Source organism: Narcine bancroftii, chromosome 1 (genome assembly GCF_036971445.1).
Source record: "Narcine bancroftii isolate sNarBan1 chromosome 1, sNarBan1.hap1, whole genome shotgun sequence".
NCBI lineage: Eukaryota > Metazoa > Chordata > Chondrichthyes > Torpediniformes > Narcinidae > Narcine > Narcine bancroftii.
In genome coordinates this window covers 111,953,328-112,241,685 of record NC_091469.1, presented here as the reverse complement: position 1 = coordinate 112,241,685, position 288,358 = coordinate 111,953,328, and the positions used below count along the sequence as shown (strand labels likewise).

The following is a 288,358-nucleotide window of genomic DNA, read 5'->3' as shown; positions in this document are numbered from 1 at the left end:
CCGTTAGCGAAAGTGACAGTAAATGGACATGTATCAAAGCAATTTAACTTAAGCAGGTCAACGCGGCAGGGATGCCCACTATCACCATTATTGTTTGCGCTAGCTATAGAACCACTAGCAGAATCGATAAGAAGAGATAATAATATAAAAGGAATAAAAATAAAAGACAGGGAAAATAAAATCAGTCTGTTTGCGGATGATGTGATAGTGTACTTAACAGAACCAGAACTATCAATAAAAGAACTATATAAGAAATTGAAGGAATATGGAGAAGTGTCGGGATACAAGATAAACGTAAATAAAAGTGAAGCAATGCCTATGAATAACGCGGATTTCTCAAAATTTAAGGAGGAATCCCCATTCAGATGGCAAACGCAGGCAATAAGATACCTAGGTGTGCAAATAAACAAAAATCTAGGCCAATTATATAAACTCAATTACAATCCACTAATGAAAAAATTACAGGACGATTTAGAGCATTGGAAAGAGCTACCACTAACACTGATAGGAAGGATAAACTGTATTAAAATGAACATTTTTCCAAGGATACTATACTTATTTCAGGCATTGCCAATACAACTGACAGAAAAATTCTTCAAAGAGTTAAAGAAAATAATAAGGAGATTTTTATGGAGAGGGGGGAAACCGAGGATAGCACTAGACAAATTAACAGAATGGTATAAACAAGGAGGCTTACAATTGCCAAACTTCAAAAATTATTATAGAGCCGCACAATTAAGGTACCTATCAGATTTTTATCAAACAAGGGAAAAACCAGACTGGACGAGACTAGAATTAGATAAAATAGGGGAAAAGATACCTGAACACATATTATATAAATGGGACGAAAAATTGGTACAACATAGAACTTCTCCAGTATTACACCATCTCCTCAATATATGGAAGAAGATTCATGTAGAAAGAAATAAAATAAAATACCAAATACCAAAACTAATATTGACGCAAAATAAGCTACTCCCTTTTACAATAGACAACCTTGCCTTTAGAAAATGGGAAAAAAAAGGGATTAAAAGAATAGAAAATTGTTTTTCAGGAAGTAGATTCTTATCCTTTGAACAAATGAGAGATAAGTACAATATAACGGGAGATACAGCGCTGGCATATTACCAACTGAGATCCTACTTGAAAGATAAATTAGGAAGCAACTTGAGTTTACCAGAGGGAAGTAACCTTGAATATGTGATTACAGATACAATGTTAATCAAAAGATTTATAAAAAATATGTATATTAAACTGCAAGAAAAGGAAAATGAGGAAACAAATGGTAAAACTAAACAAAAATGGGAACAAGATTTAAATATAAAGATAAAAAAGGAAACATGGGAGAAGTTATGCTCTGGAACGATGAGAAATAGAATAAATACGAGGCTGCGTATGATACAATATAATTGGTTACACAGACTATACATTACACCGCAAAAGTTAAATAAATGGGACCCAACAGTATCTGATAAATGTTTTCGATGTAAAAAAGAAAGGGGAACAACAATTCATGCAATCTGGACATGTGAGAGAGTAGAAAAATTTTGGGATGATCTCAATCAGATATTAAATAAAATAACAGAAAACAATATACCAAAGAATCCAGAGATCTTTCTCCTAAGTAACATAAAAAATAAAGAATTTGGAATTGACTTGGAGGATGCACAAAAAAGATTTGTTAAGATAGCCCTAGCTGTAGCAAAAAAATGTATTATGTCAACCTGGAAATTGGAAGATAATTTGAAAATACAACAATGGTATATAGAAATGAATAAATGTATTCCATTAGAAAAAATAACATATAGTTTAAGAAATAATATTGAAATATTCGAACAAGTATGGGAGCCTTACATTAAATACAATAGCGAAAACCTACCGGGAACAAACATTACCTAAGTTGATGGAAGGAGAAGAGAAGAAAAGAATGGACTCAGTAGAATTTCTGGTGTATTTTTGTTGAATGACAACATTGTCTAACTGAATTAATGCAACCTAGATTGTATAACTAAAATGGATGAGAGGGGGGGGGGATGGGGGGGTGGCTTGGGAGGAGGGAGGGGGGAGGGAGAAAAAGTCACTGTAAATGTGTGGAAAAGAAAAAGTGTATATCATGGCTATTGTGATTTATGGTGTGAAAAATAAAAAATTAAAAAAAAAAAAAAAATAAAAAAAAATACCACCCATGTGGTGAATTAACCAACTAAACCTGCATATCTTTGGAATGTTTGCGGGGGGGAGGTGGGGGAACTGGAGCATCCAGAAGAAGCCTATGCAGAGCTGGGGAGAACGTATAATTTCCTTACTGACGGGCTCTGTGACAGTATTGGGCTAACCATGATGTTAACTGTACTGATTTACTTTTAAGCTTCACTGTTTTTGATTTCAAAAGGAAGTAATTGAAAATGTTGCATAATTAAAGCAAACAAGGGTGGATAAATCCCCAGGGCCTGACAAAATAGGACAGGATGGTTGGTGCAGTGGTTTAGCGCAATACCTTTACAGCACCAGCACTCGGGACCAGGATTCGAATCCTGTCCTATCTGTAAAGAGTTTGTACGTCCTCCTCATGTCTGCGTATGCTTTTCCGGAGGGGCGGGGTGGAGGGAAGGTTCTGATTTCCTCCTACCATTCATAGCGTACTGGGGGAGTAGGTTAATTGGGTGTAAATTGGGCAGAATGGACTTGTGGGCCGACACAGCCTGTTGCCGTGCAGTATGTCTAAATTTGAAAAAAAAAGATATTCGCTCAGACCTTGGAGGCTAGTGTAGAAATTGCAGAGATTCTGGCAGAAATATTTCAAATATCCTTAGCCGTAAGTATGGTGCAGGAGGATTTGAGATTAGCTCATGTTGTCCTGTTGCTTAAAAAAGGCTCCAAAAAATAATCCTGGAAAGTATTTTCCAGTGAGACCGATATCAGAGGTGTGGTGTGGTTTATACAGAGGTGTGGTAGAAAGGGTGCTGAGCGGCTGCATCATGATCTGGTATGGACAAGCCAATACCCCTGAGTGTAAAGCCCTGCAAAAGGTAGTGGACACAGCCCAGGACATTACAGTCAAAACTCTCCCCACTATCGAGTACATCTAAAGGGAACGCTACTGTTGGAGGGCAGCAGCAATCATCAAAGACCCTCATTGCCCAGCACATGTTCAGTTCTCGCTCCTCCCATTAGGAAAGAGGTCTAGGTGCCACAAGACTCACACTAATAGGTTCAGGAACAGTTGCTACCCCTTCACCATCAGACTCCTCATCGACAAACTCAATCAGGAACTCATTTAAGGATTCTTAATTGTGCACTTTATTGATATTCTTTTTGTTCTCTCTGTATTACACAGTCAGTTTGTTTATATTTGTGAAAAAACACACAAATGCTGGAGAAACTCAGCAGGTCACCCTTTGTTTATATTCATTATCTGTTTACCATTCTTTATTTGTTTACATGTTTACATTGTGTACAGTTTATTTTTGCACTACCATTTAGTGGTAATTCTGTCACGCCGCAGGAAAAAGGAATCTCAGGGTTGTGATGTCATGTGTACTCTGACAATAAATCTGAAATCAGTAGTAGGTAAATTGTTGGAATCTGTTCTAAGACATCAAATACATTATTCAAGTATTTTGATAGCTAAGGACCAATTTGGGATAGACAACAAGGCTTTGTGTGTGGTAGATGGTATTTATCAAATCTTTAAGAGATATTTGAGGAGATTACCAGGAAAGTTGATGAAGGAAAAAGAACTGTGGATATTATTTTTAAGGACTTTTGTAAGGCTTTTGACAAGGTCTCACATGGGAGGTTAGTCGGGACGATTCAGACACTCGATATTTACGGTGAGGTTGTAAACTAGATTTCTTCACTGACGATACGGAAGAAGCCAGAGAGTGGTGGTGGATGATTGGTTCTCAGACTGGAGGTTGGTACTAGGAACCATTGTGGTTTGTCATCTACATCAAAGATCTGGATGATAATGTGATAAATTGGATCAGCAAGTTTGTAGGTGACACAAAGATTGGAGGTGTTGTGGTAGGTAAAGAAGTATTTCAAAGTTTGTAAAGGGATCTGGAACAGTTGGAAAAATGGGCTGAAAAGTGGCAGCTGGAATTTAATGCAGACAAGTGTGAAGTGTTGCATTTTGGAAGGACAAACTAAGAAGAGTCATATATGGTAAATGTTTGGGCACTGAGGAGTGCAGTAGAACAGACAGATCTGAGAATGCAGATACATAATTCCCTCCAAGTGGCATCAAAGGTAAATAGGGTTGTAAAAAGATCTCTTGGCATATTGGCCTTCATAAATCAAAGTATTGAGTATAGATGTTGGGATATTATGGTAAAGTTGTAGAAGAAATAGGTGAGGCCAAATTGGAGTTTGTGTGCAATTTTGGTGACCTAACTATAGGAAAGACATCAATAAGATGTCTTTCCTATAGATCAATAAGATTATGATTTATATCAATAAGTTATAAGATTCACTAGGATGTTTCCCAGACTTCAGGAACTGAGCTACAGGGAAAGGTTAGACAGGTTAGGTCATTATTCCCTGGAGCGTAGAACAATGAGGAGAGATTTAATAGAGGGGTATTTAAAATTATGAGGGGTATAGACAGAGTAAATGTAGATGGGCTTTTACAACTGAGATACAAACCAGAGGACATGGGTTAAGGATGAAAGGGGGAAAGTTTAGGGGGAACATGAGGAACTTCTTCAGACAGAGGGTGGTGGGAGTGTGGAATGAGCTGCCAGCTGAAGTTGTGAATATGGGTGCAATTTTAACATTTAAGAAGAATTTGGACAGGTACATGGATGGCAGAGGCGTGGAGGGCTATGAACTGGTTGCAAGTCAGTGGGACTTGGCAGAAAAATAATTTGTCACAGACTGGAAGGGTTGAAGGGCCTGTTTCTGTGCAGTAATATTCTATGGTTCCATGGCTACTGTGGGAAGCAAAGGAGAAGGTTGCTGAGCCATTGATTATGATCTTCGTATGGTCACGAGTTGCAGGAGAAGTATAGGAGAAAAATAAGAGTGCAAATATTGTTTTCCTGTTCAAGAATGGCAATAGGGATAGCTCAGGAAATTGTACACCAATGAGTCTTAATTCAGTGGCAGGGAAGCTGTTGGAGGAGATCATGATAAACAGGATTTACAAGCATTTAGAGAGCATAATCGGATTAGAAATAATCATCATATCTTCATCAATGGAAGATAGTGTCTCATAAGCCTGAATGAATTATTTGCAGATATAACAAAGCACATTGATAGAAGTAGAGTGGTGGATGTAGAGTATATGGATTTCGGTAAGGAATTCAATAAGATTCCCCGTACAAGGTTTATTCAGAAGGAAGGAGGCCTTGCTTTGTGGATACAGAATTGGCTTGTCCAGGAAAGGCAGAGGGTGGCTGGAGATGGTCCATAATCTGCATGGAGTGAGATAGTGACCAGGGATCTGTTCTGCAACTTCTTCTCTTCATTAATTTTATAAATTACCTGGATGAGGAAGGGACAAGTGTGCTAATAAGCTTGCAGATGGCACGAAGGTGAGTGGTGTTGAGGATTTCGTGGAGGGTTACAAGAGTTTACAGAGGGACATTGATAGGATGCAGAGCTGAGCTGGGAAGTGGCAGATGGAGTTTAACCTTTTGTGTGACGTAGTTAATTTGAAGGTGAGATATCCTGGGGTCTATGTCCTAAGGACCTTGAAGCTGCTACACAGATTTATAGTGTTGTTAAGGAGATGCGTTGGACTTTATTAACTATGGAATTGAGTTAAAAACTGTGAGATAATGTTGCAGGTAATCAAGCTCTCAGACTCTGTTTGGAATATTGTGTCCAGTTATAGTCACCTCGCTGAAGAAAATATGTAGATACAAAAGAGAGATTTCCAAAGATGTTGCCTGAATTGAAGACCATCCCTTGTGAGGATAGGTTGAGTGAACTTGGTCTTTTCTCCTTTAATCAACAGAAGATTAAGCATATCCTAACTGAGGTGTCTAAGATAATGAGAGGCATTGGTCCAGTGCTCTTTCCTACTTCAGGGCTGAAATGGCAAACACATGGGGTATAGTTTAAAGGCACTTGGGAAAAAATACAGAAGGGGTAAGTTTTTCACAGAGTGGTGGGTGAATAAAGTGCACTGCCAGCAACAGTGGCGAAGGCAGGTAGAATATGACATTTTAAGAGACTAGGCCCATGGTAATGAGAAATATGGTTATGCAGTAAGTGAATTCTAGGCAGTTAGTAGAGTGGGTTATTAGGCTGGCACAACACTGTGGGCCAACGGGCCTGTACTGAGCCATAGATTTCTATGTTCTACGAGTTCAATTTGGCGCAGTGTTGGAAAAGTAGTGGACATTTTACAATACTTTTGTGTTTCTCAGGCAGATAATTACACATGCATGTGAAATTTAATAATCCAGCCATACACATGAATTCTCCATGTAGAAAATCATAACCTATACAATAATCACAGGTGGTTCTAGTCGAGAAAATAGATCAAGTTTCTTTCCCCCCCCCTCCCCCATTCAAATTCAGGTCATTTTAGTTCATCTGATTAGAAAATCCTGTGGTTTAAATGTTCTTTTCAATGAGATATTGATCCCAAAGCTGTTCTAAAATGAATGTGTAACTGCTCCACACCAACACTGATCCAGCAAAGTTTCATTTTACCCTGTTTTACATAACTTGTTTGACAGTAATGGAACATTGGACTAAGATCGAATAAAGCCAATGTGTACACCTTTGAAATTGTTCATAGTATTAAATATCCTCAGTAATGTATCTTCAAAATCTCATTCCAACTGGGGATAGCACCCACCTGTTTCAAACAGGCATCAATCATACTGGTGCCCAAGCAGAGTGTTGTAACCTGCCTAAATTCCTGTTTGGAATTCTCTAACCAGGGAAGTGGTTGAGGCTGCCTCATTAAACATATTTAAAATTCAGTTAGATAAATTTTTACATGATAGAGGAATTAGGGGATATGGGGAGAAGGCAGGTAGGTGGAGTTAGGTCATAAATTAGATCAGCCATGATTGTATTGAATGGCGGAGCAGGCTCGATGGGCCATTTTTGGCCTATGTTCCTATGTAAATGACTATCGACAAATGGCCTTCACATCAGAAGTGATGAAATTATTTGAAGGGCTGGTATTGAAGCATATCAGCTCCTTTCTGAGTGGCGACATGGATCTGTTCCAATTTGCCTACTGTAATAACCGGTCTACAGTGGATGCCATCTCATTGGCTCTGTACAAAGCCCTGGATCACCTGGACAGAAAAGATGCATTAATCAAAGATGTTCTTTATCGACTACAATTCAGCATTCAACACTACAATTCCTTCAAAATAGATCAGCAAACTCCAAGACCTGGGACTCAACACCTGTGATGTAATTGAATCCTGGATTTACTCACAGTCATTTTGTTTACATTTTTTTATTTATTTACATGTATACATTGAGTACATTTTTTTGCACTACCAGTATGTGGTAATTTTGCCTCACCTGAAGGAAAAAGAATCTCAGGGTTGTATATGATGTTATGTATGTAGTCTGACAATAAATTTGAAATCTATCCTTCAAATATTTACTTAAGTTTCAGCTAAGAAATGGTTATTTTTTGTTCAGATGAACTCTGTTCTCATTATTAAATGTCATAGATCGTACATTCAATTGAACAAGCTTTAAGTTCTATGAGATTTAATCACATTTTATAGTATATCTTCATTCTGATCCTGTTCATTTGGATTGCTGCCTCTTCTTTGAGAGTTTATCCAATCTCTCAATCCTCTACAGAAGGGACATTAACATCATTTACTGGAGTAAGTGGTATCTATGATTACATTGCCAGTATTTCATTTTTATATATTATCTGTGTCCTTGGTATAGAGATTCTGATATTTATTAAATCTAGGATCATACTGTTATCAATCTACTGCAATGTTTACCAATCCAAGCAATCAGAACTTTCAATTTATTCCTCAGTATATTCGATTATGAGGATATCTTCCTGAAGAAGAATCAATACTATTTAACATAGTGTTTTTGTCTTTTCCTATTGGTAAAAAGATTGATAATCTAGTGGTCAAACACATGATTAGGATTTGGTTCCAATTTAGAAAACATTTTGGACTCCAAAGGTTTCTTCTTTTAAGTCCTATTCTATCAAAATACTTTTTTCCAACCTTCTTTGATGCACTCTGCTTTTGAAGAATGGTCCAGATTAGGTATTAAATGTTTTTTATGATTTATTTATCGATAATAATCTTACTACATATGAGAAACTCTACTAAACTTAATTTGCCAAATTCTCTTTTTTTTAGGTACTTGCAGATTAGGAACTTTCTCCATTCTCAACTATTAAATCTTTTTCAAGCTCCTGTTATGAATTTTAGGGAAACAATTTGCAATCTACAACCATCTCAGCAATATCTTTTGTACATGGATTCTGCTGAAATCAAGGCAAGCTTCATTGAATAAATTTAAAAAAAAATACATGGGAGCAGGATCTCCATATTTCAATTCCTGAAAATTCTTGTAACTCTACTTTAAATTAGTTAACACATCATCTGTATGTACCCATCACTCATTATTACAATTTAAAATTGTGGATAAAGCATATGTCAAAAGTCACATTAGCTCATATTTATCCTAATATTAGCACTTATTGTGACAGATGTAAAAATGAGGACAGTTCACTAATTCTGGTCTTGTTTAACCCTTGTTAAATACTGAGAAAAGGTCTTCTGTATTTTATCAATAATTATTAATGTAAACCTAATACCAGATCCTTTAATAGCCTTGTTTGGGATGGTTCATCAGAAGGAGGTGAAATTGTCTGCATCTCAATGTCTTATCTTAGTCTTTGCCTCTCTTATTGCAAGATGTATTATTTTGATCAGATGGAAAGATGCTGTCCTGCCCACTCATAGTCAACCATTACGTGATTTGATGTCATATTTAACTGTGGAAGAAATTAGATGATCAATAACTTTTAATGGTAATGATAATTAATATGATTCTCATGGATTTGTATTTCTTTATATTTTTACTTTATGTTAGCCATGTGACTTTGGAATGGTGTAGTGTTTGGATTATAAAAAATATTTTTGTTATTTTTGTTTTTTTCTTCTAATTTTCACTTTATCTTTAAATTAACAGTGTGGCATAACGATTTTTTTTCTATTATAGTGAGTTGGTATGGCGGCACGCCATTAGGCAGGCGAACCGGCCCCGTATGTCACACATGCAGTGGGGCAGCCGGCCAAAATGTTGCCATTGGGGGTTTCTCCCCGACCTCGGCACCAGGCTCAGAAGCCCCGCGCTCTTCGGCCCACGTGATGCCCCGGCAACTTCAGGACCCCCGGCGTGGTTCTCAGCCATGTCCGGGCTGGTCCAGGCAGATCTCAATATCGAGTTTTTGCTCACTGACCTCAACACATTTGGTTGTGAGATCATTCAGTAGTAGAGTAGCCACTGCTACATTGGTTTATTTTGTTACAGTTGTTTTTATTGTTATGCATCATTCTTTTTTTTTGCATTTTTTCATATAAAATCTAATAAAAATATTAGAAAAGAATACTATTTAACAATGCCCTACAGCTGCAATGTTACTGACTCTTTGATATCTTATCAATAGATATTTTCAATTTTGAAATCACTAGCCAGGAAAAAAAAGATTTGAGGTGAATTTATCTTGTGCAAAGCTTTTGTTAACCTTTCAACATTAAACAGTGTTGGAAAAAACATAATGATGAGTATTCAAAGGAAAAAGGAGATGCATTTTAAATCATTTGAGGATTAATGAATTATTTTTATTCATTTGATTTTGTATCCTTAATTGCCGAGAGTAGATGGCAGTGAACTGCCTTCTTGAATCACTGAACCCTTGAAGTGTGGATGTACCCACAACACTGTTTGGGAGGAAATACCAGGATTTGCAGTGAAGGAACAGTGATATATTTCTAAGTCAGGATGATATGTGGCTTGGAGAGAAGCTTCTAGATGGTGGTGTTTCCATACATTTGCTGTCCATGTCCTAACTGGTGGAAGTCATGGATTTGGGAGGTGCTGCCTCTGGAGCTCTGGTGAGTTGCTGAAGTGCTTCGCATGGATGATACCTCCTGCTGTCACTGTTAGTTAATGGTTATAGATGGGGTGCTTATCCTGCTATTTCACTCCGTGGCATATCTAAGGTATGGCAAGTATGGCATGTGCCCTGGACACGACTTGAAGGGGGGGGAGGGGGGCACCACTGAGCCATTTCTATTAAAATCCTCGCCCGGGCCCCCGGTGATTCTCGCACCTTCCCTGACGACTAGAAGTGGTGCATTAAAGGAGGCATGATTAGTGTAGACAGAGGCCCAATTCACCTAGGGTCCTTCCCCTGTACCAGCGCCTCCACCCCCGAACTAGAGCCACCACCCTACCCCAGCTAGTGCCATCCCTGGCCACACCCCCCACAAACATTAAAAAAACACACACCTCTTTCTTCTCTGCTCTGTCCACCTTTCTTCATCCTCCCATTTGCTTTCAACTTATTAAAAGGTTGAAGCCAAGTTCAACATGGTGGCCACCAAGGCCTGCCCTCATGAGACTTCCTAGGTACTGTTTATTTTGACACATGGATTGTAAAAGGTTGGCCACCCTGCCATAGGTGTATTTTCCATAGATACGCTCCTGACTGCACTCATCCAGGCAAGTGGCGTGTATTCCATTACCCTTCTGACTTGTTCTGGAATTTTTGGCACTGACAACAGGATCCAGAACCTCCGGCATTCACAACAGGGCAGCATTATTTCCACTGGATTTTCTGGCACTTTGAACAGGACAACACATTATCCTTTGGAAATTCTGGCACTTACAACAGGAAGGTGCAACAAACACTGAATCCCACTTGCCCTCACCTACTGCCCCACCAGCTTCCTTATCCAACACATTTATCGTCTGGAATTTCCAGCACTTACAGTAGGATCCCACTACCAGATACATCTTCCCCTCTCTCCCCTCTCTGCCTTCTGTAGGGACCGCTCCACTCCATAACTCCCTTGTGCACTCATCCCACCACAAATCACTCCGCCCGCACCCCCAGCCACACTTTTGCCCAAGCCCAAACCTCCTCCCTCTTCACAGTCCGGGGCCTCAAACTAGATACACTTCATTTGTGTATCTGCAGAAATGATTTACTGCATTCGGTTCTCCCTATGTGAATTTCTCTACATCAAAGAGATTGGGTGCAGATTGGGAGATCACTTCGCTGAGCACCTTTGCTTCATCTGCACCAGTGACAGGGACCTCCCATTAGCCAAATATTTAAGTTCTGTGTCACACTCCCATACTCACCTGTCTGTCCATGCCCTTATGTACTATCCCACCTAGACCACCTGTAAATTGGAGGAACAACACTGGATTTTCCATTGTGGTATTAACATCTACCTTTTCAGTTTTTGCTAATTTGCTTTCCTCTTCCTCCCCTTCCCCTTTCCATCTATTCACCCAACCATCCCTCCTCCCCTTGCTTGCTGCTGTCCCCTCCGTCCCTATTACCTCCTGCCTTTGCGACCACGCTCCCTGCCTGCTCTATTATTCGGACGCCGGCCAACATTTCTCCAAACCTTGGCTCAAGCCTGAAACATCGGTGATGTACTTTTATCTTTGCTATATAAAGGACACTGTTTGACCCGCTGAGTTTCTCCAGCTTCGTGTTTTTACTTCAACCACGGTATCTACAAATTTTTGTGTTTTTTTTTTACACTTTTGACTTGAGCCTTTGAGGTGGGGGACAGGCTTTGCTGAGCTCAGAGGTGAGTTACTTGCTGCAAGTTCCTCCGCTCTCGACCTGCTCTTGCAGCCACTTGTGTATATGGCTACTTCAATTTAGGTTCTGGCCAGTGGTAACCCCCAGGATATTGGTAGTGGAGTATTCAGTGCTAGTAAAGCCTTTGAATATCGGTGGGGGGTGGGGTGGGGGGGGGGGGGAGGAATTGCTGGATTTTCTCTTGTTGAATGTTGTCATTTCCTGCACTTGTGTGGTGGCGTATGTGCCATATTAGCTCATTGTTAAATCGGCCAAATGGCTTCTTTCAAGATTGTATAGTGATATGAATCTGCAATTCTCGTCCTGAACAAAACCCTGGTTGTCTGTATTTTACCTTGTTGTAACTTAGTTTCCTATTGAAAATTAAATTCAGTTTTGCTTATACTATTATAATTGTGAAGAGGCTTACTTATTATCTTAATAAATTTGGTCAGACAGGGTAAATAAAAGCCTTTTCACCACTTGGTATTTTTTTTATCATCCCTCCAGGCAAAAAGGTTGTAAATGGCCATGTGGGAACACTTGTATGTAAAACAACTGTCAAGAATTAACAAAGCAAACAGTTCTGGTGTCACTGCCTGTAAATGTTAAATACCTGTTTATTTGAGCAGTAGATAAAGCAGGCATTAATTTCTCAACTCTTTTAAGTCACAACAGTTTATGAATTAGAACATGGGACATGTTTAATATAAATTATTACCTAGCAATCAACACAGAAACTCTCAATAAAAAAAATCACCTTTTGCCTGACATTACATTGCAGAGGATGAAGAAAATAAAATTCCATTTAAATATTTCACATTGTAATAAACTTCCATTTCATCACTTTTTAGAGTCATTAAAAGTTATCAAAAAAACCCAATAGTATAACAGCTTTCTCATTTTAATTGTACCTATGACCACTTAGCAAGCAGTGAATTACAGTGGAAAAGTAATTAAGATGTTAAATGGTAAACTCACACAAGAATAAACATGATAATCACCAAGTAAATGGTTTAGAAATTTTGATTGATGGACAAAAATGGACCAAGAAACTGCTCTTCTTTGAAATCATCCCTTGGAATCTTTTATTTCAACCTGAGAGAGAGCACGGGGCTTCAATTTGATAACGCTTATGAAAGGTGGCACATTCAAAATCGCAAAACTGCTAAAATCCCCCAGAAAAGCTTTCACATCTGCTAGTGGGCCAGACATACCCAACTGAAAATAATGAAAATGGAATCCAGATGTGATTTGCCTGTTGTGAAACACCACTGCCCATTCAAGGTAATCTATCAGTTTGCATTATCAAACACACATCAGTCTAAGAAATAATATAAAATTGTGGTGCTCTACAGTACAATTTGTAGGCAATCTGTAGAACACACAGGCTGTGGGCTGTTAGCGACTTGAGGCAAGGAACCCACGCAAGCTACTGACGGCTTGCGGTCAGAGGGCTCACATTAAGTTTGCGGAATGCTAGAGATTGGCTCAAGACTGGCTGAAGGGGTATGTTCCCGGGAGGGGCATGTCGGAGGTTTGGATCTGGAGCTCAGGTTGCTGATGGTTTGGACTGAAGTCTGTGTGGCTGCAGTGGCTATGGGAGGACTGGAGGCAAATCCATGGACAATTAATGACTCTGAAGGGACTCTTCTGCTTCTCTTTCTCTGACTATAAGGCACACCGAGCAATTTCTGCTGATGGCGAATCTTTGCCTTAATGCAGATTAAATGCAATATTGCATCTGTTTTCTCACATGACAAAAGAATCCTGAGATCTTGAATCAGTTTTCTTGCTGATTCAATGTGGACCTCTATGACCTTAATTTTGAGAATGCCTTGGGCTTCATAATTACAGGTATAGGAATTTTATCTGTAGCAGCATGCCTAAATTATTCTAGCGTTCATAATATTAATTATGGTCATGCCACGAGTAGAGCTACTACCTCACAGCTCCACCAATGTGCAAATCACATGGAGAAATGTTCTTTTTTTCTTTGGCTTGGCTTCGCGGACGAAGATTTATGGAGGGGGTAAAAAGTCCACGTCAGCTGCAGGCTCGTTTGTGGCTGACAAGTCCGATGCGGGACAGGCAGACACGGTTGCAGCGGTTGCAGGGGAAAATTGGTTGGTTGGGGTTGGGTGTTGGGTTTTTCCTCCTTTGCCTTTTGTCAGTGAGGTGGGCTCTGCGGTCTTCTTCAAAGGAGGTTGCTGCCCGCCAAACTGTGAGGCGCCAAGATGCACGGTTTGAGGCGTTATCAGCCCACTGGCAGTGGTCAATGTGGCAGGCACCAAGAGATTTCTTTAGGCAGTCCTTGTACCTTTTCTTTGGTGCACCTCTGTCACGGTGACCAGTGGAGAGCTCGCCATATAACACGATCTTGGGAAGGCGATGGTCCTCCATTCTGGAGAAATGTATGCTTTAGGGAAATATACGAGGGATGATCAACTCCCTGAGTGTTTGACTGAATTGGGGATGGTGGGTGGGGGGGGGGGGGGGGGGAGGAGTGGCGATAATTGATGGGACTATGCAGAGAACTGGTTACAGAAAAAAATATATAATGTGGAAGGAGATTTCTCTTGAGCCAACATAAATTCGATGGGCCAATGTGTCATGAGAATTTGATATTTCCTTTTAATGAAAAATACCAGTAAAGGATGTTGTCTGCCCAGTAAATGAAGTGGATAAATTGGTCATGTTTCCATATTGAAACTACACTTTAAAACAGTTAGAATACAGATGTTGTGAATAGAAAGGTCAAATGTGGTGATATCATGAGGATCTGTTCCAGCAACTTCATCATTAGGGAGTGAGATTCAGGCCAGAGACTGTGAGCATTACAAAATGTTCATGTCATCAACTGAGGAGTGGACAGGGCAGAGAATTTCCACAAAGCAAATTTCCATAGACCATTGCTGAATATTAATGCCAATAGACAATAGACAATAGGAGCTGGAGTAGGCCCTTCGGCCCGTCGAGCCAGCACCGCCATTTTACAGATCATGGCTGATCACTACTATCAGTACCCCTTTCCAGCCTTATCCCCATAACCCTTAACTCCTTTGTCCACTAGAGTCTTATCTAACTCTCTTTTGAACATAATCAGCGAATCTGCCTCTACCACCCTCTGTGGCAGAGCATTCCACAGATTCACACTTCTCTGGGTAAAAAAATGTTTTCTCATCTCCCTCCTAAAGGGCCTACCCTGTATTCTTAAACTATGCCCTCTAGTCCTCGTCTCCCCCATCATTGGGAACAAGTAATCCGACTTCACCTTGTCTATCTCCCTGATGATTTTGTATACCTCAATCATGTCCCCCCTCATCCTTCTAAACTCCATCGGATACAAGTCCAGTTTTTCTAGCCTTTCAGCATATGTCAACCCCTCCATTCCTGGAACTAACCTTGTAAATCTGCACTGCACATCCTCTATAGCTAGTATGTCCTTCCTCAAAATTAGAGACCAAAACTGGACACAATACTCCAGGTGGGGTCTCACCAGGGCCCTGTACAACTGCAGAAGGGCGTCTCTGTTCCTATACTCCAATCCCCTCTTTATGAAAGCCAACATGCCATTTTCCTTCTTCTTCTTCTTCTAATTAATGCTATTTTCGACTAATGGTACATTTCTATTTATTTTTTTATTATGACAAGAGTCGATAAAATTATTTCCACTGAAATCCTGCAGATATCTTCAACTTAATTATTCATAGCAGTATTTTTTTTTTGCCTCTCTGCTTGTGCACATATGACTGAAGGAAAAAGACACAAAGCCTGAGTGAAATGTTTTGGGGAAACATAGGTTTTTGAGAGGGAAACATGAAAGTCTGCAGATCATGTGATTGTAGCAAAAACAAAGAAATGCTGGAGGATATCAACAGGTCTTGCAGTGTCCCTAGGAGTTAAATAATACTGGCATTTTGGGCCCTGAGCCCTTCCTCAAGGTATAGACAAGTGTCTATATTAAAAAGGCTGGGGAATAGGAAAAATGGGGCAGGACTACAATCTAACAGACAAAACGTGTTAATTAAATGTGATAAGAGGACGGAAGGGAGGAATGTTGAGAATTGATTGGGGATTTTTGGCTTCAGTGAAAGGAGAGAAGGAAAAGGGAAGAGAGAGAGACAGAACTAGAGGAAAGGAGACATAAGGAAAGATGGGGTGGGGTCTAACGGAAACCAGAGAAGTCGATGTTAATGCCATCTAGTTGGAAGGTACCCAGATGGAATATGAGGTGTTGTTCTTCCAATTTACAGGTAGTCTCATTCTGGCAGTGTATGAGACCATGGATAAACATTTCAGCAAGGGAATGGGGCAGGGAATTGAAATAGGTGGTCACTGTAAGATCCACACTATTGCAGTGGACAGAGCCGGGATGCTCAATGAAGTGATCTCCCAGACTGTGTCCAGTCTCTCCAATGTAGAGGAGACCACAATGGGAACACTGGATGCAGCAGATGACCCCTGCAAATTCACAGGTGAAGCATTGCTTCACTTGGAAGACCCAAATGTTGGTGAGGGAGGAGATGTAAGTGCAAACGGAGCAACTCTTGTGGTCACAGGCGTAGATACCAAGGGGCTAATTGGGAGGAGGGGATGATAGAGGGAGTGGTTCTTGCGGTAGGTGGAGAGGGGAGAAGGTGTCTGGTAATGGGATTAAGTATTTGGTGGTGGAAATGACAGAGGATGATATGTTGGATGTGAGTTTGTCTCCCGAGATGGAGACAGATTGAGAAAAGGGAGAGTAACAACATTTTGAGACACCAGGGATGCTGGAATCTGGAGCAAAAAATAACTGCTGAAAGAATTCAGCTGATCAAGCTGGAGGAGGCAGAAGGATGGTCACCATTTTGGATAGAGACCCTGTGTCAGGATTCTGAATATGGAGAGAAAATGGCCAGTAAAAGGGAGGGTTAAGACAGATGCTGGTGATAGGTGGAACTAAATGGAACCAGGATGATAAACAGATGGAGCTTGCTGGAGGTTTTGGAGAGAAATGCTTATGTTTGGTTGGCCTTTTAAAAAAAAACGATTGTGAACTTTGTTTCCAGGATGAAGTTTTGCGTCTCATGTGGAAGAACAAAGGGACCTTGGGGTCCAAATTCATACATCTCTCAAGGTTGCTGTGCAGTGTGACAGGATAGATTAGATTGCCTCTGGGATACTGAGCTTCATTAGTCTGAGAATTTAATTAAATGTTGCATTCTTTACATGGTAATATTCTACAAACCTCTGGAGTATTGTGTTCAGTTCTTGTCACCTTATTATAGGAAGCATGTGGAGAGTATGCAGAGGAAATTTCCCAGGATGTTGTCTGGATTGGAAAATAAGTCTTATGAGGCAAGGTTAGCAGAGCTAGGACTTTTCTCTTTAGAGTGAAGAGGATAAGATGTGACTTAACAGAGGTTGACAAGATCCTGAGAAGCATAGATAAGGTAGACAGCCAGAACCTTTTCCCCAGCAAACACCAGAGGACATCTGTACAAAGAGAAGGGAGGAAAGTTTAGAGGAGATATCAGGAGTAAGTTTTTTTTATCCAGAGTTGCGGGTACCTAGGATACCTTGCCAGAGGTAGTGGTGGAGACTGAAGCATTCAAGGCACTTAAGAGACTCGTAGACAGGGACATAGATGAAAGAAAAATAGCTGGTTACAGGGTAGGAAGAGCTTATTTTACTTAGGTTGGTACAACTTTGAGGGCTGAAGGGCCTTTACTATGCTGTAATGTTCTATGTTCTTGTTTTTAAACTGGCAACACAGTGTTGTATTCAAAGCACAATTCATTTGTTTTGGTTAACATGCCTCCATGAGAGGCACATGGGAATCTGTGCAAGATCAAAAAGAAAATTAAGGGGAACTTCAAAGGTCTTAACTCATCTCTGTTGCAGGAAGTATTTCATTGAATAGCTTCCTGATTTCAGCTTCACCTTCACATCTCGTCAAGAAGACACAATGGTTGTGACCAGATGCAATGAAAGCCCTTTTCTTTTAACTCCAACAGAGCATTTACTCACCTGCACATATACTTAACCATCGTGGAGTTGATTAATGACCTTTTGGCTTTAACAAAGTTACTTTTTAAACCTCATTGCACCTTAAAGCAAACAAGAGCTTTGATTAGCTAAATTATTTAGTGCCTCTTATAATGTTAATGTAAACTAAACAGACTAAACAGTTATGATGTTGAAGTCAATGAGTAACTAGTTCATTATTTCTATGTAACAAACAAACCCTACTGTTGCTCTTTATCTGAGAGATTGAGGTTCCACAAGGATCTTTTGGAGGACAAATGTAGATAAGAGTTCATTAAAGATACGTTCGCTGACAGAAACACCATTTCAGATTTTCGTGTCCACTGTTGCATTGTTTTCAATAAAAATGGGCTAAAGTAAAACTAATTTTGTAGGAAGTAATCTATTGCTGATAATGCATGCAAATTTCCGGCCAATCTCGTTTTGGCCCGTCAGCATTGTTGTGAGGTTAATTGAGTATAATTGGGTGGCATGGGTTTCGATAGCCATTTCTATCACCCAACAAGGGAGTGAAAGGGGCATCTTTTTTTTGCAGAAATAAAGCATGGTAACAGGGCCTTCTGAAAGCCGTTTCATCGGGTTGTACTTTGTGCAATCAGATGGCAATGAACTTGAGGAAGTTATTACTGCATAGGTTCAAGTCCATTTAGATTGGCAATGGACAGTTAGATTTGAGTCAGGTTTCAGAACAAAGTTCTAATAGTCTTGCATTAACTTCTAATTTTGTTGTGTTCCATTCTTTAAAATATTAAAGGTCAGAACCAACTTCTGAAATGGATTGAAACATGAAAGTTTGCAGACACTGTGATTATAGTAAAAACACCCAGGTGATGCAGTGTCTAAAGGAGATAAAGATATATAACCCACACTTTGGGCCTGAGCTCTTCTTCAAGGTAGGAGCAAAAAGCAACAAGGCTGCTCATGCTGGAGGAACTCAGCAGGTCACGCAATGTCCATAGGAGACACTGTGCGGCGCTGTCCGCCAGAATCAGACACACACAGAAGGTAAAGACTGTACAACAGTCTTTAATCCACAAAAACCTCCACAGAGCCAGGCTGGCTGTGGTGGCAGCAACCAATGTTTTGGGCCTGAGCCCTTCTTCAAGGTTGGAGCAAAAAGTGGGCAGGCAACTGAATAAAAAGCCTGGGGAGAAGGGAAGAAAGGGCAGGGGGAGGAGCACAGGCCAACAGACAAAACACCAGAATTGGTCATTGATAAGAGAACAGGAGAGAAAAGGTGAGAATTGATTGGGGGAGGGGATGGCTCTGAAAATGCAGAGCTGGATAAAAGGAGACAGAGGGAAAGCGAGAGTGAGAGAGCTAGAGGAAAGGAGACATGGATAGGGGAAAAGGAAAGACAATTGGTTGGGGAAACCAGGGAAGTCGATGTTAATGACATCTGGTTGAAGGGTGCGCAAACATTAGGTATTGTTCCTCCAATTTGCAGGTTGTCTGGCAGCGCAAGAAACCATGGACAGACATGTCGGCATGGGAATGGGGCAGAGAATAGAAATGGATTGCTACTTGGAGCACTATTGCCACAGACAAAGCAAAGGTGCTCAACAGTCTGCATTCACTGTCTCCAATGTAGAGGCAGCCACAATGGGAGCAGTAGACAATCTGTACTGACTCATAAATGGAGTGTTGCTTCACTTGGAAGGACTGTTTGGAGCCTCAAAAGGTGGTGATGGAAGAGGTTCGGGCACAGGAGTAGCTTTTCTTGTGTCATAGGGATTTCAAGCAGGTTTGGACAGAGGAGAGGGTGTTCCAAGTGGGACAATCTGGATGTCAAGGTGAGCAGAATTATTCTCCCACATTGTCTATTATTCTGATGTAATGTAAACAGACAGTTTCTGTAGTTTGACCATAAAGTCTACTTAAGGTGTTGATCTGCTCATGTGGATGAGATCAAATAAAATGTCTTGTGTGATTACAACATCCTTTGGCAATGTAAAAAAGCCTGTGAATCATGATTTTTGCATCGTAGTGGCAGATTACATGGAAGAATTGGTTTCGGAATGATTAACTTGATGTCATTAAAAGGTTTTCGTAGCTTTAATTCGATAGTCTGGGATACAGGGAAGACATTAACATTATCCAACAGTGTAGCAAAATCCCACTGATTACTTCTGACATTCAGAGATTCCTCTAATATTTCACCGCTGACCTGTAACCTGTATTTGGGCAACTGAGGAGAATTGCCAAGTTAAAGACAAAGTATTGCCATACATCCATGTGGAGAGCATTCCCATGGAATAAGACTTCAACGTTCTGAACATGCAGACCTGAACAGCCACATGTTCAGAACGTTAAAAGGTTTAAGATTGACAATAAAACCTGGGAATATTTTATTCTTGGGAAAAATGTGTCAGGAAAACCCTATATTTTTCAAGATTCAAAAGTATTGGATAAGCAAACAAAATAAATTATTTGAAGGAAACATTCAGTTTAGATTTAATTACATAATATAAAGAAATATAAAACACTTAATTTATTTAGAATACTCGCAATTCACTATACCTCTGTCGTATAGAAGCACTATTTTTTCCATACAGAACCAAAACCCAGAAATTGGATCATACCTACCAAAATCAAATGTACTTGAAGTAAATGGCATTGTGATAATTTCCATGTGAGCCTGCACCATTCATGGAATAATGTACTTCTGTCACCATGAAATGTTAGCCTGTCTGTCCTTTTTCTGGAATCACAAATACATTAATGATGTCATTGCTTGCACTTTTCCCCTTTCTACCTGTAGCGATATAAATCGGAGCTCAAAGCTCCACAATCCAGCCTTTATGGAAAATGTTTGCAAGAACTCGATGAAGGGGTCACTCTGCTTACAAATGAGTTTGGTCCCTTAATCTTTCTGTGTCAGTTAATAAGATATGATTGTAACCTGAACTTAATATTTCCATATGTTCATTGCAACTTCCCAAACCCAAACCACACCCCCCACCCTCTGCTGATCCAATATCTTTCTACTTCTGCTTAAAAAAATATCCAAATTTTCTGATTTAAAAAAAACAACTGATTTCTCTCTTTCATGAGTTACATCTCAGTTCTAGATTTTCCCACAAGAAAGAAACATTCTCTCCACATTCTAGCATGGCTTCAGAGATTCTTATCCTTTTCATTCACGCCGCTCCAACTTTCCAAACCGCAGCAGATACATATCTAGGCAGTCAACCTTTGCTTATGAGACAATAAATCCTGTAGTCCAGTAAACCTTCCATGATTTGGTTCCAATACGTCAACATCCTTCTTCATTTAAGGTGACCATTACTGCACACAGCACCCTGATATGATTTCACCAATGCCCTATATAATTGAAGTATAATGTCCCCACTTCTGTATTCATTCTGTCAGCTTTCCTAATTTCTTGCTCTGCCTGCTTTCCAGCCTTTTAGGGGCATTGAAATCATTCTCTGAAATCAGAGCTCTTTCCATTTAGATTATATGCAATGTTTTAAACAATTCTTCCAAAAACAAACAGTATCCCATTTCCACAGTAGAATGTCAGTTCTATTTCCAATTATTTAACCTAGCTCTATCCTTTTGTATCCTCACTGTAGACCATACAAATATCTTCTAGACTTTGCATTGTGTTTCCTAACAGGGAGTATCTTCTCCAACATTTAGCTAAGGAATACTATCTTGGTATTGACTGGATGTTCTCCATTGCTGGGCAGGCTGGAATCAGGGACATCTCACTCATACCACCAGATTCAGGAACAGTTGCTACCTCTCCACCATTAGACTCCTAAACAACAGCCTCAATCAGGGACTCATTGCCTTTAGAGCAGCACCAGCCCAAGGTTCATCAGCCAGGATGGTGGTGTAGTTCCAGATGTCGATTTCTTGGGGAAGGAAAAGAGCCTTTCACGTGGTGTTGCATTGGTGGCTGTAAAGAGAAGTGACCGAGTAGCATGGAGCATGTCTTGCCACTGGGAGATGGGTAGTCCTTTCAATTTGAGGGCTAAGAGAACCGCCCTCCAAAAGGTGGCATTTTCTCTCTCTTCTTGTTCCCATGGGGGTTATAGCCCGCGGTCCTGCTCGTGGCTATGCCCTTGGCCAACTGGGACTGGCGCAGCTCCTCACTCAAAAAGGAGGACCCGAACAGAATGAAGATGCTGTGTAGTGTTTTTATGACCATGGCCATGGTCATATCTGGGCAGGGGATGGTGAAGGGGAAGCAGGAGTATTCATCCATGATGCTAAGGAAGTATACATTCCTGTTGGTGGAAAGGAGAGGTCCCTTAAACTCCATGCTCAGCCACTCAAAGGGGATAGTGACTTTGATAAGGTGGCTTTTGTTTGGCTGATAGAACTGGGGTTTGCACTCAGTGCAGACCGGGTAATTGCATATTAACTCCCTGATGTCTTTGTCCGATTAGGTTCTGCTGGGGGGGAAGGGAGGGACATAGAAGATAGATAGGAGCAGGAGTAGGTCATTCAACTCTTTGAGCCTGCTCCGCCATTCAACGAGATCATGGCTGAAAGCCCTTGTGTAGAGCCCTTTCTTCCCTCAAGTGGAGCGCGTGGCACCATGGGCTGGGAAGCTCGTCCGGGGTTGCTTACCGTGCCCACTGAAAGAGCACTTCCGGCACTCGATAGTGGCGGTAGTGACGTGGGAGCCCATGTGCCAAAATGACGGTGCCCGTGTCCCCCACGAGGCGGCCATGTTGCCTGAAGAGAATGCTTCAGCGCTCTGTTGCGCCGCCTCCAATGATATAGCCAAGTCCACGAGTTCCTGCAGGATCTGATCGCCATTTTCCAGGAGTCTCTGTCTGATGTAGCCAGAGCTGAACCCAGCCATGCATGTGTCCCATAATAGGCCTTTGAGGTGGGCAGCTGCAGAGACTTCTCAGCAGTCTCAGGCTCCCCCAGTGCCTGCATGTGCTCATTGATCATCTCACCCAGCGCTTGTTTACGGCTGCCCAGGAGGAATCGTGCGTATATGACGTTTGTCGGGGCCCGATTCTGCTTCTGCAGGAACTCCATCGGTTCAGAGTAAGTAACAAAGTCTCTTATCGCTTGGAAAACCCGGTGGCCAAGCTGAGCAAAGAGCACTTCCCTCTTGTCTTTTTTGCTCCGCATGTCATTGCGCTTCATGTAAGCGTTGAGGCAGTGCACCCACTGGTTGAATTTAATCGAGGCCTCCAGATCCTTAGGGTCGGTGCTAATTTATCCGCCCGTATTGCCTTGTCCAAGGTCTAAAATTAAGGTGATTAAGTTATTCTACAATCAACTGCAATCAGACAGAGAATCTTGATTAATAGGCTTCAATTACCTTAAAGTGTCAGCACAGCGTGCATGTTGCTGGCCCGGTTCCAAGGCAGAGGGATTTGGGCATAACAGTGCTTATGGGGATATCCGGGAGGGAGGAGTCACAAGTTCAAGGAGTGGGCCAGCCCATACAGCACATCCACACATCTATATACATAGTGGTAGCACCACAGTCCTAACATGGGTGGCATGTTTGGCATAGTTGTTAGCGCAAGGCCTCTAGAGCACCAGTGATCAGGACTGGGGTTCAAATCCCACGTTTTCTGTAAGGAGTTTGTACATTCGGCCTGTGTCTGCATGGGTTTTCCATGGGGGCTCTGATTTACTCCCACCATTCAAAGCATAGCAGGGGTGTAGGTTAATGGTGTGTAAATTGGGTGGCACTAGCCTGTGGCCCGAAATGGGCTGTTACTGTGCTGTGTGTCTAAATTTAAATCTTTCAGGGTAGCAGAATGATGCAGCTAGTAGAACTCCTGCCTCACTTCTCCAGTGCTCCAGGTTCAATTTGGATTTGGTACAATTTCCTCGTTACTGCATTGTCTCTGTCTTGAGTGTTGCAGTTTCTACTACATCCCAAAGAAGTACAAGTTGTTCGGCTAATGGGCCACAATAAATTGTCCCTCATGTGCAGGCGATAGGTAGTATGTGGGGTGTTGATGGGAAAGTGGGGAGAATCAAATGGTGTTGGTGTTGGACTATGTAAATAGGTTTTTGATGACACTTGTCAGGTCAAAGGACTTGTTTGCATGCCATATGGTACACTATAACCCTGACTTCTATGGTATATGTGGTGATCCACCATTGTTCATGTTGAAGAGTTGCTGCATACACAAAGAGACGGTGTTAGTGAACACATCTAGCTGGAGGTCTTCGATTTCAGAGGTTTATTGTGTTTCTGCGACCCTTCAAACTAGGAGCAGTGGATATTCTCTTCAAGTTTGGAAAGGTGCTGCACTTTCTAATCCTCCCTTGTCTGGATTTTGGGGGGGGAGGGAGAGGTTGGTGGGGGGCAAGGTTGGTGGGGGCAGTGGTGGGAGGCACGCTCTCTCCTGTTCCTACTTCTGCTGAAATAAATGAATAATCTTTGTATTGTTCTGTCCCACCTGTTGTACTGAGGTGGAGGGGATTGAAGTTTGATGGTGGATAAGGAGTGAGGGATTATGTTGGAATAACTGAGGGGTTGCGTGGGATGATGCTACAGGTCTGAAGTCACTTACAGGCCCAGGAGAGGGCAGCAGATTTTTTAAATCCCGTGACGAATATTGGTGAGCCAAGTAGGTTTTTACAACATTTTGGTGGTGTAACGGTCACGAGTATACACCTAAACTACTTCTAGATTTGTTAGTTACTTGAATTGAAATGATCTAGCTGCTATGTTGGATTCCAGCCTGTGCCTCCAGTCCAAGAAGCAATCATCTACCACTACTCTCTGGGTTCTCCTGCCCAGTCATTGTTGAATCCATTTCTTTGAAATTTGTCACTGTTGCCCAGGTCTGTGATTGCACAATAAAATACTATTAAAATACAGACTTGTGGCAACGCACTCTCTCATGGCGAACCGGCCCCCCATGTAATGCCATGTGGCGGGGCAGCCATGGGAAGATGGCATCGTCAGGGGTTCTTCCTGACTCAAATCTCCCTCTCAGTGCGCACCTCAGGCAGCAATGATGATGTCACCATGTACGTGGTGACTGAGCCAGCGCTACCCTTAAAGGGGCGTGTGCTAAATTCAAATAAACAGTCATTAACGACCCTCAATGTGGTGGCTGTGCTTTCTTCAGCTGCGCAGAGCACCACAGTGGTGTCCCCGATGAGCCCAGATGCCTTTCTGGACTCAAAGACATGGATTCAGTTGAGGTTAACGCCGTGGCAATTAAGCTTCTCCTCTTCTGGACCCAGCGCCCATGGATGTGGTTTGGGCAGGCGGAAGCGCAATTCCACCATAGAAACATCTCAGCAGACGCCACGATGTTCTACCATGTCGTGACCATGCTGGATCAAGTCAGAGCAGCTAGGGTGGACGACCTCATCCATCATCCTCCAGCTGAAAGTAAATATACCACCCTCAAGAACTTGATGGCACTTTTGGCCTCAACCCCCAGCAATAGGTTTCCAGGCTCTTGCACCTGGACGGGCTTGGGGACCACAGCCCGTCAGCGTTGATGGACTAAATGTTGGCCCTGGCAGAAGATCATAGGCCTTGTTTAATCTTCCGCCAGATTTTCCTCGAACAAATGCCAGAGGATATCCAGCTGCTCCTAGTAGCCGAGGATTTTGCGGACCCATGTAAGGTTGCAGTCCGAGCGGGTGCCCTTTGGCACATGAAGAGGGAGCATGAGGCAGCCCTCAACCAGGTTTCAAGACCAGGAACCGGTCAACCGCAAGCCACCCCCAAGCACAAGCCAGAAGAGAGCCATTCAGAGGGGGCTGGCAAGATGGCATAGAAAGAAGACATGCATTTCCACCTCTCGCCAGTTGAACTAATTAATGCCTGAATTTAAAAGTTGTGAAAGTGGTGAAAAGTAGTTTTTACAGGTGTCTGAACAGTGGAGAATCAAAATGACTACAAATGTTAAGAAATCCAAGACACAGTTACAGAAGAAATTACCTTATAAAAGTGTGGAAGAACTGAGGCTTACTTACCAAGCTGAAGCCACAGAGTTGTCTGCAGGAGTGTCCAATCCTCAACGTATCCCAGGCCGGCTGAGCATAACTCCAGCGCTGACCTGGCAATCACAAGATGGCACCGGCATTGTTTTGGGTTTGGTCGACTCGCACACCCGTGAAGCTGTGCACGTGGGCGGGTTGGCCAAGCGAGGACAGTTGCGCAAGCCTGTTGTAGTGACTGGTGGTCTAGGGGCGCACAGTGCTGTGTTGGAGGACACGCTTGCACGGCCAGCGATGCTCCCAGACATGCACGGTGCGTCACGCATACGAGAGCTTTTAGATAAAATGTGGGCTGTGGGGGGACGCAGACGGCAGGGGATGCAGACCCACAGCCACACTGGACGAGTGGCAAGCGCAATTGAAGAAGTAAGTCCTACCTTGGTGGAAAGGAGGAATTTACTTTGGAGGCTGTGGTTAAGGAAGGTAGGCCTCAAGAGGGAGTAGTAGAACATGGACTGGATTCTGTATTTACTTTTCTGGAAGGGATTGCTCATCAGATGGAAAATATGTCAGTTCAGATGTCTACACAGTTAAATCAAGGATTTATGGAAATGAAAATTAAAATGAATAATATTTGTGAAGAAATGTCTTCTGTGAAGAATGATATGAATGAGGTTAAAACTGATGTTAATAGATGTTTAAAGGTGGTGGATACTGTACAGGATATTTTTTTTTAAATTGAAGAGGCTTTTTATCAATATAAAGATCAAGTGGAACGGAATTGAGAAAAAAAGTGAAAAAGTGGAGGATTATTTTGTGGGTTGGGGGATCCAGAAGAAGGAATTGTTGAAGAAGATTGGTTCTTTAGAAAATCAAGGTCGGAAGAATAATGTAAAAATATTAGGTCTTTCAGAAGATATTGAAGGCTCAGACCCAGTGAAATTTTTCAAGAAGTGGATTCCTGATGTGCTGGGTAGTGAATTTTTTCTGGATGGTCTGGAATTGGACCAGGCACACAGAGCATTGAGAAAGAAGCCTTTTCCGGGCCAATCATTATGTGCAGTTTTGATTCGTTGATTGAGATACCAGGACAGAGAAATTATATTGCAGATTGCAGTTCAAAAGGCTCGACAAAAACAGATTCCAATGATGATTCAGGGCAATAGAGTGCTCTTTTATGCTGATTTGAGTCAATAAATGATTAAGAGGCGTAGAGAACTTAATTCAGCTAAAGAAGTATGGTGGAGAAAGGGTTATATATTTGCTTTTCATTATCCTGCTGTATTGAAAGTTTTTTATGGAAATTTTCAGTCTCAGTTTTTTGAGAATGATCATGATGCATTAATTTTTGCTAATTCGTTGCCAGATTTACGAGGAAATGGATGATCGTCACCTTTATCGTCTCCTAAAAAGTGGATAAATGGGAACGGAAAGAATGGAAAGAAGGTTGATTTGACACAGATTCTTCTTGACATTGAAGATCCGGAACAGTCATTGGGACTGGAATCGTTGGGTTGAATGTGTTTGATTAAGTACTTTGGAATAGTTTGACTGGGGGGTGGGGTGCAGGTGGATGGCACTGATGCTTTTGATAGTCATCTGCCACTAGTGGGTTTTACCACACCCAGATTTTTGGGGAGTTACTACACTATTGTAGTTTGTGATTGAAAACATTTTTTTAGTTGGGGTTTTTTTTTATATATAAGGGGGAAAGGTTATTTTATTTTCAAGGGATTTTTCTTAGCAAGGGGCGTAATATTCTGTAATAGGGGAAAACTGCATTATTAGGGTAAAGAAATGTCTAATTTGAATTTTGCAACTTTTAATGTACAGGGATTGAATAATCCAATTAACCATAAATGTGTATTGGCTTATATATAAAAAAAAGAAAGTTGATATTATCTTTTTACAAAAAACATATTTGACTGAAAAAGAACATTTAAAATTGAAGAGAGATTGGGTTGGATATGTGATTGCTTCTTCTTTTAATTCTAAGGCAAGGGGTGTAGCGATTCTGATTCATAAGTAGCTATCATTTGAGTTGAAATCATTTACGGAGATTGCTGGTAGGGTTTTGATGGTGAATTGTAAAATTTTTGCAGAACCATGGACATTGTTTAATATTTATGCACCTAATGTGGATGATGATTGATTTATATCTGAGGCTTTCTTAACATTAAATCAGGTCAATGGAAATATTTTGATTGGAGGAGACATGATTCATTCTCTGGAATAGATTTGTTCTTGATTTCCGCACATTCACAGTCTAGAGTAGTGCAGGCTGAATATAAGAGTAGGGTTAGATCAGATCATTCTATGTTGTTTATTTCTTGTGTAGGTTCTGAAGTGTTGCCATCAACTTACCGGTGAAGATTTAATGTAATGTTATTGAAGAAACCAGAGTTTATTACGTTTGTTAAGGAATGGATTGCTTTATTTCTGGCTGAAAACGCTAATTCAGTAAGTAGTAATTTTGTAATGTGGGATGCTTTAAAAGCATATTTGTGTGGTCAAATTATTAGTTATTCTATGAAAGTTAAAAAAAAAACTATCTGGAGGAAAGTTTGGCATTGAAAAAACAAATTACTGAGTTGGAAAAGGAATTTCAGAAGAAGGTTACAGAAGATAAGAAAGCAGCATTAACTAAGTTGAAATTATGTAATAATACTTTACAAACATAACAGTATGAGTGATTAATTCAAAGATCCAAGCAACGTTATAATGAGTTGGGAGAGAGGGCTCATAACGTACTATCTTGGCAATTAAAAACGGAACAAGTATCAAAAACTATTAATGCTGTTAAAAAGAATTCAATAGTTACCTATAAATCTCAGGAAATCAATGACCAATTTTATTCATTTTATCAGAAATTGTATACTTCTGAGGGAAAACAGGATGATGGTTCTATTGAATCCTTCTTATCAAAGTTAAATTTACTGGTTTTGGGGGAGGAAGAGGTAAAGGAATCTCTGTTTATAGATTTTGAGATTAAAGAAGCTATACAAGAGATGCTGAATGGAAAGTCACCAGGTGATGATGGATTTTCAGTGGAATTTTATAAAGTGTTTTATGAAGATTTATCTTCTATATTTAGGGACATGTTGCAACAAATAACTGAAGATCAGTCACTACCGGAATCTTGTTCAAGTGCGATAATTACAGTGATTCCAAAGAAAGATAGAGATCCATTGGATGTAGCTTCGTATCGACCATTTCTTTATTAAATGTGGATTATAAAATAATGGCTAAAGTATTGGCAAAAAGATTTGCTAAATATTTACCTCAGTTGGTACATACAGATCAAATAGGTTTTATTAAGAATAGATGTACGTCTGATAATATTCTTAGATAGATAACGTTGATCAATGCATCGAGACAACATCCCAACCAACCAATGGTGGTTGCGCTTGATGCAGAAAAAGCTTTTGATAGGGTTGAATAGAATTTTTTATTTAAGGTGTTGGAGAAGATTAAATTTGGCCCTTTTTTTTTACTGGTTGGGTTAAGGGATTGCATAAAAATCCAATTACTAGGGTGGTGATGAATGGTCAAACATCTTTGGCAATTAAATTATCGCGATCAACTCATCAAGGTTGCCCATTGTCACCAGCCTTGTTTGCATTGGTCATTGAACCATTAGCTTAGGCAATTCGACAAAACGACAATGTTAAAGGGATAAGAATTGCAGATGATGAATATAAGATTAATTTATTTGCTGATGATGTATTGATTTATTTGACACATCCAGAATATTCTTTGAAATATTTACAAGAATGTTTAGTTCAATTTGGGGAGTTATCTGGGTATAAGGTGAATTGGGTGTAATGGAAGATTCTAACCTATTTTTTAACACCTATTTTTTAACCTATTTTTTCTTAATTCCCAGCTCTTGGTTCTGTGGAGCTGAGAAACTTTTTTTAAAAAAAACTTGCAGCTTTGGGTTCTGCAAGGCTGAGAACCTGCTTATGTTTTAGAATCAGCAGACATAAGCAAAATTCCACCGAGGGGCCAGAGATGCCGTTATCTGAAGAAAGGACATCTGTGTACTGAGAACATTTAATCTTCCTGCTTGTTTTGGTCACAGACTGTCAGAGCCTAGCCTTGATGTAGAATAAACCATTGTATTAAAAATGATAAGCTGAAAATTATGTTATTCGTTAATTAACCTAGCATGCTAGCTTGCTTGCTTAACTTTCATGCTGTGCTGGGAATAGGTGCTTGGCTAAGCAGTTTTTGGGTAATAAAAGGCAAGGTCCCGCTGCTGAAGAGAGAGACTCTCCGAGAGGTGGCAACATCTCTCAGCAAGAAGAAGAAGAACTTCTGGAGTCCAGCCATTGTCCCGGTCAGGGGAGGTGGAGAAACTGCTACCGGCGCTCTGACAACCAACTACAAGTGTGCAGTCGTTGCCTCGCTTTGGAAGTTGGGACCAGTCCAAGCGTTGATAAGTATAGTTGGGAAGGGCTTGCATATTGTAGTGTGAAATCAGCTTTTGAATTTGTAATTAACATTTGTATAAACTGAACTGCTCTCGGTGTGTGTGTCTATTTTCTTTCGGTAGCTCAAACACTGTGACCAATCTAAAATGAACAAAGTGAGAGGTACAAGTTTACCCAAGACATTGGGATAAGAGTGAAATATTGCCAATTTTGGAAGGGGATTATAAAGAGTGTAAAAAATATTATAAAATTAAGATGCTCTGATAAAATTAAATATTTAAGGGTAACTGTGAATGCAAATTATCAATCTTTATACAAGTTAAATTATGTACCTTTGTTGAAAAAGATTAAAATGGATTTGCTTAAATGGAAGGATCTTCCACTAACATTAATAGGTCGAGTAAATTGTATTAAAAGGAATATTTTCCCTGTATTCAATACTTATTTCAGTCAATTCCATGTTCATTTTCAAAGGGGTTTTTTTTCAGGATTTTAATAAGGTGGTGAGGAAATTTTTTGGAAGGGAAAATTAGCTTGAGTAGCTTTACAGAAATTGACATGGAAAAAGGCACTAGGTGGACTCCAGTTGCCTCATTTTCAAAATTATTATGAAGCTGCACAGTTGAAGTTTGTTAGAAGAATGATAGATATAAATCAACCTCCTAGTTGGGCCAAGGTATTTCTGAATTTGATGTTCACCAGTTTATACATAGTGGAATTTGAATTTATTGCTGGGATATGATATGCCAGTATTAAAACATTTGTTAAAGATATGGGTTAAAATAAATAATGGTATAGGAACAAAGGGTAAATTTTCAATCCAAACTCCATTATATCAAAATCAGCTTATTCCTTTTTCAATATTTAATCGGCATTTAAAGATATGGTATTTTCAGGGTATAAAAGTGATTCAGAATTGTTTTGAAGAGGGACAGTTTCTTTTAATCAATTGAGGGAGAAATTTGGTATACCAGTAAATTATTTATTGGTGTATTATCAACTTAGAGCTTTGATAAGGGATAATTATGGTAAAAAGATGATTTTACCTAAGTTTTTAAAAATTTTAAAAACATTTTTCACACTATGAACCATACTGACCAAAATATATGCAGACATTTTTCTCTTGAATATATAGTGTCATTTTCTCCCCTTTTTCCCCCTCCCTTCCCTCCCTCTCATTTATTCAAAGTTCAATCTATATGATACATTAAACCTGTTAAATAATGTTGTCACTTAATAAAAATAAACAAGAAATTTTTGTCTTTTACTTTTACATACTGAGTCAGTTCATTTCGTTGTCTTCTCCTTCTGTCATTTTATGTGGTGGAAGTCCATGGTAGGATTTCTCTATGTGTTTCATGTAAGGTTCCCATATTTGTGCGAATATTGTGATGTTATTTCTTAAATTATATGTTATTTTTTCTAATGGAATACATTTATTTATTTCTATGTACCATTGTTGTATTCTCAAGTTGTCTTCTAATTTCCAGGTTGACATAATACATTTTTTTGCTACAGCTAAGGCTATCATAAGAAATCCTTTTTGTGCTCCATCCAAATCGAGTCCAAATTCTTTATTTCTTATATTACTTAGAAGGAAAATCTCTGGGTTTTTTGGTATATTGCTTTTTGTGATTTTATTTAATATCTGGTTTAGATCTTGCCAAAATTTTTCACTTTCTCACATGCCCAAATTGCATGTATTGTTGTTCCCATTTCCTTCTTACAGCGAAAACATCTGTCTGATACTGTTGGGTCCCATTTATTTAACTTTTGGGGTATGATGTATAGCCTGCGTAACCAATTATATTGTATCATGTGTAACCACGTGTTCATTGTATTTCTCATAGTTACGGAGCATAGCTTTTCCCATGTTTCATTCTTTATCTTTATGTTTAGATCTTGTTCCCATTTTTGTTTAGGTTTACAGTTTGTTTCCTCGTTCTCCTTTTCTTGCAGTTTGATGTACATGTTTGTTATAAATTTTTTAATTATCATTGTGTCTGTAATCACATATTCAAAATTGCTTCCTTCTGGTAACCTCAGTCTGTTTCCCAATTTGTCCTTCTGTTTGTGGTATGCAAACATTGTATCGTGAGTTATATTATATTTGTCCTTCATTTGTTCAAAAGATAATAATTTATTTCCTGAAAAACAATTTTCTCTTCTTTTGATCCCTTTTCTCTCCCATTCTCTAAAGGAAAGGTTATCTATTATGAAAGTGATTAGTTAATTTTGCGACAATATTAATTTTGGTAGTTGATAATTTGTTTCATTCCTTTCTACATGAATCTTCTTCCAAATTTTGAGCAGATGGTGCAATACTGGTGAATTCCAATGTTGCACCAATTTTTCATCCCACTTGTATAGTATATGTTCAGGTACCTTCTCCCCTATTTTATCTAGCTCTAATGAGATAGACAACAGACTCGCCAAGACAAATAGCGCCTTTGGAAGACTACACAAAAGAGTCTGGAAAAACAACCAACTGAAAATCCTCACAAAGATAAGCGTATACAGAGCCGTTGTCATATCCACACTCCTGTTCGGCTCCGAATCATGGGTCCTCTTCCGGCATCACCTACGGCTCCTAGAACGCTTCCACCAGCGTTGTCTCCGCTCCATCCTCAACATCCATTGGAGCGCTTTCATCCCTAACGTCAAAGTACTCGAGATGGCAGAGGTCGACAGCATCGAGTCCACGCTGCTGAAGATCCAGCTGCGTTGGGTGGGTCACGTCTCCAGAATGGAGGACCATCGCCTTCCCAAGATCGTGTTATATGGCGAGTTCTCCACTGGCCACCGTGACAGAGGTGCACCAAAGAAAAAGTACAAGGACTGCCTAAATAAATCTCTTGGTGCCTGCCACATTGACCACTGCCAGTGGGCTGATATCGCCTCAAACCGTGCATCTTGGCGCCTCACAGTTTGGCGGGCAGCAACCTCCTTTGAAGAAGACTGCAGAGCCCACCTCACTGACAAAAGGCAAAGGAGGAAAAACCCAACACCCAACCCCAACCAACCATTTTTCCCCTGCAGCCGCTGCAACCGTGTCTGCCTGTCCCGCATCGGACTTGTCAGCCACAAACGAGCCTGCAGCTGACGTGGACTTTCACCCCCCTCCATAAATCTTCGTCCGCGAAGCCAAGCCAAAGGATCTGGTCCAATCTGGTTTTTCCCTTGTTCGATAAAAATCTGATAGGTATCTTAATTGTGTTGCTCTATAATAATTCTTAAAGTTTGGTAGATGTAAGCCTCCTTGTTTGTACCATTCTGTTAATTTATCTAGCGCTATCCTCGGTTCCCCCCCTTTCCATAAGAATTTCCTTATTATTTTCTTTAGCTCCTTGAAGAATTTCTCTGTTAGGTGAATTCGTAATGATGGAAATAGGTATTGTATCCTTGGGAAGATGTTCATTTTAATACAGTTTATCCTTCCTATCAGTGTTAGTGGTAAGTTTTTCCAGTACTCTAAGTCATCTTGTAATTTTTTTCATTAATGGCTGATAATTTAGTTTGTATAGATGGCCGAGATTCCTATTTACTTGTATACCTAGGTATCGAATTGCTTGTGTTTGCCATCTAAATGGTGATTTTTTTCTTAAACTTTGTGAAATCCGCATTATTCATTGGCATTCATCGATTGTTACAGGAAACTATGGATAAACCAAATTTGGAGAAATCTAGAAATAAATGGGAAAGCGATTTAACTTATGTTATACCTCCAGAGAATTGGGAGGCTATGTGTCAAGAAGGGGTAACTAAATTGACTAATGTAAGATATGGTTTGGTTAATTATAATTTCTTGCATCAGTTATACTTGACTCCTGAGAAATTGAAAAAATACAGATTTAGTAATTTGTATCTTTGCTTTAGATGTGGGTTAAGTACTGGAACTTTTTTGCATGTAGTTTGGTCTTATGATAGGGTACAACCATTTTGGGAAAAAGTTAGGTTGGTTTTGGAGAAATTATTTAAAATTAAATTACCATTAGGTCCCGAAATTTTTTTGTTGGATTATATGGTTTCTTTGACTGGCTTGTGGTTGGATAAGTTTCAAATAGCATTTGTATGTTTGGTGCTATCTGTGGCACGAAAAAGTGTAGCAATTACTTGGAAAGTAATATAGCGCGTTGGCATAATGAATTGAGATCTTGTATTTATATGGAGAAAATAACATATAATTTACATGATAATTACTCTTTTTTTGTTAAAATGTTGTAATCTTATTTAGAATATATGGGTTTGGAAATATCTTAAAATATTGTATATGTTTCATGTTTTCATTTTTGGCTCCTTGGGGGGAATGAGGGGTGGTTTACTATATTGTATAATAACTATTTTTTGTTGTTGCTATTGATTTTACGTTATTTTAAAATGTTTTAAATAATGTTTTTTTTTAAAAAAGAAGGGCCATTTGACCTGGTGCTTTTATCACCAGCTCTGGAGAGTGCAAGCCCGTAAGTGCCACCAACCCTGTAGCTTCCAGGGAAACGACCAGGTCTGCCACTGTTGATGGCTGCGATGGCTGGCAATGTGAACAGCTTCCTTTACGTCACTGATAAATCCACCAGCCGGCATTTCCTGGCGGGCACAGGGGCCGAGCTGAGCATCCTACACTCTACAGTGCTGGAGACTTGCACCTAATCTCCCAGTCCAACCCTGTGGGTGGCCAATGGTTCCACCGTCAAGACCTACGGCACCCGCAAGGTGCAGATCCAGATCGGCAAAGAAAAATTCCACTGGAGGTTCATGTTCGCCTCAGTGGGCACCGCGCTGTTGGGGGCCGATTTCCTGAGGGCTCACAGCTTACTGGTTGACATGAAGAGCAAGAGGCTGGTCAATGCCCGCACTTTCCACTCCGTGCTTTTGGACACCGTGGATGCCATCAGACCCGAGATCGCCGCCGTGGCCACAGCCAGGGATGATTACACTGATATACTCCACGAATTCCCTGCCATTTTGGAGCCACGCTTCCATTCCGTTTTTTCCTGACACAGAGTTTGCCACCACCTAGCCACATAAGGCCCCCCATTGCATGCTAAGCCCAGACGACTGCTGTCCAAAAAGCTACAGCAGGCAAAGCAGGAGTTTTCAAGGCTCCAGCGTTCAGACAGTTCCTGGGCATCACCGTTTCATATGGTCCCCAAGTCGACTGGGGGCTAGAGACCCTGCGGAGACTACCGACGGCTGAATGATGCCACAACCCCCGATAGGTACCCAGTCCCCCTCATACAAGATTTCTTGTCCAAACTCCACAGCACGCAGCTCTTTTCCAATGTCGACCTAATGTGGGGATATCTCCAGATCCCAGTGCACCCCAACAATGTGGGAAAGACTATGATCATCACCCCATTCAGCCTTTTCGAGTTCCTCCGGATGCCTTTTGGGTTAAAGAAGTGGCCCAGACGTTCTAGCGCCTCATGGGTGCAGTGGGTAGGGACTTGGAATTTATGTTCATCTAATTATATGATATCCCTATCGCCAGTCGCAACCGCGAAGAACATAAGGCCCATCTACGCACCCTGTTTGCCTGGCTGGCGGAATTCGGCCTCAAGGTCAACGTGGCCAAATGCCAGTTCAACAAGCATTTGCTGCAGTTCCTGGGGCACACCTACTTGGCAGCTGGGGCCGCTCTGGCACTGGAGAAGTTGGCAACCATCCAACATTTCCCCAAACATTCCACCCTCAAAGGCCTGCAAGAGTTCGTGTGGATGGTGAACTTTTACCATCGGTTCATCACCAGTGCTGCCTGTACCATGCGTCCACTGTTTGCACTTATCGCTACAAAGTAAAAGACCTTATCCTGGTCAGAAGAGGTGGACAAGGCTTTTACGGCAACGAAAGAAGCCCCTGCCATTACGACGTTGCTGTTGCGCCCTCGCCTGGAGGCACACACAGCGCTCTCAGTGGACGCCTCAGCTACGGTGGTCAGGGGAGTTCTGAAGCAATGGCTCGATGGACAATGGCTCCCACTGGCCTTTTTCAGTAAACAGCTGCACCCATTGGAGCTCAAGTTCACCATGTTTGATCGGGAGCTCCTGGCACTGTACTTGGCCATCTGCCATTTCCGCTATTTCCTGGAGGGCAGATCCTTTATGGTCTTCACAGTCCACAAGCCCCTTGCCCAAGCACTCGCCATGGCCAAGGACCCGTGGTCAGCCAGACAACAGCGCCATCTCTCTTACATGTCGGAATTCACTACCGATATCCGGCTCAGGGTAGGCAAGGACAACGTGGTAGCGGATGCACTCTCGTGCCCGTCCATCAACACGCTAGCCCCCAGCCTTGATTATACACAACTAGTCCAGACCCAACAGCATGATGCAGAGACACAAGCCCTCCAGACTGCCATCTCGGGCTTTGACCTCAAGGACATCCAGTTGCCCAACAGCCCAGATGTGCTGCTCTGTGACGTCTCCACAGGCCCACCACGCCTGGTAGTACCACCACAGTGGAGGGCGAGAGTCTTTAGCCTAATCGACGACCTTGCTCATCCCTCGGTGAAGACGACCATGCGGTTCACGGGCTCAAGAAGGAGGTGGCAGAGTTGGCTAGGAACTGCACCAGGTGCCAGCCAGGCCTCCAAAATCCACAGACCCCAATCCAACCCTTTGACTCGTCAGCACGGAGGTTCCAACACATTCACGTTGATGCCATCGGCCCCTTGCCAGGGAGGCGTGCTACCTCTTTACGATAGTGGATCGAGCCATGAGATGGCCCGAGGCCATCCTGATCAGAGAAGCTTCGGTGGAGACATGTACTAGGATCCTGGTCAGTCAGTGGATCGCCTGTTTTGACATGCTGGCGCACATCACCAATGACAGGGGCACCCAGTTTACCTCTGCACTATGGGCCCAACTGGCGAGACTCTTGGGGGTTAAACTCCAACACACCACGGCCTACCACCCACAATCCAAAGGTTTGGTGGAAAGGTTTCACTGGCACCTAAAGTCCGCCCTCATGGCCCGACTCACTGTCCTGGATTGGGCACACGAACTGCCTTGGGTCCTCCTTGGGATCAGGACAGCACCCAAGGAGGACCTGCAAGCCTCGTCGGCGGAACTGGTATATGGCACGCCACTTTCCCTGCCCAGCGAGTTCCTTGGCTCAGAAGCCGACATACCACCCAAGGACACAAACCTGCTGGCAGATCTCCGCAGGAAATTGGCCTCCCTGGCCCCTCCACCCCTATCATGGCACCCAGCTATCCCACCACCCCAAGGAGCTAGACTTGGCAAAGTTTCTGTTCGTCCAGAGAGGACCACAGAGGGCACCATTAGAGCGCCCGTACGAAAGTCCGTATAAAGTCCTCCGGCCATCTGGCGGAACTTTCACTCTGGATGTGGGGGTGGGGGGGGAGGAGGAACTTTTTACAGTGGACTGCTTGAAGGCAATCCATTGGTCTTGTTGCAGCTGGTACAGACGGCTGTGCCCAAGCGGCGGGACGCATAGCCGGTTCTGGGGGGGAAGGTTGTGTAGCGGCGCACTCTCTCAAGGCGAACTGGGCGGGGCAGCCATGGGAAGATGGCGCCATCAGGGGTTCTTCCTGACTCAAACCTCCTCTCAGCGTGTGCCTCGGGCAGTGATTATGATGTCACAACGCACGTGGTGACAGAGCCAGCGCTGCCCTTAAAGGGCCGCGCTTAATTCAAATAAACAGTTGTTAACGACCCTCAATGTGGTGGCTGTGCTTTCTTCAGCTGCGCAGAGTGCCACAGACTATCATTTTAATTGGCTGCCAAGTGAAGTTTCAATTGTGTCTGCCATTTGAATGATTTTCCTTTTTCCTACCTGACTAGTTTCATGCTGATTTCCATTTTAACCAGCCAGTGATGATTCATTCAACTTTCTTTCAGTAATAATATTACGTTGTATTATTTCAGGCCAAATTTTTTAATCGCTTAGTCAGTCCCTTTGAGATTCTTTGACAAGACTTTCCTGCTTGAAATGTGGAATGAAGTAATTGAACAGGACAAGTATTTCTTTTAAGCTAGAACCCTGGAAGAACATTTCAAAAGTGGTATTAATGGATAACAGAGGGAACAAACAGTAAGTTCAATAATGCAGTTGTAATATACTGATGGCTGTACAACTTCTACATTGCATTTGAAGCCAAAACATTTTGCTAAAACTTTTGTTGGTTAAAGAAATTTTGCAACATTTAAACATTAATTGGTACTGGTGTACATTGTGGAAGTTACTACAGACATAATTTGGAGAAATAATTCCATAAAACATTAATGCGTGTATGCCAATTCCTTGGAATTTTAAGGGGAAATATTTTGGAGAATGAAGTGAATACATTGTAGCATATTTCAAATAAAGACCTATCTGGATGAGTAAGGTTGAAATACTTCTTTGTTAAATGTAGTAAATGCATTATCTACCAGTGATGCATTGTAGATTGTTCCTGAAATATAATTCAATTCCAGTCAATGGAACTGTTCCTGAAGCAGTATAACATGCACATTACTATATTGTGCTTGAACATGCAACAAAAATGAATTTCTACCATGACAGAATTTAATGTGAAACATTAAAAAAGAGGCATAATGATGGAGAGAAAAGTTCACCCAAAAGATAGAGAACTGAGAAAGGAAAACAGTAATAGAAGGAACATGAGAAAAGATCCATGGGTAGAATATCAGGGGCTCCAGAAGTTTTTTATTAGCATATATTTGGTCATGATTAAGATTAAGTGCAACTAGCCCCTCAAGAGGATCACTGTGCATTTGAAGTCCCGTGTTTAATGGAACAGTCCTTACATATTTTATGCAGGCCAAAGGTCTTTCCTGCAGTTGCTTGGTTATTATAGTGAGGAATTTCAGGCTGCAGTGGAGCAAAGTTGGAGAAGACAGTCACCTGGAATGGTTTGGAGAGGGGCTGAAAAGCTGGGGGCCATGTGATCATGGATCAGAGACTGGTGAAAGGGCACAGAAGGAAATGTGGCAATTGTCCATCATTTCAGCAGAAGGTGGAGGCGGACTGAGAAACTGCAGTAGCCAGAGCGATACTGGCACGGTTGCAAAGGGTTCCTACTGGAAGGAAAGAAACATGAGAAGACCGTATAAAGGAAGATCGACAAGGAAGACAGCAGATACCCCAAGTCTCTAGTAGTAGCTCAGGTATGGTCAAGCGCTGCGACGTGTCGTCATTTTAGCATTTAAGCTTGTCAACCTCAATAAGTCAGTTCATTCTGCTATTTGTCAATTTCTCTGTGTGTATGTATATATATATATATATATATATATATATATAGAGAGAGAGAGAGAGAGAGAGAGAGAGACACACACACACACCAAAATGTATGACACACTCACACCCAATCATGGATAGATAACTTTACAATAAGGTAATAATATACGATTCCCACCACCCCTTAATACAGTGCAAGCATGGCTCTTAACTAAACTAGGGGACAGTGATTTCTAGACACACAATTTCCTTAAACAATTCCCTTGCTCAAGCATTGTCCCAGCATTTTTGTATAAACATTGTTCCATCACTGTTCCAGTTTGAAATGGAATCAGACTGTAGTAAGTGCCGCATCTCAGGAAAAAAAAGACTATTCCTTATTCTAAAGCTATCCTTCTAATTGAGGACTTTCCATCCCGTGAATCAGACTTTCGTATCCTTGCCATGTCCCTCCTATAAAGAAACTAGTATGTTTCAAAGACATCACCTCTCCTTGTTCCTTGAAATGGTGCAGAGGAGACTTGCTAAGACAGTGACTGGATTGAATGATATAAATTGTGTGAAGAGACAGAAATTGATTTTCTTTCCTCTTGGAATAAACAAAATTAAAAGAAAATTTGATTGATGTGTTAAACTCATGTGATGTATTTATGGAATAATTAAGCAATGAGACATTCTAGTTGCGGAGGGTCCGTAACAAATTCACAGTATGCCCAAATTTAAAAAAAAACTAAATCAGACATGAGGCAAGAGAAAATAAAAATCACAGATTCACAGTGATCTGTCATTTCAAAAGGATAAATACCTGAAGTGGAAAATTTTGCAGGGGATTGTGATTAATTTACTGGCCTTTCAAGGGGACAGCAAGTGTGGATAAACAGATTCAGCAGGTTCCAGGAGCAATGAGTCTGAACACAGGCTAAACAGGAATATTTATTTACACATGTGAGAGAGTCACAACATCGATAAAAGGCAAACAAACACAGACACTTGTTGGAATGTATGACACACTCACACCCAATTGCGGATAGATAACTTTACAATAAGATACCCACCATTTCTTGATGGAGTGCAGGCATGGTTCTTAACTAAACTAGGGACAGTGATTTGTAGACACACAGTACTCTACCTCCCAACCGTTTGTCAGCACACACCTTACCAAGGACTCTCCAACATTGTCCAACCTGGTGTGGAGCTGGGGAAAGAAGAACAGAAGCAGATGGTCCACACATGGTAGATTTTAAAATGCCATCAGCTAGAGAGCCTGGCCCACGTATTGATGGGGTAATTAAAGGGAACAATGGCAAGGTGTGCACTACCCTGTGAGCGGGGCTTGGCCCTGATTGGCAGCAGAGATGACTTCCAACTAGGTTCCAGCCAGAGAGGCCACATGACCCTCCACAATCTATATTCTGACCAGTTTCCAAATGGAGAGGTCATATGACACTTCACAATCCACACTACAGATGTGTTGAATGATCTCCTATATCTGATCCTATAAACTGCTAAACATCACATGGCAAATCTAATAATAATATTAATCAAATAAAGACCATGTTGTTCATTTGAAATGGAGAGAATAATCCAGTTTAAATGTGCATACTGAAGATTTTTTGCTGCAGGAGTAGAAAACATTAATTTTATACTCTTTAAATGAAGAAAATGACTAAGTTTGAAACAATAGTCTGATTAATTCAGATCTTATCCAACTAAATGATGCATAATATTATTTCCTGCAAAGTGAGGTGGGGCTAATATTCTACTGCCAGGCAGAATACTTTGATTTGTACTTTCTCCTCCCCTACCTCTTTAATTCGGAACAATCCGGCATTGAGCAAAAGCTTTTACAAATTTGAGTTAGAGCAAAAGTAGAAATTTGCTCCATTGAACAGTATATAAGATATGTTTTTGTTGGTATTGGATCATAAATAATATCAACTGCGAGTATTGACAAACTAGTGGTCTTCCTCTCCAATTAAAATTGTATATGCTGGAACAAATGAAACAAATCCAGGATGTGTAATGGTTGTTAAATGAGATGTGGAAATAAGAGCAGCTGCAAAACATTTTGAATTTTGTATTGAATTACCTTGGAGTCACCCTTTCATGAGTAGCAAGTTTTAGTTGCCTTTGGAAGTCAGAAATTGTAACAATCAGGGTCAAACTAAATATGAGTAGGACATCAAAATTTAACTCGATTTGTGCAGAACTTATAACCATACAAAATATCATCGATCTCAGTAAATATTTGTATCCTCATGAAATAAATCCACACTGATGCTTTGTGACTGGGACGAAGGACTGTTTCACATTTACACCATGTGAGAAATTGCAGGCCCGTTACATTATTTGAAGAGATGGCTCTTCAACTTATGAGTCCACTTCATTCCCATGTTTCTGCTCTCTACTCTGGGCAAAGTGGGTGAAAAAGTCTAAGACTTTTTCAGCCATCCATCCACTGGTTCAAGATGAGACATGGCCTTTAGGGAAAGGTTTGTTACTCTGGTAGCTTTGGTATCATTGTCTTGTCTATGTCTTGGCTTCCTGGAAGAAGGCATAATTTTTAGATCTTCCATAACTAGTGGGTATACTGAAACTATTCAATTCTGGACAAGACACGACCATAAATACCATCATTTTTGTTTCCTTTCTTTTTTTTACTTGTACCCTTTTATAAAATGTGTTTTTTTTTAATTTATTGGACTCTGAGGCAATTTTATAGTGCAGGTTAGAATATTCTTTCCTGCATTTGGGTGCAGTGGTGATGAAAGAATAGGGATATATTTCCAAGGCAGAATATCTTGAGGCGGTGACATTTTATATTATGAACAGAAGCAGGAATCAGCTTTTTGGCCCCTCACGCCTGTCCTCCTTTTCAATAAGACCACAGCTAGTCTTTTAGCTCAGTACCATTTTCATGTCTTCAGATCCAAGTCATTCAACTATTGTTTGGAGTTATGTAGAAAGGGATTACACAACATAAAAACAGGTCACTGGACCCAACCAATCCCATCCCAGCATTTATGTTCCTCTCTAATCTCTTCATGGGCTACTTAAATACATCTATTGGTGGATCCTCTGTTTCCTTTCCTCTTGTACACTTGTTTAGCCTCTCCTTAATGCTTCTACACTATTCTCTTCAAAGACTCCACATTCTCATCATCTCTGGGTAGACATGCTTGAATTTCTTAATGATCATTTAGTGTAGAACTCTAATAGTACTCTATCACACGCAGGGAAACGTGGTTTGCTGCACCTTACAAAATACTTCCTCATTGAAGATATCCTTTTAGAAAAAATCTCTTTAACTTTTTCCCAGACCGACTGTCTGGCCCAAAACTCTGGCGAAATATCTTTATCTCCTGTGGGTGCTGCTTGACCTGCTGAGTTCCTCCAACACTTTTGTGTTCTTATCTGATAAATACCTCACATTTCCAGCACCACCCCTCTTTCTGTAGCTTTTGTACCAAGGTGACCAGCATTATGTGCAATGCTGTAAAAGTAACCTCTCCCCTACATCTTGGGTGATCGTGGCCTGAAATGAAATGGTCTGTTTTGATCTCCAAATTATCTTGCAGAGAAACGCAGGTTCAAGTTTTCATGTAATATGAACAGTTGAGCAGCAGTCAGGAAGGATGCAACAACTGGCCACCGTGTACACCTTCCCTGATCCGAGCAACAGCGAACGTAAGGCACTGAAACACTTAAGTGCGGAGACAGTCCTGGAGCACCACCCCCACGGGGAGTCCTACTCCCCGTTCGAGTCCCATAATGTTCGGGGCTTTCAGGCGTTGGAAACAATCTCAGCAAGAGGGGAAGAGCAAAAGTAAAAAAACAATGGTGGAGAAACTCAGCAGATCAAACAGTGTCCTTTACACAGCAAAGATAAAAGTACATCACCGACATTTCTCATCAGGGTAAGAAGGGCACAAGCCCGAAACGTCGGTGATGTATTTTTTTTATCTTTACCATATAAAGGACACTGTTTGACCTGCTGAGCTTTACCAGCATTATGCTATTACTTCAACCACTCCTTTCGCCTAGAGGAGAAAAGCATGAGAATTTGGCACCAACTACCTGCATGTTTTAATGTTCTTGTTATTTGTTCGTCCTGTTTTTCGTTATTCTCTCTTTCCTCCCTCCCCCGGGTCGTTCTGTGCGTCCCTACTCTTTCTCCTTTCCACGACCGACAGCGCCAACGGCAAGCCCCCTCCCCTTCAGAGGGTAACGTTGGTTACGTGGGGAAAACCTTGATGCCTCGATTTAACACGGACTGACTATGGACTGCCGAGAGCTCACCCATCCTGAGGTTCCGAGCTCCCAGCAAACACACATCCGACCATCGGTTCATTTTAATCAATGAGTAGACAGAAATCCATCACTCACAAAAAACCATTTCCCCCACCCCTGATACAACCACGTTGCTTTTTGTCTGAGAGCTCGATAAAACGTAATGCTGGTAGCCGACGAGGAGAGTGAACATTGCAGCCACGACACTGGGAATTCGATGAAATTAGCTTGGCCATGCCTTTACAGCGCCAGCCACCGGGGCAAGGGATTCGAATCCCGCGCTTCTCCCGTGTCTGCGTGGGGTTTCTCCGGGGGCTGCGGTTTTCTTCTCCCCTTCAAAAACGTAGGTTTATGGGCTGTAATTTGGGGGGCCTGTTCCAGTGCAGTTTGTCTAAGTTTAATTAGGCAACAGAATCAGATTGGTTGAACAAAGGTCCAACACACAGGGAAGACCCTCCGACTCGGTCGAATAAAATCTGCAGGGAACTGGCCAACCCATCCAGACAATGGGGCGTCGAAATGATATCGAAGGACAATGGTGGTCGGCAACGTGGTTTTGGTTCATCTCATCACAACCTCTGCTCAGTCTCCATGTTTTCGACAAGCTCAGTGGGATCGAATCCCCTGAACTGTGTTTCTCCTCCCACAGCTGTACATTACTCACTCGATTTTAAAGCCTTTATTCTTTTGCTCTGTTTGCCAGTGAACCGAGCTCCAACTATCGTTTCTTACAGGAGTTTAACCAGGTCTCGGGAGAAGCCAAAAAAAAAACCCAATCCTTTTCTAGAAAATGAATTTAGGGCAGAATGTGGGGGGGCGGGCAACTCTTGAAAAGAGTTTGACTCCAGTTTCGAGCGCATTGTGTTCAAGGTGCACTTCACGCCGGCCGCTGCGATGAATGATTGCTGGGGTTAATTATTTAACTGCAGGGAAGTGGGTTGCAAGAAACGATTGCGGAGGAACGACATCGATCTTCCACGGGAGAGTCAGTGACAAAGGGTCCCGATTCGAAGGGAAAGAGGGGCTGGACCACCCTGCGATCACGCCCATTCACTCCCCGAGCTCAGCCCGGATTCGTCACCTGCGAGGAAAAAAATCTCAGCTGATCGACTATTTCGGACACTTCCCTTCAATGAAAAATGGCGATGGAAGGAAGTTTGCGAAGAGCTGAGCTTTGGTGGTATGGATTCCAGCGTTAAAGGCAAATAAACAAAGGAAAATGGGAGCGGATGCAGAGGAATGCTTGCCCAAGCTGTAGTGGTACTTTATCGCGGGCATTCCCTGCTGACCCAATAATAAATCAAAACCAAATCATCCCCTCACCCTAATCGCAAACGGAGTTCACCCAACCCAAACCAAGATTTTTTTTCTCCCAACTCGAGAGAATACCATTCGGCCCGTCAAGTCTATACCGGCTCTCAGAGCGATCCCTCCATCAAATTTCTCATTTACTTCCCGATGAGGGTTCCCTCTCCGATGCCCGGGAACTGCGCCACCCCCATTCTCCCATGACACATCTACATCCAGGGCACTTCACAGTAGTCAATTAACGATGTGTTGGAGCAGTGCAAGGACACCCAGGGCGGAGGTTAGAATCAAGCCCGGTGGCGGAAGGTGTGAGGCAGCAAGACCACCTGATGTCTCCCCAACCTCAATTCACCCCAACTACGAACCACTATGACTCAGGTATCGCTGCCCCTCCCTCTCCATCCCGGATCACTCCCGCTGCAGCTCAGACATTAAACCAAGACGACATCTTTAATTATTTTCTTTTAGTTTGACTGCAATTCTAAAGGGCGATCGATGTTTTGGATAATCTCCAAACGTAGAACCAGATTACATTTCCTGATAAACCGTGTCATTCCCCAAATTCATTCAAACTGTTATCCCCCGAAGCATCAGTGTCGCCAACGCGTGTGGGTGAAAGGAATATCACCGTACTTTCCATGATAAATTTCTAAAAACATATTTCAAATTTAATGGAACTTCTGGCGTTGCTCGTCATTTGGATGGCTTTCGCCTGTCTAATTGACCTTTTCTCAATCGTTATCGTCGAATTATCGGTAGAACTAACAGGCTGCTAGTTAGCTCTGTAATTTAAATGCAGCCTATGTAGACTGAACTGAATGCCTTTTAGTTCACAATGGCGTTCGTGTTAAAAATGTTTCGTATTAGCTGTTTAGGAATGATTTAGAAAATATTGGAAGCACACGGCTCTTTGCAAAGGCTCCGCGTTACAACTCCGCGCTGGGCTCTGTTGGTGTGGAGCGGAGCCGAATGTGGGGAGGTGTGTACTGCAGCTCCTTTACACACTGTATATTTTTAGTAAAGGGTTCTCTTCATTACCCACGAAGAGTGAGATTCAAAGGACCTGAGCGCAATTGAACTTTGATGAACGGGACAGAAATGGTGCTTGCAACATATCCCAATAGCGGATGTAGGATTTGCTGCCTGGACCTTTGCCATCCCCTGTCCTGAGCGATCCTTGTGCAGAATAGGTGATTTCTTCCAGGGAGAGAGAGAGAGAAAATAACTTCAATCGGAGATTCCGATGGTCATCACTCGAGGTGCGCCACTCAAATCCCACTGATGCTGTTCGTCCCGCTGCATTTCACGAGCAGATTGTGTTTTGCCACATTGATCTTATTGTTTGAATCAGGACCACGTATTAATTTGGAATCTGGCGTCTTTCAGAAACGCGGACGGAAAATCATTTTTAGGAAACAGTGTGTTTTAATTTCATAAATAGGAATTCGGTTTTTTTTTCTGTCGGCAATTTCTATAGCCCGTTAACTTGGAACTGCTCAATTCAAACTATTCGACACTAACTTTGCAATAGCCGGTTTCCGCTCTCTCAGGACCTGCTGGGAACCGCCGAGTCCTTTGCACGAAATGGGGGTTGTGAGAGGTGATACTACATGGTCATTAACCCACACAAGATGTTCAGTGAAGCCATACACCAAGAAATAAGAACTGCTTCCTGTGCTACCTGCACTCCCGGCTATTTGCGGACAGTCAGCCGTGTCACGTCCCGCCAATGGCTGGAACCGGGGCTTCTTTCCAAAAATCATTTAAGCGCATCTTTGTGGAAACGATAGGTCAGATACATTTAATCAGGGGTATCACAGAGAAGACGGGGTTGAGAAGCAGCAGACTTTATCAAGTAGACAATATCCTTTTAAGGGTTAAAGGTAGTCGTGGGAGTCTTTTCATCAATTGGCTCTTTGTAATTCATCAGAGATTCAAATGTCTTTTTTTTCCGGCAACCCAGCCCCGAAGTCGGGAGGGCTCCTCCTCTGTAACGCTGACGGAATAATGATAGGTGTCAAATCCCACATTTGAACTTCCAGCAATTTGGATTTTTGCTTCTTTTCTCCCCTCCGGTCGAGAGCAGACACTTGCCCACGGTTCAGCACTCTGGAACGGGCGGAGTCTTGAAAGAGCCAAGGGGGAACCGAACCCGGGCTCTGATCGACTCAGCGACTGATTTCTCCGGGAACTACCGCAATATTGGCTGTGGAACTATAAGTCACGGTTTTTTAAAAGACTGTCTCGTGTCCCCGACCACTGAGAGGTAAGGGCGATTTGACGTTAGAGCAACGATATTGAAAGTGATTTGGGCTCTGTGTCTCATTCTCGGATATTAATCGGGGCCACGTTTGACAAAGACCGCAAGCCTGACAGATCAAGCTGAAAGGGTGGAAGTGTTCGAGATAAGAGGGGGAGAGCACAGAAGCACGGGAGTCAGGCTCTCAGGAAAGGGACTGGCGAGGGAAAGAGACAGGGCAAGAGCGAGTGGGTCAGGAGAGCGTGTGGGTTGCATGTGAATGCGGCGGGGTCCGCGAGTGTGAGGGCGTGTGCGTGCAGGGGGAGGCGGGGGTGCTGAGCCGATTTGAAAGTGCTGTCTCTTGACTGTGCATGAGTAGATTTATAGGGTGTGAGAGAAAGGGGATTTGATGTTTGCGGTGTGAATAGGTACGTGCGCTGCGTACGAGGTGAGTGTGTGAGTGAGGGCATGGTTTGGCTCGTTAGAGGGGAACAAGTTTGTGGGGCGGGCGATCGTGGCGGCCAGGATTCCCGCGACTGGTCGAATTACTCGGGGCAGTTTAAAAGAGAGCAGGAAGAATGGCAATCGTTCCAGAGAGTATCCTTTTCTTGCGCGCGGTCCCCTTTATTGCAGAGGCGAGGACAAGTACCTAGAAAGCATTGGCTCTGTTCGGCTTCGCTTGGGGAAGAAGGGGAGGGGGAGCAAAAGGCAAATCGACAGTGCTCTCTTCTGCGGAAGTTTCCCGAGGGTGAAATGGACCCTCTTTTGAAGATCGGACAAAATGCTCTTGTCTGCACAACTGCATTGTCGAGCTTGGTCTGAACACGCCTCCGGAGGGGCGCACGAGAAGAAAACACCTCGCAATTAATTCATGCTGGTCAATGGCTCGTTTCAGTTGGCGCACACGCGGTTCCTGGTGGCAACGGAAATTAGAACAGAATAAATTATGTGCAAGTGAAATCCGTTTCAAATAAATCAATTTTGTTGGAGGGGAGGACGGTTCAGTGAACAAAAGACTGTTGGGCGGATTTATTTGATCCCCCACTCCTCCCCTTAAATTTGAATCCAATGTAGCTTTACCAAGGCTCATTAAATGTGCGATTACAACAGGATACTGGGCACAGTATCAAATTCTACAATAACACGTTATTTAGCATTATCTCGAGAAACTCCCAGACCCAGAGCCCACGCATAATTAACAAGACCCAGAACTGAAAGGAAACACGATTCAGTTGCAAGAGTTAGAATCAATTGAAAGCTTACCATCCATGAATGTCAGGGGTTGTCTATGGAAATTATGACAGAATGAGGGGGGGGGGGGGGGGAAGCGTCAATGCTCTTAACATTTCCACTAATTCTCACTTGTTCCTGGACGGTGTCAGTGCGCCTGCTAAAATCCAGCGTGTGTGTCATAGCTGAGGAATGGAGTCAAAAAAGGGAACCGTGTCTATTTCCTTCAACTGGCTCTCATTCTCTGCCACAATGTCTTTCTGACACCCAGGCAACACTGGGGGTGAATTATCAGTGAAAGCGGGTAAAATTCCCATTAGAATGCAAATCAAGATTTTTTAAAAAGCACAAAACAGCGTCTCGTCGACACCAATGGACAGGACTTTTAATCAGAAACTCCAGGCTCATTAAAAAAAAAGAAAGGCAGTTTCTTTGTGCAACTTCGTCACTGGAGGTCTCGCAAGATTCCTTCAGCAAGAGTTCCTCCGATGCCATTCACTGGGTATGAAGTCGACTGGTTGGACACGAGCGCTTCAGACCAGGTCCCGGGATTGCTGTGGACGGGTTAAGGCGGCGTTTGGTGCCCCCTCATGGTTAATCTGCGTGAACTATTGCTGCACCCAGTCAGTCCTCTCTGCCTCTAAATTAAAACACATGCAATGGCTTAAACAGTGAAACATTTCAAGTGTAATTTGTACCTTTTTTTATATACCAGATCCCTGCATCGGTTGAAATGCTGCGATCCGGTTACAAAAGACTAGATTTGCTTCGTTCGTCATGACTGGATAATATAGTGTTTATTGCCAGTTATTTTACTCATAATGCTCAACAGTGACAAAAGGTTAGAAGCGGCGTGGGTACAGAGTGGCGGGGTAAATGGCTTCCCCGCAACTACCCCAATGTGCCCAGTGCTGTGGGCACCGAGGAGAGAGAGAGAGAGAATTCCCCATTCAACAGAGAATCTTCTGCTGCTTTGTTAAATGGGGGAAGGGGGAATGAATCAAATGTAATTGGGCGGTTATTGCAGTCTTTGATGTGAGGGAATCGCGCGAATTGAAACATCCCTTCTCCCCAACACACACACACACACAGATTTCTTCCGAAAAGGATGGAGAACGGGTGACAAAGCGGTGCATCACTGACTTAATCGATAACATTTCAATCAATTGTGTCTGCTTCAGTCGGTTTTGCTAATCCGGTTAGCAACGCCGAGCGTTTGAAGAAACTGCTGGCCCAACTAACGGATCACTCGACAAGAGGACTAGCCGGTTCGAGACAGGCGTGTAATCGCCTTGTCGGCGGTGACTGAGGAAGAAAGAAGTTAGAAATCCCAACATTGGCTTCGGATCTGGTTTCAGGTAAATCATTGCAGATTCAGCATAACAGAATCCAGCTGTTGAACCAGCCCAACCTGTAACTATTCAATGCAAAATTCTGTGTGGGGGGACGCAGTGCAATTGTGCACCGAAGGAAGTGAGAGCGCTTAAGTATATTTAAGACAATTTAATGCATTGGAGTCTGCTGGCACTGGAAGGGTTGGATTGCCATCAACTGCACTCTGTGGCTTTAAGCAAACTTCCTGTGCGTCATTCTATACAATTGTAAGGGTGGATTTATTTTAACTTGGTCAAGGCAACTCTCATTTGGTTCGGCAGTAGAATGGGGTTTGACTGAACTTCCATGATAAAAATGCCGCACAAATCTGCGGATAATATTATGAAGCCCATTAATGTTATTAACCAAGGCAATGGTAATTTTGGAGCTAATTCAATAGTTGATTAAAGCCGGTTTTCATTGGTTTCCAACTGCTTCTATGAGCTCCTTTAATGACTATTGTAGGGAATTCAAGACTAAGACTAACCCGCTGTCTTTACTTCCTCTAGACTACATTGAATTTCGACAGGGTTTCAATTGAACTTCACCTAACTCATGTAGTAATTCTACTCGGTCCATGCCAACACGCAGACAATGAGAACCCATACTGCTTTGAACCACCAGAATCACCAGCTCACGTTTATAAAACTTTTTCTTCTCGCTTTTTACTTTAATTCATCTTCAACTTGACTCGTGCTTTGCAGAGATCCATAAGAAACTGAATGAATACTTATCAGAGTGTTCTTTCTTTCTTCATGTGTGGACTTAGGACAGTGAGTGTAAAAATCTGATTTTGCAGTGACGTAATCTTTGTCTCAGTTTGTTCTCATCTGACATATACTTGGAGTTACATAACAGGGGTCACCTGAAAGCAGATAGGGTTAGGGTCCTTGTTGGCTTGCTTCTCCCGTGCTCATGTTCACATGATCTGAAGCTAACTGCTGCTGTTGTTAACTCAGGCTCATTCTTGCTTTTTGTATCAAAGTCAGTGCCTACATATTGGTACCTTGAAATGCCCAGGAATGAAGAGAATGATGCACAGGGGAAGGGGGAAATCACAATGTAGACTAACAATACACAGACAGATAAGATGAAAAGTCCATGGGATTTCCATTGACCTAAGTCAAATTGACTGTTCACCTTTGGGATCAACTAACTACACCAACTTCAATTCTAGTCTGGTTGCACTCCTGGGATAAAATTGCTGTGGTACTGGGAAGCAGAGTTCATTGACCTAATCCGTCTTTAGGCGTGGATATTTGGTTTTCTCTTTCCTTCAACAATTAGAGGCATCACATTTTCTCATGCTAATTATCATTGAAATTATAGCTGGAACAGAAGGCAGTGGACGCAGAGACATTTTGGGCTTTCCAAAGGGAATTGGAGAGGATTAGAAATGAAACAATTTACAGGGTTATGAGGAAGCAACGGGGGGACCGAATGAAATGCAGTGACTTGCAAACAACTGGAATGGAATTGATAGACTGAATGGCCTATTTCAACACCCTAATGTCGGTGTCGGTGCTGCACAATTGCTCAGCAAAAGGAGATGTAAGGCATCCCTTCAGTCCGATAGCCTACTGGTCAACCTTGGGCAAGGTGTAGTATCTGTTTAGCTTCCCAGTCAGAGTCATCTGAAGCCGTGGATTGCAGATGGTGGATGGTTTTTACAAGCAGATTCTACAAATTGGAATTTATAGTTGCAAACCTAAAATTGCTGGGCAGATGAATTTGCTGATCAAATGGCCAGGGTTACCCATCCAGTACGAACACTGCAACTGAAGAAACCACTTCAGTATTTTTTCCCATGTATAATTATAAACTCAACATTGACTATGGTCTCAGTTCAAAGATGGAGCCTTCACGGAAGGAGAACGGGAGGAAACAACTAGAGATCGTGATGGATGGAGAGATATGATCGCCCACGCCAAATGGCAAGGCACCTGAATGATGAATGACTCAATGACACTGCCATGAATAGGCCAGTTGAGAGCTGGAACTTGCCATATAGAGACTTCAGACCAGCAAGAGAAAGAACTTTCATTTAAGTTGTGCACATAATTGCTGGAGAAATTTTACGTAAACTACAATCACAGTGTCATCAGACATTCTTGTTTGAGTTCAGTTAAGTTGAGCATTGTCAAGCTGGCAACATTGCATGCTATCAATTTAACATTGTGAACTCAGTGATCCTTTATCAATCGGCTGCTTCCAATATATTTCCATATTATTTTCTGTCCTTTCAAGTTTTGCACAATGGCAAATTGTTAAGCTCAAAATTTTCCAGAGAAGTGAAGTGAATCTTGGCTTTGGCAACTCTATGTGCTTCATTTTTCTTTTTCCATTTCCATAGTCTCAATGCTTTCTCACTTTTCCAGCTGAGATGACAACTGGAGACTTGTCAATGCTATGTGCCAGACTGTTGTCAGGACAGCCCACATGCTTCCATACTACCCTGCTGAGGCCCAAGATTTAAACATTTGAAACCCTGTGAATCACTACCATTAGAACAATGGGAGGTTACTGCTTCCACATAGCAGTTATTATTCATCAGAGCTATACATGTCACTGATACATTTTGTGTAGAAAATATTGTGATCATTGCAAAAAAAAGTATTTTATTATTCCTGGTAATTATTTACAACTTGTTATTTGAATTTGGAATGCCTTTCTGAATATTCTAATTATCATTCCCACTGATCTGAGCCTTTGGTAAAAAGGAATCACATTTTGTTTGAGACTTGCTGGTCTTTCATCCTCACAAATGACACCCTTCAAATTTTCTGTTGGCATGATGTTGCAAACATCCCATTAGATCTCAGTGGAGGTTCAAATGACTGCTTTTGCATATTCACTGGATCATCTTTGGATTTCTTTCTGTCAGTGAGCTAAGGGGTTTTGAGAAATCATAACTGGACTGACAATGTTCTCCCATGTTTATTGTGCAATAAATTGTTTCTGCATCCGAATTTCCTCTGTGAGCTGATAGAAATATAGTGTCTCCCACAAATTATAAAACCCATTCTTGATAATGAAGTTTCCCACTATGATATGGAGCAGCAGCATGGTCGCATAGCCAGTAGAGTTACTGCTTCATAGTGCCGCAGGTTCAATTCCGACCTTTGGAGCTGTCTGCCCAGTGCTTGCCTGTCCTTCCCCTGACAGAATAGGTTTCCTTCGGTTGCTCAAGTTTCCTCCCACATCCCAAAGACTCAAGGGCTTGTAGGTTAAATGGTCACTCAAAATCCCCCCTAGTGAGTAGATGAGTGGCAGAATCTTAGGAGGATTTATGAACATGTGGGTGGGAAAAATTTAAAAAAACGGCTGGCAATATTGGTATAAATGTGTGGGTGATGGGGTGTCATGGACTCTCCCCACCCACCCCCTGAATGTTTCACTTAAATATTTCACCTTTCGCCCTTAACCCATGCCATCCCATTTGCATTTACCCTATCTATACCTCTCATAACGTTGTTATGAGAGTTAGATAAGACTCTAGTGGGAAAAGGAGTTAAGGGTTATGGGGATAAGGCTGGAAAGGGGTACTGATGGTAGTGATCAGCCATGATCTGTAAAATGGCGGTGCTGGCTCGACGGGCCGAAGGGCCTACTCCAGCTCCTATTGTCTATTGTCTATTGTTTATCTCAATCAGGTCTCCCATCATTCTCTGAAAATCCAGGGAATAAAGTTCTAACCTATTTAACTTTTCCATTTAACTCAGCTCTTTAAAGTCCTGGCAACATCCTTGTCAATTTTCTCTGCACTCCTGTACTCAGATCTTTGATTTATGAAGGCCAAAGTGCTAAAGGCTCTCGTAATGACCCTATCCACCCATGATTTCACTTTCAAGGAATTGGTATCTGTATTCCCAGATCCCTCTGTTCTGTCATACTTTGAAGTTCCCTACTGCTTACCATACAAGCCCTGTCCTGGCTTGTCTTCCGAAAATGCAACACCTTACAATTCTTTACTTTAAATTCCATCTGCCATTTTGCAAGCCATTTTCCCAGCTGGTCCAAATGCTGTTGAAAGCTTTAAAAGTTCAAGTTCAAATTTATTGTCAGAGTATATAGATGACCTCACATAAACCTGAGATACTGGTTCTTGCAGGCCACTTCCTCACTGCCCACTCTACCATTAATCTTTTCTGCAAATTTGCAAATCCAATTTATCATCCAAATTATTGATATAGATGACAATTAAATGGGGATCTTTGAGGCATATCACTAGTCACAGGCCTCCATTTAGAGAGGCAAACCTTAATATCACCTCTTGACCTCTCTCACAAAGCTAATGTCTAATCCAATTTACTACCTCATCCTGAATACTGAGTGACTGAACCTTCTTGACCAACCTTCTATGTGGGTCTTTGTCAGAGGCAGATAATCCTTCAATAATGTTCCTGGAATACTCCTCGAGAAGCTCCATAAGGTTGGTTAGACACCACAAAGTCATGTTGACTATCTCTGTTTTGGCAGCACAATGCCTTTACAGCACCAGAGATCGGGACCAGGGTTCGAGTTCCACACTGTCTGAAAGGAGTTTATACATTCTCCCCATGTCTGTGTGGGTTTTCCCGAGGGGCTCTGAATTTCTCCCACCATTCGAAATGTACTGGGGGAGCGGGTTGTAAATTTATTGGGTGGCACGGACTTGTTGGCTGAAATGGTCTGTTATCGTGCTGTATGTCAAAATTTACAATAAAAATAAATTAAATCAGTCCCTTTCAAACAAAGACATCTAATTCTATGTTATTTAATTGCAGAGGAATTTAGGCAACATTGAGCTGGTGGCTGGTTTACCTGAGAATTTCTAGAAGTTGGGGGGGGGGGGGGTTCAGCAGGTGACAGATGGGTTAAAGACATTGTGTGGTGATCCTGCTGGATCTACAACATGGAGGAGCATGAGTGGTTAGAGGACGGACTTACTCCACAAGAGGGTAAGAAGCTGTCAGTTGCAGCGTGGGGTGGGAGGGTAGAGGGTGAGCTGGGGTATGGAGAGGAAAGGGGGAAATGAAGGGGCAGAATAGTTGAGAGAAGGTGGGTGAGGAAGGGATTAGGCAAATGGAAGACAACAGGAAAGGGATACTGCAGGGGTTTGTGGGAGAGAGGCTGAGAAAGGAGAGGGCAAGAGGATTCTATTTGTGTTCATCTGTGTAAGAGGGTGTGGGGGTGCAATGCTTCTGGGTGTGGACAGAATGTAGAAAAACATAAGTCTGCGCATGTGGGGGGGATGTATGTGTTAAGTTTGCACAGCACTGCCTGAGCCTCTCCTTGGACCTCTTTGCCACTCAACCAAGACCTTCCTTTGTCAACACTGTGTGGCATTAGATGTGTAGCAGTGTCCCCATGTTAAAAGGAATCACATGCAGGCCACCTCCACTCCTCAAAATAAAGCTGAGAAACTGGAACATTGGGACCCTTTGGCCCTTTCAGAGTTGGATGTCGCTCCACCAAGACAGGTCAATAACTTGGATGCTTCTAAACTGACACTTATTTTCTGAAGAGTCATGATGGTTAACAGACCCAAGAAAAATCTTCTTTTGGAAGGGCGAACTGGAAAAGGAATGGCATCTTTATGGCATTGGTTTACCATCAAAAATGGACATCTGGCCCTGTGGGTTAACCCTGTGGGTTAATCAGATGCCAAGTTACCCGTTGGGTCATTCTATTTTAAAATCAGCACACAGTGTCCTGATCTTGGAAGCAAAAGATGTCTGAAGGATTGTTTGAATTTAACCTTGAGCAATCCCTGCACAATGTGTTACACTGAGAGGCAAAACATAATTTCAGGTGTCGGTTGGAAAGAACTTGAAAAGTAAGATTGACAAGGCAGTTGGCAAAACTATCTCCAGTAAATCCCTTCTCCTGACAAAATAGTTGTTTCACAGCCATTCTCTTGTTTTATCAGAGATACAGGTAGAAAGCATCATGGCAAAAACTTCATAGCGTTAGATAAAGGTATTTATGCTGGATGTCCATATCACTTTGCATCAATGAGTTAGATGTTCTCTTTATTTCAAGAGGGTAAAATTAATACACGGGTGGCACAGCTAGTGTAGTGGTTAGTGCAATGCTGTAACAGTGAATATGGTTTCAATCTGGTGCTGTCAGTAGGCAGTTTGTATGGTCTTCCCATATCTGTGTGGGTTCCCACCATTCAAAAACCTACCAGGGTGTAGGTCAATTGGGTGTAACTGGGCTTGTCGGCTGAAAGGGCCTGTTACCATGCTGTATGTATAAATTAAATTTATCTATTTTCTCTCTCCTCCTGTGGTCCCATTCATCTCTTTCATTTTAAATTTCTCCAAAACATTGGGTCTTGATTAATAAGCCTTTACCCTCTCTCAGCCAGCATCACCACTATTTGTGTTAACCCGTCTCTCTTGAATGCCAACTTATTACAGACATTTCCTTTGTTCACTTCCCCTTCTCAGCAACATGTTTGATTAATGGATTGAATGAAAAATGCCCTGACATGTTAACTTGGTTTCTCTCTCTCCTGATGCTTTCTGATTTGATGCATGGTTCCAATATTTTCTCCTTTTATTTAAGAATTCTAGTATCTGCAGATTTTTAAAAACTTTTTTTGGTCCATAATGTCTGGTCTGAATTGACATGCTTCACCATCAGTGAAAACACTTTTACCTTCATTACCTGTCATCATTGAATTGGAAGAAGGATCAAGGTATCCAAGAATGAAACAATTGTAATTTATTGAACCAGAAGCTCTTGTTAGAAATCAAGAGAGAGAAAAAAGGCCAAAATGTGACCTTAAAACCATGACCTAAAGAACAGATGGAGGGTAAAAACAACCAGCATCGAGTCAACAACTATAACTCTCCGGCTTTGTTCTAAATGGACGGGGCAAGCGCCATTCTGTTAATAGCCAAAAATATGGAGACACAGTCTCCATATAGGATAGTGACACAGTCATTGTTAGCTGGAAGATGAAATTTCGTTCCAAGATTTGTTCTTGGTCATGAGCGCCCTTGTCTCTATTCCACCGCATATTATCCACCACAGCCTTGGTGATAGCTTAGTTCAGCACAATGCTGAAAGTACTACCCATTTTCTGAAGAACTGTAAGGCCTCCCATGGACAAAATTCCTGTTGAGATGCTCAAGAGAAGTTGTGAGGTACTTCTAGGTACTTCTAGAGAAGTTGTGAGGTACTTCTAGGTACTTCTAGAGAAGTTGTGAGGTACTTCTAGGTACTTCTAGAGAAGTTGTGAGGTACTTCTAGCATGAGTTATGATCTCCATTTTTTCTTCTGGGAATTGCAATTCTTAGGGATGAACGAGTGCTGATTATTAATGGAGACAAGACTGATTGCAGTAATTACAGGAGGGTTTTGAGGGGGGAGGTTTGACCATGGCTAGAATCATTTGCCCGTTTTATGGAGCGCCGCCGCATTGAAGCCGGATCAACAAGATGAAAAAGGCGGATCTACGTTTTATGGAGAAAGCCTATAAGGCTGCTCCAGTGTTGCCTTTAACCATATAACCATATAACAATTACAGTACGGAAACAGGCCATATCGGCCCTTCTGGTCCGCACCAATTTAAGTGAACTCCACAAATCCCACAGAATGTGGAAATAAACTATTTCCCAGCCTGGCTCTCTTGATTTTGATGCTCCTACCTGATGGTAGCAGGTTGAAGATGTTTAGGGAGAGTGGTGTCAGGAACCATCCTCTGGGGCTGAGAGAGGTGGGGTGAGTGGTGCAGTAGCACTGCCTGTCATCAGGAGGTCAAACATATGTGCCGAGCAATGGCTGTCTTCGTTACCCATAATCCCTGATGCAGCTCGAACCACTCAGGGAAATACAGAGTCATTCCATTTGTGTGGGGAATTATGAGTAACAAAGATGGCAATTGATCTTGCATTAAAACAGAAGAGGCTCACCCCTCTAGGATCTGCCATGCCCTTGTCTGCCTCCTTTCAGCCCGGCTTGGTGGGTGGAGGTGGAACAGGAAGAGTACATTTCTGGCTGGCAGGAGGGAGCCCTAACCCCAGCACCAATCACCGTGGGAGCCCTGGTGGTGGCTCCTGGGTCGCAGGCTGACGGCGTCATTGCCTGACCCTTTACTTGCAGCTGCAGTCCCTTTATGGATGAGGTGGAGCGACTGTACTCTCAGGACAGATTGGAATTTGCATTCTGGATTCATCCTCGGAGGTTTTATGGAGGTAGGTTTAGTAATATAAAGGTGGAGAATATCCACCTTTACACTCACTTATTTCTTCATTATAAAAAGGCCTATTGAGAGTCATTCTCAATTGGCCTCATCCATGGCTGAAGAGATCCACCATCAAGGAGGACATTGGATGCACACCTCAAATCAAGAAGTGCAGAGAACAATAGTAAATAGTGTATAATTGGTGGGACAAAAGCCTTCAGATCAGTGAGATTCAGATCAGTTAGTTTAGTGAGATTCAGATCAGTTAGATTCAGATCAGTGAGATTTAGATCAGTTAGATTCAGATCATTGAGATTCAGATCAGTTAGCTTAGTGAGATTCAGATCAGTTAGCTTAATGAGATCCAGATCAGTTAGATTCAGATCAGTTAGTTTCAGATCAGTGAGATTCAGATCAGTGAGATTCAGATCAGTGAGATTCAGATCAGTGAGATTTAGATCAGTGAGATTCAGATCAGTGAGATTCAGATCAGTTGGATTCAGATCAGTTAGCTTAGTGAGATTCAGATCAGTTAGATTCAGATCAGTTAGATTCAGATCAGTTAGCTTAGTGAGTTTCAGATCAGTTAGATTCAGATCAGTTAGCTTAGTGAGTTTCAGATCAGTTAGATTCAGATCAGTTAGCTTAGTGAGTTTCAGATCAATTAGATTCAGATCAGTTATCTTAGTGAGATTATGGTGCACCTTCAAATCTGGCTATCTCTAAAAATGCATAATTGCCCTGTGTTTTGCTACCATGTTATGATCCAGCAATGACCCAATCCCAGGACAGAAATGGGTCAAACAAAATTGTATGAGGCTCACCCCTCTAGGATCTGCCATGCCCTTGTCTGCCTCCTTTCAGCTCGGCTTGGTGGGTGGAGGTGGAACAGGAAGAGTACATTTCTGGCTGGCAGGAGGGAGCCCTAACCCCAGCACCAATCACCATGGGAGCCCGAGTGGTGGCTCCTGGGTCGCAGGCTGATGTCATCATTGCCTGCCCTTTCTCAAATCTATTCCTGTGTTTTGCACGTTTTCTCCAAAAAAACTCCTAATTTGAGTGGAGCAGAATGAATGGAAAACTGCGGGATCATAATTTCTTCATTAATGAACCAAGGTCACACTAACTTCAGTGCATAGTTGACACCTATTTACATGGGCATACAGAGGGTAATCTATCCCTCATTGAAATGGTATATTCTCCTTCACAAAGTACTCGATGCCTCAATTGACTTAAAGGTAGATAAAATTCCCCTTATAATTTTAAATACCTCAATCAAATTGATCGGATATACAATTATGAGGATAGAATCAGATTATGGATAGTCAACATGGATTTGTGTGTGGTAGGTCATGTTTAACAAACTTATAGAGTTTTTCAAGGAGGTTACCAGGAAAGTTGATGAAGGAAAGGCTGTGGATGTTGTCTACATGGACTTTAGTAAGGCCTTTGAAAAGGTCCCACGTGGGAGGTTAATCAGGACGGTTCAGATACCAGGTATTTATGGTGAAGTAGTGAACTGAATTCAACAATGGCTGGATGGGAGAAGCTACAGAATAGTGGTGGATGATAGCTTCTTGCACTGGAGATCTGTGACTAGTAGAGTCCCTCAGAGATTAATGCTGGGACCATTGTTGTTTGTCATTTATATCAATGATCTGGTTGATAATGTGGTAAATTGGACCCTTAAGTTTGCAGATGACACTAAGATTGGAGGCATTATGGACAGCAAAGAAAGTTTTCAAAGCTTGCAGAGAGATCCAAATCAGCTGTAAAATGGGCTGAAAAATGGCAGCTGGAATTTAATGCAGACAAGTGTGAGATGTTGCATTTTGGAAGGATAAACCAAGAAGGGACGTACTCGGTAAATGGTAGGGCACTGAGGAGTGCAGTAGAACAGAAGGATCTGGGAATACAGATACATGACTCCCTGAAAACGGTGTCACAAGAGGATAAGGTTGTAAAGAGAACATATAGTGGCCTTCATAAATCAAAGTATTGAGTATAGGAGTTGGGATGACAAGGTAAAGTTGTATAAGACATCGATGAGGCCAAATTTGGAATATTTTGTGCAGTTTTGTTCCCCTAACTACAGAAAAAATTATCCATAAGATAGAAAGAGTGCCCAGACTTCAGGAACTGGGTTATAGGGAATCGTTTAACCGGTTAGGACTTTATTCCCTGGAGTGTAGAAGAATAAGAGGAGATTTGATAGAGGTATTTAAATTTATGAGAGAATAGACAGAGTAATTATAGATAGGCTTTTTCTACTGAAGCTAGGTGAGATACAAACCAGAGGACAAGAGTGAAGGGGAAACGGTTTAGGGGGATTGTGACAGTTAATAGATATGTTTTTGGGAGACAAATTGGGGCAGGTTTTAGTGTATGTCACATACAAAAACTTTAAAACAGATCATATTTAAAATATTGGAGTTCTGCTCATGCTAGACATGTTGGGGCCAACAGTCTTTGCAAAAGCTTTGGAGAGTGCCCATGAGACTTCACTAATGGATTGTTTACAAAAAGGCAACAGATGAAAGAATTTGTTGGAGCCTCATTCTGTCTGCAGTGGAACTTACTGTTCCAAGAGGGTCATGTGGTTTTGAAAGCAGAGAGAGTCAAACAGGCTTTCTGTGTGTGTGTGTGTGTGTGTGTGTGTGTGTTTGAGAGAGAGAGAGAGATTCAGAGATCAGTTCTACAGTGTTACAGTCAAGCTGGCTAGCTTATGGAAAACCCCATTTGGAAGATGGGTTGTGAGTACTTAGTTTAGCCTGGGCAAAGCCCTTGTGGTTCATGCAGGAAGAGAGGACTAGCTGTCTAATGTTTCACTTGAAATAGGAGAAACAAAAAGGCACTCTGTGGTGACCTGGAAGAAAGAGGTTATCATCTGGAGAACCCTGAGGGGGCAAGTTTCTTTGGCAAGCCACTGAAGTGGCTGATGGAAGTATAAATCAGTTGTGGGGATCCTGGAACAACAAATCTCTCTCTGAAAACTGTCAAGAACCTTCCTGTGTGATAACCATTTACCTTTCAAACACCAAAGCCTGGTGGACTTTATAAATGTTAAATTCTATGCACAGTATTAAGAATTGCCAGGAATAAGAAGTGAGATTGGACTGTGAATCAAAGAACTTTTCTGAACTTACACACACATTATATGCACATGCTTAGAATTAGAAGGGGGTTAAGTTAGGTTAGTTAAGTAAATAGAGATAAGTTAAAGTGTGATTCTGTTTTCATGTTTAAAGATAATTAAAAGCAACTTTTGTTTAAGTAACCATTTGTCTTGGTGAATATCTATTGCTGCTGGGTTTTGGGGTCCTCTGGGCTCGTAACAGGATCGTGAGTGGAAAATTCTTCATATAGAGTGTGGTCGGAGTGTTGAACGAACTTCCAGCTGAAGTGGTGAATGCAGGCTCAATTTTAACATTTAAGAAGAATTTGGACAGGTTCATGGATGGGAGTGGTATGAAGGGCTATGTTCTGGGTGCAAGTCAGTGGGACTAGGCCAAAAAAAAGATTCAGCACAGACTAGAAGGTCTGAAAGGGCCTGTTCTGTGCTGTAATGTTCTATGGTTCCAAATACCCAGGTCCACATGGGATTTATCCCAAGCTGCTATGGGAGGCAAGGAAAGAAAATATTGGGCCTCTGGCTGTATGATTTTTAGATCATTGCTGGACTCAAGTGAAATACCAGATGATTGGAGGACAGTGAACACAATTCCCTTTTCAAGAAAGGTAGATGGGAAATGCCCATTGACCTGTGCATTTACCATAACAGTTAGAAAAGCAACTGAAAATATTGGAAGGAGAGGATTAAGGCAGAATCTAATCAGAGACAGCCAGCATGCCTTTGTCAAGGTCAAGATCCTGTCTGAGCAATTTGATGGAATTCATTTGAAGAGGTTACAAGGGTTTGGCCTTTGACAAGATCCTGTATGGGAGACTGTTTCAAATATTACGGGACTAGGCAAGTTGGAAAAATGGATCCAAAATTTGCTTGTCAACAGGAAAGTGAGGATCTTGTAAGAGAGTTGTTTTTGTGATTGGATACCAAATGGTGTGCTAGCAGGATCAGGGCTAAGACCCTTGTTGTTTGTAATATATGTGAATGTTCCTCAACATGGTTATCCAACTGCATGAAAACCAACAAGGTCGGGTCAGATACAGCAATGAGCTCTCTGAACCCTTCTCCATTAACAATGGCGTGAAGCAAGGCTGTGTTCTCGCACCAACCCTCTTTTCAATCTTCTTCAGCATGATGCTGAACCAAGCCATGAAAGACCTCAACAATGAAGACGCTGTTTACATCCGGTACCGCACGGATGGCAGTCTCTTCAATCTGAGGTGCCTGCAAGCTCACACCAAGACACAAGAGAAACTTTTCCGTGAACTACTCTTTGCAGACGATGCTGCTTTAGTTGCCCATTCAGAGCCAGCTCTTCAGCGCTTGACGTCCTGTTTTGCGGAAACTGCCAAAATGTTTGGCCTGGAAGTCAGCCTGAAGAAAACTGAGGTCCTCTATCAGCCAGCTCCCCACCATGACTACCAGCCACCCCACATCTCCATCGGGCACACAAAACTCAAAACGGTCAACCAGTTTACCTATCTCGGCTGCACCATTTCATCAGATGCAAGGATCGACAACGAGATAGACAACGGACTCGCCAAGGCAAATAACGCCTTTGGAAGACTACACAAAAGAGTCTGGAAAAACAAACAACTGAAAAACCTCACAAAGATAAGCGTATACAGAGCCATTGTCATACCCACACACCTGTTCGGCTCCGAATCATGGGTCCTCTACCGGCATCACCTATGGCTCCTAGAACGCTTCCACCAGCGTTGTCTCCAATCCATCCTCAACATTCATTGGAGCGCTTTCATCCCTAACGTCGAAGTACTCAAGATGGCAGAGGTCAACAGCATCGAGTCCACGCTGCTGAAGATCCAGCTGCGTTGGGTGGGTCACGTCTCCAGAATGGAGGACCATCGCCTTCCCAAGATCGTGTTATATGGCGAGCTCTCCACTGGCCACCGTGACAGAGGTGCACCAAAGAAAAGGTACAAGGACTGCCTAAAGAAATCTCTTGGTGCCTGCCACATTGACCACCGTCAGAGGGCTGATATCGCCTCAAACCATGCATCTTGGCGCCTCACAGTTCGGTGGGCAGAAACCTCCTTTGAAGAAGACCGCAGAGCCCACCTCACTGACAAAAGGCAAAGGAGGAAAAACCCAACACCCAACCCCAACCAACCAATTTTCCCCTGTAACCGCTGCAACCGTGTCTGCCTGTCCTGCATCGGACTTGTCAGCCACAAACGAGCCTGCAGCTGACGTGGACATTACCCCTCCATAAATCTTCGTCCGCGAAGCCAAGCCAAAGAAGAAAAGAATGTCTTTGATATGCATGTGAGAGGCATGTTCGCTAAGTTCACAAAATGACACCAAGGTTGGGAAAGTTGTTCCTTAGGCTGCAGAGAGATATTGATGTGTTAGTGAAATGAACTGAAAAATAGCAGATTGGGTTGGCGGCTGGTGCAGTGCAAGTGGCACAACAAAAAATGCTACTGCTGAATGAAGCCTATACTAGTTCAGGACTTCCATGAAAAGCATAGGTTGTTCCTAGTTGAAGTAATGGAACTCAATAGTCTCTCCCAGTATTTTCACTATGTCATTTCTATGTATTATTCATGATTTTTGCACATCTTTTTTTTCATATTACCAACACAGGAACTGTTCTTTTCATCTAAATCTGCACTTCCCTTGTGTGTCGCACTGGAAAGACTCACTCTATCAAATCTTTTCTCTGTCACCAATTGCTCATCTTAGATACTTCAACACTCTTAAAAGCTAAGGAAAATCAACTTACATAAACATTGATCTATCCTTGATCTCCTCATGCCTCAAACCAGATCAGGTCAAGTGAATCAAGTAACACAGATGGAGGTTGAGGTTCATTCTGAATCTGAGGGTGTCTGGAAACTGGGCTAAGATCATTGCCTAAGGAGAGTGAGCAGTTGGAATGTTTGGGAATGTTGGGGAGTGGGGATTTGGAGAAATTTGGAGGGCAAAGGTATATGGACCTGCTTATTAGGTTTTTGACACTATGTCCAGTGGGTTCAGTATTGGTACTGATGGAAAATGGGCCAAATAAAGGGAGTAAGTAATGGGACTCCATCCGAATAAGGTTTGAAAACATGGTTGCTTTGTGAATCCTTTGGATGTTTCGGGCCAATGTGGATTCCATTCCTCCTCAAAGCTCCAAAAGGGTGAATGTGTATGTCATTACTTGCATGTCAGCACAATAAATAGACCTTGATAGGATATGCAAGTGTGGCATGGTATTACCTAGAAAAGATTGCAATCATTTCCTTTCTTGCACAGTTATTTTTAGATGTACACAATCTTGCAAGAAACATAGCTCCACAGCTGATGTTTCAATCTCTCTTGCAAATGTATTTTGCTTGATTTTTTTCATTACTGCCATTGGGGGAAAAAAAAGTTCTTTAGCTCTTTACCTCATCATGGATATTTAGACTGCCAATATCAAGATCATTTTAAGGAGTTATGACAAGATATTGAACCCCACATCTTGGGCAGAACAAAATGATCAAGAAGTACAATATCACTTGTGGTTCTGAGAAATTGTGTAAAAGACAAGAAGAATTGGGACATGTCTAAATGTATTCATAGTCTTAAACTACCTGTTAATGGTTTAATGTTGCAGAGGAACTGATTTGCATCAGTGCTGATCAATGCTGAGGTGCTCAAGATTGATATATGAAATTCCTGCAGCATGAGGTAGCTGTGAACTCTTCATCAAGGGCGTCTGGCAGAGATATGCAAATGTGCATAATGATAAAATATATAAGGATCAGCCTTGAACCTTCTTCGGGGGAGGTGGGGGGCTTACTTGGTTATAGATATCTAATGTTCATGAGTGAGACTCTGTATATCAACTGAGCGATGCAAGCTTGCGAATAAAGGGTGTCTAGTTTAAGGTCCATTAGGTCTGTAGTTATTCCCTAGCTCTGAACTGAGAAAAGAACTGAGCTTCACATTTTGGGGCTGGGAGCTGGGTATAAATAAGTCATAGACCCCCTTTTCAAAACTGAAGAAGTGGCTGGAGGGAATCAGAGAAGAACAGGCCCACAGTTCAAGAATACTTTACAAGCAAGAAAATTATCAAGTCAAATGAATTTTAAAATGTCCTCCTTTTGCTTATGGATTTATTGTCTGCTTGCATGTAACAATTGTAGACGAAACAACTTAATTTATTGGCACTGGATATTGGCAGGTTCTCCTTTCTCATGCAGTTTTTAAAGTTATAAATTTTGTTTATTTATCACATGGCACAATGATTGGAGGAGTAGTGGACAGCAAGGAAGGCTTTCAAAGCTTGCAGAAGGATCTAGTTCAGCTGGAAAAATGGGTTGCCAAATTGCAGATGGTGTTTACTACACTTGTTCTTAGCCAAAAGGCCAAGAAGCGATGCAGATAGTACTGAAATGATTTAAGTGCATACAAGTGAGTGATGTTGCATTTTGGAAGGACGAACCAAGGTAGGACATACATGGTAAATGGTATGACACTGAGGTGTGCAGTAGTACAGAAGGTATCTGGGTACAGAGATATATAATTCCTTGAAATTATATGAAACTTGAGGTGTGACAAGTTGATAGGGTTGTAAGGGGAGCTTTTGGCATATTGATTTCATAAATCAAAGTACTGAGTACAGGAGTTGGGATGTTGTTATAAAGTTGAGCAAGACATTGGTGAGACCAGTGTAATGGCAGCACTGCCGCTGGTGCAGTCCCGTGGTGACCAAGTGGCCATCAACTGCCATCAGCTCCGCACGGGCTTGGAATGGCCCGTTAAAGGAGCCGATTGCTGTTTTATTTAAAATTCCGGCACCTCTGATCAACAGCAGCCGCAAAGAGAGCTGAGGACTGGTGCAGGGCACAAGAAAAAGGGGAAACCATCCCTCCATCTGGGAAGGAGAAGCAGAGGAGATGACCCACAAGACAGTGACTACGGCGGCAGATTAATGAGGGGGCTCTGTGAGCTGCTGGCGACTCGAGGCGAGGAACCCACGGAGGCTGCAGGCAGCTGGTGACTGGTTCGAAACTGGCCGAAGGGGTACCAAGTATCAGAACCAGGATGCGAGGGGGTACCAAAGAAACTGAAGGGTTCCTGACTTTTTCAGAGGTTCGGATCTGGAGCTTGAGGTGCCATTGATTTTGACTGGATTCTTGGTGGCTCCAAGCAAACAGAAGCACTGGAGGTGTGGTGGGACTCTCTTTTGCTTTTCTTTCTCTGACTGTAAGGAGGCACTTCCGGCAATTTCTACCGATGGCAAATCTGTCTGCCGTACAGCAGGCAAAAGCAATTTCATGTAATATGACATTGTTTTATTACATTGGCAATAAATTGAATCTTGAATCTTGCACATTGTGTCCAATTTTGGTCAATAAGATTGAAAGAGTGCAGAGAAGATATACCAGGATGTTGCTTGGACTTGAGGAACTGAGTTACAGGTTAAACAGGTTAGGACTTTATTCCCTGGAGCATAGAAGAATGAGGGAGATTTAATAGAGGTATTTAAAATTATGATTGGTGTAGAGTAAATTCAAGTAGGATTTTTCCAAAGAAGTTAGGTAAGATACAAACCAGAGGACATGGATTAAGGCTGAAAGGGGAAAAGTTGAAAGGGAACATTAGGGGAGAACCTCTTGCTCAATTTAAAGAATGTAGGATTACAATTAAAAGAAAAATTGATTAGCCTCATGCAAGGGCAGTATAATCACACTGCTGTGGGGTTAATTCAGGAGCCTGAAGGCTGCAGGAAGAAACTGACTTTAAATCTGTCAGTGCGTATTTTCACACTCTCAAACCTTCTCCCCGATGGAAAGATAAGAAGAAAGTGTATCTGGGGTTTGATGGGCCTTTCACTATGTTGGCTGCCTTTCCTAGCCAGCATGAGAGTCCATCTCACAGAGGGAAGTTTGTGTAATGTTAAGACCTGCACTCACTTCTTTCTGTATCTTTTTCCAGTCTTGAGTCGAGCAGTTCACTGTGATGTATCCAACAATTGTGCTTTTGATGGTGAACTTGTTGAAGTTGTTAAGGAACAAAGGACATGCCAAACTTACCATGTCTTCTAGGAAATTTAACCATCAGTACAACATGCTTGTCCAGGGTTGGGTATTTGGAGAATGTGAATCTCTCAACCCTTGACTTCAGTGCCGTTAATGTTGACAGTGTGTTGACTTTATCCCTTCTCTTTTTTAAATTAAAAAAAAATTTTCACACTATGAACCATACTGACCAAAATACACACAAACATTTCCCTCTTGAATATACACAGTGTTGTTTTCTCCACTTTTCCCCCCACCCTTCCCTCCCTCCTTCACCCCCCCCCTCTCTACCCACTCAACGTTCAACATATATGATACATTAAACCCATTAAACAATGTTATCACACAATAAACAAGAAATTTGTGTCATCTACTTTTACATACTGGGTCAGTTCATTTCGTCTTCTTCTCCTTCTGTCATTTTAGGGGGTGGAGGTCCGCAGTAGGACTTCTCTGTTGTGTTCCATGTACGGTTCCCAAATTTGTTTGAATACTGTGATGTTATTTCTTAAATTATATGTTATTTTTTTCCAGTGGAATACATTTATTAATTTCTATGTACCATTGCTGTATTCTCAGGCTATCTTCTAATTTCCAGGTTGACATAATATATTTTTTTGCTACAGCTAAGGCTATCATAATAAATCTTTTTTGTGCTCCATCCAAATCAAGTCCAAGTTCTTTACTTATATTACTTAGAAGAAAGATTTCTGGATTTTTTGGTATGTTGCTTTTTGTGATTTTATTTAATACATAACAATTACAGCACGGAAACAGGCCATTAGGCCCTTCTAGTCCGCACCGAACCAAACACCCCTTTCTAGTCCCACCTCCCTGCACAGTGCCCATAACCCTCCATCTTCTTCTCATCCATATACCTGTCCAACCTTTTCTTAAATAATACAATTGACTCCGCCACCACTATTTCGCCCGGAAGCTCATTCCACACGGCTACCACTCTCTGAGTAAAGAAGTTCCCCCTCATGTTACCTCTAAACCTCTGCCCATTAATTCTTAACTCATGTCCTCTTGTTTTAATCTTTCCTCCTCTTAACGGAAATAGTCTATCCACATCCACTCTGTCTATCCCTTTCATAATCTTAAATACTTCTATCAAATCCCCTCTCAACCTTCTACACTCCAAAGAATAAAGACCTAATCTGTCCAATCTCTCCCTATACTCTAGATGCTTAAACCCAGGCAACATTCTGGTAAACCTTCTCTGCACTCTCTCCACTCTGTTTATATCCTTCCTATAATTAGGCGACCAGAACTGCACACAGAACTCCAAATTAGGCCGCACCAACGTCTTATACAGTCTCAACATCACCTCCCAACTCCTATATTCCATGCAATGATTGATAAAGGCCAGCATACTAAAAGCCTTCTTCACCACCCTATTCACGTGAGTTTCTACCTTCAGGGAACGATGTACCGTTACTCCTAAATCTTTCCCAATTTGTCCTTCAAGTAGGTTTTCAGTTGGTGGTATGCAAACATTGTACCGTGAGTTATATCATATTTGTCCTTCATTTGTTCAAAAGATAATTTATTTCCCGAAAAACAATTTTCTATTCTTTTGATCCCTTTTCTCTCCCATTCTCTAAAGGAAAGGTTATCTATTGTGAAAGGGATTAGTTGATTTTGCGTCAATATTAATTTTGGTAGTTGATAATTTATTTTATTCCTTTCTATGTGAATCTTCTTCCAAATGTTGAGCGGATGGTGCAGTACTAGTGAATTCCTATGTTGCACCAGCTTTTTTTTCTCTCGAAATTTTATTTATTAATTTTAACATATGAAGAAAGTAAGTAATTCACGTACAGAAAAAATACAAAATAAAGTAATGCAAGTACAAAGTAACATAGTTAATACAATACCAATCTCGGCATCTCCCCCTAACAACTAAAAACTAAGACTAAAAAAAAAACTATTTTTAACCCCTAAACCCCCCCACCCCCACGATAAAGAGTGAAGAATTAATACTATTAGTATAATTAAAAAAAAATCTTTAAAAAAAGATCGATATATATAAAAAAACAAAAAAAATTAATTAAGTATTAATTATTAATCCAAAAAAATTTTATTATATAAGAATATATATGAAAAAACAAAAACAAAAAGAACTTAAACAAAAAAAACCAACTAATAAAAAAAAACTAAAAAAAAGAAAAATAAAGAAAACATATATATAGAAAAAATATATAATAAAATAAAATTTTTTAAAGAAAAAAATGATTAATTCAAACTTATTTAAATTGTATATAATCAATAAATGGGGTCCACTTTAACTTATAAAAAGACATCTTATCTTGAATAGAAAAAGATATTCTTTCCATAACCAAACAAAACTTCATCTCTGACTACCACCTATCTAAAGACAATACATTTCTATTCTTCCAAGTAATCGCTATACATTTCTTGGCCACTGCCAGCACTAAGTAAATAAAAGAGATCTGGTAATTATCTAATTCTAAATCAATCAATGGTTGCATATTCCCTAATAAAAATATATCAGGGTCTAATACAATATGAAGATTATATAGATTATTAAATACAGATTGAATACCTTTCCAAAATTGTTGTAACCGATCACACAACCAAACAGCATGTAAAAAAGTACCAGAAACCTGATCACAACGAAAACAAAGATCTGACTTACTAAAACCAAATTTTTTAAATTTTTCGGGTGTTAAATATAATTGATGTATAAAACTATAATTAATCATCGCCAATCTAGCATTAATCAATTTTCGAACACTATTACGACAGATTTCAGACCAATCTTCTTCAGTTATTGTTAAACTTAAATCTTTTTCCCATTTCATTTTATCTTTATCCCAATCTATTTTACTTTCACTTTCCAACAAAATACGATACAAACCTGATATATAACCATTTTTTGGAAATGACAGCACATATTTCTCAAAATCAGTTTCAGACAGTAAATTCATTTGACGACCGCATACCTGTTTTACAAAAGATCTTAACTGATAATACACAAATATAGAATAACCACTTATATCAAATCTCTTTTGCAATTCTACAAAAGAACAAAAATGACCTTCTAAAAAACAGTCAGATAAATTATGTATTCCTTTCTCCTCCCATTGTTTCAAAATAGTATTGGATACCGTGAAAGGAACAAGTTGATTATTATATAATGGTAATCTTCCCGACCACTTATTTTTCAATCCCATTTTATGTAATTTACTTGTCCATAAATTCATTAAATGTTTCAATATTGGTACATCATAAGTTCGTAACAAATTTTTATTCCATCGAAATAAAAATTCATTTGAAAATTTTTCAGAAATAACTGCCAATTCTATCTGTGCCCAACTAGGCGTATCTTGTGTGGCCATTAATGCGCTAAGAAATCTAAATTGAGCTGCTTCATAATAAAATTGAAAGTTAGGTAGCCGTAACCCTCCAAATTGAAAATCCCACATCAATTTTTTCAACGCCACCCTAGGAAATTTTCCTTTCCACAAAAAATCCCTAATTACTTTATATAAATCCTTAAAAAATCTTTTTTGTAAACAACAAGGAATTGATTGAAATAAATATTGTATACAAGGAAAAATATTCATTTTTATAGTATTAATTCTTCGTAATAAACCCAAAGGTAAATCTTTCCATTTAACTAAATCTGCCTTAATCTTCTTCATTAAAGGAAGATAATTAAGTGAATATAAATTTTGGTAGTCGGTATTAACATTAATTCCCAAATATTTAATTTGTTTCGTCCACTTCAAATTCGTAATATTTCTAAACATTGAATAATCATCTTTAATAATTGATAAAATTTCACTTTTAGTCCAATTAACCTTATAAGCAGATAATTGACCATAAATCTCTTAAGGAATCTTGAAGTGCTGGCAGAGAAACATCAGGATCCACCAAATACAGCAAAACGTCATCCGCAAATAAATTCATTTTATAATCTTCATTCAAGACTCTCATACCTTTGATACTATCATTCTGACGTATTAATTGTGCTAGAGGTTCAATAACTAAAGCAAACAAGGCGGGTGATAATGGACATCCTTGTCTAGTAGATCTTGTTAAATTAAAGGATTCTGAAAGCAAACCATTAGTAACAACTCTAGCTTTCAGATCATTATACAGAGCCCTAATTATACTAATAAATGAGAGACCAAACAAAAACTTTTCAAGTACTTTAAATAAAAACTTCCATTCTACTCTATCGAATGCCTTTTCTGCATCCAATGAAACCACCATTGGATAATTCTTCTGAGATTTAGATCTATTTATCAAAGTAATTAATCGTAGAATATTATCCGAAGCATACCTATTTTTTATAAAACCTGTTTGATCACGATGTATTATCTTTGGTAAATACTGAGCCAACCTATTAGCCATAACTTTAGCCACTATTTTATAGTTTACATTTAACAAAGATATAGGATGGTAAGAAGCTACCTGTAAGGGATCTTTATCTTTTTTTGGTATAACTGTAATTATAGCATTAGAACAGGACTCAGGTAATTGAAAAGTATCATAAAGTTGTTGTATTATATTCTTAAATAAAGAAGATATATCAACATAAAAAGTCTTGTAAAACTCAATAGAAAAATCATCTCCACCAGGCGCTTTTCCATTTGGCATATCTTTTATAGCCATTTCAATTTCATTATCCCTAAAAGGTTTATCTAACTCCTGTCTATCCTCTAGAGATAACTGTGGTAAATTAATATTGTTCAAAAAAAAATGTCTATTGCATCTTCTTTTATCTCTTTACATTCAGTCAAATAAAGTTTTTTATAAAAATTACAAAATTCATTGTTAATTTATTTTTGACTAAAAGTAATACCCGATTTATTTCTAATAGCTGGTATAATCCTAGATAACTGTTCTTTTTTTAATTGCCAAGCTAATACTTTATGAGCTTTCTCACCCCATTCATAAAATTTATTTTTTGAACGATTCAACAAACATTCAAATCGATATGACTGTAACTTATTATACTTCAACTTTAAATTAGTTAATTGGATCTTTTGGAATTCAGTAGCTTTCTTTTGAAATTCTTTTTCACAGATTGTTATTTTCTTCTCCAAATCTTCAGTTTCTCTAACTCTCTCTTTCTTCAGTTTGGATTCATAACTGATAATTTGACCTCGTAAAAAAGCTTTCATTGCGTCCCACAAAACAAACTGATCAGAAACAGAGTGAACATTATTAGCAATGAAATCCTCAATTTGTTTTCTCAAATAAACAATAAATTCTGGCTTTTGTAGTAACATAGTATTAAATCTCCATCTTAAAGTATGTTGTGTAACTTGAGAACTTTGATATTCCAGTAATAACAATGAATGGTCCGAGACTAACCTTGCCTTATAATCCACAGATATAACCTTATCCTGTAAATGTGCCAAAATTAAAAAAATAATCAAGTCTTGAAAAAGAATTATGTCGAGAAGAATAAAAAGAAAAGTCCTTCTGAGTAGGATTAAATCTACGCCAAATATCAACTAAATTCAAATCTTTCATCATATTAGCCATATGTATCGCCATCTTAGATTTCTTAATTACCTTTGGATACTTATCTAATAACAAATCCCCCCCCCCCCCCCCCCCATCATCACATTGGAATTAGCTTGTCCCAATAATAAAGATATTTCTGTAATAAAAGCAGTGTCTTCAACATTTGGAGCATAAACATCAATCAAAGTCCAGGCTTCATTAGAGATCATACAATTCAACTTAAGTAGTCTCCCTCCATTTTTCTCCTCGTCTTGTAATTGAAACAGTAAATTCTTATGTACCAAAACCGCAACTCCTTTTGCCTTTGAATTAAATGAAGAATAGAAGACTTGTCCAACCCAGTCCCGCCTAAGTTTCAAATGTTCTTTATCTGTCAAATGAGTTTCCTGTAAAAAGGCCACATCTACTTTAAATTTTTTTAAATAAGCAAGTACTTTCTTACGCTTTATAGGATTATTCAAACCCTGAACATTAAGAGAAGCAAATTTAAATTTCGACATGTCTTACAGCAGTTAGAAAAAAAACCCAACTCTTACCCCCTTACCCTCTCTTAATACGATCAAAAAAAAGAAAAAAAGAAAGAAGAGAAAAAAAAGGAAAAAATTTTTAAAAAAAAATTATTTAAACAAAAAAACCCCCTTCACTCTTTAACTAATAATACAAAAAAAGAAAAAAAAAACGGGTAGGAGGTTAAAAATACCCCCTCCCGTCTAAACTGCGCAATGCGGTAACTCCCAAAAAACAAATGGGTGTGAGATAACTCACACGTAGCAGATGACTTTCAGAAAATAGTGCCTATCCAGTTCTCTCCCCCAACTCTCACTTCATCTTAAACTAACATCATCATTATTTAATATCCCTTTTTTTGGAAAAAAAACATTATAAAAAAAAGGACAACTCTTCTTTTAATCAGCTCCAACTGCCGAGTCACCATTACGACCATTCCTTCTTGGAGCATGGCTCTTTTCTTCCATCTCTTGTCTTCTTGAAGATCGCGGCGGACTATATCTCTGTTGAAACTGAGTGATTGACAGCTCTTGAGCAAATGCTATAGCTTCCTTTGGAGAATCAAAGAACTTTGGTTGGTAACCATCTTGAAAAACCTTCAAAACAGCTGGATATCTAAAGGTTGCCTTATCACCTTTCTTCCACAACAACTCTTTAGCAGGGTTGAATTCCCGTCGTTGGAACATAACCTCTTGACTCAAATCCGCATAGAAGAAAACTTGATTATTTTGAATCATCAAGGGTGATTTTCTCTGTTGTGCATTTCTAATAGCCACTCATAAAATTATTTCTCTGTCATAATAATTCAAGCAACGAACCAAAACAGGTCTTGGACTTTGACCTGAAATAGGTCTTCTACGCAAAGCTCAGTGAGCACGTTCCAGTATTATACCTTCCGGGAAATGTTCTTGACCCAGCACCTGCGGAATCTATTCAGTAAAAAATTTTCTTGGGTCTGGTCCCTCCATACCTTCCGGCAAACCAATAATCTTTATATTGTTCCGTCTGGATTGGTTTTCCAAATAATCAATCTTTTTCACCAAATTTTTATTTTGAGTTTGTAAGTCTTCAACCATTTTGGTCACATCAAGAACTTGATCCCGTATTTCGTCTATAACTTCTTCACACAAATTAAATTTATCTCTCACTTCAAGCTTAAAAGCTCCAAACTCAGCCATCTGTTGAGAATGTATTTTCACCAGGGTACCAAGTTCAGTCATAATCTTGGATAATCCCTGCATTGTATAAGATAATTTAGATTCAAGATTCACAAGAATCTTTTGAATTGGAAGAGATTCTGGCTCAACAGATTCCTGCTTCTTCTGCATAACCAAAGGATCTTCTGTTCCTTCCTTCATTCTGGTTGCCTTCCTTGTAGTATGACTGCGTGTGGAAACCCCAGTCACAGCCTCTCCAGCAATGACTGGAGGACGCTGGCCGGGGTTTTCCCGAGTCCATAATGTATTAAGTTCTCCCAGTACATCAAGTTGTATAGGTTCTTCTATCTCAAGAGGTGCAGTTTGCAGCGCCACCACTACAGTTGACAAATGCCTTTCCCCAGCCGGTGTTTCAGCTGGTAATACTTCAGCTGATGATACTACAAGCGGTTCATTCATAACATTGCTGTCAGATGCTACTGCGCATGTGCGAACCTGAGTAACTCTCCCTCTTTAGGGGGCTCTACCGATGAAACATAGAGCTCTGCATCCGAACACTGTACCTCTCTCCCGGGATCCATTTCACGCTGAGTCCCGATGCCTTTTCTATAGGTAGGCTGCAAAACTTGAACTTTTGGAAAATGTAGTTTTTTGATGATCTGTTGTCGTTTTTTTTTGCTGTTTTTCACCAATTGTACCATCAGAAGTTAAATTAACAGCACTGAAGTTATCTAAACTTTTAAAGAATTTTAAAGGGCATTTCTAGACAAAACAATAAGATAGAGTCAGGAGAGGACTGGAAGGCACATCTGATCCTTACGCCATCTTGCCACACCCCCCCTGCACCAGCTTTTCATCCCACTTATATAGTATATGTTCAGTTATCTTCTCCCCTATTTTATCTAGCTCTAATCTGGTCAAATCTGGTTTCTCCCTTGTCTGATAAAAATCTGATAAATACCTTAATTGTGCTGCTCTATAATAATTCTTAAAGTTTGGTAGCTGTAAGCCCCCTTGTTTGTACCATTCTTTTAAATAGGATTCTATTGGGAGTCCATACTCTCCCGGCGTTTTATTGTTCAGAAGTTTTTTTTAATATATCCTGTATTTTCTCTATTTCAAATTATTTTATTAATTTATTTTGCTCCTCTTCTTGCAATTTTTGTAGTTCAATTTTAGCTAGAAAGTCATCTATTTTGTCCTCTTTCCCTTCATTCTCAGTTCGATATAGTTGCTCATAGAATTCCTTGAAGTTTTCATTGATCTCTGTTGGGTTATATGTAAATAGTTTGTCCTTTTTCCTTGATGCCAATACCATTCTTTTAGTTTGTTCTGTCTTAAGCTGCCAAGCTAGTATTTTGTGCATTTTTTTTCCTAGCTCTTAATACTTCTGTTTTGTCTTCATTATGTTATTCTCCACCTTATATGTTTGTAGTGTTTCATTTTTTTTTGTCTGCCAATTCTCTTCTTTTTCTGTAGTTGCTATTTCCCTTTCCAGCTGTTTTATTTCCCGATTGTAGTCCTTCTTCATCTTAGTTGCATAACTTATTATCTGCCCTCTGATGAATGCTTTCATTGCATCCCATAGTATAAATTTATCTTTCACTGATTCGTATTTATTTCAAAGTACATTTTAATTTGTCGCACAATGAATTCTCGAAAATCTTGTCTTTTAAGTAGTATGGAGTTTAATCTCCATCTATACGTTCTCGGTTGCATGTCCTCCAGCTCTTGCTAATAACAGGGGTGAGTGATCCGATAACAATCTAGCTTTATATTCCATTTTCCTAACTCTTCCTTGGATGTGGGCTGACAACAGGAACAGGTCTATCCTTGAGTATGTCTTATGTCTATCCGAATAATATGAGTATTCCTTCTCCTTTGGGTGTTGTCTCCTCCTTATATTCAACCTGTCTCGCATCGGACTTGTCAGCCACAAACGAGCCTGCAGCTGACGTGGACTTTTTACCCCCTCCATAAATCTTCGTCCGCGAAGCCAAGCCAAAGATATCCAAAGGTTTTATTTCCTGCATCGATTTAACCATAAATTTGGTTACTTTATTCTTTCTGCTAGTCTTTTGTCCAGTTTTATCCATCTTTGAGTCCAAATTAAGGTTAAAGTCCCTTCCTATCAGTATATTCCCCTGCGTATCTGCTATCTTCAAAAAGATATCTTGAATAAATTTTTGATCCTCTTAATTAGGTGCATATACATTGAGCAAATTCCAAAATTCTGAATATATCTGACACTTTATCATTACACACCTTCCTGCTGGATCTATTATTTCCTCCTCTATTTTGATTGGTACATTTTTATTGATTAATATAGCTACTCCTCTGGCTTTTGAGTTATATGATGCTGCTGTTGCGTGCCCTACACAGTCTCTCCTTAATTTCTTATGTTCCACTTCAGTTAGATGTGTTTCCTGCACGAATGCTATATCTATTTTTTCTTTCTGCAGTAAATTTAACAGCCTCTTCCTTTTGATTTGATTATGTATTCCATTAATATTTATAGTCATGTAGTTCAACATGGCCATTTCATACTTTGTTTACCTCTCATTTCCACTTCCTCATCACCACCTTCCCTTCTTATCCATTTCTGTTTTCATTTTTTGAACACCCTGTAAGACAACACTTCTGAAACAAAATGTATCCACTATTCCCACATCTAAAATTCCTTTAACCCCAAATGTCCCCCCCCCCCCTCTCTGAGTTGCCCCTTGTCCCTTGTGGGCAACCACAACTCCCCTCTCCATTTGGATCGCGAACCCGCTCACAAGCGTCAACTGATTTCGCAGTGACTGTTATTCTCTTCCACCCAGCCCCCTCCAGAAAAGACTTTTATCTTCACATATAACAAAGCTCACCCTCTTAATTCCCCCCTTACTTCCTTTCTTCCCTTTCTTCCACTTTTTAGTTCTTAATATACTTTATTCTTCTTCTTTATATGTAGTCTGTCGTCACTCTTGTTCTTGTTACATCTCTTCATCTCTCTGTCTGTTTTGCAGGCGTTCTGCAAATTCTCGTGCTTTCTCCGGATCCGAGAACAGTCTGGTTTGCTGCCCCGGGATAATTATTTTAAGCACCTCTAGATACCTTAACATAAATTTATAGCCTTTCTTCCATAGGATCGATTTTGCTGCGTTAAACTGCTTCCTCTTCTTCAGGAGCTCAAAACTTATCTCTGGGTAGAAATTTTTTTTTGACCTTTGTATTCCAGTGGCTTTTTGTCTTGTCTCATTTTTTTCATTGCCTTCTCCAATATATTTTCTCTTGTCATATATCTCAGGAATTTTACTAGAATGGATCTTGGTTTTTGTTGTGACTGTGGTTTTGGGGCTAATGTTCTGTGTGCCCTTTCTATTTCCATTCCTTCCAGTATTTCTGGCATTCCTAGGACCCTGGGGATCCATTCTTTTATAAATTCTTAAATATCTTTGCCTTCTTCATCTTCCTTAAGGCCCACTATCTTTATATTGTTTCTCCTATTATAGTTTTCCATTATATCCATCTTCTGAGCTAACAACTCCTGTGTTTCTTTAACTTTTTAATCAGATTTTTTCAAATTTCTTTTTAAGTCGTCCACTTCCATTTCTACGGCTGTTTCTTGTTCTTCCCCCTTGTCTTCTCTTTTCTCTATTTCTGTCATGACCATCTCTAATCTACTCACTTTTTCTTCTGTACTTTTTATTCTTTTTATTTCATTAAATTCTCGTGTCTGCCATTCTTTTACTGCTTCCATATATTGTTCAAAAAATTTCCTAACTATGTACAGTCCATTCCCTTTATCTTCTATTTCTCCATGCAGAGCTTGATGTTCTCCCTCCTCTTCCCCTGTGTCCGCTCCAGGACCTGTATCCTCTACCTCTCTTCCTTGTATCTGTGCTTGTTGGGCTGTTTATCTCAGTTTGCTGGGTATTTTTTTTTATGGTGTCTTGATGTTGGTCCTCTTCCTCTGGTCTGGTCATCTGCTGTGACTCTGATTTCCTTTTTTCATTTTCCTCCGTCCCTGGGAGCCCTGCTGTCGGGTCTCTCTCAGCTTTTCGTGCTGTGGAGTTCCACTCCACAGCTGGTCCCCCCTCCCATCGGTGTTGTCTTTGTCATGCGCATCGCGCACCTCTGTTTGGCTCCGTGAGCCATCTTTGTAGTCCTGCATTCAGTGGGTCCCGACCCTGTGGGGTTTCCAATGACCTCAGGGAGTGGGCTCCACTTTCCATGGCGGTCCCTGTTTCTTTGTACAGATAAGTCCTTCACCTTTCTCTTCCGGCGTCTTTCCTTCCCGTTGTTTTTGGCTTTTCTTTCTTTGGTGCCATTTCCTCTACACCTTTATTTTTTATTTGTTGTGGTTTGTGTGTCTGTGGCTTTGCTTTTTCTTTTCTTTTTTCCTTCTTTTCTGGAGAGGGCTGGTATTCTCCTACCGGCCACTACTCCATCACGTGACTCCCCGACTTTGTCCCTTCTCTTAAAGTCAAATTATTGATGTTGAGAGAAAGGTTATCTTGGCACCAGGCTAAGAGACTTTCATTCTCTTTTATGTATTTCATTTGGTCATTATTTGATACCCAGCCGACTACTGGGGTGTCATTAGCAAATTTGATGATGGAGTTGGAATGATATTTAGCAGTACAGTCACGGGTGTAGAGAAAGTATAGTGGGGGAATGAGGAGAACCATTTTTAAGTGTGATCATGGAGGAGATGTCGTTATCTATCTTCAAGTTTACAGTATGTTAGGATCCAGCTGCAGCGAGGAGGACTGGATATTGAAGTTTGGGAATAAGTTTGCTGGAGACTATGGTATTGGGTATAATTATAACACAACAATTATAAGTTTCCTCTTATACTAGGTATAAGTGATCACATCAAGTCTCCAATAGCTTTCTTTTTGCCTTATAGAAAATTCCAGTCTACCCATTGCTGATTGAGTAATGACTAAGTAGAGCTTTGTGCCGAATTGGGAATGGAGAACTTGTTATTCTTGTATGGTAATACATATGACACAATGTAGAGGCATTTGGTCTTTGTTGATAAAATCAAAGCAATAAACATTTTTAATGTGGCCTCCAGGAAACAGCTTGAAAACCCTCCATCTATTTGTCTGACTCATCATCATACATGATCTAAGAATTCTCAAGGTTTAACATTTGAATTTTGTTCTAAGAAGCATTACCAGGCATGACCGCTGGGCACAGGGCATTTGTGAACTCAGCTGACTCAGTGAAAACTTGAAACAGAAATACGGATCTACTCATATGTTTTAACTAGTCACTGAATGATTTGTTGGTTTAGATTTCCACGCATTCATGCTTGGACATTTTGGATGGTTCACATGAAATGGATAGTGGGATACTAGTCAGGGTGTATGCTTGATATCCTTCCACTCAGTCTCCCAGCTACAGTTAATATGTCACTTCACTGTAATAGTTTATTTCAAAATCCCAGCAAGCTTTTTGTCTCATGTTTGACAAAACTATGTTATATTTTTTTTAACTAGTTTTCTACACTTCCAGTGTAGTGCTAAAACAGTCAGCAAAAAAATTGGGTGCATGTTCTGTTTATGTTGCATGATTAGTTTGGAAATTAAATTGGGAAGAACTTACACACAATATAGGAATGTTTACATTCAAGATTTTGTATGTGACGGTTGTGTTGTGAACAATTAGATCAAGCAACCCAAATCATGATCCAGAAGATTAGCTCCTTCAATCACATTTTACAATCTTCATTTTGGTAGGAATACACACATATTTCTGAATCATAGAATTGCATGTGTTTTTAATGCAATTGTTCAGGAAGATTTAAAAAAAATTAAATGTTCACAAGTTAAATACTGTAATATATTTTTGTGGCCACTATTCTATTACCTCAATTTCATCCTACTATGATGTAATATCATGTTGGTTATGTTTAGTTAAAAGTCAGAACTGCAGAGAGCTAATTAACTTCCCATATACACGTCCCGTTGACTAGGTTAGATCGCCAGAGGAAATATACCTCTAGCATTGACCCACACAAGGTGAAGAACTGATGATTGTTAGTTTTAGTAACATTACATTTAAATGTATTCAATTATTTCCTATGTTTATCAGATTCTCATTTGTCTTATACATTAGTATTTGTCATCAATGACAAATTATTATTAAGCTTCCCTTAATTAACATGAGTACAGTTCTTTCTTCCTGGAAGCAACACATTTATTTGCATTTCCCAGTATTCATTAGGTGTTTGGTATTGTTGTGTAACACTTGCAGTTCTTTGGAGGGAATTTATATATTCTGATAGATAATATCTTTTTATTTTCCCTTCAGGTCAAAATGATACTACATTTAATACATATCCTGTGGATATGGTCCATGTTAAGTACCGTACAGCCAGGTAAGTCCACATGAGTTCAATGTTCTCTTCTTTGATCTTCTATTTTGGCACTTTGTGTGTAAAATTAAAACAGATTGCTGTGTAACCGTGGTGAGTTACCAGAATGGAAATAGATATGCCCGTGAAGAAATTGTGAAAACCGAAAACACATTTTGTATTTTGCCACCATTGTGTGTAAGTACTTCCCAATTTAATTTCTTCACTTGATCAGTTTCAATTAACATTCAAGGAACTTGATTATTATTGACTGTTAAGCACCAAGTTTTTGCCCATTTTCTCTTAAGTGTTAGTTGAGATCAGAATAAAATCACCGATGGTCAATGGTATTTCGTGAGGGTGTTGACTAACAGTTTCTTTTTTTGTGGATGTCTCTTCTGCATCTGTGCCTTTCTGTTATGAGTGGAAGCAGGTTGTTCATGAGAAGCACCTCAGCCAAGCCCATCCTGACCTCCCCAGACTCCGCTAATGTCACTTTCTGCTTGATTGGATAATTTAATAGTGCAATTTAAAAAAAAAAGAACAAAATTCATGTATTTTCCTTTCTATTTTGTAGGTTGTCTAGTGATACCATAAAAAATAATTATTGGCGTGTAGTGATGCACGTTCTTGGAGCGGCAAACCGGCCCCGCTTGTCACGCGTAGTTGGCGGGGCAGCCGCATCAAGGAGGATGCCGCGGGACCGTCTCTTCCGGTCCAGGCCGGAAGGTCGTGTATGCTCTCGCGTCATTGGGTTGCAAGCGTTGGGACGTTAGGGGCGGAACCGAGATGCGGCTTAAAGGCTGCAGCGCGAGATTGTGATATCGGAGCTCACAGCCTGTTGTCTCAGTCTCTGTTGCGCTCGCTCACAACACACTACATTGCTGACCCCAATGAGTCTCCACATCCTGAAGACTCGAAACAATGGAACAAGCAGCCGTAGGCACCATTGCGTTGAAGCTGCCAACTTTCTGGATGAACAGGCCCCACACTTGGTTTGGCCAAGTGTTGGCCCAGTTCCAGATCAAACAGATGACCTCTGATTCGACGAGATACTTCTATGTTGTCATCTGGGTCGACCAGGAAGGTAAATACATGGCTCTGAAAATCCTCCTCATTAGCACATACAGCCTCTCATGGTGTGACCGAGCAGTCAGACTCCTGTACTTGGATGGCCTAGGAGATAAGATTCCCTCTGTCCTCATGGATGAAATGCTCACACTGGCAGAAGAGCACAAGCCCTGCCTTGTGTCCGAGCAAGCATTCCTCAAGCAGATACCCAAGGACTTCAGCCTCCTCTTGGCTGATGCAGACTTCAGCAACCCCCGCAAAGTTGCGGTGCATGCGAATGTTTTCTACCGTTCGAAACGCGAAGCCATAGACTCTTATCAACCATGTTTCATGGCCACCACTGAGGACAATGCCCAGGTTTAGTCCACCATGTGAGCAGGCCCCACCACATCAGAGGTCAGAGAAGCCCGATCCCAAATGGTGTTTCTGTCACCAATGCTGGGGGACGTCCACTTGCAGATGCCGCTGGCCACGTTTGTTCCCGGAAAACGATGCAGCCAACCGCATGTTTTAAGGGAGATAAATTTTGGGTTTTTTTTAGTGTAGGTCAGAAACAAACTTAAACATTTCACAACACAGATCTCACTTAAAATGCCAGAGCTCTGCTCAAGCCAGACAGTCCAGGCTTCCAGTGCCTTTGTAAAGACAATGGAAACTGCTTTGCTGAAGGATTTCACAAGTAGTTGTTAATTGGACCTGTTGTAGAGTAATGGATTATTGTTTTGGAAAGCAACAGATGAACGGACTCAGAATATTAGGTCTGCAGCCGCAATCTTTCTGAAGGCAGTTTGCTGTTTTAGGAAGGTCATGTGGTTTTGCAAGCAGAGAGAGTCAAACAGATTTTTCTCTGAATGTGACAGAGAGAGAGAGAGAGAAAGAGACTGCTGGTTTTCTGCAGTGGCTTTTAGAAGTTTGTTTGAAACCCCATTTTGAAGATGGGTTGTGAGTTCAGCCTGGTCAAAGCCCTTATCCATACAAGAGGAGATGGCTGGCTCTATTAATGTTTCACTTGAAATAACAGAAACAGAAAAGGAACTCTGTGATGACCTGAAAAAAAAGAGGTTATCATCTGGAAAACCCTGATGGTGCAAGTTTCTTTGGCAAGAAACTGAAGTGGCTGATCGGAAGGAATCAATTTGCGTGTTTATGCAATGGCAACAAATCTCTCTGAAAACCGATAAGAACCTTCCTGAGTCATAACCATTTACCTTTCAAGCACCAAAGCCTGGTGAAAATTTATAAATGTTAAATTCTGTGCACAGTATAAGAATTGCCTGATGCCGATGAACTTGGAGGAGTGAGAAATGAGATTAAACTGTGAATCAAAGAACTTTTCTGAACTTATACTCACATTGCATCCACGTGCGCTTAGAATTAGAAGGGGGTTAAGTTAAGTTAATGGTAATAAGTTAAAAGTTTGATCCTGTTTTTATTGTTAAAGAAAATTAAAAGTAACTTTTGTTTAAATAACCAGTTGTCTTGGTGAATTTCTATTGCTGCTGGGTTTTGTGGTCCCTCGAGCCCGTCACAACATGAACAAGTCATGGAGCTTGTTGTTTTGTGGCAGCGTTACGCTGCAAATATTGCTATAAACTACATTTAAAAATAAATAAATTAGTGCAAAATAAGACAAGTGAGATAGTGTCTGTGGTTCATTGTCCATTCAGAAATCTGATGGCAGAGGGGAGGAAGCTGTTTTTTGTGCCACTGGGTGTTCATCTTTGTATGTGAGTGGAAAGAAACATTTTGAAAACCAATGTTCTGGAATGTTTACACTGCACGATGCTATTAAAGATAACTTTTTCATCAGGCTTTTGTTAGTTATGGTAATGCTGCTTTATCAAAGTTACTAAAGATGAATCCTTTCTAACATAGAACAACATAAGACAAAAAAAAAATCATTCAGAAATTTGTTGGTAGTACATAGAGCCATCAAATAAAATAAACCGACCTGTATTAAAACAGAAACGAACAAATCTCTGTGGGCCAATACTCATTGAAAGTTGAGAAAAGTATGGAGCTGATTAAATCTATAAATCCAGGGACTTGTTGGATCCTTCTTGAGCAGCTTTAACTAATATCATGATGACATTTGAATAATATTTAGGAACAGGTTATTTGGTCAGCATGCGCTGGCCACCGTGACAGAGGTGCACCAAAGAAAAGGTACAAGGACTGCCTAAAGAAATCTCTTGGTGCCTGCCACATTGACCACCGCCAGTGGGCTGATAACGCCTCAAACCGTGCATCTTGGCGCCTCACAGTTTGGTGGGCAGCAACCTCCTTTGAAGAAGACCGCAGAGCCCACCTCACTGACAAAAGGCAAAGGAGGAAAAACCCAACACCCAACCCCAACCAACCAATTTTCCCCTGCAACCGCTGCAATCGTGTCTGCCTGTCCCGCATCGGACTTGACAGCCACAAACGAGCCTGCATGACGTGGACTTTTTACCCCCTCCATAAATCTTCATCCGCGAAGCCAAGCCAAAGAAAGATTTGGTCAGATGGGAATCATAGCAATTATGGTAATTTTTAGACTCTGGGCCAAGGATGGAGAGATTTAATTTGTCATTGGTAACAGAGTTTGTTGTGTACCCTGAGGCATCCATGGCCTGGTGACCTTACACTGCCAGCAGATGACATCCTGAACAAACATGTAAATTGAGTAGGATTGGAGGAGTGGTGGAGTGGCTGGCATTTGTTGTGGTGGTGAGATGGGTGGTGGAGGAGGAGGGCGACACAGACATTTGCAATGATTGAAAAGAACTGGCAAAGTTGCTATCTTTCAATGTTGAGAAATCTCATCACCAGCGGAGGGCTGGAAGTAATTACAATTGGCAAAGTAGCCTTCAGTACTAGCAGGTTGAGCTGGCTGAGGATAACAAGAATGGATGGGCAAGCTTCAGAGGAATAGAAAGTAAGAGTGGAATTTTAAATGTTCAGTTAAACATTAAATCAGTACTCAGATTTTGAATCCAAGATTCAATTTACTGTCTTGTATGCAAAAACATTTCCTTTGCTTTCTTTCCCTGTAAATGCACACAAAATGCATTAAATACAGCATCCCTGACAAGACACAAGAGAATCCCTCTCGAGAGGGAAGGAGTGGGTGAGGCCATGAATTTTCTCTTGCTCTGGTCCCTGCACCAATCTATTGCTTCCTTGGAGTCCACAGCCTTTGACAGTCTGGGATGATAATGTGCGTGCTGCCATCTTGATCTCCAAGAGAGAAGGACCTCTGAGAATCTTTGTGGTAATAACCACCACTGACCCCATGCTACAGGCAGCTTTCAGCTGCAGGGAGCCATCTGGTGGTATGGCTGAGCAGCCAGACCCAGTGGAGGAATGGTGAAAAGCCATGACCCTGTTACCCTCCTCCGGAGTCCACAAAAGTGACAGCGCTGCCATTAGACCAGCTCCAGCAGTGCTGCTACTATGCCAATTTAACTTCACAACGCCCTTTGATGCAAAATGAAGAGTTAAATGAGCACTTATCTATGTGAAGTTTGATGATTATTATTCGAGCAATGGTGATTCAACGTGAGATTCCATCTGCATATGCGCAGCCATTCCTTTACAGTGCAGAAGGGAGAAGCCACTGAACTTAAATGGGCTAAATTAAACAAACCAACCATAACACGAACCTGTGACTGAACATGTCTATTGCAACCAAAGCATCTTTATCCATATACAAGAAAAAATGGAGGGAAAGGTGGGCACGTTGACTCACCAAATCCCATTGCTCGAAATAATAATCATCAAACTTCGTACAGTTAAGTGCTCATTTAACTTTTCATTATTCTTCACAATGTACGTAGGTTTGCCAACATGAGAGCTGGTAGCTCAGTGCTTATCCCCTTTGGGTGGTCTGACAGACCATAATAATTTCAATGGGTCACCTTCCCATGGTCTTGTTCAATCTGCCGCATATAGGATGGAGGCCGTGAAACTCAGCCCTTTTGAGTTTAAAGGTTTATTGTAAAACCTATTAAAGGTTCTCTTATTTCTTCATCCTGCCTGCCAAAGGATATCCCATATCGGGACCTCAGCCCTATTGGCTGCTGAGGTCGCTGCAGCTTTAGTTGAATGGGACCCATACTGAGAAATATCCACTCCAGCCACCCTCATGACCTCCTGCAGCCATCTGGCCAATGTCTGGGAGGTAGCCCGCTGATGCGGTTTCTTGTAGCTTATAAAGAGGTATTTCTCATTTAGTCTAATATGTTTTGTACATACAATGTATCTTTTTAAACAATCCAAAACACATAATCTTTCATCTTCCCCATATGCATTGAATGAAAATTCTGTCCCATCTCTCCCTTGCCTGTTATGTTTCAAAATATCTGTAACTTGAATGCTTACACAGTCCTTCTCCTAAATAATTTAGTCCATATGAATGTGAGACAAAGTTTGTGCCCTCTGGGCCGATGTCAAGGCCACCAGCATTATCAGCTTATGGGACAGGCTACGTAAATCCAAACTGGAAATTGGCGACAGTAGCCTTAGATAGTCCAAAACAATCTTTTACATCCCAAATATCCTTATATCGGGGTACCGGAGGACGCAAGTGGAACACCCTTTTCATAAATCTATTAATCAGGGGGTGGTTCATCATCTCATGCTCAGAGTCCAGGAACATCAAGAAAGCAGCCAGTGTATTCACCGCATGTAGCTGGCCGCCTGCACAGAGAACATATCGGTTAGAAAACTCAGTATGCCTCCGATAGAGGCTGACTGTTCATTCAGTCCGATTTGTGCACAGTATTTTTTCCATTTCCCCACATAGGAGGCATACTGTTTTTATGTAGACTTTCTCCAAGATGCCTGCACAATGTCCAGAGTTCTAGGCTGCAGAGTGTTTATGTCAATCCTCTCTCTTCGATCCTGCAACCTAACAGACTTAAGTGACACAATGGATGAGATATCTTTGACACTAGTTGGATTAGCAGACCTCTGCTTTTCGTGAATATCAACAGAGTCCCCACCATAAGAAATGCAGGGAACCAACATTGGGAAGGCCAATTAGGCACTACCAGCAATCCCGAGGCACCGTCTTCCTGTATCTTATTCAGGCACTCAGCCACCAAGGCGAACGGGGAAATGCATTAAAGTTAAATTTTGACCAGTCTAGGGTAAAGGCGTCAATGGCCTCCCCTTGGGGATCCAGCAGCCAGGACAAGAACCTCAGAATCTGGGCATTAAGCCTGGATGCAAACAAATTGATCTCCAGCATGCCAAAGGTGTCTGCTAGCCATTTAAAATATTTCTTACCTAGAGTCCACTCAGTGCTATCATTGAATTTCCTGGATATCAGGTCTGCCTGTATGTTGATCCAACCCAGCCGGTAAGCGGCAGTCACCCAAATGTTCCGCTGAATACACCAGCACCAAGTCTCAATGGCTAACTTGTTACAGGAAGGAGATTTAAGACCTCCCATATTATTGAGGTAGGCCACAGCTGAAGTGTTATCTAACCTCAGCAGTACATGAATGTTAGCTTCCCTCGCACAGAAAGACTTTAGGGCTAGAAATCCTGCTAGCATTTCCAAATAATCAATGCCTGATTTAGAGGTCTCCCTGAGCTCTATGTCCGTTCATCTGCCCCCAGTAGAGACCTTTAGATTTGTGGCTTCCCAATATTCGCTACTGGTCCAAATCCACCTTTCTGAGCTTGATTCTCGTGTAAGCCCACAAGATAGATATGGTTGATCCACCATACCTAGTTGGATTTGACCTCACTAGTTAGCCTGATGGTCCTGTCAAAGTGTCCCCTGGCTGTCTTAAGAGCAGATATTTTGTCCCTTTCCAAGAACCTATGATGTAGCGGGCCATGCTGTACTGCCTGGAAAGCCGCCACCAATCAACCTGACTACCTTTCTTATGAGAGACGACACTTTGTCATGAGCCCTCTGCAGGCTGTCCTAATCTCTGCCGCTTTATCCTCTGGCAGTTAAGTCTCATGTCTTCTGTATCAATAATGAAGCCAAGGAATTTTAACCTCTTGGTAGGCACCAACACTGCTTTCTCAGGATGTATGAGAAACACCACATAGGTTAATAATCTTGAGGTGGCTGCTATTGCCCTTTTTGTTTCTTTGAATTATCTGCCCACGCTAAGAGTATCATCTAGGTAACCCATTACCATGTGCTCCTCTTTCCTGAGCTTGGCAAACACTGGCTTCAGTAACTTATGCCTTGGGCGCCAAGCTTAGCCCATTCAGCAAAGCCTCATACTGCCATATCTCTCCCTTCCAGGAAAATTTTAAGAACTTCCAGTGCTGTGGGCAGATCGCAACCGAATAATATGCGTAGGTCAATTGGGTATAGTTTAGCGGCATGGGTTCGTGGGCCAAAAGGGCCTGTTATCAGGTTCTATGTCAAAATGACAAAAGCAGTGACCCAGCACGTTTCCTTGTGGCACGCCACTTGTTACAGGCCTTAAACAACCCTTTACTACCACCCTCTGTCTCTTATTATCAATTGGCTAACTCACTCTGGATCCCATGTGATCTGATCTCCCACACCAGCCTATCATGCAGGATCTTGTCAAAGGGTGCACTAAAGTCCATGAAGGCAATGTCTACTTCCTTGCCCTCATTAATCGTCTGGGGCACCTTTTTAAAAAACCTCAATCAAGTTTGTGATCCACATAAAGCCATGAGGATTGCCATTATCAGTCTCTGCCTTTCCAATTGCAAAGATCTCTGCACCTATATTCATCCAGGATTCCTTAATCTTGCCAGTTTTGTCCTTCACTCAAACAAGAATATGGCTTTCCTGTCTTTATTTTATTAGCCTATTTATCAGACCTCTTAACCTGTTACTAGCCTCTCCAAATCAGTCTTTGCAAGATCCTTTCTAAAGCCTTGATACAATGAATGACTTTAACTTGTGGACCAGTCCCATGTTGTTCCATAATTACTTTAAAATGTCAAAACCCTTTTAAGAATAACCAAGTACCAAATAATTTAAAAAATATATACTGAAAGAAACTTTGTCACTCTGAACCTGTGGTGTGTTGTTAGACAGAATCAGACACACACAAGGTAAAGACTGAACAACAGGCTTTAATCCACAAAGACCTCCACAGAGCCAGGCTGGCTGTGGATGCACCAACTCAGTGTGAAGCCTCAGGAGGCCGGAGCAGGCTTAGATCCCGGAGGGTGATTGACACCCGACCGGGTGGGGCTTGATCCATTCAGGCCGACTGATTGGTAGCCGGCCAGGTGTTGTCCTGACCACTTACACTCCTCCAGGTACAGAGGTTGCCCCCTGCAGTAGGCCGGCGGTACACTCCTGCAGGTACAGAGGCTGCCCCTTGCAGTAGGCCGGCGGTACACTCCTGCAGGTACAGTGGCTGCCCCCTGCAGTAGGCTGGCGGTACACTCCTGCAGGTACAAAGGTTGCCCCCTGCAGTAGGCCAGTGCTGTACCACCACATGAATAGGTGCAGAAGGTAAGACTACAAAAGAATAAGAGAGAAGTGAGTGTGACAGATTGTTTGAGAAAAATGGATCTGTTTGTGAAAGGACTCAACTTGTTATGTAATTGCTCATTATGATTTCTCTTTTTCCTCAGCACATGACAGTGAGAAGTTGGTGAAAATGAAGATTAAGAGGAGCTCCCACGTTAAAGGCAACCTCGCAAGCTTTGTGTCCCTTCCTTGCCGCTATTCAATGCTGGCCACAATTCCACCCCCTTTTCAGGAATATCCACGCATCAAGTGGACAAAAATAGAGAAAGGAAAGGATGGTAAAGTCAAGACGGAAACTTTAATTCTGGTGGCACATCAGGATGTGATTAAAATCGCTGCTGATTATGATGGTAGAGTGTCTGTGCCCAAATATCCTGAGAATCTGAATGATGCAACCCTGACCATTTGTCGTCTACGAGCCAGTGACACTGGTCTTTACCGCTGTGAGGTCATGATCGGCATTGAAGATGAGCAGGACACTGTATCGCTAGACGTTATCGGTAAGTTACTGGTTGCAATGAATCAAAACATGTTTAAAACATGGTTAGCTTTGAAGATAGTGACCCGGCACAAATCTGATGCTGTCTGTAAGGAGTTTGTATGTTCGCCCCATGACCTGCATGGATTTTCCTGGGGTTCTCCAGTTTTTTTCCCCCTTTCAAGACGTATGGGTATATTTGGGAGGCATAGATCTCAATGGCAGGAATTGGCTTCTACAATGCAGAAAATAAAATTTGAAATGTAAATTAAAAAAAAATTTAAAGGCTGGTGAATGGACAGGCACCTTCACCATGCTTTTTTTTGTAACCCATATTGTGATACAGAAGACTACTCAAGAAGACTGATCTTATGCTGCCGCACTTCATTTTGTTTTTGATTTAGATGCTTCTGTCTTGTTTCAAAGGAGAAGATTGGTTTCAAAATTATCCACAATACTAATCCAAAATGTAAATGCATAAATTGCTATAGTGCAGTGTAATTCCTGCCATGGTTGCAATGCAACTAGCAATGCCTTACTGTTTGATTAGACTTGACTGTCAGCAGGGAACTGAGACACAGTATGTTATCTGTAATGGATGCTTGCAGCCTCATGGCAGTATGTTATCTGTAATGGATGCTTGCAGCCTCATGGCATGGCCTCCTGTGCTGCTCATATCAACTTTAAAATAAAGAACCTTTTCTTCATCCATGTGTTGCCTAAGAACTCACGCATACGAATACAAGATGAAACATACAGTACCAGGGAATTAAAACAAATCAAAATAAAGATCTTTCCAAACCTCCTGCAAGTATCTTCATTCATGAAATCTTATTGGACAAGTTGCCCTGTTCAACTTCTTAATAGCACACACAACACTTTAGTATAATTTGCTGTATATCTCTTCTAAGACATTTTTAGGTCCAAATACAAAGTTCACATTATTTTTTGAAAATTTATTGAAGATTACAAAGGAAATGCAAGTTGAAAATTGTTGTTTCAATTTGTTTTGAAATAGAAGTAAATTTAACATAGAACATTGCAATGCAGTCAAGGCCCTTCAGCCGATAATATTGTGCCAAACTACGTAAATATACTCCACAACAATCTAATCCTTCCTCACCTCACACACATTACCCTCTATTTTTTCTTAGAATGGTATATGGTTGAAACTATATCAATGAGTTAGAAAATGATTGTCATTTGAGCCAAGATGCAAAAAAGGTGTTTTATAATGGAGGTCCTCTATCAAGAGGCCTGCTTCTCCCAAAGGTTTTTTTGGCTTGTGAAGCCAACTCCTGAGATGAGCTGGAAGAATAATTTGTTGTAAACATTGAGTGTTCTGTCACTGGCTCAGGCTCAGGTGAACTCCTGAAGTCTATTTCCTGCATGTTGTTTAAGTGGACACCAGGTAGAGCTTGTGGCTGCAAACCTGTCATTGTGTTTGAGGTAAATTGCAACATTGGACGGCTCAGGCAATTAAAAGAACGGACTATTTGCTGTTCGAAAATGCTGCCTCTGACAAGCAAAGTAAAAGATTCTGTGGAGTCATGAGGATCGACAGGTTGCATTCATTTTACTCCCTGCTGCAGGGATCTGAATTCATCAATAAATTATGCTTCTCAAGGTTTTTATAATTTTCTGTGGCGGGAATGCAATAATGAATGGAAATTTAATGTAATTACCTTCTGCTCTCTTGTCAAAACATATATTGGACTCAAAGAGGTGTGGGGATTGAACATGACAAGACTGTATCCCATTTTTATAGATTCAGTGGAAAATTGTCTTAACTTCAGAGTAAATTCTAGTTCCTTAATCTTCATTGAAGCTGTAAACAAGATTGTTTCAGTAATCACTTTCGGTAATCCTCTGAGATTAGACCCAATGAACATACACCAGAGCACTGGAGGGTTCAAGCTTGGGCTGGAAAAAAGAATGTAAAAGTCCCTCTATGTATTCAAAGCTATCTCTGCCAAAATATGCCTACAGAACATTCCTTCCTGACAGCAATGTAATGTTACCAGGGATTACATCACATTCAAATGATGTATTTTTGAGATGCAAATGGAGGAGCCATGCATTTTTAAAGACTGTTTAAGTATGTTTGAAACACCCTTTAGTCCTAAAGAAAATTATATTTATAGCTGTCACTGTGTTTCCACAATTTTAGAACAATTTATTTCCTTCATGTGATAAATGCCAAATATTGATGACAAAAGATCTTTAGATTTCATGCCCTAATTCCTTCTATCCCTAACCCTATCCCTTCATCATGTTACCACCCATTCTACTCAGCCATCCAAATGATTTTCAAGCAATGAGCAGTAAGAATCAATTGGGTCCATGAGCAAATATAAGCATCATGGGAAGAATCGTTTTCTTTCCCAGTCTTGATTGACAAGTTAAATTTTCCTGTGTGAGGTCCATCAGTGTTGAAGCACATTCCCAAACTCCAGTATATAGGTAAAATCAAACAAAATCACACGATAGGCACCTCTCTTTGACTCTCCTTCCTCAACAGGCTACCGGTTTTAATCTTATAATCTGCAAGACACTTATAATATCTTTTAATGGCTGCAAACTCTATTGATCTTTCTTTCTGGCATATGATAAAAAGGCACTTGCTTTTTTAAATGTTGACTACTCCTGATGCACCTTTCTCAAATCTCATTGGAGGAAAGTGAGTGTAGCATCTTAGGTAGTGCACTTTCATTCTGGTTTCTACTATGTTGGTCTCTGTAAAGCAATGAGGCTTTCCGATATTTTAGAAGTAAAATTAGGAATATGCCGAATGCGATGATTGTCCACATCTGGCATAATTGGTCTCCACTGAATTATGCCCAAGAAAATGAGACCACTTAAAAATGGAACCGATGAAAATTGGGTCCTTAATGTCTAGTTCATTGTGACAAATCAGTTTCAATGATGTTACAGAAAGTTTCAGGCAATTGCTTTGCTATACCCTAGCCTGCTTCTCTGTTTTCCAAAGAGGAGGAGAAACAAGTTGATCCTGTCTTTGATGCATGTATTTATAACTACCATTTCACCCACAGGTATTGTGTTCCATTATCGGGCAGCACTCAGCAGATATTCACTGAACTTTGAAATGGCCAAACAAGCATGTCAGGACAACAGCGCCACTATCGCCACTCCTGAACAGATTCAGGCCTCATATGAAGATGGGTTTGATCAATGTGATGCTGGCTGGCTTTCTGATCAGAGTGTCAGGTAGGCAATCAAGCCAAAAGCAATATTGTTGAAAATTGTTAAAATCATAATTTAGACATTTCCCTGTAAGTTCACATTAGAGTTGGCAGAGCTGTCGCCGAGATAAAAGTTGTTGAAAAGCCCACATGGGCTCTACTCAAGTCCTGGTCAAGTATGATCAACCATTTGCTTGGAACTGAAGTCACTTGGCTTGCTATCTAAAGTTTAAATGACCTAATTTATTTTATGGACATTAAGAAGTGTTTCTAATCTTATTGAAATGATTAATTGTCTTCCAGTTTGAGGATTTAGATGAAAACCAATGTTAGCTAATGATTCGATGCCCCTGTCAATACAATCATGCCACGTGATTATGTTTGAACGATGAATGCCACAATATGTGGTTTGGGATGAGCTATTTACTTTCACAAAAGTGAGGATTAAAAACATAATGTTCTCAATACAATACTCTGTAGTCATTGTTTTCCATTTCAATTCAAGCATCTTCACTCTATGGAAATGATGGTATTGATTTTATTGATGTTTTGCTCTTGGACTGACTCTGCATATTTAGGATTCAAGGGTAGGGTTTATTAATGTCCTCCATCAGCCAGCTCCCCACCATCACCACCAGCCCCCCCCCCCCCCCACATCTCCATCAGGCACACAAAACTCAAAACGGTCAACCAGTTTACCTATCTCGGCTGCACCATTTTATCAGATGCAAGGATCGACAATGAGATAGACAACAGACTCGCCAAGGCAAATAGTGCCTTTGGAAGACTACACAAAAGAGTCTGGAAAAACAACCAACTGAAAAACCTCACAAAGATAAGCGTATACAGAGCCGTTGTCATACCCACACTCCTGTTCAGCTCCGAATCATGGGTCCTCTACCGGCATCACCTACGGCTCCTAGAACGCTTCCACCAGCGTTATCTCCGCTCCATCCTCAACATCCATTCGAGCGCTTTCATCCCTAACGTCGAAGTACTTGAGGTGGCAGAGGTCGACAGCATCGAGTCCACGCTGCTGAAGATCCAGCTGCGCTGGATGGGTCACGTCTCCAGAATGGAGGACCATTGCCTTCCCAAGATCATGTTATATGGTGAGCTCTCCACTGGCCACCGTGACAGAGGTGCACCAAAGAAAAGGTACAAGGACTGCCTAAAGAAATCTCTTGGTGCCTGCCACATTGACCACCGCCAGTGGGCTGATATCGCCTCAAACCGTGCATCTTGGCGCCTCACAGTTTGGCGGGCAGCAACCTCCTTTGAAGAAGACCGCAGAGCCCATCTCACTGACAAAAGGCAAAGGAGGAAAAACCCAACACCCAACCCCAACCAACCAATTTTCCCCTGCTACCGTTGCAACCGTGTCTGCCTGTCCCGCATCGGACTTGTCAGCCACAAACGAGCCTGCAGCTGACGTGGACTTTTACCCCCTCCATAAATCTTCGTCCGCGAAGCCAAGCCAAAGAGACATACCAAAATAAAGAATATTAAAACAGACATTCTAACATGAAAAATAAATTACTAATTTTGTCAATGATGTATCATAAATGATCAGGATTACCGCATAAACAAAATAAACATATTTTAGTAACTTATCTCCTAATTAATAAATTATGTAATAAATGATAATTTGTCCTTTTCTTTGAGGTATAATTTTTTGGCAAAATATTGCTAGAAACCCCTGTTCTTCAATGAAGTATGGTACTTACTATGGGGCTGATACAAAAATTTGAGGAGGCACTTAACGACTTGGAATACAGTACATCTTTGAAGATGATACTTCAATGAAGTACTGAGTGTGTGAAGTACTTTATAATTAACCTAATTCCCCATATAGCTGTGAAGATAGAATATGCCAAAAGATTTTGAATTCTAAGTGTTTCAATATGTTGAATACAGATTTAGAAAGCATGGATTGGGATATGTTGTTTTTGGGCAAGGATGTGCGAGATAAGTGGAGGATCTTCAAAGGTGAAATTTTGACAGTGCAGTTTGCATGTTCCTATCAGGATTAAAGGCAAGGTTAGCAGGCATAGGGAACCTTGATTTTCAAGGGATATTGGGGATTTGGTTCAGAGGTAAGGTGGTGTATAGCAGGTATAGGCAACACGGAGCAAATGAAGTACCTGAGGTGTATGAAAAATGCAAGAAAAACCTCAAGAAACGAGGAAGACATGAGGTTGCTTTGGCAAATAATGTAAAGGAAAATCCGAAGAGTTTCTTCAGGTATATTAAGAGCAAAAGGATAGAAAGGGACAAAATTGGCTCCCTTGAAGATCAGAGTGGTCGGGTTTGTATGGAGCCAAAAGAGATGAGAGAGGTCTTAACTGTTTTTTTCCCCGCAATCAATCTTCACTCAGGAAACAGGCACAGAGTCGTGGGAAGTAAGGAAAACAAGAAGTGAGGTCATGGAACCTATACAATTTAAAGAGGAGGAAGTGCATACTGTCTTAAAGCAAATAAGTTTGGATAAATCCCCAGGGCCTGACAAGATATTCACTCAGACCTTGAGGGACGATAGTGTAGAAATTGCAAGGGTTCAAAATGTCCTCAGCCATGGGTAAAGTGCTGGAGGATTGGAAGGTAGCCCAAGTTGTTCTGTTGTTTAAAAACATGCTCCAGAAGAAACCATGGATATTATAGGCCATTGAGCCTGGCATCAGTAGTAGGTAAATTATTGGTAGCTATTCTAAGAGATTGGATATACAATTATTTGAATAGCCAGAAAATGATTAGGGATAGTTAAATATAAAGTAAATACTATGTTGCAGAATATCAGCAATTGAAATTTACCAAGACAGTGTTATTTTAAAAATAATATTTTGTTATTAATAAAATGACACTTTATCTAATTTATCTAAATGCAAACCCTAAATATGCACAAATAGACGTGTGAGTGTGTGAGTGAGACACCCAAACCTTTACAGCATAGGGCACAATTCTGGACAGTCATTCCAAAGTTGGTCTTAGACATCCAGTGTTGACACAAAGATTCTTAAACTGATGTAAAGGAGAGATTATGAATGAAGTGGGAGAGACTGAAAACTCATGAATCCTGGTTGAATTGCTTCCAGAGCAAATGTCCTTTCAGACAAGTGGTTGTCACAATTTCCTTTTCCTTTTGTGTTGAAACTGAAGTTTCACAAAGTTTCCAAAAGTCCCTGGCAACGGTCAAGTCTACTGCTTCCTTTACTCAGATATGGGTCAAACAAAGCAAGTTGTTTTTGGTCACAGTTGGGATCAATAAATCCCCTTCTTCAAACTGATCTTTCCTTTGGCCACAGTGGGGTTCACAAATTCTCTTGACAGGGAGAAACAAACTAATTGACCATTATCTCAGAGAGCCACTCCAGCATGATGTCCTTCAAATGACTGCTGTTCAAAGTGCACTAAAAGTCGCACTAAAATGAAATGCCTCATAATATAAGTCGACATGGCTTTGTGTATGGTAGATCATGTTTAACCAATTTTACAGATTTTGTTTGAGAAGGTTACCAGAAAAGTTGACAAAAGGAAAGCTGTGGATGTTGTCTACATGGATGTTAGTAAGGTCTTTGACAAGATCCCACATGGGAGGTTAGTCAGGAAGGTTCAGATGTTAGGTATTCATGGTGAATTAGTAAACTGGATTCAACAATGGCTGGATAAGAGAAACCAGAGAGTTGTAGTGGATGATTGCTTCTCAGACTGGAGGTCAATGATCTGGATAATAATGTGATAAATTGGATCAGCAAGTTTGTAGATGACACTAAGATTGGAGGTTTTGTGGACAGCGAAGAAAGTTTTCAAAGCTTGCAGAGGGATCTGGACCAGCTATAAGAATGGACTGAAAAATGGCAGATGGAATTTAATGCAGTCAAATGTGAGGTGTTGAATTTTGGGAGGACAAATCAAGAAAGGAATGCAGTAGAACTGAGGGGTCTGGGAATACAAATGCATAATTCCTTGAAAATGGCATCACAGTTAGGGTTGTCAAGAGAGCTTTTGGCATATTGGCCTTCATAAATAAAAGTATTGAGTATAGAAGTTGGGATGTAATGTTGAAGTTATTCAAGATATTGGTGAGGCCAAATTGGAGTATTGTGTGCAATTGTGGTATCCCAACTACAGGAAAGATATCAATAAGATAGAAAGAGTGCAGGGAAGGTTTACTAGGATGTTGCCTGGAATTCAGGAACTGAATTACAGCGAAAGGTTAAACATGTCAGGACTTTATTCCCTGGAGCGTAGAAGAAACGAGCTGGGTGAACTCAGGATCACTTGGGAGGAAGTCACCCTTAAAAGTCAGGAGACAGGTAACTGGGTGACTGTTAGGAGAAGGAAGGGGAAGATGCAGACACTGCAGAACACCCATGCGGCCATACTCCTCAACAGCAAGTATATTGTTTTTTATACAGTTGGGGGTGGGGGTGGGGGATGATCTACCAGGGATCAGTTGTGGTAGCCATGTCTTTGGACAGAGGCTGCCCCCTTAGCTCAGGGGGAAGGGGGTAGAAGAGGAGAGCTATGGTAATTGGGGACTCGTTGGTTAAGAGAGCAGATAGGAGGCTTTGTGAATGAGATCAAGGCTCCCAGATGGTATGTTGACTCCCAGGATTTCTCGGATCGAGTTCACAGTATTCTGAAGGGGGAAGGTGAGCCAGATGTCATGGTCCACGTGGGGACCAATGACATAGTTAGGAGTAGGGATGAGGTGCTGAAGAGGGAATATAGGGAGTTAGGAAGCAAGTTAAAAAGTAGGACCTCAAGGGTGGTAATCTCAGGATTGCTCCCTGTGCCACCCGCAAGCGAGGGTAGGAACAAGAAGATGTGGTAGATGAATGCATGGCTGAGGAGTTGTTGCAGGGGATCAGATTTCTCGATCATTGGGATCTCTTCTGGGGAAGGTCTGACCTGTACAAAAAGGAGGGGCTGGTCCGGAACTGCAAAGGGACCAATATCCTAATGGCTAGCTCTGCCAGAGCTGTTTGAGAGGGTTTAAACTAGTTTTGTAGGGGGGTGGGGGGGGCGGGATTCAGAATGCGAGTGCAAGAGATTAGGGTAGAAGGTGAAAAAGCATGATGCTCTTTGTTCTGAGTTGGGAGGAAGGACAGGCTGGGAACAAAATATAAATGTTGCCATTTTAGAGGGGCTGAAATGTGTCTATTGCAATGCTAGAAATATTAGGAATAAAGGGATGAACTTTGTATGTGGAACTACGATATTGTGGCCATTACTGAAACTTGGCTGAAGGAAGGGCAGCATTGGCTGATGCAGGTACTAGGGTTTAGGTGTTTTTAAAGGAATAGGATGGGAGGTAGAAAAGGGTTGGGGGGGTGGTGGGAGGGTTGGGAGTAGCATTACTGGTCAGGGACAGTATTACAGCTATGGAAAGGGAGGAAGCTGCAAAAGGAGCATCAATTGAGTTGGTGTGGGTGTGTAGCGCGACAGAGAGCACTCAAGACCAGAGAGGATACAACATGCTTTTATTCAACAAGAATGGCACACATGGTCTGTGGACTGAACTGGGGTTTTGTTGGGGGTCCAGGGTTTAATATCACGATACAAGGGGGGTGGAGGCAGAGCATTGCACCAGTATTGAATTTCCCCTCCGTAAAGATAAATTAACCAAACAATGTTCTTGAATATTTACAGACTGAATATGGGATGCTAAATAAATATGATAATTAGTGGGATACACTTTGAGATTGAGATTTTGGACTGTCTCTGTGTCTATGAAGCTCTCAGTCAAGCCAGAGTCAATTAAGCATTTCAGTTTATGTCGTGGAATTGTTCAGTTGGTGTGTTATCTCCTGGTCCAACACCATCATTGCCATGACTCCGGAAACGCCGTTGTTCCCCTCGCTGGAGTCGCTTCCCCTGTTTGGATCCTTGTGCAGGCAAGATGGCAGGGGCACAAGGCACAGCAAGATGGTTGCCCTCCTTCTTCCACGGTTGTAGAAGGCGTGGAATTTGAATGCTGGCAAGATGACAGAGACCACACGGTGCAGCAAGATGGGCACGCTCCCTCCTTGTTGGATGAAGATAGTGCCAGTTTCAAAACGTGGCAAGATGGCTGCCGGGTTTTCCTGCATCACTGCTCTTGCCACGCGACCCCACAGGAAGACCATGACATACAACACTAGCACCGGGAGGCCAGTGGTTTGGGTTTTGAGCTCACCTGAGTCGGCCTGTCAGGGGTCGCACACGAGTTGGACCTCTGAGCTCCCCCTTGCCTTGCAGACTTTCACCCAGTGCCCCTTCCTACCAAAACCAGAGCAGGTGGAGTCTTTAGCTGGACATTGAGTTCTTGGGTGCAGTTGCTGACCGCAGAAGCAGCACCCCTTAGCGCCTGAGGGCGTCACCATCTGAGCTGAAGCAGCATGTGGCGTCGCTCCGGGACCCAGGTCCTTATGAAGGGTTCTGCTGCCTATCGAATTGTCAGCCCCCCAGTTGGGCCATCCCCATTGACTTGGCCAGTAGTACGTTGTCAGGCAGCACCGAATGTATTTGGACCACACCCCAGTGACCAGAGCATTGCAGATCTGCTCATCCTCCCATTCTCTGGTTGTGCCGTCCTCATACCCAATTCCTCGTGAGTGCTCGTAGAATGAGGACATAATCCTCAATGGACTCACCAGAGCACTGCTTCCATTGCAAGAGTTGGTGCCTCACTAGAACGATGTTTTGGGGCCTGATGTAGCAGGTCTTCAGCTTCTCAACAGCCGCTACGCAAGTCATAAAATCGCTGATGATCAGGAATCCTTGAGATCCAACGCAAGAGAGGAGTGCCGACCTCTTGAGCTCACCCATTGAGTAGACCTCTTGTGTGGCCAATAGGTACATTTGTAAGCACTCCAGCCAGTACACAAACTCTTCTGGGGCCTCCGTGGACAGAGGGTCGATGAGGATCATTGCTGGCTTCAACAGTGCTTCCATCCTGTTTTTATTGAATAAAATTATAGTGCAACAGAGAGCACTCAAGACCAAAGAGTATAACATGGTTTTATTCAATAAAAATGGCATGGTCAGTGGACTGAACTGGGGGTTTTGTGGGGGTCCAGGGTTTATATTAGGATATGCGGGGGCTGGAGTCAAGGAAGGAGCCAGTCCTTAGAGCATCACATCAGTAGTAAATTCCCAGTTCACTACAGGGTGCAAGTCAGAAAAATGGAAGGGAGCTATTATTCTTCTGGGAATAGCCTAAGGGTCCCCAAATAGCCATTGGGTCATCAAGGAGCAGATAATCAGGCAGATTTTGGAATGATGCAGGAAATACAGGGTTGTAGTTATGGGTGACTTCAACTTCCCTAATTTTGCCTGACACCTCATGACTGCAAGAAGGTTGGATAGGGGTGAGTTTGTCAGGTGTGTACAAGAAGGATTCCTGACACAGTATGTAGTCCAGCCTACAAGAGGAGAGGCCATACTGGATCAACTTCTGGGTAATGAACCTGGAGAGGTGGCGGATCTCTCGGTGGGGTAACATTTTGGGAAGAGTGACCACAACTCCGTTAGCTTCAACATAGCTATGAAAAAGAATATAAGCAGTCAAACTGCAGAAGAGCTAATTATGAAGGGATGAGTTAGGAACTAGCAAGAATAAACTGGCAACAGATACTTAAGGGTGAGCGTACAGAAGTAATGTGGAGGAAGTTAAGGGACACCTTGAGCAGGGTTTAAGATAGATTTGCCCCACTGGGACAAGGAAAATATGGTAGAAAAAGGGAACCATGGCTGATGAAACAGGTTAGGCAACAAGTCAAGAGGAAGAAGGATACCAGGAAGGAGCTTAAGAAATGACTTGAGAGAGCTCAAAGGGGACATGAGAAGGCCTTGGCATGTAGAATTATGGAGAACCTCAAAGTATTCTATGTGGCTCCACCTTCATTTTCATCATCCTTTGTTCTTCACAAAAGCATAGAACGCCTTAGGGTTCTCCATAATTCTACATGCCAAGGCCTTCCCATGCCCCCTTTGAGCTCTCCCAAGTCATTTCTTAAGCTCCTTCCTGGCTAACACAGGTTTCCTGCTTCCTATGACAAGAATGAAGGTGGAACTGCTGAAGGATAAAGGAGGCAACATGCCTGGAGGCAGAGGAAATTGGAGAGGTTCCAAATTAATACTTTGCTACAGTATTCACAAGAGAAAAGAATGTTGATCATGGGGAGGTCAAAATTGAAAAGGCCTGTGTGCTGGAAAGTGTGGCAATTAAGGAAGTGGAAGTATTGGATCTTCTTAAAAACATTAAGATCACATCCAGCCCCAGAGACCTATCAATGTATCCCAGGCTGCTGTGGAAAGTGAGGGAAGAGATAGCTGGGAGTAGCTATGATCTTTGAATCCTCTTTGGCAGCAGGGGAGCTGCTGGAGGATTGGAATAGGGAGAATCCTGGGAATTATGGATTAGTGTGTCTCATGTCAGTGTGTGTAAACTAATGGAGAGGATTCTTACTGATAGGATCTATGAGGATTTAGAAAAGTACAGTTTATGCAAGGCTTTGTCTAATTAAGTTTTTTGAAGAGGTAACAAAAGAAATTGATGAAGGTAGGATGATAGATGTGGTCTACATGGATTTTATCCAGGCATTTGGTATGGTCCCTCATGAAGACTCATTCAGAAAGTCATGAGTCACAGGATCAGTGGAACATTAGCTGTGTCAATAAAAAACTGACGTGCAGGAACAAAGCAGAGAATAGTAGTGGAAGGAAAGTATTCTGCATGGAGGATGGTGACTAGTGGAGTGCTGCAAGGATCGGTTCTGGGATACCTGTTCTTTGTGATTTTTATAAATGACCTGGATGACGTTTGCTGATGACTCGAAGGTTGGAGGAGTTGCAGATGGAGCTGAAGATTGTCAAGGTTTGCAACAGGATATAGACAGGATGTAGAGTTGGGCCGAAAAGTGACAGATGGAGTTCAATCCAGATAAGTGTGAGGTGATACATTTTGGAAGGACAAACCAGAAGGCCGAGTACAGGGTTGGTTACTTAAGAGTGTAGATGAACCGAGGGTCCTTGAGATTCAAATCCATACATTGCTCAAGGTCACCACACAGGTTGATAGGATAGTTAAGAAGGCTTATGAGATGTTGCAACTCTACCTCATTATAGGAAGGATGTGGAAGCTATGGAGAGGATGCAGAGGAGATTTACTAGGATGTTGCCTAGATTGGAAAAGAAGCCTTAGGAGTCAAGGTTACTAGAAGTATGCTCTTTGGAGCATAGAAGGATGAGAGGAGACTCGATAGAGGTCTACAAAATTATGTAGCATAGATAAGGTGGACAGCCAGTATCTGTTTCCCAGGGCAGGAATAGAAAACAGCAGACCACATGTACAAAGTCATGGGAAGGAAGTTTAGGCAAGACCTTAGGGGTAAGATTTTTATATATAGACTTGTAGGTGCCTGGAATGCCTTGCCGGAAAGGAATATATGGATTGCCACAACATCGTGGGCCAAAGGGCCTGTACTGAGCTGTAGAGTTCTATACTCTATGAATGAGGGGAGATTTATTGAGATATTTACTATTTTGGAGGGGACAGACGGATTAAATGTGGATAGACTTTTTTCCTCTGAGGGTAGGAGATGAACATGAGCAAGAACTTCTTCACACAGAGATTGGTGGGAGTGTGGAATGAGCTGCCAGCTGAACTGCTGAATGCAGACTCAATTTTAACATTTAACAAGAATTTGGACAGGCACATGGATGGGAGCAGTATGGAGGGCTATGGTACAGGTCAGTGGGACAGGGCAAAAAGAAAATGTTTAGGCATGGATTAGATGGGCAATAATGTTTTATGGTTCCATGGTTCTATTTCAAAAAATTAATTGCCTTTAAGTTGCATGAGACATTGTGAAGATACAAGTTCTCATTTGTATTCCATTCTTGGAAAAGATAGAATCTTTGCCTGATGCTATATTTTAGTGGGTCACTCAAGATTGAAAACTCGCAGTGTGGGCAGTTCTGATAATATAAACTCGATCTTACTATTGCATTATATTCTACTTGGTAATTTTCTGTTTGGGAATTGTACCTACCCTTTAATTATCACAGTAACATTTACAGCATAAGAGAGGTCAATGGAACTGAATATTTTGAGGGGAGAACATCAGGCCGCTGACCTCACAGAGCAATTGTGATCAAGATAAGCAATATCACTATGAATCTAGAGCTCATCATTGCAAGACTCTGTTTAAGATTTAATATGATACCCCATGAGGTGGTGTTAGGTAATTGGTGTTACACAATTGTTATAAGCATTAAATGTTCATCCATATCATTGAGACTTCTCCAGAGTTTCACATCCTTACTTGATCTCCCAATCATAGAACTCCATTCCACCTGAAGTGGACCACAAATAAGTGTTATTTATCAAGTCTTCTCTATTTTCTCAGGCCAATGTGAGTTTGGCAATAATGCAACAACCCATATGCAGAGAACAAACAGGAAAATAGGTTGATATTGTATGTGATCTGTTATTGAAATAGTTCCTGACTAATCCATGAAGATGTAGTAAAATAATCTTTTTTATATTTTGTAGGTACCCAATTACCAAACCTAGACCTGGTTGTTATGCAGATAAAAGGGGACAACCAGGTGTCAGAACATATGGTATACGAGACCCCTTGGAGACATATGATGTTTACTGTTATGTAGGAAACATACATGGTAAGATGGATTTTTTTTTGATGGACAATTATCATGGTGGAAGGTTTGGAATTGTGCTCAAATAGATGGTACATTCCTCCACTGAACCTGTAGGGTAGAATTACTTCCATAAGTATTTTATGGTTTTGTAGGCAAACTTGTTTTCTGTAAAATATATTGGAAATTGTAATAGACACAGAACCGTGGTCAATTAAAAAAATGATATCTTCAACATTCCATTATTATTGAGACCCAGTGATGTAGGATTTATTGCTGCTACCTCTCCATTTCAATGGAGAAGGTTTGATCCTGATCTTGGGTGTACTTGTGCAAAGTGCATTCTCTTTATAATTTAATGGGCTTCTGCCTTGTGCTCTGGTTTCCTTCCACGTCTTAAAGATATACTGGTGATTTTAATGGCTACTGGAAATGACAATGGAGGTAAATGACAAAAGAAGAGAAATTGATGAGCTTGTGAGAGAGAATAAGGGGTAGAGGGCAATGAGGAGTGGTGAATAAGGTTAGTCCATAGGTAGCAGGCATAGACCTGATGGGCCAAATGGTCTTGAGTGCACTTTAATAAAAGAGGTAGATTCTTCATTAATAAAATAAACTGTTGGTCACTGAAGTAATACAGTGCAGACTATTTTTTGGCTTTTAGTCAACATGTAAATGGAAGAGATGTGTGTTGACCACCTATTCCGCCACAGGCATCTTGCCTTAATGCAGCAGATGTAAAGACCAGGCAGTTGCTCACTGAAACAAAGCAGTCTTACCTCAAAGAATGACTTGTAAAGCCACAGTTTGTGGACACATCAGGGAGTGGATAGGTATCAACGTACTCCTGAAAATCTTAATAAACGTGTTTTTGGTTCCACTTGGTATTTTTTTTTTCAGTAAAACTTTTCTCTCCATCTTGCTGATGCTATATTTTTCCTGCTTCATTTTATGAAACCCCTTAAAACAGTTTCCTCTGAAGGGGATTATTCAAATGTTGTACAGATCAGTCTTCCTGGTAATTAACTAAGGAAATGGAATTACTAAGAATTTAGTCTACAAAAATCATAGTTGAAGAGGTTTTTCCAATACCCATTCCTGGGTAATTTTCAGGACAATGACTGCAAGGGCATTGATTTCCACAGCTACCTCAACTACTTCTTCCATCCTGTCTCTTGAAAGGATGCCTTTTCTTTCAGCCTTTCAGTCTCTACCATATCTGTTCTCAAGATGAGACTTTGTACTCCAGGATATCTGAAACACCCTCCTTACTCCAGAAATGTGGCTCTTTCACCTTCTTCTGTGGAGACTGGAATTCTCACTTGCATGTCCTCCATTTCTGCTCCCACTGTCTTTTCCCAGAAAAAACAGAGATGGAGTTTGCTGTTATCCTACCAGCCACCATATCCATCAGCCAAAATCTGATCCAACTACCAGCCACATCCATTACTCTATTAGCAGGGACTACTCTCTGACTCCATGATTCATTAATTCCTCCCCAGCCCCCATCAGAGGAGGTGTAATACCTGTCCCTAGACCCTTACCACCATCTCAGGACCTAAAAAGCCCTTCCAATCGAGTCAGAGTTACATCCACTTCCTCCAAACCTGTCTATTGCATTTAATGTGCCTGGTGTGGGCCTTCTCTATATCAGCAAGGCCAAGTGGAGACTAAGTAACAACTTTGTAACTGCTATATCCATAATGGTCATCTGAAGCATTTAGTTGCAAGTCATTTCAGTCCCTCCTTCCTAGTGCCTCACTGATATGTCTGTCATCGGACTCCTACACTGCCAGGGTGAGTCTAAACCCAAGCTGAAGAACAAAACCTTATATTCCACAACCCAAAGACGAATACGGAACATTGAATTCTCCAATTTCACATCCCATGTGTTTCTTTCTTCTCACATGCTGTCTGTTCTCAATCGTTAGCTCCCTGTTACCCAATTATTATCTCCTGCATTTGGTTTCATCTGCCTATCACCCAGATACTCAACGCACCCTTCCTCCTATTGTTCCCATCTGCCCATTTCCTCTCCCTGATCTGGTTCCACTTGTCACCTTCCTTTCTCCTCAGATTCCATGATCTGTAGGCCATGTGTTGCCTCCACATCATCTCCCAGTCTCTTGTCACCATCTCTACCAACCCCACACACCCAGCTCCATCTGTCCATTAACATCTCACACCTGGATCTACCTCCTGCCTAAACCCTTCCCATCACCTTTTGATAGGTGTTCACTCCTCGACTCAAAATGTTGACCAACACTTTGCCTTCATAGATGCTGCCTGATCCATTGAGTTCCTCTGACAGCTTGATTTTTTTTTGCTCCAGGTCCCATATCTGCCATCTCTTGGGTCTCCCAGTTTTCATTGATCAATACAAGTAATTCCTTATTTATGTTAATGATGTTAGATTTGTTCATTCTTTTTCTTTTCTTTGGCTTGGCTTCGCGGACGAAGATTTATGGAGGGGGTAAAAAGTCCACGTCAGCTGCAGGCTCGTTTGTGGCTGACAAGTCCGATGCGGGACAGGCAGACACGATTGCAGCAGTTGCAAGGGAAAATTGGTTGGTTGGGGTTGGGTGTTGGGTTTTTCCTCCTTTGCCTTTTGTCAGTGAGGTGGGCTCTGCGGTCTTCTTCAAAGGAGGTTGCTGCCCGCCAAACTGTGAGGCGCCAAGATGCACGGTTGGAGGCGTTATCAGCCCACTGGCGGTGGTCAATGTGGCAGGCACCAAGAGATTTCTTTAGGCAGTCCTTGTACCTTTTCTTTGGTGCACTTCTGTCACGGTGGCCAGTGGAGAGCTCGCCATATAACACGATCTTGGGAAGGCGATGGTCCTCCATTCTGGAGACGTGACCCATCCAGCGCAGCTGGATCTTCAGCAGCGTGGACTCGATGCTGTCGACCTCTGCCATCTCGAGTACTTCGACGTTAGGGGTGTAAGCGCTCCAATGGATGTTGAGGATGGAGCGGAGACAACGCTGGTGGAAGCGTTCTAAGAGCCGTAGGTGGTGCCGGTAGAGGACCCATGATTCGGAGCCGAACAGGAGTGTGGGTATGACAACGGATCTGTATACGCTTATCTTTGTGAGGTTTTTCAGTTGGTTGTTTTTCCAGACTCTTTTGTGTAGTCTTCCAAAGGCGCTATTTGCCTTGGCGAGTCTGTTGTCTATCTCATTGTCGATCCTTGCATCTGATGAAATGGTGCAGCCAAGATAGGTAAACTGGTTGACCGTTTTGAGTTTTGTGTGCCCGATGGAGATATGGGGGGGGCTGGTAGTCATGGTGGGGAGCTGGGTGATGGAGGACCTCAGTTTTCTTCAGGCTGACTTCCAGGCCAAACATTTTGGCAGTTTCCGCAAAGCAGGACGTCAAGCGCTGAAGAGCTGGCTCTGAATGGGCAACTAAAGCGGCATCGTCTGCAAAGAGTAGTTCACGGACAAGTTTCTCTTGTGTCTTGGTGTGAGCTTGCAGGCGCCTCAGATTGAAGAGACTGCCATCCGTGCGGTACCGGATGTAACCTTACTCTTAATTTAGTCTATGTGTAGTCTGAGTCCAGTGTGTTCTTTGAATGAAGTGATAGGAGAAGGTATTCGGTTCAACAGTCAATTTATTACACAGCACAAGAATAAAACTTAACAGAGCTCTGGGTCACTCATTAGTTCATAGGTCACCTGCACAGTGAGCTACTCCCCAAGACTGACCCCTATTGTCCAGTTGGTTCAGTTTATATAGGTCAACCTTATCATACAGAACAAAAGTTGGCTTCCTTTGCTAGAGCTTTTTGCATAAGGGTTATCACAAGTCATCTCCTGTTTTGCAGATATCTGGGGTGTAGCACTCCCATCTTAATCCTCCAGGCCAGACTATCCCGTTGTGTTGATCAGAAATTAATTCATCCCCAGATATCTCTAATCACCCTTCTGTTCTTGTCCGGCCAATTTCTGCTGTTCTCTTTAACACCTCCTCCTGCCTTAATCTTCCTCCTAGACTTGTTTTCCATTCCCTTTGTTTCTTACAGGCCATTCTTTGTTCTGATCTGGCCTGTGTCTCCTGTGCTACTCACCACCTCATTTAGTTTGAGCATTCCTCCTAAATCGTTTTATGCATTTCCTCTCCCTGTATTTTGGAGAGACAATTTTGTTCAGCCAACTTTGCTCCATGCTGTGATTGCCACTTAATCACATTCCTTTTTCCCTGAACCATGCAGTAAATATACACTTATTAATTAATCATTTATTTCATACTGTTTTAACCCCTAGATTCCAACAGTCCCCCTTTTGGTCTCATGAAAATGAGACCAACCACCTGTTACCTTATTAGACCGAGACCTCAGGAGTTATTGCAAGGGCCGGCATCTCTGACCTCTTGTAGTCACTATACTCTTGGGAGGGCAGTAGTGACAAATACATGCCTTGGGGTCTGGGGATGTCTCTCTGTGACAACGCTCGTTGAATCAGGCACTGGAGGCAGGGAAGGATGCACGGGATCAGGACCAACGCCAACACCACAACTCCAGCAACTAGCACTGCAGTCTGTATCCATCCCCAGGCTCCAGAGAACAAGTTTCCCAGCCATGAGCTGCCCCAGGGTCGCCAGTTCTGAACCGGGACATGAGCTAATTTGCGAATGCCAGATGAAATCTCTTTTACTGCTTGCCCATTGTCATCGATTTTTAAACAACAATTAGTGAGATTCAATTTCCCACACACACCCCCTTCAGTGGCTAACAAGTAGTCTAAAGCTAAGCGGTTCTGAAACACCGTGGCCCTAATCTGTTGCTGCTCTTCTGCCAACAGATCAAGGGCTGCGGCGGTGTCATTGGTGATAATTTCCAAAATAACTTGTAAGCGAATCAGACGGTTTAACATGTAAATTGGGGTTCGATATCCCCAGGACCCATCCTGTGCCCAAGTAGCAGGTCCATAATAAGAAATAATGCGCTCTGGAGGCCAGTCCTCTCCCCACTCACCGATCTTTAAATCCCTCTTCTGGCGGAGCCCCTGATATACACGCGCTGCTAACTGATGGGAGTCGTTCTGTGGTAACAGCACAAATTGTGGTTGAATGAAACCTATACAGCACGTTCCCCTCCAGTCTGGCTCCAAAAAAGTGTAAGCCGTATTCCCACAAATCCAATATAAACCCTCTGGGGCAAATCCGTGTGGATAGGGATGAGCCCAAAATTGTCTGAGTGAGGGAACCCCTTCATATGGATTAACGCCCGTGCAATTCCATACCCCTTTCCCACGGGAGTTATCTGTTATAGGTCTACAATGTGTTACCTTCTGTGGGGACAGGAACCACCGGGGTCGCTGAGGATGCCATCGAGGGAACTTCCCCAAAATCTTCGCTAGGATTCTACTAAATAGAATAATACCTAGTGTCGCCGAGAATATTCTCCCAGAATCACAGTGCGGCTTTCGCGCAAACAGAGGAACCACTGACATGGTCTTTGCCCTCAGACAGCTCCAAGAAAAGTGCAGAGAACAAAACAAAGGACTCTACATCACCTTTGTTGACCTCACCAAAGCCTTCGACACCGTGAGCAGGAAAGGGCTTTGGCAAATACTAGAGCGCATCGGATGTCCCCCAAAGTTCCTCAACATGATTATCCAACTGCACGAAAACCAACAAGGTCGGGTCAGATACAGCAATGAGCTCTCTGAACCCTTCTCCATTAACAATGGCGTGAAGCAAGGCTGTGTTCTCGCACCAACCCTCTTTTCAATCTTCTTCAGCATGATGCTGAACCAAACCATGAAAGACCCCAACAATGAAGACGCTGTTTACATCCAGATTTGTTCATTATGACTGTAGTATTAATGAATAAATTTGAAACATGGCTGAAGGGGAATTTTGTTCAAATTCAATCCTTTATAAAGGATAGCAAAAAAAATTCTGGTGCAGCATGAGAAAGTAAAACTGCATAACCACTGAAGGAGTAAAGCCTCGAGTACTTCTGGGATTCGTCACCTATTGTTTAATCAAGCACCACATTGCTAGGTTTTATGCTCTTTCACATCTCCACTGGATTGTCACCAAAATGCACCATCTGGTCCAGGATATGAACTCTCGGCTCTCTGTGACAAATCCGGCCAGATAGGATCCTGGACCTATCGATGCAAATGATCCTCCTTTTCCACCTTAATTCTGGGCAATGACAGATAAACAACAAATCCCAGATGACCATATTTGTAAATGAATAAGATGGAATTACAAAACCTGGCTGTGATTGGTTTAAAAGGAATGAAAAGTGGCAATCTTGACTGATATTCCCTTCCCCAAACTTTCCCACATGGGTTCTGTGACCTTTTTGCAGCAGTAGATACAGCATTAATTAAGATCGATCAGCTTTATATGGATTTGGCAAATCAAGGGATATGGGATTAGTTCAGGAATGAGGCACTAAGTTAAAGAATCACCCATGATCTAAATGAAGGGCAGAAAAGACATAAGGGACTAAACAGCTTAACCCATTTGCTGCTTTTGTACTCCTATAAAGGGAGTGAATGGCCAACCCCAGTTCCTGTTTGTGCATTCTTATTTTCTGCAGGCTTTCTGCTTTGCATTGGATAACCCCACTGACCCTCTGGAGGAAGAAAATCAAACAGTCTTTTTTTTTTTTTTTTTTTAATTTTTTATTTTTCACACCATAAATCACAATAGCCATGATATACACTTTTTCTTTTCCACACATTTACAGTGACTTTTTCTCCCTCCCCCCTCCCTCCTCCCAAGCCACCCCCCCATCCCCCCCCCCTCTCATCCATTTTAGTTATACAATCTAGGTTGCATTAATTCAGTTAGACAATGTTGTCATTCAACAAAAATACACCAGAAATTCTACTGAGTCCATTCTTTTCTTCTCTTCTCCTTCCATCAACTTAGGTAATGTTTGTTCCCGGTAGGTTTTCGCTATTGTATTTAATGTAAGGCTCCCATACTTGTTCGAATATTTCAATATTATTTCTTAAACTATATGTTATTTTTTCTAATGGAATACATTTATTCATTTCTATATACCATTGTTGTATTTTCAAATTATCTTCCAATTTCCAGGTTGACATAATACATTTTTTTGCTACAGCTAGGGCTATCTTAACAAATCTTTTTTGTGCATCCTCCAAGTCAATTCCAAATTCTTTATTTTTTATGTTACTTAGGAGAAAGATCTCTGGATTCTTTGGTATATTGTTTTCTGTTATTTTATTTAATATCTGATTGAGATCATCCCAAAATTTTTCTACTCTCTCACATGTCCAGATTGCATGAATTGTTGTTCCCCTTTCTTTTTTACATCGAAAACATCTATCAGATACTGTTGGGTCCCATTTATTTAACTTTTGCGGTGTAATGTATAGTCTGTGTAACCAATTATATTGTATCATACGCAGCCTCGTATTTATTGTATTTCTCATCGTTCCAGAGCATAACTTCTCCCATGTTTCCTTTTTTATCTTTATATTTAAATCTTGTTCCCATTTTTGTTTAGTTTTACCATTTGTTTCCTCATTTTCCTTTTCTTGCAGTTTAATATACATATTTTTTATAAATCTTTTGATTAACATTGTATCTGTAATCACATATTCAAGGTTACTTCCCTCTGGTAAACTCAAGTTGCTTCCTAATTTATCTTTCAAGTAGGATCTCAGTTGGTAATATGCCAGCGCTGTATCTCCCGTTATATTGTACTTATCTCTCATTTGTTCAAAGGATAAGAATCTACTTCCTGAAAAACAATTTTCTATTCTTTTAATCCCTTTTTTTTCCCATTTTCTAAAGGCAAGGTTGTCTATTGTAAAAGGGAGTAGCTTATTTTGCGTCAATATTAGTTTTGGTATTTGGTAATTTATTTTATTTCTTTCTACATGAATCTTCTTCCATATATTGAGGAGATGGTGTAATACTGGAGAAGTTCTATGTTGTACCAATTTTTCGTCCCATTTATATAATATGTGTTCAGGTATCTTTTCCCCTATTTTATCTAATTCTAGTCTCGTCCAGTCTGGTTTTTCCCTTGTTTGATAAAAATCTGATAGGTACCTTAATTGTGCGGCTCTATAATAATTTTTGAAGTTTGGCAATTGTAAGCCTCCTTGTTTATACCATTCTGTTAATTTGTCTAGTGCTATCCTCGGTTTCCCCCCTCTCCATAAAAATCTCCTTATTATTTTCTTTAACTCTTTGAAGAATTTTTCTGTCAGTTGTATTGGCAATGCCTGAAATAAGTATAGTATCCTTGGAAAAATGTTCATTTTAATACAGTTTATCCTTCCTATCAGTGTTAGTGGTAGCTCTTTCCAATGCTCTAAATCGTCCTGTAATTTTTTCATTAGTGGATTGTAATTGAGTTTATATAATTGGCCTAGATTTTTGTTTATTTGCACACCTAGGTATCTTATTGCCTGCGTTTGCCATCTGAATGGGGATTCCTCCTTAAATTTTGAGAAATCCGCGTTATTCATAGGCATTGCTTCACTTTTATTTACGTTTATCTTGTATCCCGACACTTCTCCATATTCCTTCAATTTCCTATATAGTTCTTTTATTGATAGTTCTGGTTCTGTTAAGTACACTATCACATCATCCGCAAACAGACTGATTTTATATTCCCTGTCTTTTATTTTTATTCCTTTTATATTATTATCTCTTCTTATCGATTCTGCTAGTGGTTCTATAGCTAGCGCAAACAATAATGGTGATAGTGGGCATCCCTGCCGCGTTGACCTGCTTAAGTTAAATTGCTTTGATACATGTCCATTTACTGTCACTTTCGCTAACGGTCCCTTATATAATGCTTTAATCCAATTAATATACTTCTCCGGTAAACTGAATTTTTGCAATACTTTGAACAAGTAATTCCATTCTACTCTGTCGAAGGCCTTCTCTGCGTCTAAAGCAACTGCTACTGCCGGTGCTTTATTTCCTTCTACTGCATGAATTAAGTTAATAAATTTACAAATATTGTCTGTTGTGCGTCTTTTTTTGATAAATCCAGTTTGGTCTAAATTTACCATTTTCGGTACCTGTTCTGCTAATCTGTTCGCTAATAGTTTAGCTATTATCTTATAATCTGTGTTTAGCAAAGATATTGGTCTATATGACGCTGGTGAGAGTGGATCTTTCCCTTGTTTTAGTATCACTGTAATTATTGCTGTTTTACATGAATCTGGTAAGTTTTGTGTCTCATCAATCTGGTTGATTACATCCAGGAGGGGCGGTATTATTAGGTCTTTAAATGTTTTGTAGAATTCTATTGGGAGTCCATCCTCTCCTGGTGTCTTATTATTTGGTAAATTTTTTATTATCTCTTGTATTTCTACTGTTCCAAATGGTTCTGTTAATTTATTTTGTTCCTCTATTTGTAGTTTTGGTAGTTCAATTTTAGTCAAAAATTCATCTATTTTCCCTTCTTTCCCTTCGTTTTCGGTTCGGTATAATTGTTCATAGAATTCTCTGAAGTTTTCCTTAATTTCTTTTGGATTATATGTAATTTGTTTGTCTTTTTTCCTTGTTGCCAATACCATTTTCTTAGTTTGCTCTGTCTTAAGCTGCCATGCTAGGATTTTGTGTGTTTTTTCCCCTAGTTCATAATATTTCTGTTTTGTCTTCATTATATTCTTCTCCACCTTATATGTTTGTAATGTTTCATATTTTATTTTTTTATCAGCCAATTCTCTTCTTTTGGTTGTATCTTCCTTTATTGCTAATTTTTTTTCTATGTTTATTATTTCCCTTTCCAACTGCTCTGTTTCCTGATTATAGTCCTTCTTCATCTTGGTTGCATAACTTATTATTTGCCCTCTAATGAATGCTTTCATTGCGTCCCATAGTATAAACTTATCTTCCACTGATTCCGTATTTACTTCAAAGTACATTTTTAATTGTTTTTCAATAAATTCTCTAAAATCCTGTCTTTTAAGTAGCATGGGGTTTAATCTCCATCTATACATTCTTGGAGGGATGTCTTCTAGCTCTATTGCCAATAACAGGGGTGAGTGGTCCGATAATAGTCTAGCTTTATATTCCGTTTTCCTAACTCTCCCTTGTATGTGGGCTGATAACAGGAATAGGTCTATCCTTGAGTATGTTTTATGTCTAGTCGAGTAGTATGAGTATTCCTTTTCTTTTGGGTTTTGTTTCCTCCATATGTCCACAAGTTTCATTTCTTGCATTGATTTAATTATAAATTTGGTTACTTTGTTCTTCCTGTTAATTTTTTTCCCCGTTTTATCCATATTTGGATCCAAATTCAGATTGAAATCCCCTCCTATTAGTATGTTCCCTTGCGTATTAGCTACCTTCAAAAAGATATCTTGCATAAACTTTTGATCTTCTTCGTTAGGTGAGTATATATTAAGTAGATTCCAAAGCTCTGAATATATCTGACATTTTATCATAACATATCTCCCTGCTGGATCTATTATTTCCTCTTCTATTTTAAATGGCACATTTTTGCTAATTAATATAGCCACTCCTCTTGCTTTTGAATTATACGATGCTGCTGTTACATGTCCTACCCAATCTCTCTTTAATTTCTTGTGCTCCAATTCAGTTAAATGTGTTTCTTGGACAAATGCTATATCTATTTTTTCCTTTTTCAGTAAATTTAGTAGTTTCTTCCTTTTAATTTGGTTATGTATTCCATTAATATTTAGAGTCATATAGTTCAGCGTAGCCATTTTATATTTTGTTTATCTTCTCTTTCCGTTTTTCCATCATTACCTTTCCTCCTTTTCCATTTCTGTTTTCTTATTTTCAACTCTTTACCAGACAACATTCCTACAACATCCAACATTTTCCTTATTCTCCTATTTCTATCTTCTTTATCCCCAATCTCCCCTTCCCCTCCTGAGTTGCCCTTTATCCCTTGTCGGACAACCACATCTCCCCTCTCCATTTGGATTTGCGAATCCACTCGCAAGCGTCAACTGATTTTGCAGTGACCGCTCTTTTCCCCCCACCCAGCCCCCCCAGAAAAGATTTCGTTTTTTATATGTCACAAAGGTCACTCTTTTAATTCCCTCCTTATTCTCTCTATTCCATTACCTTCCCTTATTAATTCTTGTCTATACTTTCTATGTTTTCCTCTAATTACAGATACTTTCACATATGCCCATTGTCTCTATTCACTCTTATACCTCTTTACCCGCATACATATCAATCGTGGTCATTTTTACCCTCCTTACCCGTCTTCATCCCTCAGTCTATTTTTGTCTTTACCCACATACATATCAATCGTGATAATTTTTGCTCTCATTACCCGTCTTCATCCCTCAGTCTATTTTTGTAATTGTTCTGCAAATTTTCGTGCTTCTTCTGGATCCGAGAATAGTCTGTTTTGTTGTCCTGGAATAAATATTTTCAATACCGCAGGATGCTTCAGTGTAAATTTATATCCTTTCTTCCATAAAATCGCTTTTGCTGCATTGAACTCTTTTCTCTTCTTTAGGAGTTCAAAGCTTATATCTGGATAAATGAAGATTTTTTGCCCTTTATACTCCAGTGGTTTGTTGCCCTCTCTTACTTTTTCCATTGTCTTCTCCAGTACCTTTTCTCTTGTAGTATATCTTAGGAATTTTACTACAATAGATCTTGGTTTTTGTTGTGGTTGTGGTTTAGGGGCCAATGCTCTATGTGCCCTTTCTATTTCCATTTCTTGCTGTAGTTCTGGACATCCTAGGGCCTTAGGGATCCATTCTTTTATAAACTCCCTCATATTCTTGCCTTCTACATCTTCCTTAAGGCCCACTATCTTTATGTTATTTCTTCTGTTATAATTTTCCATTATATCTATTTTTTGGGCTAGTAATTCTTGTGTCTCTTTAGTTTTTTTATTAGATTCCTCCAATTTCTTTTTTAAGTCTTCTACCTCCATTTCTGCTGCTATTGCCCGTTCTTCCATCTTGTCCATTTTTTTCCCCATTTCTGTTAAGGTCATATCCATTTTATTTATTTTCTTTTCTGTGTTGTTTATTCTTCTTCTTAAATCATTGAATTCCTGTGTTTGCCATTCTTTAAATGACTCCATGTATCCTCTAACAAGAGCAAGTACCTCCTTTACCTTGCCTATCTTTTCTTCTTCTATTTCCCTGTACTCTTCCTCTTCCTCTAGGTTGACCATCTGTTGTTTCTTTGCTGCCCTTTCCTCCTCTTCTTTCTTGTTTCCATTGTCTTCTGTGGTCTCTTCTTGCTGCAGGTGTTCTGCAGCTGTCGTTGCCGGCTGTGGAGATCGACTCCCCAGCTGGTCCCCCCTCCCGTCGGTGTGTTTTTTTGTATGCGCATCGCGCATGCGCGACTCCTCGCGCATGCGCGGTTGCGCACTTTTACTCGGCTCTGTGAGCCATTGTTGTAGTTCTCTTTCTACCGACCTGAGGTAGTGGGGTCTTCTCTCCACAGCGGGCCTCTTCGGACAGGTAAGGCCTTCACCTTTTTCCTCCGTTGTCTTCTCTTCCTCTCTTCTTTCCGTTGATTTTGATTTTTCTCCTTTTGTCTCCATCTTCTTTCCACCTTTATACTCACTTTTCTTTAACTTGTATTTCTGTGCCTTTGTATTTTCTCTTGTTTTTCCCGACTTTTCTGGAGAGGGCTGGAGTTCACCGTCCGGCCACTACTCCATCACGTGACTCCTCCCAAAATCAAACAGTCTTGATGAGAATAAATGGCACAATATGTACACTACAGGGAAATACTTGGGATTCTTTTACTTTTTGTCATTGACTGATTGTCAGGGCAATGGAGGTGGTGGGTCGGTGGTGGGTGGAATACAATTTACATCTTTAGATAAGAAAGAGTTCCTTTCAGCCAGTGTCAACATTCAGTCCATTGTTGGCAGCTGGTTAAAGAACTGTCATGGTTTCCATTTTCATTGACCATGTTAGCTTAGTGAAGCAGAGCTAAGGGTGAGAGAAGTTCTAACAGTCATGAATGTCTGATTAAGTTTCATTCGGGCAATCATGGACGTTTCTGATGACAACAATTAAAATCTATAAACAGATTTTGGTGTGCATTTTACCAGACACGGATCTATGAGAAACTTTTTTTTCAGGTTTTAGGTTTTCAAATTCTGGCCCTCAAAAATCAGTTGGAATATTTCATCAGTTGACAGTTGAACCATTGAGTCCTGTTGTGTGAAGTTCTAGTTGCACTGCAAGAGAAAGGAGGCTATTAAGTTGGGGAGGGTGCAAAATAGATCCAGGAGGATTTTAAATCAGGAGTAGAGTGTTTCAGTTATAAGGAGGGACTACTAGAAGGCTAGGACAGTTACCCCTGAAATGTTGGAGATTGGGTAACATTATAAAGTTATGTTAAACCATGAGGGGTATTGAAAAGGTTAACAGTTAGTCTTTTTCTTAGGATAGAAGAATCTAAAAAAGTCAGGCATAGATTTAATGTGAGAAGGGTAAAAACACCCCTCTCCCCCCTCAGAAGGTGGTAAAAGTATGGATTGAAGCAACATAGGCAGGTACATCTAGGACATTTAAAAGACATTAGACATGTATCTGGAAGGTTTAAAGGGATCTGGGTCAAATACAGGCAAATAAGGCCAGTACTGGTAGACAATTTGGTTGACATGGATGAGTGGGCCAAAGGGCCTGTGGTTTAGCTCTATGACACCATGATGCCAAATGTTAGAACCATAGAACACTTAAGAATACATGAACAGGTCCTTAGGCCCATCTACTCCATGCTGAATTATTTATTCAGCATTGTCCAATCAACCTGCACCCAGATGATTGCTCTCCATGCTTTTCCCATTCATGCAACTATCCATTTTTCTCTTAAATGTTGAAATCGATCCCACATCGATGTCCTTTGCTGGCAGCTTGTTCCATATTCTCACCACCCCCTGAATTAAGTTCTCCCTACTTTTTCCTTAAAAATTTCTCCTTTCACTCTTTTCCTTCTGTTTTTGTCTCATCCAATCTCAGTAGAAAAAGCCTGTGTTTTCCTGATCTCTACCCATCAATTTTGTAGAGTTCTATAGATCTCTCAGTTTCTGATGCTCAAGGGAATGTAGTCCTAACCCATTCAACCTTCTCCTATAACTCAGCTCTTCAAGTTCTGGAAACATCCTTGTAAATTTTCATTCCACTTTTTCCAATCTTATTGATTTCACATAGGGAGGTGAAAAAACTATGGTCCAAACTTGGCCTTACTAAAGTTTTATACAACTTTACCATAACATCCCAACTCCTCTCCTCTTGCTTTGATTTATGAAGGCCAATGTGCCAAATGCTCTCCTGATATCCATCTACCTGTGATGCCACTTTCTAGGAATTGTGTGTCTGTATTCCCAGATCCCCCAGTTCTGCCACACTGCAGTTCCTTTCTGTTTACCATGGAAATCCTACCTTGATTTATCCTCACAAAATACATCACCACACAATTGTTAGAGTTCCATTTTTCGATTCCATTTTTCCAGCTGCTCCAGATGCTGCTGCAGGTTTTGAGAGCCTTTCTCACTTTCCACTACACTGCAAATCCTGGCGTTATCTGCAAATTTGTTGATCCAGTTTAGCACATTATCATCCAGATTGATGAGAAAATGACAATGGACCCAGCACCAATTCCTGAGGCACACTAGTTACAGGCCTCTAGTTAGATAGGCAATTCTCTGCTACCAGTCTCTGGGTTCTCAAAGGCTAATCCTATTTACTAACTGGACATCAAGCTATTGAACCTTCTTGACCAACCTCCCATGTTCAACCTTGTCAAAGGCATTTAGACAAAATCCACCGACTTTCCTTCAACTATCCTGGTAACTTTTGAAAAACTCTACAAAATTGGTTAGATAGGTGCAAAATCTTGATTCTGACTAAACTGAAAGTTTAATGAATCCTTTGCACACAAATCAAAGAAATTTTTTTTGGTAACACAATGATCTGGTGATAACAGTATGAGGTTAATGATCAAAAAAGGTCAGGTGCATACTCTCCAGTCTTTTGAATTGTCGATTCAGATTTTTAAACTGAATGTATGATTAGAATATAAAATTACTCCTTATGAAGCAACAGTTTTTTTTTTAAATTTATGAGTTTTTCAGTAAACTTTAAAAAATGTTTTTTAAAGGATGAATTTTCAATGATAACAATTCATCTCTGCAGTCAAAATCAATGATAAAACTCGAGAGCCACACACAATATCCATCCTCAAATCATTTGGTTCTTATGGATGGAAGATTGTAAGGCTTGATTTCTGCTGAGGGTCATTCTTGTCATAGTCTAATAGTAGAGCTTTATTTCTCATCCTGATCACTCCACAATGAGCCCTGCATGAATGTGTGCAAAAACATGTTACTAATGGACTCTCCTGTTGTGGATCATAAACCTTACAGTCCAGGAAAGAATGTGCTATTTTAGAAACTAACTTAATTTTCTGGAATTAATAGCTTGCCTTGAATGTCAGAATATTGAGTGGAGAAAAAATGCAAGGTATATCTCACTGTGGGTGTCAAGTACTGTGGTTGGCTTTCTTCTAGTTAAAGGGCTTTAATAAACAAGATGCTTAGTTAACTAGTAACTCCTGCTATTGGTGGAAATAGTACAGATTTAAAAAAAATTCTGTTTGAATTAAATGACCAATTTTCAGGAAATATTGAATTAATTTGAATGATTGGAATATTGTACCATTCTCCACCCTCCCCCCGAAGGTTTGCTTCCTGAAAAATAATTGTCGATTATGATACACCTTCAAGCTGAACAAAGAATTTCAGATTTACTGTATTGCATTGGAAGAACGTCAAATTAACTTTTATTGAATTTAGCACGTTTAGTTGCATAATGATGCTGACACATTGCATTTCCTAAAAATGTTTTGCTACTGATTTTTGCTAGTGCTCAGCATCTGATGCCTCTCATTTCAGTGTCCAGCAATAGCTGGCCAGCATTGCTGTATTCCATTTCCCCTGGTGTTTTTCCATGGTTGCAATCTCCTGGTAAATAACATTTCACCTTGTACATCACTGACTGCACAATGATCAGTGGGGAAGAGGTCCAAGGGTGAATGCAGAAAAATAATCTCAGGATTGTATGTGATGTCATGCATGTACTCTGATAATAAACCTGAATTTTCAATGTTGCACGTCATGGTTTTGTATGCTTGAAGCATGTTGTCAATCAGCTGGATGTAGTTTGGTAATAGGTTATATCTAAACAACAGTACATGATAGGAACATTTTTTTTAATATATAAACACAATTTTCATATTCAGCAGCCCAAAATCTACAAATACACCCAAAAAAAGGATCAGGAGGAAAAATGATAATTATCCAGTGTAATTTGCGACTTCAAAGTATGAGATTTGTCTTTTATCACAACTAATTATTTTATTTCAAAGTTTTATCTGAATCTCCCTGTACTGTTCCAATTGAAGATTTGGTTACAAGTAGATCAAACACCCTTTTTGTAAATAAGCAGGACAGATTCTCTTGCAGGATTTGTGCTGTGCTTTGGGAGTAGCTATTATGTTACAAATACAACAGAAAAGCACAATGGTTGTGCTATGGCAAGGGGGAAGTGAGTGTGACCTCCAGATCTGTTGAGCTCCTGTGGTTATCTTTTTGACTCACTGGCTGAGTATATCTTTAAACTTGGTGTCCACATTTAAAATGGGCTTTGTGAGCAGCAGCTTATAGAAACCCATCAAATTTCATTTCGACAAAATTTGCTTTGTCTGATAGGATGGGAATGAAATGGTAGGATCACACAAAAACCTTGCCATATGAAACATTTAACAATCTAAAACTAAAACAGGAAATATTGGAAATACCATCAGCAGTTGTAAAGAGAAAAACGTCAATATTTTGACAAGTCTTCTTTTGTTAGAAATGCTTTGGCAAAGAATCAAAGACAATGGCTGCAATCTGTTATCTCATTATAGATCACTCAGTGGAGTATTTCTCTTTGAACATACCCCTGACAGCCAATCACCAAGTTGATCATCTGTGCTATTTATTGGAGAAAAAACTATGTTAGCATATGGCAAATGACAAAACAAAATGAATAATAACTTGAAATTACTAAAAAAAACTTGAGCATAGACTCAAAATGCAGGAAATTGGTGAGGAAAGACTGCAAGCTCCCAGGTGAAACTAAAAGGCAAACATAAATGCTTTGTTGTTTTTAACCTGAAAATATCTCTACTAAGAACAAATTAAAATCTATAAAGGGAGGCAAGATAAATTGTAATATTGAAACATGAAAATACCTTGGAGTTCAGCAATGTGGATGTCAGTCTTCCTCTTGGAATGTTGTTACAAACAGACTCTCTCATGCTTGAGGAACAATCCAGGCCTGAACATTGGTTACCCTCATTGTCATTTGGATGCTACATAGCCGGCTGAGTTTCTCCAGCATGTTTGTGTATTGCACTCAACTGCTGCATCAGCAGACTTTCTTCTTTAACTGATTTTTTTCTGCTCTCTAACAACAGGGCACGTGTTCCATATATCAATCCCAGGAAAAATGACTTTCGCTGAAGCAAAGAAGGAATGCCGACAGAGAAATGCCCAGTTGGCCACCACTGGTCAGTTACATGCTGCATGGAAGCAAGGCTTGGATCGTTGCGACCACGGTTGGCTGGCAGATGGCAGTGTACGTTATCCAATCGTCTATGCCAGAAGTCAGTGTGGAGGGGGTCTTGTTGGAGTGAGGACCAAGTATCGATATGACAACAGAACAGGATTTCCAGATCCCAACACCAAATTTGATGCTTACTGCTTCAAAGGTAAAGCCATTCTTTTTCTTGAACTTTAGTAATAGTAAGGTATACCTTTTAAATCTATTTTTGTTTCTTGGAAAAAGTGATCAATGTGCCTCAATAGTCTTTTTGTTCCATCAACAGCTAATATACACTGCTAATATAAAATACTTGTGTATAATGCAAGATTAAAAGATTACAGTTTGATGATGTTCCTTTGGGAATAATATGTAGCAAGCAGGAAAAATAAAATACAATGCAAGTACACAATCTCTTGTTGCATAACTGGTCCCTTACCTCTTCCTCCTACTCTTAGTATTTTTGCCTCTGGATGACCTGAGTATTCCAGATGGGACTGTGGTTTCTTCTTGCTGATATCCATGCCATCGCTTTACACAGGTGCAAAGAGTGATCTTTTCTCAGGGCCCTATCATAGAACACATCCAGTCTTTCCACTGTTTGAATCTCAGATTATGACAGAGAACTGGCACAACATTGCCCTCTGTTTTAGGGAGGGAGTTAAGCTCCTGATGTTGTGGCAGCAGAGAGGTGCCTCTTTACCACCATGGGAAGTGGAAGATAATTTTATGCTTTGTTATGGAGCCAACAAAATTGAGTCTAGTAGGTTGAATTGATGGATCTGAATATGTGCTGCAATAAGGAAATTGCAAAGAGTATGGTGTATGAAACATTCCTATGACTAGTGCTTCATTTTAAAACAGGTTAAAATTTGGCACTTTTTAAAAAAACTCCCAGTCAACAAACGAGAAATTGACAGTGCTTTCGGTGTAAAGTTGGCTTCTTCTCAATTTGCTTTGATGGAATTGTGCTGTATAATATGAAGCATTTATTTAACACTGCTTAGTAACCACACTTAATTCAGATCCTAATGGAAAGGATCAGAAACAAGTATATATTGGTTTTTCTGTCCATGATTATTTTTTCCTTCTACAGTTTTGTCCTGTGGTGAGTCAGGAATAAAGGAAGATTAGGGGCAGAGAAAGGAGCACTGAGGAGAGGAAGGCAAGGAAGCAAAGGGGAGAGTGAGAACACGAGTGTGTGGCAGTGCGAGATAATGGAAAGGGGAAGGAAGAGGAGGAGTTTTTTGGTTGTGGGCCACAGAGAAAAATATAAGGAGTCAAGGGCCAAATAACATCGTCCATCAGCTTTTAACCAGTTGCACTGCAAAAAAACCTTTTTAGACACGTTAAACCCCTGTGCCAAGTCCATTTTCCAATCAAATCCGTCCATTTTCCAGTCAAGTCCGTCCATTTTCCAGTCAAGTCCGTCCATTTTCCAGTCAAGTCCGTCCATTTTCCAGTCAAGCCTGTCCATTTTCCAGTCAAGCCCGTCCATTTTCCAGTCAAGCCCGTCCATTTTCCAGTCAAGCCCGTCCATTTTCCAGTCAAGTCCGTCCATTTTCCAGTCAAGTCCGTCCATTTTCCAGTCAAGTCCGTCCATTTTCCAGTCAAGTCCGTCCATTTTCCAGTCAAGTCCGTCCATTTTCCAATCAAGTCCATTTTCCAATCAAATCCATTTTTCTTTGAAATAACTGTACACCACTCCTGAACAGTTTAACTGTTCACATTACAATAGTTTATTGATGTCCTCACATATTAGTAAGACCTTTCCTGTGCTTAATATCCAGATCAGACACCTGTTCTATGTATTTATTAAAATTAAATTTAAGATTAACAATACAGCACAGGACCTTCAGCCCTCAATATTGTGTTGGCCAGTATATCCCTTCCCATAAATAAAAAAGTACTAAACACTCTCTACCCCATAACGCTCAATTTTTCTCATCCACAGAATCTCCTATCCACTTGTCTAACTAACTAGTCCTCAATTACCATAGCTCTCCTCTTATTCCCACCCCCCCCCCCCCCCCCAACTTTCCCTTCACTTCTGAGCCCAGGGAGAGCAGCCTCTGTACTGGAGACATGACCACCTCAACTTATCCCTGGAAGGTCAATCCCCCCCCAACAATATCCAAGAGGAATGGCCACAGGTGTGCTCTGCATTGTCTGCTTATTCCCTTTTCCTCTCCTGACAGTCACCCAGCTACCTGCCTCCTGTTTATCATTACTCTGCCTACTTCAAGATCCACAGTTCATCAATTTCTTTGCTTCACATCCCTAACTCAGTTTTTCAGGAGCTGCAGCTGGATGCACCTTTTGCAGGTGTAGTAATCAGGAAGAAGCATGCTGTCCCTGACTTCCTACATCCTATAACCAGAGCAATGGACTGCCCTAACCACTGCCTCCATTCCCCACGCCTAACATTTATGAAAGAAACTTACCAGCCTTACCTCTCTCTTGGTGTAGGCTCTTCCTAAGCTCGCCAAAGCCTCAGGGTCCCACTCCTTTACTGAGCAACTCACTCACTAAGCACGCCTTTAGCTTCCCCTCCTTTCATTGGTCCCTGCCAATTAACTCAATTATCCGCTTCCACAAATCAACAGTCTGCTTAACTCTTTGTCCTCCGCGCCCTTTTTAAACTTCTCTTACACGACTCACTCACCTCACTTCCAACTCTCACTCAACTGAGTATACCAGCTCATTCAAAAAGCAGCACAAAATAAAAGGCTGGATGCAAAATAAGAACACAAGGAAAGATGAAGAAAGGGCAAGCAGTCTCCAACATTCCTCCACAACTCTCAGTGAATACAGTTCATGGCCCATGTGTCCACCTTAATGATTATGATACAATGTGTAGATCTGTAGATAGGCTTTTAAGATAGGCTATTAAAGTTAACGGATTTCTTGCAAATCAAACTTCTGTGAAAAAAAATATTAATTTTCCCACCATGTCTGAAATTTTCACCTCCCTTGCTATTTTCTGTCTTTTCATTTCCGCCATATTTAATCAACTGAAATAAACACTTGTGTAAATGCAGTAAATATTTTCATCGATGAGTCACATTGGTTGGTCAAATAGTTGTTTAAAATGGCAGTGACATCTAGTGTTGACACTAAGAAGTGCAATGTACACACAATACCATTTATTGTTAGGGACTATTTCATTTTTAAAATTCTCTTTGGAATACTTAAATATGGGCAATGAGCCGCACTTGGCTCAGGGACATAGTTTGGCCGCCCCTGGCTTAAAGGGAGCAAAGGAAGGGGAACGAGAAAAAGATTTGCGGGATGGGGTTAGATGGGAGGATGGGGAGCATGTGTGAATGTGCTTGTGTGTGACTGAGTGAGAGAGAGAGGCATAGAAAGAGATGAAGTGAAGACTCAACCTCTTCTGTGCGCAATATCTAGATTAGACATCTGGACTCAACTCTTTTCACGGAACGGTAAAAGGTTTGATTCTGAATATGCAAGATCGCACCCAAAGTGTTTGATGACAGAGATGATAAGATGGAAGGAAATTGGAAATCTGCACAAGGTTTTAAAGAGCATGGAAATCTCAGACTTCTGTGAAAGGGTCAAGTCCTAAAAAGGATTTGAACTTTTAAATTACATTTTAAATTAAACAATGAGAGGTTATAAAGGTGAAACATTTTCTTTTGAAACATACAAATTGAAAACCAATGAACCGTGTGATTTTTAAATCACACAGAGGTTCTCTGTAAAACTTGTAAAAATCCTGGACAGAAAAAGGCCATTAAAACCATAATGCATGAGCCAACTCTGATGGAAATATTCTATGAATTAAACTTTACTTTCTCCAGAGAATTGTAATATTGTTTTAATCTCTTTGAAATGTCACTACCGAACCTGCTTACACATCTCTTCCAGATGGTTCATTGCAGATCGCATCACCAAACTATATTTGAATAAAAAGATTCCTTATACCATATCTATGTTTTTGTTCATCCCTTTCAATCTATGTTCTCAAGTTATTGACTTTTCTGCACTGGGAATAATTTTTTGAATTATTCTATCAGTTTAGTTTATTTGTCACATTATATCTGGTGAAGTGAGAAGGGTTATCTTCTGCAAGCAGTCTAACAGGTTAACTCCAACATTCACTAAGCTGTATATATTACAGAGTTCAACAGGTCAACTAGGACCAAACAGGGGCATCATGATAGCACTGTTGTGGGGTTCATTTGGAGCCTGATGACTGTAGGGAAGAAATTGTCTTTTGCCTGATGGGTCCTTCAGTATATTGGCTACCTTTCTTGGGCAGTGGGAGATACAGATGAAATCCATGGTGGGAGAGAAGTTTGCAAAATGAATTGTACTTACCGCCTTCAGATCTTGAGAAGAGCAGCTTCCAAAGCCATACTATGATGCATCCAGTATCAAAATCAATTAAATGATTTCATCTCTTCCACTAAACTATGTGCATTTTCATACTCTAAGGAAAACAATGTGATGATCAGATCTCAATTGTGGAAGAACTGAAAGCAAGAAAGATTGGAGTAGGAGAAGGCCATTTGGCCCTTTTAACCTGCTCCACTATTGAACATGATCTTGGTTGATCCCTTTGGTTTATTAGCTTTTGTGTCTAGAAATCTATCACTTTCATGAAATATGTTCTACAGGTTCTCCTTCTGAATGAAGAAGCATCTCATCTTATCCACATCTTGGGACCATGGCTCCTCTGGTAGGGGAAACATTCTCCCCCCTTCCAACCTGTTGACTCCTGTCAGAATGTTATAAATTTCAAAGGGATCTCTTGCTTTTTCATAACCTTGTGAAAACAGTCTTAGTTCTCCTCACATGATAATTCCACCATTTCAAGAATCAATTGCCCTCTCTCAATTTCCATTATGTATTTTTTTGAGTAAGGAGACAAAAATTGCAAACAATAAATCATGCGTGGTCCCACTGAGACCCTGAATAATTGAAGATAAGCTGAAGGGATAGAGCAAGTCAGGCAATATCCAGGGAATGTAAAAAATTGCCAATGGTTTGGGACGGCATCTTTCTCAAGTCTTGAACAAGGGTTCTGACCTGAAACGTCGACTGTACCTTTCTCTCCAAGATTGCTACCTAATCTGCCGAGACCCTCCAAATTCTCTCATTGTTTGCTCACAATTCACTTACTCGAACTATATCGTTCTTGCCTATCAACCAGTAATCTATTATCAGTACTGACATCCAATACCACGCTCTCTAATTTTGCACACCAATCTCTTGAGCAGAACTAAAATTTAAATCTTAAATTTAAATAAAACAAAATATTTATTCATTCAGCATCGTTACAGGCCATTTCAGCCCATGCCACTTAATTGCACCTGATTAACCTACAACTCCGGTAGGCTTTGAATGGTGGGAAGAATCCGGAGCCCCTGGGGAAAATCTACGTAGGTGTGGGGAGAACCCTACAAATTCTTTACAGACAGGGTGGGATTTGAACTCCGGTCTCGGTCACTGGTGTGATAAAAGTGTTGTGCTTACTGCTCCACCAGCCTTGTCGTACCTATGCCGAACGTGCCACCCAACGGTAAAAAACCTTTATCAAAAACTTTGTGAAAATCTAAATACACCACATCAACAGGGTCACTATTGTTCACTCTGCAGTTACCTCCTCCAAACAAAAGCTCCTAGAAGATTTCTCAATCATGATTTTCCTTGCTAATCTGGACAAATCCTGTCTCTCCTCTCGAAATGCACAGCAATGATATCTTTAATAATTAATTCCAGCATTTCCTCCACCACAAAAGTTGGGGAACTATTCTTTAATTCCATTATTTCTCTCTCCCTCTTTTCTTAATGAATGGTGTCACATTAGCAACCTTCCAATCCAAAGGATCTTACCCAGAGTGAGAGAATTGTTCATTCAGGAGACTGATGTCTGAGGGGAATTTTTTTGGGGAAATCTATTGGTGCACATGTTCACCATCTTGAGTCTTCTCCCTGTTGGGAATGGGGGTGAAGAAAGTGTGTCTGAGGATGATACAAAGGTTGGAGGAGTTGTGGATGGAGCTGAAGGATGCCGAAAGTTACAAAGGGATATAGATGTCAAGAAGTTCGGATTGGTCACAGCACTTCCAAGACTATCACACCAAGCACAGCCCCCCCGCCCCCCCCCACCCCCACCAGGGCTGCATGCTAGACACACTACTGTTCACTCTGTTGACCCATCACTGTGCAGTTAAACACAGCTCGAACCACATTCACTGATGACATGGCCGAGGTGGGCTTTATTAGTAAGATTGAGAAGTCAACGTACAGAGATGAGGTGCATGTGGTGATACACCACTAGCCTACTGCAGGGGCGAACTGTGTACCTGCAGAAGGATCACCAGAGGACAGACCACACCTGGCTGGCTGACAATCAGCTGACCTGAATGTACCAAGCCCCCACTTGGTCAGGTGCCAATCAGGATTTATCAGGATGTTACCTGGATTAGAAAATAAGTCTTTTGAGGCAAGGTTAGCAGAGCTGGGACTTTTTTTCTTTGGAGCTAAGAAAGATGAGAGGAGACTTCATCGAGGTCTACAAGATTATGAGAGACATAGATAGGGTGGACAGCCATTGCCTGTTTCCCAGGGCAGAAGTAGCAAACACAAGGGGACATGAGTACAAAGCGAAAGGAGGGAAGTTTGGGAGAGACGTCAGGGGTTCTAGAAGGGTCATTGGATGTCTTCCATGGATTCTCAAATACAGAGTCAGGGCCTTTTACAACAGGAAAGTGAGGGTGGATTCTTAAAATGATATATATTCAATATTTCTTATTTTCCAAATGGAGGGTAGTGGCAAACTGGAGGAACAACACGTAATATTCCACCTGGGTAATCTCCAACCAGAGTGCATTATCATCGACCTCCAGTTTCCATTTGGCTCTTCCCATCTCTCTCACTTTCCCCGTCCCTCTGTCTCCTTTCCTCCAGCTCCCTACTCCCTTACCTTCCATTCTCCATTCAGAAAACTACCCTTCCCCTATCATTTCTCAGCTCCTTTCTCTTATTCCCTCCCACCCATATTAACATTTGACTTCTTGCCTGTTTTCCCCTTGCCTCTTCTTCCTGCATCTTCTCTCCTACCCCCTCATCTTTTAATTCAGACGCCTGCTTGGTTTTTGCTCATACTTATGGGTTCAAGCCCAAAATGTTGGTTATATCCCTTTGCTTCTTAAAGGCTCTGCATGACCTGCTGAGTTTCTCCAGCACTTTTGTGTATTACTCTCCAAATATATCTCACCTCTTGCTGAATACTTCCATGTGGCTCTGGATTAATTCACCACTTTTAATTGACACAAGGCTTATGTTGTGCTAGTTTCTCGATGAATTTATCAGAGAATTGCACTGATGTTGTAAAATAAAGTCTGACCATGGAAAAAGTCACAAATGTATAAAAAAGTTAGTCTTCACAACCCATGTGAATGGTCTGTATTTTCCAGCAGCATTTTTTAAAAATGAAAGTGAGTAGTCACAATTCGAGAAATGGAAAATTAAGAGAAAATGCAAACTGACTTTTCAAGTGAACAACAAATGTTAGTGAGGTGATTAGATGTGGAAAGTTAATAGATTTGCAGATTTTCATTGAGAAAATGTGTCACATCTTACATCACTGATGACTGCTGGAAGGCACCACTGAGGATACAATGGGTGGGGGTGGGAAACTAAGCTAATGAAAAACAGCTGTATCTTCAAATGAACAGCATAAGCTGGAGTTTGACCTATAAAGCTCATAGAGAAAAGCTATTTACGTGGCCTTCATGTAGATGAGTAAGAATCCAGCAGGATTCATTGTTTTATGCCATTGCCATAACAAACCTGTGTTACACAGCTGTGCAGTATATATACTCTGAATGTTCCCACACTGCAGCCTATCTCATGGATTCAATGTGCCAACATCATCAGATTATTTCATGCCCTATTTCTGAAGAAAAAAATTAATTTTGCTTGCCATACACTTAGATATTTTGTGGTAACATTTTATCAGTGGGGATTGTGAAAATTTGTTTTGACTGTAGACAAGGATCGATGTAATAAAAATAGCAGTCCCCTAAATTCTTGGGCAACTAGCTTGAATGGCTGTGCCAGAACTTGTGCAGGTTATTTGCATGGATCTGTCAGTGGCCAACATATCTCTTGGAGGGACTTTTTTGGATACTATTTCGGCTCTACCAGAGGATTTAAAACCCAATTGCCAACCTCTGGAGGGTTTTACTAGGTAAGGGATTCAGATGGGTCAGTGATCCTAAAACATACCTTGGCTACGGAGACTTAGACTTATTTCTCTTATGGATCACCAGTGGAACTGACTAACATCTTTCTCTTGTGTTTCATTTGGGAACTCTTAACAAAGTGAGTCTTCAATCCTTCTAATCTTGGTGGTCCAAAGTGAAGCTTTATCCCTTTCATGGAGGTTCCAACTATTCCTGGCAAGGTCAATATGCAGAATATCTGGTTCCCAACCATTTTCTTTATTGGTGATTCCACAGAGCCCATATCTAAACCCGAGCAAGAGTTAAGTGGAAATGTCAAAGAAGTTTGACCTCAACCTGTCAATTGCTAAGAGTGCAGACTTGTAAGCAGACTGTCTCAATTAGGGTGTTATCATTGTTAACATGAAACAGCCTCAGGAAGAAGGCACAAATATTTAAAATGATATGCTGTGTAAGTGCTTTTGGTTCATTCCCCAGTCAGGTGAATGGATGTCTGAAAATAGGAAGGTATAGATAGAATAATTTAGTGTTGCTTTCATGGCAACTCAATCCCCACACACCTCAGGAGCACTGGAAATTTGAATACCGTCTGCAGAGGATTTTCCAGCCTTTTCAACTACAGCACAGAAACACAAAATCTTTTCCAGAAGGGGTTCACTTACTTACTGACATCTGATTGCAGTTAGAGCTCACAGATTTTTCCTGTTGGCTTGGTACTCAAACAAAAAAAAATCAAAATGAAAGTTTAAAAACTTCCCAGATTGCTTCATGGAAATGAGCTCATACTTTTTCGTCTGAATTCTGGCAAATTTCACACCCAAGAACATTGAAAATTGCCACAGTTTAAGCTGATTTGCAATGTTTCTGTGTAGCAGGCATATTGCAGGTAACATCTCAATGGAACCCAAATATATGGAGTTGTAGAATCACAGAATAGGACATACCCTTTGGCACAACTAATTCATAAAGATCAAATTGTATTCTGGATTAACCCCAATTCCCTGCATTTGCCATAAATCTGTCCAAATGTTTTTTGTACGTTCTACAGTTTCCTTAGGCAACTCATTTCCAAACATTTATCACCGTCTGAGTGGGAAAAAAAGTCTCTCAGGTCTAAATCTTCCTCTCCTCTCTTAAACCTATCCCCTCTCATTCTAGAATTATCTACCCTCGGAAATAATTCAATTTACCTAGGCACCTCATGATTTTCTAAATCCCTATAAGAACACCCCTCAGTCTCCCTTGCTTGACGAAATAAAGACTCAGCCTATCCATCCTCTCTCTATAATTCAACCCCTCCTGTCCCAGCAACACCCTGGTGCATCTCCACTGTGCCCCTTCCAATTTGTTGGACCTTCCGATAGCTGGGTGACAGGCACTGCGCATAGAACTGTAAGAGTCAATTCACCAATGTCTTGCAGAGTTGAATCAAGAGATCCCAACTTTTCTACCCTATATTCACCCAATGAACACCTTTTTCAACACCTTATCCACCTGAGTTGACAATTTCAAGGAACTATGCACTTGAACCCATTGGTTTCTCTATCTGCAACATGCTCCAGGGACTTACCATTCGCAGCACGAGTCCTCTCCTGACTTGACTTACCAATGCGCAACACCTCAAACTTGTCAAGAGTTAAATGGTCAAATTTTTAATTGCAGAATATGGCACTGAAGATTTTGTACAAGAATAAGTTTGATGATGTAGTAGCACAGTTTGAAGTTGGCAGATATGACATTGCAGCAATCACTGACTTGTGGCTGAAAGAAAACCATCATTGGGAACCATGTCCTTGGATGCACAGTGTATCAAAGGACAGGAAAGTTGACAGAGGGAGTGGGGTGGTTCTGCGAGTTAAAAATGCATCAGAAGATATAAAATCGCTGTTGGCAGAATCAAGAAACTGTTTGGGTAAAAAGACTCTGATGGAAATTGTATATAGGCCTCCAAACAGGATGTGGCGTGAAAACTACAGAGCGAGATAGAGAGGGATGTAGAAAGGGCAATGTTACAATAGTCATGAGCAATTTCAATATTCAGGTTGATTGGAAAAACCAGGTTGGTGCTGGATATTAAAAAAAGGAATTTATTAAAAGATGGCTTCTTAGAATGGCTTGTGACCGGGACGACCAGTGAAATGGTAATTCTGAATTGGGAATTGTGTAAAGACCCACAGTTAATAAGAGAGCTATGGTTAGAGAACTCTGAGGAGGCAGTGATCATAATATTATAAAATACACCCTGTAGATGAGAGGGAGAAAATCAGATGTGTCAGTATTACTGGTGGAATGCAGTGGAGTGCAGAGGTGCAGTATATTTATGGAATAAAGTGCAGAACAGACATGCAATATACTATGAGAATAAAGAGGAGTGCAGAGGTGAAATATACTAGTGGAATAAAGGGGAGTACAGAGGGTCAGTATACTGGTGGATTAAAGTGGAATGCAGAGTTGCAGAATAGTAGTGGAATAGTAGTGTTAGGTTAAAAGGAGGGGCAAAAGGTTTGAGAGAGCCGTGGTTTTCAAGGAATATTGGAAACTTGGTTCGAAGAAAAAGGGAGGCGTACATTAGATATAAGAAGCATGGAGTTAAGGAGATGTTTGAAAGATACATTGAATGTAAGAGGAATCTTAAGAGAGGAATTAGGAAAGCTAAAAGAAGGTACGAGAAAACTATGGCAAGCAGGGTGAAAACAAATCCAAAAGAGTTCTACAAATATGTTAATGGTAAGAGGAAAGCTAGAGACAAAATTGGTCCCTTAGAAAATCAGAGTGGAAAACTGTGTGTGGAACCTAGAGAAATGGGGGAGATATTGAACAGTTTCTTTTCTTCGGTATTCACTAAGGAGAAGGATATTGGGAGATGTGGGATAAAAAAAAGCAAATTGGGTAAATATGGGGAATATAGAGATTACAAAAGGTGTAGTTTTAAGGCTTTTGAAGAATATAAAGGTGGATAAGTCTCCAGGACCAGACGGGATCTTCCCCAGGACATTGAGAGAAGTGAAGGAGGAAATAGCAGAGGCTCTGGCGGTAATTTTTCGAATGTCATTAGATATGGGGATAGTGCCGGAGGATTGGCGCATTGCGCATGTGGTTCCGTTATTTAAAAAGGGTTCAAGGAGGAAGCCTGGCAACTATCGGCCTGTAAGTTTGACGTCTGTGGTAGGTAAATTAATGGAGAAAATTCTTAGAGATAGTACTTATAAACATCTGGATAGACAGGGTCTGATCAGGAGTACTCAACATGGATTTGTGGGAGGAAGGTCATGTTTGACCAATCTGATTGAATTTTTTGAAGAGGTGACTAGGAATGTGGATGAGGGTAGCGCAGTGGATGTTGTCTATATGGACTTCAGTAAGGCCTTCGATAAGGTACCACATGGAAGGTTAGTTAGGAAGGTGCAGTCTTTAGGTATAAATTTTGAGATAGTCAAATGGATTGAACATTGGCTGAAAGGGAGAGGCCAGAGAGTGGTAGTGGATAATTGTCTGTCAGGTTGGAGGCCGGTGACCAGTGGTGTGCCTCAAGGATCTGTATTGGGCCCATTGTTGTTCGTTATATACATTAATGATCTAGATGATGGGGTGGTGAATTGGATTAGTAAATATGCAGACGATACTAAGATAGGTGGAATAGTGGATAATGAAGAAGGTTTTCTAGGATTGCAGAGGGATTTGGGCTGCTTAGAAAAGTGGGCTGAAAAATGGCAGATGGAATTTAATGCTGATAAGTGTGAGGTGCTTCATTTTGGTAAGAAGAATCAGAATAGGACATATGTGGTAAATGGGAGAGCATTGAGGAATACAGAAGAGCAGAAAGATTTAGGAGTGACGGTACATCGTTCCCTGAAGGTAGAAACTCACGTGAATAGGGTGGTGAAGAAGGCTTTTAGTATGCTGGCCTTTATCAATCATTGCATGGAATATAGGAGTTGGGAGGTGATGTTGAGATTGTATAAGACGTTGGTGCGGCCTAATTTGGAGTTCTGTGTGCAGTTCTGGTCGCCTAATTATAGGAAGGATATAAACAGAGTGGAGAGAGTGCAGAGAAGGTTTACCAGAATGTTGCCTGGGTTTAAGCATCTGGAGTATGGGGAGAGATTGGACAGATTGGGTCTTTATTCTTTGGAGCGTAGAAGGTTGAGAGGGGATTTGATAGAAGTATTTAAGATTATGAAAGGGATAGACAGAGTGGATGTGGATAGACTATTTCCGTTAAGAGGAGGAAAGATTAAAACAAGAGGACATGAGTTAAGAATTAAGGGGCAGAGGTTTAGAGGTAACATGAGGGGGAACTTCTTTACTCAGAGAGTGGTAGCTGTGTGGAATGATCTTCCGGGAGAAATAGTGGCGGCGGAGTCAATTGTATTATTTAAGAAAAGGTTGGACAGGTATATGGATGAGAGGAAGATGGAGGGTTATGGGCATTGTGCAGGGAGGTGGGATTAGAAAGGGGTGTTTGGTTCGGTGTGGACTAGAAGGGCCTAATGGCCTGTTTCCGTGCTGTAATTGTTATTATTATTATTATTGAATAAAGGGCAGAACAGAGGTGCAGTATACTAGTGGACTAAAGGGGAGTACAGAGGTGCTGTATACTAGTTGAATAACGGGGAGTGCAGAGATGCAATATACTAGTGGAATAAATGGGAGTGCAGAGGTGCTGTATACTAGTGGAATAACGGGGAGTGCAGAGGTGAAATATACTAGTGGAATAAAGGGGAGTGCAGAGGTGCTGTATACTAGTGGACTAAAGGGGAGTACAGAGGTGCTGTATACTAGTTGAATAACGGGGAGTGCAGAGATGCAATATACTAGTGGAATAAAGGGGAGTGCAGAGGTGCTGTATACTAGTGGACTAAAGGGGAGTACAGAGGTGCTGTATACTAGTTGAATAACGGGGAGTGCAGAGGTGAAATATACTAGTGGAATAAAGGGGAGTGCAGAGGTGCTGTATACTAGTGGACTAAAGGGGAGTACAGAGGTGCTGTATACTAGTTGAATAACGGGGAGTGCAGAGATGCAATATACTAGTGGAATAAAGGGGAGTGCAGAGGTGCTGTATACTAGTGGAATAAAGGGGAGTGCAGAGGGTCAGTACTAGTGGAATAAAGGGGAGTTCAGAGGTGCTGTATACTAGTGGAATAACGGGGAGTACAGAGGTGCAGTGTACTAGTGGACTAAAGGGGAGTACAGAGGTGCTGTATACTAGTGGAATAACGGGGAGTGCAGAGGTGTAATATACTAGTGGACTAAAGGGGAGTACAGAGGTGTTGTATACTAGTGGAATAACGGGGAGTGCAGAGGGTCAGTATACTAGAGGAATAAATGGGAGTACAGAGGTGCAGTATACTGGTGAAATAAAGAGGAGTGCAGAGGTGTAGTAGACTGGTGGAATAAAGAGGTGCTGTATACGTGGAATAAAGGGAATGCAAGGTGCAGCATACAAGTAGAATAAAGGGGAGTGCAGACGTGCAGTTTACTAGTGGAATAAATGGGAGTGCAGAGTTGGAGTTTACTAGAGGAATAAAGGCAAGTACATAGGTGCAGTATACTAGTGGAATAACGGGGAGTACAGAGGTGCAGTATACTAGTGGAATAACGGGGAGTACAGAGGTGCAGTATACTAGTGGAATAAAGGGGAGTACAGAGGTGCAGTGTACTAGTGGAATAAAGGGGAGTACAGAGGTGCAGGGTACTAGTGGAATAAAGGGGAGTACAGAGGTGCAGTATACTAGTGGAATAAAGGGGAGTACAAAGGTGTAGTTTTTTTTAAACTTTATTCATTCAAAATACAGATAATAAGTAACATATATAACAATAAACTAAACATGAATGTTATATTACATATATATTTATATATGAAAAGAAAGAAAAAAAAAGAAAGAAAATAAGAGGAAATAAAAAGACCCTTTCAGCCAACTCTCCTAAGGAGAGCCATAGAGAAAAAAAAAATTAAAAAGTTAAGCATATATATTAAGATCTAATCAATGTAAATCAAAATGTAAATATTCTGAGTATAACAACCACTTATTAATAAAGAAACTATAGTTATCACGCGAAACATATATAATTTTTTCCATTATTAAACAATATTTCATCTCATTATGCCATCTATTAATATCAATCATATTCATATCTTTCCACGTACTATCAATACATTTTTTCACTACAGATAAAGCTAAATATACAAAAGCAAGTTGAAATTTATCTAACCCCAAACCTTTCAGAGGTTGCAAACTACCCAATAAAAATACTATCGGATCTAAAGGTATTTTAATCTTATACAGGTATTCCAGAAACAATTGTACTTTCTTCCAAAAAGATTGTATATATATATACATGACCAAACTGCATGAAAAAAATGTTCCAACAGTGTTACCACATTTAAAACACAAATCTGATTCATGAAAACCATACTTTTTTAGTTTTTCAGCTGTTAAGTATAATTGATGTAAAAAATTATAATTAATCACTGCATAACATGCATTTATCAGTCTAGTTACACTATCATAACAAATATCTAACCAATCATTCTTGGAAAAAACAAAACCGATCTCCACTTCCAATTTACCTTTGGATTTATCCCAACCCTTTTTATCCATATGATCCTGTAGTTTTTGATACATAAATGAAATATAACCCTTCTCTGGTACCTTCATAAGAAAAGTCTCAAATTTATTCATTTCAGGTAAAATCATATCTCTACCAAACACATGTTTTACCAAAGATCGAATTTGATAATAAAGAGACAAAGAGTTCTTATCTGATCAAAAGATAAAAATTTACCTTCTTTAAAACAATCTCCCAAATTTTCCACACCTTTAAATCTCCAATGTAATAAACTTTGATTATGTATTGAGAAAGAAATAAGATGATTATTATACAACGGAGTCAAGGCTGATAATTCACCACTAGAACCTATCATTTTCTTTTTCTTTGTCCATAACTTAATTAAATGTTTTAATATAGGCACATTATGTTGCTGTAAAAATTTACATTCCATCTAAACAAAAATTGATGTATTTCAAATTCAGAGATATTTGCCATCTCAATTTTGGCTCAACTACGGGGCCGATCCAAATCCATCAATGAACTAATAAATTTAAGTTGGGCTGCTTCATAATAGTTTTGAAAATGTGGTAAACATAGTTCCCCTAATTCATATTTCCAAGTTAATTTATTCAAGGCTAATCTTGAAAATTTACCTCTCCATAAAAACTCCCTAACCATTTTATTCAAATCTTGAAAAAAAAATTATCAATTAAATACGGAATAGATTGAAATAAATATTGCATACGTGGAAAAATATTCATCTTAATTGTATTTATTCTACCCAATAAATTAATAGGTAAATCTTTCCATTTAATCAAATCAGTTTTAATTTTTTTTTATTAACGGAACATAATTTAATTGATATAAAGATTGATAATTAACATCCAAAATTATACCCAAATACTTAATTCAATCCGTCCATTTCAAATTAAGAATATTCTTATAAGATGAATAATCTCCTTCACTCACCGGTAATATTTCACTTTTTTCCCAATTAACTTTATATCCAGAAAGGTGTCCATATTGCATCAGACACTCCTTCAAATATAAAAGTGATTGAGCTGGATTTGTTAGATACATCAATACATCATCGGCAAATAAATTAACTTTATATTCCTCATCTAAAATTTTCATACCTTGTATCTGTATATTTTGACTTATCAACTGTGCCAAAGGTTCGATCACTACCGCAAAAAATGCTGGTGATAAAGGACAACCTTGACTAGTAGATTGGGTCAATTTAAACAGTTCCAAAATCAAACCATTCGTCAGTACTCTAGCTACCGGTTTACTATATAAAGCTTTAATCCAACCAATAAAAAAAGGACAAAACTTAAATTTCTCCAGAACTTTGAACAGAAAATTCCACTCAACTCTATCAAATGCTTTTTCAGCATCTAAAGATATCACCATTGGATGGTCTGAAGATTGTCGGAATCTATTAATCAAACTAATCACACGTAAAATATTATCTGAAGCATATCTATTCTTTATGAAACCTGTCTGATCCATATGAATCAGCTTAGGTAAAAATTTAACTAATCTATTCGCTAAAATTTTAGCTATAATTTTATAATCTACATTTAACAACGAAATTGGTCTATATGAGGATACTTTCAAAGGATCTCTATTTTTCTTTGGAATTTCTGTAATTAAAGCACTAAAACAAGACTCAGGCAATTCATAGTTTTCCAACCTGGCATAATACATCTCCAAACACTGTAGAGAAGTCATCATAAAAAATTTTATAAAATTTGACCGAAAATCCATCATCACCAGGCGATTTACCATTCGGCATTTCCATCATAGCCATTTTAATTTCCAAGTCAGTAAATGGTGCTTCCAACTCCTGTATATCTACATTCTCTAATGTCGGTAAATTCAACTGTGATTAAAAAAATTGATCCATTTTTTGTTTTCCATCAGATGTATATAACTTTTTATAAAATGAACAAAATTCATCATTAATCTCACGAGGTTTATAAGTGATAAGCGAATTCCGTCTAACAGCGTTAATAGTCCTCGAAACCTGTTCTTTCTTTAATTGCCACGCCAATACCTTATGTGCTTTCTCTCCCCATTCATAATATCGTTGTTTAGTCCTATTAATCTTACATTTAAATTGATAAGATTGTAGAGTATTGTATTCCAGTTTCAACCTAGACAATTCTATTTTCTGATCTTCTGTAGCATCTTTCTGAAATTCCTTTTCTAACTCACCAATCCGTTTCTCTAATTCAAGACCCTGATTTAATCGATTCTTTTTTATTTTAAAAGTATAACTAATTATTTGTACTCTCAAATAAGCTTTCATAGCATCCCATAATACAAACTTACTTGGAACAGAATTAGAATTTTCTTTCAAAAATAAATTAATTTGTTTTTTTCAAAAAATCAATAAATGCCATATTTTTTAACAACATTATATGAAACCTCTAATAGGCCACTTGAATTTTCTCAGAGGTTGCATATGTAAAGTATAACAAAGAATGACCTGAAATCACCCTACTTTTATATTCCGCTTGTTGTATTTTCCCCTGTAAATGTGCCGATATTAAATAAAAATTCAATCCTCGAAAACGATTCATGTCTAGTTGAATAAAAGGAGAAATCCTTCTCTGTCAGATTAAGACGTCTCCAAATATCCACTAAATTAAGATCTTTCATCAACGCTTGAACCTGAACTGCCATTTTAGATTTCTTAACTTTCTTCGGGGGCTTATCTAATAAAGGTTCCAAATCACAATTAAAATCACCACCATCTAAAACATTATCATTAGCCTGACCCAGATATAAAAATGCATCGGAAATAAATGTTTCATCATCTACATTTGGGGCATAAATATTAAGTAAAGTCCAAAATTCACTAAAAATCTTACAATTCAATTTAAGAATACATCCTGCCTTTTCCTCCATTGATTGTAATTAAAAAGATAAATTCTTATGTATCAAAATTGCTACACCTTTAGCCCTAGAATTAAATGAAGAAGAATATACATGCCCTACCCAGTCCCTCTTCAATTTCATACTTTCTTTGACATTCAGATGTGTTTCTTGAAAAAAAGCAACATAAATTTTCATTTTCTTAATATACGCCAAAATGCGCTTATGCTTAATCGGACTGTTTAAACCTCGAACATTAAAAGTAGCAAACCTCAACTTGGATATATCTGGTAATATTACTAAGAACTAATAATATCGATATATAAAAACTTAAATCAACATAAATAGGCCCTCCAATAGGAGAAAAAACCCCCACAAATTAAAGTCTAAATAAAATGAAAATAATTGAAAAAAATTAAAGAAAATTTAATTAACAAAAAAAAAGAAAAAAAACCCCAAAAAACCTACCAAAAGGTAGTAATCCCTAAACAAAATTTGGGTGTGGATCTCCCACCAGTGGCTGATGACTAATAGAACATAGAGCAAATCTCTCCCTCCCCAGCCGAACAAAGAATAACAAGATATCATAATGACATAAAAATAAAGTAAGAATAAGAAAGTTCTTCTATTCATCCAAGAGATTCCAAACTCGGAGACCCCATTTCAAGAGAAATTGGACTCTTTCCATCCCCATTTCTCCCGTTTCTGCCATTTCTTCCATTTTTCTTTAGGAGACAATGGCCGGACTTTTAAGAACCCGTTTTTAACCCTTTGTTTTCAAGTTTAAACTTTTAAAATTTTAGTCTAAAGTATTAAGGAACTATTATGGCCATTAATGGTAAAAAGATTAAACCTCAAGTGCAGAATAAATTACATTTTCGGAGTGTTGAAGATTTAGTGCCTAAACAGCTTGCTACAGCCTCAGGTTTAATTTCTTCCGTGCCTAAACCACAAAGATTGCCTGTGGGAGCTGAAAAAAAAATGACTACTACTCACCAGGAGAAGGACATCGCTGGAATGACCCATTCTCAGGAGGAAGGTGCGTTCTGGCAGCCTGCCGACTTTAACGGAGGGAGCATGCAAGAAGATGACTCCATTGCTTGAAACGCCTCAGGAAGTATTCCAACCTGAATATATTGATCTCTTCCGTGAGTTTTTGAAATAATAGCGAATTGCGGGGGGGAGACCAGTGTCGACCCCCCTGAAGAAGTCGGGGTGCCTTTGCTGGGAGTCCAGACCCGCAGTAAAACTGTTAAACTGCCTGTTGTTGAGATGCAGCAGGAGCTGCAGTTACCTGGTTCTGCCACTACGTTAGAGAAAGCAGGGCTGAGCTTTTCTGAATTACAATGTAAACAGTTAAACGCTATGATGAATGAAATGACTCAAAGGATAAGTTTAGAATTGAATACAGTTAAAATACGTGTGGAAGCATTTTGTGAAGAATTTAAAAAATTTCAGTCAACAACAAGTGGCTTCTAATACAGAAAAATGTTGGAGGTGGAAAAATCCGTTAAAAAATTGCGAGAACGTGAGAAGGAGTTAGAGAGGAAAGTAGACTATTTGGAGAATCAAAGTAGAAGGAATAATGTGAAGATTGTTTTTTTTGCCAGAAGGTATGGAAGAACAAGATCCTCTTCGTTTCTTTAAAGAGTGGATCCCACAAGTATTGGGGCAAGAATTTTTCTCTGGAGGCTTGGTATTGGAAAGAGGTGCAGTATACTAGAGGAATAAAAGGGAGTACAGAGGTGCAGTATACTAGTGGAATAAAAGGGAGTGCACAGGTTCAGTATACTAGTGAAATAAAGCTGAGTACAGAGGTGTAGTATACTGGTGGAATAAAGTGGAGTGCAGTGGTGTAGTATACTAGTTGAATAAATGGGTATCCAGAGGTACAGTATACTGGTGGAATAAAGGGGAGTGCAGAGGTGTTGTTTAGTGGTGGAATAAAGTGGAGTCCAGTGGTGTAATATACTAGTGGAATAAAGTGGTGTGCAGAGGTCCACCATACTAGTGGAATAAAGCAGAATGCATCGGTGCAGTATACTGGTGGACTAAATGGGAGTGCAGAGGTTCAGTATGTTGGTAGAATAAAGAGGAGTGCAGAGGTATAAGGGAGGAACTGGTGAAATTCGATTGGAAATTACTACTGGCTGGGAAGACGGCAAGGCTGCAAAGGCTGGCGTTCTGCAAGAAATAATAAAAATGCAGGACAGGTGTATTCCAAAAAAGACATATTTTAATGGAACAATCACATAATGTAACTTAGAAGAGAAGCCAAAGCCCAAGTAAAGCAAAGGAAAGGTCTTGCAGGGAAGTAGAAATGAATGGGATGAGAGAGTACTGTGAAGCTTTTAATAGCACACAGAAGGCCACTACAAAGGTAATTAGGAAGGAAAGGATGAACTTTCAAATAAACTAGCTTGTATTATCAAAAAGGATGCTAAAGGTATATTAGGAGTAAAAAAGAGATGAGAATAAATATAGATGGACAGACACGTCAGCAAGGGAATAAGATTAGGATTTGAAATGTGTGGCCACTGCTATTGTGGCAGACAGAGCCGAGGTGCTCAACAAAACAATCTCCCAGTCTGTGTTCAGACTCTCTGATGTAGAGGACACCACAACGTGAGCACTGGATGCAGCAGATCCCTGCAGATTCATAAGTGAAATGTTGCTTCACTTGGAAGAACTGTTTGGGGCATTGAATGGTGGTGAGGGTGAAGGTGATTGCACAATTGGAGTCTCTCTTGTGGTCGCAGGGGTAGGCCCCACAGGGACAATAGGTAGGGAGTAAGGAGTGGACAAGGCAGTCACAGAGGGAGTGCTCCCTGTGGAAGGCAGTAAGGAGGGGGAGAGGGAAATATGTGTCTAGTGATGGGATCACATAGTAGATGCCGGAAATGGCGGAGGAGAATGTGTTGGATGCAGAGGCTGGTAGGGTGGTAGGTGAGGATAAGAGGAATCCTCTCTTCTCCTCTCCATCTTCTGCAGGGGCTGCTCGCTCCGTGACTCCCTTGTTCACTCTTCCCTCACCACTCTTCCCCTTGGAATCAACTCCTGTGACCGCAGAAGATCCAAATCCATATCCGAATCAGGATCAGGATTTATTATCATGAACAAGTCAGAAAATTTAGGGTTTTGCGGCAGCCTCATAGAACAAACATACATATTATAACCATCTTACAGCATTATTATATATAATAAAAACAATAAGACTACACAAAAAATAAGGCCGTGTCTTTGGTTCATTGATTATTCAGGAATCTGATGGCAGTGGGGAAGAAGCTGTCCTTGTGGTGCTGAGTGCTCACCTTCTGCCAATGCCATCTCTCCTTTCCCTGTCCTTTCACATGATCATGATTTTCTCTTACCTCATCCCTTATCATATGCAATTAACACCTTTTGTTGGTCAGGATTCCAACCACAGCCTTTCTGGGATTTCCTGCTTCTGGCTCATTCTACTTATTCCTTGAAGAAGGGCTCAGGCTGAAATGTAGGCAATATGCCGTAGGCAATGGATGCTGAAAAGACCGGCTGAGTTTATCCAGCATTTTGGTCGGTTTTTACTACACTCACAGTATATGCAGACTTTTGTGTTTCACTGAGAATGGATATAGGACTGATAGAAAATTATGCTGGAAAAATTGTAAGGGGAGACAAGAAGTATTTTGCATCTGTCATCATGGTGGAAGATATTAGCAGGACACTTGGCTCTTGACGGGTGTCAGGGAAGAGAGGTGAGTGCAGTCTTTATTATCAGAGAGAAGATGCTTGAGAAGCTGTAAGGTCGAGTGATGGTTAAGTCTCCCAGTCCAGATGGAATGCACCCTTGAGTTCTGAAAGCAGAAGCAAAAGAGACTGTTGAGGAATCGGTAATGACCTTCCAAGAATTAATAGATTGTGGCATGGCTTCAGAAGATTGGAAAATTGCAAAGGTCACTCCACTATGTCAAAAGAGAGGTAGACAGCAGAAAAGAAATTATGGCTTAACATCGGTGGTTGGGAAGTTGTTGGAGTTGCTTATCAAAGATGAGGTTACAGAGTACCAGAAGGTACATGACAAGATAAGCCAAACTCAGCATAGTTTCCTTTAGGGAAAATCTTGCCTGACAAACCTACTGTAATTTTTTGAGGAAAGCACAAGCAGGCGAGACAAAGGAAATGCAGTGAATGTTGTTTACTTGGCCTTTAATGGGTGCTTTACATGAGGCTGCTAAACAAGAACTACAGAAAAGATACAAGCATAGGTCGACCATTGGCTGATTGACAGGAAACATAGTTTGGGAATAAAGGGATCTTATTCTGGTTGGCTACTTATTACCAGTGGTGTTCCACAGGGGTCAGTGTTGGGGACACTCATTTTTACTGTGTATGTTAATGATAAGTATTGTGGAAAAATTGCCTCTGTGGCTAAGTTTGCAGATGATACAAAGATAGGTAGAAGGTCAGGAAGTGATGAGAAAATGGAGAGATTTAGATTAGGAGTATGGGCAAAGAAGTGACAAATGAAATACAATGTTAGAAAATGAGGCCAAGTTGTTGGGCGTATTTAAGGCAGAGATTGATAGGTATCTTTATAGTCAGGGTATGAGAAGGCAGGGGAGTGAGCTGAGTGGGAGAATAGATCAACTCATGATGGAATGGCAGAGCAGACTTGATAGGCCAAATGCCCTAGTTCTCATACCATATGGAAATATGGAGCTTTAATATAGTTTAGATTTGTTCGTAATTAAGATGCTCCCATGCTAAAACCATCAATCCATTTGGGAGGAATGACCAATTAAAATATAGAAAGGTAAAGCAACTAACAGCAACTTATAGTGTTTTTTTTTAAAAGCTTGCAAAAAGTTGGAATTTTTACACAATGAAAATTGAAAGGGTTGTACCACTGTTCCCTTCTTCAATATTGATGTTGCTCCATGCAAAAAGACTTGTAGACTTTTGGTGCTGTTGATCTTTGGTATCAATGAATAAATACATCGCCTTCTCTAAATGCTCAGAACTCAGAGGGCTGTTCAGGAAAATTATGTGAACATCAAATATGCCTCAAAGTTGAAAGTGGCTGGAAGAATTTAGATGGTTGTATGTTGATAGTGAGGACAAATTATAGGAGAGAAAGGCTGTAAGGCTCATGATTTCCCTTGCTGCTCTCCATATGGGTGCAGCAGCTCACTGAAGGCCCTCGATGAACATACAATAAATTCCACACTGGTCAATCCTCATGAGGCTTTCAAGAATGTACATGTGTCTTTGAGTGAACCCAACAGCGATGTAATCTAAACTTTTAGTTTGGTTAACATTGGTGTGAGGAAGTTTCAGATGTGGTCAGGGTCTGAATAATTCTAAAAGGAGCATATTGGCAATGATGTTAAAGCTTTGTGCTAATTATTGGGTGTTTGATTGCCTATTAGTCCTGAATAAGCCACTATTCTGAATGAGAAGGAGAAATAAGCTTACACGAAGCACATTGCATAGACTGGAAAGCCTTTCTGCTTGCTATTATAGTCATAGTTTGACAGCAGAAATTCCATAATTAGCTGCAGACATCCCACAGTGTCTGTGTTTATCTGAAATACACCCTTGTATAACTGCTTCCACCAGAAATGTGTAAGCAAAATTTTAGAAGTAAACGAGGAGAAAAAAATACCAAAAAGCAATCATTTCAATTCAGCACCTATGCATGACGTCATTGACAATTTAATATTGGGAAAATATACATGTTTATTTGTCTAATGAATGACTCATTTTGTCTTGTGCCTGAATTAATGTTTTGTGCCAAAGGCAGCCTTGTCTGATTTGAATTACATTTTTTATTAGTTTTAGAGACAGTCTAAAATGTCTAGAGATGGCAGGATTAAATTAGAAAGAAAATAACCCAACTCTCTGCTTTATGAACTTTGTAAAGAACTTCTACAAACAAATGAGTAAAGAATATTTACAAGGATGCTTCCAGGTCTTGTGAAGCTGAATTATAGGGAAAGACCAAAAAAAGTTTGGACTTTATTCAATCCAAGTGAGAGAGTGTTGAAAGATCTGATAGAAATCTATCAACTAATCAGGGGTATAGATAGGGAAAATGCAAGCAGGCTTTTTTCACTAAGATTTGGGTGAGGCAAGAACTAGAGGGTATAGGTTAAGGGTGAAAAGTGAAATGTTTAAGGGTAAAATTAAAGGATTAATTCTTCACTCAGAGGGTGTGAGTGTGTGGAACAATATACAGGTTTCTTTTCAACATTTAAGATAAGATTAGATATCGAGGCCTATGTTTCAGGTCTGGTCAATGGGACTGGCTGGGTAAAAAAATTCAGCACAGACTAGGTGGCTGAAGGGCCTGTTTCTATCCTTGCCAATTAAGTTACCTCCATCAGTTTGTCCCATTTTCTTGTGTTGACCTATGTCCTTCTGTATCTTCCCTCTCTGTCTTTCTTACTTGGTCTAAATATCTTTTAAATGTTGCAATAATGTTGCAATTGTGCCCAGCTCTATAATCACACTCAGGCAGTTCCTTCCACATACAGGTATATACCGCATAACGTCCGTTTGTGCAACGTTCGACTGTATGTACATCCGTGGTCCCATAATTATTCAGCCTGGAGCAATTTAGAAAAAATGATCGCTAGCTATAGGAAATTGTATACTGTATATCCAAATTGATTTGACTGCCTCGGTCTCTCCCCACAGCCTCCTGTCGGTCCCCACACTGATCCCACTGCCCAACTCTCTCCCTACAGCCCCTTGTCGATCCCCACACTGATCCCACTACCCTGCTCTCTCCCCACAGCCCTCTTGTCAGTCCCCACACTGATCTCACTGCTCCGCTCTCTTCCCACTGTCCCGTGTCAGTCCCCACACTGATCCCTTTGCCCCACTCTCTCCCCACATCCCCATGTCAGCACCACATTGAACCCACTACCCCACTCTCTGCTCACAACCCCATGTCGGTCCCCAAACTAGACCCACTGTCACGCTCCCTCCCCACAGCTCCTACATACAAATAAAAAGTTTACAGGTACACTACTGTATCCCATACTAAGTATTAATATTGTTTTCACATATCATCTACATCGCATAACACCCAATTTCACAGACCTTATCATGGACGTTACACTACCAACAGTATCAAAAAGATGCCCTTCATGTCCGGTTTAAATGTTACCCACCCTGCCCTTGAATGTCCTCTTGTTTTCCTCTTCAAAAACCTCAGTCAAATTCATGAGACACTATTTCCCACACACAAAGCCTTGCTGAGTATCCCCAATCAGTCCTTGCCTTTTCAAATGCAGGTAGATCATGCCTCTCAGAATCCACTCCAGTAACTTTCCCACCACCAGTTGATCTCTGGTTTGTCCTTGTGGCCTTTCTTAAATAAAGCACAACATCAACCACCCTCCTGTCTTCAAACAGCTTACCCATGACTAATGATGGTCCAAATATTTCTGCCAGGGCCTCAGCTATTTCTTCCTGAGGAATGTCCTTGGATATATTTGATCAGGCATCCAATGGTGTCCTATATGATGCACATGTTTAGGAGGAGAATGTCTGTGGGGGAATCCTGCATTCTCTAGCTACCCCGACCTCCTTTCCTAGTGGTCACCCAGCTACTTTCTGTCTGCATCTTGTGTGTGACTACCTTTCTAAAGGTTCTGTCCACAATACTCTTCAGCAACAAGGAAGCTAATGATTGAGTGTAAATGCAGCTCCAGACACTTGATGTGACCAGTCAGGAGCTGCAGCTGATTGCTCTTCCTGCAAGTAGTCATCAGGGAGACCCCTCCCACATCCAGCAGGAGGCATACAACTCATCCACTGCAAACTCTAATCCACTTAAGAGGAAAGTCAAAAATATCATCCCACTTTACCACTGATGTCTCCTTGCCAAAGCTTTTGGAGCCAAAGACTCAAACACAGCTACTGTCAATACGATCACTCCTGTAACTCAACACACCTTTCAGATCTTTGTCACTAGGGTCCTTTTGCTTTGTCCATTTGGACCAAAAAGCTGTTTCCTCTTAGAGAAGCATGACTCTTTAAAACTCTCTTCCTCAATGGGCTGTGGAAGCTGGCTTTTGAATGTTTTAAGGCAGAATGAATAAGTAAGTACACAAAAGTTTTCAATGTAGATTGAATTGAGGTTATAATCAGGTCTGCAATGATTTGATGAAATGGCAGAGCAGATTTAAGGGGAAAAGGGGTCAAATCTTGAACCTAATCCAGAGTTCGTCTCATCATATAATCACAATTACAGAAAGAGTCAAAGAAAGTAATTCGGAAAGAAAAGATGAGCTATGAAAGGAGATTAGCTAACAATATTAAAAATGATTCTAAGAGTTTTTTCAAATATATAAGAAATAAAAGAGAGACACATAGAGACATAGGACCGATAGAAAATAATGCTGAGGAAATTGTAATGGGTTATAAAGAGATGGCAGAGGAACTTAATCAATATTTTGCATCTGTCTTCACCATGGAAGACATTAGTCATATCCTGGACAGTCAGGCTTCAGGGAGTAGAGTTAGATTTAGTTATGGTTTCTAGAGAAATAGTGCTAGGCAAACTAAATGGATTACAGATTGATAAATCTCCCGGGTTGGATGAGGTGCATCTATGGGTTTTGAAGAGGTGGCCTTGGAGATTGTACATCCATTGGCGATGGTCTTCCAGAAATTGATAGACTCTGGAGAGATTCCAGAGGATTGGAAGGTCGCAAATGTGGTTCTGCTGTTTAAGAAAGGTGGGAGACAGAAAAAAGGAAACTATAGGCTGATTAGTCTCATGTTGGTGGTTGGGAAGATATTAGTGTCTATCCTCAAGGATGAGGTGATGAAATACCTAGAGATGAACAACAGGATAGGTCCAAGTCAGCATGGTTTTTTAAAGGATAGATCCTGCCTGACCAACCTATTAGAGTTTTTTGAAGAAATCTCAAGTGGGATAGACAAAAGAGAGGCTGCAGATGATATCTATTTAGATTTTCAAAAGGCTTTCGATAAGATGCCGCATATTAGGCTGCTAAATAAGATGAGGACCCATGGAATTACAGGGAAGTTATTAAACTGGATAGAAAAGTTGTTGATAGGCAGGAAGCAAAGGGTTGAAATTAAGGGTTCACATTCTGGATGGCTGCCTGTAACTAGTGGTGTTCTGCAGGGGTCAGTATTGGGGCCGCTGCTGTTTACAATTTACATTAATGATTTGGACTGTGGTATAAATGGTTTTGTGGCCAAATTTGCGGATGACACCAAGATAAGTGGCGGAGTAGGAAGTGTAGTAGAAACTGTAAAGTTGCAGAAGGATATAGACAATAGGAGAATGGGCAAAATTATGGCAGATGAGATTTAACATAGAGAAATGGACAGTTGTACATTTTGGCAGTGGAAACAAACAGGCAGAATACTATTTGGATGGGGTGAAAATTCAGACCTTGGATGTGCAAAGGGACGTGGGTGTCCTTGTGCAAGGAAACCTAAAAGTTAATGACCAGGTGAAATTGGTAGTGAAGAAAGCAAATGCTATGTTGGCCTTTATTTCAAGAGGAATAGTGTACAAGACTCTCCCCACCCATCAGTCTACGCCTGACCATTGGCCCTTTAAATCTTAGTGTTGGTGAGGCTATATGGGGCACTGGTGAGACCTCATTTGGAGTATTGTGTGCAGTTTTGGGCCCCCTATCTTAGAAAGGATGTAATGTTGTTGGAGAGGGTGCAGAGGAGATTTACTAGGATGATTCCCGGAATGCAAGGGTTAATGTACGAGGAGCGTTTGGCAGCTTTTGGGTTGTATAGGAGAAAGAGAGGAGATCTCATAGAGGCATTTTGTATTTTGAAAGGTTTAGATAGGGTGGATGCGGGTAAGATGTCACCCTTGGTGGGCGAATCGAGGACAAGGGTTTATAGTCTGAAAATTAGAAGTTATCCATATAAAGAAGAGATTAGGAGAACTTCTTTATCCAGTGGGTTGTGGATCTGTGGAACTTACTGCCACATATAGCAGTGGAAGCTAGATCACTGGGAGTATTTAAACAAGAAATAGATAAGTATCTCATTAGTGAGGGCATCAAGGGATTTGGGGAAAAGGCCGGAAATTGGAACTAGTGTAGAGTGTAGAGTAGCTTAGCCTGCTTCTGTTCCTCTGTCTAGTGATCTTGTGATATAACAAGTGACATATTGTGAGCAATGATTTCAGTATCTTCTTTCTATGTGTTCATAGGAAAACCTGTAAAGAAGAAAATACTGCAAATACCTCGGGGACCAAAGATAGTTCATGAAGTTGCAGCGAATCTGACTGTCGAAAAGTTAGAACCACCTGTTACAATTATTGAGGTTGAAAGAGTAACTAGTATTGAAGGTCACAGTGCAGCTCCAAGATTTACATCAATTGAACAAAGTACAACTGCTGTAGTAACCAGAGTTTTAGATAGTACGAAAGAGTCAGTCGGTGATGCTGACGAATGGGCCACTGCGCGTAGAGAAGACCAAACTGTAAGTTTACTCACAGCAACATCAACTCCTCCTCCGACATTCAAACATGAAATTCAAAGTGAAAGTACTCTTGCTATAGAGGAAGAAAAAATCCAAACGAGGACAGCAACCGCATTTTCAGATGGAATGGAAATTACAATGGATGAAGAAGATAAGCTAAAATTATCTGTGACGGCCAGCGCTACAAGAATAGAAATTTCAGAAAAATATACCCAATCTGTTGGTCAAATCTTCAAAGATGAATCTACTAGCAGCACACAACTGGCAGACATTGATATGGAGAAAATAACAATAGAACATGCCAAGGTGACTTCCCAAACAATGGCGGCAGAGGACCTTAAAACAGTGCTATCATTGGATGCCACATCACCATCATCAACCACGGGTAAGATGCAAACATCTAAAGAAGCGCACATAGATGATGTTTCAATACCTTATTCAGAAATGCCTTATTCAGAGGTAGAGGGACAAAAGCTGGAACATGAAAAGGAGCCGGAGAAAATAACTGCAGCTACTATTGTTACAGCAGCTGGCATTCCTGAATCAGTTTCACTACATACCTTTGCACCAATCATAGAAGAAGAAGCTATGCATATAGAAAAAGTTACTTCAACAAAAATCGCAATAGGAACCAGCCCATCAACTGCTACATTTGTAAATGATACTGGTGACACAGTGGAAGTCTTGGGAAGAACAAGTGCCATGACGACTGAGCAAGAGTCCATTGAAGTTAAACTAGCAACTTTGCCATCAACATTTTCAACAGTTAAACCAAAGTTATCTGTGCCCCAGTTGCATGTTATTGAACCTGAAGTAATTACCATTTCAGAGCCACACACCAGTGAGGCAGATAAGACAGAACCACATTTGGAAATTGAAACTTACTCTTCAGAGGTTGTAGCTAGTGGAGATGCTGAAGCTTCAGGAATGATGCCTGTTCATACTGAGTCAACCATTGAACTTCAAAACTTTACTTTCCAGGCAACTTTTCATCATACACTTACCACCCCAGAAAGTACTGAGAAAATCTCACCACCAGAGTCTTTTGATGAGAGTACCATTGTGGACGATTTCCTTGCTAATCATACTGAGACGGTTCAAGCCCTATCAACAAAGACTGAGTCAATGGAGGAACCTAGTGCACCTGTTTCATTATCATTAGGGGTTTCTGTAAAGGAAGATTCATATCAGACCAGTACATACGAGGCAAGCAGAGCTGGAGAGGCCATCACAATTGATGGTCAATTGACTTCAGAATTTCAACCAGTTCCAGATGCAGATAGGGAGGCAGAATATGTCACAAAGCATATCGATTTTATCAGTCAACCAGATGAAGTTAAAGAAAGGCAACCTGAATACACAAGTTTTGTCACAGATCAACCAATGAGAAAGCAAAGTGAAGGGCATACTGCTCCTGTTCTAGGTTCTGAATTTCCAACTGTTGAACTTGATAGTAAAGTAGATTTAACAACTGGGTTATCACTAAGTGAATCTACAGGGACTATTGGATCAGTGTCAGCCACCACAGTTTTAAGTGCTCAAACAAAAGAAGAGGAGACCAAGGAAATGATCCACTTTACAGAATTAGAGCATAAGGTATCATTTGAAACACCTTCATCAGCAATTGGTGAGAAAAATGACACATATGATTTTCTTGCAACAATAGAAACTTCAGAAGCAAAAAGTGAAGATCATTTCACCACAATAATACCTGTGGATAAAACTCACACAGTAGAACCAACACAAATTGGTTATGATGGAACAAAACTTGTGCCCAAAGTTTCTGTTCAATATACAGTTACACCAGTGGGAAGTTCAACAGATGCAAGCCATCAAGAGGAACCAGAAATTGAAACAATAATAAAGACACAGTTTGAACAAGTAAGTGTGGAAGACAGTGTGAGCAGCCAATACACTGAATTGCATTCAACTACCCCAGCAACAACACCCTTCCATGATAAAATTGACCATTCTGGCCTAACAGAGGAGACTGCAACCTCTGAGGTTGAAATACAAGCGACTGCCATGTTGCAGATTGCATCAGTTGCAGTCTCACCAATCACACAAAGGGAAGAGGGAGAGGGTTCAGGCATAATGGAGGAACCTATAGCCAAACACGAAGATAATATGACAAGTGTTCAAACCTCAGAACCTATTCATATTGAAACAGCCAGTACTGCAGTTGTCACCCCAACTGAGGTCATCGAAACTTCAACAATATCAAAAGCGCGATTAATGGTATCAGCTCCTTCTGCTAAAATTAGACCAGATGTTGATTTTTCTGTGACAGAACATGAAATTAAAACTACAGAGAAACCTAAACAGTTAATGACAAGTGCAACTCCAATTATTATTGAAAATGAGCCCGGTGAGACCACAGCAGAAGAGATTGAAATTATTGGTGAATCTGTTACTCTGCCCCCTGATAGCTTGGTGGTTGATTTATCCGAAACAGTATCACAACTGGATATTGATCGTGAATATTTTACTAATCCAACATCCAGAACAAAACTGGTAACAACAGCCTCTAAGACTCCAATTGCACCTCACAGGACAACTTCAAAGGCTCCACAGGGTCAAACAATTTCATCATCAGCTATAGATTTTCCAGTTCCATTGGAACCTAAGGAATCAGAAAAACATGCAGATGTCGATGAAAGATTAATTGCGAATGTAACAGCACAGAAGCAACCATCAAAAGATAAAGGCAAGTAATTTTTATTTACTTTTTAATTGTAATAGTTAGGGCAGTCTGTCATATCCATGTAGGTCAATTATGATGTAACTGAATCTTAAGCTCCAACTTGTTATTGTGGCAGTGTTAGTTAAGTTGCTGAGAACCTCGGGCATTAGATACCAAGACAGGTGCTGTGTGTATAAGTACATGGTTATGAGTTGAGTGTAGCATGCATTCTACACTCAGAGGGTCAGTGGATGTTTTGTTAATAAATTGGTCAAGGGCAATTTTTGAATTAGATTTAAATTGGTGTAAAAAGGAAAAGGTAAAGTTTCCTTATTGTCATGTAATACTACGTTTAGAATGTAACATACATGAAATTCTTTAACTTTTGTCTACCGTAAAGCAAGCAGAGAGTTGCCACTTTGTCCAGCGCCCCTCACAGAAACCTCCAGCGCCTGGTGTTCCTAGACCGTCTCCCCTCCGAGTACTTGTGACTTAGTTTCATGGTAGTGAACATAATTAGATTCAGGCATGTTTTCTTACCTTCAAGAAGTTATAATCTACAAAAATGCACAAATACTGAACAAACTGTTCTTGGTTTTTTTAAGCTATTTTACATTTTTTTAATGTTTGTGTGAAAGTTAAATTTTAATAATTTCATTACTTTGGTAGTAGCACTCTTGATTCTTGAGTTCGGCTTCAATAAAGAATGTGAGTATATTGATGCTGTCACTCTAGTAGAGTGCTGAACAAATGCTGCATTGTTAGAAGTGACATCTATAAGGAAAAAAAATGGATCTCAAAGTTTGTGAACTCAGATCATTTAAAGGATCTGTGGGATTTGCGTGGGGTGGGGAGAGGAAAGCACAATGTTCATGTTTGGCAACAAACAGAATGGTATAGCTGGTCACTCATTGGTAATTGTGAGATCTTGCTGCGTTCAAATATACCATTGCATTCAAACAGTAGTGCTATATTTCGAATCCTTTATTGGATACAAAGTTCTTTGATATCTTCCGAAGGTTTAAAGGATGGTGTGCATACATTCTGCATACATTCTGACATTTGTTAAATTGTGATCCAAACATCAATCAGGAGAATACTTTTGCCAGTGCTGACCTGAAGGGAGAATATGAAGGTAGTGGGATGGCTTGTAAGGAGCGCTCAAATTATTGTAAGTCTATTTATTCAGTGTCGTCCATTGAAAAGTTACCCATGATGTTTGCTAAGTTTAGCAGTGATTGATGTAGGAATGGGATGAATTCTTGAAATAAAAGTGGGCAGATATGATAAAGCAATGTATAAAATATATTTCTGTGGGTATCCAGGCTGTGATCTGGGCTTGGAACCCAAGTGTGAACTCTATTTCTCCAAACATAGACCTAATAGCATTCTCAGTGCTTGAATCCTGACAGTTTGGGAAGAAATCATCAGTCCTTAGAAGATGGATTTCAATACCAACAAACTTGTTTCTGCATTCAGGGTCTTATTGTTATGAGTATGACTATGGCAATCTTTTTTTAATTAAAAAAAAAAATTTTCACACTATGAACCATACTGACCAAAATACACACAAACATTTCCCTCTTGAATATACACAGTGTAATTTTCTCCCCTTTTTTCCCCCTCCCCACTCACTCAACGTTCAACATATATGATACATTAAACCCATTAAACAATGTCATCACTCAATGAAAATAAACAAGAAATTTGTGTCATCTACTTTTACATACTGGGTCATTTCATTTCGTCTTCTTCTCCTTCTGTCATTTTAGGCGGTGGAGGTCTGCGGTAGGACTTCTCTGTTGTGTTCCATGTACGGTTCCCAAATTTGTTCAAATACTGTGACGTTATTTCTTAAATTATATGTTATTTTTTCCAAATTAGAAGATAGCCTGAGAATACAGCAATGGTACATAGAAATGAATAAATGTATTCCATTGGAAAAAAACTATGGCAATCTTTGGTTCAAAATTCTTTGGTTCAAAGATGTTTTCCAAATTAGAAGATAGCCTGAGAATACAGCAATGGTACATAGAAATGAATAACTGTATTCCATTGGGAAAAACTATGGCAATCTTTGGTTCAAAAATCTTTGGTGATCTCTGGTTTGCTACCTGTGCCAAGTGCAACTGAGGATAAAAATGGAAGGTTAAGAAAAATGAATGTGTGGCTGAGGGGCTGGTGTAAAGGACAGGGATTTGGCTTCTTGGATCATTGGGATCTCTTTTGGGGAAGGCATGACCTCTACAAGAAGGATGGGTTACACCTAAACCCAAAAGGGGTTAATATATTGGCAGCTAGGTTTGCTACAGCCGTCGGGTGCGCTTTAAACTAATTTGGCAGGGGGGTGGGAACCTGTATGATAGGGCAAAGGACAGAAAAGATAAAACAGGAAAAGTTAGGTTAGGCAGCGAAAGTAAAAAATCAGAAAGAGCAAGGAGGGTGAAAAAAGCAAATCTGAAGGCTTTATATCTTAATGCAAGAAGCATTCGGAACAAGGTAGATGAATTAGCTGTGGAAATTGAGATAAACAAATATGATTTGATTGGGATTACAGAAACATGGCTGCAGGGTGGGCAAGCCTGGGAACTTAACATCCCGGGGTATACGATATTTAGGAGGGATCGGCAAGAAAGAAAAGGGGGTGGGGTAGTATTGATGGTGAGAGAAGGGACCGACAGGATTGACAGAAGATGCGGAATCTATATGGGTAGAACTGAGGAATAGCAAGGGGCGGAAAACGTTAGTGGGGGTGGTATATAGGCCTCCAAATAGTAGTGTAGAGGTGAGGGAAGGCATTAAAAGAGAAATTAGAAAAGCGTGCAATAAGGGAACAGCTGTCATCATGGGAGACTTTAATTTGCATATAGATTGGACTAGTCAAATTGGTAAAAATTCAGAGGAGGAGGAATTCCTTGAATGTTTACGGGACGGTTATCTAGACCAATATGTCGAGGAACCAACTCGGGAGCAGGCCATTTTAGATTGGGTATTATGCAATGATAAGGGGCTAATCAACAATCTTGTTGTGCGAGGCCCTTTGGGTAGGAGCGATCACAATATGATCGAATTCTCACTCGACATGGAGAGTGATGAAATTAAAACCGAGACTAAGGTCCTGAATTTAAATAAAGGGAATTATGATGGTATGAGATGGGAATTGAGTAAAATTGATTGGGTGGTGTTTATGGGGGAGTTGACTGTGGATAGACAATGGAAAGCATTCACAGATCTAATGGAGAAATTGCAAAAATCATTTATACCGGTTTGGCATAAAAATAAACCAAAAAAGGTGACTCAACCGTGGATAACAAGGGAAATTAGAGACAACATTGGGTCCAAAAAGAGAGCATATCAATTGGCCAAAAAAAGTACCGCAACCGAAGACTGGGAGCAGTTGAAGATGCAGCAAAGGAGGACAAAGGGATTAATCAAGAGAGCAAAAATAAATTACAAAAGTAAGCTTGCGGCAAATATAAAAACCGACTGCAAAAGCTTTTATAAATATGTCAAGAGGAAAAGATTGGTGAAATCCAGAGTAGGTACTTTGCAGACAGAATCAGGGGAATATATGATGGGGAATAAGGAAATGGCAGACCAATTAAATTCTTACTTTAGTTCCATTTTTACAAGAGAGGATACAAATAACCTCCCAAGGATGATAGGAAACTTAGAGACTAATGCAAGGGAGGAACTGAAAGAAATCAGTATTTCTAAGGACATGGTCTTGGGGAAATTGATGGGATTGAAGGCAGATAAATCCCAAGGGCCTGATAATCTACATCCTAGGGTACTCAAGGAAGTGGCCATTCAGATAGCAGATACTTTAAGAATTATTTTCCAGAACTCGATAGACTCAGGATCAGTACCCATGGATTGGAGGGTAGCTAATGTTACCCCACTATTTAAAAAGGGGGGGTAGAGAAAAAGCGGGGAATTATCGGCCTGTGAGCCTTACATCAGTAGTGAGCAAAATGATGGAATCCATTATTAAGGATGTAATAGCAGAGCATATGACTAGCAGAGAAGGGATCGGATGGAGTCAACATGGATTTACAAAAGGTAAATCGTGCTTGACAAATCTATTGGAATTCTTTGAGATGGTGACAGGTAAAATAGATGGGGGAGAGCCAGTGGATGTGGTGTACCTGGACTTCCAAAAGGCCTTCGATAAGATCCCGCATAAACGACTGGCTTCCAAAATCAAGGCTCATGGGATTGGGGGCAAAGTATTGATGTGGATTGAGAACTGGCTGGCAGGTAGAAGACAGAAAGTTGGGATAAATGGCTCGTTTTCTGAGTGGCAGGCGGTGACCAGTGGGGTACCACAGGGATCTGTACTGGGACCCCAGCTGTTCACAATTTACATTAATGATCTGGATGAGGGGATTGGATGCAATATCTCCAAATTTGCAGATGACACTAAGCTAGGAGGGGTTGTGTGCACGGAAGAGGGGGTCAGGAAGCTCCAGTGTGATTTGGATAAATTGAGGGTCTGGGCAGATACATGGCAAATGCACTACAATGTGGATAAATGTGAGGTTATCCACTTTGGTAATACAAACCGGAGGGCAGATTACTATTTGAATGGCAATAGATTAAGAGATGGGGAAGTGCAGAGAGACCTAGGGGTACTTGTACATCAATCTCTGAAGCGAGCATGCAGGTACAGCAGGCGGTTAAAAAGGCAAATGGTATGTTGGCCTTCATATCAAGAGGGTTTGAGTATAGGAACAAGGATACCTTACTGCAGCTGTACAGGGCCTTGGTGAGACCACACATGAAGTATTGTGTGCAGTTTTGGTCACCTTATCTAAGGAAGGATGTTCTTGCAATGGAGGGAATGCAGAGGCGATTCACCAGGCTAATACCTGGAATGGCAGGAATGACTTATGAGGAAAGATTGCGCAAATTGGGATTGTACTCGCTGGAGTTTAGAAGATTGAGAGGGGATCTCATAGAGACCTATAAAAAATTCTGGCAGGACTGGACAGAGTGGATGCAGATGGGATGTTTCCAATGATGGGAAAATCCAGAACCCGGGGCCATGGTTTGAGGATAATAGGCAAACCATTTAGGACCGAGATGAAGAGGAATTTCTATACCCAGAGGGTGGTGAATCTGTGGAATTCATTGCCACAGAGGGCAGTGGAGGCAGGTTCATTAAATATATTTAAGAGGGAATTAGATATATTTCTTCAGTATAAGGGTATTAAAGGTTACAGAGAGAAGGCGGGGATGGGGTACTGAACTTTAAGATCAGCCATGATCTCGTTGAATGGCGGAGCAGGCTCGAAGGGTCGAATGACCTACTCCTGCTCCTATCTTCTATGTTTCTATGTTTCTATGTTTCTTTGATGTGAGCTTGTGACATGATGTCAGAGGCTCGGCAGAGTTACACCAAAGATTTACAGCAGGAACCTACTGGAAGTTTCAGGCTAATATCTAACCTATCAATGAAGTGGAAAAAGTTAATTCCATCTCATTCATACAAATCTGTTCTTTTCAATGTAGTCTTGATACTTTGTTCCATTCGTGTGTTCGATATTTTCAGTTATATTTTATGATAATGCATCTCTTCATTATAATATACTCCAATTTCAAATTATGCCTTTGCACCCAATCTATAAATGGATGATCTATAAACTGTCTTCACCTGAAGGAAATTTACTTGTATCAAAACATAGAATTGCATTCCAATTGAATTTTCAGTGTCACTTATTATGAATTATCCCATTCCACTGTGGTATATCACTCTTTGGATTGCATTTAGGCTAAATTAATATTGATTTGAATATAAATTTTCTTGATATATCTATCCATTTTTATGCACCTTTGACCTGAACACAGCTAAGTTTGCTTTAATGACTTCCATTCCACGTTTGTTATGGGGAGAAAGTGAGAACACTGTAGACACCTGTATGTTTGTATTTTGTTCTCTTGATTCAGGAACTATTCCCTTAGAATGGAACGTTGTCCATATCACTCTTTTGTTAAAGAAGGTAAGTGGTAAACTGGAGATAATAATTTCCTGACACAGTTTAACATCTGGTGTCTGGAAATTAGTAGGCTCTAATATGAGGCCGAACACCTGGACATTTTTGGCCGATCAGAGAGCCAGCATAGATTTGTAAAGTGTGACCTGGGCCCGACACACCCGATTATTAGCACTTCAAACAATTTAAAATAATGGACAGAGTAATGTCTAATGATAATGGATGTTCAACAAAAAAATATATATTTCCAGGAGATTTTTGGTTAAAATTGAAGCTCATGGAATTGATGACAAATTATTGATCTGATAGGAATTTGTCTGAGTGGTAGAAGATTGGGACTGGGAATAATATATAGATACACACACTGGCAGAATATAACCAGTGCATTTCAAAGAATGAGCATTAATGTTTCAATTATTTAATACACTCCCTAAAATGCAACACCAAGTTACACTTTTAACCTTCAAATGGGTCACATTCTTGTGTCTTTATTCAAACTTTTATCTTCTTTAAGTATATTTGTTTTGCAGTTTGGTGCATGTTTCAATCTGTTCTGATATCTTCAGAGTACTTCAGAAGGACGTCCTCTATGTAGTCATATAGATTTGATTGATTTTATCAATATTGACATTTTTTTATTTCAGAAATTATTTCCCAAACATATCCTGTCTATTTTGCTCAAACAAAACCATAGATGAAATATTGTTTGGGTTTATAGAAAGCCTGTGAATAAATATACTTTTCTTTAATATACAGTGATTAATATCATTTAATCTGAAAAACAACTTCAGTTTTACATCTGCAATCCAGAGGATCATGAAATTTGTTTTTTATAAAAAAAAGGTTATCCCCACCCCTATCTGGTACCACCGCTTCCATCTCTTTAATGACAGTTCTTACATTTTTTTCTCCAACCTCCCCTTCCTGGTGGTCTCTCCCTCTACTTCTTTCTCTGCCTCCCCCACCTCTGTCCAATACCCTATCACCTCTTAGCCCCTCTCCAGCTTCTTCAACCCTTTGGTATTGTTATCTTCTCTTCCCATTAAAGTCTTGATAAAGGAACCCAATGCAAAATGTTGACTGACCATTTCTACCCATGAATGCAGTCTGACCCATTCACTTTCTTCACCAGCTCATTGCTATCAACCTTATGCACATCATGCTCTATGACGTGAAGACATGCAGCTTTACTCTCTCTCACCATTTAGGTTATAAGCTTCTTTTTACTATTCCCATTCACTCATATCAATAACTCTTCTTCACAACTTACTTTCCTGCCTACCTTCTGTCATTGACAGATTTATTCAGTTATGTCTTCAGTGCTTTCATCTAAGTCATTCAGATAAATTGTAAAAGTTAGCGACCCAACATCAATCCCAGGGGTGTGCCACTTGATACACCTTGCCAACAGGAACAAGTCTGGTGTATGCTTATTTTATGTTTTCTGTCTGCCCACCAACCTTCAATCCAAGTCAATAGGAAACCAATTACATATGTGTTTCTATTTCCCAGAATAACTTTATCTGGGACGTTACCAAATCCCTTCTGAAAATCTAATTATGGTACAGCTACTGGTCCCATTTTATGCTCAACACAAGTAACTTCCTCAAAGAACTTAGGTAAAATGGTGAAGCATGATTTCTCCTTCATAAAACCATAAAACCACAAGGCTCTTTTATAGCAAAGTAAAAAATCTAAATGCAAGATTATGCAAAGTTGAAATGGACATAAACCAGATGAGGCTTTCTCCAGCATTTCTTTGCTCTAAGCAGAATGTTTTCAACAATCTAAAGCACAAATGTTAAATTTTTGATGCTCTGATTTATGGTTAAAAAACCTCAATGACTTTTTATGAAACTGTAGCACATTTTATGTGTGGCCACCTCTTTGGATGCAAGAATAGGACACATATTTATGACCATCTCATGCAGAAAACAACAAAATATTGAACAGGAAAAGAGAAATGGGAGGGCAAAAACCAAACAAGAGGTTGATAGAACTGGTCAAAATGTGACATCTGGCATTTTTTCATTTCTTTATTTTTCAATGGGGCAAACTTAAAGTTTGTCTATTTGATGCAAGGACCTGGAACTCTTGCTTTTGAACACAAAATCTATTAGTTACCTCAAAGGAATTGTGTCATTAAGATTTACATGGAATATCAATGAGTAGGTAATCAGGCAGTGACAAATCTCTGATCTTTCAACATTTGATAGAAGATGTTTATGATTTAATCCATACTTAGTAAAAGCACCATTTCTTCATGACTTTATAGAGATCCTTCTTTTCTATCCACAAAAGTTATAGTTTCCATGCTTCAATTTGAATAATATATATTTCAAAGTCACAGACACTATAATGTACATGTACACGATCCTTTATCCGGACATCTAAAATCTGGAAAGCTCCAAAACCTAGCAAGTGGAGAGAGAGACGGCGGGCGGGAGACCAGCAGCGCGAGTCGGGTGGGCGGGGAGGAGGAGACCGGCAGCACGAGTCGGGTGGGCAGGAGACTGGCAATGCGAGTTGGGTGGGCGGGAGACCAGCAGTGCGATTCGGGCCGACGAGGGGGAGAGACCGGCAGCGTGAGTCAGGCGGGCGGGCAGGCGGGGGGGGGGGGTGGAGAAGAGACCAGCAGCGTGAGTTGGGCGGGTGAGGGGGGGGGGGAGGAGACCGGCAGTGCGAGTCGGGCGGGGGGGGGGGAAGCGCAACTGGAAGGGGGTGTGGGTGGATAGGGCAGCACAATTCGGGTGGGTTTAAATCTGGCTTTCCGAAATCCGGAAAAATACAAAATTCAGAGCACACTGTCCCCCAAGGGTTCCAGATAAAGGATTGTGTACCTGTATTGTCATATCCTAAGCATGGATCCAGGCTACTCTGAGATATCTAGATTTTTGAATGAATAATTTGGAGAGTTTATAAATACTTTTTTTTGGAAGTTAGGATTCCATCTGTTCTCTCTCACAATCAAAAAAAAAGAGATCTCAACTTGTAGCACAGAGCTCTGTCTCTAACCTTACAATTACTTCAGGTAAAACAATATTGCCTAGAAATTCATCCCAAATAATAAAATATTATTTAGCATTATTCTTTGTCTTGAAACTTAAAGGAGGAGTTCAATGCTGATGTAAATATCCATGACATTTAGTGCAACCAAGCAGGGATTAATTTTTAATTAAATGTCCATGTATTTGCTCAAAAGACCTTCTGAGGCCCAAATCTTCAACCTTTTAGTTTCTATGGATGCTACATGTCCTTCTGAGATTCTCCAACAGTTTTGTGTACTGCACTAGACCCAGCATATGCATATTTTCTTGTTTACCTACAGATGTATTTACTTTGGAAATGGAATATAGCAGCCTTTTCTTCTCAACGACCAGATGATTTTTGTTTCCTATAGGCCTGAATGTTCCAGTTCCCTTCTGTCATCCAGCTACCTCCAGAAACATAATTTAAAGATTCTGCCACCCATTCCCAATTCCCATCCACCCATCCTCCTCATTGGTCTTCAGTAGGTCATGGACATGATCCTCTGTGCCCTTCTCCAGTCCCATAAACTTTTAAGATAATTGTATACTTCCCACTCGAGCTTTCTGTGCATTCCTAATTTTTCCTAATCTTATCTTACCCAAATATTGGATAATTCAGAAGTGGCCAGACATTAAGAAAGAAATAGGAAGACATCTGCCTAGAAAATACTCCATCAGGCAGACGCAGCATAGATTCAGCATAGACAGGCCATTTCCAACAAACTAATTGACACTCTTTGAATTTAGAGGGGAACAGGTGGAAGAACAAGTAGGCGTTTGATAAAGTGCCACATAAAACATTTAAATGTAAGATAAGGATACATAGAGTTGAGGGTTAAATATTCACATGGATGGAGGATTGGCTATCCAACAGGAACCAGAATATTGGGATAAATTGGTGTTTCTCTGGTTGGCAATCAATGGTGAGTGGGGTGCTGCAGGAAGAGCGGCCTGTTATGCATCAAAGTTTTCTGATGACACTAAATTGAATTGAAAAGCCAATAGTGAAGAGGATGTGAAGAAATTGCAGAGAGATATAGACAGGTTATGGAACTGAGGAGAGAAATAAAGAAGAACTTATTTTCCTAGGGAGTAGTGAATCCATGGTCTTCACTACCAAGGAAGGATTAGATGTTGCCTCATTAAATATATTTAAGACAGAGTTAGATGTATTTTGATGTACTCCACAATAAAAAAAAACCAGAACACCTTCATTGCTCTTTCCTTCACCATTATTTCACCTGTAGCACCTGAAGCCTGGAACATTAGATACTGGAAATATAAAGAGGTCATGAAGATATTTGAAAGCATGGATGAGCAAGGTTAGCAAGCTGGAACTCTTGCAGAAGAGTTGATTTGAGCCTGAAAATTGGCAGAGTCTTGGAGAAGATTCTTGAGTTGATGTTGCAAAATTGCTTTCTTCCACTGTAAACAATTAAAAATAAAGTTGGGTAACAATGTTCATACCACAAGAACAGCATTATTGCTCCTAATATGTTAAGGAAAATATCCTCTTTTCCCTTTCTTCAAAAAGGGACCTTGGGGTTTAAATCCATAGATCTCTCAAGGTTGTAATGCAGGTTGATAGTATAGTTCAGCAGGCCTTCATTAGTCAAGGAAATGAGTTCAGGAGCCATGAGGTGAATTTGCAGCTCTATAATTCTCTATAAACCACACCTAGAATATTGTGTTCAGTTTTGGTTACCTCATTACGGGAAAGATGTGGATGCTATGGAGAGCGTGTAGAGGAAATTTACTAGGATGTTGCCTGGATTGGACAATGTGTCTTATGAGCCAAGGTTATGAGAAGATTAGAAGATTATGAGAGGAATAGATAAAATAGACAGCCAGCATCTTATTCTTAAGGTGGAAATATCAAACACCAGAGGACATCAATATAAAGTGAAGGGAGGAAAGGTGAGGGGAGACATCAGGGATAATTTTTTTATATACAGAGTTGTATGTGCCTAGAATGCATTGCCAGCAGTGGGCATTTAATGGACTCTTAAGCCTCTTTCACACTTGTGTCCCACTAAATCGACCATTCAGTGTTCCGGGATAGGAATCGCATTTTTGCTGTTCACACTTGACCACTCTTAACTGGGACACTGCACACATTCACACTTGCAAGGAGCCATCCCTGGCATTAGGACTGCTCTATCTTCTACTGTGATGTCATGATGCATCAAGCGATGGTGGACCTGCCCTAACTTCTGATCAATGTAGTATGATCTTATATTTGAACAAAATTAATCCTGCCTAATTATAATATAATTAAGCTTTATATACAGCACAGTATGAGCCCTTCATCCTCTGTTGTTGCTGTGCTGACCTTTATAAACCTTTACTAAGGAACCGTGGGAAAGTGGTAGTCATAAATAGCAATAGTGGACAATTTTTAAGCAGCGTGGGTTGTGCACATTTATACAGTGTGGGAAAGTTGTTAGTACTATCGGGCACAATTTAAAAATATGGTGGGAAAAACCGATGGCAGACGTATCCATCCTCCCAGTGCTTCGAGTGGCAGAGAAAGGGCCATACGCATGGCTGCATGCATGGAGTACTCATGGAGGGATTTCTCTGCTGCATTCTGAGAAGGCAGTCTTTATACTAAAGTGTACTAAAGTGCTACCAACTTTTCATATTGTTTAAAAATTGTCTGCTATTGATATTTATTTCCCCTCTCTCTCCCGCTGCAACTTTCCCATGGTGAAGTTTATACCTTCATTTGAATCTTTCTTCATGTTCCTGCACTCACGCAAAAACTTTGGTCATTTCTATCCCAGAATGTAATTGCCCGTTCTACACTTGTCTGATTGCAACACCATCGTCTGCAGACGCTGGGGATTGTACTAGGGGTCGAGGCAGACTATCCCCGCCATGAGATGATGACATCTCATGCCAGCTCTGAGAAGATTTTGTTTCACACTAGACTCTTTTTAGGCTGATTGGCTGTTAATTCCTGGGACCACTTGCAAGTGTGAAAGGGGCTTTAGACAGGATGAAAGAAAAATAGAGGGTTATGAGGTAGAGAGTATTTAGTATTTTTTAGGTATATAGGTTGGCACAAAATCATGGGCTGATAGTTTTGCACTGTGCTGTAATGTTCTATATTCTATGTTCTAAAAAGTTTCCATATGAGAAGTAGCTTCTGGTTCACTAGATGTATATTTACTGAATTAACTAAATAATTTGACAATATACACACAATTTAGGAAATGATCCAGAAATTCAGAAACTTTATCTACTGTGGATTAAGAATTTAGCAAAGAGATAAAACAGTCTTGGCATAATTGCCTCATGTCAGAAAAAGAAGGCCACACAATGATACATTGATAAAATCGCTTATGAGAACTCATTCAACTATGCAGATTTACATTTTTATCATGGCCTGATTCACTCTCTTGGAAGTTTTTTTATTCAAACGATGATAGCTTAGTTAATTTCTTTGAAGGATTGTTAAATTAAGAGAGTTTGAAAGAATTATAGGGCATATTTAATTTTCTTATTTTTAAGCAATTCCTATCAGGAAAGATTACAGGAACTTTACCTACTACAGTTACAAACTTTAATTTACTGAGAGAACTGTTGTTTGCTATTGGATAAATTGCAGCAATTAAATTAGTAATATTAAATACAGTAGTATTAAATTCAGAATCAATTTACTGCTTTGTAATGTATCATGCAATATGATTGAACATATTTTGAACATGTATTAACATGCATAATAAGAACGACTTTATTGCAGATGTCATAAGCCAGTGAAAACTCTTTCTGTGATCTTCTCTCTTTAGCTTGGATGAATTAAAAGATGCCTTATAATTTCAGTTAATTAATTCAATCCAATATAGAAACTGGTTCAGAACTTACTGTATGCACCATACTTATCTTGTTGCTTTTGGAGTCAGATGGCTCATCTTAGTTTCTAGATTCCAAGCCAAGTCAATATCTTGATTATGCTCCTTTTTTTCTGACAGTATGGTGGCTGATTCTGTTGTGCCATCAAAGCAGAGATTACCCACGTCTAACACTGTCAACCCAAAATATGACCCTTGTGTTTGTTATGAAAATTCTCTGAATTTCATGTCTGATTACTTCAAAAGAAATCTTAAAAAAGCAAGTATTCGAATCTGCATTTGGTAGCTTCCTGTCCTGGCACTGTTAAAAGTCTGCCTCATTTTTTCAAGAGGTGCATTGTACTTTCAATGTCTGTCTCATCCATCTGTAGCATTTCCATTACACAAGTAGCATGTATATCTATTTGAAGTTGTCATTTACTCTATATAGACAGGATACTTAGAATATTTAGCTTTTATCATAAATGGTAGTTACTACTCCTGTTTTGCAGAGTGGATCCCATTCGTCTGAACATCTTATATAGGGTTGATGCTAATTGAAAAAATAATAATTTTGAATTGCTGCTAAATTATGAATAAACTTGTTTAGTTTATTGTTTCAAAGTAGGTCAGTTTCTGCTTATAAGAAAAATGAGCATCCAAATAAATAGAACAACAAGCTACAACAGCATATTTATAGTGAAATAATAGTTGCCTCCAAGAATGTTGCAAACCTTAGGTTCAGCTGCAGCCAGAAAACATGGAACATCAGCAGGTCATGTAACATCCATCCAAGAAAACTCTTGTTTGTGGCATCAAACGAACCTCCAATGGCCACTTCTTCCAATATTTTCCTCCACGGTTGCCAAATCTTGTCAGGGGGATGCCATCATGTGATAGAAGAAAGCTGAGACTTGTTTATTGCATGATGTCATCAGGAATTATTAATTAATCAATAATGAGAGCAGATTACTGGAAATAATTTGTAATAAAGGGACATTTCTGAGCACTCTAGATCATATAAACAACATGAGTGTCCTTGCAATGTTAGCTGTGATTCAGTTGTTATCACAAATACTTCTAACCAAAAGTTTTGATTTCAAGTTCCACTGCAGATACAGGACATAAATTTGTTGCAGTGCAGAAGGAATGCTGCACTAATTGATTGTGTCCTGTGGATCTGATGTTAACCTGGGACGTTGTTTACTGGCCCAGTTGGATATCAAAGCCTCTCTTGTTGAGAGAGCTGGGGAGTTCATCTGGGGTATCCTGGTTGATAGCCCTCTTTCAACATTCTTAGAACATACTAACTGACCAGGATCACACTGCTGCATGCAAATTGATTACTGTGATTTTTCTAACCACAATTGTATCCTGGTGGCTTTTGGACACCTTGGGATATTCTACAAGGCAGCAAAAATTATTTTTTGTAGATTCCAGCCAAAAATACAAAGAACTTTCAACTCTTAAATGGTTTATCTTCCTTGCATCTGTGTAATTATATTTAATGATGGTGTTTTGATATTTCTTCAGTTCCCTTTCTTTCATCAACCTACGAATATATTCTTGGATATTAAAGCCATTTCTGCATCAACCAACAACTTTGGATGTGAAACCACCTCAGTTACCTCTGGGAAGATGTTTTTCTATTAAAAGCTCTTGAAGATAAGTCTGTATTAATAGGTCATTCTCTTTGACCATTGGATCCTGTAAACATTATGTTGCTATTTACTCAGCAGGCTCCTTTCATGATTTTAATAACTCGATTATGAACGTATTGTATTTCTTGAACACCATGCAGCATTCCAGTGAATGTACCTGCTCCAAAGTCTCAGTTTGTGCTGAGTTTCACTGGCAGTTCTTTGCTGGTTAAGTGCAGGACTTTCACATGAAAATTACGGCTGAGATTGATCGGCAACTTTTTGGATTCACTCCAGTGCTGTAAACCATGGTTTATAAGAACTTGCTGAGATTCCCCATCTGGGGAATTTGCACTCTGATCCTCTGCTTGACTTAGCACGGGGCGCAAGAGCACTTTAATTGACCTTCCACCTTATTTAAGATTACTAGCGGCTGCTGGCACTACAGCAAACTGTGAAAAATTATTGTTTTATTTTTCTCTTCCTTTTACTTACTGTATGTGCACTAGGAAGTTGGGCAAGTAAAGACTTTCATGACATCTGAAGATTGTAAAAACTTCATTCATTCACAGAATAAGAAAATATTTCAGGATGTGTGAATTTAAAAATAGTCAAAAGATTATTATTTCATTGAATAAACTGTCGATAGAACAGACAGTGGGATGAAGGCAGTGGAAGCTGATCATCTTGATTTATTTAAATTGGATAAATTTAAGTGGGATGATTTTGTGTGACATAGAGCATGCTGAGGTTTTTTTTTAACTTCTAATAATTCCTAAATTTTCCATCCTTACTGTATTGAAAGCAGTTTCTGAAAAAGACTCTTTCAGTGTTTTCAGATGCATTATTCAATTTGCATCACCTCATCTCCAGTTCCTGTTTTATCAGTAAAGTTCTCCTGTGTGATGCCACTTCCCAGCTTTAGCCTGTTCAACCAAATCTGTATTAAATCCTTTTGTCTGACATTCATAACGCTTGCAACAAAATTAGCCATAACAAAAACCTAAAAACTACCGTCCTCTGTGTTTGTGAATCCTTTGTCTTTGCACTTTCTCCGAGTTTTTAATGAGATTGCCCATTCTTTTCTGCCCTCATGACTCCTCCAGTGCTCTTTCTGAACATTACTCTTACACAGAAAACTATTTTGAGCTGTCGCTCTTTTCTCGTAAAGTGTGTCAGCAAAGCTTCCTTAGTAATCAAACCAGCCCCCAAATCTATATTTATTTGAATATTTTATTTGTAATAATTCCACACATGTACTTATTAATAAGCCATTATATGGAACAATAAATGTTTCAATTGAAGGGAGTTTCATTCATTAAATGATGGCTTTAACCCCTCCCCTTCCCTCCCTCTCCCATCTCCTCACCCCCCAAAATATATAGATGTAAAGAAGAGAGAGATATATATAGTGATACAAAATAAGAAAGATAAAGACAAAGAAAGATAGCATCATGGATTGCTTAGAGTATCGCTTTCCAACACACTGGACTTATGTGATCAATTTAAGAAAGAAGGTTGACAAAGGTCTTAAGAGGATGGAAGAACATTTCTATTATTTATACATAGAATTTGCATATATGGGCTCCAAATTTGCAAAAATATAGCATATTTATTTCTCTAATTATATGTAATTTTCGTTAAAGTGATACAACTTTGAATTTCTGCATTCCATCTTCCCATACCTAAATGTGAGTCCAATTTACTAATGCCATTTTAACAAATTTCATTTGATATATTAATAATTTCAACTTAGGTCTTGTTCCTTCTATATTCCCCAATAGGAATAAATCTGGAAATACAACATCTGTAACTTGTTCTAAATAGTTCCCTAAATCCACCCAAAAAAGTCTTACCTTGAAGCACGATCAAGTTGGATGCAAGAAAGTACCTGTCTCTTCACCACACCAAAAACATTGATCTGTCAAAACTGATTTCATTCTATTCAATTTTTGTGGCGTCAAATATAACTGATGTAAAAACTGGTATGGGTTAAAAATAGAATTGGATAAATTAGGAGAGAGATTAGCAGAGGAATTTATATATAAATGGGATTCATAATTATTAACTGGGGTTAAAGAGACACCATTGTTGAAACACTTGATTACTGTTTGGAATAAGATAAATGATGAAATTGGAACAAAATAAAATTATCGCTTAAGATGCCCTTGATTCAAAATCATCTTCTTCTTTGGCTTGGCTTCGCGGACGAAGATTTATGGAGCGGGTAAATGTCCACGTCAGCTGCAGGCTCGTTTGTGGCTGACAAGTCCGATGTGGGACAGGCAGACACGGTTGCAGCGGTTGCAGGGGAAAATTGGTTGGTTGGGGTTGGGTGTTGGGTTTTTCCTCCTTTGTCTTTTGTCAGTGAGGTGGGCTCTTGTACCTTTTGCAAAAAACAATTGATTTTTAATTACTTGGTTTATTGAAAGTTGTTATGAACAAGGCCAACTGATGTCAATTTGAACATTTGGGGAATAAATATGGAATATCTAGCAGTACTCTTAGGAGAGGAAATTTACTTCTGCAATATATCTTTTCAATTGCAAACAGGAACTTTTAAACAAGGAGGGCATAAATCTAGGCAAAAATGGGAGTTAGATTGGAATATTAATTACAATTGATGAGCGAAAATGTGTGGATCATTGTCAAGTTTGTATGACAAATACTATTAATGTAAGATATAGATTAGTTCAGTATAATTTTTGTACCTCAATTTATTTTGATACTCTACCTATCTCCCTTCCATCAACTTTGCTGGCTGGCCTGACCATTCTAACAAAGAGGGACTGGTAAATGAGTTGTCATTCAGTTTTGTATAGGTCACAACCTGTTCCTGATCAGCACTAACTGCTACCATAGACCTTACTTCATTCCACCTAATTCCCTTTTGTCTCAAAAATAAATACAGAAATATAATCAAGACCTCATTATTTTCCTTAATTGAACCGTAATTTAATACGTTCGTGAACAACCTCCGATTTGTTATCCATAATCATTTTACCATGCAGTGGTCAATCCCCTCAGAGCATCAAACTTCACTGCATCCCCCAGCATGCACTCCTATATCTTGGAATGAACCAGCCAGCAGCATTTGATTGAACAGATTTCCTTGAACTGGAAGACCAACAATGTTTGGACAGTCAGAAATAATTTATGGTTGTGTCTGCATGCATGCTTGGGAGTAGCCTACGGTGCACAAAGTCCTGATTTACTTATCCCTGTAGGACGTACCTTGACTGAGACTACCGCGACCCTTTCCAGACATTCTTGGCAAAAGAACAGAATTTTAAGACTGTCTATATCCACAAGACAGTGGATTTTCAGTTGTGGCATGCATTAGGATTCAGACTCCGGCTGTGCAGAAGAATCTGATGAGGAAGGCCCTGCTTGTTTTAAATTTCTGGTAATGAGGCATTCTGCCAAATAACAGTTTGCTGAGGGAATCATCCTACAGGATCCAAGCTGTCTTTCCCCTGGTCCTCCAGGCCATTCTTAGCAGATGATCATTTGGTATTTTTCTGCAGAAATCATTCCACAAGTTGGTGCAGCACAGCACAGGTGAACATTTTACAACAATGAGGCAAGGCCCATTGGATTGTAGCCGACCACTACAAAGAAGCACACACACAGTGTGGCAGGTTAAGCTCACTCACTTTATCGGGGTTGGAAAGGCTGCTTTTATACTGTTCAAGTTCCCGCCGTTTTTTGCTGATTGACTTGAAGTCAGCCATATGAATAACAGTAGCGGGTGGGAACATTCATACGTATGAAGGCCCTTCTTTCCCAACCTGTTTCTGCTGAGTTAGCTGGGCAGTTTGACCAATGCCATTTTAGGGCTGTTGGTCTGATGCTGCCTCATCTTCAACCCCCGCCAGTTTGTTGTCCTGGGAGTCGCTTTAGCGATCTCTGTCTATGTCTGCTGCCACGCGATGTGCCATCCCGATCTCCACAATTGCGGGCCGCCACAGGTTCATTTTTTTAACAATCTTGCAGAATGTTTTAGCCTCCTTCTAGCAAAATGAACACTAACAGCCAATAGTGTGATATCATTTTCCTGTTTCTTTAATTCTTGTTCAAATCTTTTTCACTTCTAACCACCTTGCTTGCTTTCCAACTTGTGGAATATATGGTACCCATTACTCCTATGATCAAAGCCTTCAAAGATGTGGTCAAAGCCTCCTTAGAGAAATCCCCTCTAACATATGTGAACCTCTGGACCATGACTGCACTAAATACAGTAGCCGGGATGGTATTAAGAACCTTAAGACCATGCACTGGGGACATGAATAAGTGCTGCCCATTCCTTAAATGAGCTGTCCACCCTGCCGCAACCTCCTGTCTCATCTGTGGAAAGATCTGTCGCTTCATTGCAACTTCAGAACCAACAAAAGTGGAGCAGAGACGTTAGCCTCCACCCCGAGAAACGGCCTGGGAAGAAGATTTACTTTTATTCATTCCCTGATGGAATAATGATTGCAAAATACACCTCCCCATTTTTAATTGTGTGAAACAATCTTCAGATGCTATGATTGCAGTAAATACACAAACTTAGCCAGAGAAACTCAGCCAGGCCAAGACAAAGGGCCCAGGCCTGAAATGTTGGGGTTACATAGTGTTGCCTCCTATAGACGCTGCAGGATCTGCTGAGTTTCTCCAGCAATTATTTGTATTTCCTCATTTTTCATTGCCTTCTTATCTATCCCCGGAACATCCAGGGAACTATTTCTTAGTTGACCATACCTCATTAAATTGTCTTTTTAATTTCTTAGAATCTCTCTCTCTCCTTGGATCAGAACTCAATTTATTTACACTTATCTGTGATATGCTTCTGGTGCTTGGCCAGTGCCCAAAACCTGTGTTTATTTGTAGGTGAAATCCACATCATTTCACTATCTCATTATTCAATCTTTGTAGAAGTGTCATTTCCATCATCCCAGCAACATCGGGACTATTGTATTCAGAGCTCTCTCTTGATCTTTATCTCCAGCCTTTATTTCAATAGTTGATCAAATATTTGTTCAGTTTTTTTCCACAGAAGTTAATCACAGCAACTTCAACTGCTTTTGTTGAAAGTTGTATCAGTGGAATCACCATTCAAAATAAAGATCTGAAGTGTACAAAGGAAAATGAGTTCCATTCTCTTAAATAATCCTTTTAAACAAAGCTAGAGATGGACAACTGAAATCTGTGGAATATCTGGTAACCAGATTAACTAGTTGAATCAAACCCCACACTTGTATCTATTTTAGCTGTAAAGAGTTGTCTGACTTTCTTATTTTTTATTATGAATCAAACATTTTTGATGCTGAACCAAATCAGTGCACAAATAAATATACATACCAAAAGCATTTGTATGGGGAAAGAGATAAAGTGATTTAAGGAAGATTAACTAGTGTGTTCCTGTTGCATCAATAATGCCGACAAAAAGTTGAATAAAATCTATTTTCCACTTTTCACAGTGAATCTTTAAATGGGCATATCCTTACAGAGAAATATACATCCAGGAACAGAAGGGCTACCAATTTACATTAGATTCTTGGCTGAAAGTTCTAAGTCTGTGTCATAGACAACAGCTAGCTTCATATGTTCATTTTCAAAAAGATGTTTTTTAAAAACATTTAATGATGGCAATTTGCAGATTCAGTCCAATCACTAAAGCACAAAACAAATTTTGATTAACAGCTCATAAAATATCTCATGGTTACATTTCTTAAATATGTTCATAATTTATGGTTTCACCTCCCCAACAATGTTGATTTAACCATACATTTGGCTACTTTGTTCTTTCTGCTAGTCTTTTGTCCAGTTTTATCCATCTTTGAATCCAAATTAAGGTTAAAATCCCTTCCTATCAGTATATTCCCCTGCTTATCTACAATCTTCAAAAAAATATCTTGCATAAACTTTTGATCCTCTTCATTAGGTGCATATATATTGACCAAGTTCCAGAGTTTTGAATATATCTGACATTTTAACATTACGTATCTCCCTGCTGGATCTATTATTTCCTCCTCTATTTTGATTGGTACATTTTTATTGATTAATATAGCGACACTTCTGTCTTTTGAGTTATATGATGCTGCCGTTACGTGCCCTACCCAGTCTCTCCTTAATTTCTTGTGTTCTACTTCAGTCAGGTGCGTTTCCTGCACGAATGCTCTATCTATTTTTTTCTTTTTTCAGTAAATTTAATAGCCTCTTCCTTTTGATTTGGTTATGTATTCTGTTAATATTTATAGTCATATAGTTCAACATGGCCATTTCATACTTTGTTTACATCTCATTTCCGCTTCCTCACCACCATTTTCCATGTCTCAGTTTTCTTTTTTTGAATGCACTGTATGACAACACTTCTAAAACATAAAATATTTCAACCATTCCCACATCTAAAATTCCCTTAACCCCAAGTATCCCCCCCACCTCACTGAGTCACCTCTTGTCCCTTGTGGGCAACCACAACTCCCCTCTCCATTCGGACTGTGAACCTGTTCGCAAGTGTCAACTGATTTCGCAGTGACTGTTATTCTCTCCCACCTAACCCCCTCCAGAAAATACTTTGATCTTCACGTTACAACAAAGCTCCCCCTCTTTTCTTCTCTTTTTCTTTTCCTTATTTATTTATTATTAATATTTTTAACCCCTCTTTTTCCCCCCTTCTCCCTTACTTCCCCTTTCTTCCCTCCTTTAGTTCTTGCTTATAGATTATTTTTACATCTTTATATGTAGTTTGTCATCGTTCTTTGTTTTTTGTTCTTCTTACATCTCTTCATCTCTCTTTATGTCTTGCAAATTCTCGTGCTTTCTCTGGATCCGAGAACAGTCTGTTTTGCTGCCCCAGGATAACTATTTTATGCACCGCTGGATATCCTAACATAAATTTATAGCCTTTCTTCTATAGAATTGATTTTGCTGTGTTAAGCTCCTTCCTCTTCTTCAAGAGCTCAAACTTTATGTCTGGGTAGAAATTTTTTTTGGACCTTTGTATTCCAGTGGGTTTTTTTGTCTTCTCTCATTTTATTCATTGCCTTCTCCAATATATTTTCTTTTGTCGTGTATCTCAGGAATTTTACTAAAATGGATCTTGGTTTTGTTGTGACTGTGGTTTTGGGGCTAATGTTCTCTGTGCTCTTTCTATTTCCATTCCTTCCTGCATTTCTGGCATTCCCAGGACTTTTGGGATCCATTCTTTTATAAATTATTTCATATCTTTGCCTTCTTCATCTTCCTTAAGGCCCGCTATCTTCATATTGTTTCGCCTACTATAGTTTTCCATTATATCCATCTTCTGAGCTCACAATTCCTGTGTTTCTTTAACTTTTTTGTCTCTTTCTTCAATTTTCTTTTTAAGTCATTCACTTCCATTTCTACCGCCATTACACGTTCTTCCATATTTTCTAATCTTTTCCCTGCATCTGTTATAACCAGCTCTATTCTACTCACTTTTTCTTCTGTACTTTTCATTTTTCTTTTCATTTCACTAAATTCTAGTGTCAGCCATTCTTTTAATGCTTTCACTTGTTCTTGAAATTTTTAAAAAATCTATGTACTATCCATTCATTTTACCTCCTATACCTCTGTGCAGAGCTTGGTGTTCTCCTTCTTCTTCCTCTGTGTCTGCTCTTGGGTTTGTGTCTTCTATTTCTCTTCCTTGTATCTGTGTCTCTTATGACTTTCTTGTTGAGCTGCATGTCTCAGTTTGTTGGGTATTTTTTTTCCATGGTGTCTTGATGTTGGTCCTCTTCTTCTGGGTTGGTTATCTATTGTGTCTCTAGTTTCCCTTTTTCTCTCTCCCCCCTCCCGTTCCCGTTGTTTTCTTTATCTTCCAGCTGGGAGACCAGCTGTCGGGTGTCTCTCAGCTGTTTGTGCTGTGGAATTTCACTCCACAGCTGGTCCCCCCTCCCGTCAGTGTTGTCCTTGTCGTGCGCATCTCTGTTTGACTCCGTGAGCCATTTTTGCAGTCCCGCTGTCGGTGGGTACCTCCCCAACAATGTTGCATCAGATTTTAAACTTTACAATGCAAGATTTCTTGTTTGTTAATAAACACTTGTATCTTAAGACACTCTGCTATCCTAGTTAGATTCTGTTCAGATTTCATTTGCCAAAAAATGTAACAACACCCTTTATCTGACAAAGCCTTAAGTGAGATGAAGAGAACCAGATGTTGAAAGTGAGGGACACCAATTATGTGATATCAATTACAGTCAATAAATTAGAATGCAGGGAAAAGAAAATTTAATTGAGGCCTTGAAATAATCTATATATTTCTTTTATGTAATTTGTTCCCTCTCTGTCGACCATTATACATGTGGAGTAATCGGAGAAAGCATTTCAGGACAGCTATGCAATGACAGATTTTGATGTCCTTGATAAAATGAAGGATGTTGAATATGTCTATTAGCAAAATGGATACACCTTCACTGATTTTGTCAAGACAAATTTATTATCATCTGATTTTACAAGTACAACCTAACAAAACAGTGTCCTCTGTGCAAAATTTGCAGACACACAACCAGACATGACACACATGGAGACAAACAATACATATGCAGGACAAATATTTTATCTATACAACTATATAAATGAATATTGTTGTGCACAACTGAGAATCTCAGGTGGTTAATGTGAGCAGTTCCTTTGGTCATTCAGCATTCTCACTGCGCATAGAAAGAAGCTGTTCCTCAGCCTGGTGCTGCAGGCTCTAATACTCCTGTATCTCTACCCCATTGGGAGCAGTTGAAAGGTGCTGTGTGCAGTGTGGAAGGGGTCCTCAATGATTATGTGAGGCCTCTTCAGGCAGCCATCCCATGTGATCATGTCAGTGGGTTGTAGGGAGACTCCAGTGACCATCTCTGCTACTCTTATAATCCTGTGGATTGACCTCTGATCCATTTCTCTGCAGCAACTATACCAGACTGTGATGCAGCCGGCCAAGACTCTCATGATAGAGCTTCCGTAGAAGGTTGACATAATGGTGGCTGGTAGCCTTGCCCACTTCAATCTTCTCAGGAAGTGCAGTCACTGTTGTGCCTTCCTGACAAGTGAGGAGATGTTGTGTGTCCTCAATATGTCACTAGTTAAGTGAACTCCAGGAATCTCCATGTGTGATTATTAACAGGCAATGTAATGAAATCTTGATTCTAAGGCTGTATCACTTCTTAAACCAGAGATGCCAGAATATTATTGTGATCATATTTTTAAAATATGTCCAGGAATACAGCATGGATAAGGCACAGCAGTTTAGCCAGGATGAAACATGTAACTTGCATGATGTTGCAAAGCAAGTTTGAACAGCCTACACCCTAATAGTTGCACATGGTTCATATATGAACCGGTGAATATTATTGCTCCTCCTGTAGCTACCATGCAGTCCAATGCAATGAAGCACCTGCTTTTAGACTCAGCAAGCAAGCAGATTATGCTGAGTTAGATCAATCCAGCTTCTTCATTAGATGAGACTTTGATCTGGCACTCACTTCAAATTTCTTCCCTTCTCAGTGGAAAGTGGGCAGAAGAATCTTTCTTCTTTGGCTTGGCTTCGCGGACGAAGATTTATGGAGGGGGTAAAAAGTCCACGTCAGCTGCAGGCTCGTTTGTGGCTGACAAGTCCGATGCGGGACAGGCAGACACGGTTGCAGCGGCTGCAGGGGAAAATTGGTTGGTTGGGGTTGGGTGTTGGGTTTTTCCTCCTTTGCCTTTTGTCAGTGAGGTGGGCTCTGCGGTCTTCTTCAAAGGAGGTTGCTGCCCGCCAAACTGTGAGGCGCCAAGATGCACGGTTTGAGGCGTTATCAGCCCACTGGCGGTGGTCAATGTGGCAGGCACCAAGAGATTTCTTTAGGCAGTCCTTGTACCTTTTCTTTGGTGCACCTCTGTCACGGTGGCCAGTGGAGAGCTCGCCATATAACACGATCTTGGGAAGGCGATGGTCCTCCATTCTGGAGACGTGACCCATCCAGCGCAGCTGGATCTTCAGCAGCGTGGACTCGATGCTGTCAACCTCTGCCATCTCGAGTACTTCGACGTTAGGGATGAAAGCGCTCCAATGGATGTTGAGGATGGAGCGGAGACAACGCTGGTGGAAGCGTTCTAGGAGCCGTAGGTGGTGCCGGTAGAGGACCCATGATTCGGAGCCGAACAGGAGTGTGGGTATGACAACGGCTCTGTATACGCTTATCTTTGTGAGGTTTTTCAGTTGGTTGTTTTTCCAGACTCTTTTGTGTAGTCTTCCAAAGGCGCTATTTGCCTTGGCGAGTCTGTTGTCTATCTCATTGTCGATCCTTGCATCTGATGAAATGGTGCAGCCGAGATAGGTAAACTGGTTGACCGTTTTGAGTTTTGTGTGCCCGATGGAGATGTGGGGGGGCTGGTAGTCATGGTGGGGAGCTGGCTGATGGAGGACCTCAGTTTTCTTCAGGCTGACTTCCAGGCCAAACATTTTGGCAGTTTCCGCAAAGCAGGACGTCAAGCGCTGAAGAGCTGGCTCTGAATGGGCAACTAAAGCGGCATCGTCTGCAAAGAGTAGTTCATGGACAAGTTTCTCTTGTGTCTTGGTGTGAGCTTGCAGGCGCCTCAGATTGAAGAGACTGCCATCCGTGCGGTACCGTGCGGCAGAAGAATAGTTAAAATGTAAAGAGGGTCTTTCATCTATCCTTTTCCTGTACCAAACTGGCAATGGAACTGGCAATGCACACCTAATCAAAGCTCTTCCAGATGCTTTAAGGTCAATATGCACTGTCTGTACCTAAGCTTCCCCCTTCACCTTTCCCCATATCCTTGAACTTCATGTTTGGTGGCTTCTTGTGGGTCTGAACTGGTTGCCTTTAGGACGTGTCAAATTGTACCTTCATTGCTAAAATTTTCTGGAGGATACCCTTAAGTACAAACCAATTTCTTTTGACATATTCAAGAGGCCAGTGTCCTTTTTAAAACAGCCCAATGAACTAATACTCCTTTCTCTGTCCATTATACAGATGCTACCTACAGCAAACTTGATTGCATTTGTCTCTATTTTACACAGAGCTAATGATCACAGCGAGAATTTTATTCTGTTCCTAGTTGTTCATGGATCAACATGTTCACTTTGTATTTTGTTAAGTTGTTCATTTAAAAGTATATTCAGCAAGAAATTTTCTAGATTGGAGACATTTAGGTAGGAATAATTAAACAAAAACAAGAAGAAATCAACATTCCTCCATTGCCATTCTAAATCCAATCCTGCATGGATTTAGGGTTTTCAGCCAAAGCAAAACTGAGAATGTAAGAGCATATCTCATTTCCTTCTTTGACCTTACCAACATGAACAGCGTAAATTAGTTTAATAGCAAAAGTTGACCTTGCAGTAAAACCTTAAAATTGTTAATTCAACCTGTGGAACTTGATGAGTGTAAGCAAGCCATTGTAGAATACTTCTGTACAGGGATTCTGCAGATAACCCAGTGATTGCTTTGACGGCTGTGTGGGTCAGTGGATTGAGTAAATACTTTTGTACCCTGGGTTTGCCATGCAATGGGGTGTAGCTAAATTTTCATGCTTGAAAAAGTTGGAATTAGTGTAAATTTCCACATGACTCCTCCAGCTAATTGACCAAAAGAAGTGGACATTTTTTTTTCCAGGGCACAGGGCAACAGAAGGAACAGTATCCAGGAATTAATTCTGACAAGAAACCAGTGGCTTAAGTATTGCTGCTGGATCTTTCACAACTTCATGTATAATTCAGCCCAGGTGTTGAAAAAATGTTCCAGCTTCAGGCCAGATGCTAACAGAAAGAACTTCCTGTAGTTTTAATTCATTGTGTGCTAATAAAAAGGAATGGAGTTAGCAGTCAGTAATATTTCTTTTGTTTAAAATCTGTAAACTTTTACTTTCCAATCTAAACTAATTACTGATGGTCAACCTGACTGGAGGCAGTTATTACCCTTCTGAAGGGATTCCAGATCTATCTTCTGCCTCATTGCCTGTCCTCCTAATGTGTCAGCTTAATTCATGCAATCAGCTTTCATTTCATTTTAAGGTTTAATTAGACCCTGGTGAGATCTAACCACATCACTTCAACAATATGCCTTTGTTTCACTCCCAACAGAGTACAATTTGGAAATCTTAATACGGTCAACAGAATATCCCTTTCTGTTCTTTGTCAAACTTGGCTGACACAAACACCACACACCACGGGGAGGCAAGTAATCTGCTGCATTGCAGCAGGGTTACAAGACTATTTGCATGTGAAGTAACTTTGAGTTAATTACAGACTCTTGAATTCAAGTAAATGTCAAGAAATAGAGAACTTTCATGACCCTCCAAATTATCTTGTGAAAACAAATTAGGATAAATTCAGATTTGGATTTTTATTCTGGAGCAAAAGTTAAAAAAAAGTATAATTAAGGCGAAAGAGAAATTCCAATTGATGGACTGTTGAGTCACACTACAGGTATTTAATTTGCTTAGTATGGTCACATCAAAGAGCGTGCTCAGTTACTTATGTTCTGCACTGCAAGCATCCATTTTTGGTTTTGGCCAATTTGACTTTACTTTGTTCTCAATGAAGATTGCTTCATTAAAGTCCATGCTGTGTATTTGCCAAATATCATTTATAGTTGTTGGAGTGCATTGTAGTTGCTTCTTTTCATTTTATCAGCATTAGTTTTTCAGGATTCCTTCAGTGTGTGCAACCCAACCCTGTCCCTTGCACACAACTAATTACAAATGCCTTTGAACATCCAGGAACTCCAGTGCAAACCGTATAATGCTTTAATGAGTAGACTAGGTATGAAGAAATTAGCACTTAGCTCTATTTAAGTGATTGGTTAAATTGCCCTCATATCCTGCTTTTCCTGGGACTTGAATGGTGTTCTTTGCAAATCCCACAACAGTCTTGCTTAACTCTAATAACAATGGAACAATGTTAGACCACCTGTGAAACACAAGTGGGGATTCCAGGCTGATCTTTCTTTATACTTTTTTTTACAAGCACATGAGCACCAGTGGAAATTATTAAATACCCTCAAAGAACCAGGCAACTCCTTCTGTACTGGAAGAATATTCTTCTAAGATTTCATTCTGGACAAATCTGTTAGATATAGCATGTAATTGAAATTTCCTTTGGGAATGATCAGACTGATTCTACAGATGTGAAAGCTTCCTCCATGAGCACTCCACTATTATTCAACGTAGTTCTGTTTAAGCTCCCAAACATTGTACATGCTTTGTTTTCATATTCTTTTTCAGGCTCCTCTGTTGAACGACAGTGGTAAAGATAAAGGTTTCATTATTGTCATGTAATAGTACATTTAGAATATAACATACATTAAATCCTTTAACTTTTGCCTATCGCAAGGCAGAGAGTCGTCACTTTGGCCAGTGCCCCTGACAGAAACCTACAGCACCTGGTTCTCCCAGGCATGAGCCTGCTTAGCTTGCAGGGGAGACTGCCCAGGAATACCAGGTGCCACAGGAGAGTCATGGAAAAGCACCCCGATTTTCATTATAGGTGAAATTTGTCTTCAGATTATACTTTGCTTATTAGTATTTGATCTATTATTCAGAAGGTTTCAAAGACTTCTTTCCTGTGATAGTGTTGCTGCCCACATGCTCCACTTTTTTTCGAAGTCAAACATTAACATTTTGCAGGTGTAATTTGGCAGGCAAACTAACAATGTGTCTGTGCAGACTTCAACGGTAGGCAGGCTAAAATGGACATACAAAGTTTGACCAGAACATCACGAACCCTCTATATTTTTAACTTTCCAACTAATTTACCACTTCAACTGAGGCATTAGTTAAGTGAACTTCGTAAATAAATAGATAAATAAATAAAGGGAACCATTTATGTATTGGCTCAAAGTTCACAGGAACTGTCAGAAAGATATCTGTAGCATATCAAAACATCTGACAATTCTTCTCAGGCAGTCAGTCTCTTGTGATTCTCTTGTGATTGCAGATGACTTGCTTCTGATCCAGTTTGAAGGTGGCTCAAAAGGGTCCGGTGAAAAATTCACGGACTCGCATGCAGGAGTTGGATGGTGCCTGGTGGGAGAACCGGATGGATTGTTTGGGTACTTTGGCATTGCTCGTGCAGTTTGTGTGTGATATTTGTATGGTCCTGCCATGGACATTTGAGGGGTTCAAGGCCTTCCCTGAGGCATTATTTTACTGTGAACAGACATGAATAAGTGTTTTAAAGAAGGTGTTTTTTTTTGCTAGAAGACTTTGAGAATAATATATAAATAGTAGAGATATATTGTTATATTTAGCTATGACTATTTCAAATCCCAAATCAAATAATAAAGCTTATTGTATTTGATGGCATAAAAGACTCATCCCCATTTTAGCGGAAAATTTTAGTAAAAATTAGTTTTAGCACACTTAATGTTAAGTTAGCAACGGGTTCCTCCTGCAAGGCCCCTGGTAGATAACATGCTTATGGGTGCCTTCACTCACCTCGATGGAAACCATCTAGCCTTGCATGGACAAGATGCCAAAGCCTTGTCACACACGAGCAACAGCAACAACACGCCCTTCCCACTGTACGTCAAAGCTGAGGCCCTTCCCCCCGCCGTGGAAATGGTGATCAATTGACAGGGATGCTGGGACCAACAGGTAGGCAAGGGCGGGAGGGAGAGAAGCCTGTTACCAGGGCAATGGGGAGAATCATTCACCAGGGCAATGGGGGGCAGAAGTGAGCACAGCCCCCTGAACAAATTGAATGAGGCGCGGGTAGCAGTGAGCGAGCGGCCCAATGAGCTGAGCTCAACAGGGTGCTCGCTCACTGCCACCCCTTCCCGCACCTTATTCAATTTGCTGGGGGCGGGGGGGGAGGGGGGGAGGGGAGACATGCTCATCAAACAAAGGCTCAGCATGGAGCCTGATCACCGAGCCCAGTGTTCCCCTCATAACAATTGATCGATCGTATCATCGGCTTGTACTTCAAACATGGCCATTGCAGTGCTGGAGGGGGTCACCATGGTCAGCCTTCTCACCGAGGAAAGTGAGTGGCGGCGGCAGCTCCGGAAAGCATGGGCCACCCAAGAGAAGGTTACTCGTGAAACTGCGGGTCCACTTTCTGGACAGTCTCAGCACCTTCGCAGGCTTCCTGAAGCTGGGTGAGTAGCTTGAGCGCTTTCCATATATCGCCATCTTGCAGATGAAAGCCTCCACTATGTTTGTATTTTGGTGCCCAAAATGGCAACATCAAAATGTCACCTTTGCATATAAGACCTGGGGGCATTTTGGGGGAATTTTTTGGGAAAGGCGGATGGTGGGTGGGGGGGATTATATGTCTTCAAATATGGTAATTGATTTTACATGGAAAGTTATTAGGTAATGCTGAGTTAGATTGCATCTAGGGCACTAAGCTCAGTTCTGGGCATGATGTTTTAGTAAAGTATGAAGTACAGCACAAAGTCTTACTGGAGGAATTGAGCCTGAAGGAACTGATGGGATATGTCAGCCACAGAGGGGCCAGCTGTGAAAAATCTGACAAGGCCTTAGGTTTGAATTGGATTTGGTTTTGTCATGAAATACACAGAGGCTCAGTGCTCCACTTATAGTCACTTATAGTCTGGCTACCCAGCCCGAGTCAAATATGTACAATGATGGGAAATGTTAGGTAGCACAAGTCAAAATATCTAGGTTGGATTCAGATCGGCTGTGGCTGAATGAAGTTTGAATTTATGAAGTTAGCAGGTGATTTGACTGAGGTGTTGAATATATTGATGGAACTGTTAGGGGAATTTTTTCTTTAATTGGTTGACAGAGTAAAACTAGGGTGCAAAGATTAAAAATTAAAGGCAGTTCTGTGAGTTGGAAAGGCTTTGCATATAAAGGTTGTGTTGAATGGTAGAATTCTTCCCTGCAAGTTACACCTGATGCTAGTTCAATTGGAGTTTGACAGAATTTTGTAGGGTTTTTATACACAGCTACATGGAGTTACAGATCAGCCATAGAAGGATGAGTTCCTCTAGCAGCTCATTGTTTGCTTAAGATTCCAGCATCTGTAGCTTTTGTGTTTCTCTAAAGGGTTTAAGTACTTCTGTTTCACTGCTCCCCTCCCAGCCTTCTGCAGGGACTGCTCCCTCCATTCATCTTTCCCTCCCTACCAATCGTCCCCTTGGGACCTACCTCTGTGACTGCTGGAGATGCTCAACTTGAGGCCACACCTCCTCCCTCACCACCATTCAGGGTCCCAAACCAAGGTCGGCACCAGAACAAGTGAACATGGGCTTACGCTCAAATACATGCTCAGTTTATGGGATTGCTGGTGGATGCTGGTACCTACCTGCCGAACAAAGATTAACGTCCTCTGTTTCTCCGACGTAGCAGCCAAAAGAACTGCTTTTATTAAATGTAGAGACACTAGCGTGCGTCAAGCTTGATGCTAGTGACGCAACCAGGGGCAGGTCTGACAGCAAGCAATGGCCGCAAATGTTTGGGGGGGGGTACAGCACCTGGCTTGGGGGGGAAATGCCCGCAAATGTCCACAAGCCCCACCCCCTGGCAGCAGCCCTGCCCCAAACAGTCCTTCCAATGAATCAACATTTCACGTGTGAATCTGCAGGGGTAATCTTCTGCATCCGGTGCTGAAAGACAGGCACAGGCTGTGAGATTGCTTTTTTGAACACCTCGGCTCTGTTCTCCACAATAGCGTGGATCTCCCAATGGCCACCCATTTCAATTCTCCATCCCATTCCCTTACTGATATGTCTGTCCATGGTCTCATGCACTTCCAGACTGAGACCACTTGCAAATTGGAGGAACAACATCTCATCTTCTGCCTGGGCACCCTGCAGCTAGTTGGCATTAATATTGACTCCTCTGGCTTTCGTTACATTTCCCCCCCCCCAACCTCCCCTTCCTCTGTCACCTTCCCCCATCTCTGGCTCTCCATTCTGTCTCCTTTTGCACAAACATAATAAATTCTTATCGTATCTAATTAACACCTTTTGTTGGTCTGGATTCCTCCCCTAGCCAGCATTGTCTGAATTCTGAGATTTCCTTCTTCTGGCTGATTCTGCTCATTCCTTGAAGAAGGGCTCAGGCCTGAAATATCGGCAACGTATCTTGGTCTCAATAGATGCTGAAGTTACCAGCTGAGTTCCTCCACCATTTTGGTGTGTTTTTATGACAATCACAGTGTTTGCAGACTTTCGTGTTTCAGCAACATTTGTCATATGACCAGTTGCCTCTTGGAGATTTCAGTAAAAAAGACACTAACTTAAACTGTGGTTGACCAGGAAATTCCATTGATAAACACAAAATGTCAAACACACTCAGGTAGATTTACTACACTCTGTCATGTTCCATCTCATATCAAGGGTACCAATAGATGGGCTACATTTCACCTTGGTTAAATAGTATCTCAATTTTAAACCTTTTACTTATATTTTCATAACCCTCTATGACCTCACCCAAACCTTTATCTGTAACCCCTCTCTTACGACATAAATATAGAGAAATAAAGCACATTTACACCTATTGAGAAATCTGTGATCTTTCAAACTGAGATCTTCAAAATTTCATATCTTTTTTTTAAATATACCACCAGCCACCTGTTCCCACCTCACTTTGTATCTACGTTTCAGAGGATTCTTGCTTGATTCCTCATGGACTTACTGCATTATTATCATTCCAGGCAATTTCTGACAGAGGGGAAAATTGTCACAAATTCCACCTTTCATGTGTTACCAGCTGAAAGCTCTTCTGGGACCTTTTGAAGTTCATTAGTTCTTACCTAGAATGGAATTGCTCACTGAAGAACCCTATTACATTCTGCCTCAGGGCAAAGTGTCTTCTCTACAGCCAGAGATACTCAAATCTGTTTTTATTGTTGGCTTGGAAGATCCAAATGTTGAGCTATCTTAAATTGCCAGATGGAGTCAGGTGATATTAAAACATCCATCGGGATTTCATAAATCTTGTTGTCCCTGGAATTTGAGACAAGGTTTACTTACTACTGCAAGGACAAATAGAAAATCCTTGTCAGATGATTCAGCCCGAAGGAGCCTGGGATCTTCTACATATTGAACAACCACTCTAATTTGGCAATGTATCACATCTTTCACGTTTTTTTTTTTGACAATGCCATGTCCGTAGCCAATTGCCATTTTAATATCACTGAAATACACCAACCCCAAGCATAAACCACTCTGGAACCACCAAAAGATATGCCCGCACAATTGAGAAAATATATTTTTTGCTTTAAGTATAACTCTGAAACTTTATTTCTTCTTCTTTTTATGTTTATATGTTTTTGTTTATGGCATACTGCAGTAATTTTATTTACATTATCATTGTTGATGGAGCTTACATACTTTTGTGGCTGGATCAATAATGTTGGTACATCTGTATGTTGCACTTGTGTATATAATAATAAACTTTCAATGTTTGGGTTGCTTCTCAAGTGTGCAGGTATTACGTGGAAATGAGGGTGTGTTTAAAAATGTGAATTATATTTAGTTGCAGCAAATACACAAATTTTTGAGCAAAAATACAGACTGTGTTCTTCCAAATAGAATTTCTCTGTGAATATTAATATCATGATTTATTACCTGAACTTTCAATAGGGTGCTGAAGGCATGAATATTGCAAGCAACAGAACAGTCAAGTGTGGAAACAAAATGTTTAGCCCACAATGTGTGTGTTGAATATGATGCTAAATTGAATTAAATCATTTCTGTGTGCACATGATCTGGATCCCTCTATTGCCCGTTAGGGTGGCCATTCCAAAAAGAGGACATGGTCATAGGTTACCACAGTGTGTTTTCATTTGTTATTTTTGCAATACTGTTTAAATCTTATTAAATTTTTTTTTTGAAAACACATTATATGTAAGTTATGACCATGTCCTCCTTTTGGAATGGCCACCCAAATTCCCCTGCAAATTTTGTGTCCATCTAAAAGTCTCTTACATGCTAGCAGTCCATTCCAGTGGTTCTCAACCTTTTTCTTTACACTCACATACCATTTGAAGTATTCCTATACCATAGGTGCTCTGATTAGTACCCCTTTGGCTTGGCTTCATGGACGAAGATTTATGGAGGGGTATGTCCACGTCTGCTGCAGGCTCGTTGGTGACTGACAAGTCCGATGCGGGACAGGCAGGCACGGTTGCAGCGGTTGCAAGGGAAAATTGGTTGGTTGGGGTTGGGTGTTGGGTTTTTTATCCTTTGTCTTTTGTCAGTGAGGTGGGCTCTGCGGTCTTCTTCAAAGGAGGTTGCTGCCCGCCGAACTCTGAGGCACAAAGATGCACGGTTGTAGGCGATATCAGCCCACTGGCGGTGGTCATTGAGGCAGGCACCAAGAGATTTCTTTAAGCAGTCCTTGTACCTCTTCTTTGCTGCACCTCTGTCTCGGTGGCCAGTGGAGAGCTCGCCATAGAACACAATCTTGGGAAGGCGATGGTCCTCCAGTCTGGAGACGTGACCCACCCAGCGCAGTTGGGTCTTCAGCAGCATGGATTCGATGCTTGCGGACTCTGCCAGCTCGAGTACTTCGATGTTGGTGATGAAGTCATTCCAATGAATATTGAGGATGGAGCGAAGACAGCGCTGATGGAAGTAGGTGATGCCGGTAGAGGACCCATGATTCGGAGCCGAACAGAGCCGAACGGCTCTGTACATGCTGATCTTTGTGTGTTTCTTATGGTGGTTGATTTTCTAGACTCTTATGTGTAGTCTTCCAAAGGCGCTATTTGCCTTGCCGAGTCTGTTGTGTATCTCTTTGTCGATCCTTGCATCAGATGAAATGGTGCAGCCGAGGTAGGTAAATTGGTTGACCGTTTTGAGTTCAGTGTGTTTAAGGTGGTATGTGGGTGGAAAGAAAATGTTTGAAAATCACTGTTCTAATCGTACCTAACTGACTCGTCATGTGCACGGTTTCATAACTCCGAAGGAAATGGGCCAATGACAATTTTTCTCAAGCAAATTATTTCAGTAACTATTGGGTCTAGAGCAGTGATTCTCAGCCTTCGCTTACCACTCACACACCACCTTCAGCAATCCCTCACAGTACACCGATGGCATAGGAATTACTTAAAGTGGTATGTGATGGAAAGAAAAACAGGTCCCTCTCTCACCTGTAAATGCATGTCCTCTGCAGCCACCCTCCCCCCCCCCCCCCCCCCCAAACCTCCTATTAACACAAATGCTTTGAATACAATACAAATATAAATGCGTCCTGGCTGCCACAACCTCGTATTGTTACAGGGCAAAGAAATGGTTAAGTATTTCCTTAATCTGTATTCATATTGGTTTCCTTCTGCTGATTTGCTCTTTTGATCTGCAGCAAACTGAAAAATATAACCTTTGTTAGATTTTTAAAAAAATGCAATAGATTGTTTATCATTTGGGAAATCAAAGGAAGCTGGATCACATCCGCCCAATGACTATTTTATGTGCCAAAAGTGATGCCAAGTGTCAGAAAGTTGCATTAGGAGTCATCACTAGTGATATTCTCACTTCGAGGGTCCTAGTGGAATGAGTACTTAATACTAATACTGGTGCTTTGTTCACTGTGAGAAACCTGCATCCCCCACCCTCCCCAGCCTCTGGCAGTTGTACAACCTAAAGATCTTTGACCTAAGAGAACAAACAGCTGTAACATTCCAACGCAGGTGTGACTGTTCATACATACTCCATTAAACTCTCAAATAAACTCCTGCTCCTTTATGAGTCAGGGAGCTATAAGAGAATTATGTTTCCAGCCTAAAATTTTCATCCTTTGTTTTCAGGTTTCAGAAATTCAAAGTATCATTTTGGAGAAATCTTGTGCAAACTTCTGAATCAAAAAAGATTTGAAATGAGTACAGTAATACAGAGATCATTGATATAGATTTTTTGCATTTGATATAATATGAAAATCATCCACTGAGATGACATCATCCCAAAGTATTGGTGAATACGTTGATATGAAGGCAGATGTGGTGTATTCTATAATGGCTGGTAAGAATCGACAGTAAACTTACAATTGAGCCATAAATGTAATATCTTTTATTGAACCAGTGTCTGAGAGCTCAGAATACAAGTTGTTCAAACCTGGAAATCAGTTAAACTACAGGAAGTCAGGGGCTAAAAAGAGGTCAGGGTTAGGTGAAATTTGCTTTCGCAATGAGTAAATATGTCCTATGTTCAGTCTGATTACCATATATAAGGTCATCCTTGCAACAAAAGTTTTCTTGTTTACATGCATTTTTAATGCATCTGTTGCTTCCTAGTCTACCTGGTTGATCAACATTTTTGTCACAGAAATAGTTTAAGTTCCTTTAAACTGTTCCGTTCCTTGTCTGAGTCTCAATAGAGAACAGATGTTCTTATGTGCAACATCTCCTATTACAGGTGCTCCTCATGGGTGCCAGCAACAGGGTCAGTCTAGAGGTGATGTGAATAGATGCACGCACTGTGAATTCCTAAAAACAAATTCAAGTTCTCCATGCTGAAGAAACCAACACTGGGGATTTACATTGCTTCCACTGCACAGTGTTTGACTGGCTGCCATAAAAATAGCCCACCCACCTTGAGATGCTTCGAAATTCCAAACCCCAGTTGCACTGCAATGATTTCTCCAAAAGGATCAGCAAGAGGCAGAAAACAGTTCTGAATATTTATAAGCAGTATGTTAACATTTATTAATTGGGCTAAAAATGTCTAAAAACATGGGGTTTGTAGGTCAATTGATGTCTTTGGACAGCACTGGCTCATGGGCCAGAAGTGCCTGATACCATCCTGGTCTAAAAATTAAAAATAAATTCATAGTTGTTAGAAACAGAATTACCTTTAAAGAAATTGCTCGAGACAAAAATTGAGAACAAAGAACATTTATTACAACAACAATGCAAAGTTGGGTGCTTCCCCTTACCCTGGGAATACACACATACACTGGGGCTCACCCAACTTTTATACAGTTTATCTCAGTATAGGAATAACCCCCCCTTACATTCTTCTGCCTCCTGCTGGAGAGGTTTGGCATTAGGCAATCCTGCCTACGTGCTGTTTCTGTGCACTTGGAGGACCAGGGGGTATCCTGTCGGTGTCTTCTCATGTCATTATCCCCATTGTCCTTATTCACAACCTTGCCCTTGTCCCCATTCACACCTTTCCAACTCTCTGAGCTACAGTCCCTTCATATGCAGAGTTCGCTAATCCTGTCTAGGGTTTACTAATTATATATGCATAACTTGATAAATCTGTGTATGGCTTACTAATTATATATGTAGAACTGGCTAATACTGTCTAAGGTTTTCTAATTATTTATGCAAGACTTGCTAATTCTATCTGGGGCTTGGAGACCCTTATCTCGTTCAGACTAACTCTACTTCTATCATCAATTGTCTGTCCTTATCTTCTTCAGTTAGTGAACTTGCTGATTCTCTAGGAGATTCTTATCTTACTCAAGACAGTGTCAGCTTCCTGCCTTCTAATATCCATGTCTCATGTTGTTTGCACTGGCTTCATTCATTTACTTATGTATCAATTTTATTTTCTTCATTTCTTCATGTTCATATTGCAATGTCAGTTTTTCTCATCTCTCACATAGTGGAACTAAAGCCCTGTCAAAATAAAAGCAGTGAGAGTGCAAGAGCCAAGTCACTGTTCCTTTTTTTGGAGTACATGCCGGACGGATTTCAACATGGTAGAGCATCCCTTGGTTTCATTGGTAGCAATATACAGATATACAGATATTTTGGCTGGGATTGGCTCCATTCTCCACAGGGCTTCATAACATATAGACATTAATATTAGCTATGGGCTTCAAACAGCCTACCTGCTGGAGTATGACATCAATTCTGAGTTATAGATAATTAATGAAATGCCATTTTCTTTCCAGAATTACTGAAGAAAAATTCAGATTGAACAATATTCATTCTTTAAACATTATTGAACTACAAATCCCATATATGGGGAATTACCAATCCTCTGGCAAGTGTCATCTCTGCTTTTGCTCACACTGAAAACTTAGCATATGCCTTTAGGTCCTAATACCATGCCATCTCTACTTTCCTGACCAACCTGTAATGCTCCTTATCCTTCAACATCCCACCCTGCAATGAGATATTACAAACACGTTCGCCTTCCCTTGCTGATCTCTGCTGGGTTCATTCTCTGTGATATATTGTGTTAAATGGACACAATGTTCTCAGAGAGTAATCACTTTCTTCTTTGTTCCCTCCTGTACCCAAGGCCACAAAACCTATAGTCTGATTCTCTGACTTCTGGATATCAGTAGTTTTGCATTTGTTCAATTCTTCATGAAATATAGATTGATGTCTCTTTGTTATCAAACAATGTTAATATTAATGTGATAGAATGGTCTACTTAGCAGTGTCAATTTGTCAAACCTTTGTGATTCTATGAGAACTCCAGACCCTTTTGTAATGGAATTGATCACACTTGTTCTGAGTGATCAACATGAGTTAGTCTAATACTTTTTCTCTGTTTAGAATATCTGCCTTTAGTGGATCTCACTTTCATCTTCAGATTCATCACGCTGCCTTAAGTTACATTACCTTCAATTTACTTCTCATTTTCCAGTACAGCTCTGCAGAGATGTCACTCAAATTCCCTTTAAGTTAAAGAAATTCCACAATGGATGCTTGGTTTGTAACAAAATTATATACTGTATGTGAAAATTACTTACATCTTTCAAAATTAGCTTTAGGAGGCAATGTGAGGGGGGAAAGATATATGTAACATATGTACTCGAGATGGCATAAGTACTCGAGATGGCAGAGGTCGACAGCATCGAGTCCACGCTGCTGAAGATCCAGCTGCGCTGGGTGGGTCACGTCTCCAGAATGGAGGACCATCGCCTTCCCAAGATCGTGTTATATGGCGAGCTCTCCACTGGCCACCGTGACAGAGGTGCACCAAAGAAAAGGTACAAGGACTGCCTAAAGAAATCTCTTGGTGCCTGCCACATTGACCACCGCCAGTGGGCTGATATCGCCTCAAACCGTGCATCTTGGCGCCTCACAGTTTGGCGGGCAGCAACCTCCTTTGAAGAAGACCGCAGAGCCCACCTCACTGACAAAAGGCAAAGGAGGAAAAACCCAACACCCAACCCCAACCAACCAATTTTCCCCTGCAGCCGCTGCAACTGTGTCTGCCTGTCCCGCATCGGACTTGTCAGCCACAAACGAGCCTGCAGCTGACGTGGACTTTTACCCCCTCCATAAATCTTCGTCCGCGAAGCCAAGCCAAAGAAAAAAAAAATATACAATTATTTGCTGCAGATTTATCAATTTTAATTTTAAAAGTAAAATGATTAATTTTTTTCAGAGATTTTTGAGATGAATAGTGTACAGTAGGCTTCTACATTATAAAAAGTTACATTTGCAATAGCAAAATTACAATCACTAGCTTTAAATGTTTTCCAAAGTTGCCTTGGTCTGCGGAATTATATACTTATGATGTTATCTCCATGACCACCGAGACATTTCTTCAAGGATGGTGAACCTTTGGAATATCCTGGATGGTGGTGAGGGCCAATAGCATTAAAACGAAGACCATTCGATTTCAGGGAATTACGGGATATGAAGGCAGAGCTGTAAACTTGTACCAATATGAAAAATCTGACAAGATCTGAGCACATGGTGGGGCAGACCTGAAGGATAATATGGTTTATTCTTGCTCTGATTTCTTACATTCTTATACTATTTATCTTTATCCGTGTCCAACCCCATCAAGTATGCCTTTATGCACAGGTGTTTCTGTAGTAATCACTTTCTTCTTTGTTTTGTTTAAGCAATAGAATGAATTTCAAATTTTTAAATTTTTCACAATAAGGAACAAATTATTACTTCTTTGAGCATGAAGTTGGAGTGGTAATGAGATGAGAGCTACAGGAGATGAAAGAAAGAGAGAGAGAGAGAGAGAGAGAGAGAGAGAGAGAAAAGGGAAAACGAGTGGGAAAATACAAATGTGAAAACAATTCCACAGAAAAAACTTAAAATTTAATGATTCTGTAGTTTGGATCATGAGGGAACGACGTTGTATGCTGGTTCTCTGTGCTTATATTACTGAAGCCCTAATTTTTGCAGCGAAGTTGCAAACCCGCACAAATCAACCTAAGGAGTGAGAAAGCCTAAAAAAAGAATCATAAGAAAATAGTTGAGAATATATTGAATATTAATTGGCTGCAATAGTGCCCTTGTCTTTGGAAACTGAGCTAAGACTCAGTAATTTATCTCTACTATTTCCATTTAGACTTCCTGCAACCTGCAATGTGTGGGGTCCACCATTCTTTCTGGGAGCTGATTGTCCCCTACGTTTTGGCCAGAGCATATATCACAAAGCAGTGACATCTAAATCTCGGCTACAGAGAGAATTGCATGGGGTGTAACAATGCTATGTCGTAATTATGTCACCACCATTTCCACAGAGGAAGAAGCTGCAATCGATAATAAACTGGTTCTCCTCCTCAGTGGTCTTACAAAATCTGACAAGTTTATGTTGATGCGACTGCCAGCTGCTTAATTACGCCTTGCCGTTTGGACATCAGAAATGAAAGACATGTGTTTAATAGTCACTAAAGATCAAGAGTTACGGGAAGTTGGAAAGATTTAGAGAGAGAGAGAGAAATAAAGATAGAAGCAATCCAACAGAGATTTTAAAAAAGAAAATCAATAATGCTAATAAATTACGGTTTTGAAGGGTACTATTCATTTCAAACAGATATAAAGTATATTTTAAGTTTTGAAATTTCAAAAGGATAGAAATTTGTTTATTGACCTCTTCAGGACATGTGGATTTTCTGCTGTCAGCACTAAATTCAGTATATATTTTTATCTAGGAGATTAACCAGAAAGTCTGCAGTCACTGTGATTGTGGTACAATACAAGAAAGTGCTGGAGAAACTCAACAAGCTACACAGCATCTATAAGAAACAAAGAATAATCAATGTTTTAGGCCTGAACCTTTAATCAACCTAAGGTATATCAGCACTTTTGTATTTCCATTCGTATATAGGAAAGATGTTCATATAATCTCTGTGGTAGATAGCTCCAGGCATATTCCCTGCTGGGATATGTTAATCCTTCACTGTGAACAAACTTAAATATGAATGAATGAAGTTGTGCATATTGGCTTATCAAAGGATCCATGGGTATGGCAGTGCAGTGCATGGGAGGCCACAAACTTTAATTGGAGTATGAAACAAAAACCTTCTCTCTCTTTCCCAGCATCTCAGGACCTACGGAAAGAATTACCCTCAAGCAAAAAAAGCTGTCTCAATTAAACATCAATCAACAGGTTAATCAGTCAGTCTCAATGATCCTGTTCTTGACTTTTACTTTTGAAAATGCCTTATTCATAGTTTGTTCTTGATGCAAATGAATCCTTTGTCTCATACAATTTGTTTGTTTAAATAAATTAAGCAATGTTGGTTCATTACTGGCATCCTTACAATGAACAATTCAGTCAAACTGGATGCAAATCGAAAACATTAACATATGTTATAGATGGCCATGCACCCACCCTGACTCCCACCCTTTTAAAATTATTTCAGATGTTTTGAATTTTAGGTCTCAGGGATTCAATGATTGATTCCTTGGCTATTCTAACGGGTGTATTTTGAGCCAGTTTTTGTTACTAATCTTGTGGTAGTGGCAGTCCTCCAACACACCAGTTTCAATGCCTATCTGTAATCCATTTGAGCAAACCATGCAGGGCCTTTATATCATTGCCCTGGCCACCAGCAGAGAGTGAGGTCTTTTAAAAGAACTGGATTGTTTTATGTACTTTTATAAACAACCAATTCACTGTTCTGTTAGGAAGTGGTAGATCCCGTTATGTTGAAGAACATTACTACTTTGCACTGGTGGTCATATTCATCTTATGTCCTACCTTCTCTGCACCGTATCGATATAAAAGAAGACCATTTTCAAATATCTCAGCATTGAGCATCACCCAAGAAGCTATTATATTGATATGAAGCTATGATATGAAAAGAATAAGTTGTGCTTTTCACGGGTTGCTTCAGCAGTATGAGGACATACAAGCTCTTTGACTCAATACTACCTTTCCACAAGAACATGACTGCTCTATAATTAAACTGTATGTAATTGCTTTCTTAATATCCCCTCATTCTAATTGACCCAAGATGACTTATTCTCAGATTTAGTTTTCAATTGAGAAATTAATTTTATCACCCCGTGTAGAGATTTTCCTAAATTTAATTGGGAAAGGCAAGGCTCTGATTTTGTGACAGTTATCTCTCATCCTCAACTCCCGAAACAGCGGAGTTGGATTCTCTCACACTCTATTCCATTATTTAGAAAATGTGGCTCAAACCATACTCCATCATCTCAATTACAGTGATTACAATCCTAGCTTGAATGCTCAGTCTTCATAATTTTATCCTGGATAGTTTGACTATCTTTCTGTTGGATCTAACCTGTGCTTCTGGCAAGGGCCAATACATTTTTCATGTGCTGCCCACACTTCTCCAGAGTTTTGTACAGATTTAGTGTAACTTATGCGCATATGTCCTGGTTGTACCTATAGAAAGGCCAACAATCCAGCACCAAATGAAAAAAAAACCATTCAGTCATGCCTACATTATTTGACAGAATTAGCTGTAATGGACACCATTGAAATACCAAGTTTGGTTCATTCAGTGCTTTAATTTGCTTGTTTTTTTAATTGTTTTGGCCACTTTACCCCGTGTTCTACCTCATAAAAATGTTAATAAGGATAAACACCAATGGGTTCAGAGTGTTTATTGAATAACCCTGTGCTACTACAATAATAATGTGTTTTGGAACAAACCTTCAACTTCCAACAAGGCTCTGTAACTCAATAGCTTTACTGAGGTCAATTGGTCTTCAGAAAGGAATATCACAGAAAATACTACTTCAGTAACAAGCCTGTGTTGAGTTTCTCTTGCACACAAACTGATTATGAATTAACATGGAACATGTTTTATTTAAGGAAGATCTTTACCCACCAAAAAACATAAAAATGAATCAAAGTATTAAGCTGGAGAAGGTTGGCAGATATTGGGAGGGTGCAGCAAAAGCATATGGTTCTGTACAGTGAGATTCCAGACAGTGTTGCTATTTAATTAGTTCTCAGGAAATCAAAACAAATGTTAAAGAGAGTAAGGTGTTAGCTTTTAACACCTAGCCTTGGCTTTAATGGCTTGATTGAGACCATTTTAACATTTTCGTTGAATTATTTACATGTAACCGGTCTTATGAGGAAGGGTTGAGCAAGCTTGGGCTTTTCTCTCTGGAGTGAAGTGAGATGCAAGGCGACTTAATGAAGGTGTATAAGATTATGAGGGGCATAGATAGTGTGGACAGCCACCACCTCCCCCACCCCCCCTTCCCCAGGGCAACAATGGCCAATACCAGAGGACATCTCTTTAAGATCAATGGAGGAAAGTTTAGGGAAGATGTCAGAGGTAAGTTCTTTTGATAGTGTTCATCTGGAATGCATTGCTGAGGTAGTGGTCGAAGCAGATACAATAGGGACGTTTAAGAGACTCTTAAAAAGACACATGGATTTAAGAAAAATGGGGGTGAGGTGGTTATGGACTGTGAGGGAGGATAAATTGATCATAGAGTAGATTTAGAGAGGTTGGCTCAATATTTTGGGCCAAGGGGCCTGCACTGTGCAGTATTGTTCTCTGTTCTATGCATGCTTGTTGCTTCAAAGTAACTATTTCTAAATTATATAATTTTGATTGATGGCGACGTGTTGCATTCCCACCACAGTGTCTTTTAATAATGAAAACTAGTCTTTAAATCTGGAGATAAATCACAACATTCTGCAGACACGGTGGTTGAAGTAAAAACACAAAATGCTGGAGCAGCTCAGCAGGTCAAACTGTGTGCTTTATGTAGCCAAGGCAAAGATACATAACTGATGTTTCAAGCCTGAGCCCTCCATCAAAGCATCTGGCTGATAGGATGGAAGACTTGATTCTTCCGTGCCTATGAAAGTCCAAAGTGAATTATGTTTCACTGGTCTTAATCTATTTCCTTTACATTGTAATACGGGACACAATATCCTCAAAACAACTAGAAAAATTGGTACTCCTCATCAAGAAGACACTTCAGTGGTAGAGCTCCTTATTTAAGAATAGGGAAAGATTTTCTGAAAGATCTGTCTGTAGACATGCCTGAAGGCAGCCTCCTTTCCCAAATCATGAAGTGTCCTGTAAATACCCCTATACAAGATATCCTTGATGTCAGCATCCAAGTTTTATTTCCATTCAAGTTTCTTAAAACTTAGCCCTCCCCATTTTTCTAAATTTTTTCCAGAAAACCCCAGAAATTTGAGAGGTAAAGCCCAGGGGTAGGTGCTTCAATGCTATCACAGATGGAATTAACATTGTTCAAGAACAGTCGGTCAACGGGGCTGAAAGATATAGCGGGATTAGTCACAGAGAGAATGCTCTTGTTTATAATTTCTCTTGGAGAATTATGAAGGATAGTCTTCACAATGATATTTTAAATGAAGATGATGAATAAATCCCCATTATCCAACACTTATGGGGATCACGAAAGTCAGATATGTAAGGTTTCCGGTTGACAGAGACTCACTCTTCCAATGCCTAACTAATACATCTGCATTATGAATGCACCATTTAAAAGACAAAAGAAAGTGCAAAATATAAAGTAATTTAAAAAAAAATCAGTATTGTAGTATTCAATTATATGTCATGCTTCTGTAATAATTAACACTCTCGCCTAAGTTTACAGATAAAGCCTTACAAATATACCTAATGCTTAAAAAAAAATAAAGACTCTCACTAGGCAGAGACAGGGAGACACTATAAGAGAGTTGTCCCAGCAGTGTCCCGGTCATGCCCTCACTTTCACAACTCCACTCACTCCATGCCAGCATTCCATTGAGGACTTCAGCACAACCCAACTCACTCACCTCCATGTAAGTGTCCTGGTCATGCCCTCAGAGCACTTTCCTCGTGCTGACAATTCAACTCCCCTCCACACAAGAGTCCCGGTGAAGTGCTCGGTGCAAATTGACTCACCTCCATGCAATTGTCCTGGTCAGGCTCTCAACGCACTTTCTTCATGCTAACAACACGACTCAACTCCACGCCACTGCCCCGGTCAGACCCTTGGCACAACCCATCCTATATCTCCACATAAATGTCCTGGTCAGGTCCTCACTCTGAAAACCTGACTCATTCCATGCCAGTATCTTGGTGAGGCCCTCGGTGCAACCTGACTCACTTCCACATAAGTGTCCTGGTCATGGCCTCTACCCACCTTCCTCGAGCTGACAACCGGGATCACCTCTACCCAAATGGTGACAGCGAAAAGAATGCTCGCGTATTGAGGGGCATTTCTAGTTCAGAGGAGCAAACCCGTGCATGTTCAACAGAGTCTCAGCTCTCCCTCTTGGAGTCCATCCACCTATTATTGACTCAAAATCTATTTATTTATGTATTTCCTCTTTTTTTTTATGGATTGTTTGAATTTCTGGTTCATTATATTCCAGATGATGGGGATTTTACTGCATTAGTTTGCTTGTAATACACTATTAACTGACAAATGTTGAAATTTCCAACCAGATGTGGCATAGTACAAAATCATATGATCCCAGGGATTTATGGTCCTTCATAGTCTATGCTGTTTTGCAGTCTTCTCCACTCCAATCAAGGGAGAGCAACAAATTGACCAGAGTCCGAAATTTATAGACTATTCTTTCAACAAATCACTGATAACGTTATATTTCATTTTGTGACGTGTCGCCAGTGGTGCCGTGATAATTTGTTAGGCGTAGGAGTTGACCCAAAACAGCAACAAGGAGGTGCTGGAACTGCCTCAAGAGGTGCCTGAAACAGCTGCATGAGGTGCCGGAGCTGCCACCTGATGTGCTGGAGCGGCACTCCTGTCAGCTCCTGCAGCACTGCACCCCTGGGTGTAGCTAGGTATTCTATGATGGTGCAAGTCACAATCATTGCACAGGTATTGCTGTTGCCTTCATTGCAATTTAAAACATAGGTAAACGGATAACCTAAATTTATTTTGTTTTGCGTTTCTTGACGCATCTGCAGAATTGCAATACGGGCAGTTTTCTAGAAAGCTAAACTCTGTAAAGTGAGGTTCACCTGCAAAGTGATTTAAACTTGAAGATTATGAGCAATGATTAATTTTTGTACAGAAGACCATATGTTTCCTTGTGAAATTACTTTTTAGAACTTCCTAAATTATGGCACTCTGCACTATTTTTCAAATTATTTCCAGGAAAACAATGGTCCACTGAATGTATCTGAACTGTTGATATCAGAGGGCCATGAGATGGAATGTTGTGCCCAATTCCAAGTCAATGCTATCTTCATTGAATATCTGTGTCACTATATATTGACCATTGCATCACAAGAAGATTTAGAAATTGGTCTCAACATCTGTCAACTTCATTGTTGAGATTTCAAGGGCTATCGCTGTGAACCATCAATTCCATCTCTATTAGAGTGAAGGCAGAGGGCAGAAGGAATGTCAAGACTTTGTTTGCAATTTCCTGGTCACTACTGCATTATGTTAAAAGATGACTGAAAGGGTTTTTATTATTTAAAAAAAAAATCAATTGATGTGCTGCAAAAACAGACTTCCTGAAATTGGCAAACTGAGTACATACACTTAAGAAGGAAAGGATCCTGCCATACTTGGACAAGCATGGGTTAAACTTACTTTGAAAGGTAAGATTTATTGACAGGTTAAGTCACCAGCCAGCCATTTCCTCCATCTAATTCAGAGCCTGAGGCTTTAAGGAAGGAGCTGATGTAATTATCTGGGAATTGAGAACCACACATTGAAGGTTTTTCTGATGTTGGGGCTTTGTAGTGTCCTGTTACAGAGCAAACATGTCTTTAAATCTGCTTCAAACTTACTGCCACTGCAAGTTGCATTACTTATTACTTTAGACTTTGCAGGCATCCAAATGTATAGTTCAGATTTTCTCACAGTTCAAGGGAATTACATCTTATGGATCAATATGACATTTCATTTTGAATGACAGAATTTTTTTCTGTTGTGCATTTTTGACTCTTTAATGAATTAATGATTAATCTATTGACCTATATAAATGATTACACAGGACTCCTATTATGAAATAATGTAGATGTTCTTGAAATTTTGAGTGAATAGCAGTCAGTCCGGAGTCAGTGATTCCCACTGGAATAGCGGTTGGTTCAACTGTTTAAACCTCAGCAAATCTTGGATTTCCATGCATGTGGAGCTCCAAGACATGGAGTGACAGATTGGGCTGTGTCACTCTGTTGTGGACTGTATTTGGAGTCCAATGCAGAGAGCCTTTCTTGTTGAGATCATCTAGCATCATGCCAAAGTCTCGTCAGTCATATCCCACGAAAGGACAGAACTGGCAAAGGATCCAAGCCACCATTATTTTAGAGAAAGGATTCCAAATGTGTAGAATTGGAGGTAATTGGAAAGGTAATTTTTCAACATTATTTTGACTTAATATTTTCAATTATTTCTAAGCATTTGATATGATTGAATTAACTTCTCATTTTAAAAAATGTGAGTATATATATTATTTTTTGTAATTGTTTCCTTCATTCTCAAAAACTTTAAATAGTTCTGAAAGTTTCAAAGACTGTTGAGCATAATTATTAAAATTTTTCATAAGCTTGTTAGGAGACAGATCTTTGCCTCTTGTTGTTGGGGGGGGGGGGGGGGAAATAGTTGGCACAACATTCTTTTACAGTGCCAGCGATCAGAACTGGGATTTGAATCCCGTGCTGTCTGTTAAGAGTTTGTACATTCTCATCTTGTCGACGTGGGTTTTTCTCAGGGGCTCCAGTTTCCTTCCACTGTTTAAAATGTACTAGGGGTGTAGGTTAATTGGGTGTAAATTGGGTGGTGTGGAGTCGTCCACTGATATGGCCTGTTACCGTGCTATATGTCTAAATTAAAAAAAATATATTTTTGAAGGTGCCCATGGGGGCATTCCCAGAGGCGCCATCTGAGTCCATCTCTCTCCTGTCCTCATTGCCCAACTTCTACTTGTCTCTCCACCTCTTCACCTTGTGTCAATGACCTCATCATCTTTAGGCCCCCCTGAGCTTCTTTCCTCCTTCAGATACTTAATACTGCCCCCTTTTTACATTAGTCTTGATAAAAAGGCCAGACCTGCAATGTTATCTGAATGTTTCTATCCATGGTTGGTGCCTGACCCTTTGAGTTCCCCCAGCAGCTTCCTTTTTGCTTCAGGTTCCATCAGATGGCTTTCTACAAAGTGGGGCCTAGATATATTTCCAGATATTACTTCTTAAATTCAAACCATGCAGCTACATTCCTTATGCTCCCACTCTACCAAAAGATCAGCTGAAACTTTCATTTTAATTTCTTTTTGATGTAGACTGTAATTGATCAATCCCATTGGAGCAGCTGTTTTGCACATAGTCAGAACTTACAATTAACCTGCAATAATTGGCTTTGATCTGGATTTATGTTCAAACAGCATGCTTACAATATAATGTGACATGCACACTCACCTGGCATCAAACCAAGTGACCCGATAAGCTCTCCTCCATGATTACTCCTGGCCCTGAACCTCTTTCCCAAGTCTATCTTTTTAATTGGCCTTATTTTTATTTCTGATAATCTTTTTGGGTATTTCAAATAATAACAAACACTGTCCCAATTCATTAATGGAGCTCTGATCATTCTTAATTTTCTGACCAAAGGATTAAATGGGGTGAGTTTTCTACTTCACACATCCACATCTTTTGTGTGTCATTCAAATAGTAGGCAAGAGGTGCCACACTCCAGCATCTTGTATTTAAAAAAAAAGGAAAGTCCCTTCAGAGAAAGCAAGAGGTTGAGGATTACAGTGACTCTGTCTCCCCTGTGCTTTTTAACACCACTATCTCCATAACTTTGAAATAGTTAAGAAATAAGGAAATAACTTACATGCTTATAACACTTTAGATCACATCCACAAATACTTAATTATGTATCAGCATAATTATGAATTCTAATACAATATCTGAAATGTTGGACAATCACATGTTGCCCTGCTGGAATTTCCAATATGCATTTTCTGCCAGCCAGATTCCATGCTCAAGTGATGTTGAAAATCAGGTCCTGTAAACTTTAATGAAAAACAGCTTTTGCACAGAGCCTTTCAAAGGATATGGGTAGGCTAAGTGAGAGGGCATAGATCAGGCCAATGGAGTGGAGCCAAACAAAAAAGTGGTTATCCATTTTGGCAGGAAAAATAAATGGGTACCATGTTATCTAATTGGTGAGAAAATATGAAAGGCAAAAGGGTTTGGGGCACAATTCACAAATGGCTGGGATACACTTACAGCAACTAATTAGGAGAGGTAACAGAATGCCTGAGTGTATTTGGTAGGAAACTGAATACAAAGATAGGGAGGTTGCACCTCAGTGTATCAGATTCTGAATTTATTGTCATGAACAAGTCATGAAATTCATTTTTTTTTTGCAACATCATAATGCAAACATTCATTTTATAACCATCTTACGACATTATTATAAAAAATAAAAATTAAAGAGCATGTAAGGTCAGGCCGTGTCTTTGGTTCATTGATTATTCAGAAATCTGATGGCAACAGGGAAGAAGCTGTCCTTGTGCTGCTGAGTGCTTGTCTTTAGACTCTTGTATCTTTTTCCCAATTGTAGCAGAATGAAGAGGGTGTGGTCTGAGCGGTGGGGGTCTTTGAGGATAGAAACTTCTTTTTTAAGACACTGCCTCATGTAGATGTCCTTGATGGAGTGAAGTCTGGTGCCTGCGATCTCGCAGGCCAAGTTAACAACCCTCTGGAGTTTATTCTTGTCCTGATAGTTGGTACATCTATACCGGGAAGTGACGCAACCCGCCAGAATGCCCTCCATGGTACACCTGTAGAAGTTTACATGAGTTTTCTGTGACAAACTGAATCTCCTCAGACACCTCACCAAGTATAGCCTTCTTTGTGATTGCCTCAACATGAAGGCTCCAGGACAGATCCTCAGAGATGTTGACCCCCCCGGAATTTGAAGTTCTTGACCCTCTCCACTACTGAGACCTTGATGAGGACTGGATCGTGTTCCCTTGACTTCCTCCTGAAGTCCACAATTATCTCCTTGGTTCATGTATTCTCAGCATTGAAGGAAGGATGATACTATGATGGAAGCAGTTCAGGGAAAGAATGAAATCTGTAATGGGTGTGTTGCCTTCTACAGAAAGATTGGACAAAGTTTCTTTCTGTTACGAGTTCAGAATAGTGAAAGGGGAGTTGATTGAAACCTAAATATAGTTCTGAAAGGTTGATGTGGGAACGACTCAGACTAGAGGTGACTTTAAAAATAAGTCTTCACCCATTTAAGACAGTGATAAAGGAATGTAGAGCTGAATCATTAAATTATTCATTGGTGAAGCACATTGAGGGACTGATTGGTCTGATTCTCCTCTTTCAAATTATTAATATAATATTATTTTCTCACGTTCCCGGAGATACTTTCTTTTGTGTGTCATTCAAATAGTAGGCAAGAGGTGCCACACTCCAGCATCTTGTATTTAAAAAAAAGGAAAGAAAGTCCCTTCAGAGAAAGCAAGAGGTTGAGGATTACAGTGACTCTGTCTCCCCTGTGCTTTTTAACACCACTATCTCCATAACTTTGAAATAGTTAAGAAATAAGGAAATAACTTACATGTTTATAACACTTTAGATCACATCCACAAATACTTGACAGTTTGGTGTAAGATGCAGTCATGTTTTTAATTTAGGGATTTAGGTGGCGTGAGTTCCATGAACAGCATAATGTTTTTGCTCATAATATGCTTGAGAAATAAATTGATGAAGAAACTGATTTTTTTTCCATTGCATCTCTTATGTTCACCTTTTTTTAAAGATTACCTCTACAAAACCATAGTACCAACATGCCAATATGCCCTCAGTGCGACCCGGACATCAGGCCAGATTATTTGCTTAAGCATATTGTGAAGTGAAAATTGCCAGCTCAGCCAAGACTAAAATCATGTCCAAACAGCAAATATTTTCTTTCCTTTCACCATGCTTCTGTAAGCAGGACAGAAGAGTAAGGGCGGGAGTGAGGTCAGATACTGTGTGAAGTCAGTTTGGTTTAAAAAGGTGCTTCATTATCATTATCATAGCAGGATCATTTCTGCGCAATAGTGGAGTACAGTACTGGTGCAGGTCTCTGCATCAGTCCATATCTTGGATCAGGAAATTCCTTAGAGAGCCTCCAACTTCATTGCTGTAATGTCATTCTTTAGTAGGGTTCACCTGCTCTTTTCAAGTAAGAGAGGGAGCGCATAAAGAAAATTAGGTTTAAGATTCACTCAACCACAAAAAAATGTGCTATCTCTTGACCTCAAATGCTGCCTGAGCAACATTTTCAAGATTTGTATCAATTATCCTTCAGCACTATTGGAAAGGTTCAAGGTGATTTATTGGAGCTCATTGCCAGTGTTGATTTTTCATAAATAGCAGGTTGCACAGCAAGGTTGGCAGCCTGTCAAATACAGTAAACAATAGAGGCAGCCTGTCAAATACAGTAAACAATAGACATTACGTTCACTTTTTAAACAGGAATGAATACGTTTGCAGCTTGCATTTATTTCAGTATTTTCATGAAATAATACTTTAGTTTCTGTAGATTTTTGCAGCTTTATCCCTTTCAATTTTGAAATAAGCTTATGTTGAACATATACCAAACATAATGCTGTTAATTTTGTCAACTGCACAAGTGTAGTTAAGTTGAAAGCTGATTATGTACAAGCAGATTGCCAAGAAGTGATAGCCCACAGTTTAAGATTTAATTGAACTATTAGTAGTTTGATAACACAGTCCATTCATATTGCCAAGAAGAACTTCTATTCAAATTACAGAAACCAGATAACAAAAGAACAATTGAAAACAAATAGGATTAGAATTTTGAAACAGTTAACTCCTTTGAGATGAATTTTGATGTGGATTGATTGTAATCAATGGGCCTGAATGTCTGCATACAGAGTCAATTGTGTCCTTGATCGGAACATAAAAGCTGAAGGAGATTAAATAAAATCATAATTTCATAACAAACACAATTGTTTGTTATTCTTTTCAAGATTATTGCTTTTATTAAAATTGCAGAAGAACTTCATCTAAATCTAGTGATCAATGTGATTCCAGTCATTCAGTTTATTTTATTGGATTTGAAACAGCTGGATTGAATTAACTGCATTTTAATCATTTAAAAAGAAAACAAAATGATAGATTTTGTTGAGAAATTTCAATGATAGAGCTGCCTTAATTTCAGTACCCCAGTGACATGTCTGAATAGTAAGCTATTGAAATCAGGTATGCCCTGAGGGAACTTTCCATCTCTACAGCTATGGAGGTAATGTGTTGGATTTCAATGGAATTAAATTGTGTATGTTCTCTAATGAATGGTTGATCCACTCTTGCCAGTCATTGTTCTTGTGGTGAGGATAAAAGTCAAGAACTACATCCCACTTTGTACTGTGACAAGTGTACTGTGATAAAGCATTAAATTCAAACCATTGAATTTAATGCAAAAGTGTGCAGCATAAGTATGATTTGTTAACACCACTATGGAGACCTTTATCTCTCAGGTACTAACTGGGGGATGTTTATATATTGACTGCGGCTCTTTTGGAAACCAATAGAACTGAAGAGCAGTGCTGCACAGCAGCAGGCCCTTTGTCCCACCTTGATTGGGCCCACCTTAATTGCCCAAATTAAACTGAAACTTTGTTGCTTTCTGTTCTCTATGCATATTCATGTGCATAACTAGAAAGATCTTAAATGCTTCTCAACTGCTGGCAGTCTTTCTGGGCACCTACAACTCCTCTGGTATGTGACATTCTCTATGTCTCCTCTTATCAATATCTATCATCATTTCATAAATTTTTGCATTGTCCCCAACACTCCAAGGAAAACAAGCCAAGTTTGTCCCACCTCTTCCCAGAGCTCATATCCAGGCAGCACCCTGGTAAATCTCTTCTGTACCCTTTCCAAAATCTCTGCATCCTTCCTGTAATGTAGTGACCAGAAATGCAAGCAATACTTCAAGTGCAGCCTCACCAAATTTTTATATGGCTGCACCATGACTTCCTTACTCAATATCCAATCCAATGAAGGCAAGTATACCACAGTACATTTCCCTGTAACCGAAACGATGGTTTTCGGTTATTGGGTTTTTTCAGTTAATAGAACAATGGCTTTAAGCAGCTTTGTAACTTGTCTCAGTAGATAAACAACAACATAAAATCAACAGCAGGCCTTTCGAGCATGAAATAATAGCTTGTGGTCATTCCAACATCATATTCTTTTGTAAAACGTCTCATACTTACACCACTGTCCAATTTTGCCATCAGCTTGACTTTCTGTTCTATAGACAAACACAAATGCTTCCTCTTTATCTTTTCACTGACATCCATAGTGCTCTCTGGAGACCTTTTAGCCATTTGCAACTATATCATTGAACAGTACATGAGAGCTCTGTTGTTGTGGTGTCAACAGAGCATCAGAGCCCCATAAATCTTTTTCAATTTGTGACATCATGTCGACACCACAAAAAAAGTTCAGTTTTTAAAAAATCTTTTTAGTATTCAGACTCAGAGAAATGTACTATAGTACCTTCTTTACCAACCTATCTATGTGTGTGGCTACATTCAATGAGCTATGGACCTGGATCTGGTCACCCTTCTGAACAGCAATATTTTTAAGAATCCTGTCATTAACTATATACATTCCCTTACATTTGACTTCTGAAAGTCCAATATCTCACACCTATCTGGATTAATCTCCACCTGCTATTTCCCTGCCCATATCTATAATTGATCTACATCCCTTGAGAGCCCTCTACAATGTCCATAACTGAAAACTTACTAATTCACCCACCAACTTTATAATCCAAGTCATTTAGAAATATTTCAAAAGTCAGTGGTTGCAACATTGATCCGTGTGGGACACCACTGGTCATGGGCCTCCAGTCAGAAAAAAAAATCCATCAGCCTCTTCTGCTCTGTGTTCTATGGGCCAGCTGTTCCAGAATCTAAACTATGACTTCACCATGGATCTCATGCACATTTACCTTACCTGCCCTACTAGTCCACTTGTCAATCATTGCCATCTACTCAAAAACCTCAATCAAATTTGTAAGACATGCGCTGTCTAGCAGCTGATTAACATGTTAGCATTCTCCACAATGTCCTCACCATTCTTAACGTCCTCCTTGGTGAATACTGAGGCACAATACACATTAAGTACTGAGCTCACTTCCTCTGACACCAAGCATAAATCATCCTTGAGTGTTGTTATTTTTTGTTTGTTTTTATACAGCTTATACAGGTCTATAATGGGCCATTTCAGCCCACGAGTCCATGCTGCCCAATTGCACCCTATTACCTACAACCCCCAGAACATTTTGAACTGTGAGAGGAAACCAGAGTCCCCAGGGAAAACCCACAAAGCCATGGGGAGAATGTACAAACTCCTTACAGACTGCGTGGGATTTGAATCCTGGTTCCAATCGTTGGCGCTAACCATTGCACCAACCGTGCCATCCTGGTGTCAACTCATCAAACCTATGCTGTGCACTTTCCCATTAAATTGGTCCTATCCTTCTCAAGTTATCCATTTTTAAAAAATTTAAGTATTAAATGCCTTTGGATTCTCTTTAATCCTACTCACAATGGACAGTTCATGGCCTCTATTGGCCTTCCTATTGCCCAACTTGAGCTCTTTTTTGCAATCTTTATATTCCTCAAGTTCCTGCCTGACTTTAGTACCCAACACTTTATATTTTTTCTCTATACTGAATTCACTGCATGTCTCATCATCCCAGATTCTTGTCCCTGTCCTTCATCTTTACTGACACAATGTCCGTAACAGTTATAACCATATAACCATTTACGGAGCGGAAACAGGCCATGTTGGCCTTTCGAGTCCGCACCGGTTCACTGATTTTGTGCGCTCTCTTCAGGCATTGGTCCCGGTAGATCTTCATTCAATAACGATGACCGAATTCAATGCAGGTGGAATCAGTCGTAGAAATGTTTGTGAAACGTGCAGTTCAATACTTCTTGGCACAATGCCCATCAGTCAGGGAGTCTATTGATCCAGTTCTTAACCCACTATCCCAGCCTATGAGATAATTAACCTCAAACATGTAAATTCTTTGCTTGTCTGTCTGCAAAGTTTTATTAACTTTTAAGTATTGTAAATGCCATGGGACATGTGGAAGCATTACAATGTAAATACATGTGAACTTTAATAAAAGCCAAGTTATTATTGGAAAGGATTGTACAAACCAAAACACAAAGTTTAGTTCTTAGCACCAGTGCTAAATTGAGGGTCTCAGCTTGAAGTTACTTATGCTCCATTTCAGAGAAATTAAATGCATGCAATGGAGTCTTATCCACAAGAAAATTCAAATTGAATTTTTACCTCCAATGCATTCTCAGTGTAGAAGAGGCTGGAGGACATGAGCATATCTGTTATGTTAATCTGTCCATTGCAGCTCTTTCATAATTTCAATAATATTTATGTCACATTCTGAGGACTCTTGGTAAGGCATGTTATAAAATTGAATGATGCTGGAAGGCATTAATTTCTTATATTATTACATTGTAGAGTAATGACCAACATTCATGTTTCAGGTCAATTATTTTTAGTAATGAGATGAGATTTCATAACGTATTTGATCAAGCAGATTAAACGTTTGAATCACAATTATGGGCTTCAATAATAGTTAAAAGCAAACAAAGGATAAGGAATGTTGCACATTTTGTGTAAGTGCTAATAAATGGAAATTTCAAAAAACAATTTAGAGTTGACAATGGAGCTGAGAACTAAAATTTCAGTCAGAGGTGTTTCTTTATTCAAGTGACCTGATGTCCATTGTGCTAACTAACATTTGTCACAGCTGTATCAAGGCCATGCTTGTGCAACACCAGCAAGAAAAAACTTAGCCGAATCAGCAATGTCCTCAGGCTATCTTTTCTTTGGCTTGGCTTCGCGGACGAAGATTTATGGAGGGGGTAAAAAAGTCCACGTCAGCTGCAGGCTCGTTTGTGGCTGACCAGTCCGATGCGGGACAGGCAGACACGATTGCAGCGGTTGCAAGGGAAAATTGGTTGGTTGGGGTTGGGTGTTGGGTTTTTCCTCCTTTGCCTTTTGTCAGTGAGGTGGGCTCTGCGGTCTTCTTCAAAGGAGGCTGCTGCCCGCCAAACTGTGAGGCGCCAAGATGCACGGTTTGAGGCGTTATCAGCCCACTGGCGGTGGTCAATGTGGCAGGCACCAAGAGATTTCTTTAGGCAGTCCTTGTACCTTTTCTTTGGTGCACCTCTGTCACGGTGGCCAGTGGAGAGCTCGCCATATAATACGATCTTGGGAAGGCGATGGTCCTCCATTCTGGAGACGTGACCCATCCAGCGCAGCTGGATCTTCAGCAGCGTGGACTCGATGCTGTCGACCTCTGCCATCTCGAGTACCTCGACGTTAGGGGTGTGAGCGCTCCAATGGATGTTGAGGATGGAGCGGAGACGACGCTGGTGGAAGCGTTCTAGGAGCCGTAGGTGGTGCCGGTAGAGGACCCATGATTCGGAGCCGAACAGGAGTGTGGGTATGACAACGGCTCTGTATACGCTTATCTTTGTGAGGTTTTTCAGTTGGTTGTTTTTCCAGACTCTTTTGTGTAGTCTTCCAAAGGCGCTATTTGCCTTGGCGAGTCTGTTGTCTATCTCATTGTCGATCCTTGCATCTGATGAAATGGTGCAGCCGAGATAGGTAAACTGGTTGACCGTTTTGAGTTTTGTGTGCCCGATGGCTATATTTTACAGATATCTGGCTTGTCGGGTTACTGTATAGTAAAAATGAAAGTGCCGGGAATTAGCACATGAATGTGCCTTTTGGTAGCATGGTTCAATTGGCATGATAACTTTTATTGAATTTTGAAGGAAAGAATGAAGTAGAACTTCATCCTTGGTTCAGCATTGAAATTGCAATTTAGTACCAGCTATACATTGTAGTCTGCTATTTAAATTAAATTCCTCAGAAGTCAATGGCATCAAACCTTGGAAATGCCATACAGTCAAAATACAGTTACATATTCCATGTTTAACATTTTGAATCAAGGGTTAATTTACTTTCTTTGAAGTCTGCCCAATTTTTCCTAAAGTTCTATGTATCTCCAGCATTCTGTATTTTTGTCTAAAATTTTCAGAATTTAGAACAACTAGATGTTTGCTTTTTGATTTAGTTATCTTCACTCTTTTTTTCTTTTTAAATCTTTTATTTTTGGGTTTTATAAGGAATAGAATACAATGAAGAAAAGGGAACACTCACACACACACGTGTGTGTGTGTGTTTTTTTTAATATATATGTGTATGTATATATATATATATATATATATATATATATGTGTGTGTGTGTGTGTGTGTATATATATATATATATATATATATATGTATACAAAAACTTCAAACAGTATAAACTTGGTCCCATCTCCACTGCGATGGGTGAAAAAAAATCCATTAGAAGTATTATATAAAAAGCCCCACCTCACCTACTCTAATTAAAAAAAAAACAGCTGAGCAGCTTATCAAAAAACTAAGGTAAGACTATATCTGATCTGGAAAAGTAAATACATCTAATCACATTATAAACATTTGCATCATATAAAAATAAGAGATAAAAGGTCACCATGTATCTTCAAATTTCACTGAGGAATGAATGACACGATATCTATTTTTTTCTGAGCTTAGACAAGATATAATGTGACAAAACCACTGAAAAACTGTTGGAGGTCTAGAGTTTTTCCATTTGAATAGGATGACTTCTAGTCAACAATGAGAAAGCTACAACCCGTTGAGCAGGTACAGAAAAGCTCCCTATGTCTGGATCAATAATCCCGAAAAGAGCAGGAATAGAATAATAGCTAATATTGTTCCTTTGTTTAAGAATGGCAGTAAAGACAAAAAAAATACCATTGGCCAGTGAGCCTTATATCAGTAATAAGGAAATTATTGTGGAAGATTCTTATGGATAGGATCTACCTGCGTCTGGAAATGAATAGATTTATTAAGGATAGATAGTGTGAAATTCTGTGGGCAGGTTTACAAACTTGATAGGGTTATTGAGGAGGTAACAAAGATGATTGATGAGGGCTGGGCAGTGGATGTTGTTTACATGAACTTCAATAAAGCTTTTGACAAGATTCCTCATGGAGGTCTGATTAAAAAGATGGCTGCACATGGGATCCACAGAGACTTGGTAGATTGGATTTAAAATTCAATTGGCCATAGAAGATGTACAGTTGTTGTGGAGTGCTACTATTCTGACTGGAAATCTGTGACCAGTAGTTTACTGCAAGGATGTGTCATATCTGTAACTCCAGTGGCATCATTTCTATAAGGATGCGGAGGCTTTGGGGAAATGGCAAACAACATTCATCAGGTTTTTGCCTGGATCAGAGCATATAAGGGAAAATGAGAAGTTGGGTGAACTTGAATTTTTTTCTCAGTGGCAGGGGATGACCTGTGGAAAATAATGGGCATAGATAAGAAAGATAGTGGGGGGTCTTTTTTTTCTCATGGTGGAAATGTCAAATACTAGAGGCAAGGCTTTATGGTGAGAAGGGGAAAGTTTAAAGAATATTCACAGGGCAAGTTTTGTTTCCCCATAGAATGGTGGGTTTCTGGATTCTGCTTCCAGGAGAAGTGATGGAGTAAGTGTGATAGCATTGTTTATAGAGGCATTTAGACAGATAGGCAGATGTTGGGAGATATAGATCATGTGCTTGCAGACATACAAAATGGCACCATGGTTGGCACAGGGCCTCTTCTTTTGATCTACTGTTCTATGCTCATTATTCTAACCTTCTGTTGCCTTTTCAGCGTAGTTTAGAAACGGACTTTTAAAAATTTGTCTGAATTTTACAGAACACAGAGTCAAAGTGGCCTGAGTGCTGTCCTGACCTCACCACATTTGGTTCCTGTTTATTTGTTATTTCTTAACGTGGATGTGCAGAGGACTGAATCCCCTTGCCCAACTCAACAGCCAATCTGTGCTTGATGAGTGGGATGCTCTAAATGGTGATTAAACTTCAGGAGATGTATCCTGAGAATCCCCTCCCTGTTATGTCTCAACAGGCTTTGACAGCTCAAATGTTTCTCAGTCAGGCACATTTTAAAAATATTCAGGCAAATTTAAATAACTAAGATAATGAACACATATATTTAAACAATATTTAAGAAGTATTTAGACAGACACATGAATATTGGGTATGGACCCTGTATAGGCAGAAAGGTTAAGCTTAGATTGGCTTCATGGTTGGCCCAGACACAATGGGTGGAAGAGATTGTTCATGTGCTGCACTGTTCTAATGCATAATTAAAATGAAGTGAAGTACTTACCTCAAATATACAAGGTTGGTGCTTCTTAGCATAAAGTTAAATGCAGAGTGCAATGCTCTGCCAGATGACTAATGTACATCAGTACAAGGTATGCTGTGAGAAATCAGTGATCATCAATTCCCTTCAGAATTGCCTGGGATCTGCCAACACAAATCACACAAAATGTGTTTTGTTAATATCCTCTTAATTTCAACTATTTTGATCAAAGATCCATTAGAAATCCAGAACCACCATCTAAAAAACGCTGAGAACCCCAGGCTCAACGATAATTTTCAAATGGAAATTGATAGTTTTTGATTTGGCAGGAGTATTGTTGTGTCCAGTTTGTACCATCGGAGGCCTTAATAAACATTAAAAAGGCTTATTAAGTTAACAGCACATTTCTTTACTCACATTCAGCAACTGGGTTGCATATTGATACAATGTGTCTCACCACGCAAGCGCCACTCTTAAGTCTGATGTGGCTCATACAGTGTTAGTGTTTATGCTCTAGCATAAAATAGTCCCAGGTTTCCTCAGTATATAACATCCCTCCTTCTTACACATTTGCAGTTCTATATTCTTTTCAGCGGTATCGCACTGGAGGTAGGATACTGCTTCTCCACCTCGTAGACCTTGTTGCAATTGTTTGGTTCTGCAGTTCTCATGCTGCTTGCTGTGCAGTCGTTGTGTTGTTGTTGGTTGGGGTTTTGCTTCAAGTTCCCTCACAAGTTATTGGAATTTTAGAAGCTGTTGATGCTTCTGGTGCTTTTTGTGTCATATCTGGTGTTGGGAGAATGTGGCTCCTGTTTCGTCTCAGCTGCCTGCCAGGTTCTGTCTCGATGTATGACCGTGGCATCTTAGCTTTTCTAACAATTTTTGCTGGACTCCAGGTTTTTATCACTAGTTCTTGAACATGCACATGCTGCCCTGTGAAGAGTTCTGGTAGAGTTTGTGCCTGTTTGTTATAATGTTGATGACTTCCCTCTTGTATGTTAGTCAACTTTCTTTTTATTTCCTTTTAGCCGTCTGGTGTACAGATTTTGCTTGGCAGGATTGTCTAGTACTTTCTGCCATTCAGAAGCTCTGCTGGGGCCTTCATGTGTGCCCTGAAGGGTACCGCTCGCAGCGGGATGTCGCAATTGATTCTCTTGGATATTTATTCTCCTTGACCTCATTGTTTACAGAAATTAGTTGTAATTCCTGACAGCTCTTCAGGCCTAGGTTTGCTGGTCGTTGGCGCCAACCACGAAAATGTGCATATGATGTTCTTTCCTTTATGTCTACCTTTTATTTGGACTTTTCTTAGTTGTTTAATCATGGGGCCATTATAGGCTGTGAGTGTGACATTTACAGTTTCTAGTGTGTCTTCTTCCGGGAACCCGTTCACCATGTTCATCTGACGTTATAATCTGAGAGGGAGGATGTTGCTCTGTGATCATGTCCAACTTTATTTTCAAGTTGAATATTGTCAGTTGGTTTCCAATGTTTCTTTTTACTTGAATCATTGCGTGCAATTCACTTTTTCCTTCTTTCCCTTCCTTGGATGTCTCATGGCGGAGTATTGTTTCAATACCAGGCATCAGTTTGTCGGAGTCACTGCTGTCACTTCCCTCGATGTGGTGTTACTTTCCTTCTGCATTCTTGTTTTCCCTCTCTTTTCATGCCAGACCTACACATCTTTTCCCAGTGATTGACCTTCCCACAGGTCCTGCACTTCAAACCATACACGGGGCATTTCTTGCGGTCATTGAAGGTGTGTAGTCTGCCGCACCTCCTACAGTTCTCAGATGTCCGCGGCTTTCTCTGTGGGCGCTTTATGGCATCGACCCTTCTATCTCTATGCTGTGTGTTGGCCTGCACGGAGAGGGATTGCATTTGGTTCCTAGTGGCCTCAAAGGCCCTAACTGTGTCTATGGCATCTGCTAGTTTCAAGCCATTATTTCTTATGAGAGCTTTCTGCACTTCAGGATGAACGCTTCCCCAGATTAGTTGGTCGACTATTCTCTTCTCTATTTCTTTGAACTTGCATTTTGTTGCAATGTCCTTTAGCCTTGTGAGGAAAATATCTACTGACTCATCAGGCTCTTGTTTTAATCCCTGGAACTTTTATCACTTCATTCTATGGTTGGATTTCGGTTCCAGGTGAGAGGAAAAATTTTCAAATATCCTTTCTGGGTTATTCCTCTTCAGCCAGCTCCTAGCAATTAAACAGGTCTAGTCCTCACTCCCCCGTTCAGAGAAGGATGTAACTAACCTTTTCCTCTGGTATGATTCCTTTGAGGAAACTTTTGAATGCCAGGCTGCACTTCTGCTTGAACTTTTTGAAAGTCTCTATGACGTCATTGGCTTCCCAGTCCATGACTGGGTGTAATGTTGCTGCTGCGGCCATTTTCTTCTCCAGCACTGGTAGTCAGGTAATGGTGCTTTTTCTTTGTTTCCTTCTCTCTGGGTTTATTTCAATTTTTAATTTCTATATAGTGTGGATTTTGATCTATGCCACCATGTTGTGTCTGTTTTGTACCATCGAAGGTCTTAATAAATACTAGAAAGGCTTGTAAAGTTAACAATGTAGCGGTGGCTACTCTGCTCCTGCAATAACACACACAATCAGACGGGTTGAGCTTAGTGAGCAGACTAGTTTATTGCAGGCTGCTGGGCTGCACTTAACCTCCCCACCTTGACTTGGCTGAGAACCGCGCTGGAGGGTGCTGATGTCACCTGGGCGTCATGTGGTCCCCTAGCCCGGGTTTCTGAGCCCTGACAGTGCCATTTTGGCCGGTTGCACCAGCGTGTGGCTTACAAGCGGGGCCGGTTCGCCTGCCTTGTAGTGAGCCGCCACACTGCCCCACCCAGAACTGGCGCCAATGTCCTTTTTTGCCGGACGGCCTCGCTTCTTGGGCTGGACAACGACCAAAGGCTCGGTGGGATCGAGGTGCGTTGGCTTCAGCCTGTCCATGGTAAACAGCTCCCGCCTGCCACCCATGTCCAGCATGAATGTCGAGCCGGAATGCTGTACAACCCTGTACGGACCCTCATATGGTCACTGTAGAGGTGCCGCGGTTGGGCCCCGCCGAACGAAAACATACTCCGCGGAAAGCAGTTTGCCGGGAACGTGAGACGGGCAGGTACTATGCCTGGGCAGTGGTGGGGATTCAAAGGAGTCCAAACATGCCCCAAGGTGAGAAAGTAGTTCATGCAGTGACCGGTGGGGATTGTGAGATGCGTTGACGAACTCACCAGGTAGTGCCAGCAGCGCATTGTAGACCAGCTCAGCTGATGATGCCTGCAGATCTTCCTTCGGAGTGGAGCGGATGCCGAGGAGCACCCAAGGCAGTTCGTCTGTCCAGTTGGGACTGGTGAGGCGGGCCATAAGCGCCGACTTAAGGTGGCGGTGCAGACTTTCGACCAGTCCATAGGCCTGCAGGTGGTAGGCCGTGGTGTGGTGTAGCTGGATCCCCAACCTTTTGGTGAGTTGTGCCCAGAGCGCAGATGTGAACTTGGTGCCCCGATCACTGGTGAGGAGAGCCGGGATGTCAAACCGGGCGACCCAACCATGCAACAGTGCTCAGGAGCAGGAGTTGGTGGAGGTGTATGGCATTGGGATCGCCTCGGGCCAGTGAGTGGTGCAATCCACCACTGTAAACAGGTAACAGTTGCCCCGGGAAATGGGTAAGGGCCCAACGATGTCCAAGTGAATGTGGCTGAACCGTTCCCGGACGAGCTCAAACTCCTGTATAGGTGCACTGGTGTGCCTGTGCACCATGACATCTGGGAATGGGTGGGGTGCATGTTCTGGCCCAGCCCATGATCTGCTTCTGGAGCCCATGCCATACGAACCGTTCTGCCACCATCCGGACCGTGGACCTGATGGACGGATGTGAAAGGTTGTGGATGTGACAGAAGACCTGCCTGCACCACTGCTGGGGAGCCACTGGCCGCAGGGTGCCCAAGGAAATATTGCACAGGATGGTGCCTTCGCCGCTTGGAGTCAGAAGGTCTCAGAACCGCAGGCCAGTGATGGCGGTCTTGAAGGCCCTCTTCTCCTCATCAGCTTCCTGGTCCCGTGCGAGCTGGTCAAAGTCGAGGCCGGGCATCAGCATGCAGATGGCCGGTCGCAAGAGTGCATCAGCAACCACATTGTCCTTGTGCCAAATGTCAGTGGTAAACTCCAAAGGAGAGATGACGCTACTGGTGGGCTGACCAGGGATCCTTTGCCATCGCCAGCGCTTGGTGAGGTGTTTGTGGTTGGTGAAAATGGTAAAAGTCCTCTCCTCCAAAAAATAGCGGAAATGCCATAGCATCACACGCCACATGCCCAGTAAGTCGCGATCGAAGGCACTATACTTACGTTCTGGTGGGCAGAGCAGGTGGCTGAAGAATACCAGCGGCTTCCAATGTCCATTCACCTGCTGCTCCAGGTTTGCACTGATGGCTGTGGCAGAGGCATCGACAGAGAGTGCCATATGCAACGGCGGATGTTGCTCCTTCGGCCGTGATGGTATGGCCCAGGAACTGCATGGACTCTTTCCTGAATTGCCACTTGGCTGGGTTGATGGTAAGGCTGAAGTCAGCCAGCCGGGAGAAAATGGCACATAGGTGGGCCTTGTGTGTGCCCAATCCTTGCTGGCGACGAGGATGTCGTTCAAATAAATAAAGACGAAATCCAAGTCACTGTCTACAGAGTCCATGAGGAGCTGGAAGGTCTGAGCGGTGTTCTTGAGCCCGAACGGCATATGCAGGAATTTGAAAAAGCCAAAGGGGTGATGATGGCCATCTTGGGTATATCCTGAGGGTGCACCGGTATCTGGTGAGACCCGCGAACCAGGTCAACCTTGGAGAAGACCCTCGCACTGTGCAGGTTGGCCATAAAGACCTGGATGTGAGGGATGGGGTAACGGTCAGGAATGGTTGCCTCATTGAGCCATTGATAGTCTCCACAGGGACGCCAGCCGCCGGAGGCTTTCAGGACCAGGTGGAGCAGCGAGGACCATGGGCTGTTGAACTGCCGAATGATCCCCAGCTCCAACAGGTGCGAAAACTCCTCCTCCGCTACCTGGAGTTTGTCAGGTGGGAGCCGGTGTGCCTTAGCGTGAACTGGTGGGCCCTGGGTGGGGATGTGGTGGAACACCCCATGGCGTGGCGAAGCAGTGGAGAACTGTGGCTTGAGGAGTGTCGGGAACTTGTCCAGGATCTGCTGGAACTCTTCTCTGGGCATGCTGATCGTGGCCATCTGTGTTTGCTCCAAGCGGGAGGCATCGAGGCAAACGGCCTGGAAGGTACGGGCATCCACCAGGCGCCTACCTCGAATGTCCACCAAAAACCCATGTGTGAGGAGGAAGTCTGCACCCAGGATGGCTGTCAGGAGGGACGAGACGGTGAACTCCACACGAAATTCTGTTGGCCGATTTGGAAGTGGACTGTCTTGTTTCCATAAATCCAGATTGCCGTGTGTTGGCCACTTGGACGGCAGGTCCACGAAGTCGGTTCCTGGATTCAATGGCCGTTACCGGGATGACGCTGATCTGGGCTCCAGTGTCAACGAGGAACTGCCGGCCGCTGACTGAGTCCCGCAGGTAGAGAAGGTTGTATCCTTGGCCAGTCGCTGCAGCCATTAACAGCAACCAGCCTGGTTGTTACCCTGGAACGAGCAGGGCTGATGACACTTCCGAGCCTTGGCTCCCCAGCACTGGTGGTAGAAGCAGAGGCCTGAAGTGAATGCTGTGGCCTTGGTTATGCTCTTGGGGGCCCCTGCAGGGGCCAGGAGCTCTACTATAGCGCTAGGGTCGTGCCCATGCTTCATGACCTGCTGGACCACTGAGCCTTCCAAGAATCATGCGAGCCATAGCTCCTGGGACTTATGGGCGACCTTTCTCGGGTCGGTGAACCTCTCCTGGACCAGCAGCGGCCAGATGTCCCTGGGTATATGTTCGAGGAAGATGCGCTCGAAGAGTGGGCAGTTGGTGTGCTCTTCCATGAGCGTGAGCATCTCGTCCATCATTTCCATTGGGGACCTGTCCCCCAGGGCACCGAGGTGTCCTCAAGCAGCACACTGGTGTCTGGATAGTCCAAGGGACCCGGTAAGCACTCGCTTGATGGTCTCATATTTGTCCTCGGCAGGTGGGTGTTGAACAAGGTGCAGCACACATCTGGTGGTGGTCTGGTCCAGGGCGGCGACCACATGGTAGAATTTGGTCTTGTTGGATGAAATCTGGTGGAGGTGAAACTGGGCCTCCGCGTGGCCGAACTAGGTCTCCAGCTCCTGAACCCAGAATTCAGGCAGTTTCACGGCTATAGCGCTGATCCCAAGCTCACTCATGATGGGTTCAAAGACATTTGAACCAGCTGGGGTCACAAATTGTAGTGGCGGCTACACTGCTCCTGCATTAACACACAACCAGATGGGTTGAGCTCAGCGAGCAGACTAGTTTATTGCAGGCTGCTGGGCTGCACTTATTCTCCCATCCTAGACCTGGCTGAGAACCACGCTGGAGGGTGCTGATGTCACCTGGATGTCACGGGGTCCCCCAGCGCAGGTTTCTGAGCCCTGTGCTGGAAGGAAGGGAAATCCGCAACAGCGCCATTTTGGCCGGCTGCCCCGCCGCGTGGCTTATAAGCGGTGCCGGTTCATCTGCCTTGTGGTGAACCGCCACAACAGCACATTTCTTTACTCACATTCAGCTACTGGTCGCATATTGATACAATGTGTCTCACCGCGCATGCACCTCTCTCAAGTGTGATGTGGCTCTTGCAGTGCTAGTGTTCATGCTCTAGCATAAAATGGTCCCAGTTTTCCTCAATATATAACAAGTATGATGGAATGAAGAAGCCAGTCTCAGTAATAATGGTATGAAATGACCACAAAAACTCACCTGTTCCACAAATGTCCTTCAGGGAAGGAAAGCTGATGTCCTCATCCCTCTTGGCTAAATGTGACGTTAATCCAGCAATGTGATCAATTCTTCACCACTTTCTATTCTGAGTTGTTAAGTCTAAATAATAAAGGCCAGTATTGTGAGCAATGCCCACATTCCATAAAAGGAGAAGTAATAAAATAAAAAAAATTGAAATGAAAGCATGGAATTGAGTTAAAGGAAATGGGGAGAAAGCAAGAGAATGGGGTTGAAAGAAAAAAAGTACCTCAGCCATGATTTCAATGGCGGAGGAGACTCAATGGGCCAAGTAGTCTAATTCTGCCCCAAAGTCTTATGGTCTTAAAGTGCATTTCAACTGTAAGCTAACTGGAAGTAAAATATTCTTGAGGACTTGAGTGTTTTTTTTCTTACATTTTTACAGGCTGGTGGCTGATGTGTTTTTCTAAATGTATTTTCAGAGCTTGGACCAGAAGAAACTGAAGTTGGAATAATTGATTCAGCAGAATCACTTTTATCACCACACAATCTGTCAGTGGAAGGAACGATACATCCAATGGGGTCCCAGATTCATGTCGTACACATTCATATTGAAGTGGGAGAAGATGATGGAATCATTGGAAGTGGAGAACCTGACTCATCTCACTTTGTCCTACCACAACTACCCACAGAATCTACAGTACAAGATGTACAGCCATCACTTAGCTTTATTAATGGGAAGACTCAGATAAAATTTGACCCTCCATACGAAAGACCAAATGGCGAGGAAGCAAGGGGAGACCAAATGGAAAGGGTATCGCCCAGTATAAGTGCAATACAAGATATGGATATTACAGAAAAGTATGATGAAAGCAAGGAACATCTAACAATTGAGAGAAAAATTGCTGGAACTGAGGAACTAGCAATCTCCACTGAGAGATCAAAAATGGTTTCTAGCGTTAAAAGTCTATCTGAAAGACCTACAACATTCAGGGTTATAGAAAGTGTAGAAGATCCTTTGGATAGAGAGCACTGGGTCACCCCACCAGACACAAAGGATACCGATTCATCCAGGGATACGACATCCAAACTAATTTTAACAACAGAATCCATGGAAGAGAAACCTCAGCGTGGGATTATTACAAGTGTATCAGAAGACATTGCTTCTCAAAAGACCAAAACAACCTCTGCAACTGAAGTCAGCACCTCACAAAAAGCTATTGATAAAGAACTGGTTGAAGGATCTGGCATAGGGTACACACCTGTTTTTACCATAATTTCAGACACACTGAGTGAAACAAAACCAGTTACTGTAAGAATACCAGAAACATATCCAGAAACCTTTGATAAAATCTTAATACAAGATACAGCCACACCAACTGCAAGGTATGTAGAAACGATGTCTATGCCTGAACAATATACGGATGATGAGGGTTCTGGCAGAGAAACAGTTGGTCCTTTACCTATTACAAAGTTAACTGTCTCTCCCAGTGTAACTGCACCAGGTCAAGCCACTATCCCAGAAGGTATGCAAGAACAAACCAAGGGTGTCACCGAATCATACTACAGCATGGAGAGCAAAACATCAAAACCAGAAGAAAGAACAGGAGAACTAAAACATGAATTCGATTCCATTCCACCATCCAAATTGGCAATAAGCAGATTTGAAATTGTAAGTGACAAACCTGAATCTAAAGTAATAAAAACCACAGAGAAGAAAATTCAAGAGACCACAAGTATAGGAACAATGTTGGCAGAATTAGGTTCAGGTGAAGATACCATTACTTTATCATTTTTGGATGTGCCCACAGTGATTGTTGAAAAGGAAACGTCTGTTTCAGTAACAGCAAAAACAGTGGATGAAGGATTTCCAGATGCAACAGCGTTTGAAAAGAAAACTCAAACGATTGTATCACAAGCGCCATCAAAGATCACAGAAAACAAAACCATTCCAGAAAAAGTGATTGTGGAATCAAGAATAAAACTCCCAGCAATTGAAGAATTGGGAATAAAAGAAGTTCCATTTCCAGATCTTGAGGCTTCAGGTGAAGGCATGTTCACTAGCAGGGATGCTGTCCAGTTTGATCCTGATGTCTCCACATTAGAGATGAGCAGCCAGAAGTCACCTGTGACAAGCAAAACTCCATTGGAAAGGGAAGCTCTGCACAGTGCTGTTCCAGAAGCACCTGATTTGGAGACTGAAATAGCTGCATCTTCATTAACAGAAGCTCACACAGAGAGGGAAAGTTTGCCAGGGAAAATCCATGCACAGCTGGCAGACAAGTCTGCAGCCACAGTTGAGATTGGTGGTGAGGAAACCAGCTTCACCTTAGTTTCGGATATAAGTGAAATGGAAGAGGAAGTTCCGCGTGAAACAGTTACACGTGTAATTGGAACAACACCTAAAGAATCCACTTCAGAAGCCACACCATCAGTGATCACTGAGGACAAAACCATTCCAGAGAAAGAGGTTACAGAGAAAGCTTCAGTGAAGCAGCCATCCCTCACAGATGTGGTGGGTTCTGGTGAACAACCAATTACTTACAAACAAGATGTTCAGTTTGGCCGTGATCTTTCCACCTCAGAAACAAGCTCTGCCGTTTTACCAGTGACTAGTAAAACTTTAGCGGATAAAAAAATGATCCAGAGCTCTATCAAAATTGCACATGAGAGTGAAGAAGAATTTTCTGGATCTGGCTTTGTGGAGGAACACACAGAGATTAGTGGTTTGCTGGTAAAAGTCCACACACAGGTGGCAGACAAGTCTGCAGCAACGGTTGTGGTTGGGGATAAGGAAACCAAATATACATTAGTTGCAGTCACCAGTGAAATGGAGGAGGGGGCTCCTCATGGTACTCCTACACCTCCAGTTGGAATAGCATCACAAGAACCCACCTCAGACACAGCAGTTATCTCTGAGATCAAAACCATCACAGAAAAAGAGGTTATGGAATCAACTGTAAAACCTTCAAAAATTGAGGAATCTAGAATAAGTGAAAAAGTATCAGCCAAAAAACTATTGTTCCCAGATGGGGTGAGTTCTGGTGAAGAACCAATTACTTCCACACAAATTGATGTTTCTTCATTAGACATGCGTTCAACTGTTTCTACGGTGAGTAGTGAAATTTTAGTTCATCAAGAAACTCTCCAGAGCACTGTCACTGTTGCACATGGGGAAGATGATGCATTTTCTGGGTCTGGCTTGCCAGAGACACACACACAGACTTTTCCAGTAAAGATTCACACACAAGTGGCTGACATGTCTGCAGCAACAGTGGTGGTTGGTGATAAGGACATCAGATACACATTACAATCAATGACAAGGGAAGTGGATGAAGGTGAGGAGCATGTCACTGCTACCACATACATTTCAGAACCTACCACAGATGCACCATCCTTAATCACTGAAACCAAACCTATCCCAGAAAAAGAAGTAGCCAAATCAACTTTGGAGCCTCCAGCAATTGAGGAAATGGAAACAACGAAAGTTTTGGAGAAACTTCCACCTTCACCAGATGTTGAGGCTTCTGGTGAAGAACCAATGATTTCCCAACAGTTAGTTCAATTTGGTGTTGATGTTTCCACCTTAGAAATGAGCTCTACCATTTTGCCAGTGACTAGTGAAACTTCAGTGGATCAGAAAACTCTCCACAGCACTGTTTCCATTGCACATGAGAGCGAGGAGGAAATTTCTGGGTCTGGCTTTCTGGAGGCACACACAGAGAGGGATAGGCTGCTGGTCAAACTTCACACACAGGTGGCAGACAAGTCTGCAGCAACAGTTCTGGTTGGGGATAAGGAAACCAGATACACATTGGTGTCAGTCACCAGTGAAGTGGAGGAGGGAGCTCCTCATGGTACTGTTACACCTATAATTGGAGGAACACCTCAAGAATCCACCTCAGAGTCATCATCCGTGATCACTGAGATCAAAACTATCTCAGGTAAAGTGGTTATGGATTCAACTGTGAAACCCCCAGCAACTGAGCAATTGGCAGCCACGGAGAAAGTTTTGGTGAAACATCCTCCTGCAACAGACTTTGAGACTTCTGGTGAAGGAGTGATTTCTCCCAAACAAATTGCTCAGTTTGGTCCTGATGTTTCCACCGTACAAATAACCTCCACCATCTTACCAGTGACAAGTAAAACCTCAGTGGATCAGGAAATTCTGCAGAGTACTGTTGCCATTGCACGTGAGAAAGAGGATATATTTTCTGGTTCTGGCTTGCCAGAGACACACACAGAGAGTGAAGACTTCTTAGTAAAAGTTCACACTGTGTTGGCTGACAAGACTGAAGCAACAGTTGTGGTTGGGGATAAGGAAACCTTACAATCAGTAACAAAGGAAGCAGATGAAAGAGAGGAAAATGTTACTGCTACCCCAGCCATTAAAAAAATGACACAAGAAGCCACATCAGAAGTACCATCAGTGATTACTGAGATGAAAACCATACCAGTAGAAATGATTTCAGTCTTAACACAGAAACCTTCAGCAATCGAGGAATTAGGAACAACAGAGAAAGTTTTGGTGAAACTTCCTCCTTCGGCAGATTTTGAAACATCTGGCGAAGAACCAATGATTTCCCAGCAGTTTGTTCAAGTTGGCGCTGATGTTTCCACCTTAGAAATGAGCTCTACCATTTTACCAGTGACTAGTGAAACTTCAGTGGAGCAGAAAACTCTCCAGAGCAAGAGCGAGGAAGAACTTTCTGGGTCTGGCTTTGTGGAGGCACACACAGATGACTTGCTGGTAAAAGTTCACACACAGGTGGCAGACAAGTCTATAGCAACAGTCGTGGTTGGGGATAAGGAAACCAAATATACATTAGTTGCAGTCACCAGTGAAATGGAAGAGGGGGCTCCTTCTGTTACTGAATCATCTTCCAAAGATTTTACAGAGACTTCAGTTTCAGAATTGACCAGAGCTGTCCCATTATTAAGTACAAGTGTTTCAATTGATAAAAGAGTTCTCCATTCTGATGTTACGCTGCCACCTGAGGAAGACATTGCTGCAAAGCCAGAGGTAGCCACTACATCTATAATAGAGGCAGCCTCAGAAATTCAGTCAAAGGAAGTTGAAAGTTCAGGTGAAGAAATTTTCACCATGACTGTTTCACCATCTTCTGATGTAGATAGCAAAGCTAAGGATGGGACTTTGACACCTACCCAACATATTTCAGTGACTAAGGAACAAACAGCGCTACCATACATAGACCCTTTAAAAGAATCGGCAAAGATAAGTATGAAACCCACGGATATTCCGGTGAAGACAGAGACAGGTACGGTGGGACAGAAACCAACATTATTGTCAGCGGAAAGTGTTGAAGGAGTGGAAGATGATGAAAGCGATGCATCAAAATTGATTCACTCCAAAGAAGTATACAGTGAAAGTGAGGACTCAAGTAGAGACTCCATGGAAGTAGGCTTAAGCACATCTGTTGCATTAATTGAAGAGCAGAGCTCTGCTGAAGATATTCATAGAATAGGGGAAATTCAGCCAACTTCAGAGATAGAGCCTGACATCCAACTTTCTACTATCTCTGTTCCTGATTCAACAGGTAAAGAATTCATTTTTATTCACATGAAAGAAACAACAGTGACTACCCAAAGACCTGTCCCACAAGCAAGTGAAAAAGATGGATTGCAACCTAAATCAGTTCAGCAGATCACCACCAAAGAGGGTGAACCCATGAATTACACACAGTTTATTCAGAGCATTGAGACTGGTCAAGTGGATCAAAAGAAATTTGAAATTTTAATGCAAACAGTTAAACAGGAAATTGTTGACGACCAGGAGGGCACAAAGGAATCTTCAGCCAAGATACCAATAACATCACCTGTCTTATTTGATGGAGAAGATGACAAACTATTTGAAGATCATTTTCTTGATAGCCCTCCTGGCAATATTAGTGTAATTTATATTAATGGGGAGGACAGTGGATTAAGTATAATAGAGGAACAGAAAATTGGAACCACCACAAAATCAGACAGCATAATTGATGCGGATAGAAAATTAGAAGATGTAAGACAGGAAATTGAAGTAAAAATTGTTTCTCCAACTCAACATTTGCCAGCAGATAATGCAACAAAAAGTTTGGAATTGATCCAAACTGATGCAATGAAGTACGATGACACTGAAGCCTGGAGTACATACTTCAAGACTGATATCGATGGATCAGGAGAAATCTCTTCGCCTTTATTGACAATAACACCAGAACAAAAACAATTAATCAGCATAATTAACACAACAGATTCCGTTGATAAAGCCAGGACAAGTGCGCTTGAGCTGCATACAGAGGACACATTGCCTCCATTCATAACTACAATTTTACCAGAAGGAGTCACGGATCTAGTGTCCACTTCATCTGCCGATGACGTCAAGGAGAGTATGTCACAAGAAGAGATGCAGACACCAACCCTGCGGGCTTCTTTGAAGGACATAGATGGTCTGAGTCCCCCTTCAGAAACATTAGCTACATACTTGATGGTCAATGGAACAGATGGCACAAGTGTTAAACCTGCTGGAGATTACATTCGTCCCATAATTGAGCATGACAAACCCATTGAAGGCTCCCCTGTTCCCAGTATATTTGAAGAGGAATTTTCTGGGGACAGCTCTGGACAGACTGAAAGTAAAATATTTAGCTACATGCTAGATAAAATTACCACCCCAATACCAACCTCATCTGAACTTGAGTTTAGAAGTATTACTACAGAAAGTTTACCAACAAAATTAATGCCTGTGCATTCCACTGAAGAGGCATCTCTAGTTCTGATGCACAAAACTGAAAAGCAAGTTGAGGTATCCACCGATAGCTTTACATCTGCTAAAGCATTTATACATGGAAAAGAAAGTGCATCAACAGAGCTCTCTGAAGATAAGCATGATGAAGAATTTACAGTTGTACAACCAATAACTCAGGGAGTGGTGGAATCAGAAAGTTTGTCTTCACTCCTAACTTTTGTCAGTGTTCCTACAAAGGAAGGGACAAGGGCAAGTCAAGTAATTATGTACCCAACTGCTATTCAAAAAGAAGTTTCGCAAATGACAGATAAGAGGCCCGAGGAAGGCCTGCTTAGTACAACAACTTCATCAGACCTTGATGTAACATTACTACAAGTGAAGAGCTCAACAACACACTCAATTCCCTTCCAAACATTAGAGGAAGAAACCATCATAGCACAGACAACTGCTTATTCAGAAATGGAACTTTCTTCACGCGAAACAAGAAGACCCACTGAAGAACATCGTATAGGAGTGACCACAGACTCCCACAGAGTCACACTTGAAGAAGTAGAGGCTTCACAAACACAAGATATTTACGATGAGATTTCTAAACAGACTGTTGTCAGTGCATCACCTTTATGGCCTTCTACAGAACCAAGAGATGAAAAGGATGTAACTGAACCTGTCAGGATCACAACAGTTCCCCCTTCTTTATATGAGAGTTCATCAGAGAAAGTGAAATCATTTGAGCAACAGGATCTAACAGATACAACGGTCATATCAGTTGAAATACAAACAAAGTTAAAGGAAATAAAGACCACCCCATCGTCACCATCTGGCAGATCAGATGACAGGAGGTCTACGCAAGCACCTGAACTCTTTAGAAAAAGTGCTGATGTTACTGAAACAGTATCTGGCAACAAAACAACTGAACCAACATTGGTATTAAAAGTTCATCCAGCAATTACCTCTGAAAGTGTGTCTGGGGACCTTGTTAAAACTGTTGAACCAATAACTGGGGGTGAGCCAGATGATGGAGATGCTGTTCATATACCAGGTATAAAACATTAGTCAGAATACTTCATTTTTCATTTCTTTTAATGTCAAATACTGAAGCAGAAAAATATTATGTTGAATATGTTCTGAAGAAATACTACTTTACTTCTGTCAGTAATAAATATATCTTAAGGATTTTAAGGGATATTTTCCAACAGAGAAATTCCAGGGCAGATCCTCATTCCCCAGGAGTGGGGTATCTGAAAAAAGATGGGAAATAGTAATCCCAGGGATTAAACAAAGAGTCTGAGATGCTGGTGAACTGGACCAACATCCAAAGGCTTGTGGTACTCAATAAGTCACACAGCTTCCATGAAAAGCAATTGAGTGAAAAGCCTGAGTCCTTCATCAGGGATGCCAAAGATCAGACAAACACCTCAATTAAAAAAAAGGTTTTGAGGGAGGGGAAGGGGGGTAAGAGCAGAATGACATCACCCAATTTTGGTTTCCCTGAAATAAGACCATAAGACATAGGAGCAGAAATAAGCTATGCAGCGCATTGAATCTCCCCTGCCATTCAACCATGAGCTGATCCATTTTCTCACTCAGCTCCATTGCCTGACCTTCTCCCCATAACCTTTGCTGCCACGGCTAATTAGGAATCGACTAATCTCTTCCTTCAATATTCCCAATGGCCTGGCCTCAACAATCACCTGTGGAAACAAATCCTATAGATATTCCACTCTCTGGCTGAAGAAATTCCTGTGCCTTGCTGTCCTAAGCGGACACTCATCAATCCTGAAGTTGTGCCCTCTTGTCCTAGACTCTCCCACCATGGAAAACAACCTTTCAACATCTACGCTGTCCATCCTTTCAACATCTGAAGTTTCAATAAGCCTGTGCTCCTCCCCATTTCCCCTCCCTCTCCCACCTTCTTATCTGGGCATTTGCCCAATCTTGGCATCCTTGATTGCAGGGAATGAGGCCTGAAATGTAGACTGCTCATTGCTTTCTATGCATGTTGCCTGATCTGCATCGTTCCTCCAGCTTGCTCATTGTTAATAGGACCCCAATCTTATTTTCCTGATCAATGTATCGACCAGTCAACTGTTCATCAGAACTGTTTACTCATTTAGATCTTTACAGTATTTACTTTGACAGAGAAAGTTTAGTAAGGGTTTGGATCAATCTGCTAAATGAAATAGCATACGAGTAGAAATGACTTTGTCTTCCTTAAGTACCTAATATAGTTTAGATGTGACATTGATGGAAACAGTCGAAAACTTTATAAAATGGCCCTGTCTTGTAGAAAAAATAGTTGTGGATTTTCAGTTTGTGGTGAAACCACTTGTGTATGTAAATACCATGACCTTATGTGTTCGACCCCGCTCTCACTGGCTGGCTCATAAAGGATGTCATGCTACAACCCTTCCCCTAGTTCAAGTCCGGGTCAGTGTGAGCCAGCAACTGAAGGGATGCTTTCCATCTCCAGCCTCCAATTCCTGTACTGCAGTCTTTCAGTTATTGATTGTGCATCACAGTTCATTGGTAGTTTCATTATCTCTGCAGTGTGATGCCAAATATAGCTTGTGATGCCCTATTTAAGCTGAATCTCAAAAGGTTCATTTACACTAACTGGTGATTCATCAAAAAAGTTATGTCAATCTGATCAAAGTCAATCTGAACAAACTATGAAGAAGTTTGATGGTTAATGTTTCTGGTTGCAGATACTTTCTCAGGTAGATAGTGTCGTGAAGTTAAAAAGGAAGAAAAAAGGGGAAAGAGGAAGCAAAATTTGAAAATCACATTAGCTGTAGGAAAAGTAATAAAAATGGTAAATTCTTGGGTAGGTATTGTGAGATGGTTTAATGTCAAAAATAATGGTGATATGAAAGAAATAGCACCAAAAGATATGGAATAAAATCAGCATTGGTAAAATGAGAGGTCTGAAAGCTAGGTCTTGTGGATTGGCAATTTAGTTATGGCTCAGAAGATGCTTCCCAAAACAAGGATCAAAATTTTGCCTTCCACCAAACTAAACCAAGGAATGTTATCTCCACAATGGCTGCACAAAGTTGTTAAAGCCAGTGTAAAAACCTGACAACTGCAAAGAAGTATCAAGAAAGATGTGGCCCTGTGCCTTTACCATGCTCAAATATTATTGGTAGTTATTAAATCGCAAAAGGCTGGTTAGCAGGTGCAGCAGGCTATCAAGAAGGAAAATGGAATGTTGGCCTTCATTGCTGGAGGGATTGTATTTCAGAGCAGGAAGGCTATGATGCAACTATACAAAGTACTGATGAGGCTGCATCTGGAGTATTGTGTGTAGTTTCTCTACTTGAGGAATGATGTATTGGGTTTGGAGGCATTGAAGATGAAGTTCACCAGGTTGGTTCCAATGATTAAGGAGAGATTGAGTTGCCTGGGACTGTACTGACTGGAATTTAGAAGAATGAGAGGGGATCTTATAGAAACATATACATTTATGAAAGGTAGAGATAGAGGTAGGTAAATTGTTTATATTGGTAGGGGAGACCAGAACTAGGGGACATAGCCTCCAGATTCAGGGTAGTAGAATTAGGATAGAGATGAGAAGAAACTGCTTTTCCCAGAGAGTGGTGAATCTTGCCCATTGAAGCAGTAAATTTATTTAAGACAAGGCTTGATAGATTTTTACATAGCAAGAGATTAAGGTATATGGGAAAAAGGCAGAGATGAGCCTATCATCAGATCAGCCATGATCTAATTGAATGGTGGAGCAGGATTGATGGGCCAGATGGTCTACTCCTGCTCCTATTTCTTATGTTCTTATGTTTAAGAGTGCAAGCCAGAAAGGTTGAAGTGGAAATGGTAGAACTTTTGGAAAAAAAAATTATATTTACCTTTTTCTATTTACCTTTCTCTCTTCATGACCCTAACTTGACCTGAATTCATCTTCTTCCTCAGCCAACATTTTAAAAAGCTTTTACTCAGTCTTCAAATCGTCTGCGTTAAAGATTATCTGTCCCTCCATTCATGAAGGCCCTAGTCAGTCCATATTACATTGCTGCACAGTTATCAGCTCAGTCTTCCAATAGTTTTCAATGCAACGGTGCTCATTTACTTTGAGTAAAGTGAACAAAAAATAAGAATTCAGGGGAAGAATCTTTGTGCCATGATATTCTTTGAGTAGTTTAACTCAAAAATCAAAATCAAAATACAATACTGGAGAAACTCAGCAGGTCAAACAGTGTACTTTACATAGCCAATATAAAAGTTACAAAGGCAATTTTTGGAGACGAGTGATTTTTGAATCACTCGTCTCCAAAATAGGAATTTTAGATAAAACCTATGTAAGCATATGTGCTCAAATACTTCAGTGCTTAGCTATTTTATAAATAAACATCTGCTGCGAATAACTAGCCAAACCAAAAAAAAAAGATTTTTGTTGTATTAAACTGTCTGCTGATCAGAGTCTCTCAAACACAAATCCCTTTGTGAAACTGTATATTTATCAGCAGGTTAATTATTATGGTACAGATTTGTAGAATTAACACTCCACTAAAGCTGAGAAACAACCTTAGAAATAAGTCAATAAGTGGACTTCACCATAATGTTTATCATTGGGACTTAGTGTAACACACAGCAGCAATTAAATCATTCTCATTGTTCTTTGGGCCATTTTTAGTAAAATAAGTTAACCGTTTACCAGTTAAAATGTGATCGTGCTTACTCACTTCTCAATATTTCCATTTGTCATAGTATATGTCAACCCATGTTCAGAACACCCTTGCCATCATGGAGGCACTTGTTTTCTACGAGATACCAGTTACATGTGTACCTGTTTGCCTGGATATACTGGGGAACATTGCGAAATAGGTAAGTGCAAAAGTTGAGACAGCAATGCTTGAGTGATATTCAATGCTATGAAGTGATTTCATGAGAAAGGTTTAAGGGAAATTTGCTCAGAATGCAAGCATTTTCGGAATGTTGTTTTAAACATAGTCGATAAAAAAAATTGATGTAGGGTGAATTTCGTCTTAATCTTCTTTAAGACTTAGCCAAGTTTTACAATTAATATTTAGTTTAGTTTTAACCATAACTTTCTTCCACACTGTCTGTGGTGAAAAGTTGTAGTTGCACAGGTGACTTGTTCAAACTGGTAACATGGTGCTTTTGACCAGTGGGAGCTGTCTCAAGTTTCAGGAATTTCTGTTGGTCTATACAGGTAGTCCCCGACTTTAGACTCTAATTAGGACCGCCGAATTGGTCAGAAGTCAGATTGATTGTAAGTCGAGTTCGTCCACCAAGCACGATTAAATGAAACCCTAAAAAAAGATTATTAACAAATGAATCTTTAATGAAGAATATAAACATATGTACAGTACCTTCAATAAAGATACTTCCTAATCCCCATATGAACTTCTAGTCTATAATAAAGTAATTGGACTTGGGTGTCGGGCAGCCGTGGGGAGCGCGGACTTTGGGCTGCTGCGGAGAGCGGGATTTTAGGGCTGCCTTGGAGAGCCGGGACTTTAGAACTGCCTTGGGGAGTGGGGACCACTGAATACAGTACTTTTAATACAAAAATATGTACTTGTACGGTAGTTTTAATACAGAGTTTAAAAAGATTCGGTCTTATGAGGGGATGGATGTAACTCATGTTGGTCCGAAGTCAAGGACTACCTGTATACAGGAGGGTTTTGCAGAAGCTTGGCATGAGGGAATTCACTGCAGTGAGAGAAGAACTGCAGTGCTGGAGACCTCAGTGTTTTGGTATTCCATGCAACTGGATGCATTCTAAGGCCTAAAGGCATTAAATAAAATTAATAGTGTAAAGAGACAAGCTAGATTCTGGAAGTTGGAATAGATAGTTTTAATTCTGGATGGGGGGCCTAGAGCTATTATTTGAAATTTTAGTTTCATGTGGGAAATTAAGGATACTTCATTTATACAGGGGACAACATTTATTGCTGCAGTTGCTGGATTCCCAAGCTTGAAAGTGAGAGGGGAAGCATTTAGAGTTGTGCAGGGCAAATTCTTGTACACAGAGTGATAAACTGTTGGCAGAAGTGGTGGAAACAGATACAATAAAAGCGTTTAAGATGCAGAGAATTGAGGTGTATGGGATTGTGTACAGGCAGAAGAGTTTTGGTTTTGGCATCGTGTTCAGAGCAGACAGCATCTGCTGAAGGACCTGTATCTGTGTTGTACTGTTCTATTTGCTATGTTGAATGTTAGTTCAAGACTAAGTACAAAATCAGAGAGGCCAAGTGTTTCCTGAATTGGTGGTCGGTCTCCCCTTAGGTAAAGACGTTTGTTCATTTTAAACAGATGAATGTGTTTAAAAACGTTTAAAAATCTGAATGTGTTTAAAAAGCAATAAAGTGCAAAGCATTTTCTTGAGCTCATCAAATGACTCAGTAGTGGATCAGCTGGGGATGGCGTGCTTTTGAACGTGGTACCAATGGGAAAGGGTGTGCAACTGAAGACCAACAGAGCCTAGAACTGCAGGTCATTGTGGTTGTAGTTCTCACGTTCTCCAACCATCATTGTGACTCGGGCATGGCGTGTTACATCTCTGGTGACAGGGTAAGGGATATCACAAGTAAAGGAAAACTCATTTTGCAAGGGGAAGGGGGATGAGCTAGATATTTTTGTATTGTTGATACTATCAGTACTGATGATATAGAAAGCAAAATGGGGTGGTTGTACTGGTCAGGGAATAGAAGGGATGTATTTGAATAGCGAAAGAAAAATGAGAGGAACAGATCTACATGGAAATTAAAGACAAATGCAGGAAGTCGACAGGTGATATTGGAGGAGTTTAATTCCACCAATGACAATTGGAACTAGGTTGAAGTGAGGGGAGGAATTTGGGGTATGTGTTGATATGATCTCATGACCAGTATGTCCTCGGTCCAAATGTAAAGGAGGCATTGATAGATTTGTGCTGGAAAATGAGGGGGAAGTAGATGGGAGAATTATTGCATGATGTTTATATTAGCAATGTAAATGAGAAAGAAAATCTAACATGGGAGAAGCTTAGCACCAATGTGGTGAGAATGGATTTAGCCAGGGGAAAAGAAACCAATGTCTAAAGAAACTGTGAGATCCAACAGGAGGATCTATTGAAAGGTTTCAGGCGCCAGTTGGGTACATTCTTAGAAAAAGCCAAAACCAGGCTTCTTTTACGTTGGAGGAGAGGCAGAATACGATTAAACAAACAACGAGACAAACATGTCAGGTGAATTCTCCAAACAAGAACTAGACTAAATACAGTGGGATGAATGGAGATTCAAAGAGGACAATGTGGGCCAGCGTCGAGACACTACGTGAAAAGAACGCCTATGAACAAATGGAATAACTGAAAATAAATAAATAAACAGATAATAATGGAAACTGATAAGCTTTTATTAATGGTTCGTAAGGGCGGTGGGGAATGGGCAGGGGGTGGGCCTTCAGAGACAAAGAAAATTATATGTGCTTAGAAATGTTGGCCAAAGCTAGAATGTTTCATGATTATTTGCGAAGCGAGTGAAGCTGAGATGGTAAGATAATAAATAGTTGGGCTGAAAATTGGAAGGCAGGGGACACTGAAAAGACTGTCTATGCTTAGAGGGGAAAGGTCGTCTGAACTGGATGGCTTGTATATAAATGTTGTGAAGTTGTAAAGGATTTACCACAGAGCGGCACAAGATGAGAAAATGGAAAATGTGTTGTTTAAGAAAGGATGTGAAAATGTTGCGATTATTTGTCAGTTTAACCACACACCAATTAATTTCACTGCAGAATGGTCAGTTGAACAAATGAGGTAGGTCAGGTATGAGAAACAATAATTAGGGCAAAACTATTGTCAAATGGTGAAGTTTGATTGAACTTGCGAGAGGCAGTGTAGATTTAGAAACACTTAATGGGTAGTGTTTGTGGGAAATGAAGCATTAATGTTTCGGGTCACGGACCCTTTGTGAGAACTGGGAAGGAGAGAAATGAATCTTAAGTACATGGGATATAGAACATGATACTGATCTGAACTGATTCTATCTGCATGCACATGGTCAGTATTCCTCTATTCAATGTTGCTATCATTATCTGCTTTTACTATCTCACCTGGCGCCATGTTTCAGGCATCAACCAAATGCAATGCAAGAAATTTGCCTCATCTTTGCCCAAAACATTAAATCCTTGACCCCTTGCCCTTGTGGCAACAGTTAATGGGAGCAGATTTTCTTCATTTATTTTAATCTTGACCTTTTTCAAGTCTGCCATCAGCCTCCTTTAATCCAAGCATTTCAGCTTCTCCAACTTTTCATGACTCTAAGATGGGTTTCATCAAATATTTTGTAATTTTACTTTGCAGTCAAATATCCAAATCACACATATATAAAAAAAAGTGTTCTAGCAACACCACTGTCTAATCTCTTCAAGTCCATCAAGTAACCCAACTTGCTCCTTTCTATTTTTGACATTTTGTTTTCTATTTGGTCACTATTTCCAGTTTATTTAATCTGGAATGCTAACCAGACCTTCCTGTGATAGTTTGTTATATTTTATGGAAGATAGAATATTACAGCACAATACAGGCCCCTCTACCCACAATTTGCCAACAAATGCAAACCTACCCCACAACAATTTAATCTTTCCCTATCTCACACCCAAAACCCTCTATTTTTCTTACATCTATGTGCCTATCTACGTACCAACCTCCACCACCACCCCATCCCCATAATCTTATATAGCTCTATTACATTACCTCTCATCCTTCAAGGAGAAAAGCATTCGCTCTGTCAACTTTGCTTCATAAGAAATGTTCTCCAATCCAGGCAAACTTAAAAAAAAAGAAACAGGAGCTAAAAATAAATACAATCTGCAGGAGGTCAATCTCTGTTAATCTATTCTGGTTTTGAAGGTCATGATTTTAAATATATAGATATATAGAAATCATTATTTTAAATGAACAACAGCACCATTATCTGGGAGAAATAAGGATAGCAGGAAGCTGGATATGGGGAACTGATTTTAAAAACTAGAGAACAACCAGTAAAAACACCCTGAAGTTCTGGAGGTACTCAGCCAGTCTTTTCAGCATCCATAGGAGACAAAGATATACTGCCGATCTTTCGGACTTGACCACCATTTTGTGTTTTGTATGTTAGCTACAGGGGAATGAAGCAATATCTTTTTATTGTATATATATAAAAAAAGAAAGGGCAACTGAATTTCTGCCCATAGTCAGTGATGTAATGTATAAGAGATCCATATAATAATGGTCCTGTGGTGAGATATCTTTAACTGTTAATTTGTAGAGGTCCAAGATATAAAATTAAAACAATGTTTATCAGATTAAAATTGTTCTTGGTTTTTCACACTGGATGGTATTTGCTTTGGTTTTGTAACAGACCGAAGTGCCGATTTTCAAAGATTAAAAAAAAATTGCACACAATATTTTGGTATTTTTTGTCATACTGTTCAACTTTGTTTATATGATAAGAAGGACATTCAGTAAAGCTTTCTTAACCAGAAGGCAATCCTAACAATTATGGTTGCTTCCCGTTTTTAGGAAGCTGATCCAAATCTTCAAAGAAGCCACTTCCTGATTTACACTCTAAAGAAGCATGTTTAAACAGTGCAGTTTGCTTTGATTACTGATATTCTAGTTGGTTTGATGTTTCATGTGAAGGCAATGCTCTGTGAAACTAACCAAAATAACCAAATTATATTTCATTTAGATATTGATGAGTGCCAGTCTAACCCTTGCCAAAATGGAGCTACATGTATTGATGGTATCTACTGTTTCAGTTGCATCTGCTTGCCAAGTTATGCTGGTGCTTTATGTGAACAAGGTAAGCCAAAAGATTTATCAGCTAAACAGTACCATTTTTTGCAGTGTTCGAGAAACTTGCACATCTGTCAAACTCATTCATTTATCACCTGGAGTTGTGTGGTGATATAGTGATAAATGGAAACATGGTATTGCCAAGAGTTGGGGTGCGGCAGAAGGAAACACTAGCCAAGAACAATTCATCATTTTATATTTTAATTATGTTTTTAACAATACAGTGAGATTTTGTTTATTATAAATTACAAAATTACACCTGTGCAAGGCAGCAGCAGCAATTTGCCAAATGCCACATTAATGCCCGAGATAAGTATTATAATTTTCAGTCTTGACAAAATGCAGTTTAATTGATTTTTCACAATAAATTAGACCACTGCCAGTGGGCTGATCTAGCCTCCAACCGTGCATCTTGGCGCCTCACAGTTCGGCAGGCAGCAACCTCCTTTGAAGAAGACCGCAGAGCCCACCTCACTGACAAAAGACAAAGGAGGAAAAACCCAACACCCAACCCCAACCAACCAATTTTCCCCTGCAGCCGCTGCAACCGTGTCTGCCTGTCCCGCATCGGACTTGTCAGCCACAAACGAGCCTGCAGCTGACGTGGACATTACCCCTCCATAAATCTTCGTCCGGGAAGCCAAGCCAAAGAAGAAGAGGTGAATGTAATACAAACACTGGGGGCCTGAGCATTCAGATCACAAAGGCATTAACACCAGATATTTTTGAATTAACTGATCTCGAGTGAGTGACAGAGGGTACTGTAATTTCTTCAGTGCCTCTGAGCTTTGAAGGAAAAGGAATCAATCTGGCTTCCTGCTACTGATTGTTTTCAAGTGACTTTTCTGGAAGAAAGATGGATGGAAGTGTGGATTATAATCCCTAGAATGCTGAAGCATCCTGGAGTTCCAATACTAAAAACAGAATTTGATTGATTTGATCTTTAAAAGCCAGCAAATTCTAAATGGATGCTATCATGGACTGCTATCCCAAAAAAACATCAGTAAGGATCCTAGAATTCAGTTCATCCCATTCACTACTCAGTATAAATCATGTGCCTTGGGAAATCTGACCACATCCTTGCCAATATTTATCTCTTAATCAACATCACTAAAAAAGATTATCTAGTTGTTATCATACTTCACTTGGCTGCCATGTTTCCTTCTCTACCACAGTGTCCAAATATACATCACTGGCTGTTGAACGCTTTTGGACATCCTAAGGTCATGAAAAGAACTTTATAAATGCACGTCTTTTACTTTTATGTTGCAGGCACTATGCAAATGAAGGCTGTTGTTTTCAATAATCAGTCCCAGCTGGGACATGCCCCCAAAATCGATTTGTCTGCTGACATTAACAGTCTATGCTTATTTTGGAAGGATGCCTAGCTCAATGAGATTCTTCCTAAGTGCCTGTGAAAACTGAGGAAAAGATAAATGTAATAAATTATTTTAAAGACTGAAACATTTTGATTTTGAATTCAAATGCTCTTATAACATTGATTGAGATTGCAAAACAGTCAGCCTTTTTGCATAATTTGTATCTGTTAATCAGTCTGTGAATTAATGAGCCTGTCATTCTCTTCAATGAAATTTAAATTTGAAAATATATTGCTGTATTGATGATAAATATGCTGAATTAGTTGGTAATTACCGGAGCATTAAAGTCTACTTTCAGCCATGATATGAAGGACCCGTTCAAGTAAAGGGCAATGTTTATGCCTTATTCTTTTTATAAAGCAGGCAGTACAGTTTTGCTCAATGAATGAGGGTGAAAATGCAATATTCACATCAGCTGACAGGACACAAAATGTAGAAACCAGTCTCTCGCATCTGAGGAACTCCATCTGTGTTAGTTCTAGTTTTCATCCTTCCCACAACCACTGCAGCACATATTAAAAAAATAAGTACTTTATTGTCCTCTGAGATATAAATTTACTATAAATCTGGTGAGACCAAGCTACAATAATGCACTCTGACTTTCATCTTCCCAGTGGGTGTGGATGTCAATATCTCAGGGATGCAAGTCGAATGAGGGTAAGGTCTCTTCCCAGATTACAAAAGCAGGCTTCTTAAATATGGAGTGACTTAGTGGTATCCATGGACATGAATGATAAATAAAGCAGGAAAACTGAAATACCAGATTGACAGTTTGCAGGTGTCATATTTATAAGCTTGTATTTTTACCGATCTTTTTATTAAAAGAAAGGAAACTCTCACTTTGTCTGCTTTCTCAATAATAAATTATATGTGGACTGCAAACCCTGCTAGCATTGGGATATAACATACCACAGATGTTAGGACCCAGTAGAACTCTTAGGGCAAAGCAATGCATGCCAGATTTACACCACATCAGACAAAAATGTTTTTCAAAGCACAGACATAGCTGTCTGGTGTGAAGAGATGACTACAGCAGTGTAAATCATCAAAAATACACAGAATCTATATCTCCCTGCCATACAGATAGGTGATAACTGACCTTTAGCGGTTCTGTTTCAGGGGAACAGTACATTTTCAAATTGTGTCTGTAGATGCTTATCTGAGAAATGCATGCCAAGTCTGTTTGTCACGTGTGATTCAGAAATGCATAAGCTTTTCCAAATATGTCAGAGTCCTTTTATGGCAGTGCTATGGAAAGGCATTAGTTTGGAAAGGCATTAGATCTGACTGTTGAATTTCCTTTCTCCAATATGTTGGTTCACTAATCTTTAGGAGTAGATAACAGTGTAGTTGAGACTGCCATGATAATATTAAACAGTACAATCACAGCCACACATGAATATGTTTAATAAATATTTTAAAAATTATTACATTCAAAGGAGTTTCTTGAAGGATAAGAAATCATCTAAAAAATTATCCCCAACCTTAAATTAGTATTAATATAGTGGCCTCTTCAGGAATTAATAACAAATCGATTTTCATTGCTCCTAATGATCAATGAAAAGAAAAAATGTTTTGCAGAGACAAATAAAGGTGCAATAGAGTTTAGAATTGCATCCTGATCAAACCAAGGTATAGATTATATGTTCCAACAGAAATTAATATATAGTGCATATTATGCCCAAAGGGCTTTATATTCAGCAATTATTTTTTGAAATGTCTCCCCCGTGATTGGTGATAACCAACAATCAAAATTATTTTTGATAATAGCAGAAAAGGAGCATTCTCTCACTGGTCATCCATTGCAAAGCTGACCTGATAGCTCGTTTCATTAACTTATTACGCCAATCGGATATATTGCCGATGAAAACTCTGATTATCTTCAACTCAGAATATAATGCAAACTTCCCTCCCTTCCATGGACTCCATCTCCATCTCATGCTGCCTAGGAAAGGCAGCATGAGATGTAGACACTAGGCACGTTCAGGAGGCCACCTGAAAGAGCAGGAGGTGCCTTTGAGGAGCCCTTTCCAACCCTCCTCTGAGAGGGATAATCACCAGAGCATTGAAGTCCCCCTAGGCACCTGAATGGCGGCTGCTAAGGAAAGCTGGCGAGCGTCTGACAGCCCCCCTCTCCGCTGCCCCTGCCCCCCTGGCGCGAGACGTCAAGGCAGGGGCAGTCGGCGTGGGATCAGAACTGGGGCGGCCGGTGTGGGACCGCAGGGGTGGGGCAGCCGGTGTGGGTTTACAGGGCTGTGGCGGCCGGTGCGGGACATCAGGTTTCAATTGCTGTTCATTTCACTTTGATTTTGAATTTTCTTTCTAATTTGATTGGACCTAGATGTATATCAGGATACTGAAATTATATGGTAACTAAGGTTTAGTTTAAGCTCTGCTCAATTACTTTGTCTGCAACAGATAAGCCAAACTTTATTAATGCTCAAACAGTATCATAATCACACTAACATGAGGTAACAATTCTATTGCATGGTTTGGACCCACTACCAATCTGCAGACACCTTGATTGAACAAATGCTTCGTCATTGCTGCACCTGACTTTCTTATAAAGAGGAATGTAGAAAGTGGTGTTCCTCTAAATGCTTTCTTAATGATGAACAGAACCAACTGGGTCATCCTTGGTTAAATATTTGGATGATCTTTCACTTTGCAAGAGGTGCCACATCAGATCGTAGTGAAAAATCCAGCGTGTAAAGTCTATTCATTTTTCATTATCAAAATTGAAACAGACAGTTTGCATAATTAAAATTACAATGCAGATGGAAATAGCATAAAAGAATGTACTGGTCTATCTGCCCAAATGAATTTGTGATACTTTTAATAAATTCAATATTTGTCCTGATATGTTTTAGAAATGATATAAATAATGCATTTTATGCCAGAAATAATACTGCAACAAATTTCCTTCAGAATAAAAGGTTTTTAGATGAGGCCGGAAAGGAATTAAATCCCAGAACAGGAGGGATGAAACCTAGCAGAAAAAGAAGTGTGTTGATTTTCTACTGGCAAAGATCCACAAATGTCTGAACCAGGATTAATATGAAGCAGTGATATGGTAGCACAGCAGTTAGGGTTGCTGCTTCATACCTTCAGTAATCTACATTCAGTCCTGACTTTGGGTTCCGCCAGTGTGGGGTTGGCACATTCTCCCAGCGATTGTATGATTCTCCTTAGGAGCTCCAGTTTGCTCCTATGTTCCAAATCCCTGTGGGTAAGTTAATTGGCTACTGTAAATGATCTCATGGCTTGATGCTGGCAATATAACCTCAGGGGTGGGGGGAGGGAGTTGATGACATGTGAGGGTTACAGAGAAATTAGTGGGTGGGATAGGACTGATGGTTTTGCTCTAGCAACTAGTGGGCAAATTCTTTCTTTCTGTGTCATTTAAGAAAATAAGAACCCCAACCTTCTTCACACTGCTATTCAACGTGCTTTGGAATGTCTCACTGTGTGAAAGGGCTATTTCATTGCAGTTTGCCAATTAATTTAACTACTGAGTCAGAGATGAGCTGGGTTCTAGCAAAGTTTCTGTCCAAGCAACTTTTCTTGTATAGTCGTAACATTAGTGACCTATTGGTAAAACAACCGATAACCAGGAATGATCCATAGCATTTGGAACAATCTATCTGTGCTGTGAAGTCACTTTAATAAGTACAAGAATAACATTAAGATGTAGAACACAAATGTATGCAGATACCATGGTTGAAGTAAAAACACAAAGCTGGAGAAACTCAGCAGATAAGCAGTGTACTTTATGTAGCAAAGATCAAAATAAATAATCGACGTTTCAGGCTTGAGCCCTTCATCAATATATGGAAATAACACTAAGATATTCATTTTCATGAATGGATTCATTGCATAGGATAAATTCCTCTGTACGACTGTATAAAATAAAAAGTGGCAATCATTTATGAACTACTTTAAAGCTTTAGGTAGATTCAAAGTCCTACCAACTAAGTTTCTCTGAGCAAATGTTCATAAATGGTATTAATGTTCATCTTTAGTGATATTGCAGAAGTGATAGACATCATCATCCCTCTTCAATCAACAATATGGAGTCTTCTATTTCTATCTGAAAGAAGAAATGGAGTCCCGCTTTAAAGTCTTGTGACTGCATCTGATTTTATGCCCAAGTCTTTAACTCAAATTGGGAGGTGGTGCAACGTCGAATGCAGCAGCCTCTCTAGGACTGGTGGTTTCATTTTCATTTTCTTTTAGTTATAGTTATACAGTACAGTAAAATAGTTATATAATTTTATAGTTATGGCTACCTGATGCAACTGCAGCCTACAACATTTAAAGTTGTCTAGAAGCACATCTACTTACCTCCGGGAAGATCTGTGGGTCAAGCTACATGACCACGGGCTCCTGCAGGTACTAGACCAAAAGCCTTGGGATCGTGGAAGGAAAGGAAGCAGTGTGAGAGGTGGAGGAAATGCGGCAAGTGAGTGGGGGCGGGGGGTTTCATGCTAGGTTGAAAGCAGACCACTGCCTCCTGGCTCTCCCGCCCATCCTCCTCGCCAATGTCCGTCCCCTGGGGAACAAAATGGATGGCATCCGACTTCCGGAGGTCTGTGCAGGGTGAGTACAGGGACTTCTGTGTTTTGGTCTTTGCTGAAATGTGTCTCAGCGCCATTCAGCTGGATGGGCTCACCTTATTTCAGGCTCATAGAGACGGCATGCTGTGTGGTAAAGTCTGTGGCGCTGGCGTGTATGTTTACACCAACACAGAATGGTGTAAGGACTGTGCTCGTCTCCTGTCACTGCTCAATACTGGAGGAATTTGTGATTGTCAGATGTAGACCATTTTATCTACTGTGGGAACAGTTAGTGTGTACATCACACCCCCACCCCACCACCAGCACTAACACTATGATCTGGGAACTGTATGGGCCTATAAGCGAAGTGCAGACCGCACACTCTGACAGGCTGATTACTAGCGCTAGGGATTTCAACCAGGCGAACCTCAAGTCAGGGCTACCTAAAATTCCATCAGTATGTGAGCTTTGCTATAAGAGGGGCGAACACGTTAGCCCTTGTCTTCACGAACTTTTCTGACACGCATTGGGCGGAGCCCCACCTCGGATACTCATACCACATCTCTGTAATGCATACAGACCACTCTTCAGATGCTCCATAACAATACTGAAAACGGTTAAAATCTGGCTAGCAGGAGCCATTCTTCAGACCAGTTTTGAGCGCACTGACTGGCACATGTTCAAGGAAGCAGCAACTGATGGCAACTGCATCAATCTTGAAAATTATTTCTTAATAGTTAAACATCTTTTTTAACTTGTATTTAACTTGTTCATGGTCCTGTAAAAACACTATCTTATCTTTACTGGGCAATGCATGATATAAACAGCAAATAAAGGTGACTTGACTTGAACATTCTGATTTAAGATAAGAGTTACCATTCTTTGAAAATAGATTTCCTCTTTCATTTTCAGTTTATAAAAGGAAATTTCACCATTCCTTATAGTTGGCACCAAAAGCTTTCATTTTTCAATTTAAGAAATGTCATTTTTAAAATTTATGTTTTAAAAAAATATTAGACATAAAACGCCATAATAGTCACTCCCCTCCCAAGAGCCTGTCCTGCCCAAATACCCCAATTAACCTAGATTCAGGATTTCATTCCTGTAGACAGACTCATCTCCCCCTGTGATCAACCCCACCACCGTGGTGTCATCTGCAAACTTCACCACGGTGTTACTGGCGTGGACAGGTCTGCAGTCGGCGGTGTAAAGAGTGAAGAGCAAAGGGCTCAGCACACAGCCTTGTGGGGAACCCGTGCTCAATGTGCGGGTGGAGGACAGGTGGGTTCCAAGTTTGACTGTGGTCTGTCTGTAAGAAAATCTTTGATCCATGAACAGGTGAGAGGTTGAAGGCCCAGAGCAGACAGTTTGCTGACTAGGATATTGGGGATGATGGTGTTAAAGGCTGAGCTGAAGTCCACGAAAAGTACCCTTGCATAGGTGTTCCTGTGTTCCAGATGGCTCAGCACAGTGTGGAGGATGATGGATATGGTGTCTTCCGTCGATCTGTTCGCTTTATAAGCGAACTGGTGTGGGTCGAACGAGGGAGGGAGACAGTGTTGGATGTGGCCTAGGACCAGTCGTTCCAGGCACTTGGTGATGACAGGTGTGAGTGCTACTGGACGGTAGTCATTTTTCAGGATGCGAGGAAGCCAGAGTTCTCAGGGCAAACTCATGCAGACATGGGCAGAGCATACTTAGAGAGAGAGGCGGATTCAAACCTGGGTCGTTTATAGCATTGCACTAACCACTACACTAACTGTGCTGTCCTTAATGTTGATCTTTAAGTTGGATTTGTTCTGTGTGATTTCACATCACTAAAATTAAGCTCAACTGGTTTAATTTTCATCTGATCTATCGATTTTTAAGATTAAGTAAGCTTGACCATAATATTCTAAATGATTTTTAACATTCCTGGAAAAATCCTTTAGCTTGTTTCATTTCTCCAGCATGCAGTCAGTAGCCAGCTCTCTCTAAACATGGCTTACCATACTTTAATGTTACATTCCACTTTCTTCCTAAATGGGGCCAGGCAATAAATCTGAGCTAATGCTAGGGAGGGGATAGTACTCAGTTTTTTGGAATCACTTTGTGCTTTGAGATAAAAGAGCAAGCCATCTCAAGTACGTTAATAAATGTTTCATTTGGGAAGCAGAAACTTATTCATAGAATATCTTGAACGAAAGGTGATATGGTTAAAATCATGAACTCATTGCAATTAAGAATCATGACCTTTTGAGGGAATCGGACAAAACATAGCAACAGCAAAAAACACTAAAATATACTCTGATTCATCATATGTTAATAACCATTTTTAATAACCTTCTGGTGAACTTCACATATTTCCCCTTCACTGCTGTTGCATCATTAAAGATTTTTTTTTCATTGAATGTTGGGGGAAGTGAGGGAGAATGTACCATGTCCTTTGTCATTGCTCTAATTAGAAAGGCACATAGCTAGCTTTGAGATTTATTTCAACATTACTTCAGCTTGAAAATGGATTTATTTTTAATAAAACACCTCCTAATTTGCAAGATTTTTTTTATATTTGCGTGCATTGACTGGAACTGTTTAATCGGGTGTGAACAGTGAGGTAGATTATTAACAGCAATCAACAGTGCAGATTGTGTGCCAAACACTGGTTGCTGGCACAGGAGAGTGATACGAAGCCCAAGTTTCACACTCAATGGAACCTGAATCTGGTCCCTTTGTTAAATCTGTGCGCAATGTTGGCTGCAAAACTGTCGACCATCCTTCAACTGCTCTGATGTAACTGCTGAAGAGTTTGAGAAAGACATGTTCAAGAGGTCATGTGGCAACTCTACAAATCTCTGGCCAGACAACACTTTAAGTGTTGTGTTCAGTTCTGGTCACCTCATTGTAGGAAGGATGTGGAGGCTATGGAAAGGATCAAAGAGGAGATTTATCAGGATGTTTCCTGGATTGGAAAATAAGTATTATGGGGCAAGGTTAGCTGATCTGGAATTTTTTGCTTTGGAGCATAGAAAGATGAGAGGAGATCTGATAGAGGTCTGCAAGATTATGAGAGACACAGATAGGGTGCACAGCCATTGCCTGTTTCCAAGGGCAGGCAAACACCAGAGGACATAAGTACAAAGTGAAGGGAGGGCAATCTACACAGCGAGTTGAGAGTGCGTGGCATGCCTTGCCAGGGATGGCAGTGGAGGTTGAACCATTAGGGCCATTTCAGAGACACTTAGACAGCCGTATGGATGTAAGAAAAATAAAGGGTTACTGGGTAGGGAGAGGTTAGTATATTTTTTAAGGAATACATGGGTCAACACAATATCGAGGGCTGAAGGGACTGTACTATACTATTGTTTTCTATATGACCATTGAAATGGCCAATGCAATAAAAAAAATAAGCTTACATTTTAATATAAGCTTGATAAACTTGAAAGAAACAGTTCTGCCCTGAGAGGAGAAATTTTTAAAGTTTGTTTACGTGGAGTGAAGCTGCAAACTGTAGGAATTTTCTTTATTTTGTGTTACATATTAAAATGGACCTGTGTTCTTTCCCGCTAGTCCAGGCCAATTTTACCTTGTGCAAATTTGTAAGAAATTAATGGCAGTGAACTAGTATTGCTGCTGGGAACATTCCATATCACAAATGGTATACTCAGAATAACACATACCTCATAGCAAGGTTTTGTTCTTTGCATTTTATATCAATCTGCTCAGTTTTGTCTTGAATTGAATTTCCTTGTGTGATGTAAATATAAGCCCATAAATAAATAGATTAATCAGGCAAAGAACCAAATATTAATGTGTTAGGTTGTATACACTGATGTTCAAATGTAATTTTTAGGCCATTTATGAACTTATGGATGGAAGTTCACTTGATTTTCTTAAAATTAATATTTGATTGCTTTTACTTAAGTTTATGGTTATTAAATAAAAGTTATCTATTTAAGCATTTTAGAGTGGAGATTGGAAATAGATCATGCTGGATCTGAAATGTTCTCGCCCCTTTTCTTTTGAATGCTCGCAAACTTTACTGTTCAGTAGAGTTGTCCTGGGTGCCAGAAGATCAAGCCACCTTTAACATGTCTGAAAGCATTTGATGAGTACCATGCAATATTTGAAGAAACAGAATTAGTTAATTTCACCACTTTAATTCTCTTTCAGGATGGATGATTTATTTGTATTTTTCAGAAATATTGCTATATTTATAATGTAAATAAATGAGTGTACCCTGCATGTTTGGGTAACAAAGAAAGATTGGCAATGTATTATCCAGTAGATTGATGGACCTGTTGATATGATTTTCAGATACAGAGAACTGTGATTTTGGCTGGCACAAGTTCCAAGGACATTGCTACAAATACTTTGGCCACCGTCGGAGCTGGGAGAACGCGGAGAAGGAATGTCGCCTACAGGGTGCTCACTTGTCTAGCATCCTCACCCACGAGGAGCAGCTCTTTGTGAACCGTATGTACTTTGATATCCCATTGGATATGCACAGTAGAGCTGAGAGCATTGTCATCCATTCATGGAGTTGACATGAGCCCAATTACAAAGAGTGAATGAACAAACGGTGATTACCTAATCACATTCATAATATGAGAGAGCATTATTAAAATATTGTTTTAAATAGCAGTATAAGTACAGGAGCACTATTCATAATGTCATAACTAATCTGTGATCTAAACATACAAACACACCTTAACAAAGATCATTTATCTCAGATTTAAATTTGATAAGTGACCAAGCATCAATTTTAATTCGAAGAGGAGTGTTGCTCATGTTTAACACTCCTAGTGGATGGGAAGGGTTTACCACCCTTTCCATTCTTACTCTTGAAAGGTCATGCTCCAATTTTTGGATGACTTTTGGTAGTCCTGGATTCCCCCAGCAAGCAAGACAGTTTAAGTCTGTCTCAACAATCTCAACCTTTATGCCTTGCAAATATCCCTATGCCTTAAAGCTTCTGAATTTCAGAGAATAAAATGCTGGCTGATATGCTCTCATAATCAAATAATTGAAAGTCAGAGAAGGAAGATGTCACCCCCTAGTAAAACAATCCTTCCAGTCCCAATTTTCCCTCTCTATCCCCATGTCCCTTGCCTACCTGATTTCCTTTTGAAAGTTTCAATCACTCTCACCTGCAGCAAGTTCCTTTGCTACACAATGCCAATGTATCTTCCTTCACATGTTTTGCTCACTAGATTTTAGGTGTAATCTAATCAGGGCTTTATGCAAGATCATTTTAATCTCCATTACTTTAACTCTTTAACTATAAAAGCTGGCATTCTATTAACCTTTCTATTTACTTCCTGCACTTGCACATGACATTTTCGTGACCTGGGGATGTGAATCCTTCGTTTCAATACCTGTAGCAAACTCCAAAATGGAGTTACATAATGGTGTTACAATGAATATTTATCAATATTCCAGTTCCCATCTGCATTGTCTCCTCATGTCACTTAGAACATTGGTTTTCTATCATCTCAAGAGCTTTAAAATATTTCATAATTAAAAATTGGCCCAAGTAGCGGATTGAAATAATTGCTGCTCATGTTGGCTGCTCTGCCAATTCTCACTCCTCTCTATCACCTGCCGCTCAGACAATCTTTTTAAATCCTGTCAGTAATTTCCTTCCAATTCAATGAGATTCAACATTAAGTAACAATCTGGTATGAGGGACTGTATCAAGTGCCCATTAAAAGAAATATAATGTGATTGTTATTTTATTCTAAGCAGGTTCATCTAGATTTACTTGTCCAAGCCCTGCTCTACTTGATCTGCTGAAAAATTTCACTAGGTTCAGTGAATCCCTTCTTAATTATCAACTCTAGCAATTTTCCAAAAATAAACACAAGGCTAATTGGTCTAAAGTTCCCTGGTTATCCTCTGTTACCTGTCTTAAATAGCAAAGTGTGACATACAATTTACCAGGTCAGAACATTTTAAGCAGTATAAAGAAAGAAAGAAAATGCATATTGCAGATGATTAACTGAAAGAATGAGAATTGTTAATATCTTGGGTCAAAACTATGTGCAAATGCATATTTTCAGTATTTTATTTTCTTTAAAAGCACTATGATTTTAATCCCTTCAAGGTCAAAATAATTCTGTAGTTGCAAAATGAGCCATTTTTAAAGATTATGCATTTGTCTTGACTCTCATACAATAAACAGCCTTCAAGTCAAGACCTTTATCTTGGTAGAATTCAAATGAAAAAGTATTGGGGAACGGCTGTGGAACATACTATGTAGAGTTGTCTTACAGATACAACTGTTCATCTTTAAAAGGAATTAATTTTATTCAAATTTTCTTTTCTAAGAGATTGAACAGGAGCAATATTTACCTCTCAACATGATGCTCCCACTGCTCCTGGTCCCTACCTTATTCGTGATTGTAGCCACTGCACCCCTGTTGTTAGCCAGCAAGAGGTTTCATTGAAGTTGTGCTGGCTGGATCACTCGATGATCTTTGCTCCCTCAGATGAAACATCATCATAGCTCACAGGTTCCATCTGTCAGCTTAGAGTAGAGCTGACAAAAACTCAGACCTCCTTAGCTGAACTCATCTAAGTGATCAATAGCCTTGAGCCCTGGTATGGAGAAATTAACTAGTCCTTGTCTTTGAGAGATTACTTTGACATCTCATTGTAAATGTGGGAGGGTTGAAGTTTCACTGCATGTTGCAATAGTGTTGCAGTTATTTCATAAATAATATTCTCTGAAATTGTAACATTATTTATGATATCTTTTACTTTTAATGCCTGTGTACCTTTGAGAGCTTAAATGTGTGAGATGTAGCACAAATTAATGCCAGTGAAATAAGGCGCATATACAGTATATTGTATTCTTTTTAAAAATCAAACCCCAAGGATAATTACTAATTGTAATTTGTTTAATGACAGTTGTTGAAAAATCAGTAATAATACAGCACCTCCTAAAAATGCAGATGCAATAATTTCTAAATTAGACTAACATAAGCTTTTTCAGGTTCATTCTATTTAAGAATGCGCCTGAAGAAGCAGAAGCGTCCCTTTAAATTGCCGTTCAGGTGGCAGCATTTAAAGCGCAACGCTGGCCACCTGAAGGACACAGCTGCACAGGATGCGGCTCTGAGCACACTCTGGCCCCTGCCCAGTGTCAGCTGTGATCCCACCCACTGACGTGATGTCATTTTGAGCGCGACAAGAAGGAAGACAGGACAATGGCCGACCCTGTGCAGGAAGGAGACATGATGATGATTTCAGCATTTCTGAGTGTTCAGAATGAGATACGGCAGATCCTTGGTAAGGCTATTTGTGCTGTTGAAGCTCTTCAGTCGTCCTTGAGACCTAAAAATCCCATGGGTGCAATCAGGAGAAGGTTCCTGCAAAGGTTGAGGGCAAGAAGACAGCAGTTAGCGGTCGAAAGGCGCACGGAGCGTAAGCGCCGCAGACAAAGGTGAATGCTTGCTGGTCAGTCAATTAGCTATGGTGACACATCGGTCTCTCTGGAGGTTGAACCGACCGCAGGGTTCTGAGTTCTGGAGTAACGTCCTCACCAAATTTGATGATGCTAAGTGGATCAGACACTTTCGAATGTCGCATGGCACCTTTCACTTCATGCTGGAATTCATAGAACCTCACCTGAAGACACATAGACCAGACTTGCAGCGACCATTGGAGTCCGACTTCGATTAGCTGTGGCCTCGTGTTGGTATGCCAACCCTTGTACCATCAGTACCATCTTTGGAATAGACGTCAGCACCTTGTGCATGGTGGTGCAGGAGGTGACTGCCGCCTTGAGGAAGTTCCTCGGTAAACGTGTCATCTCCCTGCCAAGTGGAACACTTCTCCAGGAGACCATTGATGGCTTCGCCCAAAGGGGATACCCAATGTGTCCTGGTGCCATTGATGGGTCACACATTCCCATTATCACCCCCAGCGTGGATGCTGCAGCCTACTACAATCACAAAGGGTGGCATTCGGTGGTTCTGCAAGCGGTGGTTGAACACAGATTTTGGTGAGTTAAGCCTCTATTGATGTACATCACATCACATTTCCAATGACTATAACTTCACTGTGTGATTTCCACTGTGATTGCTATTCATGTTATAGCTTCTCAGATGTGTTTGTGGGGTGGCCGGGCCACACGCATGATGCCAGAGTGCTTGCCAACTCTCTTCTGTATAGAAAAGCTGAGGACCAGGGCGAACACCACGTAATGTGAGTGTTCACCCTTCAAAGCTCCGTGTTTCAAATGTTATGCATGCTTGCTGTGTCAATGTTCAGGAGCATGAATTAACTACATGTCTACATCGTTATGCCTGCAGGTGTCTAAGGATATTGAAGGAGTGGAGGTTCCAGCACATCTTGTAGGTGATGTGGCATACTCCCTACGAAGCTGGCTGATGAAGGGGTTCACACAGCACTGAGTACTGGATCAGGATCAGTGAAAATTTAACAAGGCCCTTAATTCAGCAAGGATATTGGTGGAACATGCATTTGGCCGACTAAAAGGCCACTGGCAGTGCCTGTGCAAACATCTAGATATCTCTACGGCCTTTGTCCCAGATGTTGTGTTTGCCTGCTGTGTACTGCACAATATATGTGAGATTAACAAGGAAGACTTCCCTTCAGAGTGGAGATTGGTTGAAGCAGAGGGTCCTGCACCAAATAGCGCAGATTGTGCTGATCAGCAGGGCCATGGGCACCAGGCCATCCATTCTCCCATCATGTCCATCCTGTAAGAGTCTGTCCCTGCTACCCAGCTCCCCATTTTCCACAACTTGTACCCCCCTCCACCCTTCCCACCCAATGTGGTGACGTGAGCCTGCTGCCAGACATGTTATGTGCTCTCGCGAATGAACGGGTGCATATAAATTAAACTTGTGACTTGTTTGCTTGTCAAAAATTTAATAAAATGTTATAAAAGACGATCTTTGAGAAATCACACTGCTTCATAAATATCTAAGGTAGATATCTCAACATTAACATTTCACATCCTTCTTAAACTTGAAGGAAACCATGGAATGGACAAATAACAGTGCAAATCCACTCCACACTTGAACACAGCAGATCAAACACTGAAACAGTGAACACAGCAAAACAACCACCCGGCACCATAGCATCTCACTGCTGAATGTTTCCATCCTTAAAGTGTCGCACGTAACATTGCACTTATGAGGGGCTTCATGAACAACAAAAGTGAACAGTGAGTTTGCAGCATTAAGGATGTATATTCCGACACAAACCCCATTCCAGCAATGAGTTGGAGGTGGGGGATGAGGAACCTGTACCGGACCCCAGCATCTCAGACATGCCAAAGTGTCCACTACTTTGATGCACTGGTGTGGAATGGAATGGCATACTGGATGGAGGGGCCAGGTACATGGGATGAGGCTGACCATATGACTGTGGGTATGGGGATGGGGAGGCCTCCAATCGTGTGACCAATCTGTTGAAGGTGACTGACTGCCTGTCCATTGTAGCATTCAGTCCCCACAGGGAAGCCACAAACTCAGACATCGACTGGGCAAGCTTCAAGCTTCTCCACTTCGGAGCGGCTCGTTGCTTCATTGTCCTCCCTCTGGTCGGCGAGTATGACTCTCTCGTGATCCAGCTCCTCCTCTGCATGCTGGCGGTCTCTCTCACTGTCCTCCCTGTCAAGTGCCAACATCATCGCCTGCAGCTCCTTCGCAAGAACCTGCCCCTTCGTCAGTCACTGGCACTTGTGTCTGGGACCAGAGGCTGTGGGTGGAAACAGGAAAAGTGCATCAGCATTGGACAAGTGCTTCTCCATAAACACAACCTCAATGCTACTGTACCTGTGTTCTCTGTTGAGAGTGCCGCATCGCCACCTCCAGGGACAATGACCTCTACGCTTCCTCTCTAGGAGGCATCAAAATCCGTGGCTACCGGGTCCTCGGCAGTGGCCTCCTCCTCCTGGACTCCTCCATTGCCACTGGATGAACCCGGAGATCCCTCAGGGATGAGCTCTGGGGATTCAGGGCTCTCCAGAGCGCTGGCTACATTGAAGGGAGTAGCTGAGCAACTAGCTCCCCAGAGAGTGTGGCACTGGTCGAAGTACTGCCACTCCTTGCGCCCATTGCCACTCTTACTGCATGCGTGGAATTTCTTCCTCATGCTCTTCAGCTTTGTGACCACCTGAATTTTACTGCGCTGGTGCCCTTGTGCTGTGAGCACTCCGGACAGCCACTCAAAAGTGGGACCATCCCTAACTGTCCCAGTGAGCTCCTTTTCCTGGGATTCCTGAGTCAGATAGTCTAGAAGCAGTCTTACCTCTTCTTCAGACCAGTCAGAAGCCTTTTTTGGAGCCATTGTTCAAATCCACTGTTTCCCTTCACTGCTAAACAAAATGACAGAATCTGCACTAGCCTGCCTGCACAATGTGCTTCAAGATTCGCGCCAGGCGTCTCAGCCTGACGACGTCACTGCCACGTCAGCAGCCTGACCTTTTAACATCCGCTTTCAGCCTGCTGGATTCAGGTGGCTGGGGAAGTCACTGAACTGAGCTGATTATCCCTCTTGGAGGAGGGTCACGTAGCTCGCCTCGAGCACCTCCTGCACATTCTGGTGGCCTCAAAACAGCCGCATATTGCCTAAACATGTGGCTTTACGTGCGGGGCAATTGGCCACCTGAAAGTGCCTATAATAATCATTAAAATTTGCACAGGCTTGCTAAAGCAATTGAATAACAGTTAACAGGCCCTGATATTGTTGGAGTAGCCCGAAATGAACATTTGACGGAGGGCTCTGGTTTCCTCGCACCCTTCAAAATGTACCAGGTGTTCTAGGTCAATTGGGTGTAATTGGGCAGCACGGACTTATGGGCCGAACGGACCTATTACCGTGCTGTATGTCTGTAGGTATGTATGTCTAAATAGAGCAAACCCCTGGTACTTATAAATATGAAGCAAGTTAATTTGCACAATTGTTATTATTGGAAAAGAGTTTTCATTTTGAGATAAGTGGAGGAAAATAAATTATGTAGTAAGATAGTAATCCCAGAAACCCTGGGCAAAGGAATCTAGTAATTTAGAACTCTATTCAGTTCAGCAGAACAGGAAATAAATATATCTGTGTAAATTTCCCGACGTTACTAGATGAATCTTGTCATACATCAAATTTGTTTTGTCTGCCTGCAGGTATTGGCCAGGACTACCAATGGATTGGTCTCAATGACAAAATGTTTGAACATGATTTCCGCTGGACTGATGGAAGCCCTCTGGTTAGTCTTTTAAAGAATTGTTCTCTTTATACTTTTCAGACAGAACTTTCCTTAGGAATTCATAAACAGACAATGTGGACTATCTACAAGATTCTGTTTGACTTGTCATCTGTATTGCCACTTTCTATCAGTGCACCAGATGGATTAGGGGATCCAACAAAAGAAGACATAATATAACAGGCCCAAAAAGCATTTGTACTGTAACATTACAGTCCAATTGCTACAGACAACTGTAATCATGGGATTGTGCTAATTCAAGAGCCAACCTTTGGTTTGATTTGACTTTGTATGATCAGAAATATAGGTTATCCATATGTAGAGAATGATTTTAAAAAATTCTGTTAAGAAATTGACTTCTGGCACATTAAGTACTGGCATATCTCCCAAAGGATGTGTCTGCATCTCATGGGTAGATATTAATCAATTACAGAAGTAAAACTAGGACTTAATTCATCTCCGTGTAGATGCTGGCAGTTTAGGTTGATCTTCCATATAACACAACAAACATATCCTTGCTCCAATCAGGCCAATAATTCAATATTTCATTGGCAATTAATCATATGTATTATTCTTCTTCTTTGGTTTGGCTTCGCGGACGAAGATTTATGGAGGGGGTAAATGTCCACGTCAGCTGCAGGCTCGTTTGTGGCTGGCAAGTCCGATGCGGGACAGGCAGACATGGTTGCAGCGGTTGCAAGGGAAAATTGGTTGGTTGGGGTTGGGTGTTGGGTTTTTCCTCCTTTGTCTTTTGTCAGTGAGGTGGGCTCTGCGGTCTTCTTCAAAGGAGGTTGCTGCCCGCCGAACTGTGAGGCGCCAAGATGCACGGTTTGAGGCGATATCAGCCCACTGGCAGTGGTCAATGAGGCAGGAACCAAGAGATTTCTTTAGGCAGTCCTTGTACCTCTTCTTTGGTGCACCTCTGTCTCGGTGGCCAGTGGAGAGCTCGCCATAGAACACGATCTTGGGAAGGCGATGGTCTTCCATTCTGGAGACGTGACCTACCCAGCGCAGTTGGATCTTCAGCAGCGTGGACTCGATGCTGTCGGCCTCTGCCATCTCGAGTACTTCGATGTTGGAAATGAAGTCGCTCCAATGAATGTTGAGGATGGAGCGAAGACAACGCTGGTGGAAGCGTTCTAGGAGCCGTAGGTGATGCCGGTAGAAGACCCATGATTCGGAGCTGAACAGGAGTGTGGGTATGACAACGGCTCTGTATACGCTAATCTTTGTGAGGTTTTTCAGTTGGTTGTTTTTCCAGACTCTTTTGTGTAGTCTTCCAAAGGCGCTATTTGCCTCGGCGAGTCTGTTGTCTATCTCGTTGTCGATCCTTGCATCCGATGAAATGGTGCAGCCGAGATAGGTAAACTGGTTGACCGTTTTGAGTTTTGTGTGCCCGATGGAGATGTGGGGGGGCTGGTAGTCATGGTGGGGAGCTGGCTGATGGAGGACCTCAGTTTTCTTCAGGTTGACTTCCAGGCCAAACATTTTGGCAGTTTCCGCAAAACAGGACGTCAAGCGCTGAAGAGCTGGCTCTGAATGGGCAACTAAAGCGGCATCGTCTGCAAAGAGTTTTTCAAGCTCTGCTGGGACCAAGGAAAGCTGCCTCAGGACCTTCGTGATGCCATCATCATCACCCTGTAGAAAAACAAAGGCGAGAAATCAGTCTGCTCAAACTACAGGGGAATCACGCTGCTCTCCATTGCAGGCAAAATCTTCACTAAGATTCTCCTAAATTGAATAATACCTAGTGTCGCCGAAAATGTTCTCCCAAAATCACAGTGCGGCTTTCGCGCAAACAGAGGAACTACTGACATGGTCTTTGCTCTCAGACAGCTCCAAGAAAAGTGCAGAGAACATAACAAAGGACTCTATATCACCTTTGTTGACCTCACCAAAGCCTTCGACACCGTGAGCAGGAAAGGGCTTTTGGCAAATACTAGAGCGCCTCGGATGCCCCCCAAAGTTCCTCAACATGGTTATCCAACTGCACGAAAACCAACAAGGTCGGGTCAGATACAGCAATGAGCTCTCTGAACCCTTCTCCATTAACAATGGTGTGAAGCAAGGCTGTGTTCTCACACCAACCCTCTTTTCAATCTTCTTCAGCATGATGCTGAACCAAGCCATGAAAGACCTCAACAATGAAGACGCTGTTTACATCCGGTACCGCACAGATGGCAGTCTCTTCAATCTGATGTGCCTGCAAGCTCACACCAAGACACAAGAGCAACTCGTATGTATTATAAACACATGATAAAAGGTATACTCGTTGGAGTTCAGAGTTGAAGAGGGACCTTATAGAAGCATTTTGAATGTTGAAAGACATTTAGTTAATTCAAAAAGTTTTGGTGGGATCTATTTTTATATATGTTCTGGAATGCAAAGTTCTATTATGGTGAGTAATGTTAGCATGAATCGTATGAATCTCCATAGCTAATGCAAGCATTGAAAAGGATTCTAGATACATGGACATGCAGGAAATGTATATCACACATAGGCAGAGAGATTTAGTTTAATCTGCACCATGACATTACAGGCTTCAGGGTTTGTTCCTGTGCTGTATTGTTCTATGTTCATTCCACAATTTGATAAATAACTGTTGATTTCCAAATTAAATAATGTAGTTTTATTGAGTTATGAAGAAACAAAATTAAATGCAACAGATGCCACGTATTGCTTAAACAAAAAAAGGGCTTATTATAGGGTAAAGCATCAAACAATTCCAATTTCTAAAAATCTGGCAGACAAATTCTTTCCTTTCAGATTCTTTTCCAGTGCTTTCATATAAAAGACTTTGTGTGTTAGGCTGTTTGAATTATTAGCATTGTTTGACTATATAAGGTATTTTGTTATAAATATGCTACTTTCGTTTCAAATCTATTCTTGAGTGCATCACAAGAAATACATTTTGCTGGAAGCCAAGTACTATTGGTGATCTGGCAGAGATATTTTTAGGTTTTCTACAGTAAACCATGACCATGTCCTGCTGCTGTGGTGTAGAGTGCTCCAGAAACAGTTGCAGATATAATTGGGCTTTTGTACAGAGGTGAGTCACACCCACATGTGGTAAAGCGTTTTCAATCACCAATTTTTGCATGTGTAAACTGAGACACTAAATTCCATAGACATTGCCCAGAACTGGCATATTTGATGGTTTTACCTCACTGAGGCTAAACCTTTTGGGACAAACTCTCAATTGGTTCATTTAGACAAAATAAAAACTCTTGATAGTATGTTTGCTGCTGCTTCAATGTAATTGGTCTGGTGTGATTGGTCTTAGCTTTGTGTAATGATGACTGTATGGAAAACTCAGAGACACCTTCTAATATACCTTTCATTGCTTAGTCATTGATGGAAAGGGACACAAATACTTTTTACATTGGCAGCTAAATCCTTTAATAGGTGCACGTTTCCTCTTTTCCATAAATCTTGAATCATATGTTAATGCTACCTTTGCTACACTAGACATTTTATGATCACACAGGATGAGATTAACGAGTTTCATTCATGTTAAAAATCTGATCCTGCTTCCACAACCATTACTAGTGAAATGGTCCTTACACAAACAAATCTTGAACATTACAATAATTATCTTAACTTCTCCTTTTAGTCTTTTTAGATAATAATCTGACACATTTATCCTCCATTCATTAATTCACTAATCATGGAAATCATTTTTCCTTTTGTTTTTAAATAGTTTAATAATTCTGAATACCTTGATAAAAGAACCTTAGTTTGAAAAGGACGTGTTTTTTCCTCTCCAAATGAACACCTTCCTCATTGATAATTGATCCTCATGTTGCTTGCCAGCATTTTCTCATACTTTGGTGAAGGGCTCAGGCCCGAGACGTCGGTTCTGTACCTTTGCCTTTGCTACATAAAGGACCCTGTTTGACCGGCTGAGCTTCTCCAGCAGTTTGTGTTTTTACTTTCATCATTGATTATACTCATAAATTAACATTAATAAGAGAATAATACAAAAGTATTTTTTAAATTCCCATATATTCCTTGAAGAAACAAATGTGCTGTTTACATGATTAAATAAACTATTGAATTGGCTGCAAAATGCTTAGGAATATCTTACATTAGTGTGAACTCTTTCTTATAGTTAAGAGTTGCTCTCCTGTTCTCTTATATGACCAATTTTTCCCCACCATCAGTTCCATTATTCCATCTTAATAATGTGAAGAAACGGAGAGATCTTGGGATCCAGGTCAATAGAGCCCTCAAGGCTGCCACACAAGTTCATAGGACGGTTAAGAAGGTTTGGCTTTCATTGGTCAGGGGATGGAGTTCAAGAGCCATGAAGTAATGCTTCAGCACTCTAGACCAAACATGGACTGTTCTGATCACCTCATGACAGTAAGGATGTGGATGCTTTGGAGAGAATGCAGAGGAGATTTACCAGGGTGTGGCCTGGATTGGAGAATATGTTATATGAAACAAGGTTGACAGATCTAGGAATTTTCCCTATGGAGCGATGAAGAATCAGAGATGACTTAATGGAGATTAGGGTGGGCTTAGATAAGGGCTTAGGCAGCCAGCACCTTTTTCCTGGGGTGATAATAACAAATATCACAGGATGTCCTTTTAAGTTAAGTGAAGCAAAATTTAGGGAAGACATCAGAGGTATGTTTTTTTACACCATCAAGAGTCGTGTGTGCCTGGAATGGATTGCTGTGGGTGGTGTTGCAAGTCGGTACAATAGTGATAATCAATAGTGATAAGGCACATGGATAGCAGAAGAATGGGTATAACACAGGAAAAATTAGACTGTTGTGGAGAAGGTGGACATAGGTCAGCACAGCCTCGTGGGCACAATGTTGTAATGTTCTATCTGACTACTGTTCACAATGTTGCTGTTCAAACCTCAGCTGAGTTCCAACTATTTAACTGTTATTTAAGGTAGCCCATTTACTCCTCTATAACTTGCATTGTTCATTGACAATGAAGAAACAACGAAGTATTTCCAAATTAGGATGGTGGACGATTTGTGGGAAAACCTACCAATCGCTGTGCTCTCATTTACCTCCAAGCCTTGTCCGAATCAGAGGGTGTGGTGGTTGTATACGTGGTCTCAAAACAGTACTGTTGAGAACACACTGCATGCTGGCAATAGAGGCTCATCTTGCCTGAGAAACAACTTTATTAATGCAGAGCCCGTTAACATGATCAAATTTCAAATTTGAGAGTTTTCAGATCCCTTCTTGGCTTCAACCTCAATGCCCCTGTAACCTCCTTTAGCTCTACAATCCTCTGATATATGGAGCTTTTAAGCCTTCCCTCTTTTGTACCTTCCCTGGAATATTCTCCCTAATTTATTTTAAATTCCTACTTTTTCCCCTTTAACACGGTCTTTAAAAGCCACTTTGACTGAACTTTTTGCCATGTGCCATAATACATATATATTATATTATAGCATCTTGAGGCACCTCACTTCATTAAAAGCCAGCAAATAATTCATGTTTTTGTTTCCCCTGTCTAGCCTTTCAACCATTGAAAAGTTGTCTGACATGCCCTTGTCCTGTACTGTTTATTTTACGAGCTGGGATTATATGTCGAATGAGCACTCTAGATGATATAAAACCTTTTTAGTACTGTATTTCACTTGGTGTATTTCTGCTGCTACCCAGCTAAGAAAAAAAAGTGACTTAATGCCACATCAGTAATGTTTTTTTTCAGTTGAGCCAGAAGGCAGCTAATATTACGAGAAAACCAGCCTTATCCAGACTTGGGCAGTTCTGCTTTCCACATGGCCGGAACCATGATACAATGTATTAAATGTGTGACAAGATGTTATTATTAAAATAAATCAAATGTGAAAAAAAAAAAGACTCTGGCTGTGGAACAAACTAAAATCAAGGACCATTTTGTGAACATTTCCCTTAGCCAATGGCCAGAGTGGAAGTTATAACCAGTTGCCAATCCTCTTCCTGAGTTTTTGTCTTTCAAAGGCCTCACTCTGGGTGGGTCTGTTTTAGGGTGTCAGCAGATTTTCTGAGTTTTGACTCAGATGTTCAACCTTCAATTCGCATGGTTAAACAAAGAGAGCCAGTAAGCTATTTAACTAGTGAGGACATTGTGGCTTAACCTGCCTCAAATATCTCCAACTTTCCAATCAGCAATAACAGTCAGAAGCAAGTGTCTTTTTTGAACATTTCAGTTGCCTCTTGACAGAGAACACAGAAAGATTCACAGATGAAACATAAATGCATTTGGATCTACAAGTTTCAGCATCACTTGGGCGTATGGTTAGCATAGCAGTTAGTGCAACATTATTACCGCGCCAGCAACCTGGATTCAAAGCTGACGTTGTCTGTAAGGAGTTTGTACATTCTCGTCATGTCTGCGTGGGTTTCCTCCAGTTGCTCCAGTTTCCTCCCACCCTTCAAAAACATACAGGGTTTGGAGGTTAACTGGGGTATTTGGGTGGCACGTGCTAGTGGATTGGGATGGCCTGTACTATGCTGTATATCTGAATTTTGCAGATGTAAAATTTCACGTTGCCCTAGGTTTTCAATTCCTATTTCTTCTAGGAACCATGTTGTTCAAGATAAAGCAACCTGTCCAGGCTAAGTCCATATATGTACTCTGACAATAAATCTGAAATCGTAATCTGAAATAAATAGTCATTAGGTGTGGTCCAATCTTGAAAGAAGCCAAATATTTTAGGCATGTTTCAACCAATCTATTACAACTAGGAGCTATAGCGATGTTACACTAATTTTGTCAATAGATCAATGACTTAAATAAAATTCTAATTAAATACAACTAGTGCCTTAAAATAAGTGATAATCTTGAGCAAATTTTGCCACTTAGTTGATACACTGAGATGGAGAGATTTAGAGACCATAGGGAATGAAGAATTATGGGAATGAAATCAGCCATGATCTTATCAGAAGGTGGAGTAGGCTTTGGTCTTCCAGCTTGCTCCTGATCTTAGCTGTTATATTATTTTAAGCCATCACTCTCCCTGAATGCAGAGTGGAGTCTTAACTCCTGAGATTCTATGGCAGCAGTAAGTTGGGCATGGCTGACTTAAATAGTGTAAACTTGCAGCTGTAGGACTCTGCTTCTTTTTATTGGTACATACCCCCATGTGATGGAGTCAGTCACTAATACAAAGCCTGGTGAACTTTGTTAATGCTAACTTCTGTGCACAGTTCAAGAATTGCCTGCAACCAGTGAGTTTGGACTGTCATCCAAAGAAATTTTCTAATCTTAAATATACATTCCACACACTTGTGCCTTAGTATTAGAGGGGGGAATTAATTGGGTTAGGTAGGTTAATTAAGTGGGTTAAAGTTTAATTCTGTTTTCTTGTTCAAATATAATTAAAAACTACTTTTGTTTAAATAACCTTGCGTTCTATTGCTGCTGGTGTTTGAGGTCTTCTGGACTCCATAACTATATATATATAACTAACTTCATATTTTTTCTATAAATGTATTAGGTTTATAAATTAAATTTATAAATATAAACATACAGCGCAATAACAGACCGTTTCAGCCCACGAGCCCGAGCTGCCCAATAAACCTACACCCCCGGTTCATTTTGAATGGTAGGAGGAAAGTGGAGCCCTCAGAGAAAACACACACAGTCACAGGGAGAACGTACAAACTCCTTACAGTCAGAGCAGAATTTGAACCCCGGTCCCAGTCGCTGGCACTATAAAGGCATTGTGCTAATCGCTATGTCAATTGTGCCGCTCAATTGCACCCAATTTGCTTACATGCCAGCAAAGAAATTAACTACCATTAATAGCAACATCTTACTTAATCTAAACGTAACACCAACTATGCGCATGCGCGCGCGCGCGTGTGTGTGTGTGTGTGTGTGTGTGTGTGTGTGTGTGTGTGTGTGTGTGTGTGTGTGTGTGTGTGTGTGTGTGTGTGTGTGTGTGTGTGTGTGTGGATTTCCCAAATGATTACAGCTTAGGCACAATTCTGAAAAGTCAATTCAAAGTTCAGTCTTAGAAATTTTGTGTTGAAACTCATAACCTTTAAACTGATGTTCAGAAGAAATTATGAAGTTCATGAGACACCGTATCAGCAGACTTCTCAAAGTTCATGAATTCTTGTCGAGTTGCTCTCAGAGAAATGTTCCTTCATACGAATGATTTGTCACAACACCCCCTCTTCCTTGCATAGGGGTTACGAATCTTCTGACTTCTGCAATGCTCTCATGAACCCAGGCAAGGGTTAAATGAAATCCTTTACCCAGACATGGGTCAATCAAAAATGATCATTACAATGGGCACAGTAGATCACTGCTCTCCTCTGACAAATAGAAACAGCAGAAGTGACCATCTCTTCCACAGTCCCTTCAATTTTATCTTTCCATATGACTTTCTGATAAACTAAATGCTGTTTTTTCAAGTGTATCAATCACATGACTTGAATGATCAATTCTGGGTTTCAGTTTCAATTTCCCAAAAGTCTGAATCATAAGCAGATGACTTTCTCTTTGAATGGATGTCTTCTTGCATAAATAGCCATTGAGAACAAGAACATCGTTTACAGGTTTAAATTAAGTGCCAGACTGTCTGTTCAAAATGTTACTATCTGTGAATGTCTTTCCCTGTTCAAACCCCCAAAGTAACTCTACTAAAAATAATTAGAAAAGCCTGCAACATTACATTAAATATTATATTCATTTTTAAATATTTGGAGATACAGCACAGTAACAGGCCCTTTCGGCTTACGAGCCGATGCCGCCCAATTACATCCAATTGACCTACACCCCTGATACATTTTGAACAGTGGAATTAAACCAGATCACCCGGAGAAAACCCTTGCAGACATGGGGAGAACATACAAACTCCTTACAGACAGTGCAGGATTCAAACTCTGATTGCTGGCTAAAAGTGCTGTGCCAAATTTCCTGTACATTAATTATGGTCCTCATGTGAATGTCTTTAAGAAACCTTGGAGAATGAGTTTTACATCCTTTCAGTAAACATTTGATTAACAAATCGGGCCTTAATTTCACAATACTGCATCCAGCTGTCTTAAAATCAAAGACTTCGGGGAGATGCAATGTCGGAGATGGTTAATTTATTCAGTATGTCACAAATAAAGTACAATGGTAGGCTGCAGCCATGTTCCAGCAGTTAAGATATTTAAAATTCCAGTTATCTCATCCCCTTCTATCAGAATTATACATCAGACTGTGAACAATAGGAATGTTTGCAAAAGAACCAAATTTCCAATGTTCCATAGAAGCAAGTAGAGCCTCATGAAAGAAAGAACTTGGAAAGGCAGATATCTTCCTGTGCCCAAGGCATAATAGATTTAACTATAAGAAATAAAAAAAAACAAAGACCAAACAACGTGGTGCATGCAGTACAAAATTTCAAAATTTTTGTACGAGCAGCAAAAAAGGCTAATGACATCAGCTTCCCTTTTCTGATGGATCGACTGCATTTGCAGTGCATTGTCCAGCATCACAGCTGAGTGTGCATGTATTCCAATAGGGACCTGAAAATTAAAGTGACTGACAGCTCTGCAGCACAGCCCTGTCAACATTTGCCTGGAAAACAAGCAATATGCATTTGACAGGACCTCCCTAGTGTATATTACTTACTGCAAAGGATAGAGGTATAAATTTATATCACAAAGGAACCTGGAGCCTCAGAAAAAAAAATGATCGCTCCTAATTGATGTTCACTTCGAACTTGGAACAGGTGTTAGCAGGAGAAATAATATAGTGGCAGGATGCTCATTAATGAACCTTCAGCCTTCTCATTGAAGCCACTCCTGTAACAGCCTCACAGCAATTACAAACACCCTGCTGCCATTCAGATTAATTTAAATGATTTTTTTTTGCAGTCTTCTGTTGTAACCTAAATCTATCTTTGATGCTTAATCAGAGAATGCAGTGGGAATTTTTTTTAACCCTTTTCTCAGTTAAGATGATTTTTTTTCTCTGTGTTAAGCATTTTCAGTCCAAGTAGAATAAAATGTTACAACAGAAGTGTTTTTGGGTTCTTCACAAATGTCAAGTGATGTGTTTTTCACAAATGTCAAGTGATGTGTTCTTCACAAATGTCAAATGTCAAGTGATGTGTTTAAGCCTCCTCCAAATCACACTACCAAATAATGGACATTTTTGATCTCAAAGAAATAAATGCACAACCAGATGATATGCATGGATTATTCACTCCTTCCAAGACATATGAATTAAATGAATTTATGACAAACCAAATACCCTCTCAACCTATGCACCTCTCTCCTTCACGCTCCAGGTATCTAACTCTCTCTAGCTGCGACCCTTTATGTTTTGAAAGTGTTTCATGAGTTAATTGTACTGCAGTGTAATTGTTGTTTCTTTCACCGTGGACAGACAGGAACAAATGGCCCAACTTGACCCTGTCAAATTGTTTCATTTGGCTTCACTTCAATGTGTGAATCATTATAAGAAATATCAAGGCTTATGAGGAGAATGGATCTGTTTTGATAGCTTTATCGTTGTAGGAAGTACTTGCCAATTCTTGCTCTAAGATCTGAAATTATAAATCAAGATTTTAAACACATGTAAAAATTGTCATTAGGAGAACATTGCAAATATAGAGAGCCATAGTGGTCGTGAATTTCTTTTCATTCTCTTTTGAAGTGGATGTCACAAACAAGGCCTCTTTAAGAGGATTCCTATGTCTAATTCGGGTCAAACAACCAATGCCACCGGTTTGTAGGAATATTACTGGCAAAGATCTACACAGGCAAGTCCTATTGGTTCTGATAAAAAGACTCAGCAGAGGCAAGAAAACTATCCACAATTAATCATGCATTTCACCAGATAAGCATTATAAAGTAAATGTTTAGAACTACAGTACATTTTATTTATAATGAGCAGAAGGAAGTGCATGATAGACTTCCTCTGTAGAAATTCCATATACCAGTAAATTGTGAACGTCATTGTCATGTCAATAATGCTAAATTTTATCTCTGTAAATGATTCAGACTGCATGATATTGCCAAAATTTTAGCAAATTAGTGGGAATATTTCTTTATCAAATTTGGCTCAATTTTGACAAGGCAGTGCTATCTGATTCAATGTCTTGGCACTTTAATCTGTCGAGTAACAGCCACATAAAGCACAGTTGCATAAAATAATTTCAAAACATGCATTTGAAATATAACTGTAAAAGCGGAATGTTTTCAGAAACAATGTCCTCATTTTTAAATTTGCATCCCCATACAATAAATAATACATTGCATATTCATTGAAGTTGTAGCCACAGTGAATACAACTTTTGTTTGAGATTTGACCTTATCAAATATCACTGCTGCACGCACAATTCATCATTTAATAACTATCCCTGTTGAGAAGTAGAATATTTGTAGATATGTAGGAGGGATGAGATGTAGGGAATCAAAGCTAAAGAAGCAAGATTGTAATAATTGTGTTTGATCAGCTTGAAGGTGCATTTTACTACATCTCAAACCAGATCTCAATACATCTCTAATCTTCCTACCATGTTATTTGTCATAGGGACATAACTACTGGTAACATCCACTTTTCATTGGGAGTAAACAAATGCAAAAAGGATGAGTATTTTAAAATCAACATGATGGAAAGCAGGATGATAGGTCAATGAACTTTTGACAGAATGCATCAAGTTGCCCTCAGGATAGTTTGGGGACTTTGTAAGGGGCAATATTAATGGTGATTCCTTGTCTGCCTTATGGCAGGCTGAAGGCAATTTCATGTAGTATTACATGTTCTGTTCTGTTACATGGCAACTAAGGAATCTTGAATCTTAAATCACAAAGGGACGCATTGTGGCTGAATGAAAATCAGTATGCTTCAACAGAGTTGAAATTCAAGGATGAATTATGAGGTCAAAGATCTACCCGCTGTGCAAAGTATTCTTATCTTTTTCTATTGTGTATTAGTGTATTGAAGTATTGATTTTATTTTCTGGCCATTAACACAAATAAGGTCATGCAATGTGTGAATTAGTGGAATAATTTTATCCTTTGTTGTGGTCCTTGAATTATTTCTTCTATGTTTTTGAAGGTTTTGAGCATTGATACAAATCCTATTCTGTTTTCTTTTGGATTATCAGCATTAATTACAAAACAAATGATTAAAAAAGAATATTCTAGTTGGTAAGGCTGAACATTGGATTGTGTCAAAATGGGTACTGATTGACAAATAGATCAGATTAAGAATATTTATTTGACTGTATAAAAAATATATTTTGCATGTCCAAGTGAAACAGAAAGAAAGGTAAACCTGCCAATGAAAGCAAAAGGAATGGAATTTAGGCCAAAGTATCCATTTATAAATTGTTCCCTTTGGAACAAATGCGCTTTGTCTACTTTATTAATTCACTTCTTAAGGTAACAACTGGCACTTTCAACCAAGATCTAAAAAAATGTTCAAAGTTAAATAAAATGTTACCAATTTAATTTTTAGAATATCATTTGTTAAATGAAAAGTTTGTTACAATTTGTTATTAAAAAAATTTCATGGAGTTAGTTCTAGACTATATGGCACCATCCATTGGACTAAGAAGAGGAAGAAGTGTGATCACTTAGGCAGTTAGAAGCTTAAACGTGTACCATAACTATGACCGTGTTTCTACTGAGCAGTGAAAATTCGGGGCGATGTGGGTGATGCGGGGTGATGCTGGGTGATATGAGGTGATGCGGGGTGATGCGCGGTGATGAGGGGTGATACGAGGTGATGCGGGGTGATGTGGGGTGATACGGGGTGATGCGAGGTGATGCGGGGTGATGCGAGGTGATGAGCAGTGATGCGAGGTGATGCGGGGTGATGCGAGGTGATGCTAGGTGATGCGGGGTGATGCGAGGTGATGAGCGGTGATTCGGGGTGATGCGGGGTGATGAGGGGTGATACGAGGTGATGTGGGGTGATGAGCAGTGATGCGCGGTGATGAGGGGTGATGCGAGGTGATGCGGGGTGATACGAGGTGATGCGGGGTGATGCGAGGTGATGAGCGGTGATGCGAGGTGATGCGGGGTGATGCGGGGTGATGCGGGGTGATGCGGGGTGATGCGGGGTGATGCGAGGTGATGCGAGGTGATGAGCGGTGATTCGGGGAGATGCGGGGTGATGAGGGGTGATACGAGGTGATGTGGGGTGATGAGCAGTGATGCGCGGTGATGAGGGGTGATGCGAGGTGATGCGGGGTGATACGGGGTGATGCGGGGTGATGCGAGGTGATGCGGGGTGATGTGAGGTGATGCGAGGTGATGCGAGGTGATACGGGGTGATGCGAGGTGATGAGCGGTGATGCGGGGTGATGAGCGGTGATGCGGGGTGATGCGAGGTGATGCGGGGTGATGCGGGGTGATGCGAGGTGATGCGGGGTGATGCGGGGTGATGCGAGGTGATGCGGGGTGATACGAGGTGATACGAGGTGATACGAGGTGATGAGCGGTGATGCGGGGTGATGCGGGGTGATGTGAGGTGATGTGAGGTGATGCGGGGTGATGCGAGGTGATGCGGGGTGATGCGGGGTGATGCGGTGTGATGCGGGGTGATGCGGGGTGATGCGGGGTGATGCGAGGTGATGCGGGGTGATACGAGGTGATACGAGGTGATACGAGGTGATGAGCGGTGATGCGGGGTGATGCGGGGTGATGTGAGGTGATGTGAGGTGATGCGAGGTGATGCGGGGTGATGTGAGGTGATGCGGGGTGATGTGAGGTGATGCGAGGTGATGCGGGGTGATGTGAGGTGATGCGAGGTGATGCGGGGTGATGAGAGGTGATGCGGGGTGATGTGAGGTGATGCGAGGTGATGCGGGGTGATGTGAGGTGATGCGAGGTGATGCGAGGTGATACGGGGTGATGCGAGGTGATGAGCGGTGATGCGGGGTGATGAGCGGTGATGCGGGGTGATGCGAGGTGATGCGGGGTGATGCGGGGTGATACGAGGTGATGCGAGGTGATGCGGGGTGATACGAGGTGATACGAGGTGATACGAGGTGATGAGCGGTGATGCGGGGTGATGCGGGGTGATGTGAGGTGATGCGGGGTGATGCGAGGTGATGCGGGGTGATGCGGGGTGATGCGGGGTGATGCGGGGTGATGCGAGGTGATGCGGGGTGATACGAGGTGATACGAGGTGATACGAGGTGATGTGAGGTGATGCGGGGTGATGCGAGGTGATGCGAGGTGATGCGAGGTGATGCGGGGTGATGCGAGGTGATGCGGGGTGATGTGAGGTGATGTGAGGTGATGCGAGGTGATGCGGGGTGATGCGAGGTGATGTGAGGTGATGCGGGGTGATGCGGGGTGATGTGAGGTGATGCGGGGTGATGTGAGGTGATGCGGGGTGATGCGGGGTGATGCGGGGTGATGCGGGGTGATACGAGGTGATGCGGGGTGATACGGGGTGATACGGGGTGATGCGGGGTGATGCGAGGTGATGCGGGGTGATGCGGGGTGATGCGGGGTGATGCGGGGTGATGCGGGGTGATGCGGGGTGATGCGGGGTGATGTGGGGTGATGCGGGGTGATGCGGGGTGATGTGAGGTGATGCGAGGTGATGCGGGGTGATGTGAGGTGATGCGAGGTGATGCGGGGTGATGTGAGGTGATGCGGGGTGATGTGAGGTGATGCGGGGTGATGCGGGGTGATGCGGGGTGATGTGAGGTGATGCGAGGTGATGCGGGGTGATGTGAGGTGATGCGAGGTGATGCGGGGTGATGTGAGGTGATGCGGGGTGATGTGAGGAGATGCGAGGTGATGCGGGGTGATGTGAGGTGATGCGGGGTGATGTGAGGTGATGCGAGATGATGCGGGGTGATGTGAGGTGATGCGGGGTGATGTGAGGTGATGCGAGGTGATGCGGGGTGATGTGAGGTGATGCGAGGTGATGCGAGGTGATACGGGGTGATGCGAGGTGATGAGCGGTGATGCGGGGTGATGAGCGGTGATGCGGGGTGATGCGAGGTGATGCGGGGTGATGCGGGGTGATACGAGGTGATGCGAGGTGATGCGGGGTGATACGAGGTGATACGAGGTGATACGAGGTGATGAGCGGTGATGCGGGGTGATGCGGGGTGATGTGAGGTGATGCGGGGTGATGCGAGGTGATGCGGGGTGATGCGGGGTGATGCGGTGTGATGCGGGGTGATGCGAGGTGATGCGGGGTGATGCGGGGTGATGCGAGGTGATGCGGGGTGATACGAGGTGATACGAGGTGATACGAGGTGATGAGCGGTGATGCGGGGTGATGCGGGGTGATGTGAGGTGATGTGAGGTGATGCGGGGTGATGCGAGGTGATGCGGGGTGATGCGGGGTGATGCAGTGTGATGCGGGGTGATGCGGGGTGATGCGAGGTGATGCGGGATGATACGAGGTGATACGAGGTGATACGAGGTGATGAGCGGTGATGCGGGGTGATGCGGGGTGATGCGGGGTGATGTGAGGTGATGCGAGGTGATGCGGGGTGATGTGAGGTGATGCGGGGTGATGCGAGGTGATGCGGGGTGATGCGGGGTGATGCGGGGTGATGCGGGGTGATGCGGGGTGATGCGGGGTGATGCGGGGTGATGCGGGGTGATGCGGGGTGATGCGAGGTGATGCGGGGTGATGCGGGGTGATGCGAGGTGATGCGAGGTGATGCGGGGTGATGCGAGGTGATGCGGGGTGATGCGAGGTGATGCGGGGTGATGTGAGGTGATGCGAGGTGATGCGGGGTGATGCGAGGTGATGAGCGGTGATGCGGGGTGATGCGGGGTGATGCGGGGTGATCCGAGGTGATCCGAGGTGATGCGGGGTGATACGAGGTGATACGAGGTGATACGAGGTGATGAGCGGTGATGCGGGGTGATGCGGGGTGATGCGGGGTGATGCGAGGTGATGTGAGGTGATGCGGGGTGATGCGGGGTGATGCGGGGTGATGCGGGTTGATGCGGGGTGATGCGGGGTGATGCGGGGTGATGCGGGGTGATACGAGGTGCTACGAGGTGATACGAGGTGATGAGCGGTGATGCGGGGTGATGCGGGGTGATGTGAGGTGATGTGAGGTGATGCGAGGTGATGTGGGGTGATGTGAGGTGATGCGGTGTGATGCGAGGTGATGCGGGGTGATGCGGGGTGATGCGGGGTGATGCGGGGTGATGCGGGGTGATGCGGGGTGATGCGGGGTGATGCGGGGTGATGCGGGGTGATGCGAGGTGATGTGAGGTGATGCGAGGTGATGCGGGGTGATGCGAGGTGATGTGAGGTGATGCGAGGTGATGCGGGGTGATGTGAGGTGATGCGGGGTGATGTGGGGTGATGTGAGGTGATGCGGGGTGATGTGAGGTGATGCGGGGTGATGCGGGGTGATGTGAGGTGATGCGAGGTGATGCGGGGTGATACGAGGTGATACGAGGTGATGCGGGGTGATACGAGGTGATACGAGGTGATGCGGGGTGATGTGAGGTGATGCGAGGTGATGCGGGGTGATGTGAGGTGATGCGGGGTGATGCGGGGTGATGTGAGGTGATGCGGGGTGATGCGGGGTGATGAGAGGTGATGCGGGGTGATGTGAGGTGATGCGATGTGATGCGGGGTGATGGGAGGTGATGCGAGGTGATGCGAGGTGATACGGGGTGATGCGAGGTGATGAGCGGTGATGCGGGGTGATGAGCGGTGATGCGGGGTGATGCGAGGTGATGCGGGGTGATGCGGGGTGATACGAGGTGATGCGAGGTGATGCGGGGTGATACGAGGTGATACGAGGTGATACGAGGTGATGAGCGGTGATGCGGGGTGATGCGGGGTGATGTGAGGTGATGTGAGGTGATGCGGGGTGATGCGAGGTGATGCGGGGTGATGCGAGGTGATGCGGGGTGATGCGGGGTGATGCGAGGTGATGTGAGGTGATGCGGGGTGATACGAGGTGATGAGCGGTGATGCGGGGTGATGCGAGGTGATGTGAGGTGATGCGAGGTGATGCGGGGTGATGCGGGGTGATGTGAGGTGATGCGAGGTGATGCGGGGTGATACGAGGTGATACGAGGTGATACGAGGTGATGAGCGGTGATGCGGGGTGATGCGGGGTGATGCGAGGTGATGCGAGGTGATGCGGGGTGATGCGGGGTGATGCGGGGTGATGCGGGGTGATGCGGGGTGATGCGGGGTGATGCGGGGTGATGCGGGGTGATGTGAGGTGATGTGAGGTGATGCGAGGTGATTTGGGGTGATGTGAGGTGATGCGGGGTGATGTGAGGTGATGTGGGGTGATGTGAGGTGATGCGGGGTGATGCGGGGTGATGCGGGGTGATGCGAGGTGATGCGGGGTGATGCGAGGTGATGCGAGGTGATGCGGGGTGATACGGGGTGATACGAGGTGATGCGGGGTGATACGAGGTGATACGAGGTGATGCGGGGTGATACGAGGTGATACGAGGTGATGCGGGGTGATGTGAGGTGATGCGAGGTGATGCGGGGTGATGCGGGGTGATACGAGGTGATGCGAGGTGATGCGGGGTGATACGAGGTGATACGAGGTGATACGAGGTGATGAGCGGTGATGCGGGGTGATGCGGGGTGATGCGGGGTGATGTGAGGTGATGCGGGGTGATGCGAGGTGATGCGGGGTGATGCGGGGTGATGCGAGGTGATGCGGGGTGATGTGAGGTGATGCGAGGTGATGCGGGGTGATGTGAGGAGATGCGAGGTGATGCGGGGTGATGCGAGGTGATGCGGGGTGATACGAGGTGATACGAGGTGATGCGGGGTGATACGAGGTGATGCGGGGTGATGTGAGGTGATGCGAGGTGATGCGGGGTGATGCGGGGTGATGTGAGGTGATGCGAGGTGATGCGGGGTGATGTGAGGTGATGCGAGGTGATGCGAGGTGATACGTGGTGATGCGAGGTGATGAGCGGTGATGCGGGGTGATGAGCGGTGATGCGGGGTGATGCGAGGTGATGCGGGGTGATGCGGGGTGATACGAGGTGATGCGAGGTGATGCGGGGTGATACGAGGTGATACGAGGTGATACGAGGTGATGAGCGGTGATGCGGGGTGATGCGGGGTGATGTGAGGTGATGTGAGGTGATGCGGGGTGATGCGAGGTGATGCGGGGTGATGCGGGGTGATGCGGGGTGATGCGAGGTGATGCGGGGTGATGCGGGGTGATGCGAGGTGATGCGGGGTGATACGAGGTGATACGAGGTGATACGAGGTGATGAGCGGTGATGCGGGGTGATGCGGGGTGATGTGAGGTGATGTGAGGTGATGCGGGGTGATGCGGGGTGATGTGAGGTGATGCGGGGTGATGCGAGGTGATGCGGGGTGATGCGGGGTGATGCGGGGTGATGCGGGGTGATGCGGGGTGATGCGGGGTGATGCGGGGTGATGCGGGGTGATGCGGGGTGATGCGGGGTGATGCGAGGTGATGTGAGGTGATGCGGGGTGATGCGGGGTGATGTGAGGTGATGTGAGGTGATGCGAGGTGATGCGGGGTGATGTGAGGTGATGCGGGGTGATGCGAGGTGATGCGGGGTGATGCGGGGTGATGCGGGGTGATGTGAGGTGATGCGAGGTGATGCGGGGTGATGTGAGGTGATGCGAGGTGATGCGGGGTGATACGAGGTGATACGAGGTGATGCGGGGTGATACGAGGTGATGCGAGGTGATGCGGGGTGATGTGAGGTGATGCGAGGTGATGCGGGGTGATGTGAGGTGATGCGGGGTGATGTGAGGTGATGCGAGGTGATGCGGGGTGATGTGAGGTGATGCGGGGTGATGCGAGGTGATGCGGGGTGATGAGAGGTGATGCGGGGTGATGTGAGGTGATGCGAGGTGATGCGGGGTGATGTGAGGTGATGCGAGGTGATGCGAGGTGATACGGGGTGATGCGAGGTGATGAGCGGTGATGCGGGGTGATGAGCGGTGATGCGGGGTGATGCGAGGTGATGCGGGGTGATGCGGGGTGATACGAGGTGATGCGAGGTGATGCGGGGTGATACGAGGTGATACGAGGTGATACGAGGTGATGAGCGGTGATGCGGGGTGATGCGGGGTGATGTGAGGTGATGTGAGGTGATGCGGGGTGATGCGAGGTGATGCGGGGTGATGCGGGGTGATGCGCGGTGATGCGAGGTGATGCGGGGTGATGCGGGGTGATGCGAGGTGATGCGGGGTGATACGAGGTGATACGAGGTGATACGTGAGCGGTGATGAGCGGTGATGCGGGGTGATGCGGGGTGATACGAGGTGATACGAGGTGATACGAGGTGATGCGAGGTGATGCGGGGTGATGCGGGGTGATGTGAGGTGATGTGAGGTGATGCGAGGTGATGCGGGGTGATACGAGGTGATACGAGGTGATGTGAGGTGATGCGGGGTGATGTGAGGTGATGCGGGGTGATGCGGGGTGATGCGGGGTGATGCGGGGTGATGCGGGGTGATGTGAGGTGATGCGGGGTGATGCGGGGTGATGCGAGGTGATGCGGGGTGATGCGGGGTGATGCGGGGTGATGCGGGGTGATGCGGGGTGATGCGGGGTGATGCGGGGTGATGCGGGGTGATGCGGGGTGATGCGAGGTGATGCGGGGTGATGTGAGGTGATGCGGGGTGATGCGGGGTGATGCGGGGTGATGCGGGGTGATGTGAGGTGATGCGAGGTGATGCGGGGTGATGTGAGGAGATGCGAGGTGATGCGGCGTGATACGAGGTGATGCGGGGTGATGCGGGGTGATGCGGGGTGATGCGAGGTGATGCGGGGTGATGCGGGGTGATGCGAGGTGATGCGGGGTGATACGAGGTGATACGAGGTGATACGAGGTGATGAGCGGTGATGCGGGGTGATGCGGGGTGATGCGAGGTGATGCGAGGTGATGCGGGGTGATGCGGGGTGATGTGAGGTGATGCGGGGTGATGCGGGGTGATGCGGGGTGATGCGGGGTGATGCGGGGTGATGCGGGGTGATGCGGGGTGATGCGGGGTGATGCGAGGTGATGCGAGGTGATGCGGGGTGATGTGAGGTGATGTGAGGTGATGCGAGGTGATGCGGGGTGATGTGAGGTGATGCGGGGTGATGTGAGGTGATGCGGGGTGATGCGGGGTGATGCGGGGTGATGTGAGGTGATGCGAGGTGATGCGGGGTGATGTGAGGTGATGCGAGGTGATGCGGGGTGATACGAGGTGATACGAGGTGATGCGGGGTGATACGAGGTGATACGAGGTGATGCGGGGTGATGTGAGGTGATGCGAGGTGATGCGGGGTGATGTGAGGTGATGCGGGGTGATGTGAGGTGATGCGAGGTGATGCGGGGTGATGTGAGGTGATGCGGGGTGATGCGAGGTGATGCGGGGTGATGAGAGGTGATGCGGGGTGATGTGAGGTGATGCGAGGTGATGCGGGGTGATGTGAGGTGATGCGAGGTGATGCGAGGTGATACGGGGTGATGCGAGGTGATGAGCGGTGATGCGGGGTGATGAGCGGTGATGCGGGGTGATGCGAGGTGATGCGGGGTGATGCGGGGTGATACGAGGTGATGCGAGGTGATGCGGGGTGATACGAGGTGATACGAGGTGATACGAGGTGATGAGCGGTGATGCGGGGTGATGCGGGGTGATGTGAGGTGATGTGAGGTGATGCGGGGTGATGCGGGGTGATGCGGGGTGATGCGGGGTGATGCGGGGTGATGCGGGGTGATGCGGGGTGATGCGGGGTGATGCGAGGTGATGCGGGGTGATACGAGGTGATACGAGGTGATACGTGAGCGGTGATGAGCGGTGATGCGGGGTGATGCGGGGTGATGTGAGGTGATGTGAGGTGATGCGAGGTGATGCGGGGTGATGTGAGGTGATGTGAGGTGATGCGAGGTGATGCGGGGTGATACGAGGTGATACGAGGTGATACGAGGTGATGAGCGGTGATGCGGGGTGATGCAGGGTGATGCGAGGTGATGTGAGGTGATGCGAGGTGATGCGGGGTGATGCGGGGTGATGCGGGGTGATACGAGGTGATACGAGGTGATGCGGGGTGATACGAGGTGATACGAGGTGATGCGAGGTGATGCGAGGTGATGCGGGGTGATGCGGGGTGATGTGAGGTGATGTGAGGTGATGCGAGGTGATGCGGGGTGATACGAGGTGATACGAGGTGATACGAGCTGATGAGCAGTGATGCGGGGTGATGCGGGGTGATGCGAGGTGATGTGAGGTGATGCGAGGTGATGCGGGGTGATGCGGGGTGATGCGGGGTGATGCGGGGTGATGCGGGGTAATGCGGGGTGATACGAGGTGATACGGGGTGATGCGGGGTGATACGAGGTGATACGAGGTGATACGAGGTGATGTGAGGTGATGCGGGGTGATGTGAGGTGATGCGAGGTGATGCGGGGTGATGTGAGGTGATGCGGGGTGATGTGAGGTGATGCGAGGTGATGCGGGGTGATGAGAGGTGATGCGGGGTGATGTGAGGTGATGCGAGGTGATGCGGGGTGATGTGAGGTGATGCGAGGTGATGCGAGGTGATACGGGGTGATGCGAGGTGATGAGCGGTGATGCGGGGTGATGAGCGGTGATGCGGGATGATGCGAGGTGATGCGGGGTGATGCGGGGTGATGCGAGGTGATGCGGGATGATATGAGGTGATACGAGGTGATACGAGGTGATGAGCGGTGATGCGGGGTGATGCGGGGTGATGCGAGGTGATGTGAGGTGATGCGAGGTGATGCGGGGTGATGTGAGGTGATGCGAGGTGATGCGGGGTGATACGAGGTGATACGAGGTGATACGAGGTGATGAGCGGTGATGCGGGGTGATGCGGGGTGATGCGGGGTGATACGAGGTGTCCCAGTAGAAACACGCACTATGAGTGAGCTTTAAGTACTGATTAGGCTAAAATATGGGACTTGAGCCTCTCTATCATAATGCCACAGAATTATGGACCAGATATCTTTTAGCCCTTTCTCCTTGGTTAGTGAAACATAAAGCATTATAACACCTGCATGAGATAAATCGGCTCTAAATATTTGCAGCAGTGATTTGTGGAATAATCAGGGTCAAACTTTTGCAAAATATTTGGTGATCCATAATACTATTAAACTATTTTTCAAAACTTGGTTTCCAGTTACTTTTGCTTCATTTCAGTATTTGCCATAATGACTTGTTTAATTAGTATATAACTATTCAGAAATTACAGGTGTAAAATGTTGGGATCAATATCACAGCAATCAAAATTCATGAAGAGTCTGATTATCCAATTGTTTTTGTCATGGCTGCTTTACATTCAGTAATGTGAGTTGCTTTTTTTGTACAGCAATATGAAAACTGGCGACCACACCAGCCTGATAGTTTCTTTTCTACTGGAGAAGACTGTGTGGTTATGATCTGGCATGAAAATGGCCAGTGGAATGATGTACCATGCAACTACCACCTTACCTACACATGTAAAAAGGGAACAGGTGAGCCAGATGTTTATTCTCTGCAGATTTCTGATAGTCTCACAACAAAATCCTTTCAGTTAGATCACGTAGAAATATATGGTAAATGTCATGAATAGCCAAGATATACATGGATTAATTACATGGATTAATTGCAGTAGTTACACAGGTAGACAGAGTGGTGAAGAAAGAATTTGGCATATTTGCCTTCATTGGACAGGACATTGAGTATAATATTTACAGGATATTGGCAAGCTATGCTTGTCGTATTGTGCACAGTCTCGGTCATCCAGCTTTCAGAAAGATATCATTAAGCTGCAAAGAATGCAAAATGATTACAAAAATATTGTTAGAATGTTTCTCCTTGGAGCATGGGAGGCTAAATGCAGACCTTATAGAGGTTAATAAAATCATGAGGTGCATAGATAAGTTAAATAGTCATAGCCTTTTTTCTCAGAGAGGGTGAATGCAAAAGATTTAAAATGGGAAGGAAAGATTCAAGAAGGACCTGAGGAGCATCTTCACATAGAGGATGATGTGGACATGGAACAAGCTGTCTTAGGAAATGGTAGAAGTGGGGATATATGTGACATTCAGAAGACATTTAGTCAAGTGAAAGGTTTAGAGCGATATGGGCTAAATGTTGGCAAATGGGACTCATTTGGTTAGCATTGACAAGTTGGCCCAAACAACCTGTTTCCATCATGCAACACTCTATAGCTCTGGCATGGTCATTGAAAAATGAGGATTCCGTGAGTGAACTGCCTGTAATACCCAGTTTAACTGATGAAAAGTCATGATTATGGGTCCAGCTGCCCCCCCACCAAAAAAAAATGGTTTCCTCCTGAAGACATTCAGTCTTGATTCAACTTGGTTGTAAGTCTCCAGCAGTTATTAGACTGGATGTTTGATTCATGCTGATCCTGGGCAGAATGTTGTAGGCTAATCAGCTGCAGGAGATGTTGTATGTGATCCTTTGCTGTCGGGCAACTTTCCACTGGGTAATGAGCAAATATAAGAACAATGTTGCTTTTGGAAAAGTTTTTGTTTGTATTCTGGATAATGTTGGTCTCTTTATGACTCTGACCACTTTCAGTGCTAATCTTTTGCACCATAGGAACTGCAGAGTGCTTTCACAACCCTTTGAAAAGGAAAGGCGATTAGAACAGGAATGAGATTCAAGGATGTTCTCAGAGAGTCCTTGACAAATTTTATTATCCTCACCAATTTCTGATATTCCCTGATGCATGTCAGCAGTTGAAGCATTACGAATGACACTGAGAATCTTGAATCTTTCCTTTGGGAGCATGCAGAAGCCCAGCATAAGCTATGGTAGATGCCCACAGATGCTCATTTGTTCTGCCAGACACTGCAGTCCCACCGATAGTATTTTTTGGCCTCATCAGTCACCCCAGAAGCCAAAATGGAAACAAGTCACATTCGATCTCAATGAAGAGCCTAAGAAGAAGATGAAGTTATAATGTAGGAAGTTCAGCCTCATAGTAAGGATATTTGAAATCACTTCAGTTGCTGGTGGATTGAATGACCTACTTCTGCTCCTATATCCTATTGTCTTATTGTCTCGTGGACCTGGCTTATATCTCAATGACTTCAAAATAAGGTGATTAGCAAAGTTTAAAACCATGTTTTGAATCCAGGGTTTGAATCCAGTGCTCTTTTAAGGAATTAGTACATTCTCCCTGTGATCTGCATGGGTTTTCTCCTGTTACTCTGGTTTCCTCCCTTGTTTTTGTCTTTAATAGTTAGTTGGCTTAATGTAAAAAAAAAACAGGTTTATCAATATTAAAAGATTATAAATAGTTCTTAACTCTTTATGTAGTATGGTTGAGTGAACTTGGCCTTTTCTCCATGGAGCCATGGAGAATGAGAGATGATCTGATAGGGGTGTATAAAATGATGAGAGGCATTCATTGAGTGACTTGCCAGAGGCTTTTTACCCAGGACTAAAATGGCTAACACAAGGCACTTGGCAGTATGTGCAGGGGGATGTAAGAGGTAAGTCTTCACAGAGAGTGGTGGGTGCATGTAATGCATTGCCGGCAACAATGGTGGAGGCAGGTACATTAGGATCTTTTAAGAAGCTATTAGATAGATGCATGGAACAGAGAAAAATGGAAGGTTATTCAGTAGGGAAATTCGAGGCAGTTGGTAGAATAGGTTATTAAGTTGGAACAACATTGTGGACTGAAGGGCCTGTAGCAATGCTGTAGATTTTTATGTTCTATGCTCTGTATTCTAACATAGGAACATACGGAGAGACAAACATGAATTAGAACCAAGAGTAGGTCATACTGGCTTTCAAACCTGCACCATCGTTTATTAAGATCCAGACTGATCTGACTGTAACCTCAGTTCTGCATTTCTACCTTCAAGAAATTATTTATTCTCTTGCTTATCTATCTACTCACAATTTAAAAATATTCTGGTTGAGGAAGTGAGTTCCAAAATTTCAAGACCTCTGAGAGGAAAGTTCATTTTAATTCTGTCTTGAGAGGGCAGTTCCTGATTTTTAAACAGTACTACTGGTTCTAGATTCTCCCATTGGAAGGAACATGTCCTCACCACCTATCCCACCAAGACACCTGAGGATCACTGTTGTTTTTTTGGTTTCACATTAATGGGAATAAGTCATTTTGTTCTGCTCTTCTACTCTGTAAGTGTGGCAGCAATGTATTCGTGAAAAGAACCAGATGAGCGATTAATTAAAACTAGAACTATCTATGAAGTTGAAAATCTTAAATTCGTTTTGTCTCCATATTTTCTGACTCATTCTCCAACTAGGCACCAGAAAGTTTCCTCTACGTACAGTATTTCACAATGCAAGCTGAAATAATGGCTATCTGATCTGTAGACTAATACTCGAGAAAATGGTTTCAAGTTAGCATAATTCCAAAAGGAATTCTCTCAATGAGAATTAAAACAAATATGTGAAATTTCAGAGGGGCTGTGATATACTGAAGAGTATCTTTGGCTTGGCTTCGCGGACAAAGATTTATGGAGGGATATGTCCATGTCTGCTGCAGGCTTGTTGGTGACTGACAAGTCCGATGCGGGACAGGCAGGCACGGTTGCAGCAGTTACAAGGGAAAATTGGTTGGTTGGGGTTGGGTATTGGGTTTTTCCTCCTTTGTCTTTTGTCAGTGAGGTGGGCTCTGCGGTCTTCTTCAAAGGAGGTTGCAGCCCGTCAAACTGTGAGGTGCCAAGATGCACGGTTGGAGGCGATGGTCCTCCATTCTGGAGACGTGACCCAGCAGCGTGGATTCTGCCAGCTCGAGTACTTCGATGTTGGTGATGAAATAATTCCAATGAATGTTGAGGATGGAGCGGAGACAGCGCTGATGGAAGCGTTCTAGGAGCCGTAGATGATGTCGGTAGAGGACCCACGATTCACAGAAACTTGTCCGTGAACTACTCTTTGCAGACGATGCTGCTTTAGTTGCCCATTCAGAGCCAGCTCTCCAGCACATGACGTCCTGTTTTGCGAAAACTGCCAAAATGTTTGGCCTGGAAGTCAGCCTGAAGAAAACTGAGGTCCTCCATCAGCCAGCTCCCCACTATGAGTATCAGCCCCCCCACATCTCCATTGGACACACAGAACTCAAAACAGTCAACCAGTTTACCTACCTCAGCTGCACCATTTCATCTGATGCAAGGATCGACAAAGAAATAGACAACAGACTCGCCAAGGCAAATAGTGCCTTTGGAAGACTACACAAAAGAGTCTGGAAAAACAATCACCTGAAGAAACACACAAAGATCAGCATGTACAGAGCCGTTGTCATACCCACGCTCCTGTTCGGCTCTGAATCATGGGTCCTCTACCGGCATCACCTACGGCTCCTAGACCGCTTCCATCAGCGTTGTCTCTGCTCCATCCTCAACATTCATTGAAGAGTATTGTTGTTGAGTTAATCTATCAATTGCGCACAGAGATTAATCTTTTTTTTACACCTTGAATTCTTTTTCTTTCTGGGAATATTTTTTAGTTATTGTCTATCATTGCTTGGGGTTTCACTGAGAAATGGAAAATATTGTCAAATGCTGCAGATTCTGAATTTTATCCCAGTGGTTCTCAACCTTTCTCTTATCTCTCACATATCACTTTAAGTAATCCCTATACCATTAGGGATGTGGGTGGAAAGATAAAGTTTGAAAACCATTGTTTTAATCGTACCTAATTGACTCGTTATGTGTACGGTTTCATAACTCCAAAGGAAATGGGCCAATGACAATTTTTCTCAAGCAAAATATTTCAGTAACATTTGGGTCGAGAGCAGAGATTCTCAACTCTCCCTTCCCACTCACATACCCTCTTAACCAATCCCTTACTAATTACAGAGCACTGATGGCATAGGAATTACTTAAAGTGGTATGTGAGTAGGACGAAAAAGGATGAGAACCACCACTTTATCCTCTCAGTGGTATTACATTTTCCTATTTGTTATACAGCCCCCACCAAGGAATGGAGAGAACAGAATGTTAACTAATATCTGCCCAATCTAATGATCATTATGAATTCATCATCAATGTTAACATGTAGATGTATTCTTTTTGTTCAGTTGCCTGTGGCCAACCGCCAGTTGTGAAAAATGCAAGAACATTTGGAAAATTGAAGCCTCGATATGAAATAGATTCCATGGTCAGATACCACTGCAGAAGTGGCTTTATCCAACGCCATTTTCCAATAATTAAGTGCCGAACCAACGGATACTGGGATAAGCCAAAAGTTGCCTGTATAACGCGTAAGTTTGACCAATATTTTTGAGAGATTGGTGAGAGGGAGGCAAAAAAATGCATAAATTGATAAATATTTTTAATATGATTTCTGAATATATATATTTTTCATGATAGTATGCTTTGTTGAACTTTTTTAGCAAGTAATTTTTCGGAGTGACAACAGTGGTGAATGGAAATAAAAGGCCAGATTTGTTATAACTCCATGCCGTTATCATCTTATTCTTTAGGAAGTTTTGGAGTGTTCTTATCTATGGCAACTGTTTTTTTTTAAATGTTTATCTTACATTAAAAACATTTCCTCCTATTTACTGAAATAAATAGGTTCTCCAATAAGCTAGCAGGTCAGAACAGACCATTTTATGCAATAGATAATATAATTTTGAGAATTGATGCCATCAATTCAATAGTTTTATTATAGCACCAGCGACCCTGGTCTGAATCTGGCACTGACTGTAAGGAATTAGTATGTTCTCCCTGTGACCTGTGAGGGTTTTCCCCTGCTGTTCCAGTTTCTTCCCTTCCTCCAAATCATAAGGGTTTTGGTAAGTTAATTGGGTATAATTGGAAAGCATGGGTTTCAATGGCTGGAATAACCTTCGACCACATTGTAAATAAATTTAAATTTGCGTTTATGCTCTTGAAATACAAATTCTTCAAATAAAAGGGATATTATATCCCCTGAGGGATAAAATTTCAGGTATTGTCAAATCTCTACGCTGTGATCTATTTTTTGATTCAAAAATATTTTGCTGAGTCATGTAAACTGTTCAATAGCAAAAGATGATTGTATTCTCTGATGAAGTACTTAGGGCAATGTTACAAATTAATTGGCAGTTATAGCAAGCAACTTTAACCTTTTAATTGTAATTTGTAGCTAAGTCAATTTAGAAGCAATAATACGATTAATGTCAGCATAATATGGTGACACGGTTAGTGTAGTGATTAGCATGACACTATTACAGGGCCAGCAAGCCGGGTTCAAATCTAGCTCTTGTTCATTCTCCCCATGTATGAGTTGGTTTCCTTCAGGTGCTCCGATTTCCTCCCATCTTTCAAAATGTATGGGAGTTGGAGGTAAATTGGGAATACTTGGACAGCATTGGATTGTGGGCCAGAAGGCCTGTTACTGTGCTGTATATGTACATTCATAAAAAATCTCAACACTTCTGCCATCTTTCCTCTGGCTCCGACGCAGTCTTGTTTATATCCTGTTTGTTATGAACAAAGTCTTAGCGCTCCCCTGCGTAGTCCATCTGCCCAGTGCGATTGCTGTCTGCTCTGTACAGGCTTTAAATGGCCTGTTACAGGAATATTTTAAAATATTCAAATAAAATGAAAACATTGAAAGGATAATTTGGTATTAAAATATTAAGATTTGGTTTTAACAGCATCCAATGTTTAGCTATAAGTGCCAGATTTGGAGTCGGCCTAGAAAGGGTACTGCTCAAACCCTACATTTTAGGTGGAAATTCCGGGGTTGGCCTATACATGAGTGGTCCTATACACCATGATTTATTAAAGGGGGGTGAGGGCAAAGTAATTAACTGCACATCTCCAAATGTCCTTAAGAAGATGGTAGTTGGTAGTTTACTGAGGTTACAGTCTCTAGTGAAACTCCTCCTAAATTACATTAGGTAATGTTAAGACTTGCAAGCAGTTGTCATTGTCCAGTTGTCATTGGATAATGATGGGATCATTGTCACTAACATTATGTCACCTCCCAACCACTCCACTCATGACTTGGTCATTGCAGTTCAGTAACAGAGAAAACTTCCCCAATAAGGCATCTGCATTTTTGATTTGTAATTAATTAAAAGTCAGTGTTTGAGGTATGCTAAATATTTTTGCTTTTATTTTCTGATTAAATGTTAATTTTGGGCTCTGTATTAATGTTCTATTTTGCTTTTTTTCCTGCTTGATAGCTTCCATATATCAACAAAACGGTCTCAAGTATTTTGATGGATTTTATCGAAAAGGATCAAAGAGTTCACATGGCAGACACCACCATCGCTGGATCAGCAAGTTCCAATCAAGGCACTGACTACACCACTGAATGGTGGGAAAACTGTTCCTTGCAATTCGAGCCAAACCTGTTCCAAACAGTGCCTAGTGTAACACATTTTGGGGAAGGGGGAGATTGGGTCAGGGTGGGGGCAATTTTATGTGATAAAACAAAGCATTTGGAAGAGATCAAATGGCAGTTTCTTCAAATGTGATTTTTTTTTAAAAGGACTGCAAAACACTTCAAGATAATTTTAATAAGTTAAGTTAAAATAAAGCTGCAGTCCTGTTGCTCTTTTTATCCATTTTGTGGTTAAAATAGCACAGCAGATATTTGAAATTTGACAATTCTCATGTCATTCAGTAATGTCGCTTTACAAATATTGGGCAAACTTATTTATATGTGCAAAAACTGCACATCTATTTGAAGGAGTTCTTTAACTGTTTGCATATAGAGCATTTTTGCACCTTCTTCCAGCATTAGTTTTTTTTCTTCTTTTTATAGTCAGGAATAGTTACAGTCATATTAGTTGGTGTGAACCAATTTACAGTTAATATTCAAGCCATCATTTTCACTTTGCCAAGCTAACTTACGTTTAAAATTAAAAAGTCAATTTTTACTATTGCATTCATTCAGCTCTATTTCTGTACCATCTGGTGGATATTTTACCTTACCTTTTGTGCAGCATTTTCCTGCATTGCAAGCACCTCCATGAAGTGGTGGGGGGGGGGGGGGGGGGTGGGAAGAAAGTGTTCTTGTCATAATTTGGTTGTAATCCAGAAGTTGCATGAGGACCATTTTGATTGCTGTCCCAGATATACTATTCTGATCTCTATAATAAGCAACGTTAAATCCACAGAGAATGGAAAAGGATCATGGTGCGTTAGTGTGAGAGAAAACTATTTTTATAGAACTTCTACAGCAACAAGACCCCCCTCCTCCACCCACCCCCCTGTGTAGTGTAATTCTAAGGATACAAGGTGGGATCAAGCCCAGAGACTGCATTGTGAAGCTGCTCTTTAACTCATCTGAATACAAGCAATCAAAATAGCAAACACAGAGGATGTTATTGACTCTTTCTGAGGTCAAAGTGCTAATATATTAACTTTCTTGGATATGGCAGCTTTTTGCAGCCCTTACTAACCACACTACAATATGAAGTTGCCTTCTTCTAAGGGTGAATATAAACCAACATTTTTTTGTAAAAAAATCCCCAAAAAATAAATTAATTTTTGTATATATATAACCATCTTAGTGCATTTTTAAATGAATGTTTATGTGTGAATGTGGCAGCTGTATAGCATATGTTGACGTATGGCCATTTTGTTTAATTCTTGGGATTTGATTCATTTGCTTTAAAAGGATTGGATAGAGAAGCAACAAACTATATATTTTTGGTACATTTCTGCTGTTAACCCATGGACATTTGTATGAAGTAACGTGTGTTTTTAAAATTAGCATAAGTGAAACAGATCTAAATATTTCATTTTGACTCAAATTATGAGGAAATAATGTTTAAATTCTAAAGATCTAATTTTCATTCAACTCTGTTGATATGAGTGGAGATTTTCCATTGAAGCCATTTACAAATTGTAAGGAAGAGTCAAACTCGTTGTTTTAAATTCACCTTTGGAGTGAACTGAGAGTAAAGAATGTATCTGTTGATCAAAGGGTTAACATGTGGTCAGCAAAACAAATGTCCAAAAATTAAAACAGATCTGGCCAGCAGCAAGGTTTTTTATTAATGTTTTGCAGTAAATTCATTTCTGAAAAGAAAATATCCTAGTTGCTTCATCCATTTTGGTCTCACTTTCCTTTTTATGAACAGAAACAGAAATTGCTCAGTATGAAATTTCCCCTTTACAATGCACATAGAGCAATACTGTATTTATATTTTAAATTGTATAGTGTATAATGTGAATGTTTGGAATTTTGTGACTGAAATATTGAAAACTTTTGTTACTTTTTTAACGTATGTGTTTCACCAAAGAAAGAAAAACAAATCCTGGTCATGCTGTTTCTATTTTCATGCATTAGTCCTACTGATAGAACTGACTTGAAAAGCATTATTAAAGAAAATAATGAAGCCTCTAGTATACTGCAGTCTGGAGTTACAACAAAGGTCATTTATTTTCATTGCATACTCCAGGATTCCAGTCTTCTGCGATGAGGATGCTACCATTAGCATTTTGTGAGAAACCCAATAAGGAGATTTTAAAAGATTGTCTTTATTTCTTTATCTTTCTGTAACTCATTCATTTAATCCTGATTTATAAACCCATCACCATAACAGACTCTTCTGGTACCACCCAAATGCATCCACACAGAAATGGGGAGAACCTAAAAACGCCTTACAGATGGCACTGGATTCTCACCTGGCTTTGGAATAGCATTGTGCAGCTATTCCAATAATAGCTAGGCAACTAGGCAACCTTTCTTGTCTGCTTGGTTGATTTTTAAAAAAAATGGTAAATTATTAAAATAACATTTTTTTTGAAAGTCCAATTGTAGAAATGAGGTGGTACATGAGCATGTTAGAGGTGGGACTTTAAGTGATAAATGGCCAAGGAATTTGCCGAACAGGTTTACTTGACTTAAAATAATATCAACCATCATTTCTATTCATGAACATTTCACATGCTTTAATGGCAACAATACAGTCCACATTTAAAGTAAGTCAAGGCCTTGAAAATCCAACTGAATGTAATATGCTCAATGAACCATCACAAAATTGATCTTTAAAATCTTCGACTGAAACTTTACATTCCTTCTTGCAGTTGATCTGTATATGGATTTCTTTTAAATGTCTTTGTTCAGCACTTTTGTGTGTGGTTCCAGTTCTCTAACATCTTTAGCCTTCTTGTTTAATCTTTGTTTCAGTACTCAATTTGAAATATTCCTAGTTCCTAGTTTCCAAATCTTTATGCTAACATTATAGTATTTTTCTTTTTTTCCCCTTTGCCTTTAGTTTCAGAACTCAAATTATTTGAGCAATTGCATTAATTGACCTTGATCAGAGAGTGACGATTATTTTGTGCAGTAATTCACCAGAATTGCTAAAATTTCCTTAGCTCTCCTCTTCAATTAAAAAAAAATTCTCAACACATTTTGGGTTTACCCATATATGAAATAATGTATTATAGTTCAAAAATGTGGCTGTAAGATTTGCCAGGTCTTCCTACACTACTTTTGAATTTGCTTTTTGTTTGAGGCATTATATTGACTTTTCAACTGCAAGGCCTCAGAGTTAATTTATTACGATTAACTTGAAGCCCTATACTGGCTGATTAACCATTTCAAAGTCGGCACACTATTCTCCAATTAAGATGGGTAATTGGCCCAGGAAAATGGCATCCTTTTGATGGTTACAAGAGAATCTAATTACCAATCCCATTTACAGCACAAAACCATCTTTTTACCCAGTCAGTTCATGGCAGAGTTTATGCTCTGTCAAGCCCAGTCAAGCCCTCATCTTCATTTTTGCAAAATCCCTCTATTTCCTCTTTCTCGCATGCTTTCCCCACTTCTTATCAAAGCATCCATACAATTCACCTAAATCATACCCTGTGGTCATGCCACTCTGTTCTCCAGCTTAGTCACTTCTGAAGGACATTAGCGTTAGACTGAATCCCTTTACATTAGGGCTTTTTACATGCTTTCCAATATTAGCAAAACACTTTTACATCCTATTATTTTTTTCAGGCATCACTATTACAGCAAGTCTCTCACAACAAACTCTGAGAGTTGTCAAGTCATCTGTCCATGACACCATTAGTAGGGGTGATAACTGGAGATCTCACATGGAGATAAAATATTTTCTTCACAATTTTGCTTCGGCACCACCATTGTGCTGGGTGGATTGGATTCAGAATGGAGCCACCCACTCTAAATTGATTATCAGTAAAGATTTCTGGGCTATTAATGGTAGCAGAATTATATTCTAGTACAATCTGTGACCTGTGTCCCAGCACAGCCCTCTCTCTGACATATGCTATGAAGTTATGGGAGCAAACCTGGTTCATTGAGGACTATAGAAAGGTCACCAATATACAGGACAGCAGAGTGCCATAACTTGTCAAGCTGCTGCACCAGAGTCCCAGGTTCAATCCTCAACTTGAACTTTACACAAACTTTACACAAAGTACTCCCTGTAACAATGTGGCATCCCTTGGAGTGTTTCAGTTTCCTTTCACAAGGTCATCATAGAATGATAAATCGCAGAAACAAGCCCTTTAGTTGACCACCTTGCTTCTCTGAGCCAGTCACAATTGCTTGCATTAGATCCAATTTGCCCTTAAACCTTTCCTAGCTGTACCAATATTTGTTAAATGCTGCAATTGTACCAGTCTTGTCGGCACTGGTTTTCAAATTGCCCCCCTAAACTCACATTCCACCTTAAGCAATCCCCAATCCGTAGGTGATCTGTGATTAGTAAGGGATTGCTTAAGGTGATACGTGGGTGGAAAGATAAAGTTTGAAAACCACTGTTATAATTGTACCTAATTGACTCATTATGTGCATGGTTTCATAACTCTAAAGGAAATGGGCCAATGACAATTTTTCTCAAGCAAAATATTTCAGTAAATATTGGGTCCAGAGCAATGGTTCTCAACCTTCCCTTCCCACTCGCATACCACCTTTAGCAATCCCTTACTAATCCCAGAGCACTTATGGCACAGGGGTTTCTTAAGGTGGAATGTGAGTTTAGGGAAGCAGTTTGAAAACCTCTGCTCTACAGCTTCCTTTAACAACTCATTCCATATACCTACAATCCTCTGTGTGAAGATAGTGCCCCTTAGGTCTTTTTAAAATTCTTACCCCCTCACCTTAAACCTATGCCCTCCAGTTTTGGTCTTCTCAGCATGCTGAAAAGACTGGCTATTCACCTCATCTCTGCTGCTCGTCATTTTGTACACTACTATAAGTTTATTCTTCAGCTTCCTATGCTTTTCCTTATAACCCAGGCCCTCTATTCCCAGTAACATCCTTAAGAATCCTATTTGTACCCTTTCTATCTTTTTTTTAGACATACAGCATGGTAAAGTGGGCTTCCAGGCCATGAGCCCGTACCACTGAATTACACTCAATTAACCTACAACCCCATATGATTTGGACGGTGGGAGGAAACCAGAGCTCCCAGAGGAAACCCACACAGATACAGGGAGAACTCCTTACCGACAGCATGGGATTCAAACCTGGATCCTTGACACTGTAATGGCATTGTGCTATCCACTATGCTAACCATTGCTGCCACAATAAGTACATTTATTCTTAATTAAGCATCAAATAGAAGATGAAGTATGAAAGCTGCACAATTCTTGCGCTAGCCATTACGCTAACTGTGTTGCCCACACTCTAAAAATGCTGCCTCCATGCTAACCGTGCTGCCCACTTGCTAACGTGCCACCCAGTTAAGTTTGCCTCTGCAGATTGTTCTTATTGCTTAAATGAGTGGTACAACCAGGAGTTAGGGGGAGATGAGAAATGTGGGAAGAATAAAAAAACTGGGATGAAGGTAGGATGGTCAGTGAAGAATCATTGGGTCAATGGACCTGTTTCCGTGCTGTAACCCTCTATGACAATGATATGATAGACACCAGAGTTAACATGTTATAGAGAGAGCTCTATCTGCCATGTCTAATGGATATAATCAAAGTTCTGCAATCTTGTCACATCCTATTAAACAACTAAGAAGAGGATGAGGAACGATATATAATAGAGAAGGTTGCCCATGGATCAGGATGGATATATTGGGCCTAATGGTCCATCTCTAGGTTTTGCACTTCTATGATTAGAATTTATGGAGTTTTATAGCATAGAAACAGTCCTTTTGGTCCAACGTGTCCATGCTGATGTCTACCTAAAATGGTCCCATTTGCCTCATATCTCTCTAACATTACCCCATACTTAACGTCTAGTCTACATATTAGCTGTAACGTACTCCAGACTCAACCATGCACTGTACTAGAGTTTTCCAGGTCTGCAGCACCAATGTCTATTGGGCAACAATGTGATGGTAGGCATTGTGCACAGTGCTATCGGGTGGAATTTCCTCACCAAAAACAAGCCCAACAGTATCAGATTGGCTTCTATTTGGACCGAGCTCGGTGTTGAATTTTAGAGATGAAGTGACAAAAATTGTCAATGACATCAAGGTGGTGTCTGAGTGGGAGACCAGGTAAAATCAAAGTTGATGGAATCACTCCCTGCCAACAGAGCAGAAAGGAAGTTTCCTCTGGTTTTTGAGGCCAATCATCTCTTCTGCATCATTTCCAAATGCCAAGATTCTTCCTGAAATGAGGTCAGAAGAGTGCAAGGTCATCAGTGACTCCTAAAAACATTACTCCCATCACAGATTTTCTCAATCAATGAAGATTGCCCTGGAACTTTACCAGACCGATGAAAATATCTGGAAAAATATTCTACTCCTTTCAGTGCAAGGATTAAGAGTGTTTTTCTTGGAATGATGACATACCCAACAAAATCAAAAGGTGTGCTACACTCCAAGACAAATCCATCCATATGATGGGCTTGCCATCCAACATGTTAAATAACTTCTCCTTTCACAACAAGCACAGTACTATTGTAGAATTGTTGGCTAGAGATCACATAACAGTTACTCAGCTACATTTCTGTAGCAAAATCCCCAAACCCTACCATCCAAAAAGTCAATTGGCCCTCAGGATTCACTCTGAATCACGCTCTAATTTGAAATGGACATATAACATTTCTGCTTCTTCCCTGGAGCAAGATGTCAGAAATTCATATCATTGGTACAGTAGTTTCACTAACAAAGCACAGACTACATAGATTCAAGGAGGTAGTTCTCCACCCACTTCTCAGGGGCAGTTTGGAATGAACATTAAATGTTCCTGTTAGCTGTGATATTCTCACTCAGTGAGAATACTCTGGTCGAGGTTTCTTCCAACATTTGTGATTTTGTTTCGTGGTTATTACCTTAGGTTGATGACCTGTAGATTTGCTCTTTCACATAAATAAGGGCAATCTCTCCATCTGCCAAGTCAATCCTCAATATTTTATTAGCCTCATTGGGCTAATAAAGCCCAATCAGCCTGATTGGGAGAGCTTCACAGTTTCCGAAGTATTTTTGCATTGGGTTTTTTTTATGCCCTCTCTGATGTTTATATATATATATATATATATATATATACATATACTTTCCAATAGAAATGACAACCAGAATTATCGTTTCTGATGATTTGTGACTCGCAGAAGGCTGATGTGTTCAGATTTTGTCCTACTAGAGAATGCCATTGGCTGCGAGCTTGTCATGAAAGCATTACTTTAAAATCCCAATTCTCATAATCAGCTGAATTAGAAATGGAACCGAATACTCTGCAAATCTAGACACCTGGGTTTAAGACAGAGAGAAGCAGTTGAAAATATTGAAGCCTTGCACTCTGCACTGACCAATCACTGGCATCTTTGAATACCACACTGATCCATAAGACATAGGAGCAGAAATTGACGATTCTGTCTATCAAGTCTGACCTGCCATTTAATCATGAGCTCCTCCATTTTCTCACTCAGCCACACTGCCCGGCCTTCTCTCCATAAGCTTCTCTCCGTGGCTAATTAAGAACCTATCAATCTCTGTTTTAAATACACCCAATGACCTGGCCTCCACAACCACCTGTGGCAACAAATTCCACAGATTTACCACCCTCTGGTTGAAGAAATTTCTATGCAATTCTTTACTAATCGAATACCCTTCAATCCTGAAGTTGTGCCCCATTACCTTAGACTGAAAAGGCCTGGTTTGAAAAGTATTGACAACAATGCAGTTTGCTGTTTAAAAAGTGCAGAGCTGCTCTGAACAAGATGAACAAAAGTCTGCAGATGCTGGGATTGAGTGCAATATACAAATGTGCTGAAGAGACGCATCAGATCAGACAGCATCCATAGGAAATAAAAGGTAACCAACATTT

At 41.1% G+C, this 288,358-nt stretch overlaps 1 protein-coding gene across 1 annotated transcript; it reads left to right on the top strand.

Annotated features, from left to right (window-relative positions):
- Window positions 1-46,836: 46,836 nt before the first annotated feature.
- LOC138762704 (versican core protein-like) lies at window positions 46,837-282,512 on the top strand. Its single transcript, XM_069936293.1, has 15 exons — window positions 46,837-47,218; window positions 80,597-80,663; window positions 89,286-89,681; window positions 92,713-92,887; window positions 103,403-103,530; window positions 120,944-121,237; window positions 148,933-151,911; window positions 218,074-225,375; window positions 229,056-229,172; window positions 234,023-234,136; window positions 244,358-244,516; window positions 251,194-251,276; window positions 273,526-273,670; window positions 278,230-278,412; window positions 280,330-282,512. Exons 2-15 carry the CDS (start codon window positions 80,603-80,605, stop codon window positions 280,446-280,448), a joined length of 12,255 nt encoding a protein of 4,084 aa, XP_069792394.1. The 5' UTR covers window positions 46,837-47,218; window positions 80,597-80,602; the 3' UTR covers window positions 280,449-282,512.
- Window positions 282,513-288,358: the final 5,846 nt, after the last annotated feature.

Excerpts from the sequence above, each read along its gene's own strand:
- LOC138762704 (XM_069936293.1), top strand. The coding sequence starts at position 80,603 with ATGATACTACATTTAATACATATCCTGTGGATATGGTCCATGTTAAGT. Across the intron at positions 89,682-92,712 it reads TGTATCGCTAGACGTTATCG|GTATTGTGTTCCATTATCGG; the intron begins GTAAGTTACTGG and ends TTTCACCCACAG. Across the intron at positions 251,277-273,525 it reads GGACTGATGGAAGCCCTCTG|CAATATGAAAACTGGCGACC; the intron begins GTTAGTCTTTTA and ends TTTTTTGTACAG.